This window comes from Geotrypetes seraphini, chromosome 15, assembly GCF_902459505.1.
Source record: "Geotrypetes seraphini chromosome 15, aGeoSer1.1, whole genome shotgun sequence".
NCBI lineage: Eukaryota > Metazoa > Chordata > Amphibia > Gymnophiona > Dermophiidae > Geotrypetes > Geotrypetes seraphini.
This window is the reverse complement of record NC_047098.1, coordinates 2,152,639-2,370,046: the sequence shown is the minus strand read 5'-3', so window position 1 is coordinate 2,370,046 and position 217,408 is coordinate 2,152,639. Positions and strand designations below refer to the sequence as shown.

General features: G+C 44.5%; 4 protein-coding genes across 9 annotated transcripts; all 4 read right to left on the bottom strand.

Annotated features, from left to right (window-relative positions):
• Positions 1-65,666: 65,666 nt before the first annotated feature.
• Positions 65,667-88,010, bottom strand: LOC117348823 (rho guanine nucleotide exchange factor 19-like). 2 transcript variants are annotated; one of them, XM_033921348.1, is made up of 14 exons: positions 87,766-88,010; positions 81,390-81,699; positions 80,444-80,633; positions 79,971-80,050; positions 75,918-76,153; positions 74,598-74,758; positions 73,794-73,946; positions 72,431-72,560; positions 71,866-71,946; positions 70,070-70,162; positions 69,706-69,866; positions 68,650-68,805; positions 67,698-67,767; positions 65,667-67,281 (listed from the first exon to the last, which is right to left on the bottom strand). In XM_033921348.1, the coding sequence occupies exons 1-13, from the start codon at positions 87,787-87,789 to the stop codon at positions 67,704-67,706; spliced, it is 1,839 nt and encodes a 612-aa protein (XP_033777239.1). In that variant the 5' UTR covers positions 87,790-88,010; the 3' UTR covers positions 65,667-67,281; positions 67,698-67,703. The 2 variants fall into 2 exon arrangements, with proteins under 2 accessions (XP_033777239.1, XP_033777240.1); XM_033921349.1 differs by having other exon boundaries at positions 81,390-81,676.
• A 3,863-nt stretch (positions 88,011-91,873) lies between these two features.
• ARHGEF19 (Rho guanine nucleotide exchange factor 19) lies at positions 91,874-140,938 on the bottom strand. Its single transcript, XM_033922404.1, has 16 exons — positions 140,641-140,938; positions 125,365-126,036; positions 123,092-123,415; positions 118,908-118,995; positions 118,413-118,492; positions 110,797-111,044; positions 109,128-109,288; positions 106,843-106,995; positions 106,410-106,539; positions 103,164-103,238; positions 101,036-101,125; positions 97,406-97,569; positions 95,864-96,022; positions 95,150-95,229; positions 94,764-94,868; positions 91,874-93,555 (listed from the first exon to the last, which is right to left on the bottom strand). Exons 2-16 carry the CDS (start codon positions 126,008-126,010, stop codon positions 93,398-93,400), a joined length of 2,661 nt encoding a protein of 886 aa, XP_033778295.1. The 5' UTR covers positions 126,011-126,036; positions 140,641-140,938; the 3' UTR covers positions 91,874-93,397.
• A 12,974-nt stretch (positions 140,939-153,912) lies between these two features.
• LOC117349255 (anoctamin-7-like) lies at positions 153,913-191,864 on the bottom strand. The gene is made up of 23 exons (XM_033922473.1): positions 191,733-191,864; positions 188,940-189,033; positions 188,431-188,594; positions 185,254-185,361; positions 184,883-185,019; positions 182,308-182,365; positions 178,745-178,855; positions 177,287-177,452; positions 176,526-176,616; positions 172,480-172,576; positions 171,757-171,900; positions 170,603-170,740; positions 169,666-169,764; positions 168,970-169,072; positions 168,311-168,422; positions 167,495-167,549; positions 166,943-167,040; positions 166,523-166,659; positions 165,786-165,991; positions 164,471-164,613; positions 163,894-163,984; positions 160,500-160,659; positions 153,913-155,507 (listed from the first exon to the last, which is right to left on the bottom strand). Exons 1-23 carry the CDS (start codon positions 191,862-191,864, stop codon positions 155,476-155,478), a joined length of 2,676 nt encoding a protein of 891 aa, XP_033778364.1. The 3' UTR covers positions 153,913-155,475.
• A 5,394-nt stretch (positions 191,865-197,258) lies between these two features.
• Positions 197,259-214,160, bottom strand: CPLANE2 (ciliogenesis and planar polarity effector 2). Of its 5 annotated transcripts, XR_004537132.1 has the most exons (7): positions 214,087-214,160; positions 208,968-209,102; positions 208,193-208,345; positions 206,929-207,053; positions 201,424-201,560; positions 199,236-199,556; positions 197,259-199,194 (listed from the first exon to the last, which is right to left on the bottom strand). XR_004537132.1 is itself a non-coding variant. In XM_033922621.1 (6 exons), exons 1-6 carry the CDS (start codon positions 214,088-214,090, stop codon positions 199,325-199,327), a joined length of 786 nt encoding a protein of 261 aa, XP_033778512.1. In that variant the 5' UTR covers positions 214,091-214,160; the 3' UTR covers positions 197,259-199,324. The 5 variants fall into 5 exon arrangements, 4 of the variants coding, with proteins under 4 accessions (XP_033778512.1, XP_033778514.1, XP_033778515.1 ...); XM_033922621.1 differs by having other exon boundaries at positions 197,259-199,556; XM_033922623.1 differs by having other exon boundaries at positions 197,259-199,556; positions 214,142-214,154.
• Positions 214,161-217,408: the final 3,248 nt, after the last annotated feature.

Sequence of the window (217,408 nt, the reverse complement as noted above, 5' to 3'; positions counted from 1 at the left end):
ATTAAGATTCCAAGCGTTTACGGAGAAAATTGCTTATTCCCAGCACTTTCTTCACTGTGTTAGGTGAGTGAACAGGTAGGATGGTCCATTGCCACTAGAAATTTCTCTGCCTAAAACGAGCTAATAGCCTCATTTACTAATCTGCCTTTCACACATGGCCAAATTATCTTCAATGGGCCTATTTACTAAGTACACTTCTCCCGTATTCGCGGTTTCAGCATTTACAGTTTTCATTATTCACGGTTTTTAGTTTGCAGGCTCCTCCCCACAAAATTACGTCTGCTTGCATAGAGAGATCGCTGATTCCAAGCGTTTACAGAGAAAATTGCTTATTCCCAGCACTTTCTTCACCATGCTTTGCCTCTCCTTCAGGAACAGGCCAGGTCTCCCACCATGTTATTTTGCGGTTTCATCACATTCACAATGCTTTTTAATAGAAAACAGCGAATAACATAGGAACAAGTTATTCACGGTTTTTCTGTTAATCCCCTATCACAGTGAATACGGAGGGAGAATTGTAGGCACTTCATTCAGGTGAGTAAATGTGGTTTTACGTTTCCATCTGAAGCACTATGGGAGTGACCTCTCCTGGGTTCTTTCCTATATAGACCTATCACACAGACACTGCTTTTTCCCCGACATGCCAATGTTACAAGGAGCACCAGTGGGAGAAGTGGGGATTTGATCCCTGGCTTTCCTGGCTCTCTCAGCTGCTGCTCTAGGCTTAAAGGAACAGTCATATTGGATCAGACCAAAGGTCCATCAAGCCCGGTCTCCTGTTTCCAACCAGGGCTGTGGAGTCGGTAGATAAATGTTCCGACTCCTCATTTTTTTGTACTTCAGACTCCGACTCCAGGTACCTGAAATTTACTCCGACTCCGACTCCACAGCACTGGTTAATTTTCAGATCGTTAAAATGGAATGTCAAGTTGAGAGAAATGAGCATTTTCGACACCACCTTCTTTTTGCTTTTAATCAAGGTTCTAAGGCCGCAGAAGCTGCTCGCAACATTTGTGCTGTGTATATAGTGGGTGCTATAGCTGAAAGAATCGCTCGTGATTGGTATGCCAAGTTCAAAAATGGAGTCGTTCCAGAGCTGAGGCTGTGATGTCATAATGCCTCATTCCACCAATGCTACGAGCCCACCTCATCAGTGATGTCACAATGGTTTGATTGTCTATATGTGGCTCACATGAGAACATAAGAGCTGCCCTACTGGGACAGACCAAAGGTCCATCAAGCCCAGTCTCCTGTTTCCATCAGTGGCCAATCCAGGTCATAAGAACCTGGCAGAATCCCAGATAGCAGCTGCATCACCTCTATTTAAGTTTCTTGTGTTGCGAGGTCAGAAGTATTACACCCTACATCAGGAATCAGACAGAACCAGCTTTATTAGACTGAAGTTTAAAAACATTTACAAAGTAACACCTGAATTTTAAGCTACCAAATATGCCATCAGGGCTGGTCCATAGGAGCGAACTTTTCAAATGAATTGCAGTGCTAAACTTTGCTCAGATACCCTTCCGTAAGATGCCAAGTTACCCAGTCCCAGGAGGTGGATGCCTGACAACCTCATTCTGGTGCATTATGGGACTTGTAGTACTGATTTGAATACTGCTTTAGGAAGGGAGGTCAAACTAGGACTGACCAAAACGTTTCCCTCTCAGAGCTGGATAAGGTGGCAGTGCCACTTCTCTGGGCACAGTGAAGAAGTGTGTGAAATATTAGAGGCACCTCAGGTCTTGTCTCTCCTGGTACCATGTATTTCACAAAATGTGGTTTTAAGATTCAGAGCATGGAGTGATTTTCCCCTTGGATACATCATACCAGGAGTGAATGACAGAGGTGAGACCAGCAGACTTTCGGTCACAGCTTCACAGCACTGTCTGCCTCTCCCCACTTCTCCCATCCAATTTCGGTTTCTGCTTCTCTGTCTGTTTTCCTGAATCCGGCACATTTAAGGCTGACAAACTTCCCGATAGATGTGTCATGCAAGCCTCACATTCCTCTTGGGAGAGTCCCTGTCAGTTACCACTCGGAATATGTAATTTTCCCTCAGAAGACTTTACCGATCCTTCATTTCTTTTTAATGACATGGTTTGCTGGGTTCAGTAAGTCTTCTCCCAGCGATTGTAACCTTTTAATGCAGCTGCTTCACTGGCTCTTAATAAGAGGCTGCAAGAACGCAGTGGCTCTTCTGAAGTCTTTGTGGTTGGGTTGTGAAATGTTTGGGTGATTTAACTGTACACCAATTGGTCCTCTTACTCCTCATGTAGTTCAGTATCAAACACAGGTCCAACAGTTGTCCCGAGTCCGCTGGTTAACAGGGAAATGAGCCGCCTCCTTTGATCACTGGGGTTGGCTATGCTGGGCCTAGTTGTACTGGGAAGGAGGTGGGTCGTGCTCCTATTGGCTTCTGGAGGAAGTAAGGGTGGGCTCCCAAGGCAGCCATTATTGTACAAAGCTTCTGATGCAGCCCTTATGAGTTAAACAGGCAATGTTGAAAAAAAAAATCATAAAACTCAGTTCAAAAATTTATTGAATAAAACTTTTTAAAAGCTTTAAGCTTTCTAAAAACTAAATGAGAGAAAGTTTATTCTAAAAAGTCAGAGCTTGATAACTAAAAGAAACACAAAGTTGACGGAATAGCTTAATTAATTTAGGTGATGGAAATTGTAAACAATTGATTTTGTTGTCTATGACCCTGTTCACCAATCATTAAGGAAACGAAATCCAGCAAATAAGGAGGCAGTAGGCCATGTAAAATATTAAAGATCGTCACCCCCCCCCCCCCCCTTCATCATCTGATAGTAGAAAAGAGCGGGAAGTGCTGATGTGTGAGCACTGCGATGGCTACGGAAAAGGAAAAAACGCCGAGGTGAAATTGAAGCCACCACTCATAAACCGAGTCAAATGTTGTCCTTTTTTGTTAGACTCTGTGCACAGGGCTGGGTTTAGTCCTTATTAGAAAGTTGCATTGTTTCGTGGAGGTTTTTTTGCCAGTGATAAGAAACGAGCGCCTAAAAGTCCATGTCGATTGAGGCTTTTTCTCCATGTTTCTAGTAACTGCTTGTTTCTTGCTAGCAACAATTTCCTGATTTCTGTGACTTAAACGTCTCTATCCTATCTCCCCTCTCCCGCCTTTCCTCCAAAGTAGACAGATTGAGATCTTTAAGTCTGTCCCATACGCCTTATGACGAAGACTACGCACCATTTTAGTAGCCTTCCTCCATCCTTTTTCTATCTTTTTGAAGGTGCAGCTTCCAGAATTGTACACAATATTCCAAACGAGGTCTCTCCCGAGTCTTAGACAGAGGCATCAATACCTCCTTTTTCCTACTGGCAAGTTTCAAGTTTATTCATTATTTGATTGATCGCCTATCATAATTACTAAGCGATTTACATATATAAAAAAATACCGGATAAAACAATAACAATAATATAAATAAAAATATAAAAATCATTAAAATACTAGACAAATTACTACAGGAAACACTGGGATAGAGGGGAAAGAAATACAATTTATAATAGGAAAGGAGAGAACATTGAGGGTAAATTACAAAAGGAAGGGGAAAAACAAAATAAATTTGTAAATAATATCTTCGAATGACTGGTATGAATGGTAGTACTAAAGAGCAATTAGCATTTCAATTAAGTATTGAAAGCGTCTTTAAAAAGAAAGCTCTTAAGTTGGCTTTTGAATTTTCCAAGATTTTTCTCTACCCTTAAATATAGTGGGAGAGAATTCCATGTTTGTGGTGCAGTAACGGTGAAGATATATTGTCTTCGGGTATTTATGAATTTAAGAGTAGGAATAACCAATAACAGCTGTTCATTAGATCGTAAAGTTTTTTGAGAAGAGTATGGAATTAAGTCTTTATAAATAAATGATGGAGTTTTATATAGCAACGATTTAAAGGTGAGTAAAGACCTCTTCCTATGCACACAAGCAGGCTGATTTGAAAACGGTTTAGTCCACATAATACCTATGAGGATTACAATCCCCGTGTCAGTACAAACATCATCCCTCATCCACGGGAGTGGGGAATTTGAGCTAGCGCCTCCAAAGCTCAGGTTCTTTCCTGGTCCTCGGAGGCAGCTTACTCACCCAGAACACCCTCTTTTGATTGTTACGGTATTCATGTAAGTACGCTTTGTCTGTATGGTTCGTTGCAGTGGGAAGGGGAAGTTCCCAAGTAAAAGGTCATTTAGAATAGGTGGTAAATATTAGTCCGCTGGCTGTCTAAATGTGGTACGGAGGTTGAGCGTGAAGTGCTGATAGGGTATTTGTTTTTGCTTTACTCTGACAATTGGGCTCCTAGCTGTGGATGGCTGGTAGTCCATTGTTTCTGGGGGTTTATACATTCATTGGTTTAATGCGCTTAGATCCAGAAGTGCTGTAATAATGCTTGACTTAATGCTACGGCCACATCCTACTCCATAAAGCTTGTTTGGTCTGATGATTGCGTCAGGGTTTCTGTTTTTACTGAGAATATTTAATAAAGTGTCAAGTTCTCCTGTTTGAGGAGGGAGGGGGTTTTATTTTTGAAAGGTTACTATCCTAGTATATCAGAGAAAGTGTGTGTGTGTGTGGGGGGGGGTGACTAGCAGGGACATAGCCAGAAGTTTATTTTGGGGGGTTCCCAAAGGAGTCCCGATATGCTCTTCCCCACAGTCGCGGGGATGCCAAGATCCCCCCACCAGCCAAAACGCATCTTCTGCACGAGTCCTGCCTGTGCTGAACGATTCAGCAGGGCGTGCTTTGGCTGCAGTCCCCGCAAAACGCGGTGGCTAGAATGATTCACGTCGCCACGCCAGCCCTGACTTCCCTACACTGGCTACCAACAGAGCATGAAATCCATTACAAAACCATGAAACTAGTTTTGAAAGCCCTGAGAAGCATGATGTCTCCAATTCTGACATCCACCAGCCTACTAGACCATTGCGGTCCTTCCACTCGTGCAATCCATCTTATTTTATTTATTTATTTTTTAAATTTCTATACCGTTTAAAACTAAACGGTGTACATAATTTACGTACATCAAATTCTAAAAAGCAAGTAACGCCAAAGGCATATACAAAGGGTCATGAATGATTCATCAACAACACTTGAAGAACACGGGAACTCTACCTTGTACACGAAAAGGCCCCAGTGATGGAACCAACTTCCAGAACAAATGTGGCTTAAAACTGACCTCAAGATACTGAAATCTTCACTAAAAACACATCTGTTCAAGGAAGCAAAAACCCAGCCCCACGACCCTGCCCCCAGCCCCACCCCCACAGAGCCTCGTCTCTTCTTCCCTGACCAGCTCCAGCCGCGTCTGGAAGGCCTCGAGATTGCACATGCTCAGAGGCCTTCCAGATGCAGCCGGAGCTGGTCGGGGTTTTCCAAAACCAGACAAACTGGCAGGTTATGGAAAGTCCATCCAGGCACCAGCGGACATGTCCGGGTTTTCCTGGACGTCTGGTAACCTGAGTTTAAGGAGGCTTAGTACCCAGTGGCATAGTGAGGAAATTTTTTTTCACTCGGAGAATAGCTAAGCTCTGGAACGCATTGCCAGAGGTTTTGGTAAGAGCGGTTCCGTAACTAAAACACACCGTGCCGACAGTTGGGCCCAGGGCATAGGTGCGCTGCCGGTCCTGCCACTTTAAACCGGTAATGTTACCGCTGTGAGGGGGGGCAAGCCCCCAGTACATGTAGAAGTCTTCGCGCTCCCGTTGCGGGCTGGTTTGGAGGAGTGAATCCCCCCCATGCGACTAACCAGACTCAGAAGCTAAATCAAAACCTTTGATATGATGCCACCGTGGTCCATATATGAACGAACGGTTTCCCGTAGCCACGTCCTATTTCTTGTACCTCTGAAAGCTAAACCATTATGGATGTAGTGTTATAATCCGCCTACAAATGAAATTATAAAGCAGAATATAAATCCTTCAAACAAATAATGCAGCTGCGGAATGAAACAGGATTCATAATGGGGTTTGGCATCCCCATCAGCTATGAAAGAGGAAGAGGAGGACACCCCCCCCTCCCCTCCGAGCTGTTCCGTTCTCCTGGTACCGCAGATCCGACATAAGGTCAGAGCCTGGGCTGAAGAAGCTTCTTTTGGGCTCAGACTGACACTATGGGGAGGGGGGGAGGGGAGTGTTAACATCCCATGATGCAATAACTGAGGTCTGGGGGATGGGGAAATCTTCTGTTTGAAACACAGCCAGCATTTGTTTGATCAGTCAGTTGGCAGTTAAAATCTACTATTTTGCTCTTTGAGGTTTTATTTTGAGACTGTGTTTGAAGTTTTCGGATGCACCTCTGGGGTGCTGAGTCTCAGCAGAACTTGAAGCACGGAAAGATGAGGGTAGGATGTAGAACCCCTGCGTGGTCAGGACTCGCCAGGAGGCTTTTAAAAATGCGGTGGGCATTCCCTTCATTGAAAAGCCCACCCAGGTCAGACTCCTCCAAATTTGTATCAAGAGGACGCCAAAGGCATAAGTTATCGGGGTGGCATCAACTACACATAAAAATGCACTAGGAATAAGAACTAAAGCCAAGAAACAGACTGTGGTTCGATTCCCGCTACATCTCCTTTTGACGCTGGCAAAATCACTTAGCCTTCCATTCAGTGGCATAGTGAGGGGAGCGGACCGCCCCAAACACCTGTCCATCCCCCCCACGCACGCTCGCACCCTCTCCGTACCTCTTTAAATCTTCACCAGCGTGAGCAACTACTCTGGCCTGCCTGGCTCCTTCTGAAATCACTTCCGAGTCATAGGGCCAGGAAGTGACATCAGAGGGAAAGCCAACACCAGCACAAGCAGTAGGCCAGAGAAGGTGCTTGCGCCGGCGAAGATTTAAAGAACTATGGGGTGGGAAGGGAGGACACGAGTGTGCCATGGGGGGAGTGGAAGGAGCTAGGGGGGTGAAGAGGAGGGGGCAGGGGCCGCCACTGCCTCTATTGCCCCAATACAAAATAACTACCTATAAACTAACCACAGAAAGGTGTTATAGTAAATCTCATCCCCTGAAATCTATCTTTGTAAACTGAGCACCACATGAAAGCTGAAGTAATAGTAATAAGTCCCAATGCTTTAAATGAACTGACTCCGGTAAACAGCTACTTGGAATCAATTGCATAGCAGGTGGGAGAAGGGGAAACAAATCCCCTTCACCAGTCAATGCAGAGAGTCTATATGTGAGTCTGGTGATTAGTCTAATGACCCCTTAACCCCTTCCCCCAGTTCACACAACAGAATTGCCAAGTTACCCAGTTCCAGGCTTGTAGAGCTTGTCCAATTAGAAAATGACACAGGGACAATCAAATTTGTCCCCGTCCCTGCCTTAACCGCACAAGCCTCGAACACTTATGATCTTAAAGTGTTTGAGGCTTGTGCAGATGAGGGCGGAGCTTGCAGGAACGAGGCAGGGACAGGAAAAGAACTCGCGGGGACGGGAAAATGAGTTCCCGCAGGGATGGGGAAAAATTTGTCCCCTTGTCATTCTCTACTGCAAATTCCATCATCATGCAACACAATGAGGTGATCAAAAGTCCAGGAATCTCCAACCTAGAACTGGGTTGGCATCTCTGCCACCCCTTTTAATACAAGACATGTGTAGTGAAGGGACAGAAACAGCCCTAACACAATACTGGTCTGAAAAAGATTTCAGCAGATAACCCGAGCCTGTTCTCTTCCAGGTGGGTTCAGCAGCTGTTTCCTATCTCCTCCCTGGCACACGACAGCACCGAGCTTCCTGTAGGAAGAGCCACTGAAGAGTCCTGTCTGTAATCGTCTGTGTTCTGTCAGTCTGTGGTTTCTCCTGAGTGCAACATGGCAGCCTCACTTCCTGCCCGCAGGAATCAGGTTTCATGGGGGCCCGGGAAAGCCTTTGAAGTGGGTTCTTTGGAAGCCCCATTGCTCCTTCTCTCGTAGCTGTGGAATTCCATGGGAGTCCTGGCCCCACCTTTATCAATGGTGCCAGAGCTGCCACTTATTCTGGGTGGTGGGAAGAGGGTTGGGGCAAAATAGCTCCTTCCTGGTGCCATTCTCCCCCACCCCTTTCAAAGAAAACTCTTCCTGTCCTTGTTTTACCCAACTCTCTGCACTGGCTGAGCAGGTGAAGAGAATTCCTATGTGCGTTGGAGCTGTTACCGCTGCGGCCAGCGCTAAAAACCGTGCTTCTGTTTTGTAAAATAAAAGGGGGGGGGGATAAGTGAATAAAAAAGAAAGGAGGAGATTGCCAGCTAGGTGATGTGTTTAAGGACCATTTGCCCCCCTTAGGGGGAAAAAATGGACCCCCCCCTAGACCGCCCCCAGGCCCAACCAGTTCTGCCCCTAGTTCCACCCCTACTGCCATGCGATGGCATCCGCGCATGTGCAGACTTCCTTCCTGCCCGACGCGATTTGAGGAGGCTTTTCAAAAGCCAGACATGTCCGGGCAAATCCGGACGTCTGGTAACCCTACCCCCAACCCAACGCACAGTTCCTGGCTGCTCCACGCTTGCTCATGTCGCCATCGTTCCTCCTCTGTACCACCAGCTCTCCCAATTGCGTGCCACACAAATCTGACCACCTGCTGGAGTTCACACTCCTCTTTTTTGGCCTTAGCTGACCGATGTGGACCCCAGTTATGTCTCGGAGTGCATCACACCAGTTATGAAAAACCTCACAGGTTACCAGTACAATTCAGGGCTAAATTTCAAACGCTGTCTGATCTTCAAAACTCTAAAACGTAATGGGTCAGCACAGGATAAGTAAACCCTCAACTCCTCCCCCCTCCCCCCCCCCCACCACACACACAGTTATTACTGAAGGGGCTCCCTAAGTTCTGCTATCACTCCGTACTGGATCACTTTGCTGTCTCTTCCCTGAGACCATCAGACTGCTATATCACTGGTCTAGGTAAGTCTCCCTTTGGGGGTCTTCTCATGCTACGTAGAAAGACAGGGGCAGGTGTTGTGTCCTGGACTGGCCTCTGTTGAAAACAGGATATAGGGTCAGCTGCACCCCGTTTGTGGTATCACATTCCTCCCCTCTGCTGGTCGGTGATTCCTGGTATCCGTACTCTCGCTGGGAAGCAGTTTTCCTCCTCACTAAACTAGCCAGAGAGGTGTCTCTTTAGCCAGGGTTCTCTGGACTGGTTTAGAGCAGAGACTGGGATACTGGTGGCCTCCTGGGACCTTGCTAAGTTTTATTTGGCACACAGAGGCCCTTCTTTGGGAAGAAAAAGCTGCAGGAAGTGAATAGCAGACAAAATTGACTGGCATGCGAGAGGGCAATTTTGGGGAGTTTCTGGGGGATTTTTGAACATCTCACAGACTCTTCAGATTTCAGGTTCTCAATATACTGGCCCTCTGCTAGTGGCATAGTAAGGGGGAAGGCGGTCCACCCTGGGCGTGGCACCCCTCCGCCAACCCCCCTCCCCCGCTCCTCTCCTTGCCGTACACACGTGCCCCTTGTCTTCCCCTGTACCTTTTTTACTTCCCCGGTATGAGGTTGGTGCCCGCTTTGGCATCGACGCTCTCTCCGACATCACTTCTGGGACCCGGACCTAGGCATTGACGTCAAAGGGTGAGCCAACACCGACTTGGGCTGCTGCATACGCTGGAGAAGTTAAAAAGGGGAGGGGGAGGGGCACCATTGCCCCCTGCCACCCCTCCACTTCAAATCAGTGAGCTGAGAGAGCAGGCATGCAGTAGCACGGGCACGGTCCATGTGAGTCTCTATTTGTCTGGAGACAGTCACCTCTGCGCAAATAGCAAGATGTCCAGTGAAGCAGAGTAGGCCTGGTCTTCAAAATCACACTTTATTAGCAACCAGTACTAAAAAGCGTCTGGCAAATCATGGACTCCACACGGACCGTGTTTCGGCTAAACCGCCTGCATCAGGAGTCCTAGAACATATAAAATGATGCCATTTTAGTTTCTAACTCCCTAATAGGGTATGTATGTCCTTTTTCATCTTTTTATTCATTATTTATTATTTTCATGTATATTTCTGTATTTTAACCTTGCATTATTTATGTTAGAGTAGAGAGGAAATATTGGGCAGGGAGAGGAGGATGCTGGGTAGAGAGGAGATGTTGAGCAGGGAGAGGAGGATGCTGGGTAGAGAGGAGATGTTGAGCAGGGAGAGGAGGATGCTGGGTAGAGAGGAGATGTTGAGCAGGGAGAGGAGGATGCTGGGTAGAGAGGAGATGTTGAGCAGGGAGAGGAGGATAAGAGTGATGGGATTTACAATTACTATATTACTTTTTCTGTCCCTATCTACCTGGGACGATGGCCAGTTAAGTGACATAGCCAGAGTTAGAAGGAGCTACAGTGGCTTTGAACCTACTTCCCAAGGTCTCAGCACTAGGCTACTGCTCCACTCCATGGGGAGGATGGGAGGAGAGAAAATATATTGTGCGGGGAGAGGGTAGGAGTGAAGAAGTAGCCTAGAGGTTAATGCAGTGGCCTGAGATTGAACCTGGGGAGCTGCAGCTCCTTGTGATTCATTTAACTCCCCAGGTAGAAAAAATGGGATTGTGAACCCACTAGGGACAAAGGATCCATATAAAATATAGGTAAACTACTTTGGTTGTACTACCGAAAGTCAGTATTTGAAATCCCATGACCCTTTGACCTTTAAAGAGGAGATGTTGGGCGATTTGGGATTTTTTTTACTTACGTTCTATGCTGTTTTGATGCTAATAGTGGGGTTTGGGTTTATAGATGTGCTCGTATAATTATTTGCTTCTTTTTGTGGGATGTAATAACCGATTTCCAATCAAGAGGAGATGTTGGGGCTTTCCCTAGGGTGCCTATTCCCCTCCTCCTGGCTCTGTCAGCCTGACCTGGGAAAGTTATTTAACCTTCCCGTGTCTCCGTTTATTAAACTGTAATTAGGTAACGATGATGAGATTCTACATCCCTTCAACTTGTTTGGCATCACATAGTGGGGTTCCCACGCCATCCTGGTGCTGACAGACCTGCCCTGGCCTCTCTCTGTGTCGCCATCCTATTTGAATTAGAGGCATTATATAAATGAAAGTTTCTTTTATTTAAGAGAAATGGTGTGGCAGCCGCATTAGTCCACTTTTAACGATAATATGTGGAAATAAAACAAAAAGAATCCAAGTGATACCTTTTTTGATTGGACTAACTTTAAGGAGGCCAAATAAGTTTATGCTGCCATAAAAAATTGTATCTGGCATTTATTAATTCCCATTCTTAACCGTATCACTGAAATAGAGAAACAGTGAAGATAAAGACTGTGTCTGAATTCAAAGAAGTGTGGGACATGCACTTGGTATCTTTTAGGGGGAGGAGGGGATAGTGGGTGGGCAGACTGGATGGGCCCTCATGTTTCTCTGTTTCTAAAGACAAGTCTCAGAGCAGTCGGCGTAAGAGTTCCAGGCCTTCTGTCTGCTTCCTCCTTCCCAAGTTCCAGGGTATCCCTGCCAGCCCTGACTCCGTTCGCCCTCTTCACTTCCTTCAGTATCCTTCTGGTCTGTTCTGTGCCATCTGTCACCTGCACTTGTCTCTATGCCTTTGCCTCTCAGCTTTACTTCATGTACTTGGTCAGTCCCAGTCTCGGCTTTGGGCACCCTTTACGTCTTTGCTTCCACACAAGCTCTTGCACCTGCCATCCAACAGCCCAGCACTGCTGGTAAAATCAATACATGTCATTTAACTAATTCTTGGGTTTCTTCAGTCACCGTTTGCTCATTATTGGACTCTGGACTATCCTAGGTTAAATGTTCCCTGGGCAAGAAAGTGTTCAAAGCCTTTTAGAAAGTAAATAGTGACTTCCACAAAGGCATTTTCTACCTGCAATGACCCTGCCCTCTGTACACCTGGGTCGCTCTTTCTTCTACAACAAACTTAGGGGCCTTTTACAATATCTTCTCACACAGAAAGCAAGTGCAAATGTCCACAGGGATTTAATCCCCCCCTCCCTTTCTTTTTTCAAAACTCTAGCATGGATTTTAGTGCCCGCCACGGCGGTAACAGCTTCGACGCTCAGAACGTCAAGTTTCAAGTTTTATTAAAATTTTATTTGATAGCTTATCACATGTTTCTAAGCGAAAAACAAAATGAGTCAAATCACTTAAAAGTTATTCTCACTAAACTATTTTAGACAATACGAATGTGTATACTAACTGGTACATGAAGTCCATGAAGCCATCTGCACAATGCGCTGCAGCGGCGAAAAGGGCGAACAGAATGCTAGGAATGATCAAGAAGGGGATCACGAACAGATTGGAGAAGGTTATCATGCCGCTGTACCGAGCCATGGAGCACCCTCACATGAAGAATGACATGGTGCTACTTGAAAGGGTCCAGAGAAGAGCGACTAAAATGGTTAAGAGGATGGAGGAGTTGAGAGATTGGAGAAACTGGGCCTCTTCCCCCTTGAAAAGAGGAGACTGAGAGGGGACACGATTGAAATGTTCAAGATAAGACAGGTTGTTCACCCTCTCCAAGGTAGAGATAACAAGAGGACACTCTCTAAAAGTTGAAAGGGGATAGATTCCGTACAAACATAAGGAAGTTCTTCTTCACCCAGAGAGTGGTAGAAAACTGGAACGCTCTTCCGGAGTCTGTCATAGGGGAAAACACCCTCCAGGGATTCAAGACAAAGTCAGACAACTTCCTGCTGAACCGGAACATACGCAGGTAGGGCTGGTCTCAGTTAGAGCGCTGGTCTTTGACCTAAGGGCTGCCACAGGAGTGGACTGCAGGGCATGATGGACCACTGGTGTGACCCAGCAGTGGCAATACTTATGTTCTTCTGTACATAAGGGCAGCAGGGGGTAGAACTTCCATTTGTTTATATGGGAAGCACAATAAGAATGGGGGAGGGAGAATGTGAAGAAAAAAAACCCTGCTGCAAAGGGGGGAGGGGGCTGTTAATTTTAAAAAAATGTTAAAAATGAATCACAAATAAACAAGACACAGTTTTAACCAATACAACAAGGAATTTTCTAGCCATGTCCCTGGATAAGAAGAAATAGCCGTAGATTCTGTTACAGATCAAAGTGTGCGAAAATTGTCCTTCACATGTTGGAAATAACCTGGAAAATTAAAAACCCGTTTTTAGCAACCAGAAGCCTCAATATTCAAAACAGGCACATGAACGTGTCAGTTCAACAGGCCTTGAACACTTGCCAAAACCTCTTCTCATCCCCTGGGCCTGTCTGTAATATCTGTACAAAAGCCAGAAACCAGTGTACCGTTCTCCCATAAAACGTAGGGATCCAATCCAAAAGTGACAGAAATAAACATTTCTCATTAAAGGCCTCTATAAAGCGTGAGGTGCTGCATTTATTCTGTTCTTGTTTTGAAATAATTGCTTCTGCCTTGCAGCCAGTCTGATTTTCAGAACAGGAAACAAGGCAATTTGGAGCTGGTTTTTGGACCCAAAGGAGGCAAATCACAGTTCCTAAGCTGAAGGTTGCAGGCTTTGAGGAGTGACGTCCACTAGAGTTATTTGGTTGCTCTACACAATAAAGAATCAAACATTTGTCACGATCTCAGTCCCTTAAGAGAAACATGATAGCTTGGTTATGATCCATAGCATTATATTGAAAAATCTTGAAAATTACTAAACAGTCTGCTTAACAATGGCATCTACTATCCCCTCCTCTTCCTTAGACATCCAACGTACTTGTCCCAAATTTTCTTGAATTCACATAAAGGCCAAATGGCCCATCTAGTCGGCTCATCTGCAGTAACCATGATTGCTTTCTCTCTCTGAGAGATCCCACGTGCCTATCCTAGGCTTTCTTGAAATCTGACACAGTCTTTCTCTCCACCACCTCTACTGGGAGACTGTTCCACGTATCTTCCACTAGAGTTATTTGGTTGCTCTACACAATAAAGAATCAAACATTTGTCACGATCTCAGTCCCTTAAGAGAAACATGATAGCTTGGTTATGATCCATAGCATTATATTGAAAAATCTTGAAAATTACTAAACAGTCTGCTTAACAATGGCATCTACTATCCCCTCCTCTTCCTTAGACATCCAACGTACTTGTCCCAAATTTTCTTGAATTCACATAGAAACATGACGGCACATAAAGGCCAAATGGCCCATCTAGTCGGCTCATCTGCAGTAACCATGATTGCTTTCTCTCTCTGAGAGATCCCACGTGCCTATCCTAGGCTTTCTTGAAATCTGACACAGTCTTTCTCTCCACCACCTCTACTGGGAGACTGTTCCACGTATCTACCACCCTTTCTGTAAAGCATTTCCTTAGATTACTCCTGAGCTTATCATCCTATGCCCTCTCATTCCAGAGCTTCCTTTCAAATGAAAGACTCGACTCATTTACATTACGTAGGTATTTAAACCTCTATCATATCTCCCCTCTCCTGCCTTTCCTGCAAGTATACAGATCGAGATCTTTAAGTTTGTCCCCATACACTTTATGATGAAGACCACGCACTATTTTAGTAGCCTCCCTCTGGACCGACTCCATCCTTTTAATATCTTTTTGAAGGTGTGGCCTCCAGAATTGTACACAATATTCTAAATGAGATCTCACCAAAGTCTTATACAGGGGATCAATACCTCCTTTTTCCTACTGGCCATACCTCTCCCTATGTAACCTAGCATCCTTCTAGCTTTCGCCATCACCTTTTCAACCTGTTTGGCCACCTGAAGATCATCACTTACAATCCCACCCAAGTCCCACTCTTCTGTCATGCACAAAAGTTCTTCCACCACCTCCACCAGGAGGCTGTTCCAAGCATTCACCCCATTTTCTGTGGAAAAAGTCTTTTCAGAGGTTGCTTCTCAATCTATCCTCTTTCACCTTCATTCCAGAGTTTCCTTTCAATTGTGGCATAGTGAGGGTAAGTGAAACCGAGGCGGTGGTGCTCCTCCTTCACCCTCTTCTCTGCCCTCTGCTCTATCCTGAACCCCCTTCCCTTCACCCATACCTCTTTAATTTTCCTGGCATGAGCAGCATCATGAAATTGCTGCCCGTGTCATTTCGGCTCTCCCTCAGATGGAACCGACACCGATTCGGGTGGCAAGTTTAGTATTTGCTTTGTTGGGATTTATTAACTGCCTTTATGAAGATTCACCCAAAGCAGGTGAAATAAAGTCATGTGGCTGCCTTTTTTGTATTGACTGGAGCTGCTTCTTCCTCCTCAGAAGGTTCTGCTCTAGGCAAGTGCTTCATCAGTCTAATGGCTAAGCTCGCCCTACCTTTATCTCAGGTAAGGCTACCAACTGGATTCACGTTCACAGGACAAGCTTGATCCAGTCTTTGGTTTACCCTATTGCATTCCCTAAGAAAAGCAAGACTACAAGTCCCAGTATGCAATAGGGTAAACTCAGGACTGGGTCAACCCTGTCCTGAAAATCTGGATCCAATTCATAGCCTTAATCTCAGGGGAAGCATAAACAAAAGGGAAAGGAAAATTTCCCACTTCTGTGAAAAAGCTGCTGTAAAAATGAAAAACTAAAAATACACTTGTTTTTTTCTCTGATCAGCCTAACTGAAAAGTGTTTCACATGTACACAAATCTCAGACTCACTCACTCTTTGCTTCTGTCCCTCATTGTGCTCAGTGATTACTTATGATTGCAATTTAATTCTTAAAGATTCATATCAACTGGAAACAAAAAAAAATAGAGAGAAAGGATGAGAGTTACAAGAGGATGATAAATGGCATGAGGAAAAGAAAAAAAGCCAGTGGCTGCTATAGAGCCAAAGGAAGGGAAAAAATGAGCTTGCCGATAGGAGAGCCAGCCAGTGAACTGAACTCCAGGACACAAGAGTACATCAGCTCCTAGAGCGCAGCAAAGCAATTACCGAATCTCCCCTTTTCAACAATCCCATTGATTCACTTCCTTTCTAAAAAGCTATCTACAGCAGGGGTGTCAAAGCCCCTCCTCGAGGGCCGCAATCCAGTCAGGTTTTCAGGATTTCCCGAATGAATATGCATGAGAAATATTTGCATGTACTGCTTTCACTGTGTGCTAATGGATCTCATGCATATTCATTGGGGAAATGCTGAAAACCCGACTGGATTGCGGCCCTCGAGGAGGGACTTTGACACCCCTGATCTACAGAGTTTAGCGAAGAATGCAGTAACATAAAAACATTTGTATACCAAAAACCATATGGATCCTTGCGGTTAACAGTCAATTAAGAAAAACTGGACATCTGTCAGTGAATTATAAAAAGAATTGTCAATTATAAAAATCTATCATCCAAATAAGATTTTAATTGTTTTCTAAAATTAATATATGATGTGGAAGCAAAAAATAGTTCGCGAAGAACGGAGTCCTGGATAGCTGCGTGATATGAAAGCAATCTTTTATACGACATCTTTTAACCAGTGGTAATTCAAACATTGTTAATATACGCGGGGAATGTCGAAAACTAAAAAACTGAAATGGTCAACTAAATACCCAGGAGACATACCATGCACCGCTTTATAACATAAACATCCGAGTTCTAGCAGTAAGTTAAAGCGCAAGAGAGCGGGTCTCAAGCGAGTGCTTTCACAGTTATCATAAGGGTACCATCGTCCAGAAATTACAGTCCCAGCACAGACTGCTGGGGCACCCCACTAGTTACCCTTCTCCATTAGAATATTGACCATTTAAACCTACTCTCTTTTTTTCTGTCTTTCAATCCATTTCCTCTTGTCCTATGGATTTCTAATTTCCTCAGAAGTCTTTCATGAGGTACTTTGCCAAATGCCTTTTGATATCAACCGGTTCACCTTTATCCACATGTTCATTCACCCCTTCAAAGAAATGCAGTAGACTGGTGACTAAATCCATGAAATCCATGTTGGCTTTCTCTCATTACTCCATGCTTTATAATAGTCTCTACCCCTTTGCCCGGTACCAATGTCAGACTCCCTGGTCTATAATTTCCTGGATCACCTCTACAACCTCTGGTGCAGCTCAGGGAGAGGCATTCCTGTTCATACCTTCAAGCCACTTGGTGAAGAGGTATTTCCTTGCTGTAGAACTTCATTTCCCCTGCAAGTGTTTGCTTCTTGAGAATGAATAATACATTTGAAATATTTTAATCTCTCTCTTCTAGGATGCATACATTAAGATTCACAAGTCTCATTTTGTAGGTCTCCAGCTGCAAAGTCTGTACTATTTTGGTAGACCTCGTCTACATCCTTTTGGAGAAAGGGGAGAGAGGAGTGGCCCGGTGGTTGGGGACCCCTGGCTTACATAACAGCATAGAGAAAAGGCTAGTCGTTAGCTCTCCAGCTATCAGGCTACCCTCACTGAATATCGGTGTTATCCAGGTATCTCCTGCCAGCTCTTAACACCCAGATTTCCATGACGGGATCCAGATATAATCCAGTACTGAATGCTGAGGTAGAGAAAAGACTGTGATGTCAGCTTCTAAACTCACTGACTGCTGTGGATTCAGTATTTACCCAATGGACTCCTGAACTGGACTTGATATGTGCACCTGTGATCTGTTTAAAAATGTCTTTCCACTGGTAAAACCTCTCCCCATATGTGGGAACAGAAAAGGGTAACAGACTGAACACAAGGAACCAACATCCTAGCGAAAGTAGGGGGGGGGGGAATCATAAAAGAATGCAAATCGAGCCTTGGATAAGCGCACAGAGGGTTATCAGGATCCATTTCTTTTGTGAGGTTGAGGGACTGGTGTGAATCGCGGCCAGGACTTACCTATAGCTCCAGAACAGAACTCACCTTGAACTATTACTGGAAAGACGACCTTTAGGGCTGTGTGGCTTATTTTAGTTTGCATGCAGATGGGTGTTTATGAACGGTTAAACGTTTCACTATAATTTGTGTGTATTGACATGTGTTATCTCTGTTTTGAGGCTCATATTGTACTCGGTCTTCTTGATGGGTGTCGAAAGACGGACTCTCAGATTTGTAATTCAGCTTTACAACACTGCATCTGAAAGGGCCTCGTAGGTTATCTGCACCAGGACACTGACAAGGAATTGTCACCAACGACCCCGTTACTCATGGTTTAGATGAGTCTTACACACAAAAAAGTCACTGAACCAATTAAAAATCAGTCTGGTTCCAACTTAAGTTACCAGTTACTGTACATGGCCCAGTTACTTTAGCGGCCGTTCAGTGGAAGGGTTCGTTCTAGTTCTCCACCCAGGGCCTTCTCTGTTCCCTTCATCTCCTCCCTCGTAATCAGGCCTCCTTTCAGCTCAAACAGCTGCAAACTTTAGATGGGCAGATAGGAAGCGTTTACATTTCATGTCAAACCATTTCACACTGATTAACCTCTCCTCCTAGACTCCCAGCGTGGAAGTCCAGAACTGCCCTGAGATGGCTGAAAAGTCGGTACACGTTGCTTATTTTCATACTGTCGATAGGACAGGAGGCAGGGAAGACATGGGGTTGGGGGAGGGGGAAGGTAGGATGCCAACTGTCTACCCATGTTATTTGCATCTGTTGAATGGCTGCCGCTTAGTTTGGGTCAGTGGGTAAGGACTGTTGGGGGAGAGACTCCTCCTTGGGTCTCATTCATCTGCTCCCATCCTCCCGAGGATGGGAAAGGAAAGATTGAATAGTTGAGGCCAGTTGAGAGATGCAGATTGGAAAACAGGAAAATATCAAAGACACACATTTCACAAAGCTGAAGAAGGAAATTAAAATGTCCAGAAAAGAATGGGCAGGAGAAGCTTTGAGTAATCCTGGGGGATGGAGAGAAACAGCAGCTTTCTACCCTGCCACCAAGGAAGAAATGCATTTCTTGTGCTCTTAATGCATAGTAAATTTTTTTTCTACTTAGTACTTTAATCTCCAGCTATATAACTGCCACTGCATGCCCAGATAGGAAGTCTGAGTAATGGGTGGCAGGACGAGAGCGCGTGCTGGCCAGCCTGGCAGATGCCCACATTCCTCGAAGCTTATACCCCAAAGCATTCCAGTAGCCAGAGCCACAGACGGGCCTGCTGGGTCCATCCTGCACTTTAAACCTCTGTTTCAAGGTATTTAAAGAATGTGTAATCTTCCTCTTCTAGAGAGAGAGAGACAAGAAGCTTACCGAGCACTAAATACAGGCTGCCAGTCCCAGTGCCTGCAATTATGTGTTTTGAAGGGGACCTGATCTCTGCAGCTCTGAAGGTTGGGTTTTGCACACCAAAGCCAATGTTTGAGGATCTTTCCTAAAAGGGTTTTCTGCTCCTGCTGAGCTCAGGGTGTACTGCTTTGTCTTTCCCACTTGCCAGCCGTGCCTGGGGAAGCCCAGGCGACCTGCCCACATTCCCCTCTAACACTTCTGAGCCTGGGCACTGCCAATGGAGCCGTCACATGGGAAGGGTAATCCAGACCAGTTTCCAATCCATGCAAAACATTCAAAGGTGCAGAAATGCTGCATAAACCCTGCTAGTTCCCTTGGATTTGTAAAAATAAGCGGCAGACAACGTGTAGGCAGGAGGCATTATATTGGACTAGCCCAGTACATCTGTGACTGTCTGCATTTAAGATTCCAGCTGCCACAGTCAGCCGCATCAGGCACAGTGAGCTGGAAACTTCCGACACTGTTATTATATGGTTTGAGGGGATTTTGAGGAAGAGATTCAAGATTCAAGTTCAGCCTCAAGGCATTCTTTCTGTGGTTCCCCACTTTCCCCTTTGTTGTTTAATATTGATATGAAATCTACACGAGAGGCTCTGACTACATTTGAGCATTTACATTAATATATGCAGATATTATTTTCCTTTTATCTCCGGTACAAGAGAATTTGGATAAGACCTTGACATTAGTAAATTATAATATCGTTCTGGTTGATAATTGCGCATGGAACAAGCAGAAGCCTACAATGCTCTGGTTTGCTGATTACAATGTAATTCCGAAGAAGAGGACAGACTCTGCAAATTGAGACTAAAGGGCCCCATTCAGAAAGCCACAGTAGCGATGCTGCCGCCATAATTGCATCGAAGCCCTAAGGAAATGAATGGGAATAAGAACATAAGAATAGCCTTTAGGAAGTCAGACCTATGGTCCTTCAAGCCAGTAGCCCATTCTCACGGTGGCCAAAACCCAAGGAGTAGCAACATTCCATTATCTCCGTGTAAGCAAGATTCCGGAACCCCAAAAAGTAACAAGAATCTAGAATCCCGAGGAGTAGCAACATTCCATTATCTCCGTGTAAGCAAGATTCCGGAACCCCAAAAAGTAACAAGAATCTAGAATCCCGAGGAGTAGCAACATTCCATTATCTCCGTGTAAGCAAGATTCCGGAACCCCAAAAAGTAACAAGAATCTAGAATCCCGAGGAGTAGCAACATTCCATTATCTCCGTGTAAGCAAGATTCCGGAACCCCAAAAAGTAACAAGAATCTAGAATCCCGAGGAGTAGCAACATTCCATTATCTCCGTGTAAGAAAGATTCCGGAACCCCAAAAAGTAACAAGAATCTAGAATCCCGAGGAGTAGCAACATTCCATGCGACCGATCCAGGGCAAGCAGTGGCTTCTCCCATGTCTTTCTCAAGAACAGCCTATGGACTTTTCCTCCAGAAATTGTCCAAACCATCTACGCTATCCACTCTTACCACAACCTCTGGTAGTGCGTTCCAGAGCTTAACTATTCTCTGAGTGAAAAAATATTTCCTCCTATTGGTTTTAAAAGTATTTCCCTATAACTTTGTAATTTTTGACAGAGTGAAAAAATCGATCCACTTGGACCCATTCTACTCCACACAGGATTTTGTAGACTTCAATCATCTCCCCTCAGCCCTTCATACGAGAGGAGTTCCATCCCCTTCATCATCTTAGTCGCTCTTCTTTGAACCTTTTCTAGTGCCACTTTATCTTTTTTGAGTCAAGGAGACCAGAATTGAATGCAATACTCCAGGTGAGGTCACACCATAGAGCAATACAAGCACATTATAACATTTTTAGTCTTGTTAACCATCCCTTTTTTAATAATTCCTAGCATCCTGTTTGCTTTATTGGCCACCGCTGCACATTGGGTGGAAGGTTTCATCGTATTGTCTAAAATGACACCCAGATCTGTTTCTTGGGCACTAACCCCTAAGGTGGACCCTAGCATCTGATAACTGTGATTTGGGTTATTCTTCCCAATGTGCATCACTTTGCATTTGTTCACATTAAATTTCATCTGCCACTTGGATACCCAATCTTCTAATTTCCTAAGGTCTGCCTGCAATTTTGTCACAATCCGCATGCGTTTTGAACAATTTAGTGTCATCTGCAAATTTAATCACCTCACTCATCATTCCAATTTCCAGATCATTTATAAATAAGTTCAATAACACCAGTCCCAGTACAGACCCCTGTGGCACTCCACTGTTTACTCTCCTCCATTGAGAACAATGACCATTTAACTCCACCCTCTGTTTTTTTTTATCCAATAACCAATTCCTAATCCACAACTGAACTTTGCCACCTATCACATGACTTTAATTTTCTCAGGAGCCTCTCATGAAGAACTTTGTCAAAAGCTTTCTGAAAATCAAGATACACTACATCAACCAGCTCACCTTTATCCACATGTTTATTCACACCTTCAAAGAAGTGAAGTAAAGATCTCCCTCGGCTAAACCCAAGCTGACTCTGTCTCATTAAATCATGTTTGTCTACGCGTGCCACAATTTTATTTTTTATAATTGTTTCCACCATTTTGCTCGGCACTGAAGTCAGACTTACCGGTCTGTAATTTCCTGGATTTCCCTTGGAACCCTTTTTAAAAATGGGCTAACATTGGTCACCCTCCAATCTTCAGTTACTACAGACGATTTTAGCGACAGGTCAGTTCCTTTATGTATAAGCTTTCGGATTATTGCTCAAGCAATCCTATTACTATATTTGGATTATGGAAATGGACTAGGCGTATATGATTTATGGTTTATTAAATTATGATGTACAACTTTGGACTCTATATGATAAATCTCAGTGGTTTACAACATTAAAACAAACTTGAAAAGAACTGCAATGAAGATAAGACCAAACACAATTAAACCTGATAGATAAAATAGAAGAAAATACAAGATTGGTAAACAAAATAAAATTTAAAAATGAGCTCATCTCGATTCATGGGTTACTATTATACGAGGAGCCGCTGAAATGTTCTCAGCTCAGCCAGCAAAGTCTTCATCGAGGGCTATACACTTAGGTCTAGATTCTGAAACCTTTGACTCTAACTTAAATTTCCATGACCACATCAACCAAATTGTCAAATCCTGTTTTTACAAACTTCGTCTTATACGTTCTATTTCCTCTTTTTTAGAGCCCAAATCCATTAGTATACTTACTCATTCTATGATAATATCAAAACTACATTATTGCAACTCTTTACTTTTCAATATACCGCAAAAGGAAAAAAAGAGGCTTCAAATTATCCAAAACACCGCAATAAAACTAATCCATAAAGCAAAAAAATATGACCATGTAACCCCATTACTGATCAAATCCCATTGGCTACCCATTAACCACCGAATCACTTTTAAAATAGCACTACTAATCTTTAAGACTATGGCATCTAATGAACCACAATTTATATCCAAAATGATTATTCCTTATCATTCTTCTCGATCCCTTCGATCCTCATCTCAAGATCTATTATCAGTCCCTTCTCTAAAAATAGTAGGCACAAGAAGAAACAAAATGTTCTCCGTTTTAGCACCTCAAACTTGAAATGCCTTGCCCCTCTATATAAGAAAAGAAAAAGACCTCAATTCTTTTAAAAAATCTTTGAAAACCTTTTTATTTAAAGATGCTTTTATTATTTAAAGATTTAAAATTCTGTTTAAAAAAAATTTTTTTGTTTTTCAAGCTCAAAATTTTAATCTTCTAAATATATTTTTTGCCCCTTCCTTATGTGTTTACCTTTAATGTTTCTTCCATCTTAGATTGAGAAAATTGTAACTGTGCCCCTTTTTTTCCTAATGTACCTAGTTAGTGATGTAACCCCTTAAGTTCTAACATTGTATGTTATAAATTTTTGCTCTTTAAAAATTTTGTTAAGAATTTTTGTATTTAACACTGTTTATTATCTTATATGATGTTATAGGCGATTCATCAAATAAAATTGAACTTGAACTTGAACTTTTAAAAACCAACAGGCTGCTGGCGCAGCCATTATTGTAGCAATTTTAAAAAGGCGAGTCATTCTCAAAAATACACATAAGAACATAAGAAGTTGCCCCCGTTGAGTCTGACCAGAGGTCCATCTTGCTCAGCGGTCCGCTCCCGCGGTGGCCCATCAGGCCTAGTGCCTGAACAGTGATCCCTGATTAATTTTGTAACTTACCTCTACTCCTATCTGTACCCCTCAATCCCTTTGTCTTCCAAGTACCTATCATGCAAATGAGGTTGGTGGAGAGTAGTGAAGGTTCGTTAAATTTACAAGAAATGAGTCGCGATTGATAGTGATCGGCACTAGAGAATGACACGGGGACAAATTTGTCCCGGTCCCAACAGTAACTCAATTTCCCCCTCCCGTCCCCGCGAGTTTTGTCTCTGTCCCTGTCCCATTCCTGTAAGCTCTGCCTTAACCGTACACGTTTTGAACATATGATTTTAAAGTGTTTGCGGCTTGTGCAGATGAGGACGGAGCTTGCAGGAATGGGGCAGGGACAGGAAAATGAGTTCCTGCAGGGACGAAGAAAAATTTGTCGCTGTGTCATCCTCTAATCGGCACATGTGCAGAATACACCACAAAAAAGGCGTAAATCTGAGTATGTCCCGGGAAAAGCAATGCAGTGTGTCAATCATAGCCATGCCACAGCTATCTGATGAAGGGAAGGGAAGGGAGGGGAGATACGATGTTGGCTTTCAACAAGCGTGCATAAGACATGCCTTTTCTCCCCCCCAAATTGCTATAATTCATGTTAATCTTGTAATTTGTTTTTAATGTCAAATCATTGAAACAAAAAATGTCAAGAAAAGTGTGGAATAACGTGTACGTTTCATGGCTCCACATCATTCTCTTCCTGGTTGGCCTGAGAACTTTTCAGTGACCCCTTGTATTGTGATGTCATAATGCCTCATTCCACAACCTCATCGGTGATGTCACAATGGCTTGGTTTCCCTAAACTCGCGCCCATTTGCTAGATGCATTTGTCTCATTGAAATGAAAAGCGTCTTTCCTATAACCCTTCGTTGTAGCTCCTTTTCAACCTAACCCTGTAAACCGTGCCGAGATGGCGCAGTATACAAACCTAAGGTTTAGTTTAGAAAAAAACAGTGTGGCATAACTTGTAAGTTTCATGGCTCCACATTAGTCTCTTCTTGGCTGGACTGAGAACTTTTCAACAGCCTCTCAAAGTATTTTCTCAAGAACCTTTTGAGAGAAAGTTTCAATATGGCAGACTTCTGGAGAAATCGATCCAAAATCTGCTGCTCCATGAATTTGTATGAGAGAACTTCGGTGGTTGCCCGTGAATCTCAGGCTCACTCGTTTTGAGTTTTAAATCGTTATCCGGACTAAATGCTGACAGCTCAGTTGTTCAGAACAATCTTTTAAATAAGCTATTGATTCCCTAGTGCTTTTCCCTCCTTGAAAGGGATTTCCTCAAGCAAATAGCTGGAGCAAATCTTGTAGATATCAAAGTCTTCAAATATGCGACAACCTGTCTCTCCCCCTTAGGAAATGTAGCTCATATTCTAATTTTTTTTGTATAAATGTTAGAACATTTTTGTTCACTAAATATGGTATAGAATTTGGCTCAAAATGCCTGCTCTGTTTGGATCCTTTGTGGAATAAAGCCGAAAATAAGCAACGGTATAGTAAAGGATTTATGGGGAGAGGTGTTCCTAGAAACTGGAGAATTGATGGGAGGGGGGGGGTCTCAAGCAGGTGCCTGGGTGAGCTACGCTTCGTCAGGGCAGTGAGAAGTGGATTCTGGGTTGCAGTGGTTCCCCTCCACCCACAGGGTCCTCCAACCATAAATCTCCCCCTTCCAGCTCAGCAGAGGGAGGTCATCAGGACTGAAGTGTGTATTGAGGGTTGTGGCTTGCTGGGGACCGAGGGTGATACAGCAGCTGGCAGACTATGAACATCTGCAAAATTGAGGGTCTTCAAGGCTCTGGGTTTCAGGGGAGCTGTCCCCCCCACCCCCCCACAAAAAAAAAAAACCAACAAAAACTTGTCCCCATGCTCCAGGACCCCTTATATTCACAACACTTCACTGTTCTCTCAGCAGCCTCTTATTTTATTTTAAAAAAAGGTGCCAGTTTCAACAACGTTTACAATCAGGTTTTCCTGTTTTTTATTAGTCTAAACAGTTCTTTAAAAGGTCTGAAGCCAACATAACAGAAAATGAGAAACGCTTAGGAGGTGGCCTGTTTGATTAGGGGCAGTCAGGAAGTGTGAGTGCTGGGGGAGGGTGTGAAAGGAACAAACAGTCCCCGGGGAAAGGCTCCTTCACACCTTCCCCTGCAGCCTCTTTGCCCCTCTGTTGAATGAGCTGAAGCGGGGGGAGGAGGGGGTCTCCGTGATGCCTCCAGGAACCTGCACTAGATCCGGCTACCAAGCAACTGCCAAAAATTAAGCCTTATTCAGTTCAGTTCATTGCACCCTGGGTTTCAGATGCAGGAAAAACAAGGCTATTTATGTTCCACAAAACTTCCAAACCCTCAGGAGGAGGTCTGGGATCTGGTACTGTGAGGGAAGATTCTCTAATGTTCTCGGTACCATCCAACAGGCTGCTGTCGCGGCCGTTATTGTAACGATTTCAAAAAGACGAGTCATTCTCAAAAAAAACGCGCATTCAAATGAGGTTGGCGGAGTTTCACGAAGGGTCACTAAATTTACATGTGACGAATCGCTGGTGATAGCGATTGGCACATGCGCAGAATACACCGCGAAAAGAGGCTTAATGCGCACAAGGGCCGGGAAAAGCGATACCGTCATCGCCATCATTATCTTCGGGTCTCGTCGCATATCTTCTCATCAGGACAACATAGAAAGCGTGAGGATAAGAAGAACCGCCGTCCGCTATTATAGCACAAAACGCGCGCAGCTCACAAACGCCTATAATTCACGGGCTTTTGAATTGTGTCATTTTTTAATGTCAAATTTGATCATGAGCCTGAGATGCGATTTTCACAGTACTGGCACCTCCGGAGCAATGGGTGATTTGTGGTCACAAAAAGCCGATACCACACTTGGGAAATCACCCAACGATGATGGAGAATCCTTTGACTTTCCTCTGAATATCGATGAGCCCATTTTAATATTAATGAGCTCATTGTACTATAGTTCCATGGCAGAGCTAGAGACTGCTAGAAATCTCAAAAAGACCGCGGTGAGCCATTTTAATAATCGGCAGCTTAAGGTTTAGCAACCATCGTTAAGGGCACGGTAAGTTTTGAGAATCTGCCTCGGACTTTTTATTCACAATTGGGAAAGAGGTGTGGGGAGAGGCGCTGTCACCCTTGCGGCTTCTAAGGATTGGCTTTGTGAGTGCAAATATATTTTTTTGTGTGAGTGACAAGTCCTAAAAATTTTTTTTCATGGGAGCAAAAAGTTATAAAAAAACAGATTTGCAAGGATTTTTGGCAGCAACCATGTCAAATCTGAGGGTGAGGTTCCTAGAATGTAGAAGGAATTGCTTACGTGCTCCGTTTAGAAGGAACATAGGCCGTCACTCACTTCAAGAACATAAGAATTGCCACTGCTGGGTCAGACCAGTGGTCCATCATGCCCGGCAGTCCGCTCACGCGGCGGCCCTCTGGTCAAAGACCAGCACCCTAACTGAGACTAGCCCCACCAGCGCACGTTCCTGTTCAGCAGAAACTTGTCTAACTTTGTCTTGAATCCTTGGAGGAACACCAGGCCAATCGGGTTTTCAGGCTAGCCCTAATGAATATGCATGAGAGAGATTTGCATATGATGGAAGTGATAGGCATGCAAATTTGCTTCATGCATATTCATTAGGGCTAGCCTGAAAACCCAATTGGCCTGGTGTTCCTCCAGGACAGGGTTGGGAACCACTGCACTAGACCAGTGATTCCCAACCCTGTCCTGGAGGAACACCAGGCCAATCGGGTTTTCAGGCTAGCCCTAATGAATATGCATGAGAGAGATTTGCATATGATGGAAGTGATAGGCATGCAAATTTGCTTCATGCATATTCATTAGGGCTAGCCTGAAAACCCAATTGGCCTGGTGTTCCTCCAGGACAGGGTTGGGAACCACTGCACTAGACTACCAAGATTTTGTGGGATGGAGGGGGTGATCCGAAGGTGGTGGGTGATTGGTGTCAGGGGGGGGATGTCAGGGTGTCCCGGTTTTGGAAGCAGAGGAGGCGCATGTGCACACGGCAGGGGAGGCACTGAAGTGCGCCTCTCCCCCTCGCTACGCCACTGAGTGCATGCTAGTTATCTCTCTTTCACTCACCTAAATGCATTGAGATGCAGTCCAGGTTTTCACAGGGTAATTGCAAATCAGTCATCTTCAGAGCTGCTGTAACCACTATACAAACTAGGCAGTTGCCTGGGGCAGCAGCTATAGTTACATTATATTATATTTATTGAGTCTATTCTGCCTTAACCTTTCAGTTCTAGGCGGATTACAATAATCTGGACATTTCCAGGGAATTATATTTCAAAGCTTATTATTAGAAAAACATTGGATTAGCGTTGTAAGACATATTTCCTAAATAATATCCTGCCAATGCCACAAACTCCAGGAATGATCAGCCTGTGTTTTAACTTGCAGGAAGAGTTGTAGTTTTCAAATAACTTATTTTCTAGCAGAGATGCCAAGTCACCCAGTTCCAGGCTGGAGATTTGGGGATAGCCCTGGATTTGAACTTACATCCCAAAGATTTGTAGCACCTGCCCATAATGCATCAGGGTGGATGGTCACAAATCCAGGACTGTGCCACAATCTCCAGCCTGAATTGGATAACTTATGGAGCTTTTGGAAAGGTTCTGGGAAGGATGCTTTGGAATAGTTGATCAAAAGGTCAGGAACATGAAAGCAAATTGGGGGAAGAGGGCACAGGGTTCAAGGTTTACCTAGGCACCTCAAAACCTTGCCTTGGCCCTAATTATCCAAGCAAAAGGCAAAAGATAATATAGTTCAGAAATTGTGGCTGCCCAGTGAGAGGCAGAAGCAGCAGAAAGAAGGGCTGATACCAGTCTTTGGTGAGGCTCTACTTAGAGTATTGTGTTCAGTTTTCGAGGCCTGTCTGTCAAAGGACATGAAGAGACCCAAAGTGTGAGGTTGTCAAATTTCCTCTATATATTAAAAAAAAAAAAAGACACCTGGTCTCGCCCCATTTTGCCTAGCCACGTCCCATACCGCCTCTAGTTCTGTCCCGTTCTGCACTCACCCCGCCTCCATATGAACCTCCCCAAGTTAGGGACTGTGTATGAAGAGCCTCTACGCATGTGTTGATGTGCACGCGTGAGAGGCCCTCCAGAGGCGGCCCTGAGGTCAGGCCTTCCAAAACCCCCACAATCTGCCAGGTATTGGAAATCCCTCTGGGCACCTGTACATGGCTGTGTTTTCCCGGACGTCTGGTAAGTCTACCAAAATGGTTGGGGTCTGCACCAGAAGACATACGGGAGGGGAGGAGAAGACCTGAATGTGTAACCCGAGAGGAGATGATGTTTAAGACTAGAATCCTATTAGAATGATACATCATTTTAAAATATTTCATGAGGAAGCAAAGACTTATCTTTTTAAAAGAAATATTTGTTGTAGGCTAATTGGATATGTGATGCATATTTGCCAACTTTTCAAAATTATTGGGGGTGCTGAACCCAATGGAAATGATCTCTCCTTGGATACAGTCAAGGAGTCATAAGAACATAAGAATAGCCTTACAGGGTCAGACCAATGGTCATCAGGCCCATTCTCAGGGTGGCCAGTCCAGGTCCAAAACCTAATAGTAGCAACATTCTGGAACCCCAAAGAGCATCAAGATTCCATGCAGAATCTCAACGATAGAAAGATTCCAGAATCCTAGAGTAGCAACATTCCATGCTACCGATCCAGGTCAAGCAGAGGCTTCCCCCATGTCTTTCTCAATAACAGACTATGGACTCTTTCCTCCAGGAACTTGTCCAAACCTTTCTTAAAACCAACTACGCTATCTGCTCTTACCACAACCTCTGGCAATGAGTTCCAGAGCTTAACTATTTTCTGAATGAAAAAAAAAATTTCCTCCTAAGTCTGTTCAATATTGGGGGTGCTCACGCACCCACAGAGCTGGCTCCTATGGTGTGATGTTATATTAATGTAATTTTGGAGTCTGGCTTCATATCTTATGTTTGTAAATCGCTGTGAACTAAGGAACGGTATTGGCGGTATATAAAGAATATTTCACTCAAAGACTTTGATGTTTCACTTACATGTACTAAGAGTTGTCAACATTTGCCTATTACTGATCTGAGGAAGAAGGGTCACCTTCGAAAGCTAATCAAACAATGCACTAAGTTAGTCCAATGCTCCTTTGGGGGCTTTTTCTTTTAATTCTATCTATTATCTCAACCAATGGATTAACAACAGGGCTGCCAGATGTTCCACTCAAAGGAAAACTTAACTGATTCACACAAATAAAAGAAATACAGACTTGAGATAAGGCTGGAACCTGGATGGAACATTCTGGTCTTTACCAGCCGCCATTTCCACTACGGGTGATGTCCCTGACAACACCCCAGCAATCTCATGCAAGCACAGAAACATGCACCATCTCATCCTCAGCCTAGTTTCCGGCCAGTGGGAGCTGTCGGGGACATCACCCATATGTGGCTGACTCTTCCCGCTTGTCCCCCTGTGCCTCATTCGTCTTAATCCTGCTGGAGCCACTTTCTCTCCCTCTATCAGGGTTTAGAGCTACTTTTAATTGGGTAATAGTAAGGAGTCTTTGATACATTCTGGCGTTCTCCCTCTTTCTACCCCTTCAATCTGGGTCAGAGAGCTCTACCACAGATGCTTTGAATTCAACCCTCCATTATTTCTGGAGGAATTAAAGGATGTGAAGATTGAATAAATACGGATGAGTTGATGGAGCTGGTACACAATACACAGCTGCTCCAGGAATGCCAAACACTGCACTTAAGCAGCTACGAACATGTCCTGGTGTGTGGGGACAGAGACCAGCTGCTTCCTCCCATTCCCACCAGAGACTTGCAAGGCAGGTACATTGTAGATGGGGCAAAGGAACTGCAGTTGAGATATCCAGGTCAGGACTGCAAGAAAAAGGCTCCCCTCGGGGGGAGAGGGGGGGGAGGCAGAGACGGTCCTGAAGAATACTGAAATGGAATTCTATATGTGAACGGGAAAAAGTCTGCAACGGGGAATCAGATCTCCTTTATACTCAGCTGCCACACTCGTACACTCAGGACTAAACCTAAAATTTCTGTAATCAAGTGCACTAAATAAAGTTTCAAGTTTAATAGAGATTTGATTAATCGCTTAATCATAATTCTAAGCGATGTACATAATAATAAAATTACAATAGTGAAATAAGTGAAGATATTTAAGGTTCAGGCCGTCTCTGTCCCCCAACCCGAGGGTACAAAGCGACCAGAGTTAATACAAGCCTAACAAACAAAAAAATAAAAATAAAAAAAAACAAGCAGGACGAAACCGCTGAAAGCTGAAATAAGAGTGTCGTAATACTTACCGTATCTCTCCCGAGAAAATGAAGCTGTGTGCTTGCGATGTCCTGTCTACGCTCGCTCAAGAGAGAAATGTCCCAGCAAATTGGAGAGAGGCAGGTTTGAAAAATGGTGTCAGGACTGCGACATGCTCTGCCAAATATTAAAACGAGAGGTATAGGCAGAATAATGGAGAAGTGAGCGGAGGCCTACGCTGTGGTAAGATGTCTAGATGCAAAGAAACAGATAATGGTTTCAGATAGTCTAGACCAGTGGTCTCAAACTCACGGCCCGGGGGCCACATGCAGCCCGCCAGGTACTATTTTGAGGCCCTCGGTATGTTTATCATAATCACAAAAGTAAAATAAAAGTTTCTTGATCATATGGCTCTTTAGCTATAAATTACAATATTATTATCAAGACTTGGCCAAAAGGAAAGATTTATAAACTATAAAGAGTTTTACCTCATGCAAAATTGTCATTTCATTAATAAGACATTAACTATTTTTTTCTGAGGCCCTCCAAGGACCTACAAATCCAAAATGTGGCCCTGCAAAGGGTTTGAGTTTGAGACCACTGGTCTAGATGTAGCCACATAAATTGCAGATAAAAGCATGTAGAAGTAAAATGTTTTACTTTTTGCTAAAGTCAGGGAAAGGACTAATAAAATAACGGTATTAAAACCCATAATCCCGCCCAAGAGGGAAGTGACACAGGAGGGGTGGAGTTAGGAGGACATGGTCCAGGAAGTAGATAAGCTGAGGTCATATCTAGGTTAAGGAGGCCCTGGGTGACACGTTGGTGTGTACACCAGCACCCCTTCTCCTCTCCGCCCCCCGCCTCTTCCCATTCCTCCCCCATGCCTCTAGTTGAAGTTGTTGTTTGCAGCGGTCAACAATGTATTCTTCGCGACCCCGCTGATGTCACTTTCAGGTGCCACGCATAGGAAGTGATGGCAGAGGGAAAGCCGATGGGGTCGTGAGGAGCATATTGTTGACTGTCATGAGTAACAACTTGAACTAGAGGTAGGTGGGAATGGGGGCAGCGCAGCAGGCGGGATCAAGGAAGGAGCAGGGGGGGACGTGCACCTCTCTCCCTCGCTATACCACTGGCTGGACTCTACCTTGCCAGGATGGAACCAGGCTGCTGTATCAACATTTAAAACAAGATGGGGAACCCCTACACTGTACCTCTCCCTTGAATTTTTGCAGCTCAAATACATGACCCTGCAGTTTGGATGTAGCATTGGATCTTAGCTGCAAGATTCTAGAGAATCTTTCCATTTCACTAGACCCTCTTCATTATCCCAACCTTTCAGTTTGTTATCTTATTTCAGATTTTGGTGTCTTCAAAAAGGCCAAAATTCTTCCCAGCCCTTCCGCAGAAACGTCAAATCACTGGACCAATGACCAGTTCCTCACCATGATTTGAGAGAGAAAGTAAAATCACTGAACGCTTAGTATGCTGGAGTCCTCCAGTCACCTCCAGCTAACCTTTCTCATAACTGGAAGACATCCCGGAAACTTTCTAATCACGCTCTTTAACTCTATCTAATCCTGCTGGTCACTGAAAGCTCCCATATGGCAGGTCCCAAGATTTACACTTTGACCAGTGTATACACTCCAGCATTCAAGGAACCGGTAAGAAGATGTGGCCTGATAAGGGAATTCCACTGGCTCGGATATTGAGAGGAACTGGTACGATCTGTAGGTGTCAATGAGTAGATGAGGGTCAGTCCTTGGACAGAACAGGGTGTCTGGTGTGGGTGTGAGATGCCAAGACTTAGATAGGAAGAACTCGATGGTTAACTCTAAAGAAAGGTGACAGAGATGTTCTGTGTATATCAGGAAAGAAATTTAGAGTGGCCTTGATATAAAAAGTTGGGCTGTTTATACAAACTTGTTGAGGATGAAGATAACAGCTGACGTTGATAACACGAGCACGACATCGATGGGTCTCTGACTTCTGATCTGCGGGCATTGGTAAGACAAGCCAGATGTTAAAGACCAGAATCAGAGATACAAGATCAAGGCCAAAGTAGGGGACGCTTTTCAGGGATCAGAAAACTGCATCAATTGTTCTACCATCAAGATGCTGAATGGATTAGGAAAACTATAGCATTCGGCCACTTTTAAGGTTAAACAGATCAGAACCGACAAGAACAAATTCAGATACATTTTATTTGCAGTATTTATTCCACAAGAAGCTCAGAACGGGTTACAAATCAGCTACTGAAGCATTTCTTGGCATTGCAATTTTAGAAGTAACTGTTTTGCCATCAGTGCCAGACAATGTTTGCCATGCTATCCCCTACCACACTATGTCCGAGAGCGTGGCACAGAGGTTGGAGCTTCAGCTTCAGCATCCAGGGTTGTGGATTCTGGCCCACACTGCTCCATGTGACACTGGGCAAGTCACTTAATCCCCCCATTGCCCACCAGGACAGCCAGGGAAAAATGCTTGAGTACCTGAATAAATTCATGTAAATTGTTCTGAGCTCCCTATATAGAAAATTTAATAAATAATGTGAAAAGTTTCATCCGCTGATAACCAGAGCTGGTATTGTGATGTCATAATGCCTCATTCCACCAATAAGAGCCAACCTCATCAGTGATGTCACAAAGGCTTGATTGTCCTAGACGTGGCCCACTTTTACTAAATTATGATTTCTAGAGTGGGTCAGACCAATGGTCCATCAAGTCCAGTAGCCCATTCTCATGGTGGCCAATCCAGGTCCCTAGTACCTGGCCAAAACCCAAAGAGTAGCAACATTCCAGGGCAAGCAAAGGCTTCCCCCATGTCTTAATAACAGACTATTTTCCTTCAGGAATTTGTCCAAACCTTTCTTAAAACCAGGCCGGCTGTCCATCAAGCCCAGTAACCTGTTCTCATGAGGTTGTGGGTTCAAACTCACACTGCTTCTTGTGACACTGGGCAAGTCACTTAATCCCCCCATTACCCACCAGGACAGACAGGGAAAAATGCTTGAGTACCTGAATAAATTCGTGTAAACTGTTCTGAGCTCCCCCTGGGAGAAAATTGAATCAATAAATAATACAAGTGGGGCATAAGTTTTATGACGTTTTCTAACAGAGTCCCTGCAGAAAAAATGCACTTGTTTTATTAAGGAATATACACGTGGCCGTGCATGAATAAAAGAGGCCTCCTTGTAGTGCACAATTTTCCAGCTGGACTTCCCGAATACACTGCACGGGTTGCGCTAAGTGTGCATGATCGCATTCACACATGCGATCTTGCAACAGTTGTTTCCCATGGAAAAAGGAGAAGCTCAGTAGCAGATCAAGGCTCAAGTTTATTACAGACTTATTATCCCACCCATTGGACAAGCTTTCTAGGTGGCTTACAATCTGAATTGGGCTAGGACGGTGAATGGGTGTTGCGAGGGGAGATGTATACATGATAGTGGAGCTTATGGGACTAGAGAACATGTCTATAGGCATAAAAAGAGAAATGGTAGAAGTAGGGTTACCATATGGTTCCAGACAAAGGAGAACGGATTGAGACATCTGGGTTTACTTCCATTACTTTCAATGAAAGGAAAATCCGGATGCCCCGTTTCTCTGGAGCCATAGGGTAACCCTAGGTAGAAGAAGCATCATTGAATAGAAAGGTTTTAAAATTTTGATTTAAACTTTTCCAAGGATTTTTGATGCCGTAAAGATACCAGGAGAAAGTTCTAGAGCACATGGCCATGAACTGGAAAAACAGAGTAATGAATATATTTGTGTACAGGCTAAGAACGAGTTACGCTTTTAAAGCTGTTCTTAAGCCAGATTTGTATGTAACTCAACTTGTAGATTGTAGGATTCTTGCTGCTTACCTCTGCTCCCAGCTGACAAAAGGGTCAATTGCCCAGTGATCCCTCTAAGGTACGGCAATCATAACCACACACTGTTCTTAATGTGGCTATGCATCATTACTGAATCTGCTACGGGAGAAGTGTGGAAGTACTCTCAGTGAAATCAAACAAAGCCGCAACTGCATTCTTAAGTACGAGTTGTACTTAAGTCGGGTGTCTGTAACTCGGGGACTGCCTACACTATTGTTTCATCATTACAAGTTGGTTCTGGTCACCAGATCTGAATGTTCTCGATGGAGTATACAGAGTAAAAAGGCATGCCAAATAGTCAGGTTCACCCAAACAAAGTACTTTAAAGACTAGTAGTAGTGTTTTGTATGTGATTTGATGTAACAGGAAGCCAGTGTATGCTTTTTAAGAGAGGAGTAATGTGGACATATTTCCGAGCGTCGTGGACTAAGCAAATAGCAGTGTTTTGGATAATTTGTAGTCTGCTGAGGTCTTTACTCCTAGGCCTGCAAAAAGGGAATTACAGTAGTCTAGATTTTGATTAACTATAGAGTGGAGTAAAACATTTAACCTCCAAGGGAAAAAGTAAGGAACGAATCAAACAATTTCAGTTGCAGGACCAATGTGTCTTCTGATAGACAAACTGTTCTTTCTTCTGCTGAACCAGCTCCTATTGCATTAGGGGCTAATTCCCATGGAAGAACCATCTTGCTTTGGTCGCATGGCCTACCTATTGAGAGGTCAAGATTGAGAAGGAAATGATATGCATAAGATGTTATTTCGACCTTGCTGCATGCTCGACCTCGGCGTATACTTAGATTTGGCATATTTTTGAAACCTGGTGTGTGGATAGAATGATCAATCCTTTTCAGGCTACTCTCCCATGAATTTTGACCTTTCTTCAGGATGGACTTCATAAAGGTTACATGGTCCTCTTCGCATACTTTTTCCAGACACTACTGTCTAGACATTGCAGCCTGGGAAGATGCTCCATTAAGGCGATCAGTTCTTGCCGCAGGAGTTTCAGATTTCTACCCTGCATGAGGATTGCTTTACTACATCCCACAAGTTTCTGAATTCATCTGCTGTGACTAGAGGAAAGAAAGTTAACATAACTTTTCCTTGTTTGCTAAGGCTTATGCAGAAATACAAATTAGTGATTGATGTACTCAAGTTATGAATGAAATATGAATGATTTAAGAAAATAGTTGGCTTTGGCGTCAATTGGCTGACTGAGAGAGTGGAATAAAGTGAAAAGTGGGCTTCTTATGGTCTGCCAGAGGATTCAGTTCCAGACCTGGTTCCAACCAGCAAATACTAACACTAAGACCCCCCACTACATATAGATAACTGTATATTATTTTAATATATGTCTTTGCTGTTCAGTTTATTATAACATTTTTACTTTGTTTAATATTCTCTGATTTGGATTTCAATTAAAATTAAATCATAGTCGATTTATACTGTATATAGTAAATATCAAAACAGAGGGAAAAGAGGTCCATGATCGCAGCTATATTGGGATCTGAGAAGCAATGTGAGAACCATCTCACCTACTAGTGTTCGTATGTTATGTTCTTATTCAATCCCCAATTTTGTTCATTTTCTTCTTGAAAAATAGTCTTTCCCTTCCTTCCAGGCAGGTTTCCCTGTCCAAATGTTTGTTCAACTTGCTCTTGACAAACTTCCAAGGCCAGATTCCGCCATCTCCCTGTTCCATGCTCGACTCCCTTTCTTGTGTAAGCCGGAGTCGCAATCAGATGGCTAGGTGTTGTGTTCAGCTCTTACCCTTCCAATAGTATATTATTAACGGACTTGTTGACCTTGTTCGCTTTGCTTTGAAGCTGGGTAGATATCAGTGCACATACCAGGCCAGAACATGCAAGGTTGGAAGGGATTTGTAACAATTAACTCTAAAAGAAGGTCATATAATGAAATTTCAAGTTTATTTTTTGCCTAACAGAGAGCTATCTGGGTGTTTGACAATAAAAATCTATTTCACAAATGCCTGTTGTCCTTCTAAATGCATGATACAGCTATAAGATCCATCTTTTGTTTTCTATGTGCATGTTTTTGCAGGATAGACCATAAGATTGGGAGTATTTGGTGTATTCTCCTCTTAGGCTGTTTCCTCTTTCCTGGTTGAATTTTTCACTCATTTTTCTTTTTGAAATCCTGCTCTCTGGGATATCTTTTCTTATCCCTCTCCTTTTGTGGTCTAAAAGTTTATTTTTCCTCAATTTTTGTGTAAGAATATAATATTTTCTTTAAGAATTTAAAATTATCCGGTTCAAGAATTTAATTGTCTTGATTTAAATAAATCTATTTAACAAACGCTAGGTGAAATTTAATAGATAAAGCATAGCGTTAGCTCCTCTCGTGTGCTGAACCTCTATCTCCACCTCCAACCGAGGGCCTGAAGGATTCAAAATTCATCAATTAATTGTTATAAAGTCTTGAGTCCCTGTCTGTAGTGTGTGAGGGACATTTCCAAATGTAATATGGATGGCAGTGAGTTCCAAAGAGGGGCCTGTAATGCTAACCAATAGTGGCCAAGGAGAGGAATCATAGGGCAATCCTGGTATGGCGAGCCTAACGTCTTAGCTAACGCATAAGGGATTAAGAAACGAGAGATACAGTGGGTGACCTGAATGATGAACCTTATGAACTAACATTAGGATCTTAAATGTTTGCTAGGCAGCCAATGATCTTGGCAAAGTAAAGGAGTCGCATGATCACTACGAGAGGCCACTGAAAAGTTAGTTCATAGCCCAACCAAGAAGAGAATGTGTGGAACCACACTTTTCTTGACACATTGTTTCAAAGAGGCAAATGCATCTAGTTAATGGGCACAAGTATACGGAAACCAAGCCATTGTGACATCACCAATGAGGTTGGCTCTTAGGCATTGGTGGAATGAGGCATTATGACATGAAAATAGGAGGGGCTGCTGAAAAGTTCATAGGCCAACCCTCGCTACGCCACTGCCTCCCACTAAGGATCAGAACTAAAGTAACTCTCCTTGAAGAAGTCATTTATTTCATCTAAGAACTTTACCTCCTTAGCATGTCCCGATATTTGACATATCCGGTCAATATTGGGGTAATTGAAATCAAAATTTAAGTTTCAAGTACTGTCTAAGTGGTTTTACAATCAAGCATTTTTCCCCTATTTGTCCCAGTGGGTCACAAGGAGCAGTGCTGGGCTTGAACCCATAACCCCAGGGTGCTGAAGCTGTAGCTCTAGCCACTAGGCTTCTCTTCTCTTAAATTAATTTGGGCATACAATACTAATCAAGAATAACTTCTAATAACCTTAAACACAGTCTGCTATATATAGCTCCAGGATATAAAGTCATGAGCAAAAGCCAAACCAACACAGGTCAAAAAATAAAAAATTAAAAAAAAACACAAAAAACACTGGCTGAAATAGCTTAATTCAAGGTGCAAAACATTGAAATGGAACTTGCATGCAGAAACAGGACAGTCACTATGTCACAGTGCAATGCATATGATGTACTCATCTTCACAGCCTCAATAGCTAATCCAAATGCTGTATCACTGTCTCTCCGATCTCAGAAAATTGTAGACAATTAGGGGAAAATTCTAAACTAAATTAAAACTTAGTTTTGTATACTGGGTCATCAACCCAATAAGGAGCTCGACTCGGTTAACAGTGATTAAAAAAGATAGAGGGACAAGAGGAGCAAAAATACCATATAGGATTTTAAAAGCGATACATGCACTTTTGAAATGGATCCTGAGATGGACAGGAAGCCAGTGAAGGTTTTTAAGCAGAGGAGATACACGATCAAATTTACTTTTTCCAAAGATTAATTTCACAGCAGTATTCTGTATCAGTTGGAGTCTTTGAAGGCTGGTCTTAGGTAGACCCTGATAGACTGCATTGCAGTAATCTAACTGGGCCAATATGATGGATTGGACCAGAACAAAAAGTGCTGTTGATGGAAAAGGGCTCTGACCTTCCTCAACATTCAAAGGCTAAAAAAGCACTTCTTAACAAGAGTTTATTTGATCCCTGAAAGTAAACGAGGAGTCTATAAGAACTCCCAGTGTCCCGATTGTAGACAGCGGTAGGAGTCTTACCCATGTCTAACCAGCCAATCGGGACACACATTTTCTAAAAATTAAAAAAAACAACCCAGAGGCAGGCCGCCTATACTGTAGGCATCTGTCACGGGTGCAGGGAGACACGTTGGGACATTTAAGCTCGCCCAAGGATGGGCGTGGGCATGGTTTTGCCCGTAAGTGGCCTTGGATATGAGATAGATAACACCTAAGGTAAATGACATATTTTAACCTTTATTATGACACCATCTTCACTGCCGTCTCTTCCACAAGACAAATGCAAGGGAGACCACTTCAAAAAAGTAGCTATTCTAATCTAATACAGTGCTTCTATTCCACAGGTACCTTGTAAGTTCAGCTCGTATTACATAAAATAGAGACCAGGTATACCTGGGATAATACAAATATAGCCTCATATTATATAATACAATTAAAAAGTACAAATACTGTATACATCATTTTTTTCGGTTTTTGCTTTACAGCAAGTAGCGACACGACGGCGTTCTGACATAAACGGTATTCTAAAGTGGTCCATACTCGTGGTTATATATACCCAAAGATCTCCAAGACTCCTGACGCAGGCCTTAGGGCCGAAACATGTACATGTCGGGTCGAGTATTTTTGGAAGAATAAAGAATAACCAGATTAACCAGATGAGTTAAAAGACACTTTTATTTTGTGCACCTTTTCTTATTGGACAATTCCACTTGTTTCTACTATTCTGTTTCCTGTGGATTTGTTTCCCCTGTGTTTTGCGCCCATCAACCTATGACAAATATCTTTCAAATAACCAGGTTTTCAAATGTTTCCGAAATAACAGATAATGGTTAAGGGATCTAAATCCATTGTAGATCATTCCAAATTTCTGTTGTCACAAAAAGAACGAGAGACTGGTAAATCTTTTTAAACTAACTCCTTTAAATGACAGAAAATGCAGACACAAAAATCTGTTTTAGGTTGGACAGATTGTCAATAAATTTCAGAAGCGTCACTTTAAGTTCTAAAGAACTCTCTCTAGTATTGAACCATACCAAACACCCAATATTTCAACTCATGAGGTGCCTGTTCAGATGGAAATCTCATCAAATGCTACCAGAGACTCTGCCAAGTTGACTTTATAACCAGAAATTCCAGAGAACTCAATTATTTCAAGCAAGTCAAAGAGTGAACATGGAGACAGAAGTAATAAATCTTTGACATAAGCAGACTCACTGCCCTTATATCCAACCCCTTTAATATTTTTAGCTACTCTAATTGCAATAGCTAAAAGCTCCAAAGCCAAATGAAACAAAAGGGACAAAGGGCAACATTGCTTTGTTCCTCTACATAGTGTAAACAACTGTGACACACTACCATTGCCCCTCTCTCTTTTTAAACCTTAGCCTTTCAGAATGGGCTCTGTCCTTCCCCGAATGTAGCCTAGTTCCTAACCCATCTAAATCTCTCCTCCTTGCATCATCATCTCGTCCAAACATTGAGGGCTAGATGCACTAAACATGGTCGTTAAGTCCGTGGGAGGAGTCATTGTTGACCAATTGTGGAACAGCAGTCGATGTTCCAATAAGTTTCCAGGCAAATTATTTGCACAAAGGTTCGCTGTAATTCCGTCCCACCAGTTGCTCCGAGAGCGATTTCGACACATGCGCAGCTGAAAGGCAGAGTAAGCTCCTGTTGAGGCTTCTTTCTTCTCTTTTTTTAATGACACAGATGTGCGTTTGCACAATATCTGCCCTATTAAAAATGAATGTCATGAGGTCCCCCCCGTTGATGATGGCCCACCAATAATGCCCACTCCTTCCTGCCACCATGACCCCCCTACCACCATGAACCCCCTGCATCATCGGCCCACTGATGATTCCCACTCCTTCCTGCCACCATGAACCTCCACCACACCAGCCAAAATCAGCAGGAGGGATGCCCACTGCCTCCTGCCACCACGAACCCCCCCCCCCCCGAACCATCCCCACCCCTCCCCTTCATAAAATAAGAGATTGGAAAGAGGCATGCCCACTCCCTCTTAAAACTGGATGACCCCCCCCCCCCAGCTCCCCAAACCCAACAAACCTGGAAATAGGTTGACAGCAGTTGGGATGCCCAGTCCCTCCTGCTCCTCAGGCCCATCACTCCACAATGGTGGGCCTTCCCCTTCCCGGTGCATCCTGGGTTGCTTAGGGAGGGGCCTAAGGCCCCTTCCTAGGCATCCCTCCTGCTGTCAACCTAATTTCCAAGTATGGGGAGGTTTGGAAGAGGCCGGCAGCAGGAGGGAGTGGGTGGGGGATGGGTCTAGGAATCTGGATTTTACTAAAGTAAAATCTGGTAACCCTAGATTCGGGTCTTGGTTAGATGATCACCAAGATTTTGCACTTCTGTCAGGTAACATCTCACCTCTAAGACAGCACGGAGGCTGCCACGCTGGAGGTGCTATTTCTCTACCATAGCCCTATTGGTCTCCTCTATATTATTCCTGGCTTCCAGAGATGGACTAGTTCTCTAAGAGCCAGGAGATCTTTGACTAGTTGTCACCTTGCCTGTCCATTAGTATCCAGCTATTAGGCTGTCACACCCAGAATCTGTGGTACATTTGGCTAATTAGCATGCCTTAAACATTTTAGGCCAGGTATAAATGATTTAACATGAATTAACCCATAAACTAAGGTGTACAATCAATTTGCATGGATTAAAAGGTGCTAAAGTTATTCAAATGAACTAAAACAAAATGACCAGAAATTAGGAACTGTGCACACCCCTCTCTGCCCCAGATTTTGTTGGCCTGGCTCCCAGTCCTCTATCTTCTGTGGCATGACTGGGCTTGAGCGATCCCATCACTTGTGACAGGAAGGATTCCGGCAGTGCAAAGGAAGGGGAATGGAATGGAACAGAGGATTTGGGTTTAGCAGCTGAAGGTGAGTTACCTTCAGGTCCACAAGGCACTTCCCTGTCCCCTGAGGGCTCTCAGTCTGAGACAATGGAAGGCTGCAGAGTCACCAGGAGTGGCTGTGAGATTTGAACTCTCAACCTGCCGCTTGGTTTATTCTCATTTGGCAAATCAACCATCGTATGACAATCCAACCCCCCTCCCCCAACTTGCATGAACGGTTGAGCAGCCACAAGTGGTCCTATCAGTCCCAGAAAAAGCCTGGATTCTTTGCAGAGTCTGAGAGAATAATCCCAAGGCCACATGTATGTTTTTCATGTTGATGCAAAGGAACCCTTTTACTCCCAGAATTTCACGATGCCTTTCCTCCCCTTTCTTTATCCCTCTTAAACCCATTTTTGTTTTGGTTTATTGCCTCCCTTGTTATGTCTTTTTAACTTTTTTTGTTTTTAATATATTATTATTGTAAATTGCGTAGACCAGGGGTCCCCAAAGTCCCTCCTTGAGGGCCGAATCCAGTCAGGTTTTTAGGATTTCCCCAATGACTATGCATGAGATCTATATGCATGCACTGCTTTCAATGCATAGTCACTGGGGAAATCCTGAAACCCCGACTGGATTCGGCCCTCAAGGAGGGACTTTGGGGACCCCTGGCGTGGACTAACTGTGGTTATATTTGCAGTTTATCAAATACATTGAAACTTGCATAAGTTGAGTAGTGTGGACTGAACCATTTTTTGCTAAGGTGAGCCATTCAAGAAATGAACATATGGTATAGTCCAGGGTGCTGATCAGTGAACCTCTGGCTAATTCTAATCAGAGAGTCAGGAGGAGGTCTGGAAACCTGTGTCCAGTCATGGAAGCAGATGACCAGACAAGAGAACTCCTTAACTGAAGTACCTCTTCCTGAGGGATCCAGCTGGAGTGGACAGTGTCCCTGCTCTGAGGTATAAATTAGAGAATGTCCCCGCAGGAACTCAATTTTTATCACTGTCTTTGTCCCTGTCCCATTCCGGCAAACTCTGCTTTAACTGCACAAGTCTTGAACACTTATGGTTTTAAAGGGTTTGAGGCTTGTGCAGATGAGGACGGAGCTTAGGCATTGGTGGAATGAGGCATTATGACATCACAATCTGAGCTCTAGAATGTTGCTACTTAGGATTTTAAAGGGTTTGAGGCTTGTGCAGATGAGGACGGAGCTTAGGCATTGGTGGAATGAGGCATTATGACATCACAATCTCAGCTCTAGAATGTTGCTACTTAGGATTTTAAAGTGTTTGAGGCTTGTGCAGATGAGGACGGAGCTTAGGCATTGGTGGAATGAGGCATTATGACATCACAATCTGAGCTCTAGAATGTTGCTACTTAGGATTTTAAAGGGTTTGAGGCTTGTGCAGATGAGGACGGAGCTTAGGCATTGGTGGAATGAGGCATTATGACATCACAATCTCAGCTCTAGAATGTTGCTACTTAGGATGTTAAAGCGTTTGAGGCTTGTGCAGATGAGGACGGAGCTTAGGCATTGGTGGAATGAGGCATTATGACATCACAAGCTGAGCTCTAGAATGTTGCTACTTATGATTTTAAAGTGTTTGAGGCTTGTGCGGATGAGGACGGAGCTTAGGCATTGGTGGAATGAGGCATTATGACATCACAACGTAAACCACTTAGGCTATAAGTGGTCTATGAATGCTAAAAATAAATAAATAAGTGTCAGCCTGAAAGGGGAATTTTGTCCAGCAATGGCCTTGGAGCCCGCTTCCACTGTATCTTTGGAGATCACTCTGTCTGTTCTCCCACATTGCAAGCGAGTGAAGTCATTCTGCTCTCTGGGCCTGGAACGTACATGTTCACTGCCTGGGCCTGAACCAGGGAGTGGGCAGGTCTCCGTTTCCTAATTAATCTTCCCCTGTATGGGGCTAGGCTGGCACACACCTGTAATTAGGAGGCACCTGAGCTGACAGTGTCAAGAGAAAGGCATCCGTGAGTGTGGCTGGTGCGCGTGAAAACACGTAAGATGCTGGGGGCGAGGAAAAAGAGACAAGAAAGACAGAGGTAAACAAGATATGAAGATAAGAGAGAGAAGGAAGGAAAAGCTTTTCTAAAGAGATCAAAGCCCTGGAAACATGAAAGCACAAGGAAAATACACCTCATCCTTCCTAGCACTGCAGGAGAGGAGAGAGGCCTGGGCCTATGAAGGGGAGGGTACATAGAGGTCACCCTGAAGGACATGGGAGGGGAAGAAGCTTGGGAAGGGAAGGAGAGAGGAGAATGGGAAAGGAGAGCGTACAGCGGCCAGCGGTGAAGAGCAGATTCTGGAACGGCCTTCCATGCCGCCCCACAGAGGAGACTCTAAACATTTGGGCAGCAAATATATATGACGCAGCATAGACTGCTAGGTAGCCTCTCGATGCTGGAGCCTTGCAAGAAATATGGGAATGATGGCTGGACTCTACTCTTCCCATATAGGAAAGCTGACATAAGAACATAAGCCTTACTGGGTCAGACCAATGGTCCATCAAGCCCAGTAGCCCCAATCCAGGTCCCTAGTACCTGACCAAAACCCAAGGTGTAGCAACATTCCAGAATCCCAAAGAGTAGCAATACTCCATGCCACTGATCCAGGGCAAGCAGCGGCTTCCCCCCATGTCTGTCTCAATAACAGACTATGGACTTTTCCTCCAGGAAATTGTCTAAACCTTTCTTAAAGCAAGCTACGCTATCCGAGTCCTATAATATGAAAAAGGATGTCCAGCCGAACGACAGGCACTTGGGTACTAAGATCGTGATTCAGCAAGTACTGGGCACTCTGATGTTAGCATCTCCTACCATCCCTCCCCCCAGTCTACTATGTTCCTTCATCATGATGAATCTCGGCGCAAGTGACAATCTCACTTTTTTCTAGCTCTGTATTGGTAAATGGGGACAAGGGGGCAAGACGAGCCCTTCTGGAGAAAGCTCATTTTCAAACGACTTGATCCAATGAAAGCGACATTCCAGTGCATTCTGGTCTCTGTAGTCCTGTTTCTTTCAGTTTCTACAGATACCTCAGGTTCCAACATGCATTTTGCTATAAGTTGGCACTGGCCTTACGTCTCCTTGGGGAGCCCCCGGTGTTCACTGTGCCCTTCCCCAGATCAAGTTGCTCAACATTTTCTCTTTAGAAAAATATCCTGGCTTCATTTCTTTGTGTGGTTTAAATTAGATCCTACCTACTAAGAATATGTAACCCAACGTGTCACCTCTGGGACTTTTTTTTTTTTAATTATTATTCTTTATTCATTTTTACATCAAATACATAGTGCAAACAGAAGAACAAACAAGTAATATAGCATACTACAGTCTGTTCCAATCAAATAATATACAGTTATTAAATCCCACCTCCCAACCTCCCTCCCTCCCCTCCTGGATGTGTATTACACTCTTTCACATAACAAAGGCAAATAATATTAATATATCATAACTTGCAGTAATTTGTTAATGGGCCCCAAATTTCCTTAAATTTCTATGATGTCCCCTCTGTATAGAATAAATGTTTTCAAACTTTATAAACTTGACATAAGGACTCCCAGCAAAATCTATCAATCAAGTTATCCCAATTTTTCCGTATCATCTGCATGGCCACTGCTGTCATGATGAGGAGCAATTTATTCCGATTTGCATTGATAGGTTTTATGGTTAACAATATCGATAAAGGAACTTCCAATATCGTAATAATTTCACCCCAAATGGTTTTCCAGAAGTTGAGTCTCAAATGATCCAACGTCCCTATATCAAGATGACTTTTTACTCCTGCCAAGAGGGAGCTGAGCTGGCTGGCCAGGATTTCCTGCGGGTGACGTGGTTGGAGCTCTCCTGCTGACTCAGAGCAGCAGAACAGGGAAAAAAGCCTCTTCTTCATCCCTGGACAGCAGCTTCATCCTAGCAACCAGCGACTCGGCAACAAACAGCGCACCTTGGTCAAAGGCCAGGCCCACACCCATGGGAAAAATGCAGGGAATGCTGTGAAACAAGCGAGGATGATCTGGGCTTAGTCCACACCAGCACTTTCCCTTTTAAACAAGTGAAGCAGATATAGCAGAGCTGTGCAACTCAGGGAAGTGCCAGCAGGATGTGGAGCCCGGAGCTGGCTTTAGGCCCTGGAAAACTTAACATACTGTATATTTCGGTAGCAGGCTTCCTGGAGTCCAGAGGGGGTGGTGCTCAGCAGCATATATGCTGAGTTCTGCTCAGGGTGATGGAAGTGGCACATTTTTGGCCCTGCATGTACTGGAAAGAGGCTTTCTCCGGAATTACCTGGTCACACGCTTGACCCTTTCCCCCCCTTTTTTTGATCGCTGTCTTCCTGCTCCCCTCCTTCTTCATCAGCCAAGTTCGGCTAAAGTTGTTGCAAATCCAATAAATTGTGGTAAATTGGCCCGTTCGGCCCTGCCCCCCCCCCCTCTATTGATCCTTTCCTCCTTCTCTCCAGAAATTCAATGCCAGGTCATGTTCAGTTTAAGGGGCACCGAATTCCAGGTTCATGGGGCAGCATAAACATTTCTAGTTACGTGTGACATTGAGCACTTTAGTGGCTATGATGAAACGCATTTAGGACTGGCTTTTGTGAGGTTACAAGAAGCGCTAGTTTGCTTCTAGGTTTCTGAAGGAATTCTCGGTCTCTGTCCCTTTCCCCTTACTCCATGGGAAGAGCAGCTGGTGCGTAGGGGTGACATAAATGAAGAGAAAGAGATAGAGGGAGGTGGAGGTGGAGGAATCCAGGGGAAACGTTTCAAATGTCGCTCACTTTTTTGGCCCACCAAGTCTCACAATCTCCTCTACCCTGTGCCTCTTTGTCCTTTCTCTTCCCCTCACCATTTATTTCTTTTTTTCTCTCTCTCTCCCTGGTCTTGCTAAGTTTTTTTTACTCTTTTCCTTGGCTTAAGAGCAAGAATGATGAAGCCATACTTCCCCTTTCTCTAATGATCTGACTCCAACATCCCTCCTTTGTCCTCTTCTGTCCTTCTCCCAGAATGAATTTCTCCTGGCCACTCCTCTCTCTCTCCCTCTTCAGCCTTTCCCTAATATGACACTTTCCTCTCTTCTCCTTCCGTCTTCTATGATGACTCTCCTCTTCTTCTTCTCTCCTTCTCTGGGTCCTCTCCCAGCAAGACTCTCTCCGCTCTTCTTCCTTCCCCAGCATGGCTCTCCTTTTGGTCCTCTCGTTTGCTCATACTTTTCTCTATCCTTTCCTTCCATCTCCCATACTGAGCTCAAGCTGAATAGTGAGTCTATGGATCCGCTGAGGACTATTTGTTTTTCCCTTCATAGGGAAGTAGTATTGGCCACCTGGACAAACAGATTTGCAATTCATTAAAGCAGTTCTTAGTCAGTGGTGCTGTCATGAGGCACTAGCCACACCTTGCTAAGTAAACATTAATGAAAGGAAATTAGATTATTTAGATTAAAACTGGAGCTTCCATTTTCAGAGATTTTTATTTGACAAGGCTCAGAGCCCAAATGGGCTCAGCACTTCCTCCATCTGGCTCCGAGCCTCGTCAATAAAAATTCCTGAAATATGAGGCACTAAATTCTAAATTGTGCATTTAATATCCCTGCGCACAGCGTGCTGGCTGGAGAAGTTTGCGAGGACAAACGGAAGAGACTTGGATGCACTGCAAGATTCTTGTGACTTGGGCTTTGCTGAAGAGATCAGAGGAGATAATCATGATCAACGTTCCCGAGTAAGGGCTCCTTTCACAAAGGTGCGCTAGGGCTTTAACGCATGGAAATAGCGCGCACGCTAGACCTTAACGCCAGCATTCAGCTGGGGTTAGTCCTAGAAGCGTAGTGTGCGGTAATTTAAAACTATGCAGACTAATTCCCCAGCTTTTATTGATCGAATATTAATTCCCTATGATCCACCAAGATTTGTAAGATCCATAACCCAATCCAATTTAAATATCCCCTCCTTAAAAATAATCGGTACACGTCGAACCTCTATTTTCTCTGTAACAGCTCCTACTATTTGGAATGCTCTTCCGCTTTATCTAAAAACAGAAAATAATTTAAAAACGTTTAAAAGTAGCTTAAAATGTTTCCTTTTTAAAGATGCTTTTAATTGAAGTTATTATTTCATTATTATTTTTTTTTTTTTTTTCTTTCTCTTCTTTTCTTTTCTCTTTTCTCTCCTTCTTTTTTCTCCATTAAGTCCTGCCCTTTTGTTTTTTTCCCTTAATGTCTCTCTCATTTACTATAATTATTGTATTTCCTCCCTTCTTCCTTCATGTATCGTTTGTTAATGCGTCCTTATTTAACCTAGTACGTGTTGTAGTTCGTCTAATAATTTTGTATTTTCGTTTTTTTTAAATAAGTTTGTTTTAATGGTAATTCTGTTTGTTACAATGTTATTTTATTAAGTGCTTTGTACAACGCTTTGCAGAATCGATAAAGCGTTCAATCAAGAAACTAATTAAACAATAAACAATAAACAATTTCCTGCGTGCGCTAAAAAAGCGCTAGCGTACCTTAGTAAAATGAGCCCTAAGTGTGCCCGATACCTGCCGTGGAACGGTCCATCTAGCTCAGCATCCTGTTCCAAAGAGTCGCAACATTCCAGAATCTCAAAGTAGCAAGATTCCGGAACCCCAAATACAGTAGACTCTCTGTTAACCAGAACTCTCAAGCAACCAGAGAAAAAAAAAATCAAAGAAATACTGTCATACTTGAAATAAAAATGAAAATAAAATCAATTTCTGGCAGACATTTAAGTGTAAACTTGGCACTCCACACCTGAGTACACCCACGCTTTGCCTACCACATGTCTGGAACAGTTTACGGCATGACATAGTATGGGGTATAGCATTAGTCAGGCCTATTTTTAATAGTAACTCTTAAGCAACCAGAAACGACATTTGGCATTAGTCAATCCCCATGGGTGCTGGTTAACTGAGAGGCTGCTGTAATAGTAACAACCCATGCTATCGAACCCAGGGCAAGCAGTGGCTTCCCCCATGTCTGTCTCAATGGCAGACTATGGACTTTTCCTTCAGAAACTTCTCCAAATTTTATTTAAACCCACCTACGCTAACTGCTGTTACCACAACCTCTGACAACGAATTTCAGAACTTAACTATTCATAGAGTGGAAAAATATTTTCTCCTATTTGTTTTACAGATATTTCCATGTACCTTCATCAAGTGTCCCCTAGTCTTTGTAATTTTTGAAAGAGTAAAAAAATATATATATATCAATCCACTTGTACTCGTTCTACTCCACTCAGGATTTTGTAGACTTCAATCATTTCTTCCCTCAGCCGTCTCTTATCCAAGCTGAAGAGCCCTAATTGTTTTAGTCTTTCCTCATACGAGAGGAGTTCCATCTCCTTTATCATCTTGGTTGCTCTTCTTTGAACCTTTTCTAGTGCCGCTGTATCTTTTTTGAGGTACAGCAACCAGAATTGAACATAATACTCAAGGTGAGGTCATACCATAGAGCGATACAGAGGCATAATAATCGTGGTTTTGTTTACCATACTTTTCCTAATAATTCCTAGCATCCTGTTTGTTGATTGGGCCACCGCCACACACTGAAATGTGCCATGGAACAGGGCAGCCATCACTTGTTTCAGGGCATGCCATAGTCAGCAGCTGCAACTCAGAGAGAGGGATGGCTTCCATCTAATTCCTGGTGACCCCAAGAGGTTAACCCTATTCTGGCTTTCCCCTATTGCTTCTAGGAAAGGCAGGAGCAGAAGTCCAATCTTGAGGTGAGATAGATCATCCTGTCGGGTCAGTGGGAATGCTAATATTGCTCCCTATTTTCCATTGTTTGGTTTTATCTATTAACCCTTTCTTTGGCATTATTGTTTAGAAGCAACAAGTGTCTTCTATGGCTCTTATGGGAGATCTGCATCTCTAATTGCCCGTTGCTCTCGTTTGACATCAAGTTATGTAAATTAGCCGTTTCACCATCTGCCAATTAAAGGGTTAATCAGTAATGCACCTGGGCATGATGTATGGGAGGGTGGTCACACTGTACCAAAGGAATAACTGGCACAGAAGCAGGAGAAGTGTGTGTGGGGGAGGGCAATCGGCTGGGCATGGCACTTACAGTCCACACCCTACCAGAGTAGAAGCGGGGGGGGGGGTGAGGGGGGAGTCATTACTGCCAGCTTGGCATGGCATTTACAGTTTTAGGTGGTAACAAAAACATTGCATCAGTTTCTTCCTACCAGACAATACAGATGCTCTGGCTAAAATCTGTAGTTCAAAAACAATGGGCTTGTTTTCCACAGGTTGGTCCATTTTGTCTTTGGACTGGAGTTGTTGAATTGAAGCTCTGATGCCTCATTTACATGATGGAAATACCCTGAAGCAAATTGCGTCAGGCCTTAATGGAGAATACCCTTCAGCCACCCTTCAAGGGATACGAGGGGTGCTGAAGAGGCATTGATATGGTCCAAGAGCACGCCTTCAAATATTAAATCATAGACCAGGGGTAGACAATTCCGAACCTCGAGAGCCAGAGCCAGGTCAGGTTTTCAGGACATCCACAATGAATATGTATGAGATGGATTTGCATGCACTGCCTCCTTGAGATGCAAATGTATCTCATGCATATTTATTGTGCATATCCTGAAAACCTGACCTGGCTCCGGCTCTCAAGGACTGTCATAGACCAACAACCCTATTGTAAATGGAAAAGTGGAGGAGTGAGCTGGGACTTGGGACTGTTTTTATCATACAATCCTAAGAATTTTTGATGGGTGATAAAAAGACCTCAAGTGCCCGCAACTACTTGTTATTAGAACTTGTCTTGACAAGTTAGCTGAATACAGGCTATCACTGATCTAAAAAAAAACCCCTTTAATTTATTTAATTTATACTTTTTTTCAATAAATTATTTTTTATTTTAGTGTTCATGTGTTACTTCCTATGACCTAATAAAGATGGCGCTTAGCTTGAAATTCTCTTTGCCGCACCTATCAAGCTCCTGTTATGTTTCAGCTTCTTCAAATCAGAGCCCGACCAACACAGAATGGGCAGAGCTGATTCACTGGCTGATACAGTCCAAGGCACTTAATCGCTGCCTGCTTAGCAAAGATTAAAAAACCACATTTCATGTTATTGCAAGTTTGGAGGAGAGCATTTTCCTGATCAGAAAAACTGGGGAGGTTCTAAGGCTGCTAGAATGAGCGGAACAATTTGCTCTGGTTCTCTCTCTTTATTTTTTGATGTTTACTATATTTCATTATTTAATTCCTCCCCAAAGAGCCCAGGATGGGTTACAGGGCAGTGTGTGTTGCAGTGGTTAGAGCCACAGCCTCAGCACCCTGAGGTTGTGGGTTCAAACCCATACTTCTCCTTGTGACCCTGGGCAAGTCACTTAATCCCCCCATTGCCCCAGGTACATTAGATAGATTGTGGGACAGACAGGGGAAAATGATTGAGTACCTGAATAAATCCAAGTAAACCGTTCTGAGCTCCCTGGGAGAACAGTATAGAAAATTGAATAACTAAATAGTGTGGAAAATTTCAGCCTCTGATAAGCAGAGTTGGTATTGTGACATCATAATGCCTCATCTCACCAATAAGAACCAACCACATCAATGATGTCACAATGGTTTAATTGTCCTATACTTGACTCACTTTTACTACAGTACAGACCCCTGCGGCACTCCACTGTTTACTCTCCTCCATTGAGAAAAATGACCATTTAACTCCACCCTCTGTTTTTTTATCCAATAACCAATTCCTAATCCACAACTGAACTTTGCCACCTATCCCATGACTCCCAGCAGCCAGAATAAAAGACCAGAGTGGAACCACTGTGAGTCAGTAGTGGAGGAGCAGAAGGACAGCCCTGGACTCAATTTCAGGTGTGTTTGTCTTCCTGAGAAACGCCTGAAACACCAGTTGTTGAGAGCTGAATGCATGGTCTAGTTTCTAAGCAAAGTGTTGGGTTCAAAGGTCCGTAGAGAAATTGACAAACAGCCTTTTTATTAGACTGGATGAATACCTTTGCAGCAGAGGTGACTCATGGGGAGCTGGCTGATAAGGAGCCCGGGTGCCCTTCCTGCCGTCTGTGATAGCAAGAGGAGGAGGAGGTGTTTGGCGGCTAGAACACAGGGGTGGGAGTCAGGACTCCTGGGTGCCAGCCTGACCCTGCCGCCAGTCTGGCTGACCTTGGGTAAGTCCCACTCCCTCCCTGCAATAATCAAATATGATTCTTCCTTTCTGCCTTCTCTCTGGAAGCTGTCACGCAGTGTGCAGACACCGACAATAATCAAAGGAACATGCATCCCACTGGTATCAATGCCAACCGGGGGATGAGATGGCTCCCAGCTATGCCCTAATTAAATCCAACTCTGGGGGGGGGGGGGGGGGTAGTTTTTATGAACCAGTAATACAGTCTGACAGTGCAGAAGACCCAAAGCCAATTTCCAGGCCCAGCTGGGTTACAAATGCTGTAGACGGCACACTGACAAATCCGCGCACGTCAATTGCGCCATGTACGTTTGAAAGGTATGCATATATTGTGCTACTCTGAATATGCCATAAATGGATATCTGGAAGGCCTTGATTTGCTCAGACTCCTCAGGCCCCCTCCCAAGCCACTGTGATATTACTGATGATGTTGGCTCTTAGGCATTGGTGGAAGGAGGCATGATGACATCACAATAACAGCTCTGGTGATCAGAAGCTGAAACTTTTCACGCTATTTATTGATAGAATGGTTTACATTACATTATATTACATTAGTGATTTATATTCCGCTTGTACCTTGCGGTTCAAAGCGGATTACAGTGGCACTCAAGCATTTTTCCCTGCCTGTCCTGGTGGGCTCACAATATGAGTTGTTGGATTGCAAGAGCTGGTCAGTTTTATCTCTAGGGCTAAAGGCTGCCTTGTAGGTAGAGTCGTGAAAAACCACACTGTTCGTCGCTTTCGCCCTGGAGCACCGTTTTAATTAGATTCCAAGATTGAATTTCAGGTTTATGGATGTGCCAATTTGCAATCAAAAATGTCTCTCTTTCCTGATTATTCTATGTTTAGGCTACTTAAGGCTGCTCTTTTCAGGTGACAGGAACTTTTATTCACCAAACCAAGCTACTTTCTGCAGCTCCCTTAGGTGGTGGATTCATTTTGAGGGAGAGAAGTTGTTTTCTTAGACCTGGGCCTGAGCCCCAGCTCTTTCGTGTATATGCTAAACTTCAATAGAATATGTGCTTGCTATAATTCTACCTCTTCTTCCTCTTATTGTTCTTATTCTGCTTTGTGGGGTTTTTCCCCCCTTGCATTGTAAATTTATCTTCCATGGGAAGGAGGAGCCCCTAAATTTGTGTCCCACCCATCTTCAGCCAAACTTAGGTGCCTGAAAAGCAGCTGGGCTCAGCATTTAAGATTCTTTTCACCATCCTAACCGACCCGGTTGCCTCCCCCATTTTATGCTAAATTCAGGAGTAGTGAAATTTGGGGGTCAGTGACTGAACTGGCCAGAAACAGCTTCTGGCAGGTTCAAGTCACTTGTTTGGGGTTAACCGGTCGTATTCAGCTGGTACAGCTGAAAAAGTTCAGTTAGTCCCCAGTGCAAAACTGGCTATTTTGGTGGCTACCTTCTAAAAGTCAGTCCTCTCATTGAGCCCCTTTAAAAAGAGCCATGGTAGCGATTCCTGCATGGTGAATGCGATACAATCCAATCAATTCCTATGGGCCATGGCCGGACACGCTAGTTTAGCTTTGTAGAAGGGGACCTTTATGTGGTAACCCATAGCTGATTAACCTTTGAATAATTTTTTGAATATTACATTTGACCAGCTCTGTTTGCATCAGCTCCATCTACCTGGAAATTCAGTGCAGAGCCTGGACGTGGTCTGGCATTGAATTTCCAGGGATATAACACCATCGGTGGTCAGCAAAATGCTGATCACCACCAACGGAATATCAGGCCCTTTGAGTATAAATTTATGCACACAGTCTTCGTAAATTTTCTGACACCAGTCCAGGAGCAGAACTCTCAAAGTTAGGAGCATAATTCCATTGAATATTGAGCCCTATCATTTTTTTCTTCTTTCTTATGTTCTTGGTTCCTTGTGATGCGAGCTTGTTGGCAGGTGGATGTTCGTTCATGATGGTACTGCGAGTATTGCCTCTTTGGTGCCTGGAAGTCTTTGCTGGGACCATCCGCAGGTAACTGAGGGAGATGTGATAAGAGATGTTTAAATACCTACGTAATGTAAATGCGCATGAGTTGAGTCTCTTTCATTTGAAAGGAACTTAAGCTCTAGAATGAGCGGGCATAGGATGAAGTTAAGCAGTGATAGGCTCTGCAGGAATCTAAGGAAATACTTTTTTACAGAAATGGTGGTAGATGTGTGGAACAGTCTCCCAGAAGAGGTGGTGGAGACAGAGACTGTGTCTGAAATCAAGAGGGCCTGGGATAGGCACATGGGATCTCTCATAGAGAGAAAGAGATAATGCTTACTGCGGATGGGCAGACTGGATGGGCCATTTGGCCTTTATCTGCCATCATATTTCCATGTTTGTGACTGGAGGGGATACAGGAAGTGTGTGGAGCAAGAGTTCAACAAGGACGTCAAGTGGCGAGGGTACTTCACTGTTACTTGTTTAAATTCTATCTTCAACCTTTGGGTCTGTTACTGATTCCATTCTGACAATATTCAGTGCCTGCTCCCTGTCAAGCCCAGTCATCTTCCAATAAGTAAAAATGGCTACAGTACTTGTTGCACATGGCTTCAATAGCTTTCAAGTTTGCAGGGGGATGAAAAGAAATTAAAATAAATAAACCGTTAAGACTGAAATGCCTGGAGTTCCAAAATGTCAACCACAATAACTTGATCTTGTACCTGGTGAAAACAGATGACAAAGTTCACCTAATGACCTCAGCTGTGGGCTTTCAACGTTCTCAAAGGAGTTCTAAGTTGAGAAATTTTGAGGCCCATGTTTGAGTCCAAGCTTGTTCTTAAAGATAGCATCTTTCTAGAAACTTAAATTAGTAAAGCACAGGGACTGTCTTTGGCCAAAGGTAGACCTATGGCCCTGTTATCTAATTGACATTACTGTGATTCAGAATACATTGGTATAGCAACATTTTTATTGTGAGTTTCAGAGGTATTACAAAATGTGTCCACAACGTTGCTTACTGGCCAGTTGAGGGTCTTGCTTGCTGGTGATTCCCCCCCCCCCAACTATAGAAATAAGGAAAAATGATAGGTCAGAGATATAGTACCCAGATTGCAAATCTTCTCTTGAGTTGGTCCCTCTTTAGTACCGATGAGGCTCTCAGTCTTTTCAAGTTTCTTTAAAATTTGATAAAAACGCTTATAAAAAGAATTTCTATGCAAAGTACATAGAAATGGGGAATGCCAAACAATTAAGATTAACAGAGACTTAACGAATAATGGACGTTTTACAGACAGAAACATGACGGAAAATGGACGGTGGAACTAGAATGTTTATAGGAGATAAAAATAATGGAAAAAGTAAAGGGTTTGGGGACACGACAAGATCAAAATTTTTAGAGGAGGTAGTGTAGGATAAAGGAATAAGCATTGGATTAATGTTCTTAAATAAGAAAAGACCCTCAACTGGCCTTTGCTGAAGGAAGAAGGGGGGTAAAGTCTTGAGGATGGGTTTTCTCTGCCCACCAGGACCTGCTTGGTGGGATGTGGAGTAGATGTCACTTCACCACCATTGTCTTCCTCTAGATGTAAATTAAACAATGAGAGAAATAAACTCCAAATTACAAGTTGAAGAACAAATAGTTTTAAACTCATATAAAGCTTCCTGGGACGGGACTTGGTGAAATACCTCTCTCCAGGACGCTTTGTCAGCTCATCTCACAATCTACTTCGAGCAATCACGGGTTGTCTAGGGACTGGTTAGTGCCAGGTGTGGCCTTGGCATTCCAGCTCAGCTACTGGAAGAGCGATTCAGGAAATGACTCCTCTGGATCTGCCGGTGCCAGCTTTTTCAGAGCAGCCCTCGCACCGGGTTCTCTAGATCACGATCCTGGCCTTGGAGGACAGGTTCTTCCAGTTCTGGTTGGTATTTTCTTATTTGTTTGCTTTTCGAAATGTTTTTTATTGAAAGAGTTCCCTGGAGGCAATTTGACATTGCCAGGCCATCCGAAAATGAGAGAACATAGACTACTGGTTTCAAAGAAACAAGAAGTGGAATAACTGCCTCGGCAAGGTAACATAGTAAATGACCTGAACGGTCCATCCAGTCTGCCCATTAGTTATTCTCATTAGAAATACATGATTAAGTTAACTTGTCTCTTCTTTGATATTTCTAGGTCATAGACTCTAAAGTCCACCTGGTATTATCTTAGGTCCCAAATGCTGAAGTTGCTACCTAATCAAGCCATTGTGACATCACTGCTGAGGTTGGCTCTTAGGCATTGGTGGAATAAGGCATTATGACATCACAGTCTCAGCTCTGGAATGTTGCTACTCTTTGGGTTTCTGCCAGGTAACACAGTATCATAGCACATGACGGCAGATAAAGACCTGAGTGGTCCATCCAGTCTGCCCAACCATACATGCTCCATACATTAATTTAATTTAATTTAAATGGTCCTTTTTATTTAGATATTAGGAGTGTGCTTAGGTTCCATCTACTGAAGTCTCCATCAAAGGTCACTCCAGCCCATCTTAACCATCGAAGCCCTATAATATAGCTGGTACTTCTTTTGTACTCGAGGCAGTGAAGGGTTAAGTGACTTGCCCAGGGTCATATTTGAATCCTACCGTCCCTGTTAAGTCAGCCCAATGCACTAACCGTTAGACTTTGCCTCTACTTCAGGAATGCAAGTTGCGTTGTTTCAGGTTCTAATCTGACCAAATGATTAGCAGGACTAGCTGGTCAATCTGGACCCATACTGGTACCATTAGCTCCTTGTACTCACAGAAGCCCTGTATGGTTGGGGGTTGCATCGAAAGACACATGAGAAGAGACTGAAAGACCTGAATATTGTCACAAACACTCTTCTGAGCAGAGTTAATAGTGACAATAACTGTGATCTGACGTGTCTTCAGGACGTCTAGTTGGCCCTAGGCAACTGCCTAGGCCTGGGAGCAAAAGTAGGTACTGGCTTCAACTAGAAGATCAGATATGTTCTCCGTTATGGGCCCACAATGGTGGAATACCCTACCTCAGTTTATTCGAACTGAACAAGATATTGTAAAATTTAAAAAACTGTTAAAAACCCATTTATTTAAAGATGCCTATGAATCTTAACATTAGTTCTTTTTATTTAATTAAATACTATACTATATTGTGCATTGGTACTATGATTCCCTCCCTTTTGTTTTTTCCTTTTCTAACCATACCTAAATATTGTAACTTTTAACCTCACCCCTTAAACTCAGGATTGTATTGTTTAATTTTGTTATTTGAATTTATTTTGTAAAGTCTCTTCTATTTTAATTATAATATGTACATCGCCTAGAAAATGTAATAGGCGATTCATCAAAGATTAAATAAACTTGGAAACTTGGAACTTGGAACCATGCAAACTACCAAGTTCAGGCAGAATTTCTCAGCCCAAGCTTCCTCTGTCTGCTTTGCCTTAATCTTACAGCTGCCTTATCTGATGTACTGACAGGGTGCAAATGCTATGATTCTGCCTGCTCCTGATCCAGATCACCAATGCTTTTATAACATGGACAAGGGAGGTCAGACTCAAGTTGGTCTGGGGTCAGCTCTTCTGCACAGGATCTTCTTGGCAGTTTTAGGTGCAAAACCAGCACAGGTGTAATGTAATGTAATGTAATGTAATTTATTTCTTATATACCGCTACATCCGTTAGGTTCTAAGCGGTTTACAGAAAATATACATTAAGATTAGAAATAAGAAAGGTACTTGAAAAATTCCCTTACTGTCCCGAAGGCTCACAATCTAACTAAAGTACCTGGAGGGTAATAGAGAAGTGAAAAGTAGAGTTAGAGGAAAAATAAACATTTTAACAAGACAGCATTGATCTAAATACTTTGGAAGGTAGAAGAGAGGAGAGAAAGGAATAGAAGCAGAAGGGGGAGTCATTGAACAGTAGAATTCTGGAGAAATTTAAATGATAGAAATAGAACAAGACAAAGACAAAAGGCAAAACAATAGATAAGATTAAAGATAAATCATAAGCTGGAAAGAAAAATAAAATAAAACTTTGTCTTCAATCCACGGTTTCAGCGTCAGTGATGAAGTGGAGCAAGTAAGTTTAGGAGGAGCGATTGACGTTTCCAGAAAGGGACTTTACGTGGGGGAGCTGAAAAGTTCTCAGCCCAACCAAGAAGAGAATGACGTGGAAATGATTCAATCAATGATCTGAAACAGTGTCAAAACACAGGATTTTGTTTCTTAACGAAATAAGATAACGCTCTTTTCAGCTACAGTGGCAAAATGACTGTTGGCTGGTTGGGCTGAGAACTTTACAGCCCCCCCTCGTACAGTTAATGGCCCAATGGCAAATTGTAACCAGTAAACTGTATATCAATATTAGACCCTAGTATGTATCAAGTTAGGATAAAAACTTGTACTGAAATTATGTATTTTTAACCTGTCACCATTCTGAGCTCTTTGGAGACAACAGGATAGAAAAGGAATGAAATAAATAAGAAAAAAGTACAATTTAATATAATTATGAATTTATAATGCAGGTCAATATTGGGCAGCCTGGACGGACCGTTCAGGTCTTTATCTGCTGTCATTTACTCTCAGCCCCTTTTATCAAGCTGTTCTAGAAGTTTTTGGCGTAAATGCTCCGACACTCATAGAATTACTTTGCCAGCCTGTGCGAAAAACCTCTAGCGCAGCTTGATAAAAGTGTGGGGGGGGGAGGAGGGGGGAGTATGTGACCAGAGCGGCACACATCACCCTTCGCTTCCACTGCCAACTCCAGACTCCGTCCCTTCTTTCTTGCAGCGCCATATGCCTGAAACACGTCGTGCTCCTCCCTGGCAGCGTTCAAATCCAAGCTAAAAGCCCACTTTATTGAATCTGTTTTCAACTCTTAACTCTCACTCACTGCTGCCAGATACCTAGACCCACTATAATCTCACCAACCCTGAAATGTCCTGTCTAAATTAGATTGTAAGCTCTTCTGAGCAGGGACCATCTATTGTATGTTAAAATGTACAGCACTGCATACACCTTTCAGCGCTTTAGAAATAATAAATAGTCGTAATTAGGACATGCCTCAGCAGGGTGGTGGGCATTGCTGAGCCTGCAAACATTGGTCCATGATCACAAGACGTACCGCTGTATACCATCAGGGGCCTGGGAGTTCCTCAGCCCATTCGTGGTCCTCTTCCTGGATGTGAGAGGTACAGACAGGGAGTCTGAACAGGGTAGGGCCCAGCACGATGATAAGAATGGTGAGGGTCTTATCAAAGCGTTTCCCGAGGAAGGTAAAGTGGTTCTGTCTGCACCAGCATGTCTGGCATCAGAGATTGCAGAGCGAGAGCGGGCCACACTGTAGCTGGGAGGTGCAGCGGGCTGCTGCCAAACAAACCACAGGAATGCAGTGGTGGGTGACGGTGTCTGTCAGTCAGACATTCAAAGTGCTGCATCTGGAATCTACCCAAAGCCCTCGTGCAATAGCAGTGAAAAGGTGCTTCTCACACACATTAACTGGGTCAACCTTGGGCGCTGGAACGAGTCACACAGAACCTCAAAAGTCTTGGCTGTGAGTGTTTGGGACATCATAGCCCATCAGAGCTCACCGCTGGAAGGTTCTGTGCTACTTTGACTCTCCGAAACATTGCACGGAATTGGCGAGGTTCACCAATGTCGGGGTACGCTCTGAGCAAGGAGAGCAACCCAGTCAGGTTTTCAGGATTTCTCCAATGAATATGCATGAGATCTGGTTGCTTGCAAATCGATCTCGGGCATTTTCATTGTGGAAATCCTGAAAATCCCGACTGGGTTGCTGCCCTCAAGGACTGAGGATGTCCACCTCTGACTCCAAGTGCCCACTCTCACTACAGATGCAATAACTACCCCTAGCAAAGCTGAGGGCCATAATTCAACTAATTCATTTCCTGTTTACTAGAAGTGATATACTGATAGATGAGGTAGGCACCCATAAGATCTTGTGCAAATACAGTACAGATCCCTGTCATAGAGTTCCATGAAGGCCCATTACAAGACACGGCGGGTACTCCACCAAATTCTGTGTCCTATGTAAACAATGCACTTGAAGGACCCTTTAGCACAGGCACCTCTGTTATCGGTGTCATTCTGGATCCGGATTCCTTGCTTCCAGCTTTAAGGGTTGGAATGGAAATGTCCCAAGTGATCACAACCTCTTCATTCTCCAGAATTCTCTTAGGGTCGTGATCTCATTTTTGTTTATCTAGTTTGCAAGGACTCAACCTTGTAATGTATAGACATTTTCCTTGCAGCCGACGTCAACAGTGGCCATTTCCGGAATCTAAAGCTGTCAGTTTTTCTTTACTTGCTGTAAACTGGTCCATAATCCACCATCCTAGGCTGCGACTATCAATCGCTCAACCTTAGGTTTCAGTCCACCCTTCCTTGAGAGGGAAGGATTAGAAGCTGGAGAGTGGTGGATCCAGTGAGTATCAGAGCTCCAAGTCCTGGGTAAAACCTTCTGGGATACAGGGCAACAGTACCACCTGAGCATAACGGAGGGCCAAGCAGGTGCCCAAAGAGGCTGGGCATTACAAAGTAAATGAAAGAGGAAGAGGCGCCAATCGCCCAAGGAGCAGCGTGAGGTGTCCGAGAACCACAAAGTGCAATTGCCAACATTTCAAGCAACGTTGATAGTTTTTGCAACTCTTTAGGGATTGTTTGTCTCACACCCTCATCTTAAATAATTTGTTTTATTCTACTCCACAACCAATTCCTTTTTCTTTCAATGTGTTACCACAGTGCCTGCAAGAAAATGTTCTTCTAGGCCAGTGTCTCTCAAACTGTGTGCCATGGCCCAGTGGGGCGCTCCAGAGAGATTCCAGAATTTTTCTTTATTTTTAAAAATTCCCTTCATAAGTGTAGATGGCATGTATGTCACGTACGTGAGAGTCTGTCAGTGTTATGAGCGTCTAATCTAATCTTCCATTTGTATGTCGCACATACCTATACAGGCTCAAGGCGACATATCAAGGAGGAAGGGGGAAAGTAGTAGGGAAGGGGGTAAGGGACCCAGAAGAAGGGGGAGTTATACAGAAACCAAGATTGTTAGTTTGTCCTGAGAACTTCTGGTAGGTCATTCCAGGTTTTTACACCCAGATAAGTTAGCATAGAGTGGAAAATTGGCTTGTAGTGGAGGTTTTTTGGGGATGGTAGATTTAGTCATTTTAGCTTTATGTTTTTATGCAATAGTTATTCTAACTGGAGCAACAAAGCAATCAAGGCTTTGTTACCGTTTGGAACTTCTTCTCTTTGTGAACTTGGATTTTCAGCCTTGACACAAATTAAATTAAAAAAAAAAAAAGAGAACAACTGCAGATGGTGGATGATGAAATGCGCGTTTGCCCTCAAAAACAAGCTCATCCATTGCATTGATTAGCAATTCTATTCTATCTACTTAAAGAACTTGAAATAAATAACTCTCAAATTTACCCCCTTTTAGAAAATCGCAATAGCGGGTTTTAGTGACGGCAGATGTGTTGAATGTTCTGTGTCAGGAGCAGCGCAGAGCATTCGGCTCACCGGCCTGCAGTAAAAACCATTTCTGCGGTTTTGTAAAAAAAGGGGAAGGGGGCTTAATTTTTTGATTGGTTTTATCATTTCAATTGTAATGGGCCACAAAACTATTTGCTCAGTTTAGTGTGTCGGAGCTTAAAAAAAAGTTTGAGAGACCCTGTTCTAGGTGAGTGTTTGTATTCGGGGGACCCTTTGACTAGGTTGTGAGCTGAGGAAGAACCGTTGTAGGAGTTTGGTGCATTTTACCTACAGATCACCTCTGGAGGTGGGGGTGGCTCACCCTGAACCCTGTTGATCTAAGAGGTCTCCCTTGCAGGCACTTTGACAAAAATTGCACAAATCTAAAAAGGTTAAGCCTCTCCCCTTCACCCTTTGGTGGCCACTGGACTCTTCCCGCTCCTCAGAGAAGGGGGACAATAGCTGAGCTCTCTAGGAAGAGGGAAATTCCTTTTTGCCACAGCAAGAGCATAAAAAGAATTGCAGACCCTAAAAGCTGTCCTTCCTAACTGTAATTATCACAGGGGGGGCGTTTGGGAAGAGACCCACCCGCCTCTGCTTTCATGAGGTTAAACATCTGGACTGGTTCGTAGGACTCTGTTGATAGCTGCCCTTAGGGGATAACAGCAAATCTTGAATCCGGATCTACAGGGAGTGGGAAAAGGGACGAAAAAGCCGATTCCTGAGGGAATAATGAACCGCACTACAAAAGGTTCTAACCTTAGGCAAGCAGGTTTAAAAAAAAGCAAGGCTCCAGCATACAGTCAGTGGAACAGAGAGTTCTAAAAGATCCAGATTCCAATTCCATCCATGAGACGGAGACCTACAGTACCTGATCGGCTGGCTAGTGCTGGGACGCCATAAAATGGTCACAGAAAGGGACCGGCTGCTAAACAGCCTGTGGCGCAGTGGTTGGATCTACAGCCTCAGCACCCTGGGGTTGTGGGTTCAAACCCCGTGCTGCTCCTTGTGACCCTGGGCAAGTCACTCAGTCCTCCATAGCCCCAGGTACGTTAGATAGATTGTGAGGGGAAAATGCTTGAGTGCCTGATTGTAAAAACCGCTTAGATAACCTTGATAGGCGGGATATCAAATCCTAATCAACTTGAAACTTGTCAGAGCAAAAGGTCCATCTAAGCCCAGTGTCCTGTTCAGTTCCAAATCCTAGCAAACTTATCCCAAAGGCTAAACACCTTTCCCCTAATAAACAGCTTATGGATTATAAGAAAAAGCTTTGGAAATATTCCTGAAGGTAAACCCAGCTTGACTAAGAGCCTCCAGCAAAGAATTGCAGAGCTTAACTAAGCATTGAGCGGCTGATTCCATAAACGGGCATCCAATCGAAATGTACGAGGCAAGGGAGATGGGTTGCGACACCTAAGGCTTGGTGTGGCCATGCTTTTGCACAGACCTGGCCCTTGTCAAGTTTAAGCGATCCTAGGCATCTCCCTAGACCTATGGCAGATGCCTGAAATGTAGACACGGACAGTTCAGCTGAGCTGGCAGGGACAGAGACCCCCCCCCCACAACATGTACCCCCAGAATCTGCAGGAAAGATGCCCACTCCCTCCTGCCACTGCCCCCCCAAATCTCTGACACCCCCATCACAAATATCAGTAGGGATGCCCACTCCCTCCCCCAACCACCAACACCCCACCCCGATACCCCATACCTTTGTGAAGAGCAAGGTGCCATCTTGGCTTTCACAATCCTGCTTGATTTTGTGACTGTGAAAGAGGTTTTTGTTTTTCTGTATTAGTATTAGTTTTATTATTATTTGTTGTTTCTATGTCTAATACCGATATAATATCTTATTGTGATGATGTACTGGAAAGGAGCTGTCACTTGGTTTTTCTTGTTGGGCTTTCTTGGAAGCCTTTTGTTGTCTATTTTATATCTATGAAATCAATAAAAATATTTTGAACAAAAAAAAAAAAAAAAAAAAAGACGTACCTCCTTAGATTTTTAATCCTTGTTTTACGTAGCTGAAAGTGAGAAGAGTCATTTGCCTCAAAAGAAGGGAAGAGCGATTTCTTTTTTCCCCTGATACAGCCCGAGAGCGAAACGTGGCCTCATTGGGTTTGGCTTATGTGCACTAAGCAGGATGGGAAGGAGCTTTATCGAGATGCCAAAATACAGCTCATGTCGGGTCCATCATTAAAGCAGAATTTAGCCAGAGCTGTGGACCCTTTTTTGTGTTCTGTTGAGTTTGTTCGGCAGGATCTATCGTTTTGCTTGAAACATGGGTGACCTCAGGCTCTGCTGTCATTTACTGAAGCTCAGGAGGTGGAAGGGGGGTGCCAGCTCATCCCTCGCCTCAGGCAGCAGCTTGCCTTGTGCCACCTCTGGTGGGATGGTATAAGACTGCAGTTATGGACAAGCGCTCAGAGCAGCTCAGTGGTTGCTGTAAAAGCTCCCAACAAGAGAATGAAACGGGGACAAATTTGTCCCCATCTCCATCCCATCCCTGCAAGCTCTGTCTGCACAAGCCGTGAACACTTGCAGATGAGGACAGAGCTTGCAGAGATGGGACCGCGACAGAACTCACGGGGATAGAGATAGAAGCCGGGGCGATGGGGATAAATTTGGCCCCGTGTCATTCTCTAGCGCTACTAGACATACGCAATGCGGTACATCAAAACACAGAAGAGAAAGTCCCTGCTCAGAAGAGCTTACAATCAAGACAGACAAACTGGACAAGAAGGTGCATCTGTACACTGTGCTCAGGTGGGGGAACTACAGAGACTGGGGCTTAGCAGGTGGGTTAGAGTTTGGAACTGAAGCAGTGGGCTTTGAGTCTGGATTTGAAACGGCCAGAGAAGGGGCTCGACTTACCCAGTCAGGCAGTTTGTTCCAGGCATTCAGTGCAGCAAAGTAGAAAGGGCAAGAGTGGCATGCTAAAGGAATCAGAATGCCAAAAGCAGTTACGGGCAGAACTGCGAATAAGCGCAAAACATGGGCACGCAAGAGTCTAGAATGAAGGGGTGGTATTGAAAGAGTGAACAGAGCCACCCCTGCTGGGGAAGGGGAAGGCACTGTCTTAGGCAAGGTGATGGATGGGGAAGGGAGAAGCATTTCAATGGACTGCAACTAGACCCCCAGAGGGGAGGCGGCTGTGTCAGAGGACGAGGAGCAGGGAAGGGAATACTTATGCAAAGCCATCTTTTAGGGGATATGAAAGCTTAAAGAATTAAACCCAAATCGGGAGAATGGGGGGGGGGGGGTTTGGGAACCCGATTTAAAATGTCTCCCGAGTCCCATTCTGCATCAGTAGCAGGGAAAACACACAAGCTTATGAGGACCCTTCAAGCACAAACTCCCAAGCCTTTTAGGAGAGATTCCCATCAAATCTCATGTTTATATTTCTATTCTTCTGGGGTTACATCCCAAGGTCAGGGGACTGTGCAACATCCCAAAATAAGCAGCCAAGCGCCTGGGAGTTTAGACCCCCCAACTGTCCGACGCTGCCTCCGCTCAGCCCTAGGGACTCGGCTCTTGCTGCACTGCATTGCCCAGTGCTAGTTTTAACGAAATCTAGGAGACACTGCTATCCCTTTCCACGTGACCAAGTTAAATGCTGATACCCAGAGGCTACTACAGCCATTTCCTGTCTAAGGTAGCAGGGGGGGGGGGAGGGGAGAAACATAGCTTAGTACCCCCTCCGTAAGAGAGAAGAGGCACCAGTCAGTCACAGCTGCAGTGAAGGCAGGGTTATAAAGCAGTAGAAAAGGGTAAAGTGTGATTTTGTAATGTACTTAGAGGAAGGCCAGCTCAAGGCTAAGCTAAATTTTGCATTCTCCTCCCACCCCCTCCCTAGTTGCTAACTTAGCTTAGCAGGGTTTAAAAAAGGTTTGGTACTGGGGACCTGGGTTGGCCACTGTTGGAAACAGGATACTGGGCTTGATGGACTTTCAGTCTGTCCCACTATGGCAGCTCTTATGTTCTCCCTCTTCCAAGTTCCAGCTGCCCCCGCTAGTGAAAGAACACCAAAATCCTGAGGAGAGAGAGATGCCAGATTGGAATTTTGGCGCCCTGGTCCATAGGTTGAGCTAGTCCTGATGAATTTACAAAATGCAAAAAACATTGCTGGAGGTTCTGGATACACAGATGGGTTGGGGGGGGGGGTCTTAGAATAAGTTTGCACAGCTTTTCTAGGCATCCATGAGAAAACAAAACTCTCCATCACTGCAGAATACATGGATTTTCAGCCCCTTCTTTTCTCTGCCTTACTCCTGGCCTGTTGCTGGTGTCCAGACTCCAGAGCCCAGCAAAGCTGAGTCATTCAGGAGATTCAGCCCAGGCCAGCTTGCATTTAAGTCCTAGATCTTTGCTGACATCTAGTGTCCACATGAGGAAGTACCAGATTCTCCTAGTACAAACAGGATGAGTCAGCCACATATGGGTGTTGTCCCAACAGCTCCCAATTTGCAGATAAGCTCTCCAATAGCTCAGACAGATTTTTATTATTTTTTTTTTCTCTGAGCACGTGCAGTGCCGTGTGGCTGACTATCCTGCTGTCCACGGAGAACCTACGTTACAGGTAAGTAACTCCACTGTTCAGCCAAATACAAGCCCTTGAAAATTATATGCAAGGGGCTAGATCCCATCTTACCAGAACCTCTTCTCCCCCCCCCCCCCCCAACACCAAAACAGAAGCAGCTTAGCACAAAGAACTAACCCTATTTTAAACCCTATTTTAAGAGTGCTTTGCCTGCATCTGTTTTATAAATGTAATATACAGTAACACCAGCCCTTATCATTTAAGCAAACATCTGTTGAATGAGGCCTTGCGAAGTTGCAAAGAGACACGTATGTTGGATCTCGTTCTCTTTGCAACTTCTCAAGGCTTTCAGAGCATCCTCTCCAACTTTGCATAAAATCTGTTTTACGACTAGGGATCGAGCTAGGTAGTTGGGACCTGGGTTGGCCACTGTTGGAAACAGGACCTTCAGTTTGGCCCAGTACAGCACCTCTTATGTTCTCATATTCGACACTGGAGGCAGTTCATGCAAGTTCGTGGTGGATAACCTAAAAAATGGACTTGAGCGTGTTGAGAAGTACAAATTTGGAAAAGAGAAGGATGACTTCTGAGGTGGGGTCACATCCATCTTAGCACAAAAGCACATGAAGAGGCTGCAATTTTATTTCACTTATAAATATTGTGGCAGACGGATACCAAAGCTCAAGAGTCTTGAATTACACCACGATGCCGACAGTTAAAACCATTTGTCTCTTGCAGATCAGAGCTGCTGTTTTTCTAGAAGCAGAGGCAATGCCACTGTGCCAGTCAGACAGCAAAATCCCTTCACTCCATGGCACCAGCAGCTGGTTCGTACCTGCAACCTGCAGCTATGATTAGCATATACTATTAGACCGAGGGAGGACATGCTCCAAGAGATTTAAAACACACACTCTTATTCCTCTGGCATGAGGCCAGCCAAGCTCATTACACATGCTGCAGGTTAACCCACAGTAAGATACCTTTGATAAGTGCTCCCTGGGTCCCATTAGAAGGCCATGAATGACACTACATAGCAGTGGAACTGCTGCAGGCCTGAACCCCCACCCCCTCCAATAACAGCAACAGGCATGTCTGTGTTTTACATAGGGATAAGAGTGTCCATCTGGGCTTTTCTAGAAGGTATCATCTACTTATACGCTATCCATCCAGTTAGCCAGATTCCATGACATTGATCGCAAAGGGACAGAAACCTTGTACCATGTACAGACCCAGTAATAGCAACGGGACACACAGGAGATAACACTTCTGTATACTGACAGCTGGGGGCAAAAGTTCAGAGACGTCTTCGAGCAAACCAGTAAGATACCACACAGTCCATTAACGCTCTGTGCTTCATCCCACCAGCTACAAGGAACAGCAAAAGTATGCCAGCCCATGATCGTATCAGGACATTGCAACATCTGGCCGCAAGCCAGCCAGGAGCCGCATCAGTTGGATCTCTGCTCCAAATTAACTTGGACAGATGAGATAATAAAACTGAGGTTATTAAGCAGCCACTGGCTAGTGATGCGAAGGATGAATTGTCCGATTGTGTGTTCTTCCCATCATCAGCCACGTGCTGTGGAATGTACCATTCTCCAGGAAATAGACAAGGAGAGTTGACAGTTGATGCACTTTGAGCCAGAAGACTTCTCAGGACAAGTCGATCACACTGACGACCGATGCGCCAACCTGCGTTCCGGGGCAGCATTTCTTCAGTTCAGAAGTATATGAAAATCCTGGCTTACTCGAGACTGGGCAGCCATCTGAAGAAAGGAGCTTTGTAATATTAATTCTCAAACACAAAAGGGGGAAAAAGAAAAGTTAAGTGGACCCAGAAGAAGAATCACAGCTTACAAAGATTCCATATTGCCAAGCCCAGTACAGTTTCATAACAGCCATTCAAAAACCTGCCCAATAGCGCTCTGTCTACAACTTCTCATACTGAACCTAGTGCTGCCCGATGCGCATCGATTCAGCGACCCCTCTACCCCGCTGAGACTCCAAGGCCTCCTAAAGGAGCAGCAGCGCTCGCAATGGGCTGCTTTGCGGCCTTCCCTCTTTTGCATCACTAATGACATCATCAGTGATGCAGCAGAGGGAAGCCCTAGCGGGCCAGGCCACGAAGCAGGGCGTTCAGAGTGCTGCTGCACCAGGAGAGTTTCTCTGTCCTTGAACTCACCTTGGATCACTTGGGCAATACAGAGGACACTTGGATGGAAATCAGCGAAACCCACTGTTGTTTCTCAGCCCTAGAACAGGAAAAGGGTGAGGTTGGCATGTTGGCACTCGGAAAATCCACAGCTTACTTCTAATCTGTTTTAGGATCTTACCAGGCACTTGGGACCAGTGACATAGCGAGAGGCGGAGGCGCCCTTCCCCGCCCCCTACCCCCAAACCTCTAACATTCCCAGCGCGAGCAGCAACTCCAACCTGCGGCTTGCGCCATCTCTTCCTCCAATGTCATTTCCTAGGTCGGGCTCAGGAAGTGATGTCAGAAAAATGAGCAAAGCTGGTGCGAATCGCAGGTTGAGGTTGTTGCCCATGTTGGGAAGGTTAAAGAGGTTGGGGGGGGGCGGAGTGGAGAACGAGTCTCAGCGCCTGAGGCGGACCCCTCCTTACTATGCCACTTCGGCCTGTTCTACTTCAGTTCTTCTGGATTAAAGGAGGAGCGTGTGGCATGGTAGTTGGAGCTCCAGCCTCAGCACCCCGGGGTTGTGGGTTCAAATCCCGCGCTGCTCCTTGTGACCCTGGGCAAATCACTTAATCCTCCGTAGCCCCAGGTACATTAGATAGATTGTGAGCCCACCAGGATAGACAGGGAAAATGCTCGAGTACCTGATTGTAAAACCGCTTAGATAACCTTGAGAGGCGGTATATAAAAACCTAATAAAACTTGAAACTGGAATCCGTCCCCGGGATCAGGAGAACTCCTGGCCTATTGAGCTTAATGGCAAGTGCTTAGGCAGAAACCAAACCTCCAGCTTTTCTACTGGGGGGGGGGGGGAGGGGGTAGGAAGGAAGTCGTGCAAGGGGTAAAGTGGCAGCCCGATACCTGCAGGCTGCCTATTATGGCAATTACAGAGGGGGAAGAGAGGGGCTCAGGGAGGTAACACGACAGTCCCGATACCTACAGGCTGCCTGTGGTCAGGAGGTATTTGCTGCCAGTGCCCTTGTGGTTCTGCGTCAGGCACAGGAGGAACGAAGTGTCTGGCAGCGCAGGGACTGCGATGGGTTCAACCTTCACATGCCAAATTTGGGCATAATCCTGAACCGAGAACCGTCCATCCCTGTAGAAGAGAGAGAGAGAGACTTAAGACAAAAATCCCACCACCACATACCATCAGCATCCAAGTACCAATGTACACGTTGCCCAATCCACTCCCCCTCCCTCAAGCAGCTTGTAGTGCTCTAAGCAGCGCTATCCCATGAAGGCAGGCCCTGCAGCACAATCCAGGAGGGGGTAGGGGGAGTGCTAGTCACTCCGCTGGAAAATCTCACTGTTTTTCAAATTTCCTAGTGGGGAAGGGGAGAAGAGGAATTAAGGGAAAAAGTTGCCAGATGATTGGCCGGCCACACACAGGCTCTGGTCACAGCTCCAATGGCGTCTTCAATAAAATCTCACATAGGAAAACAGGCCCACTCTTACGCCTTTTCTAGATAAAAGCACATGCCCTAAATGGGCAGCTTGTGTGACGCTACAAGTTGGACCCCTCCCCCTCCTCGGACCCCTGCCTTTATCCTGTGGAGAAAACACATCAGACATTGGATTCAACTCAAGTCCAAGTGTTAGATCAGCAGCCGAGACGGAGAGAATGACATGGTGATAGAATTTGTCCCTGTGGTTAAGTGTGGGAAACCGTCCCGGTGTCATTCTTTAAGGAGAAAGGGAAGAATCAGAGTCTGAATGGGCCTCAAGCCTTGCACTGAAGAATGCTGGTGTAGAAGGTGGTAAAGAATGACACAGGATGGTTTCCTGCATTTATCCGTGGGACAAATTCTCTCTCAGCCAAACCGAGCCTGCCGTCTGCTCCTCTGGGCTTGGGCATAGAGAAATCTGTGCTTCTTCACCTTTGTCTTAAAGATTTAGGTGACTGGGGCTTTCAGGTCTCTCATCTACATCCTGCTCCTGCCTGTTCCAGAGGCTGCCATGAGATGGTCTTGAAATAGCAGAGTTAGAAGATACTTACTCTCTCTTCCTGGAGAGAAGCAGGAGGTCACTGAAGAGATGCAGGTGGCACGGCTTCGAGGACAGGCGAAGTTTGTGTCCCACTCCACTGTCCAGAATCAAGGTGTGTACGAGTTCTCCCTGCCTGACCAGCCAGCGTCCCCGAGAGATGAGAGGGATCAACTGTAGCAGAGAAAAAGGCGTCATCCATCCCAAGTCACTTCTGCCACTCTTTCCTCACAGTCAGCCCCTTCAGTCCCTCCCATGAATGAAGTTGGCACAGATACTTCATCCGTAGACTTGGGGAGGGAATGCCGATACCCTCATTCCCCCTGCTAATGAGTGCACACCTCCCTCCCACCCACCTTTCACTCCTCACACATCACCTTGACTTCCAGGAACTCCATCTGCTTTTCTAATACAACCAGTTCCTCCGTCTGCTTCATACACTTCACGTTCTCATTACACGCCGAGACAATCTAGGGACAGAGAAGAAAAGGGGTGAACTAACAAGTCTGTGACAGATCTACGAACTGCCAGGGGGTCAGGAATACTGCAGCCACAGCGTTTACTGCTTCTGGGGCAAGTGATGTGCTACATCATGGCCATTGCTAGACTGGAATTAGGATTCAATTAGTCAAGACAAAAATGTCCCCCAAGCACAAGAGGCCTCCTTCCTGCCCTTTCTTCAACCAAATCTAAGCCAACTGTGCTAGAGTACAGCAGTTCAATGCACCTTACTCCTGGGTAAGGCTACTGGTCCCAGCCACTTCCAGCTCTTTCGTTGGGTCGGTTTCCCATCACACTTGTTTGGTATTCTTAAATCTTAATGTTCCCTCATCTCTCGATGTTTAAAATCTAGGAGCTGGATTTTCCCCCTACATAACTGAGCCTAAGGCGAGTATTAGTCATGGCAACTCTCTCTCATATCCCTGTCCCAATTTAAGATGTAGCAAAGTCTGGGGGGTCTCAAACTCCTGAAATTGTTGACCATGTCCATGACATGATTTTGGCAGATCAGCAAATATTGGCTAAAACAATTGTTGAGATATCCAAGGAACATGTTGGGTATAAAATCCATGAGCAGCTGGGTATGCAGAAGCTGTCAGCTAAGTGGGTGCCCAAATGTTTGAATGCCAACAAGAAATGACATCGAGTGGACACTTCCAAGTTGATTTTGCAGCATTTTCAGCAAGTTGGTGCCAACCTTTTGGAATGACTAGTTACTGTTGATGAAACATGGTTACACCACTGATCCCGAGACAAAACAACAATCCGTGCAATGGTGACATTCAGGTTCTCCAAGGCCAAGGAAATTCAAGACCCCAAAGTAAGGTCGTGGGCACAGTGCTTTGGAATCAGGAAGTTGTAGAAATGACTGTCTTCTAAGGGGCCAAACAGTTAATGCAGATTATTACTGTAACTTGCTGTGCCAATTAAAGGAGGCATTGAAAGAAAAAAAGGAGAGAGAAGCTGCGGAAAGGTGGTCTCTTTTCGCAAGACAAAACTGGCAAAACGATGGATGTTTTGACAGTTGAGGTTTCAGTGCATAGACCATCCATCCTACTCACCAGATCTCGCTCCATCTGACTATTTTCCGTTTCCAAACTTTAAAGAGTTTGAAAGGGCGATGATTTGAGTGATTCAGAGGCGATTGCGGCAGCGGAGCAGTATTTCAGTGACCAGACATATATATTTTTTTGAACGGTTACAGAAACTTCAGACAGGATGTTTCAAGTGCATTGAACTTAGCGGTGAATATGTGGAATCACTTGTAAGTTTCAGGGCTCCACGTCATTCCCTTGTTGGTTGGGTTGAGAAGGTTTGAGCAGGACCTCCCTTCAACAAGTCTGTAGGTTGGATTTCTTTACCCTGCAGCTCGACAAGGAATGGCTCGCATGTTTCTGCTCTTGCTTTTTCTTTCATTTTGGCTTTCTACCCTCCAGATATTTTCCGGCAGATAGGCAGCTGAAAGGACCATCTCTCGTATGTTTTCCCTTTCATTTCTACTACTAAATGTATGCAGCACTGGACACATTATAACCAGGTCCCTAGTAGGTTCACAAGGACCTGCACTGGGAATTGAACCCAGTTCCTTAGGATGAAAGTCCACTGCAACACACACACACACATGCAACACACACACACACAAACGTGATATGCTCTTCCAACCTGTACATACCTGAGCAATTGCCTGCAGGGCATTGTCAACGGATTGGGCTAGCCCAGAATCCGATAGCGCCAGTGCCAGCTTCAAGATACCCTGAGAGGAAATGGAACCAAAGTTAGAATGATGGGAAGAAGTGAGTCAGCTATTCTGTGAGGAAGTCTTTGAAACCGAGGCTTGTTGAGAGAAAAATGAGCAAATGTAGTCGTGGCAAAGAGGTGCCAATGGTGCAGAATCATTGGATAGAGACAGTGACGTAGAAAAGACGTGAAGATTGGGAAGCAAGAATTCCAAGGGCAGGACAGAGGATGCTCACAAGAAAAATTGAAGTCCCTTTTACAACAATGGGAACCGAATAAATAAGATTAGGAGAGATGGGTTGAATAAGGAGAGGAAGGGTGCAAACCCAAAATAATCCCAAGTACAGCTTCCTCATCCTCTTCCCTCTTGTCATACAGGTTGCAGATGGGCCAGCACACCCTGGGAAGAACCAAGTGGGCATGCACATTCAGATATACCAACATCCCAATGGAAGAGCAGACCCACTCCCAGACACTAGGTAGGACCCAGAAAGTCTCACCTGCAGAAGGATCTTCAGGCGGGTTATTCTCTGGAAAGGCAGCACCAGGAAGGATTTTAGTGGCTGGCGCTGGCACACTGGCTGCTCTTCAAGCTGTCTGAGCACCTGCGGGAACTTTGCGTTCTCACGCCTGCGGACAGAAGGGGACATACCCAACATAGTCACCATCTGGATTAGAAGAGGAAGGCTGGGCTTTCCCACCATCCTTTCCAGGCTTCTGTGCTCAGACTTATAGTTCAAGAAGGTAGAGATGCCAAGGGAGACCCATTTTAACCCTGCCTTACTCTGACCATGGCCCATTCCCTGCAACACACTTCTCCACCACCACCACCACGATTGAACAGCTTCAAATCTCAGTCAATGGGTTGACGACAACTTCAAAGTTGCTCCAAGTTGTATGCAACAGAGGAAAAACAAAGTAAACCGAGCAGTTGGTTCTCATCTCTCCCACTCAGTACTGGAGACTTGAGAAGATGGTATATTTGGCACTCAAAACGTAAACAGATCTAGTTTCTGCCAGTTGGGCTGTCGTTTCCAATATGTTGGCACTCTTTTTCTCTGCCTTTTTATCTCCATTCAGAAAAATCATTTGCGAATTTCGAGACACAATTAAAGGCATACTACATACTTCTCCTTGGCTTTCTGTTCTTAATTTTCTAAGTAACCTCTCACTAAAGTTCCATTTTTGTGGGCCAAACAAACTTTAGTTTTCTCCCCTACCATACGGTTCATTCCTTCCCTTTCCGTTTTATTATAACCTACCGACTTCCTCCTTTCCTCATATTTCTTTGATGCTTTGACCTTTTAACTGTATTTTACGTTCTGTTTATTTTTTTGCTCCCTATTTCACTTTTTAATAATAATAATAATAATAACTTTATTTTGTATACCGCAATACCAGAAGCAGTTCAGAGGGTTTACAGAGGAAGAGACGGTACACAGACAGCGATGTTACAGAGAATAGTGTCACTTACATTTACTTTTATTTTTTAAAAACTTTTATTATAAACCAATTAGATTTGCCTTTGGTTTTATATTAGCGATATATTAAATTAATTGAACTTGATCTACAAATTGGCGTTCTTTTCCTACTCGGTTGAATCTCTTTCTTGGACTGTAAACTGCTTAGACCTGTCCCGTACAGAATTTGCGCTATAACAAATATAATTAAATGTGAGAGAAAAATGATACTGAACTGACCATGTCATTAGCAATCCAAAATAGAGCAGCTCTACATTTTGTGCTGATAATAGAAAGGCTTCTTAATGACAGGTCCCAAAAATAAACAGAAGAGTGCTGCACATGACATGGGAAGAGAGAAGGTCCCGAGTTCCTGCCAGTATAGGATGACAAAATCACTTACATCAACTGCTGTATGAGCTGCTCCTGATACATCTGGTTGGTGACATACGGGATGTAAACCTTCTGGAAGGCTGGGCAGTGTCTCAGGATCAGCTCCCCAATCTCAGGCAGGAAAACATCACTTTCAAGTTGATCTTCCAGATCCAGGAGAAACCTAAAAACCAATGTTTTAGAAAGATTTTGCATATAATGGTCTAATACTGTGTGGGAAACTTCTTCCATTTCATTTTCCAACCTGAAATATTCAACCTTCTAGAAAGGGGGGTTCAACTGGGGCAGTATTAGCACTTTTCCACCCAAATTCAACCAGGCACAAGAATGGCCAAGACCCCGTGACCACTGTTATCTCTCTCAGTAAAAGAGACCAGGAGTACACCCGAGTCCCTCCCAAATCACAGTTTGATCTGTCCTGGCTAGAACTTTAGCATTGCTGAGGGCCACTCGTTACACTTCCTAGGACAGATTTCCAATCCTAGTAGCTTTCAGGATATCTGCCATGATTATGTACGAGATCTTCTGCATGGACTAGAAACCCATCACATGTAAAATTCCCCAAGCATATTATTTCTGGATATTTAAAGGACAAAACTTTTCAATTAGTACATTTGGTATACTGTTCTCCATTGCAAAACATTATGACAGTATACAATACATTTGAGAATTGACTGTAAGATCCCACAGACAGGTTTGGGAATCCCCCCCCCCATTAAAAAGAGACCCCGGATTTTGACAAGGAATAAAGAAAACCCACCCTCGCCCTCTCCACCTTAACGTTAGGTGACCTACATCCTGGTTGTAACAGTACCTTTCACCGACCTCCTTCACCTGCTGCAGGTTTGAGAACAGGATGTGCATATCTCTAGGACCCAACAGCTGAAGCAGGTTGCTCGATTTCTGGAAGTGATTCACTGCGACCGAGAGGCTGCGCAGGTAAGAGGCTTCTGAAGTAATGACTTCAAATATCGTCTGCGAATGAGATGCCAAACCCATCAAAGTTCACAGGTTAGCAGCAAACCCTCTGAAGCCGCTCAAATGGATTCAGTTCCCAGCAGTCCACCATTCCCAAGCACCCTTATAAATGCTGTTAACCACCGGCCCATAGTTTAGAGCATGACATGGTGACAAAATTCATCACCGTCCCCACGGATAACCATAGGAAACAACCCATTGTCCATCTACATCAGCATTCTTCAATGATTCTTCCCTTTCTTCTTAAAGGACATGGAGATTATCCACGGGGACGGGAACAGTGATGAATTTTGTCACAGTGTCATTCTCTACCATGGATTTTATCAGCATTTGCTGACCACTGTTGACTGTACCCTGGAAATTCAATGCCAGGCCATATCTGGACTCTAGTGCTGAATTTCTGTTATACAGGGATGATGAAAACAGAGCCAGCTATGATGAACCGCAGAAAGGTAGGTAACTGCATCAAAGTCAATCCTGACTATCAGCACTTAACTGTCCAAATACCAACTCTACCCCCGGAACACTCCCACAAAAGCCGGTTTTGAGTTAGGTGCTAACCCAACATTTTCAGCAGCACTAAAACAGTTAAAATGCCACGGAACATGGCTGGTTAGCCCAAGACAAGCAATTTCAATGGCTAGAATAGGATTACCAGATGTCTAGGAAAACCCAGACATGTCCTCTTTTTAGAGGACTGTCTAGGTGCCTGAAAGGATTTCCAAAACCCGTCAGTTTGCCCAGGTTTTGGAAGGCCACAAGCTCAGGGCTGTGTCCAGAAGGCCCCTGCTCATGCACGGATGTTGACACGATGACGTGCTCATGATGTCATAGTGTTGACATTCACGCATGCGCAGAGGCACTCCAGAAGGAGACTCGAGGTTCATGTGGGGGCAGAGCTGGGCCAGGTATCCTCTTTTTTGAGAGAGGAGATTTGGTAACCCTAGGCCAAACAGCCTTTCCTGGCTATTTTAATTCTCTTCCACCAGACATTCAGCACATGAACAGCAGGACCCTGACCTCATGGTCTGCTGCATGGCTGTCCTTCCTTATTAAAACACAAAGGATGCATGGCAGTGATCTCCCTCCGCTCCTACATAGAACCAGAGATGAAGAACAAGATATCCAGGCATTACACATTAAGGTCCCTCATTACCTCCTGCAGCTGATGGCGCTGGGGGGAGATCTTTCCCAGTAGCCCCTTGGTCTTCACTTCTGGAATGTCCTGCCAAAAGGAGGTGTAATCACGGGGTGACATCTGTGAGGAAGCACCAAGCAGGGAGGAGGAGATGAAACCAGCGATGGACAGAGGCGTTTCTAAGCCAAACCTTTGCTCCTTAGGTTTCCCATCTGCAGTGGTACATGCAACCCAATATTCCTGGTACAGAGGCTCTAGGAAAACGTAACAGAACCAAAGGGGCAAGTCAATAGAACCATGAGTGTCAGTACATGTACCTCACCTCTTGCACGCTAGAGGCCCTTTGTATAGGTCAGCCCAGGCTTCCAGAATATATTCAAAGTTTTATGCCATCAAATGTAAATCACCCTTCGCTCATAAAGAGAGAGACGAGAGGAGATCGCTGGTCTGTGCATCTGACCTTCTGAGGCTTCAATATCCCTGTTCACCTCTGTTCAATGTACACAGGCCACTCAAGTATTGATCAAGATTCAACACAGGTAAGGGATATCGGACAGGACAGGAGAGTGGTTGCTCTGGTTAGAACAGAGTCTCTCAAACTTATTAAGCTCCGGCATACTAAATGGAGCAAATGTGCATAATTGAAATTATAAAATTGCAAAACCAACAAAAAATTAAATTTGAGTTATTTATAAAGTTCTTTAAGCTACGTATGGTGAAACTAGAATAGATAGAATTGCTAATCAATGCGATGGATGCGCAAATTAACTCAACATGGCTCAATAGTCAACAAGCAAACACGCATTTCATCATCCACCATCTGCAGTCGTTCTCTCTCTTTTTCGACTTTTAATCTCTGTCAGAGCTGAAAATCTAAGTTCATAAAGATAAGAAGATCCAGATGATAAAGCCTTGATTGCTCAATAAAAATAAAATTAAAATTACTTGCCGTTAGTTTTCAAGGGCCAATCACATGAAAAAATGAGGCTTGTCTGGGCGGCTGAATCCTTAGGCACACAGACGCGTCATCTATTCTCGTGTATACTTATGAAGGGAATTTTTAAATAAAGTAAGACCTGAGGTCCATCGTGCCCAGCAGTCCGCTCATGCGGTGGCCCAACAGGTCTAGGACCTGTGCAGTAATTCTCTATCTATACCCCTCTATCCCGTTTTTCAGCAGGAAATTGTCCAATCCTTTCTTGAACCCCAGTACCGTACTCTGCCCTATTACGTCCTCTGGAAGCGCATTCCAGGTGTCCACCACACGCTGGGTAAAGAAGAACTTCCTAGCATTCGTTTTGAATCTGTTCCCTTTCAACTTTTCCGAATGCCCTCTTGTTCTTTTATTATTCGAAAGTTTGAAGAATCTGTCCCTCTCTACTCTCTCTATGCCCTTCATGATCTTGTAAGTCTCTATCATATCCCCTCTAAGTCTCCTCTTCTCCAGGGAAGAGAGACCCAGTTTCTCCAAACTCTGTGTATGAAAGGTTTTCCAGCCCCTTTATCAAACACGTCGCTCTCCTCTGAACCCTTTCGAGTAATGCCATGTCCTTCTTAAAGTACGGCAACCAATATTGGACGCAATACTCCAGATGCGGACGCACCATCGCCCGATACAAGTAAAATTCTGGAATCTCTTTGGGGCACACCGTTTGAGAGACGCTGGGTTAGAGGGACATTAACACTTTCATAGTCCTTTACAATCAGCACTGATGTAAATTGACAACAATTAGTCTATCAAATATACTTTCACCAACACAAAAGAGAATGAAAATGGTACTACAGTACTGTAATTCATTCTAGAACTCGATCATTCTACCACTAGGTGGCACTATGCTGGGGCAGTTATAGTGGACAGCAAAGAAGAATGTGTACAGCTGACATGAGGCCTTGAACATGTGCTGCTATACTTCATACTTCCTATAAACTGAAGTATGGAGGGTGCAGGATGCAGTAGGCCTCTAGGCCCTACACTAGACAAACATGCAGACTACTTTAGTACTGTAGGGTTAGGCATGACGGCTGCAGCAGCGATGAGGCAGACGTAGCAGGGAGAGAAGGCCAGATAGTGAGCTTGGAGGGAAAAGCATCGGGTACCTTTGGGCTGGCTGACTGGCACAGTGAAGAAAGGAGGTAGTCAGCTTGGCTATGAATACAGAATGAGAAGTACCTGCTTGTTGAACATGGACTTTTAATTTAACAGGAATAAACTTGTGCTCTCTCCTTCAGCTACTTGGAAAAAAAAAAAAAACCCAACAAATTTTTAGATTGAATCAGATTGGGCAGACTGGATGGACCATTTGGGTCTTTATCTGCTGTCATCTACTATGTTACTTCTCTGAGCCATTCAGTTGTTCTGTGAAATTTCCCTTCTAATGCCCCCTCCTTCCTTATAGAAGCCAGAAAAGTCAAGCTACCTGACCTTCCAACTCCTCTCATTCTGGTTCTAGAAAATCCAGTGGCATACCAAAAGGTTGGGAGGGGGGGAAGGTCAGGGGATGGCCCATCCCAGGCGAAACCCTTAAGGGATTGCTCCCAGAGCTGGCATCATGGTCCAGGAACTTCTTTCCCTTCAGGCAGATGCAACCTTCACAACTGGTTGCATTTGTGGAAGCAGGAAGTAAGTAGGACCAGCAGAAGGCCTGAAGGTCTGAAATTTTGGCAGCTAAGTAATGCTAAGTAATGCAAGGTCATGCATTTGGGCTGCAAAAACCAGAGGGAACGTTACAGTGTAGGGGGTGAAGAACTTATATGCACGACAGAGAGCGGGACTTGGGTGTGATTGTATGTGAAGATCTTAAGGTCGCCAAACAAGTCAAAAAGGTGACAGCGAAAGCTAGAAGGATGCTAAGTTGCATAGGGAGAGGTATGGCCAGTAGGAGAAAGGAGGTATTGATGTCCCTGTATAAGACTTTGGTGAGACCTCATTTAGAATATTGTGTACAATTCTGGAGACCATGTCTCCCAAAAGATATAAAAAGGATGGAGTCAGTCCAGAGGAAGGCTACTAAAATGGTGTGTGGTCTGCGTCATAAGGCGTATGTATACTTTGGAGGAGAGACAGGAGAGGGAAGATATGATGGAGACGCTTAAATACCTACATGATGTAAATGCACATGAGTCAAGTCTCTTTCAATTGAAAAGAAGCTCTGGAATAAGAGGGCATAGGATGAAGTTAAGAGGTGATAGGCTCCGGAGTAATCTAAGGAAATAGTGTTTTACAGAAAGGATGGTAGATGTGTGAACAGTCTCCCGGAGGAAGTGATGGAGACAGAGACTGTGTCTGAATTCAAGAAAGCCTGGGATGGACACATGTAGGCTGGGAGTGGGGCCTGATATTCAAACCCCAAGGCATAAGGGAGGATCATTGGATAGAGAGTGAAGAGAAGCTGCCACCAGTTCCACGTCTGAAATGGGGAAAGGCTTAGACCTTCTTAGATAGGACCTTAGCGTTTCAAGCAATCTTGGTTAGGTAAATGTAAACATCAAGCTATGTCTTATTGTTCTTTTCAAAAATTAATTAAGACCACTTTGTTCGATAAATTTATTACCTAATTAGGGCTTTTTATAGTTTGTAACTATCTTTATTGAATGCTTGTATTTTTATTGAATGATTGTACTTCGCTGAGTGTCCAGCTCCTCTTAGTGTAAACCGCCTAGAACTTCTGGTTATGGCGGAATAAAAGACTAAAGTTATTATTATTATTAATAAATGCCGATAGCCTGTCTGCAACATGTTTGCCTAGTTCAAAGAGACGGAGCACAATGAGCCCATGTTAATGAAGGAGGATGATCTCAGGGGCTGGTCCTCCAGTTTTGTAGGTAATGCAGTTCAAGATGGTTAAAATGATTCTCCTCATAGTCAAGCTTGTGTAGCTGAACCCATAATGTGGTGAGGCTGAGGGTGACCCCAGGGCCAAGTTAAGGAGCTGCTTAAGGAATTCCTGTGGTCTGGCTACCTGATCTCATCCCACTACCAGCTGATCAAGAGGCAGGACAGATAAGGGAAAAAGAAGGAGCAGCTAGTTTTACAGGCTCTGGAGTACGTAAATCAAATAGTTTAATACTTACGGCAGTGGATATATTTGGATTCCCTCCTCTTGCATTTTTTGGCTTTTTTTGTGCCCCTTTTTGAAAGGTTTCCTAAAAAGCTAGGAGGTACAAGAAAAAAAAATGTACGTATGCAGGTATATATATATATATATATATATATATATATATATATTCAACACATGAATTTCTTACTGTGCAAGTCACAAAAAGTGCAATATTCTCATGCTCAGTATTCATACAGTGCCACCTGCTGGCAGAGGCTGGACAGCTAGTGCTAAGAGCTTCCCCACAGCCAGCACCCCATACCATTCCCTACAGCCCCTCCTGCTGAAAGAGCCTGGCACTGCAGGTGAAAAGAATGGTTTAAAATAATAATAATAATAAATTGAGAACAGAAGGGTTCTGCTAAGGCTTCCAGAGGGGAGTTGTGTACAGAACTGTCTGTATGTAGTAGCATTAGTCCATAGCACGACCTTCCAGTATTCTCGTACCTTGCCTCAGGACTTGAAGACTTCACAGCAGTAGCTTCTGTGGCAGATGACTGAGCTTTAACTGCACCCCTTGGGAAAGTGGCAGAGAGCAGGGCTGAGGGGCTGGAAACTTCTGGAGACTCCCTTCCTGCAGCTGTGGCAGTAAAACAGCTGGAATCCACCAAAGCAGCAGCATCACTGTTAGAAGGCTCTGGAGAGCAAGAGAGAGAATTTATGACGATGGCACAGTCAGACAACTTGTGGTTTTCCCAAGGCTTTAAATACTGTAGATGGGCAACTTAAAAATCCAAGTCCTTCAGCCCTGCTTTGTTTAAAAATTGGCAACACACAGAAACTTCTTATCCCTAAATCCCCAACCTACAGCACCTCCGCTTATTCTAATATTTAGCCCTATAGTCATGGTTGGGTAACATTATCACGTGTGCTTCATCTTACTATACTTTTAGAAATGAGTAAAAACGCAGTTGTTTGACCGATTTGTAACCTAAGGGTTTATTGTTTTTAATTTTTATATTTTATGTATTTCTGATGATTTATTTGTCCAGAATCTCTTATTGTAAAGCGTCTTGAACTATTATGGCTTTGACGGTGTATAAGAATAAAATAATAATGATAATTATTATTATTATTATTATTAATATATAGCACCCCGTGCTAGCCCAATCAGGGATCACAAGCGTAAGAGAACATTAATAAAGTTCGACGTTCACCATTACTAAAATGAAGCTTTGCAAGAAAAGAAATCCCCCTCCACCAAAAACCTCATTCCACTTGTGATCCTCTTTCAGTTTTGAGATGAATTGTGCAGTCTAGCACCCAAAAGCTTCATTACTGTTTAGAATTGTAAGGCTTCTGGACAGAGGTCCTCAGAAAGGTCAACATCTTACATTCAGGTAATGCAATTTCCAGATAGCCACTCCCACCACTCCCTTCAGAGACCACTTACCCTCCATACTCCCACTGTCAGAATATTGCCGAGTGTTTAGTGAGCTCTCACAGCAGAGATGGACATCATCGTACGAGGACCACTTAATTGAGGAGAGGGCTTTCCTGGGTTTCTTGGCCCGGAAGAACGCCGGCAGAAGCTGGCGCTGCTGCTCTTGCAACTTTTCACGGGTAACGGGGGTCTTCTGAGTTTCTGGGCAAGAGGCGCATCTCTTCACTAAAACAGTGGGCTGTGGGGGAGAGTCGGGGCAGCCTTGCTTCTTAGAGAAAAGTTCCATGGATTGTATCCTAACCGGAGGGGAAAACCAGACCTGCATCAGAACAAACGTCAGACTGATCATTTATTCAAATACTGGAAGACAAGTCACCAAATCAAGTTTATTAAAGTTTTGATTTGAACGCAATATCAAGTAATTTCAATGCGTATAACAATAATAATTTGGGTGACAAATAAAAACCATTTAAAACAATAAATGTACAATCTTATCCATAATTATTTAAAAATACATAAGGAATACAAGGATAAACTACATTTGATTAAAAATAAAAAACTAAAAAGAAAAACATTTAGAGAAGAACAACATCAGGAAGGGTATTAAAAGATTTTTGGTGAAACTTGGTCTAAAAGTAATTGGGGTTTTTTTTTGTTTTTTTTTAATAAAAAAAAAGACTTAATCTAAATGAGAATAGAAAAAATCAAGAAAGATTGTCTGATCTAAGCTTCATATGCATCTTTATATAGATGGCTTTTTAGATTACTTTTAAATTTTTCTAAGGAAGTTTCAGCGCGCAGAAAAGTAGGAAGTTTGTTCCAAAGCTGGGGTCCCAAGACAGAAAAAGTTGTGGTTCTTCTAGTGCCAATTATTTCAATGATGGAATGGTCAGCAAATATTGATCAACTGATCTAATAATAATAATAATAACAGCTTATATACCGCAATACCGTGAAGTTCTATGCGGTTTACAAAGATTAAGCAAAGGTACAAATTGATTGACTTTAAGAGGGGAGGAAGAAAGAGGGTTAATAGGACAGGAAATCCATTTTTGAGGAGAGAGTGATCAATAGAACAAGTTAATCGCTATAGAGGGGAGAGAGAAGAGAGGATAGCTGGGGAATATGGTATTAAATATCGATATAAGAATATAGGAGTATTGGTTTTCTGAATTTTGAATGTTAACAATGCGATTTTATATATTATTCTGTGTGAAATCGGTAGCCAGTGTGCTTCTTGCAAAAGAGGAGTGACATGATCGTATTTTTTAGAATTAGTAATAATTTTTATTGCTGTGTTTTGTATGGTTTGTAATTTTGTAGACACGTTGCACTCATAATTTATGCCTTCTCAAGGCTGGGCAGGTGAACCCCACAAAATACGCAGTTCCAAAGGCTTTCCTTTATGACATAACATGTTTGATCAACCTGTCCCTCCCCCCTCAACCCAATCTTCAGCCTCTTAGGGCTAGATTCACTAAGCTCACCGATTGTGTCCCAACCCGATTCACTAACCTTCTGCCCAATCCGATCTGCATATGCAAATGAGAGGAAATGGTACATGCAAAGTAGAAGGCAGCGATTCACTAGAAGAAGGAACACCGATTGGGCTGGCCGGTCCAAAAAGAAGTGACTGCCGAGGACCGGTCGCTCACGTCCTCGACGACTGTCCTGCTCTGAAATCCCAGTATCCAAAAAAATAAAACATTTTAGACACATCTCCTGCTCTCTGCCGCTCTTCCCTGCAGTGTGAGCCTGTAACTTTAACCCGTGGGTTTAAACCACGGGCTCTCAAGTAACCTTCCTGCCCTTCCCTGCAGCGTATCCGATCATAGGGTCCCAGACTCCACTGGAGTTTCACATCCCTTCACTTTTCTTAAGACAGGAAAATCAGACAAGCTAGAAAATCAAGAATTTTTTCCAATCCACATATCGTGGGGCAAACGAGAGCAGCCACCCCTCCCCCTTTCGTTTTGACCTCAAGCTTGCGCGGATCACATCTTCAGACAGAGAAGACGGTCTGCGCATGCGTCTGGATCCGTGGGGTCACCTAATTTGCATGAGGACTCTTTAGTGAATCGGTCGCAGGGCAAGACTCGGCCACGGATCGGATTGGAAAGGTGAGTTTAATGAATCTGGGCCAATGTCTCCTTGTTCCCCATTGCATTCCCTTATCTTAGGATGGGATGATAGCTCCTCCTGAGTCTTATCACCATCTCAACACCTACAATTTCTGAATTGGAAGCTCTTTCCAACCACTCAAAGACGAAATCTGGGGCTTTGAGATACTGGCTGGCAGCGTGAAGTTTCCTGAGCTGGTTGCAAGACAAAGGGAGGGAACTGCTTGGCTAGTTTTCATTGAGAGGCCAGCTGTTGGCAGGACATTCAAAATGCAATGGGGACTTATACATCGCCTTTTTCTGGCTATGGCCTGTCAAAACTGATATTCAAAGCAGTGGGCACTAGAGGATTGAGTGACTTGCCCAGGGGTCACATGGAGAAGCACTAAGATTTGATCTCACAACTTCTGAGCGCAGAGGCAGCAGCTCGATCAGTGAGCCACAGCCCTTCCTGAAATTCTGCTAATCACTGACCAATGCAGTAACGGTGTCCTCTAACTCCTTCCCCCAAACCATCCAGGAGCTCCTCTTACATCAGACTTAGGCTCGAGTACAGTGGTGGTAGCAGCAGCTAGTCAACATTGCTCACTCCCAGACCCACCTCTCTGGGTTGATTAGAAGTAGAGAATGACACCGGGACAACTTTTTCCCCATTCCCGCAAGCTCCGTCCTCATCTGCACAATCATAAGTGTTTGAGGCTTGTGTGGTTAAGGCAGAGCTTACAGGAATGCGGCAGGGACATAAAACAGCGACACAACTCACGGGGATGGGGAAATTGAGTTCCTGCGGGCACAAATTTGCCCCCGTGTCAATCTCTAATTAGAAGGGCCATTGTGGTCTTTGTTGAAAGAGAGTTTAGCACAGTCCAGCTCATATGTGTTAAGTGGCAGCAGAAAAAGTAGAAGAATCCCTGCAGAGCACGTTGGATATGCCAAAATACAAAAGCCATAGGCGACCCAGTATCGGTTCCCAACCATGCCCAGAATCTGTTCAAGGGTTGCCCTCCACCCCCTCTACCATTAGGGCCATTCTTAATCCTTGTAAGCCTCTCAACAGTGAGCTGCACTCCACCTCTGGATTAGTTAATCTAAGAATCTGTTTATTAGTACATTTTATGAAGAGAACATCTTTTCCTTTATTTCCAGTTTCTAAAGACCGGTGCAAGTGCATATATTGTTGTTTGAAGTTCACTGGCACGTCCGTCTTTTTATTCAAGTTTTAAGAGACTTGGAGGCATTGTCAAATAGAACTTAAGAGTTGCCAAACTGGAACAGACCGAAGGTCCATCAAGTCCAGTATCCCATTTCCAACAGTGGCCAACCCAGGTCCCAAGTAATGTCACTAAGGCTCGATTGTCCTAGGCTTTGTTCACATAAGAGCATAAGAATTGCTGTACTAGGACAGACCAAATGTTTATCAAGCCCAGCATCCCATGGCCAACAGTGGCCAACGTAGGTCACAAGTAAAGTTTACCTTTTGTATTACAATTTCAAAGCATACAAATATTTAGAAAAAAATCAAGAAAAGATGAACAGTTTACCCATAACTCATGTTTAGAAGAAACCAGAACCGAAACCCAGAGTCCAATGTTCATCTCAAATCCACCTCAAGAGAGGGAAGTTCGACAGAAAACCCTAAGGAAACGCCTGCAACCCTTGGGGCATCGTATGTGGCTGTTTGCTACACATAAGCAGATTAGAAGAAGGTGATGCGTACAAAAGGACCCATTTTAGTGAGCTAGAACAGTGTTTCTCAAGTCGAATCCCCTTGCCAGTCAAGTTTTCAGGATATCCACAATGAATATGCATGAAAGAGATTTGCATACAATGGAGGCAATGTATGCAGACCAATCTCATGCCTAGTCGTTGTGATTATGCAATCATGACCTTATGATCAGGCTAATAAAGGAAAAATCAGATCCAGGGAGCCTAAAACAGTGAAAGGGATTAAGAGATCTTTTTAATGGAATACACATTTTATACTTCAGGCCACCCCCAGCATTATGTAGTATTAAGCTAGGATTCTTCTGGAACTAGTAAGATCATTAACTCTATGCTCTATGTCTTATCCCTTTGCTGAACATGCATTACCTTATTGTCTTCTGGAAAGGAAAACATTGCAATTCAATTATATTTGAGTAGTGACCAAGTTATAGCTCCAAATTCCACTAAGCATACAGATGGTCAAGGGGTGAAGGAGAGTATCATGAAAGAGTAAATTAACCTATGCCCCTGTGATAATGAATCTGATTTTATGTATTCATGTGATCTCTTCGTGTTCAAGATGCCAAATTCCCTATATAAGGTCTGGCTTCTGACCAGAATTTAGAACATACACGTCTTAAATGTAGAAATATAGAAACATAGAAGATGACGGCAGAAAAGGGCTACAGCCCATCAAGTCTGCCCACTCTGCTTACCCACCCCCTGTCTATGCCCTAATGACCCAATTTCCTTATCTTGACCCTCGTAGGGATCCCACATGGGTATCCCATTTATTCTTAAAGTCTGGCACGCTGTTAATTCAGAGCACAAACTAGTGTTATTTATATACAGTTTCCACACTACCACCATGATAGCCAGGGCTGGTACAAGCTACAGATGTCCTATCCCGCTCCCTAGAAATGAAATAAAGTTTGTTTGTTTTTTAACTCCCAGAATATTGCTATAAAAAATGATTAGCTGGACTCGCTTTTAATATTAATTTGTTTCTCTCTCTCATATGTAGATGGATAGAGATAGACACACAAAGGCAAGATTTCTTAAAAAAAAAAAAAAAACTAAACACATTTGCCCAAGCAGTTTTGAAGACTGTAGGACCCAACCCACCCCTGCAAGTAAGTGTAGCTACTGGCATGTCTTTAGGTTTTCCTGATCAACAGGGCTTTTTGGTCTACTCTGCAGATGCTGTTCACCATCCCACAGACTACTACTTTTGGGCAGCTACCGGGTCTGCCTGTTCGTTAAATCAGCCCCAGATTCATTTGTATGTTCAGGTGATTCATTTTGTGCTCTGACCTGATAATATTTGGTTAAACCAAAAATAAAATCAAGAAAAAAAAATCCCCACAAATAAATGAGCTACCAAGTTAAAATACAAGATTTTACCTAAATAAAAATATCATTTGGCCAATAAAGAGGCATCACCTTCATGGTTTTCCATATGTAGTTGACCAACAGGTGAAATTGGATCGATTTTCACTCTGTCATGTATTACAAAGACTAGGGGACACTGGATGAAGTTACAGGAAAATACTTTTAAAACCAATAGGAGGAAATATTTTTTTCACTCAGAGAATAGTTAAGCTCTGGAACGCATTGCCAGAGGTTGTGGTAAGAGCGGATAGCGTAGCTGGTTTTAAGAAAGGTCTGGACAAGTTCCTGGAGGAAAAGTCCATAGTCGGTTAATGAGAAAGACATGGGGGAAGCCACTGCTTGCCCTGGATCGGTAGCATGGAATGTCACTGCTATTTGGGGTTCCAGAATCTTGCTATTCGTTGAGATTCTACATGGCATCTTGATCCTCTTTGGGGTTCTAGAATCTTTTGTTACTCTTTGGGATTCTGGATTGTTGCTACTCCTTGGGTTTTGGCCAGGTACTAGGGACCTGGCTTGGCCACTGTGAGAACGGGCTACTGGGCTTGATGGACCATTGGTCTGACCCAGTAAGGCTATTCTTATGTGAGCCAAGTATAGGACAATTAAGCCATTGTGACATCACTGATGAGGTTGGCTCTGAGGCATTGGTGGAATGAGGCATTATGACATCACAATCTCAGCTCTGGAATGTTGCTACTCTTTGGGCTTTGGCCAGGTACTAGGGACCTGGATTGGCCACCATGAGAATACGCTACTGGCCTTGATGGACCTTTGGTCTGACCCAGTAAGGCTAGTCTTATGTTTATGAGCTAAGAAGTCCTTCCTTAAGAGTTTCTTTTGAAGAACTTTTCTCAATTGCTGAAGGAATTTCCTCAGGCTAAACAGCAGAAAATTCCTGGCTGTGGCTGACTAAAGCAAATTAGTTATTCACACAGCCCAACTTAATCCCCCACAATAAAAACTCAGAAGTAGAATCTAGAAACAGATAGGACATACATCATAGCCACCCCTAAGCACAGGGTCTTTAGAACTCCCTCCCCTATGCAATTCATAGGGAAGGGAGGTTAAAACCACATCAAGTGATATCAAAACATAGCCCCCACCCCCTCCCTTCCCATCAGAAATATTGTTTTAACTTATCTTCCTCCTAGTTATAGACTGCTTACCTGAGGAGAGCCAGACGCAGACATGCTAGGAAAGGCCTCACACCTGATACTTAATAAGTGCCAATAAACCAGTATCTGCCCAGTCAGCTCTTAAAGGAGAAGCACACACACTCTTCAGAAAGTAGGGGCTGTCCAAGACCCGCAGGTCTGTCTTTTAGGAGATGGCTTTTAATGCAGACTGGGTGGTGAGGCTTGAAAGGGAAGCTAGGCTGCCTCTGCTACAATATAATACATCTCTTATATCCCCCCCCCCCCCAAAAAAAAAAAAAAAAGGGAGACAAAGCTGGCTAAGGCTGTGAATATATCTGAATAGTAATCGCTGTAGCAGAGGTTATCAGCCAGTCAGGTTTTCAGGATATCCGCAATGAATATGGATGACTTAAATTTGCATGTGCTGGATCTATCTCATGTATCCCATCCCAAAGGCTGGGCTGACGAATGACTGCAGTGCAGGTATCCTAAAACCAGACCCACTTTTGCTGCTAGGAGAGCCTGAGCCAGTCCTGGTTTGACTTGTACTTCCAATCTGTCAATCCATGTGCTTGCATGGATGGCTGGAAACCAAGGACTGGATCCGAGTTACTGGCTGACTTCAGGTTATGGGGGAATCGACTGACTGGCCCTTTCTGCCGGATGCCTCGAGCCACGGTCACCGCGTATAGTGGGTCGCGGTTGACAAAGTTTGTGAGACACCGCCTTACATAATTTCAAAATGTTTTACAACTGTTCAAAGATCATATAACCGAGTCCTTTGGGCAGATTGGCATTTAGCTTGCGTTGCTTGGCAGTGTAGCTTGATAAGGGGGGGAGGGTTTACTATAGACCAGGGATTGGCAATTCCAGTTCTCGAGAACCATAGGCAGGTCATGTTTTCAGGACATCTATAATGAATATGTATGAAATGGATTTGCATGCACTGCCTCCTTGAGATGCAAATTATCTCATTCATATTTATTGTGGATATCCTGAAAATCCAGAATTGCCTATCCCTGGTATAGGGTTACCCTATGGCTCCAGAAAAGGAGGATGGATGAACTGAGACATCTGGTTTTTTACTTTCATTGCTTTCAACAGAAGTAAAACCTGGATGTCTCAATCCATCCTCCTTTTTCTGGAGCTATAGGGTAACCCTAATTCAAATGAAAAGTTACTCTAAGGCTGTCTCAGTTTCGGGAAGGAGACTTTTTGGCCAGTCCTGGTTTTGAACATATATCCCAAGGCAATGTGGGATTTATAGTCCTCATTCTCTCCCATCCAAATCAGTATCACAGGTCCCATTATATATCGGAGAGGATTGTCAGACAGCCTGACCTGGCCTAAACTCTCCTGACACTGGGTACATTACATTAGTGATTTCTATTCCGCCAATACCTTACGGTTCAAGGCGGATTACATAAGATTTATCCGGAGTTACAAGAATTGTAACTTTACATAAGAATTGTCATAGGAATTACATAGGAGTTATATAAGAATTGTTGGGAATTTGAGATGATACATTTTGGTAATTAGAAACGAGGGGTAGTGGGTGGAGATGGGTAGATCGCAGCTCTGAAATGGACGGTGCAATAGGTGAAGCAGGGTTTTTTCTTCTCATCCCCAGTGACCTGGAGCCATGACGGTTTTCAAAGGGATCTAGCCTGGTACCTTAAGAGTTCATCTGCTCAATTCCCCTGGTGAAAGCTGTTCCCTTTTTCACTCAGAGGGGAGAGGCAGCACAGGGAAATTCAGTGTGGGTCTGATTTGCATATAAAGTAGGTGCAAAGTGTGTAGACAGTTCTGGCCGCCTGCAAGAGCCATTTTCAAAGGGAATCTACTTCTGCAGCCTAACTAGTTAGAAAATCTACATTGACAGTATAAATAAACCAATTCAGGACTGTACCAGATATATCTAGGCCAAAGTCTGGCTAACAGCAAACTCTGGTATACAAGGTCAAAGGTGAAGGTTAAGTCTGGAGCAGGGGTAGGCAATTCCAGTCCTCAAGAGCCACAGGCAGGTGAGGTTTTCAGGATATCCACAATAAATATGCATGAGATAGATTTGCATCTCAAGAAGGCAGTGCATCAAATCCATCTCATACATTTTCATTGTGGATATTCTGAAAACCTCACCTGCCTGTGGCTCTCGAGGACCGGAATTGCCTACCCCTGGTCTAGAACAAGGGTTCGCAATCCAATCCTCAGGATATACCCAGCCAGTCAGGTTTTCAGGATACCCAGAATGAATATGCATGAGATACATTTGGAAGCAGTTTAGTCAAATTTACCTCATGCATATTCATTCTGGGTATTCTGACAATCAGGCAGGCTGGCTGGGTGTGTTCCGATGACTTTAATTGCCTACTCCTGGTCTAGATCAGGTTTCTCAACTCGGTCCTGGAATAGCCCCCTTGTCAGTCAGGTTTTCAGGATATCCACATTGAATTGACATCAACTTGATTTGTATACACTGCCTCCATTATATGCAAATTTCTTTCATCTTGAAAACCTGACTGGCAAGGGGATGCTCCAGGACCGAGTTGAGAAACCACTAATGCAGTCACCTTGGTCAGAGACAGTTTGGTTATCTCTGTTTTGGCGCTCTGTCCTGGATAAAATCCTGACTAGCAGGAATAAGGACTAGTGGAATTTTTGACAAGTTGAGTTGGCTGATTCAATACTGCTCTTTCTGCAATAGATCAAGAAGTGATTCATCAATCTCTCCTGGGGGAGCCCCAGTCACTTATGTTTTCAGGCTATCCATAATGAATATATATATATAGGTAGGGTTACCAGAAGTCCAGACTTGTCCTCCTTTTGGATGTGCGATTCTAACTTTAAGAGTTATGCTCTTAAATTGGCCTCCTTCAATATTTAGTAGGGCTCATTTATACCATTTCACTAAACTTCTAGATTTAGGGGCAGAACAGGTGGATGGAAAGAAACAAACTTGGGCCCAGGGTAAAGGTTAGAAGCTTAGTGTTGATTTTCAGCACTCTGGTCCATAAACCTAGGCAAACGAATGACTGGCCTAAACATGTGAGCCTACGGGTAATATTCAAGAGGGCCTGGGATAGGCACATGGGATCTCTCAACGAAAGAGATAATGGTTACTGCGGATGAGCAGACGGGATGGGCCATTTGGCCTTTATCTGCCATCATGTTTCTACCTTTCTATTTAATGGGGCAGGAGAAACATGGCCCATCTAGTCTGCCCATCTGCAGTAGCCATTATCTCTTTCTCTCTCCAAGAGATCCCACGTGCCTATCCCAGGCCCTCTTGAATTCAGACACAGTCTCTGTCTCCACCACCTCTTCTGGGAGACTGTTCAAAGCATCTACCACCCTTTCTGTAAAAAAAGAATTTCCTTAGAATACTCTGGAGGAGGGTGTGGCACAGTGGTTAAAGCTATAGCCTCAGCACCCTGAGGTTGTGGGTTCAAACCCACACTGCTCCTTGTGAATCCTCCACTGCCCCAGGTACATTAGATAGACTGAAAGTCCACCAGGACAGATAGGGAAAATGCTTGAAGTATGGTTGTCCCAACCCCTTTCCCTACTCTCGGAGCCTATCACCTCTTAACTTCATCCTATGCTCTCTCATTACAGGGTTTCCTTTCAAATGAAAGAGACTTGACTCATTCACATTTACATTACGTAGGTATTTAAACGTCTCTATCATATCTCCCCTCTCCTACCTTTCCTCCAAAGTAGACAGATTGAGATCTTTAAATCTGTCCCCATATGCCTTATAACGAAGACCACACACCGTTTTAGTAACCTTCCTCTGGACCGACTCCATCCTTTTTATATCTTTTTGAAGGTATAGCTGTAGCCTCCAGAATTGTACACAATATTCTAAATGAGGTCTCACCAAAGTCTTATACAGAGACATCAATACCTCCTTTTTCCTACTGGCCATACCTCTTCCTGTGCTCCTGGAAAGTTGCTTGTGTTTGGAGGGGGGGAGCAGCTGGTGGCATTTCTGGCATTTAAGCGGATAGGATGCCCACTAAACTCAAAGCTGAGTATATTTGGGTGTGGTCTTGGGGACAGAGATGGTACTTATACAGTTAAGTGACAAAATTCAGCACATAGCAAGCAAGTGAGGTTCAAAAAACAAGGTCCAATCCAAGAAGAGCAGTCTTTACCTTTCAAATAAAGAGTTTGGGACCATAAACACTCAACCAATTCTGTGTGTCACTAACAAATGTCCAGGTTTAAATCCAGTGAAAGAAGCATTAAGAACTGTATTTTTTTTAAAGAAATATTTGTCAGATAAATGAGTGTGGGATTATAAAGCTTGGTTGTCTTGGAGCTCACTTTTTTGCTGTTTGATACCTCTGAGGCTTCCTTTTGTGTAGGCATTGAACACTTCTCCACTTAAGTTGAGTGGCTAAGTCAGACCATATAAAACTCAGCCCTGTCTTTAAGCTCTGTTGCTTAGGGACTTAACTTGCCTGGTATTCGGGACCTGGGTTGGTCACTGTTGGAAACAGAATACTGGGCTTGATGGACCTTCAGTCTGTCCCAGTAGGGCAGCTCTTATGTTCTTATGTGATCCAAGTCTAGGACTATCAAGCTGTTGTGACATCACTGATGAGTCTAGCTGTTTGGCATTGGTGGAATGAGGCATTATGACATCACAATCTCAGCTCTGGAATGTTGCTACTCTTGGGATTTTTGCCAGTTACTTGGGACCCGGGTTGGCCACTGTTTGAAACGGGATCCTGGGCTCGATGGGCCTTTGCTCTCTCCCTGTAGGACAACTTTTTATGTTCTTATGTGAGCCAAGTCTAGGACAATCAAGCTGTTGTGACATCACTGATGAGTCTAGCTGTTTGGCATTGGTGGAATGAGGCATTATGACATCACAATCTCAGCTCTGGAATGTTGCTACTCTTGGGATTTTTGCCAGTTACTTGGGACCCGGGTTGGCCACTGTTTGAAACAGGACCCTGGGCTCGATGGGCCTTTGCTCTCTCCCTGTAGGACAACTTTTTATGTTCTTATGTGAGCCAAGTCTAGGACAATCAAGCTGTTGTGACATCACTGATGAGTCTAGCTGTTTGGCATTGGTGGAATGAGGCATTATGACATCACAATCTCAGCTCTGGAATGTTGCTACTCTTGGGATTTTTGCCAATTACTTGGGACCCGGGTTGGCCACTGTTTGAAATGGGATCCTGGGCTCGAAGGGCCTTTGCTCTGATGTTCTTATGTGTAAGAGATGTATCTTTACAAAGCTGAATTTTGCCTAGAGGCTGTGGCTTAAAAAATGCTCCCTGCAAGCAGCTGAATATCTGCCCCTGAACTTTGAAGCTCCTCCATTAAAGGATGGATTTTCAACTCAACACCTTTGAGGAGCCCAACCTGGACCATTTAGTGTACAATTTATTTAATTGTCTCTTTGTACGTTTCATGTCGGTTGCCCCTGGGGCTGATTCAATTGCAGAGTTCATACTGGAACCATCATCGGCTTGGCAGGCATCCTCAGCACTGGGATCCCAGTATACAAGCCCTTCTCAGCTTCTAATGCCCAGTGTCAATTTGCCCAAATTTAGGCTCTCTATTCTACCCTAGCACGAACACAAAACACATAGGGTGCTGTAATAAGGCGTCTGTTTAGCAATGCCAGCACGGCATCGCTGTCCACTCATATATACTCTTCCTCCAGTTTCTGTGTGGCATTTTTAATGCGGTTGTTCTCTCGCAAGTTGCGCAGGCGAGCATTCTTGCTGGTTATCTCCTCCACGTGCGTCTTGGGGATCCAGCCTCTCTCTCCATCTGAAAGACGTGTCCCTTCAATCCACCCTGTGCAAGAAGGACAAGTGTGTTAATATACATGGCGTACTTCCCTCCCCCAACACACCCCAGCCCCCCACTGCGTTCAATTCTGGTTTCCTTATCTGAAGAAAAATAGAGTGGAACTAGAAAAGGTTGAAAGAAGAGCAACCAAGATGATAAAGGAGATGGAGCTCCTGTCGTTTGAGGAGAGTACAGAGGTTAGGGCTCTTCAGCTTGCATAAGAGACGGCTGAGGGGAGATACGATTGAAGTCTACAAAATCCTGAGTGGAGTAGAACGGGTACAAGAGGATTAATTTTTCACTCCATCAAAAATTACAAAGACTAGAGGACACTCGATGAAGTTACAGGCAAATACTTTTAAAACCTATAGGATGTTTTTTTCACTCGGAGAATAGGTGAAGCTCTGGAACGCATTGCCAGAGGTTGTGGTAAGAGTGGATAGTGTATCTGGTTTTTAAGAAAGGTTTGGACAAGTTCCTGGAGGAAAAGTCCATAATCTGTTATTGAGAAAGACATGGGGGAAGCCACTGCTTGCCCTGGATCGGTTGCATGGAATGTCGCTACTCTTGGGGTTTTTGCCAGTTTCTCTATTATTTTTTTTTATTTTTATTTCTTTATTCATTTTAAAGCCATAAGTAAGTGCAAAATAAAATACAATCATATAATTCCATAAAAGCAGTTAAATCCAATTACAATTATAATCTATGACAAAAAGATTATCACCCCCCCCCATAATTATATCTAAGAACTACACTCAAATTGAGAATTGAAAATACATTCCAACCTGCCCTGGACATGCTAAAAGCCAAGTGTGCTATTGTGTATTTCTAGGACCCCTTACTTCACAAAAAAAATGGTGAGGCTGTAAGCGGTAGCTTGCATTGCTTATATGTAAATCCCGCTCTGCCTCCTGCCGCACTGTAGGCCTTCAGAAGCCATGGGAGCCGGTTCTTGGCCCTGAATGCCTCTGGCCCTCCTCTCCATACACTCCGACTGCTTACAGGTTGGTCCAATCCTGGCAGTACGACGTCATGTTTCTATTCTATTCTTAAGCCCCTCTTTCTCAGGGCAGTCAGTAGCTTTGTTACACGATTAGCCTCCATTGACTTCAACAGCATCAATGTCAATGAGGTCAGATTAGTCTACAGTAACTAGAAAATTCCCGATTCATAAACACATTTCCGTCAGCAGAAGAAGCCACCACATTCCTCACCATCACTGGTCTTGGTCTTGAGTCGCAGGATGTCGGCCTTCTCCAACGTTAACTCATCGTGCTCCTGAGCTTTATAGGCTTTGATGCACTGAACCTGCAATATGTCTAAGGGAAAAGGAGGATCATTGCCAGGAGCTGTGTGTTAAGAGTCGGTTTGTCCTCACAATCTGAATTCTTAGCACTTATTACTCAAAGATTGGCGTCAACAACCAACGTTAGAGGGCGTGAGCAGGGTTCTACACTGCAAATCCTTGGAACAGGGGACACAAAGAGGACTTTGCGATGCCCCTTGGCACCCTGGGTATGAGTGCATGTCTACACTTTGAAAGTACCATGCTTGCAAGTGGTCAATGCTTTTTGCTGCTGGAAAGGGGGCAATGTCTCACCTTCATTCTCCACTATTTGCTGTGTGTCCGGTCGTGGGCTGGAAGGGGTCATGGCAGAGATCCAGCGCTGCTTCTCACTTCTGATGGGATAAAAGGAGAGTCTGAGAGGGGTCTGTGAGTGGGAGAGAGAGAGAAGAGGCAAAGGGAAGAAGCAACTTTGTACCCCTTTCTGCCACTAATCACACAGTCAATCCATACCCTTTCACAACCTCCCACAATTCAATTCACCTTCTCTTTCCCATTAAAAACTTATTTCTCACAGTTCTACCTGCTCTTTCTTTCTCCTCACTCATTTATTCACCTTTCAACCTACTGCATTCACTTCTTTTGAGCCCTTGCCCTCCCTTCCTGCATTCAGTTCTGTCGGTGCCCTCCCCTCCCCATCCACTTGCTCATCCTAATTATATGTTTCCTCCCAGTGCTTTACCTACAAGAGCCATTTTTGCCTTTAATAAAGCTCCTGTATCCAGTACATCATTTCTGCAGTTTCTCATTCTTTGTTTTCGCTACTTGATCTCCATTGCAGAACCGTTGGATTTTTTTTCTTTGTTTTGTCACCCTATTCCTACCACATGTAGGAAGCCTGTGGTCCATCCCCCACCCATACATACACATTTTCTCCAATGCTACCTCCTCTTCCTCCTACTCACCTCAATACTTACATGGCCTGCATCACCCCCACCTCTCAACCTTCACACACACACACACACTTACTCTGTTTGTGCCCGGAGGAGGATCTGGTGCTTCAGCTGTTGTTTATCCAGAAGCTGCAAGTGGAAGACATGTCCGGGGACTCCCTGTAACTTCCAGCTCAGATCCTTCACCCTCAGCTCTGGCATCTTTGCATAGACAAACACAGCAAACTTGCCCATCCTGCACCAGAGAAATAGGGACAAACAGCAGGAGTAGAGGTGGAGGGAAAGGAGGAAAGAAGGATGGAGGAGGTGAGGGGGAGGGAAAAGATGTGGGCAAAATGGGGGGGGAGGAGGAAGTGTGTGTGAAAGCAAATGTTACTATTAAGGCTTTACCAAATATTCGTATTCGATTTATTTTGTACCAAATATATTATTCATATTTGGCCAAATAGTGATTTAAATTCCAATACGAATAATCTAGGGCATTACGAGTACTGTATTAAATCCTACTGAAATAAACACTTGATCTTGGATTTCACATGGCTTAGGTAACAGTAAATGACGGCAGAAAAAGACCCTCACAGGCCATCTAGTCAGCCCAACTAGGCGACTAGAGCCCAGGCCACCCATATTTAAATGCTGGTTGTGAAATCACCATCATGCCTACCATTTAGGCAGCCAAACATGATGGGGAGAAGTCGAATACTGTTAGCAGTACATCAGGTATCAGTCAAGATGCCTTCCCGCCCCCCCCCCCCCAGGCTGCTCAGTCCCCCCACTCACAGTATGTGACAATAAAATGAAAACCACACTGGAGTTGTCAAACCATCATCTGTCTCTCGCTACATGTGGGGTTCAGACCATACAAGACCTTGGTTACCATGACAATGCCACACTTCCTGTACACTCCACAGAGCTGCGGCTTAGTTTCCATCCATAAGCTTCTGGTTCCAAACTAGGGTCTTTGCCACTGTGTTATAGGAGCTGTCGTGTAGCCGAGCCAATGAGGAAAGCCGATATAATTCACCTATGTGCTATCGCAGCTGGGACTGTCTGGCAGGCCACAAGGACTATAATACCTGAAGGTCCAGAGGAAACACAAGTCCTGAGGCCTGAGGGGCTGAATGTTAAAAATGTTGCCAGAGCTGCCAAGGAGGCCCAGTTTTTCAGAGGGAGATTTAAGCCACAACCTCAGCTCTGCCCAGACCCACCTACTCAACTCATTTTGCCCGTTTGCTTGTTATAAGACTTAGTAGGACTTGAGGGTATTGACTTTTTGTCAGGTTGATTGATTGTTTTTATATGTTTATTTTATATGTATTGTGCCTTGTGAACCACCTAGGTTTTTAGGCAGTATATACATTTTGAAAATAAATATACCCTCCACCACCTGGCTCCATTCCCCAACAGTCCTTGACTGTGGTACCAACAAGTTACCTCCCTCTTAGGCAGCAGGAAATGCCATATACTCAATGTTAAATCCTGTTTAACCCTTTCTCCCAGATATCAGCTCCCTCCCTCTCCTCTCCATCCCACACATTTGCTCTTCCTTCCTGGATACCAGCTCCATCCCCCTTCCCCACACTCACTCCTTCCTCTTCCCTCCCTCTCCTTCACTCACTCCTTTCTCCTGGATAGCAGCAGGCAGTCATTGAAGAGGTGTAGATATACTGCCTTTGTCAAGAGCTTGACCTTCGACCCATAGGTGTTTGTGAGCTGCATGTCCAGTTCTACCAATTCCCCATGCTTCACAAGCCAGCGCGATTGGGAGATCAATGGAAATATCTAGAACAAGAGCCACAGGGTAAAGGAAGGATTAAAAGAAGTGAACTGCAAACTCAATGGTCTGTCGCCTACTACTCTCCTGCCATTAGTCTGTCCAGTACTTTTCTATCTCTGAAGCCATAGTGATCCTATAACTCTTCTTTTCAAATTACTACACCAACACTCTTGTCTAAAAATGTGTACAGATGTAACACAGTCCATCCAATCTGTTTAACAAGGTGAAGTTGCACCTGCCATTCTGTGCAGGTTGGAGTTCTTTATGCTTATACACTGGTTGGCAATTTGGAATGATGGCAACCACATATACTGTTGGCATTTAAATATGATGCAGTCATGGGGCAATATTTTATAACCAAATCAAGTTGGCACTGTAGAAGAGGAGAAAATTCAAAAGGTGAATGTTAAATTCAAAATTCCTGGGGCTTTGGTTGGACGTAGGCTTTACTATGGAAGTTCAGGTCAATTAGAGGATTTTAAAAAAATTAGGGTTTAAATTAAAATTGTTGTGTAGAATGAAGTATTTTTTTAGAGAGTTTTCTGCAGGCTATACTTCAGTCGTTAATACTTACCTCATGGGATTAATATAATAGATGTCTGCTAAGTCTTTCAGCCAAACAGATGACATGATTGAAGATATTAGAAAATTTTGCTGCTATACCAGCATTTAAATATATTGGAAATAGATTTGATCAGGTTAGCCTGCTACTACAAGAACTGCATTGGTTGCCAGTTGAGGCAAGAATTCAATTTAAAAACTTGCTTTTTATTTTTAGAATTCTTTATGGGTTATGTCTAGGTTATTTGATGGATTTCATAACAGTATAATCACTCAACTGTGCACGGGCAGGAGCGAAGGAAGATCACCTCTGCTGCAATTCATTGCTGCACCACCAGAGGAACTAAAGGTACACGGGGGAGGACATTTCTCCTCGACGGAAATGTCTTCCTCCTGAAGAAGCAGCGAGTGAAACACGAAATCGTGTAGACTAGAGGAAGAATATGGACTGTTTAATTGACTTCAGCACCTGAACTTTGGAGATTGTTTTAAGGTTTTCACTTAGAGGAGTACAGCCAGCCCTATCAAGGGCGCCTCTCACCTACAGAGTTGGGCAAGGAAAATATTGTGTTTCATCGTCTCAAGATAGGCGAGCAATTACCGCCGCTGCTGGTGCTAAAACCCACACTATGCGTTAAGCAAAGGAGAGGGTGAGTTAACTTGCTAATCTCCACCTTAAGAGGTTTCCCCCACCCCCTCAAGATACTCAGCACCCTCGCTCATAGCAGATGATAATAAAGTGATATACAATACGCAGACGTGATCTTCATCTGTCCGACACTGGCCTTAGTTCCCTAATCCACACCCATCTTTGGCATTTGTGGGACACAGCGAGTCCCAGACCAATTATTCCTTCTGGCTGTCTCTATATTCAGGTGCATCATAACAGCTCCATTGCCTCTCAGCTGTAACCACATGCTTCATTCCCCTCGATAAGAGGAACGGAATCGATCTACTTTTGGGGAAGTTTGTGACCTGGATTAGTCACTGTCTATCTTAATTAGATTGTAAGCTCCAATGAGCAGGGTCTCGCCATAATGGAGGGCATTTGCACTTGGTAAGCCTTTATAGCATGTAAAACAGCATTTTCTGCATGGACATCGGGCACCAATAAAAATGTCGGTGGGACACATCCAAAAAGTGGCACTGCCAACACCTAGAGGGATATTTTATGTAACTGGGAAGTATCGGCTATGTGCAATTTAGACAACCAGGAGCCATTCCTGGCAGTCTGAATAACACTGATTATAATAAATATTATAATGTAAAATAATAAATAGTTGTAGCAGTAGTCTTAGACAACTGAATTTAATAACTAAATGACATCATTTGTGTCTTGTCTGCTGATCAGATTCCTACCACCTGCAACATCCTTCCGTCACGTGCCCAGCTGGTCAGGCATCTTGCTGTTACTGCAACTGATTCATTCATTGTCGCTGGCATCAAGGAACATTTCTGACATTTACTAGACACTTATTTTCCTGTTCATCCACTACAAAGTGTAGATTCTCTTCTACACCCTTCTGAAAGACAATCCAATTACCTTCCCAGATGATGTAAACACAGGCAACTAAATCTCTGAGAAGGTTACACTAAAGCTGGATCAAAATGGAAGGCTCTGTTTGTGATTTATAAACAACAGTTGTACAGAATGCCGTCTCTTTTTATATTTTAATTAAAAAAATTTAGCTATAAAATCATAAGTGTTCAAGGTTTGTGCAGATGAGGACAGAGCTGTGGGAACAGGGCAGGGATGGGTACAACTTTGTAGCCGGGTCATTCTGTACTTTTCAATATCTGACTGACTTTATTGCAGGAAGCTCAAAGCACATGTAACAGAATGCCAAATTTGCCAGGTCCCAACAGCAGAGGTACATTCAATGAGTCAGGACCCTGGACTTTGTGCCTCGCCCACCTCAACACCTACCTTCTGTCTCTCTATGTCCCTTCAACCTCCCCTCAGACTCTCTTTCTAGATTATTGTAATATAATCTATTTGGGATCTTATAAAACTATCTTAGGAAGATTAAGGCTAATCCAAAATACAGCCGTCCGTTTAATCTTTGGACTGAAAAAACAGGAACATGTTAGCCCTTATTACCGCCAGCTGCAATGGTGGCCAATGGAAGCAAGAATACTTTTCAAATTTGCTTCTATCTGCTATAAATTGTTTTTTTGGATTAGCTCCATCCTATCCTTTCTCTCGCTTTGAATTGTATAGGCCTACTAAGTCTACCCGGCGTACTGGTTTATTCACTTTGATCAATCTTTGGCCTATCAAACAGGTAAAGTTCAAGACGATCTGAAAATCAGTTTAAGACCCATTTGTTCAAAAAAATTTGTTACTTGATTGTAGACCATGTCATAGTTTTTCTATTGTAGTTTTATAAATGGAACATTGTACTGTGCCTTCTTCAATGCTTTGTATTATCACTGTGAACCGCCTAGAACTTTTTGGGTGGTGGCGGTATAGAAAAATAAAGTTATTATTATTATTGCTCCCCCTGCCTAAATGGAGAAAGATATTCTCTTCCCTTATGGGGAATTCCTAATGCAACAGCATCTCATGAAGGGGGGTGGGGGAGGGGAGGCTACCAGGAACGTTTTAAGAGGGAAATTTCCAAACCCTTTAACCATGTAAATAGTGGTTTATTCAGCTAACTTGTCCTGACTGAAAATTAACTCCCCCTCAAGCCAGCTAAAAGAATATACATGGTTCACAAAATGCTTCAGTGTTCTAGGGAGAATTAGAGTCGGAAGAGTAAACATTTATGATATCTTCAAAAGTACATGCAGTATTTCTTCCAGAGAAAGGAAAAGCCCAAGGTGGTTTCTAGTTTGAAATAAGGAAAATGTGTGTTTACTAGAGCTAAGGACGGCGAGCAGAGCAGCCCATCAGCCTCTTCTCACCTTACTTTCAAAATGAATCTTCTTGTTTAAATGGATGAGCTCCTCTGTTCTTTTCATCGACTGCACACTGGCGTTACACTCCTTGACAAGCTGCCCGAGAAGAGAGGAGAAACAATGACAGAAGAGAAAGACCATAAGACCCATCTATGCTATCTATCCCTTCCTCTCCCCAAGCTTTCTTAAATTCAGATATAGTGTTCATCTCTACCATTATTACCGGGTGGTCATTGTACTAATTCATTATCTTTTCTTTGAAGAATTTCCTCAGGTTACCTCTGAGTCTGTCCCCTCTCACCTTCACCCTATGCCCCTCATTCCAGAGCTTCCTTTCTAATGAAAGAGATTTGCCTCATAGATATTTAAACATCTCTATCATTTCTCCCCTCTCCCGCATTTCCTCCAAAGTATACAGATTGAGATCTGTGTCTGTTCACGTAGACCACACACCATTTTAGTAGACTTCCTCTGGACCGACTCCTTCCTTTTTATATCTTTTTGAAGATGCAGCCTCCAGAATTGTACACGATATTCTAAATGAGGTCTCACCAGAGCCTTATACAGAGGCATCAATACCACCTTTCTCCTACTGGCCATACCTCTCCCTATGAAACCTAGCATCCTTCTAGCTTTTGCCATCACCTTTTCAACCTGTTTGGCCACCTTAAGATCATCATTTACAATCCCACCCAAGTCCCACTCTTCTGTCGTGTACATAAGAGGCATAGAGGAGTATGGGTGACTTAATTTACGCCAAGTGTACACCTGGCAGGGCCTCCACATGTGCGGATCGCCGGACTTGATGGACCAAATCCAGTGATCCGGTGATGGCAATTCTTATGTTCTTATGTTTAACCCCTAACTGTACCACTCCCTTGAATTTTTGCAGCCCAAATGCATAATCCTACCTTTTTTAGCATTAAATCTTAGCTTCCAACTTCTGGACAATTCTTCAGGCTTCACAAGATCCCTCCTCATGTTACCACACCATCGGGGGGGAGGGGGGGGATTTACCCTATTGCAGATTTTGTTATCAGCCACAGAGGGGCAAACTTTCTGCAATATCACTTACAAAAACATTTAAAAGAATCAGACCAAGAACAGATCCTTGCAGTACACCACTGGTAGCATCTGTTCCCTCAAAGCGAAGTCCATTTACCACCACCTTTTGGTGCCTCCCACTCAACCAGTTTCTAATCCAGTTTTTTACTAAAATCTGTGCTCCAGGCAGTGGCATAGTGAGAGTGAGAGGCACCCAGGGCAGCAGTGCCCCTCCCCTGCCCTCTTCTCTGTACCCCCACCAGCCACCTGCACGCCTCTTCCCTTCCTCCTTATCTCTTAAATGCTCCCGGAGTGAGCATCAACCCCAAACTGCTGCTCAGGAAATGACGTCAGAGGAAGAGTCAACGCTGGCGTGAGCATCAGGTTGGGGTTGCTGCTCGCACTGGGAACATTAAAGAGGTATGGGGAGGGAAGGGGCACACACACAGTAGCGGGGGGGGGGGGCAGGGAAAGAGATACCATACACCCCATTTAGATCAACAGAACAGCATCTTCGGACTATCCCTTCCTTGAAAGTAATAGGTACTAGGAGATCTACCATCTTTTTGGTTATAGCCCCTCAGCTCTGGAACAATCTACCAAATTATTTGCGTGGTGAACCCTCATTAGAAAAATGTAAAGGTTCTTTAAAAAGTTTCCGGTATAAAGACACATTTGAGACAGAGATAACTCGTTTCCAGTTAAAACTTTATACCCTAATATTTAGTCTCAATCAGTCCTTATTTATAAGACGCAAACTTTTTCCTCTTTCTTCTTCTATCTTTGTTCCCTTCCTGATGTGCTCCCCATAAATGTCTCTTTATTTTTTCTAATGATTGCAGTTCATCTCCCTCTCCTTTTGTATCGGTAATTAAATTTGGTAATTGATTGTCTTATAATTTGTCCCCTATTTTTAACTTGTAATACGCATTGAAATACTTGATATTGCGTGCACAACAAATTTTAATAAACTTGAGAGGGGGTGGAGAGGAGGTGAGTGCTGACAGCGCCTGGGGCAGACCACTCCCCTATGTCTCCCCCCCCTACTATGCTACTAGCTCCAGGCACACGTGGCTGTTTCTGTGCTCACCTTCTTTAGTTCATTGAATGCCCTGGTGGCCGTGTCCTCATCCCCGGATCCTGGTGCCGTCTGCTTTAGGATGTTCTACAAGGACAAAGAGATGACAGACACTGGGATATTCTGCAGACGTAAAAAAACTTCAGACGTTTTACAGAAATGTAAGGATGGCATTACAGGGAGAGAAGTAAAGATGCCCCAACTTTCTACAGAGACAGATGGACATTGTGTGAAATTCCACAGGGACAGATGAAGTCTGCCATCCAGATCACACATCTCTTAAATCCTTCCACCTTTTCCTCTAGGTTAACAGAACACACAAGACAGTCCAAGACACATATTTGTGATGGAACAGGACCATCTGTGGGGATGTAGTGACATTAGAGAATTTATGACCACTCAAATTTGGGCTGCAAAGATCTTTGGAACTGTAGCAGTGTTGGGTTTGGTCTCTCTAGGATTAGGACGTGGACAGAGGTATTAGGCATGTAGCTCAAACTCAACAGATCCTGGGTCTCTGTTCTCAAGGAATAGATACAAAATACGGCAGCAGAAGATTTTGGAAAACCTTCTACCAAGATATGCATATAAACATACAGTGCCCAGTGAAAAAAGAAATTCAAGGGTGTGAAGACTTGTACATCAGGGGTTAGCACCCAAGAAAAATATCATAAACAATATGCTGAAACTATCCACGTAACGTACAGAGACAGAAAACGGGGTGCGAAAAATTATGAAGAAAGGGGTGGTGAAGCCTCTGTATCGCTTCATGATGCGACCTCACCTTGCGTTCAATTCTGGTCAAGATATCTAAAAAGAAAGGTTGAACAAAGAGCGACCAAGATGATAAAGGAGGAAAGGTAAAGAGGTTGGGGCTCTTCAGCTTTGAAAAGAGGCGGCTGAGGGGAGAAAGGACTGAAGTCTACAAAATCCGGAGAGGTGTAGAATGGATAAAAGTGAATCCATTTTTCACCCTTTCAAAAAATATAAAAACAAGGGGACAGTCGATGAAATTACATGGACATAAGAGAAAATTTTTTTTCACTCAAGGAATAGTTAAATCTGGAACTCGTTTCTAGATTATGTGATAATAATGGCTAGTATAGTGGGGTTTAAGAAAAGTTTGGACAAGTTGAGGCAGACTTGGGGGAAGTCACTTCTTGCGTCCGAATCCAACACTCTCCATGCCTACAGACCCTACTGTGCAACTCAAAAGAGGCCACGGCCAGGGAAGGGGGAGGGGCAGGAGTGTTCCAAAGGTTGTGCATTCCGTACTGTAGAATGACCCATTTCTGCACCAAAGCGCCAGGAGTATTTTAATTTTCAACAGGAAGAAGGCCCAACGCATTCAGCTCTTAATTAATGAAACCCCAGCATTCATTGATCCAACAGCTCAGCACCATCAAAGACTTCATGAATGTGTCAAGGTTGAAGGAGGACATTTTGAAACCATTATACTCAGATATTTTCAAAAACCTTATTAAACTAGGGTTACCATATGACTCCAGGAAAAGGAGGATGGATTGAGACATCCGGGTTTTACTTCCATTGAAAGCAATAGAAGTAAAACCAAAGATATCTCAATCCATCCTACTTTTTCTGGAGCCCACCCGCCCCCTTAAATGCCAAGCTGCCCATAGGACCAGAATGGGTGACTCGGTTAGTATGAACTTTGAACAATTGTAAAACATTTTGAAATTATGTAAGGCAGTGTCTCTCAAACTTTGTCAAGCTGGGACACAATACACGTGGTGGCCGCAGCTCACGACATCCGGAAGTGCGCGGACGTCAATGTGACTCCAGATGGACCCTGAGCCGCCAGTGGAGGGTGCTGGAAGGGAAGAGGCGCAGAAAGATGAGGTCCAGGTGCCGGCTGCCTGCCTACAGGATGGGCCTCTCACTGCAAGAGGTATGTCAGCCGATATCAACGTCTCTCCTCCTCTCTGGTGACTCGCAGCGCACCTGAAATCTTAGATGGCACACAGTTCCTTTTTTTCAGTAGCGATACGCTCGGTAAGAGTTGGAAGCGTTCATACGTGATATGACACTTCTTTTTTGGCAGGTCCTTGGTCAAATCTATTTGAATGGCAGCATACTGTGAATATCATCATTCGTGACTTTTAAGACTCCTGAGGCAGGCCTGTTGGCCGAAACATGTACATGTCATACATACATAGCCTTCCATATCTGTGAAGAGATTCCCTTATGAGTTAGTGTGGCTCCTAAATTATTATTAATAACTCTCCCTGAAATATCGTGGATATCATTGGTACCTACCTTAGACTCAGTAGTGCGACTAGCCTCCTCAGGGTGGTTTCTTACTGCTCTGGGATATAAGTATGTACCCTCTCCCAACTTACCTAGTTTAAAGCCCTATGGAGTAGGCGGGCCAGGTTTTTTTTTTTTAATTTATAAATTCCTTTTATCATTTTTATCGCCCTTCTTGTCCATTTTCTAATTCCGCGATATCTTTTTTGAGATATGGTGACCTGAAGTGCACCATAGAGCAATACAAGAGTGTTATAACATTTTCATCTTTGTTTTCCGTTCCTTTCCTGATCATTCCTAACATTCTCTTTGCTTTCTTAGCCGCTGATGATGTTTATGCAAGATAAGTACCAGTTTTTTCACATCTCAAACACAAACAGCCCTTCCAAAATGACTGTCAGTCACAGGTTGAAGATGGTCCCTGGATTATGATGGGAGCCTGTAAGTTTGTCCTCATTATAAAAGTTTATAACTCATTTTGTTATGAGAATTTGTTTGTTAGGATTATTTTCTAGTCTTTATGGGATGAATATTCAGTTGGCAACAGCGAGCAACTTTTTAATTGCCGTCAGCTTTGTCAATGGCAGGTCACGTCCAGGCACCAGCAATTGAATTGCGGGCATGCATGAGCAACTGGCACTTATCAGGTTAAACATCGATATTCAGCCTTTAACCATTCGGGTGAAACCAGACAAAGCTAGGACTGTTTTATGAGGCCAATACATCTGGTTATCTTATCTGGTTAAGTGTTGCATATCGGTTATGTGTCAACTCCACCCCTGAACTGCCTACAGGGGGGGTTTCAGTGACATTACCTGCTTACGAGCCCAGCTAGCCCCACACAGGTGATTTAAACTAGACAAGGAACCTCCCCTGCCCTCTTAAAAATCAATTTGAATATTGACCTCCATACACATGCGTTTTTTTGGTGTTGGATTGCACTATTTAGCATTAACATTGTAAAACATGCGACATTAAAAGTGGCTCTACCTCAACAAGCATTTTGAGCCTCATGATCCTCTGAAAGGGCAAAATTAGGAACGACGTGAGCGGCAGACGCTGACACACCTGGTCTTCTTCCAGCCTGGCTAAGATACTTGGGAACTTTGGGTTTTCCAAGCTGAAAGGAAAAGATGGATATGTACAGCAAAATAGAGACTATTTTGAAGGGGGAAGGTCCAAGGATTCTGGAGGTGGGAGGGAAAGGAAGCCTTGGGGAAGGGAATTAGGAAAGGGGATCTGCTGAACACTCTTAGTTGGAGAAGAGATGATCAACACCTTGGGGAGGAGAAGTGGGGAGGGGAGATGGGGGGAGAGAACGCACAGCTGAAGGCTCACTTAGGGTGTCAGATACCCTTGAGATGATGTTGAAAGAATATTGTCTGGATGAATGAGCATGAACGGACACATTCTGTAAACATACAGCAAGCGTTGATAGGTCTGCTCCTGGTAGGCCTGGTTGGTGACATAGGGCAAGTAGACCCTTCGAAATTCAGGGCAGTGCTGGAGTACAATGTCACAAACGTCAAAGTGCAGGATGTCCTCCTCAAGTCTGTCCTCCAGATCCAACAGAAACCTGAAGGCAGAAACCAAAGACATATTCAGAGAGTGGCCCAGCAGCACGATCTCTCGTACCTGGAACTCCTGTCGATCAAAATAATCTCTTATCTTATGCTTTATGTACCGGTATTTCTTTTTTACTGTCCTCCATCATCAAGGCAGAACGAATGGGAACTGATGTATCAAACTGCTAATCTACTAGAGTTTGAAACTCCCCCAACTTTATCATGGGAGCCTAATTCACAGGTAGATAACCCAATCACCCCAAAGCCAGCTACTTTCTGCCACTTAAATTATCTTCACCTTAGGCAATATATACAGGCTCCTTCACACTCTGCAAGTCACACTTTAGATCTTTCTTCATCATTCCATTCATCTAAGTTCAGTTATTTCCCAGTTTTGTGATCTGATCACTTTTTTTACTTTTCTTCTCGATATTAGCTACCATAAAGCCCCAAGTTCCTAACTCTTCTGGTGACTGGACCAGACATCTACATTGTATAGATAAAATAACTGTTCCTTCACTTTCAGAAAAATTCCCACCAACCTTTCAGTCAGTTTCTTTAGATGACCACTTGCAACTTTGAGACTCTACATGAGGCCGTGGACTCAATAGCTCCACTGAAATAAGTTATAAACCAGACCCAGCGTCATCAACCTTGGTTTTGACATGGTTTGAGATTATTACATAAACATCAGACTAGACGTGAAGAGCAATTATGAAAAAAGCAAAAGACCCCTTAGGCATCTAAGCTTGCAAAACTGTTCAATGTTTTTACTGTATTTGAACCAGCTGCATGATAGGAAAAGAAAACATTTTTCAAGACTGATTAAATCTGCAAACTACACCAGTAAGCAAACTTACTCAATCCTCACACCCAGCGATCGTCAATCAATAGCTGACATTTTGGCAGCCTACTTTTATTCCAAAGGAGATATCTTGCTCCCCCAGAGGATGTGGTAAGAGCGGATAGCGTAGCTGGTTTTAAGAAAGGTTCGGACAAGTTCCTGGAGGAAAAGTCCATAGTCTGTTATTGAGAAAGACATGGGGGAAGCCACTACTTGCCCTGTATCGGTATCATGGAATGTTGCTACTCCTTGGGTTTCTTATGTACTGAAAACAGCATCCGTTCATTCCTGGTTATTCAATGCCAGTCCCACACAAGGCCTGGCACTGAATATCCAGATCTAATTTAGCTCCTGATGACAAAAGAATAGCGGCTGCTTCCAGCTGAGCATCAGCTGGTAAGTTTCTAGCTAAAGCAATGGAGGGTTACATAGAAACAGAGAATGACGGCAGAAAAGGGTCATCGACCCAACAAGTCTGCCCACTTGAATAACCCTCCCCCCTAAACACTCCCTCAAAGTGACCCAACATGTTTGTCTCATTTTTTCTTAAAATGGAGCACGTTGTTGGCCTCAACTACCTGAAGTGGAAGATCATTCCAACGATCAATCACCCTTTCGGTGAAGAAATACTTCCTGATGTCACCATGAAATCTCCCAGGAAGTATTTCTTCACCGAAAGGGTGGTTGATCGTTGGAATGATCTTCCACTTCAGGTAATTGAGACCAACAATGTGCTCGATTTTAAGAAAAAAATGGGACAAACATGCCCACCCGCCTCTTCCCATTCCTCCCATCCATGCGTGTGCCCCCATCCCTTCCCCCATCCCTTCTAATTGAAGTTGTTGTTCACAGCAGTCAACAACATGCTCACCTGCTGATATGACTTCTGGGTGCCACACACAGGAAGTGACGTCAGAGGGAGAGCCAACAGTGTTGACCGCCATGAGCAACAACTTCAACTAGAGGTACAATGGAAGGGAAGGGGGAGGCACGGAGACGAGGGCGGGGGAGGAGGGCCACCTCCTTGGGTGCCTCTCGCCCTCGCTATGCCACTGGTTACATGACTTGCTCGAGAGCAAAAGAAGCAGTGGTGGGATTTGAGCTGGGCTTCAACCACTAGGCCACTCCTCCACGCCCACATGTCAGGACTTTGGAAAGAGACATCTAGAGAGTGCTGTCTCTGAAGTTTCTGCTGGCGAGTGGCACCATCACATAAGAACAGCCTCACTTAGTCAGACCAATGGTCCATCAAGCCCAGTGGGGGGGGGAATGGAGAGGCAGGAGGTCGCTGTATCTCACCGGTCACTGACGTTCTTCACCTCTGGGAGTTTGGAGAACAGCCACTGCTTCTCCTGTGCCCCCAGGCACTCGTTCAGCTCCGAGGAGTTCAGGAAGTGTTCCACGGCGATGGACAGGCTGCGTATGTATGAGGCTTCGGAGGTTATCAGCTCAAACTTGGCCTGCACAGAAATCACAAGATCAGCCGAGATGCTGGTACGCTTTTCCTCAACCCTTTTCTGTTCTATAAGCATAGCAGACATCCCCCCATAGCTCCCTGCTATCTCTCAGTCCCCTAGAACTCTAGGTGAATCCCAGCATGTTATCTTCCAACCTCTAATATTGTACCAAACGCAGGATCCCTGAACCAGAGCAGCCAAGGTTCCCATTCTTGGCCCGTAGAGTACAAGATGGATTCTCAAAGCAGGAGACTCTCACCCAGATCTTAACGTTTAAAGGGGATTTTCAGTAGGAGTGGACTTGAGCAAAAAGTAGGCCTGAGCATGAGGTTGGTCTAAAATTTGGCAGCTAAAATTTAATGCTAAGAAATGCAAGGTCATGAATTTGGGCTGCAAAAACCTGAAGGAACAGTACAGTTTAGGCCGGGTGAAGAACTTATATGCACAACAGAAGAGCGGGACTTGGGTGGGATTGTATGTGATGATCTTAAGGTGGCTAAACAGGTTGAAAAGGTGACGGCGAAAGCTAGAAGGATGCTAGGTTGCATAGGGAGAGGTATGTGCAGTAGGAAAAAGGAGGTATTGATGCCCCTGTATAAGACTCTGGTGAGACCTCATTTAGAATATTGTGAAGGCCGCACCTTCAAAAAGATATAAAAAGGATGGAGTTTGTCCAGAGGAAGACTACTAAAATGGTGTGTGGGCTTCGTCATAAGGCATACAGGGACAGACTTAAAGATCTCAATCTGTATACTTTGGAGGAAAGGCAGGAGAGGGGAGATATGATAGAGACGTAATATAAATGTGTATGAGTCGAGTCTCTTTCATTTGAAAGAAAACTCTGCAATGAGAGGGCATAGGATGAAGTTAAGAGTAATCTGAGGAAATACTTTTCTACAGAAAGGGTGGTAGATGCATGGAACAGTCTCCCAGAAGAGGTGGTGGAGACAGAGATTGTGTCTGAATTCAAGAAAGCCAGGGATAAGCACATGGGATCTCTTAGACAGAGGAAGAGATAATGATTACTGCGGATGGGCAGATTGGATGGGCCATTTGACCTTTATCTGCCATCATGTTTCTATGTCTGTAAACTTCTGCACCTTTAAAGAGGACAGATTCAGAAACAATGTACTATTTGTTTACATTGTCAGACCATGTTGGGGGGGAGGGAAGGCCTAAGTGTGATCCCTCCCCCCTGTACCCTGATTGTGTTACTCTGCTTATTTACTATACTGTATATCATTTAAGATACTGATGTGAACTCACCAGCCCTCTTCTCTATCCACTCCATAGTTCCTTATGTCTCTACATGACTTTTCAGGTCTAGCCAGCAGAGACTTTGTTCCATTTCTCCATGAAAAATAAATGCCTTTACTGCCCTAGACAGTACATTTTACACTGCCTGCTGTTTGAAATTCCCATTTGCCATTTCTGTAGATCAGCTCTTGGGCTTAGGTAGGAGAGGGTAGGAAGTTGAAAATCGAGGGCCCTGGCAGGGAGCACTTCCTCACCTCCTGCAGCTTACGCTCCTGGGTGCTGAGTGTCCCAAGCATCCCGCTGCCCCTGACGTCGGGGATGTCCTGCCAGAGGGAAAACGTGGAACCCCGGGGGGAACACTGTGAGCGGAATGAACTAGTAGGGGAGAGGTTGGCTTTGTGGGGCACAATGATGTCGTCATCTTCCACCAGAGTGTCCTCCCGCTTCTGCCGCTGGATCTCTCGGTTAATGGCCACATCACTATACTCCTGATATAGGACCGCTGTGAAGACAGCAGAAAGGGGGACAGAATTATTTATGAGCACAGGACAAGCTTAGAGATGCATGGCCTGATTCCCATATCCACCACTCATTCCGAGGCCAATCTTGAAAAGAGCATAGATGGTTAGTGGCCTCCCCTATTATCAAACTTTTCCATGGCACTGTATGTGCGGAAGGTAATTCCTTAAAGAGGTACCTTACTTTAGGAGCAAAAGATGCCTAGTTGAGGTACCTATTTTTCTTTACGAAATACTAGCGTAATAGGTCCACACCGTGCTTTTATTTCAGGTCAGATCATTTCTGCCAGCCATAGAGCTGGTGTAACTACACAGTAGTGTAGTAAGGAGGCAGACTGCCCCAGGCGCTGTCTTCGTGGGGATGCTGGCACCTCTCCAGGCCCTACCATATATCTCCACTCGTTGCTCGCCTCAGCCTCGGCTCCCTTTTGACATCACTTCCTGGTTATGGGACCAAGATGTGATGTCAGAAGGGAGCCGAGGCTGGGGCGAGCAGTAGGTGGAAGATGCTGCTCGCGCCAGCACTCTATTTCAAGAGGTATGCGGGGGTGGCACAGGGCAGGGGCATGTGACATGGTGGTACATAGAAGGGGGTGCATGAGGCGGCAAGGCTGGTTGCCCTCGCCCCAGACGCCAACCTCCCTAGCTACGCCACTGAAACTACAGGACCACTGAAGGACTTGTAGATTAGCGTATCACAAACTGTGTACTGCGGCCCACTAGTGCGCTGGCCGAGATTTCAGGTGTGCCGCAAGATACTGGGGAGGAGGAGAGGAGTCGGCGCACTGCCTAAAGGATGTACCTCTTGCGGCGAGAAGCACATCCGGTAGGCAGTCATCCGGCACCAGCACCTCTCCATCTCTCCACGCGCCTTCCCTTCCAGCAACACCCCCGCCTCGCCACTGGCGGCTCAGGACCAGTCTGGAGGGCCTTCGCCCGTGCACATGACGTCATCGTGTCAATGCCCCCCACTTCCTGATGCCTCGACCCAGGGCAACCACGTTTAGTGTGCCGTGGCTTGACAAAGTTTGTGAGACACTGTTGTAGCTGATAAAAAGACTAATCTACACTTGCGTAAATCCACAGGAGTGTCCCCTGCAGAATAGGCATCATTTGCAGTTACAGAATAGCATTTTTATAGACGGTTTTGTCACCTAAATTCAGGCAGCTCCTGTCCCTGCCCCGTTCCTGCAAGCTCCGTCCTCATCTGCACAAACCTCAAACACTTTAAAATCATAAGTGTTCGGGGCTTGTGTGGTTAAGGCAGAGATTGCTGGAATGGGGCAGGCACAGGGACAGAATTTGTGGGGACAGGGAAATTGAGTTCTTTTGGGGATGGGGAAAAACTTGTCCCCGTGTCATTCTCTAGTGATTTACATGTACAGATCTCCTGTTCCACATAGCCAGAACAGTTCAGTCTGTGCTTTAGAAGAGGTTCCAGAGGAGCAGATCCGGTTTTAAAATACCAGCAGAACTTGAGGCCTCTCGACCTGGACGTCTTCGTTCCAATTTCTACCTTCTTTCTAAAAATGTTGTTCAATCTGTCCAAAACTCACTTACTAGGTTACCGACTGCTTCTTTTCACTTTCATCACTTCTTTTTCCTATACGTCCAGATTCTGTAAATGGCGCCTTGAAAAAAAGGTGCCGACTATATCAATCACGCTTACGTGCTGTTTACAGAATCGTATCCAGTAGTGGAGACCAGGGTTTTACTGGCCTAATTGCAGGTGCCCAATTTCTTTTGAGAAATCGAACCTATCAGCACCTATTTTCTGTCCCTATATACACCATATAGGCTTAGGGAGCACTAGGCACCATGCAATAGTTGCCTACCTTTCATAGAAATCAAGTAGGTGCCTATCGGCCAATTAAATTTTTTTTCTCAATTATGAGCTCATTAAAGCTCGTTTAGGTAAGTAGGTACCTCTTAGAGAAATCTGGCCCATATTGTTTTCCTTACAATGGCTCACCATTCGGAAAAAAAGGAAATGCATCCTATGATGTCAACAGACCCCAAGACAACAGCAACAAAGCACGAGAGAGAGTCCAAAACTACTGTGTTCACAGAAAACTTTTATTCAGTCACTGGCTATCCTTGGCTACATCAAGAGGTCAATGAGGGACATAAGAACATCAGTCTATCCCAGTTTGGCAAGGCTTAAGGTCCATCAAGTCCGGTATCCTGTTTCTAACACTGGCCAATCCAGGTCACAAGTACCTGACAAGATCCCAGAAGAGTATAATAGATTTTATCCTAGGACTAAGCAGTAGATTTCTCCAAGTCCATCACAACAATGGCCTATGGACTGCAAAGGTCAAAAATATACAACAGGCGTGGTTGTTATTTAAAAATTCCATCTTGGAAGCCCAGAATAGATATATTCCATGTATTAAAAAGGAGGAAGGAAGACTAAACAGCAGCCAACGTGGTTAACAAGCGAGATAAAGGAAGCTATTAGAGCTAAAAGAGAATCCTTCAGAAAGTGAAGAAGGATCACACTGAAAATAACTGTAAACAACACAAGGAATGTCAAGTCAAATGCAAGGTGCTAAGGAAGGCGAAGAGAGATCTCGAAAAGAAAATTGTGCTGGAAGCAAAAACACACAGTTAAAACTTTTTTGGTATATTAAAAAGCAAGAAGGCAGGAAGAAGATCAGTTAGACTGCTAGACAACTGAGGGATATATGGGAAAACAAGGACATAACAGAGAGATTAAATGAATTATTTGCCTCAGTCATCACTGAGGAAGAAGTGGGGGGGATACCGGTGCCAGAAATTGTATTTAATTCTAATCAATCAGAGAAACTCGTACAAATCTCTGTAACACTAGATGATGTAATGGGTCAATTTGACAAACTGAACAGTAGCAAATCATGTGGCCCAGATAGTATATATCCCAGAGTGCTGATAGAAATGAAAAATTAACTTGCAGAGTTATTAGTAATTTTTCTTTAAAAACCAGCATAGTATCGGAAGTCTGGAGGGTGGCCAACATGACACCGATTTTTAAAAAGAGTTCCAGAAGTGAGCTGGGAAATTATAGACCAGCGAGTCTGACGTTGGTGTCAGGCAAGATGGTAGAGACTATTATAAAGAACAAAATGACAGAACATATACGTAAGCATGGATTAATGAGAGAAAGCCAACATGATTTTGGTCAAGGGAAATCTTGCCTCACCAATCTACTGCATTTATTTGAAGGGGTGAATGAACATGTTAATATTGTATGTTTGGATTTTCAAAAGGCATTTGACAAAGTACTTCATGAAAGACTCCAGAGGAAATTAGAAAGTCATGGAGGTAATGTCCTTTTATGGATCGAGAACTGGTTGAAAGACAGAAAACAGAGAGTAGGTGTAAATGGTCAATATGCTCAATAGAGAAGGGTAAATAGTGGGATTATAGTATAAAATTTAATTGATATTTAATTCCTTTGGAGTAGGGAACAAATGAGTACATCCCCTAGGTGTTTGGAATGGTAAATAGTGGGGTGTCCCAGGAGTCTGTGCTGGGACCGCTGCTTTTTAACATATTTATCAATGATCTAAAGCTGGGAATAATTAGTGACATAATTAAATTTGCTGATGATGCAAAGTTGTTAAATCGCAAGAGGATTGTGAAAAATTGCAAGAGGACTTTGTGAAACTGGGTGTCAAAATGGCAGATGACATTTAATGTGAGCAAGTGCAAAGTGATACATGTGGGAAAGAGAAACCCAAACTATAGCTATGCGATGCTGGATTCTGTGTTAGGAGTCACTGACCAGGAAAAGGATCTAGGTGTCATTGTTGAGGATACGTTGATACCCTCAGCTCAATATGTGGTGGCTGCTAAGAAAGCAAATAGAATGGAAAACAAAGAGGAAAATGCTAGAATGCCCTTGTATCGCTCTATACTAAGGCCGCACCTTGAATATTGTGTGCAATTCTGGTTGCCGTATCTCAAAAAAAGATATCGCGGAATTAGAAGAGGTACAGAGAAGGGCAATAAAAATGATAAAAGGGATGGTGTGACTTCCCTATGAGGAGAGGTTAAAGTGGCTAGGGCTTTTCAGCTTGGAGAAGAGATGGCTCAGGGGCGATATGATAGAGATCTATAAAATAATGAGTGGAGTGGAAAGGGTTGATGTGAATTCAAGTTTTCAAGTTTCAAGTTTTAATAAAATTTTGATTAATCGCTTTATCTGGATTCAAAGCGATGTACATCATGATAAAATTACAATATTAAAATTATTACTACAATAGATAAAACAAACTCAACTTTAGACAGATGCAACGAACTGGAAACATAAGGAATTAAGGGGAGAATTTACATTGTATTAAAAGTCTGGAGAGACATATAGGGAATGGACATGAGGAAGGGTAGGGTGATTGAAGAAAGAGAAAAAAAAATGATTTCTGATTTTTTTTTTTTTTAATTAATTTATAAATGCATCATTGAAAAGAAAAGTTTTCAATTTACTTTTGAATTTTTCTATATTAGTTTCTTCTCTTAGATAAATAGGGAAGGAATTCCAATTTTGGGGAGCAGTAACGGAAAACATAAACTGGCGGCGCGTATTTATTATTTTTAGAGATGGGATAGATAATAAATGTTGTTCTGCAGATCTTAAAGTTCTGTTGGTAGTGTAAGGTATTAATAATTTGTGAATGAAAGCTGGTGTTTTAAAAAAAAGGGATTTGAAAGTAAGCAGACCAAAACAGGATACTGGACTTGATGGACCTTCGTTCTGTCCCAGTACGATGATGCTTATGTTCTTTTTTTAAACCCCGCTAAACTAACTGTTTTTCCAACATTCTCTGGTAACTTTTAATTACAAGTTGTGTGAACAAACATTTTTCCAGTATTTTGCCAATTCAGTTCATACCGTTAATGTTTTGTCTCGTTCACAAAACTCTCTCTGGAGAAGCTGCTTTACATTTTATTCTTGGCACAGACCATACGTTCTTGTGTGAGACTTTAGTTATCTACTTCTCAGCAATAGTGCCTTGCCCAAACTCGTAATAGACCATTTGCTGTAGTTGGCATTTTTGGAATGGAACAAATTAGCAAGCGAGATTAGATGATGCCTTAGGATGGTTCCTAAATATACATCATGTTCAACAAGGCATTCACTGTTTTAACTGAATAGATTAATAGGGCAGAACAGAATTTTGAATCATGATGGAAGTCTGTTTATTTAACTGAATAGTCCAAGACGAGCTCATTACTTCATCCAGTGACCTAACCCCACATGCACAAATGATCTTTATCCAAACTTTGACTTGGGGAATGGGTGGGCAAATTTTAGCCACATACAGACCCAAAGTGCCTTCATTATAAAGAAGGAAATGAACTCTAGGGAGACAATGGCTACCAGAAATATTTACCGTGGGTAATCTAGTCATGCTCTAACCAAGACTTCAGTAAATCTTACTATGAGGGAGGCAGAGAGAACATACAGTTCGCACCCAGTCTGGTTGCTTAGACCAGTGTTTTTCAACCGCTGTTCCGCGGCACATTGCCTGGTGTGCCGAACGGTCAGGGCCGCCATCAGGGCAGTACCACCAGTCCTGCATTCAGGGGCCCGGAGCTGACAGGGGGCCCGGGCTCCCCCAGGGTCCTAGGCCACAGTCTAGGGAGAGGGGCGGTCCGCCCCACGTGGACAGGAGAGAGCTGGACGGGGGACCCGCGGAGTTCAATACATCTCGAGCCGCGAGGCTCGTCTTCTGTTCCTGCCTGCCCTGCAGCTAACATATAGCCGATCGCAAGCGTTCCCCGATGTCAGCGCTGATGTCAGAGGGAGGGCTTAAGCAAAGCCTGCCCTCCGACGTCAGCGCTGACGTCGGAGAATACTTCCGTTCGGCTATTTGTGCGCAGCAGGGCAGGCAGGAAGCAGAAGACAAGCCTCGCGGCTTGAGCTTCGTTTTGCTGAGAAAGTTGCAAAGATGGGCTGGGAGGCAAACACGGAACACAAAAGGGGGGAGAGAGTGCGTTTTGGACACAAGGAATGAACTTGGGAGAGAGGAAGGGAGGGAAAGAGATGCTGAGGTGGGGGAGGGAATGGGTTTTTGGACACAGAAGGCATGGACTTGGGAGAGAGGAAGGGAGGGAAAGAGATGCTGAGGTGGGGGAGGGAATGCGTTTTTGGACACAGAAGAAATGGACTTGGGAGAGAGGAAGGGAGGGAAAGAGATGCTGAGGTGGGGGAGGGAATGGGTTTTTGGACACAGAAGGCATGGACTTGGGAGAGAGGAAGGGAGGGAAAGAGATGCTGAGGTGGGGGAGGGAATGCGTTTTTGGACACAGAAGAAATGGACTTGGGAGAGAGGAAGGGAGGGAAAGAGATGCTGAGGTGGGGGAGGGAATGCGTTTTTGGACACAGAAGAAATGGACTTGGGAGAGAGGAAGGGAGGGAAAGAGATGCTGAGATGGGGGAGGGAATGAGTGTTTGGACACAGAAGGCATGGACTTTGGAGAGAGGAAGGGAGGGAAAGAGTTGGTTGTGTACACGGGGAATAGAAGAAAGGAGAATTTTTGGTCATACGGAGGGAGTGAGGTACAGATAGTGGCATACCAGGATGGGGGGGGGGCGGTCTGCCCCACCCCGGGTTTACGTCCCAAGGGGGTGCACAGCTGGCCACCCTCCAGTGTTGTCCCTAGGCCGGCAAACTGCGGCTCTTTAGCCACTTGAGTGCCACCGCCACCATCGGGAACAGGCCGGCGCCAAGTTCTCCCTGCTTTTCCCTGTGGGGCCGGCCAACTCTCGCCACTCGCGTCAATTCTGAAGTCAGAGAGGACGTTCTGGGCCAGCCAATCGCTGCCTGGCTGGCCTAGAACGTCCTCTCCGACGTTAGAATTGACGACGGGTGGCGAGAGTTGGTCAGCCCCGCGGGGAAGAGAAGCAGGGAGAACTTGGCGCCAGCCTGTTCCCGATGGCGGCGGTGGCACTCAAGTGAATTACTTTATATATATAGTCAATATAGGCACAGAGTTAAATTTTTTAACATTTTCTAATGGTGGTGTGCCTTGTGATTTTTTTCATGAAACAAGTGTGCCTTTGCCCAAAAAAGATTGAAAAACACTGGCTTAGAACATCCCTTTCTTCATGATTGGCTGCTCACTGCTGTTCTTGGACATCCCAAGGTCAGGGCTGACTCCTGACCCAGGTCAACCATGGAAAGCTAAGCCACTTCTGGTTATACCCCAATTCATTGATGAGCTTTGAGGTTCTCCCTTTCTTGACTTAATTGGAAAAACAAGTTTATAGATGCAAGGTGGTAAAACTGGGATTGATTTTGTCAGGATTGACCCGAGTTAGCCACCAGCCCTACTTTTCTTAGCTACCAAGAAAAGGTAAGTCAGCTCACAAGTCTGGAGGAACCTGGACTGCCTGTACTTGCAACTCAGCGACGCTCCATGAGGCTCTCTCTCCTGCAAAGGCTCCTGCCTACAAAAAAGAAGAGCAAGAGAGGTTAGACTGCCAATCAAAGGCTACGACCAGGTACTAGCCCACAGTTCCTTCTCACAATCCCCCACCCAGACAGTAAGAGAAACTAACACGAGGTATTCTTGACCGGTGTTAATACCACAGCAAATGGCACCTCTGTAGGGAAGGGCAGAGCACCATCTACTGGATGAAGGAGAAACCTGGTGAACAAGGCCTCAAATCCTGATGCTTCTCGTAACCTTAGGCCACTTCACGTACCTTGCCTTAGGTTCTAAGTTTCTTGGGCAGGAAATAAACACTGAAATGCAACTTGGCTTTAGAAAAAAAAAGTGAGTAATTAAGTATAAATCTTGGCTTATTCCACTCTCCCTCCCTGGCAGTGTTATGTAGAACACGATTCTCTCCACCATCTTACTTGGGAGATGAGGTGCTCTCTCTCGCATGCGTCAGGACAATGCTTTCACTTCTGGCACTGCTCCAGCTCCGTTGCCTTCTGTTTCTGCCTGCAAAGACAGAGAACAGCAGGACGGTTGAAAGTGTCACTCGCTGGAAGAGCAGTTTGTAGCAATGGTTGCTCTCTGAAGTCCAGCACCACAAGAGGGGTTTTTAAAAAAAATTATTTTAAAACATTTATCTCCCACCATCTACACATGGAATCTGTGATACTCTTTGGGGTTCCAAAATGTTGCTACTATTGGGTTTTTGCCAGGTACTAGGGACCTGGATTGGCCCTGTGAGGACAGGTTAATGGGCTTGAGGGACCTTTGGTCTGACCCAGTAAGGCTATTCTTTTGTTCTTAAGATTCTCTAAATGGCACCATTTTCTTCTGTCGCTGATCACATGTCGATCACACGAAGGCACCGTTTAGAGAATCATGCCTCTAGCAAAGATAGGCACTGGAAATCTAGGCCATCAGGCACCTTTCCTCTGACATGAATCGCACCTCCAGAGGCACCTACCACAACATGGCGTTGGCCAAGCCTATAATGGCATTAGGTGCTGGTAGGTGCCTCTGGAGGTGCGATTCCTGTGCCTTTTGTTTAAGCACCGGTAAGGAGCATTTAAAAAAGGCATTTCCCTCCTAACATAGGCGTCAGTAGGGCGCCTTTTGGCACCTAGATTAAAAGGTGCCATTTATAGAATTTCCCCCATAATGCTGTCCAAATGGATATGGCACCAAATATCTCACATTGCCAATAGCTGCCATGGAATATTCCAGTCCCTGGCAGTATTTAAAAATTGCTGACCATCACAAGCTCAGTATTGCCAGCATGCAAAATAAAAGAATCAGTTGGACCGCTAGATGGCCAAGGGATTAAAGCGGCTCTCAGGGAAGACAAAGCCATAGCAGAGAGATTAAATGAAACACGTGGGTGACTTACTGGTATCAGAAATGGTATTCAGTTCTGATGAATAAGAGAAACTCATACAAATCTCGGTAACACTGGATGAGGTAATGGATCAGTTTGACAAACTGAACAGTAGCAAATCTCCTGGACCAGATGGTATACAACCCAGAATGCTGATAGAATTGAAAAATGAACTTGCAGAGCATTTGAAAGGAAACTGCAATGAGAGGGCATAGGATGAAGTTAAGAGGTGATAGGCTCCGGAATAATCTGAGGAAATACTTTTTTTTACAGAAAGAGTGGTAGATGCATGAAACAGTCTCCTGGAAGAGGTGGTGGAGACAGAGATTGTGTCTGAATTCAGAAGGGCCTGGGACAGCAAGTGGGATCTCTCAGAGAGAGAAAGAGATAATGGTTACTGCGGATGGGCAGCTCTATGACCTCACAATACAGGTTCAAAGAGCCTTAGCCTATAGGAAGAGGAGATGCAAATGTTAAGAACCTTACCCAATAGGGAGAGGAGGAGATAATGGTTACTGCGGATGGGCAGCTCTATGACCTCACAATACAGGTTCAAAGAGCCTTAGCCTATAGGAAGAGGAGATGCAAATGTTAAGAACCTTACCCAATAGGGAGAGGAGGAGATAATGGTTACTGCGGATGGGCAGCTCTATGACCTCACAATACAGGTTCAAAGAGCCTTAGCCTATAGGAAGAGGAGATGCAAATGTTAAGAACCTTACCCAATAGGGAGAGGAGGAGATAATGGTTACTGCGGATGGGCAGACTCGATGGGCCATTTGACCTTTATCTGCCGTCATGTTTCTATGTATTATTAGTAATTAGTAATTTTTCTTTAAAATCCAGCATATTACCAGAAGACAGGAGGGGACCGACGTGATGCCAAGTTTTAAAAAGGATTCCAGAGGTGATCCAGGAAATTATAGACTGACAAGTCTGACTTCGGTGCCGGGCAAAATGGTAGAGATTATTATAAAGAACAAAATGACAGAACATATACGTAAGCATGGATTAATGAGAAAGTCAACATTGTTTTGATCAAGGGAAATCTTGCTTCACCAATCTACTGATAGAAAACAAAGAGTAGGTTTAAATGGTCAATATTCTCAATGGAGAAGGGTAAATAGTGGGGTTCCCCAGGGGTCTGTGCTGGGACCACTGATTTCTAACATTTATCAATGATCTAGAGATGGGAATAACTAATGAGATAATTAAATTTGCTGATGACAAAGTTGTTCAAAGTTGTGAAAAATTGCAAAAGGACCTTGTGAGGCTGGGCATCAAAATGGCAGATGGCATTTAATGTGAGCAAGTGCAAAGTGATCCATGTGGGAAAGAGGAACCCGAACTATAGCTATGTGATGCTGGGTTCTGTGTCAGGAGTCACTGCCTAGGAAAAGGATCTAGGTGTCATTGTTGAGGATACGTTGAAACCTCAGTTCAATGTGCAGCAGCTGCTAAAAAAGCAAATAGAATTTTAGGAATTATCAGGAAAGAAATGGAAAACAAAGAGGAAAATGTGATAATGCCCTTGTATCACGCTATGGTATGTCCACAACTGAATACTGTGTGCAGTTCTGATCGACGTATCTCAAAAAAGATATAGCGGAATTAGAAAAGGCACAGAGAAGGGCAACAAAAATGATAAAAGGTTTGGGGTAACATCCCTATGAGGAGAGGCTAAAGCGGGCTCTTAAGCCTGGAGAAGAGATGGCTCTGTAAAATACTGGGTGGAGTGGAAAGGGTAGATGCGAATCACATGTTTACTCTTTCTAAAAATACTTGGACTAGGGGGCAAGCGCTGAATGGTGAAAACTGAATAAATAAATAGATACATTTTTAAAGACCCGGAGAAAAATATTTCTTCCCTCAACGTGTAATTAAACTCTGGAATTCGTTGTCAGAAAATTTGGTGAAATCAGTTAGCTTAGCAGGGTTTAAAAAAGGCTTGGATCATTTCCTAAAAGAAAAGTCCATAGGCCATTATCGAGATGGCTTGGGGAAATCCACTGCTTTTTCCTAGGATAAGCAGCATAGAATCTGTTTTCCTACTTGGGATCTAAGTTGGCCACTGTTGGAAACAGGATCCTGGGCTTGATGGACCTTCGGTCTGTCCCAGTACATCAACTCTTTTGTATTTATCTCTGATGGAATTCTATCCCTAAAACCAGCAAGTGCCCATTTCCTGGTATAAGCCAGCCTCCGATCTCTTGCAGATGAAATAACTAAACTGCAAATTTTAGCCGAGACCACAGGTCATACAAGAGATGCCCTACAGTAAACTGGCAGCCTGTGAGCGCAAACCGTGCCCTAATTTTTTTTTAATTATTATTATTCTGGGGCGGGGAGGGTGGTAGCTGGTAGTGACAGCGTGGTTAGCACATCTATGTTACCATGTTGATACTGATTAGCGCCAGATTACCACATAAGCCTTTACAGCCTACCAAAAATAGGTGGTGTCAGTAAGTGCCCACTTAGCAATAATTTTAATGGGCCATTAATTCTGAAAACGGGAAGAGTCAGCTATTTTACAGTTGCGGCAAAAAAAAAAAAAAAATGGCCTTGGCACAGGGGAAAGACCCGCATAAGGGCATACTAAGGCCACATTTTACCACAGCTTCGTGCTGTACACTAGAGAATGACATGGGGACAAATTATTCACAGTCCCCGTGGGAACTCATTTTCCAGTACCGTCCCCGTGAGTTCTTTTCCTGTCCCTGCCCCATTCCTGCAAGCTCCGTCCTCATCTGCACAAGCCTCAAACGCTTTAACATCCTAAGTAGCAACGTTCTAAAGCTCAGATTGTGATGTCATAATGCCTCATTCCACCAATGCCTAAGCTCCGTCCTCATCTGCACAAGCCTCAAACGCTTTAAAATCATAAGCAGCAACATACTAGAGCTCAGATTGTGATGTCATAATGTCTCATTCCACCAATGCCTAAGCTCCGTCCTCATCTGCACAAGGCTCAAATGCTTTAAAATCATAAGTGTTCGAGGCTTGTGCGGTTAAGGCAGAGCTTACAGGAAGGGGACAGGGACAGCGACAACTCACAGGGATGGAATGGGGAAACTGAGTTCCTGCGGGAACAGGGAAAAATTTGTCCCCTGTCATTCTCTACTGTACACCTTGACTGAATGGCAGACTCCTGTGGGTGTCCTGAGCAGGCCTCATGAAACCAGTCTTATAAGTAACCTGCATATCATAATGCTGGTAGAAGCAGCTCACCTTCCTGGTCTGCGCCTGTGCTCTTGTCTTTTACCGTGACCCTGGTGGAGAGGGACTTGCTCAGCGCTAGCGAGAATGCTGCTCTGCGTTGGGTCAGTTGAAGTTTGCTGATGAGCTCAGAGGCAGAAAAGCGCCTGCGTTCTTGCTCCGAGCCCCTTATGTTCTGGCGCTCCACAGCTGAAGACACCGATGGATCAAGAGTCTGGTCCAGGCACTCTGGTAATGGCTCCGGCTGCTCCGCACAAGGTGGCGAGAAAACAGAGTCATCATCCTGAGAGATCCCATCACTCAGGCTCTCTGGGGAGTAGATCCGGATCTTTCTCCCTGAAAGGAAGGACAGTCTTCTCAATCGGAGAGCAGAGAAGGAAACCACCACACCTCCCAGCAGGCCCAAACCACTCAGAACCTCCAACATTCTCAGCCTTTTAAGACTACAAAGATTGTAAGTAGACGAAACCCTTCTCTGAAAATAATGGGATGCTAAGTCACATATTCTCAACAGGAGTTAAAGAGACTTTGTAAATATCACTGGTTTACTGTCTCTACTAATATTATTGCCCCAGGAACCTGCCTTAAACTTTACTAAGGTGCACTAACAGATTTGGCGTGCTCTATAGAATTAGAGTGTGTTAAGAGCCATAAAACCCACACGGCATTCAGAGTGCCTTAGTTAAAGGACCTCTAAGTAGACCAGTTGGTTCAAACGCCAATCCAGGAGTGGAGAGTGCAAAGTATATGGAATATTTTCCTATGGCCTCCCAGTATCTCAATTCCAGCCCAACCATATAAAAATGTGGAAGATTCCATCTTATAGTTTCTGGGTATACCAACCAGATTCAAATTGGCGAGTCTAGGATCCCCTGGAAGCAGTAGATGGGCTGGAGTAAGTCTTAACAGAGATTTCAGCAGTTGGAACCCAAGCACAGTACCGGGTAAAGCTTTGGGTTCTTGCCCAGAAATAGCTAAGTTTAAATTGAATCAGGTTGGGCAGACTGGTTGGACCATTCGGGTCTTTATCTGCCGTCATCTACTATGTTACTATGCCCCTGTTTGAATGGCATCTTTAATACATTTTCCAATGCAATCAAGACATTTTAGACCACAAGAGCATTGAATGTTGCTACGCTTTGGCCAGGTACTAGTGACCTGAATTGGCCACCATGAGAACAGGCTTGATGGACCATTGGGCTGACCCAGTAAGGCTAGTCTTATTTAATATTACATGTTCTAGATGCCCACGTTTGATAGAAGTTCTGGAGCAGTTTTTCCATACCAAGCTGCTCTAATATGGAATGCTCTGCCACTGGAGCTGAGGTTTCAAAATGGTTAGGTTTTAAGTCTCATACAAAAAGATGTGTGTTGGTTTTGGGGGGGGGTTATTTTGGTTTTTTACTGGAATGGCACTTTTAACTAGATATTTCAAGGAAGAATATCATTTAAATATTTTGTAATCCACATCAAATCTTCACTGGTTATTTCACTCCCATTTTGTATTTGCATTTAATCAGCTACCAGTAAAATTCCCAGAGACCACCATCTCTAAAGATCGAGCTGCCAGGGAGCTGCTGATTTTGGTGATGTAACATTTAGCGTGGGCTGAATATTTTGTATATCAAATTATTCACATCCAGCAGGTACCTGAGGAAACTTCTTTTGGAACCTGTAGTTCTCTGTACTGGGAAGTACCAGAGGTTCTTTCCCTCCTGCCAGTAAAGGACACAAGAATTCACCTGCATTTAGTGGACTCGGCAACCAGATGTTTCCCTCTGTCCAACTGGAGAGCGGAGAAGAGTTTGCAAAGATACCCAAGTAGAGAGGAGCCAAATGCACTTCATGAGAACAGCAAGGAGAAGAATGCTCTCTATGAGAACCTTCAAACTACCAAATTATAGGCAAATTTTGCAAGTAAATTTTCAAAGGGAAAGTCTCTACATACCATAGGCACCAAAAACTCACAGTTACCAGGTAAAAATTTTAGTCTTCATCCCACCCAAGACCTCTCCCCAGAACTTCCTAACCAAAGGGCAGCTAAAGGTTAGCACCTTGTGAAATACAGTACATATATTTCTATCTTCTAGAGCAGTGGTTCCCAACCCTGTCCTGGAAGACCACCAGGCCAGTCGGGTTTTCAGGATAGTCCTAATGAATATGCATGAGAGAGATCTGCATATAATGGAGATGCCAGGCATGCATATTCATTAGGGCTAGCCTGAAAAAAAAGTACTAAGAGGTCAAACCCCAAACAGTGTCACACAGTTCACTGAAATACTCACATGTGGATTTCCTTTGATCTGACCCTTGGGACGCGCGTCTCTGTGGCCTTGGAATCCATGGGCTTAGCATGAGGTCACCGAGGGATGAATCACTGCGAGATGAGGGTGAGAAGTTGGAAGAGGTGAAGGAGGCCTCGTGAGGCCAGCTGTCTGCTTTCCCAATCACCTGCCGACCCTGAGAGGGAGAGAGTCCCAGAGGTTCACGAAGCAGATCTGGATCGTCCACATGGGGACAGTCTCTGTTGCTACTCTCAGTTGCAAGGGACACCCTGCAGTCCCTGGGCCCACCTATAGGTGGCCCATCTATGTTGTTCTTATAGTCAGGGGGGAGATGCTTCTCTGCCTCTGGTGAGCTCTCCTCGAGGACAGTGCTGCTGGCCATGATGCTGAAGGAACTACCTGTGTCCGAGGCATGCTTGAAAAGCCTGTCTTCTGTCTGCACATATCCCTGCAACTCACTGAAAGACAAACTATCTTCTTTGTAAATGGCAGTGGGGTGCCTGTCACTGACGGGCCTATTGCTGGTGCTGGTGTCTTCCTGTGCCTCAGATTTGCCTACAGCAAGAATTTGCATCTGCCCGTTTTCTCGACCAAACGGAGGGATGTTCAAGTGTGGCTGGAAATCAGGAAGGGGTTGGTATTCCATACCCAAAGACAGACCCGAAATTACACCTGGAGAGATACAAAATGTAAATTACTGTTAATGCATCTTTAACCCACAAATCTCAAGTTGCCAGCAACGCTAGAAAAAAGTTAGTCTCCAGGCACCAGATATCTTAGCCCAAGTCTAAACTGGGGATTAAAACCTATTTTATTTGGGAGTCCCAGGCACTTGTTATTACACCCGATTCCATAAGGTCCTGAGTTCTTCCATCCTTATGCCACGGTGGTAGATGAGCCTTCAACCTGTGAGGACAGCTCTACGTAGCCATCATACCTTTCGCCCTCTGACCCTGGAGACAAGGTAGCAACTCCAGAGGAAAGGAAGAGAAAACTCATTATGGATGGGAGTAAATGATACATTTATGGTGATCTTATAAGCTTTATCTACAACTCTCAGTCCTTGTCTGGGGGGAGGGACATATGTACAAATGCAATCTCAAACTTTGCATACAGAATTTCATGTCAACACAAGAATACCTCGAAGAAGAGCCGGTGCTGGTCTCAGCGATGGAGACGGTAATCAAAGAAGGGAAGTCGTGAGGCAAAAGATGTCAGTCACTCACCGCTGGGTTATCCAAAGTGTACTTTTACTGAAGAACAGCACGGTATCAACAAATGGACTCAACACGGGCAGTGTTTCGGCAATCCTGCCTTTTTCAAGAGTCTGTGGTGGCTGGTCTTTACCCTTATGGTGCTGGGTACACCACAGGTAGCTAAAACGTGCGAGACGATGCGTGAACGTGGTTGTGCCTGTTCTCATCGGGAAGACTAGGACATTCCTTCAGTTCCAGAACAAAATCCCCGCAGGTGGCATTCCAAGATAAGCTGGGACTGCAAGGTCTGCGAGCACCCCCTCCCAACCCCCACATCTGCACGATTTCCTAGAGCACCTCATCCTGCCAGAGGATGAAACTGCAGGAAATGACCTCCCCCCCCCCCTCGCTACTAAACCATTCCCAAAGATCTGTCCAGACATCGAACAGCTTTGCAGTTCTGTGACCGAGAAGGAAAGTGGGAGGAGCAAGAAATTGGTGGCATTTATCTGCTTCTTTCTCCATTTTGAAACTTTTAAGTTAAATTTCTGGAATGTAGACCGACAGTTCTTTTGGTGACTTGACTATTTCAACTGCTTCCAGAAGCCATTAGCAAACTCCTTAATTACAGTTCATTTTCTTGCCTGTGCTGAAGAGAAAATCATTATTTACTCTACTCCGTCTCATTTCCATCTAAACTGGGAAATGCGTTCACTGCAGGAGTGTGGACTCATAATAGACGGTAATAGCACCCCTCCCCCTCATGAGAGCAGATAGGGTTACCAGATGTCCTCAAAAGGAGGACATGTCTGGAAGGCTTTTCAAAACCTGGCATTTTGTCCAGGTTTTGAAACGAAATCACGTTGAGAGGGGACAGGATGTCATGGAGAAGGCCTGGGGTGGATCTAAAAGGTCCGGATTTTACCCACGTAAAATCTGGTAACCCTATTCCTAGGGGCAGCTGATCCTATCTCTTGAAACCAGAACCTGCCCTTAATGCCACTTACAACTATCAGCACCCTGGCCAAAGCCTCATCTTCAAACAAACCAGACTGTGGAAACGCAATGTTCTCGGACCTTGGAGATCATTTTATTCAAAATTTTCTCGATAAAAGCAAACACAGCAATACAAACTCAATCCATATGTGCCTTTAAGACTGGACCCAACACGGTCCGTGTTTCGGCTCAACACGCCTTCCTCAGGGATCCAAAATGTAAAAGACAAACTTATACAGAAGTGGAGAAAATGTTTACAGGTACCGAATCCAGAAGTCAACGTGTTCTCAGCATTGACTTGGGAACCTAAACATGCCAGACTAGTTAGAAGTCCTTTTAAACCAAGACAGCACGAAGACCATCAGTCCTAAATGATCAAAAAAATGATGCATTTAGGCAGAAAAAATAAAGATCACAAGTATAGTATGTCTGGGAAAGACCGAACAGGAAAAGTACCTGGGCGTACTGATAGATAGGACCCTGAAACCGTCGGCGCAATGTGCGGCAGTGGTGAAGAAAGCAAACAGAATGCTAGGCATGATAAAGAAGGGAATTTTGAGTAGATCAGAGAAAGTTATAATACCGCTCTACAGAGCCATGATCAGACCACACCTGGAATACTGCGTCCAGCATTGGTCTCCATACCTAAAGAAGGATATAAAACTGCTGGAGAGGGTGCAGAGACGAGCGACGAAGCTAGTGAAAGGTATGGAGAACCTGGACTACGAGGAACGACTTAGGAGACTGGGGTTGTTCTCCCTTGAGAAGAGGAGACTGTGAGGGGATCTGATCGAGACTTTCAAAATACTGAAAGGATTCGACAAAATGGAGCAGGGCACAGACAAGAGGACACAGACTGAAGCTGAGGGGGGACAGGTCCAGGACGAATATCAGGAAGTTCTGTTTCACGCAGCGAGTGGTAGACACCTGGAATGCTCTCCCAGAGGAAGTAATTGCAGAATCCACCGTTCTAGGATTTAAGGGTAAACTAGATGCACATCTCCTTAAGAGTGGCATAGAGTGATACGGGTAAGGGTAAATTAGATGCACATCTCCCTTGAGAAGCATACAGTGATATGGGGACTAAAACTATGCCAGGGTACACCTGGCGGGGCCTCCGCGTGTGCGGATCACCAGACTTGATGGACCCAGGGTCTGATTCGGAGATGGCAATTCTTATGTTCTTATGTTCTAAATCTATAGCATACAGTCAACCATAAAGATACTTGGTGTAATTTTGGATCATACCCTTACTATGAAAAATCAGGTTGACTCGCTGGTCCGAAAGGGTTTCCATACTTTATGAAAAGAGGAAACTGAGAGGGGATATGATCGAAACATTCAAGATAATGAAGGGAATAGACTTCGTAGATAAAGACAGGTTGTTTACCCTCTCCAAGGTAGAGAGGGCACTCTCTAAAGTTAAAAGGGGATAGATTCCGTACAAATGTAAGAAAGTTCTTCTTCACCCAGAGAGTGGTAGAAAACTGGAATACTCTTCCGGAGGCTGTTATAGGGGAAAACACCCTCCAAGGTTGGACGAGTTCCTGCTGAACCAGAATGAACGAAGGTAGGGCTCTGGTCTTTGACCTGGGGGCCGCCACATGAGCGGACTGCTGGACGCGATGGACCACTAATCTGACCCAGCAGCGGCAATTCTTATGTTCTTATGTTCGAGCATATTTTGATGTTAATGCCTTTCGATTGTTGATTCAATCACTGGCCCTTAGTCAGTTGGATTATTGTAATATTGTGCTTCTTGGTGGTACTCAGAAGAATCTCCGGAGACTGTGAATGATTCCGAATGCAGCAGTCAGATTGATTTTTAATTTGAAGAAGTATAATCATGTCACTGATTTCTATCGCTGATTGCACTGGCTTCCAGTTGAGGCTCGGGTTAAATGTAAGCTCAGCTGTATTTGTTACAAGGCACTAACAGGTCCAATTCCTGAGTATTTTCTGGAATCTTTTATCATTATACATTCTAAACAATCTCATTCATTATTCTCATCCCCTTCTGTAAAGGGTTGTAAATATAAGAAATTTCAGGATCGTTTGCTATCTTTAACTCACATATTCAAAATCTCAAATTCATACCAACAATTTTGACATTCCTTAAAGACGTATCTTGTTAAGAAATTTGTTTATTCATTTGCATTACTAGTCTTTGTGAACCACATAGAACATCATGGTATTTGCGGTATACAAGTGCGTTTTATGTTATGTTATGTTATTCTGATGAAGGAAATCAGGTTCACCGACATTTGACAACTCCAATTAATCCAAAATACTGCAGTGAAGGTCATTCACAGAAGAAAAAACCAAAACAAACCCACCCCTCCATTTCATACCCAACTCCCACACAATCCTCTCATCCGCTTTTTCCTCCTTTCACCCTCACCCCAATCTTTTCCAGGCTCTCATTCACTGTCTTTCCCCTCCCTCCTTACTTGCCCTTCACTTAGCCATATTACTCTGCTCTCTCTATCCCTTTCTCCTACTCTCCTCCTGACCATTGGACTCACTCTCTCTCCTCCTTGCAGCCAGCCCATTTTACCCAGGTAAATACATCTGGGGAGCAATTAAAGGGTTAAACAACATGTATTAACAGTACTTGAGACAGCTGCAGTCACATTTTTAAAAAGCATTAGTAGGAAATCTAAGTCCAAGCCCTCAGGCAGTGATTGCAAAAGCAAAGGGGAAAACAGGAGAAAGTGCTCTTTGCCTTCAGGTGACTGACGTTATTATGTGATGTGGCAGCTGAGAGAAACCGCCAGTCCTCGCTCTGCACACTCTTGATTTCTTGTCTAAACACCTCTGAAAAGGTCACTGGCCATGCAGTTTGTACCTTGCAGGCAGGAAGGAGATCTCCACATAACACTGACTCTGACTTTGAACCTCCGATCTCATGTGCAAAATTGCACCCTAGCTGGTAGAAACATCAGAATAATTCATAATGTTGAGAGAAAGAAAACAAAACAATTGAAATGGGGAGGGTGGGGGCTCAAGCTTTACAACTGGCAGAGGGCCTGGTGAACCATGTGAGAGACCGTGAGGACTCTCCCTGTTGCTCACTCTCCTGGAGAGTGGCGGAGAGACTGGAAGAGTCCTCAGGGCGTGTGAAGACTGAGTGACTGGAAGGACATGAGTCCAGGTAAAGATGCCCGAGCGACTGGAGGTGGGTCTGGAAGATGGAGTAGCCAGAAGACCTGCTAGAGCTTGGAGTCCAGGGGTGAGAGGCTCAAGCTTGATGACCGGCAGAGGGACCAGTGAAGAAAGTGTCCAGGACCCATGGGGACTCAAAAGGCCGAGGAGTAAGGAACTGGCAGTGGAACCAAAGAGTCTAAACTCATAGGCTGAAAGGTGATTGGTGAGTGACCGGCGGTGGACTGGTGGCGACCGGCAGAGAGACCAGTAAATGGTACTGGAAGCTGCCAAAAGACTTAAGAGAAAGCATCCTGTAGACTCTGAGAACATTGGTCAAAGGTGACTGGTGAGTGACCGGTGGCAGGGATGGTGGCGACCAGCAGAGAGACCGATAAATGGTACTGGAAGCTGCCCAAAGGGCCAATGAAGGGTTGGAATGGACCTGATCACATGTTTTACCAGTGTGTGTGAATAAAAAGTGGTATTGTTTTAACAGTGCCTGATAAACGAGAAGGAAGACCACAGGTGTTTGTTGAGTGGGCTTAGTAAGCTTGATTGTCAGGTTTAGGAAAGATCCCTGGGGCATAAGCCCCAGCTGAGGACTATCCTGGAATCACCAGACTGGAGTAGGTTGGAAGAAGAAACACATGGTAAAAAAAACAACCCAGAGAAGTTGCGAGAGCCGGACTCTTGTTTTGAATCTGATGAGTGTGGAAGAAGAACAAACCAATACCTCCCAACTCCCCTCAGTATCTGAAATTAAATAGGCTGCTAATATTTTACAAGTCAGAAAACGTGTAAAGACAATGTTGTTTCAGAGAGAATATATTTAGATTTCTTCATTGATATCGAGCAGGTTTTTTAGCGTATTATCCCCCTTTTTATAAAAGAGCAGTAAAAGAAGAAATGGGCTTTCCGTAGTAGATAAAAGATGATCAATTGTATGTTAGGTTTATGATGGCTTTTATGTTGATTTTATATATGTATGATTGTACCCCGCTTAGGTTTTAAGTGGGATATAAAGATCGTTAAATAAAGTGTCCATCCAGTAGCCTTAATGACATCCTCCACTATGGTGCATATGGAAAGGAGACTTGTCTTGACCAGTTGCCTTTTTTGGATCGCTAAAATCATAAGAACATCCTTACTGGGTCAGACTAATGGACCATCAAGCCCAGTAGCCCATTCTCATGGTAGCCAATCCAAGTCACTAGTACCTGGCCAAAACCCAAAGAGTAGCAACATTCCAAGTTACCGATCCAGGGCAAGCAGAGGCTTCCCCCCATGGGTATTTTTTTGCGCATAGCCAAGCGATGTTAGTGCTTGGCTAGTTTGCATGGGGTTTTAGCTAATTTGCATGGCTGGTTTGGAAAATGGATGATCAAGGAGAAAAACATGCGGTGAGCTGTTTTGTGCATCGGGTCGGCCAATGCGATAATTGCAAAAGCAGTCAGAACTGGTTTAGCGACGATCGCTGACTTTAGTGCATCTGGGCCTCAGGCTACAGTCATGCTGAGATGTCAAGGAATGCGTATCAAGATGATGGACAGCTAGAACTAATCTAATTGTATCCATGAGTAATATTTGTTAATTTTACTACCGAGGCCGACTCCAAGGCAAATGGGTAGGAAGGGTCCTTGGAGAGACCGATAATGGCTCCCATTCAGAACCAATGCTAGGAAGTTCTTCTTCACCCAACGGGTGGTGGACACCTGGAACGCGCTTCCAGAGGGAGTGATAGGACAGGGTATGATATTGGAGTTCAAGAAGGGACTGGACAATTTTCTGAAGGAAAAGGGGATAGAAGAGGGCTACTAAACAGGTCCTGGACCTGATGGGCCGCTGCGTGAGCGGACTGCTGGGCATGATGGAACTCAGGTCTGACCCAGCAGAGGCACGGCTTATGTTCTTATTTCCCGGGACATAGACGATGTGAAGTCCCTTCACCTTCTAGAGGTGGAGATTCTGCTTCATTCTCAACCAGGTCCAATGTGGATAAAAGGAAAAGTAATTAATTTGATGTCTAAAAAGCCAAAGCCCAAAACAAGAAGCTTAGCACCTCTGCAGAAAAAAATCCCAGTGAAGCCACTCACAAACCCCATCCATCAGCTCCACTCTGCGGTATAAATCTGCGAATTAAAATATTGCAAAAAGGTAGTCGGGCTTTGTTTCAAGTATGTAGGGTCGGCACCTCCTTCCCTCCAGCCCAACTAGGAGTTGTGACTTATGAAATTCATGTGACGGCGAAAGGCAGGTCAACAGAGAGCTGGCAGTAAGCTCAGTTTCCAGCAGAGCCCTGGAGAGCTTAGAAGGGTATTTTGGCATGCAGGAGTGGAATGTGCCATGTATGTTCTAAGGTAATAACTTCAACAACTAGACTTTCCACTTTTACAAGTATAAAAATAAGGCTCCTAGTGTGGATTCAGTTATGTGTTTTAGAGAAAGTAGAAGATGAACATCATTAATTGAGAATGAAAAGACAAAACAAAAACCAAAAAACACTCAGTAGGTCTGACAGTTATTGAAACAGCTTGCCAAATAAAAAAGGTAGCCAAAGTTTTCCCGTCACAGGACACAGACAAAAAAATGGAGCACCAGGCATCCTATGGAAACTGAAATTTGCGTGGGCAGAGAAAGGGCATTTCTCCAAGACGACACATTAACCGATTGGCAACCAGGCAGGAGAGATTCAGTTATGTGATTTAGAGAAAGCAGAGAATGGCCCTAATAAATGGAGAAGGGAGAGACTCAAGAAAACTTAGGAGGCCTGGCAGTTACTGAAATATGGAGACCAGGCTGCTCATGAAATAAGGAAGGTAGCCCAAGGGTTTCACAGTTCCCCTGTGACAGGACACAAGCTCAAGAGGCCACAGAGACTGTCCTGAAAAGTCCAATGGCTGCTGAACCAGCAGGGGGCACACAAGAGTTCCCCCTTCTTATAAATGTGCAGAAAAGAGGCAACTAGTCTACATGCGAGTGAACAGACAGAGTTAAACAACTCTCAAATGCTGACTCCCCAGAAACCAGCTTGGAGATCAGAAGGAAATCTTCTCCGAGACTGTGGCTCAAAAGCTTCCACTCTCTCTTCCTGGGTGAAGACATCGGCTCTATGGCATAACCCAGCCTGACAGCCCTGTTGGGTACCAAGCACAAATGATCACAACACTATGTCCTGCTGCCAAGGGGCCACTTATTCTAAATGCTAGTTTCAGGGTCATCACGAGGACATCTGAAAGTTCAATCAGTAGGTGGAGAGGAGGCTGTGGCTGTTTATCCTAACACAGATGTGACAAAAGGTCATTCATCATGGTCCACACGGATGCTAGGGTGGAAGAAACTGTTCCTGATGGAGCTCTTAGAGCCAATCTGAATGAGGATGGTTAGAGCAGACTTTATGAAGGCCAAGGCAACAAAGGGTCGTGTCAGACAATCAAAGAACTATTGCCATTATCAAAGACATATGGAAGCCCCACCATGAAATTTAGGACTGAAGAATGGTATATAAAGTCTGTGAACTTGGTATGAACATAAGAGCTGCCATACTGGGACAAAGCGAAGGTCCATTAAGCCCAGCATCCTAGCTAGACCCCAAGTAGTAAAACAGATTTTATTCTGCTTATCCTAGGAATAAGCAATGGATATCCCCCAAGTTCATCTCAATAACGGCCTATGGACTTTTCTTTTCTAAAATTATCTAAACCTTTTTTATACCCCACTAAGCTAACTGATTTCACCCATTGGTTAGCTTATTCCCATCTTCCCTAGGAATAATTGGGTCTTTTTACCGCAGGCCTTAGCCCAATCTTATGCAGGTCTTTTCTGCACACTAAAGCCATTTTTTCTACTTTTTGCATTAATGACCATGCGTTCCCATTAGTTTATGGCCATTTTTTAAAGTCTAATGTAATATAACCCAGTGGTATATAACACAAATACAAAAATAATAGCGAAATACCACTATATCAAACAATACACATCAGTATTGTCAAGCCTTCATCTATCAAGGCATCCTATACGGCCTCAGAAATGGAGCCTACGCACAGCAATGTAGTCACAAACTGAGACAATCCGCGTAGTAGAAATACTCCTGCTCCAATCATTGGCCTTTAAAACTAGTTTTAAAGGCCAATGATTGGAGCAGGAGTATTTCTACTACGCGGATTGTCTCAGTTTGTGACTACATTGCTGTGCGTAGGCTTCATTTTTTTAAAGTCACCACACGAGCACATCCTGCCACCCATTCTGTAGCCGGTATGTTGTACCAAACTACCTCTTTCACTGCTTGGTACGACAATCTCTACCTCGAGGAATCCCAAAGGTTTTAATGTATCCCTAGTGCATCCTTGTACTGTAATGTATGTTCTCCATATACTGTACTGTAAGTCGCCTTAAACCTTTGTAGGTATAGTGCGAGGCACAAATCCCAGATCAGATTAGATTAGATAGTATCATCATATCTATCTCTATAACAGCAGCACATGGTATGGGAAATCCTAGCAGAGCAGGAAGCAGGTGTCTGGAGTAGCCTGGTGGTCTGAGTAGTGAACCATAGAGAGAGGGACCCAGGCCCATGGCCCACTCTAACCACTACATTTATGGTGGAAAGTGATGGCCCCAAAATCCTACTGCAACCATAAGGGCTATCGGATGGTAGGCAGGTGGGTATAGTGGGTTTTGGGGAAGTTTTGGAGGGTTCACCATACATCATAAGGGGGATTATGGCAAGATGTATACCTGGCACACTTTATGTGAAATTCACAGCAGTGCCCATCTAGGATGCTCCACTGCTCTGCTGGCATGTTTGTGTGGCCAGTCCATTAAAAATTTATTGATTTATTTTTAAAATTTCTATGCCGTCTAGCCTTAGGTGGTTACAGAAGATCAAACATACATAATTCTTAAAACAATACAAAAGGACAATCGGACATCAAGATTTAAATTGACAATAAATCTTCAATCAAAGCAAGTCAGACTCTATAAAAAAGCAGTGAGAAACAGTTGTGTTTTTAAGGATTTTCTAAAAGTTCCTCTGTCAACGCATTTCCATAACTGTCCTATCGGCGAATTTCATAACTTTACCCCAGCACAGCAAAACGTCATTACACAGGTTTCTACTTATCAGAACGCAAGGGTCATCCTTTCCTTGAAATACTCTGGAATGACAAATCATCAAGATCTTATATTGCACTCGCGGCCAATGCAATTGTCGAAGATAAGGTGTAATATCAGCATATTTAGACGTTGGCCCCTCCTATAAGCAAGTGGCTCGTTTTGGATGCGTTTCATCCTATTTTTCAAAAATGGCCCAAAAAGGTAGACATCTTTCTAGGCCAAGATGTCCAGCAGGTCATTTTTGGAAGAAGAAAAAAATCCCAATTAGATGTCTTTTAGTTTGGAAAATGGACATTTTCTCTGCTGGATTTTTGGACATCTTGCACAAAATGTCCAAATTCAGACTTACATGTCCTATCAAAAATGACCCTCCACGGCTTGCTTGCAAAAACAAGGTACAAAATCACCCAAAACGTACAGAGTAGCCAAGGTCATCTATCCGATGTGTCTTTGCTTCTAGTACTCATCATTTCCATAGCCCTGCTACATGTACACAGCACTCTTCTGGAATTCCTCAAACCCGCTCTCTTCTAGACCCTCCCAAAAACTGAAACTATCCTTCCCATCTATAAAAGGTATATCCCGCGCAGGAAAACTTGGAACATCCCTCCCCTTCAGAACCACGGAACTCTGGAACAACCTCTCATCCCCGCTCAGAAATTCTAGCTCCTTCCAATCCTTCCGTAAACGCTTGAAAACTTGGCTCTTCTCAAAAATCTAATCTCCTCCCGTTCTCTGGTTCCCTGCCCCTCTCTATCTTCTCAGTCCCTCTCCTATATCCCTTCTTTGTAATTTCCTTTCATCCTAACCTCTGTAAACCGCGCCGAGCTCTGCGCATGCGGAGATGGTGCGGTATACAAACCTAATGTTTAGTTTAGTTTAGTTTAGTACATTAAAACATTCAAGAGACAGTAGAGCTTACAATCTAATCAAACAGATAAACAGGACAAGTAGGGGGTCAGGGAGTTTCTCAGGCATGGGGGCTTTACAAGAGAGCCTCAAAAAGTGGGCTTTTAGCCTTGATTTGAATACTGCCAGGGATGGAGACCGTAGCTGGCAAAGGACTTAAGAAGACTTGAAGTGGCCCAGAGAAAGGTGACGAAAATGGTAGGTTTGTGGCAAAAGATGAAGAGACACTGGAAGCCCTGAATATGTACTCTATACCCTAGAGCAGGGGTGTCCAATGTCGGTCCTCGAGGGCCGCAATCCAGTCGGGTTTTCAGGATTTCCCCAATGAATATGCATAAGATCTATGTGCATGCACTGCTTTCAATGCATATTCATTGGGGAAATCCTGAAAACCCGACTGGATTGCGGCCCTCGAGGACCGACATTGGACACCCCTGCCCTAGGAGGGACAGGGGAGATATGATTCAGACGTTCTAATACTTGAAAGGTATTAACTTAGAACAAAATCTTTTCCAGAGAAAAGAAAATGGTAAAACCAGAGGGCATAATCTGAGGTTGAGGGGTGGTAGATTCAAGAGTAATGTTAGGAAATTCTTCTTTACAGAGAGGGTGATTGATGTCTGGAAGATGCTCCTGAAGGAGGTGGTGGAGAGGAAAATGGGGATAAGAGGATATCTAATCAGAAAATTGAAGAACTAAGGCCAGTACTGGGAAGACTTACACTGTCTGTGTCCCATATATGGCCATTCGGTTGAGGATGGGTTGGGATGGTTTAGATAGGCTGGAGGCTCCAGTAGATGGAACCTATGCACACTACCAGGCAGAGCTTTGGGTTTCTGGCCCAGAAATATCTAAGAAAAAGAAAAATTTAAATGAAATCATTAAATTATAGAGAGTGTATGTATGAGCAGATTGGATGGACCATTTGAGTCTTTATCTACTATGATGTACTAACTCAGGCAGTCTGTTCAAGGTGTATGGTACAGCAAGAAAGAAGGAACATAGTCCAGAAGTGGCAGTAGAGGAGAAGGGTACAGAGAAGAGAGACTTGCCCAGTGAACAGAGTTCCCAAGGAGGAGTATAGGGAAAGATAAGACAGGAGAGTGTGGCACCGTGGTTAGAGCTACGGCCTCAGTACCCTGAGGTTGTGGATTCAAATCCTGCATTGCACCTTGTGACCCTGGGTAAGTCACTTAATTCTCCACTACCTCATCTACATTAATATTAAAACAAAAACAAAGGAGATAGATATTGAGGGGCTACAGACTGAATGCACTTGTAAGTTTGAACTGTATTCGGAAACGGTTGGGGAGCAAGTGAAGTGGCTTGAGGAGAGCGGTGATGTCAGCGTAGCGACTCAGGCAGAATATAAGTCGTGCAGCAGAATTTTGAACAGACTGAAGGGGAGAAAGATGGTCATGGAAGATCTGCGAGTCTAACCGAGAGGTGATAAGGGTTATACTAGGGGTTAAGTGACAGAGCTTCTGGCGGATAGATCAGGAGCAGTGTTAGCACATATATGTACAAGCTTGTACCATTTTGTTAGTGCCTGTGCTTTAACATAGAGTAACCCGTGGGGTGATGGCATAAAACCAAAATGACCCTCTTGTAAACCCTACATGTACGTTTTAGCTGTTCTGATGAGTAAACATGGAGAAAGGAGTAGCCTAGTGGTTAAAGCTACAGCCTCAGCAGCCTGAGGTTGTGGGTTCAAATCCCACACGGCTCCTCCATTGCCCCATGTATGCTAGGTAGATCGTGAGCCCACTGGGACAGATAGGGGAAATGCTTGGTAGGCGGTATTATAAATACCTAAAAAATAAAATAAAATTTTCTTTTTAGATTGTGAGCCCCTTCGAGCAGGGACGTCTGGTAGCACTCTAGAAATAATTAATAGTAAATATTCAGACAGGGCAAATGGCTTTGAAAATTACCCTCAGACTGCCTTGTTTGGTTTCTGCCTCAACGACTAGATTATCATGGCAATGTGCACAATTTTAGTCTCAGTGAACTGAGACGTTCCTACCTAGGGAGGGACCCAGTTAAGCTGAGCAAGGAAAAACACTCAGATTTCATTTTCACAACCTTCATGTGCTCTTTTCAAGAGAAATTCTTCCTACATAAAGCAGATAGAAGCAATTGCATGGACCTTGTACCTCTGGCAAGTGTCAAAGCCAGGATACCTGGGAGTATGGTTAGGGTTACCATATGGCTCCAGAAAAAGGAGGATGGATTGAGACATCCAGGTTTTACTTCCAGTGCTTTCAACAGAAGTAAAACCTGGATGTCTGAATCAGTCCTCCTCTTTCTGGAGCCTTACGGTAAGCCTAAGTATGGACAAACTGTATCATCAGCCTGTCCTAGTGTGGACAGTTATTCCAGGACCGTCTCATCTATGTACAGAGGACAGAAAGTGTCCGAGCTGAAATCAAGCATCCACTCCTTTCTCATCAGCTGTCATCCTGGGGGGACAGGCACTTGGGATCTCTTAGGGAGAGGAGGAGATAGTGGATGCTGCGGATGGGCCATTTGGCCTTTACCTGCCATCATGTTTCTCTAACCATAAAGCTCTATGACCTCACAATGCAGGTGTAAAGAGCCTTAGCCTATAGGAAGAGGAGATGCAAATGTTAAGAGCCTTAGCCAATAGGGAGAGGAGGAGATAGTAGATGTTGCAGATGGACCAGTTGGCCTTTATCTGCCATCATGTTTCTATAACCATAAAACTCTATGACCTCACAATGTAGGTGTAAAGAGCCTTAACCTATAGGAAGAGGAGATGCAAATGTTAAGAGCCTTAGCCAACAGGGAGAGGAGAAGATGGGCCATTTAGCCTTTATCTGCCATCATGTTTCTGTAGTGCTAACCTGGAACAGCTCGTGTACTTGCATTTTCCATCAGCAACCATTAGAAATCAGAACTACATATCCCAGAATACAAAGGGCATATAGAAAATCCAGGCTTGGCCTACAGCTTCCCTGAGTTTTCCCACCTGTGTAGAGCTGTCACATCACCTTGGATCGATCAATTAAACAGACCCCCCCACCCCCACCCCACCCCCACCCCACCGCACAGTCTTCTGCTTTCCTCTCAAATCCACACATGCAATAGGGTAAGCCTGTTCAGCTGTCCTGGGGTTAGGTGGCAAATCTAATCCTATTGCAGAGCTGTGTTGGCTGAGGTAATCTCTCTCACCTTAGCTTCAATTAGCGGTACCTTATATTCAGGTATAATAGGTTCTTAGCTCTCTGCTTAAGAGGCCTTACAGTCCAATTCAGCAAGGAATAGATGTGCTGGGAATATTACACATTAATTAGCAGATTCTTGAAAAACAATGCAGTGGCTCCAGAACGTACCCCTCACACGCCCACCTTCGCCCCATGTGCTCCGCTGTGCTGACCTAAACACAAAGCTACCTATTCCGAGAGGGGATCTAGGCCAGTCCTAGATTTCCGACAACCCTATCCCAGTGCATTATGGGACCTATAGTATTGTTCTCAAAGGGTAGAATCAAGGACTGCAAATTCCACACACTGCTTAGGATGTAAGTTCAAAACCAGGACTGGCTCAAAAGGCTCCCTCTTTGAACTGGGTAACTTGCAGCCTTGAATGGGTCTATACACACAGATGGACTGAGAATTCCACACGATCACAAACTGGAGATTTCCGCCCCCACCCCCTGAACATACCACAAACCAGGCATCCTCAGTACCCCAGAAACCAGCAGGCTTTTTCCCCCATCCTGTTCAAAAAATGAAGGTGGCATGAGTCCAGAAAACCAGTAACCTAGAGAGCAGGATTTCCATACAAGGAGAAGAGGCAACCAGCATCAGAGAGCATGAAATGCCCACTGCCTTCTGGAGAGAGAAAGAGTCATCTGGCATATGGCTGAGGAAGTGAGAAGATCCTACAGTACCTCATTTGGGGTGGCTTTCTGTCTCTTCTCGCTGCAGTTTCACTTCTTTGTGGCCTCCAGGTCCAACCTCACTCCTTGGTGTCCTCCGGAACACTGTCCCACAGCCGATGCTACCACTTCTTCAGCCTGAGACAAAGGAACAGCCAAGCAAGCCCTTCTCACATGGAGACAAGCTCCTCTGCGTCTCTTTGTCTGTCTTTCTCAGTCTCTTTCACCCTTCTCCTCACTTTTGGAGACACCTAATCATCTCATCTTCAGCACCTGTTGGCACAGCCCTTGATGCTGGGAGGCATGTGCGAGACAGATTAGAAACCCCTGACTGTTTGCTCACTGCCAAAGAGATGGGGAGGAAAGGAGAGAGAGAGTGAGCAGCCTGCAGGCCCTGTACTAACTTGTCTGCTCTTTTTGGAGAGCTGCCCTCCCCCTCCACTTTCTCTCCCCTCTGCCCCCCTTCTTAGGAAACGTGTCTCATGCACACAAAGCCCCCAGAGAACTGGTTTGTCAGGTCTGAAAGGAACAGGGAGATTTTGTGTACAGAGCTTGGGGATGAGAAAGGCAGGCTGAGGGCTCTGGCTGTCCTTTAATCTGAGGAAGGGGCTTCAAACAGGCTGCAGGGGAGGGGCAGAAGAGGCGGCTGTGTGTTGGCAAACAGGAGAGCTGTTTTTAGGGGGTTGCAAACGGGTTCCATATTTTCCTGACAGGATGATCCAGGTCTGACTTTGCCCCATTGCATTCAGGGATTTGAAGTTCTCATTGCTTTATTTTATTCCCAAAGAAAAGTAAAACTACAAGTCCCTGCATGCAATGCGCTAAATACAAGCCTGGGTCAACTCCACTAGGTAAATCTGGATCCAGTTTGGGGTTTGAACTGGACTCTGGATGCTTGTGCTGCTGGCTCAGCACTCACAAGGTGAACAGGAAGGGCCCAGCATCTCCAGCTATACCGAGAGCAGCTCTAGAAAGAGCTTCAGCCACTGGTGGACATGAATACTGCAAGTTATAACACAAGAAATAGAATTACTGTATTATTATTATTATTGCTGCACTGGCACAAGAGTGATTCTCCCTTCTCCTGCTTTGTGTAGGTGTTTGTTGACCCTCCTCCATCCTCTAGTCTTCAGTTCACTTTGCCACACTCAGCCCCACCTAATGAACTTGAATTCATGCCATTGGTCTTCCACCAAAGCAACTGATCTCAGTTCAGCCACAGGGAAGCGTTAGGCCTAGTCCACTCAGCTTTTTTGACAGGCCTCTATAAAGAAAACTTTTCTTATAAGTGGTACCAGAAATGGTACTTCAATGCTGATGAGTCAGAGAAACTGAAACAAATCTCTGTAACTCCAGAAGATGTAATAGGGCTATTTGACAAATTGAACAGTAGCAAATCACCTAGACTGGTTGGTATGCATCCCAGAGTGCTGATAGACTTGCAAATGAATTTGCAGAGCTATTCTTAGTAATTTATAATTTATCTGTAAAATCCAGCATGATACTGGAAGACTGGAGGGTGGTCACCGTAACCCCAATTTTTTTTAAAGGGTTCCAGAGGTGATCCAAAAAATTATAGACCAATGAGTCTGACATTGGTGCCAGGCAAAATGGTAGAGATTATTATAAAGTCAAAATGACAGAACATATACGTAAGCATGGATTAATGAGAGAAAGTCAACATAGTTTTAGTCAAGGGAAATTTTGCCTCACCAATCTACTGCATTTCTTTGAAAAGATAAATCTAATCTAATTCTTAGTCTTATATACCGAATCATCTCCTAGAAAGAGGAGCTCGACTTGGTTTACATGATTAGATTACAAAGAAAGATCCATTATCCTTCATTAGAGCCATAGCTTAAAAACCGATGAAACATTGTGGTGAGCCGGTTGATCTTGTGTATTTGGATTTTCAAATGGCATTTGACAAAGTACCTTATGAAGGACTTCTGAGATGGCTGATTGAAGTCGACAAAATCCTGAGTGGAGTAGAACAGGTACAAGTGGATCGATTTTTCACGCCGTCAAAAATTACAAAGACTAGGGGACACTCGATGAAGATTCTTCGAACTTTCGAAAAATAAGAGAACAAGAGGGCATTCGGAAAAGTTGAAAGGGGACAGATTCAAAACAAATGCTAGGAAGTTCTTCTTTACCCAACGTGTGGTGGACACCTGGAATGCGCTTCCAGAGGACGTTATAAGGCAGAGTACGGTACTGGGGTTCAAGAAAGGATTGGACAAATTCCTACTGGAAATGGGGATAGAGGGGTATAGATAGAAGATTACTGCACAGGTCCTGGACCTGTTGGGCCGCCGCATGAGCGGACTGCTGGGCACGATGGACCTCGGGTCTGACCCAGCAGAGGCATTTCTTATGTTCTTAAGTTACAGGGAAATAGTTTTAAAATCAATAGGAGGAAATTTTTTTCACTCTGAGAATAGTTAAGCCAGAGGTTGTAAGAGCAGATGGCGTAGCTGGTTTTAAGAAAGGTTTGGACAAGTTCCTGGAGGAAAAGTCCATAGTCTGTTATTGAGAAAGGCTTGGGGGAAGCCACTGCTTGCCCTGGATCGGTAGCATGGATTCATTTGTACATATGTAGGTAATAGAAAATTGAAGGCAGATAAAGATCCCACCCATGCCATCTCCTTCACCACCTCCACTGGGAGGCTGTTCCACGCCTTCACCGCCCTTTCCATGAAGTTTTTCTTTAAGTTACTCCGAGTCTATCCCCTTTCATCTTCATCGTAAGTCCCCTAATTCCAGCGCTTCCTTTCCATTAAAATTGTGCGCAATTATGCCCTAACGAAATCAATTCACCAAAACCATTCACCCAGTTGTTTGAAATTGCCCCACCCTCAGTGGGCTGATGGATCCTTGAGTATCCTCCCAGGCAGCTGCTCACAGAAAATGGTGAAGCCAGCCGTACGTTCAGCGCTTTGAAAGTAAAGCGCTCTGGAAGGGTGCTGGATCACTTGCTTTTGGCTGAAAGGCATTTATTTTGATTACTGTTTGATTTTATGTTTATGTGATAGAGTTTATCGCTGTTTATGTGACTTGTAAACCGATTCGATTCTCAATATTTGCTGTATATAAAAATACCTGGCTGTGAAGGATACCACTGTATCCGATTGCTGTAATTTAGTGAATGTTGGTATAAAAAATGGCATCATCGTCTGCTTGCTTACCAAGCAGCTCTTTGGGACAGGGAACTCAAACTTCTGCTACTTTGTTATAAGTCTTATTATGATTTTAGAAAGCAATTGAAAACTCATCTGTGTAGTATTTAATCAATCTGATCATTTGGTATGGTATTTTTAAAATTTAAGTGAACCGCATTGAACTTTTTGGTTATGCTGTATAGAAATGAATTTTTAGATTAGATGGGGACACCAACCATCCTTCTAGGTCATTGCTTGAGGGTTTAGTAATCGGGTGTATGTAAAAGATTTATATATATTAAAAAAAGTTAAGTAATATCATTAAATAAAAAAGGCAGCTTAAAGGTATATATTTTATGTAATATCTAATTATTTATGAACTATCCTTTAACCCTACATATTGTACTTGTCTCTTTTTGAGTAGGATTTTGATTAAAAAAGATCCCTCTTTGGGTTTTGGCCAGGTACTAGTGGCCTGGATGGGCTACTGGACTAGATCGACCATTGGTCTGACCCGGTAAGTCTATTCTTATGTTCTTATGACATAAAGATTGTCAAAGCATCCAAATGTCTGCACTACAGAAATAAGAACATAAGAATAGTCCTATGGAGTCAGACCAAAGGTTTAAGAACTAAAATGCGCATTAATTCTACCAGAACGAGCAAAGCCTTCCCGTGTCTTTCTACCAAGTTATAATCACTATTTCATTCAATCATAGCTCCTGTGCACCTTTCCTAATAACATGGTTTCCAGTTGCCCAGCCCAGGAGTCCCGGCCTCCTCAGACTTACAAACGTAAGAATTAGGAAGACAGATGCTCATCAACTGTCCCTCCTCAGGGACCGGTCCTCCCCCTGCAGATGGCAAGCACTGTGGCGGAGGACTGAAAGGACACCTGGGACATGCAGTCTCCGCTTACATAGATGCAAACACGGCAGCTGCTCAGGTATGAAGCCTGTGTAGAGCACAGGGAGCTGCCCACCCTCGCCTTTCTGTCCAATGCCTGTCACAATGGCAAAGTTGCATTTTCACATGTTGCTGGGCGGAGTGCCAACTCGGCAGCTTTAAAACCCTTCCCCTGTCTGGTCCCCCAGGCCATCCTTCCCATCAGTGTTTGCTGAAGAACATCATAGAACATTTCCTCTTGTTTATAGGTAATTCAATCCAAGTCCCACATCAAGTCCTGAATGGCAGCGTCTCACAGTTGGCTCTTGTGGCATCTCAACTGATGCCTTGCCCACAGGTCTTTATTCAGGGCCCGGGGGGAAGATTGCACCAGCTGCTACATCCATCCCCTGCTAGGAGAGTGGAGCAAAGGAGAATTACTTTCTACTCAAGCAGCATGAGGAATGTTCTGCCTTTTTAAAAAATAATATCTTTTTATCATTTTTGAGTTAGAGCTCAAAATGGACAACTTCTTCCATAAAAGACACCCAATCAGGTCCAAACTTGGGATGGAGGTGGATCTTTGGATGTGGCATCTACCCTACTGAAAATGGCCTCAGTCTGATCAAAGAAATCCCTGCGTAAGTGAGGTTTCCACACCCTACTCTGTTGTACTTCAGTGTTTATGAGAAAAAGCAGATGGCAGACTTGGAAAACCAAATTCCCTGTTCACACCCAGAAGAAGCACAGAGCAGACAGAAGCACACGGTATACACACACACGCACACAGATACAGAAAGAGCAGCAGTCATGGAAGAAGCCTTGTGCAGAAATCCATATATCACCAACTGCTCACAACTCCCGCAGTTCCAGCAGGAGGCACTGTAGGACATGAGAAAGGAATGCTGAGGTGGGGGTAATTCACAGTTTCTGCAGTATCCGCCTTTCCCACAGGGGGTGCTGTCAACCAGTTATGTAGGGGGTTATTTTTGAAAGGATGTCCAAATCAGAAAGACAAAGTGAGCTGTAACATGAGTTTTATCTACTGAAGACTTTCAGTAACGACCCTGGACTGGCCTGTGAGTCTTTGGCAGTAGAAGTAATTGGGAGAATGAGTGTTGCAGAGGCTAATGGCCTCTCAGCTTAGCTGGTCCCATCCCAGAACCCTGTAATCCCCCTGCTGGTAGAGCAGTGCCTGCCACCCCTGCCACATGTGCTTCTGGTCCCTCTGCAGTGCAAAGTGGTGCCTAGTGAGGGACCCCAGACCAATTTGTTACATCTGCCTTGTATTTTAAAATGTGGAATCTCACATTCTCCTATTCTATTTACCCAAGGGTCCTAAAGCAACCCAAACCATGACAGTCCTAAACAACCAAGTGGAGCAGTTACCAATAAGCAGTGGCATCACCAGTCTGGCAGCCATCTTCCTCGCTATCCATTCTGAAATCAAATAGCACCATCTCCAGTGCAGATTAGGAGTGAGAAATGGAACTACTAAATCCTGTCTTATACCAAATCACCTGCAGATTCTATCTCACTGAGGATCCTCTGGGAACTTCAGACTGTTCTCTTTCCGAAAGACCTGGGAATATTGTCCTTGAGTCCCAGCCACTCCCTGTGGAGGAGAGCTAGAAGGAAAAGTGCTGAGAACCTTCCAGGGTCCCCTGCTATATAAAAATTTCTTTCCTCTTTAAGACCACTTCCAAAACCCTATACATTTTCCTTTCTTACATAAGAACATAAGAGTTGCCATACTGAGACTGACCAAAGGTCCACGAAGACCAGAATCCTGTTTCCAACAGTGGCCAACCCAGGTCCCAAGTATCTGGGAGAAACCCAAAGAGTACAGAGCTGAGATTGTGATGTCACAATGCCTCATTCCACCAATGTCTCGGAGCCAAACTCATCAGTGATGTTACAATGGCTTGATTGCCCTATACTTGGCTCACATAAGAACATAATAAGAGCCATATTGGGACAGACTGAAGGTCCATCAAGTCAGTATCCTGTTTCCAACAGTACCTAGCAAGATCCCAAGTAGTAAAACAGATTCTATGCTGCTTATCCTAGGAATAAGCAGTGGATTTTCCCAAGCCATCTCGATAATGGCCGATGGACTTCTCTTTTAGGAAATTATCCAAGCCTTTTTTTTAAACCCTGCTATGCTAACTGCTTTCAGCACATCAGCAGCAAGGGACTTAGAAGACTATTAGTAAGTGGTAGGAGACTTTTAGGACCCCTTATGTTCACATTTCCACCCCTTCTCTTTTTGACCCAGCTACATTTTAACTGATCTATTTCTGATCTAGTAAAGAAATCATTTTTCTTTTTATGTGAGGTTTATTTCTGAGCCCCTCTTTGAAAGAAAGGACCTTCAGTTGCTCTTGAGTTGTTTAGACTATGGTCTAACACCAAATATGGCCATCAACCTTCTTTGTGGTGCTTAAAGATATGACCATGTAACTCCTCTTCCGACTTCCCACAACTGGCTTCTTTAGCTTTTGAGGATTGTTTTAAAATGTTATTCCTGGCTTTTAGAGCACTTCAGTCTGGGAAGTCTGTCTGATCTTCTTCCAGTTCCCTGGGATCTTCTCAGCTCCTCTGCCAATAATTCACTTTTCAGTTTTTTACCCTCCCACCACCGTCAGCATTTCAGACATAATTCTCTCCTCACGACCTTTTCCTTTTATGTTCCCTGGTCTTATTTTGTGTTACTTTCTGCCCCAAATTGGCTCTTCTGGGAGGGGGGGGTTATTGTTAGGGTTTTCTATTGGTACCTTTTTTTTTTTTTTGCTTTATTTGAACGTATCTTTATTAGTTTCAATTGCTTGAACAATAATGCAAATTGTATTATTGATGTGGACAGCGTTGTTGCTTTATTAGTACAAACTGCTTTGACGTTCCCAAGGAATGATGGGACATCAAAAGAGCAAATTAAGTGAATCTGCTGGATTCGTTGGTGTAAGTCCTCACACCCAAAGTTGAGTGCCAAATTCAGCGCCTAAAGAGTGCTTGCCCTGAATAATGCTTTCAATTCCAAACTCCAACCCACCTGCTAAGTTCCAATATCAGTCTTCTCATTCCCTCTGTAATTCTCTCACATGAGCACTTGTATTGATGCACCTTCTTGTCCAGTTTGTCTAGATTGTAAGCTCTCTTGAGCAGGGACTGTCTCTTCTGTGTGACAAGGCAGTGGCTGCTGCCAGAAGGATGCTGGGCTGTATAAAGAGAGGCGTAGCCAGTAGAAAGAAGAAGGTGTTGATGCCCCTGTACAGGTCATTGGTAAGGCCCCACTTGGAGTATTGTGTTCAGTTTTGGAGGCCATATCTGGTGAAGGACGTAAGAAGGCTTGAAGCGGTCCAGAGAAGGGCAACGAAAATGATAGGAGGCTTGCGCCATAAGACATATGAGGAGAGACACGAAGCCCTGAATATGTATACCCTACAGGAAAGGAGAGACAGGGGAGATATGATTCAGACGTTCAAATACTTGAAGGGTATTAACGTAGAACAAAATATTTTCCAGAGAAAGGAAAATGGTAAAACCAGAGGTCATAATCTGAGGTTGAGGGGTGGTAGTTTCAGGGGCAATGTTAGGAAATTCTACTTTACGGAGAGGGTGGTGGATGCCTGGAATGCGCTCCCGAGAGAGGTGGTGGAGAGTAAAACGGTGACTGAGTTCAAAGAAGCGTGGGATGAACACAGAGGATCTAGAATCAGAAAATAATATTAAATATTGAACTAAGTCCAGTACTGGGCAGACTTGCACGGTCTGTGTCTGTATATGGCCGTTTGGGGGAGGATGGGCTAGAGAGGGCTTCAATGGCTGGGAGGGTTTAGATGGGATGGAGTAGGTTTTGACGGAGATTTCGGCAGTTGGAACCCAAGCACAGTACCGGGTAGAGCTTTGGATTCTCGCCCAGAAATAGCTAAGAAGAAAAAATGTAAATTAAATCAGGTTGGGCAGACTGGATGGACCATTCGGGACTTTATCTGCCGTCATCTACTATGTTTTGATGTATAGTGCTGCATATGTCTAGTAATACTAGAAGTAATAATGTTGAGTGCCAAATTGTCCGCACTGCTTATAGAATCTGGTCCTTAGCATCTAGATGGTATCATGGACAATTACAAAGAGGGCCTCCACATGGGTAGATAAGATCAGCCATAGTGGGTCAGACCAATGGTCCATCAAGCCCAGCATCCTGTTTCTACAGTGGCCAACCCAGGTCCCGAGTACCTGGCAGAAACCCATAGAGCTGAGATTGTGATGTCATAATGCCTCATTCCATCAATGCCTAAGAGCCAACCTCATCAGTGATGTCATAATGGCTCTATTGTGCTGTACTTGGCACACATAAGAGCATAAGAATAGCCAGTGAGTCAGACCAATGGTCCATCTAGCCCAGTTTCCTGTTTCCAACAGTGGCCAATCCAGGTCAAAAGTATCTGGCAGAATCCCAGAAAGTAACAGGAATCCAGAATGCCAAATAGTATCAACTTTGTTTTTGGTGAAGCCGAAGCTGGTCTGTAGATGGCAGGGCAGATCAGGATGGGCTGGAGTTAGCTTTGAAAACGAATGCAAGACAGTGGGAATGTGAAGGTGATGCTGGCTGGACTTTGAAGGTGGCTGACAGATCAAGAGGGGCTGGAGTAGGTTTTGATGACACCTTGATAGCTGGGGAAGTGGGACCAGTGCAGGGCAGACTTCTTTTGGGGACTGAGCCCTGAAAATGGCAAAGGTGGATCTGAGCAGGCGTCATCTGAGCACGGGGGGAGGGGGGTGGGCATCTTGTAGCGGATTGTTCTTACATCCTCTGGACTCTGGTTTTCCTTTTGATTTGGCATTTACCTGTGAGGATCTTGGTGCCATTTCTCTACACGTATTATACAGCCGATACCACGAATCCTAGCGCCACGTCTACTTACTAATTTGGTACCATGCATCTTGGTACCTTGACTCTGCTGATCTAACACAGCACCAGATCACCTCAGTGCCACATCGTTCCTGCCAGGCGTTGTGCCCTTGTTCCATCAGCTTACTACTCCTCTTTAAAGCAGCTTTCATGTGTTTATATAACTTTCTTGAAAGTTTTCAAGGAATGTTATTCTGTGATCTGCTAATGACATGTTGACTAGACTCCAGCATTGTATTCTCTTTCAGTCCCTCCCTCTCTGGGAAGGGCAGTGGTAGAAACAGGGTGGTTTAGAGGCTGGATAAAAAGCAGCGCAGGGAAGCTGGTGTTTTTTGTGATGTGAATTGCTTCAGCTGCACAGACTGGATGGGTTACTGGCTTACAGTTCTTTCTTTGGCTACCATTGGCGTAGTAAGGAGGGTGTGGTACCCCCCCTACGCACATGCGCCCCTTGCCTTCCCCATACCTTATTTTACTTCCCCAGCACGAGGTTGGCATCAGCAGTGTTTATGACATCACTTCCGGGACCCACACCTAGGAAGTGACATCAAAGGGCGAGCCAATGCCAACATGGGCATGCTGCTCACGCTGGAGAAGTTTAAAAGGGAAGGGGGTGGGGAGAGGCACTGCCGCTGATCACCCTTACTATGCCACTGTTGGCTACTGTTCTCTTTCCAGACATCTCTGTTCCTCCTTTCTCCCTCTACCCATAATTTTAATCCAGTGTCCTTCAATTAGGGCTGGTCTGTACAAATCAATCAATTCCTGCCGAAATCAGATACTGAGGTGACGGCAGCTGCCAGGAAGACACCTGAACTTCACAGGGTGGTTGACATTCTGGGGTGGATGCCTGCGAGTCCAGTGGGGGTTAGGACAAGAAGCTCATTGGGATTACAGAGCTGGGGGGAGGGGGGAGTCCTGGATATTTGCAGGAAGGCTGTGACATACCTGTGCTGACATCTACAGATAATGATAAGCAATGAACACGGAAAAGACGCCGAGATGGAAGGGGGAGGAAAAGTGATGAACACGGAAAAGACGCTGAGATGGAAGGGGGAGGAAAAGTGATGAACACAGAAAAGAGACCGAGATGGAAGGGGGAGGAAAAGTGATGAACACGGAAAAGAGACCGAGATGGAAGGGGGAGGAAAAGTGATGAACACGGAAAAGACGCCGAGATGGAAGGGGGAGGAAAAGTGATGAACACGGAAAAGAGACCGAGATGGAAGGGGGAGGAAAAGTGAGAGTCTTTGCTGGCGTCTGGAGTAGAAGAGTTTTGCACAGGTGGGTTTGCCTCTGGGCTTGGACAGGCAGATACTGCAGATAGAGCCTCCCCTCCCAACCTGTGTCACAAGCACAATCTACAGATTTCACAGATCATCCAAGCATGGATAACGAGGCTGCATTTACAAAAATAGATCTGACAAGTCTAGAAGCCTGTAATATGCAAAAATAGATTGATGTGACAATGGTTTCACTCTTTTCCCAACATGCTACAAACAGCATAAAACACACATAACTGCAGCAAATGCACACGTGATACTTCGTTCACCAGGATTTTGACTGTATTTTACAGGGAAATTAATTTTAGTGGCTTGTTTGGAGTACTCGGTGCCCCAATTTGACTTTTTATGATGGAATTCTTTTCTCATTTTAATTGTAAGCCACTTCGTTTACCGCATATGAAATAAATAGAATCTATAATCTGTCGGCCATTTCCTGGCAGCCTTCCAAAGCATGTCACACGTATTCCACCTGCTTTGATAACACACAGCATATAGACCACATGTGTTGTATTTCATAACCCATATCGAAAGCAGCTGATCCTTAAACATGGGTGCAGGTAAAGCACAGCTACAGCTGTAAAATAAAACTTACCCAAGATGTTCACAAATGGATATGGGCCAGAAATGCGTTATCAACTAGAGAAAAGTTTGCCCCTGTCCCCGTAGGCTCTGTCTCTGTCCCCATTTGCACAAGCCTCAAACACTTATGATTTTATATTGAAATCTTTTTTATTAAAGTGTACAGAATATTGTCCCTTTTTCTAAATAGAGCCTTCCATTTCTATCTGGTTTTGGTACAACCTTCCTAAAGATTCAGTTATTGTTTTTACATCATTTGGGAAGGTAATTGAATTGTCTTTCAGATGGGTGTAGAAGAGAACCTACACTTTGTAGTAGATGAACAGGAAAATAAGCATCTATTAAATGTTGGAAATGTTCGTTGATGCCATCAACGATGGATAGAAACATGACAGCAGATAAAAGCCAAATGGCCCATCTAGTCTGCCCATCCACAGTAACCGTTATCTTTTTCTCTCTCTGAGAGATCCCACGTGCCTATCCCAGGCCCTCTTGAATTCAGACACAGTCTCTGTCTCCACCACCTCTTCCGGGAGACTGTTCCATGCATCTACCACCCTTTCCATAAAAAAGTATTTCCTCAGATTACTCCAGATGAATCTGTTGTAGTAACAGCAAGATGCCTGAGCAGCTTGGCACATGATGGAAGGATGTTGCAAATGGCAGACAAGACATTAATTCATGGCACTCCTCCATCCTATAACCTTACGCATTGCACAAAGAGCACATCACTCCCTACATTTATTTATTCATTCATTCATTTTTATAGCCCGCCCTTCCCCGGAGCCCAGATAAAATTAGGTACTTAGAACTTCCCTATCTGTCTCGAAGGCTCACAATCTAGCTAAAGTACCTGAATAAACAATTATTAAAATAGAGACAGAAGTCCAATTGGGTTCCAATCAGTATAAAGCAACAGCAGGACACAATGGCCAAGATGAACCCCCGACGATAGTCCATCACTGGTCGAAGATGACCTTTGGATCCCAACCATGGGACAGGCCGAAGATTGCAGGCAGAAGGGAGGAGGCAGGTCACAGCCGATCCACCGACCACAACCTGCTGCACATTCAGCGCATTTTGAAACACACCAAGGTGCGTTCCTTTGGTGGCCCATGCCTCCAGAACACTCATTCTCTAACGTAACCTTTACCAGAAGGTTTGTACTGACCTGTGACCCTGAGGCAGGCTGTTGAGTCCAGCTCCCTGGCTTTCCTGATCCTTTCCTTACTCATTTTTAATTTTGATTGATGTGAACTGCTCTGTTGTGTTCTCATGAAGAGCCTTGTATCGTTTAGCCTCACATTTCTCCTGTATCTTGTACACATTGCTAAAGTATATGGACTGCTGAGGAAGGCATAGTGCCGAAACACGGACCGTGTCGGGTCCATCTGGCCCATTCTGTTTCTGAAATTTGATACAGTCTTTTTCATTCTTTATTTATGCCCGTTGGCCCCTTTTCTTTTTCCTGCCTCCATCCAGTTACTACAGGGTATTTATTTTTTATCCACTGTTTTTCTTGCGAACAAAAGTTACCTCACTAGCTGAAAAAACACAGTCCTACCAATATCTCCACTCCACACCCTTACCACCGGCCTGTGCTGTAACTGGAAGATCTCTGTCTGCACGCGACTCACCTCAATTAGCAGACGCAAATAGCCCCACCAACACCGCCAACCTGAACTATCTTTGCACCCCTTTCCACCACCCATCACCCCTACTTAGGAACTATGGCTGTGCACAACTCACCTCAGCTAACAGAAGCAAAGAGACCTCCCAACACCCCCAGCCTGGGCTTCCCCACCCCCATCTATAGCGTCCATTCTCCACCCCCAAATCCAGACTATGCTCTCCTCTAGAGCACATAGTATTTTCTCCTCAATATCAGTCTGACAGCATGACTAATAGAGGTTGGAACAGTCCCTGCTATTCCACCACCGAGACCTCCATATTCAGCTCTCCCCTGCTGTTCCAACTCATACGGCTCTGTCCACGAACCTCATTGTTGATTTACGGTAGCCCCTTCTATTACAAGACTGATGCCCCCACAAGCTTTGCCAATGCACCCCAATCCTGTCCTGCCATGTCCCCCTTCTATTCTGTCACTATACATCAGTGGATATGTCACCCTCTGCTACCAGTATGTTAATAATTGCAGTAAAAATAAGAAAAATTACTCAATATTTATCAAAATCAAAGGTTCATGCTTTAGAAACCAATGCCTTAGGTAGGTTTAGAATTAATATAGAAATGGAGTAGGCAGACCAATGACGAGCCCCTTAATAAGATACAAACATTTGTCATCTTTTGCAAGAATTTTGAAATCTGAAAAAAAAAAAAAAGTAGAAGAAAGAAGACCAGAACTTAAAACTGAGCATTGTTTAATCTTTAAAACTAGAGGAAAATATTCAACGTCCAAGGGTACAATGCAGTCTCATATTAGAGAATCTGGTGCCACCATCCAATCCAATGTTATAAATAACAGACAAACATATCCAACTTGTATTGTTCTGTTGCACATTGAAGACCACCTGGATGACTAACCCCAATGGTGTCATCACAGTAATTTCACATAATCCTGAAGTAGAAAGGTCACGCTGCCCCCCACCCCCAGCCCAACAGCAAGAATACAGCACACACCATGGAATCTCCTAGACCTGATGGAGTCACTGAGAATCTCTAATCCATAAAAGTTCCTTTGACAGTCTTCTCTGTACCCTATTAATATCTCAAGTCATTAGTAACAAATTTCTGGTCCTCCATCTTATATGTGCAATTATCTAAAGATCAGTGACAGGATAGAAAGCTACAAGGTGAGAGCAAGCAATGCTGGGAAGTTGTACAGTAAAACCTTGGATTGCAATTAACTTGGTTTGCAAGACAAGCAAAACATTTTATTAAATTTTAACTTGATATACAAGCAAGGTCTTGCAATACAAGTACATGCAGTGTACACACATCACAACTAAGCCGATGGGTCTTCTCTCTCTGACGCTGCAAGAGTGTAGTGACTATTCTAAAAAAGCAAAATCTTGCAATACGAGTCCAAATAGTATACTCGTGTCACATCATCGCAACTGAGCAGATGGTTCTTCTCTTTCTGACGCTGCAAGAGTGTAGTGACTGTTCTAAACAAGCAAAATCTTGCAATATGAGTCCAAATAGTATACTCGTGTCACATCATCGCAACTGAGCAGATGGTTCTTCTCTTTCTGACGCTGCAAGAGTGTAGTGACTGTTCTAAACAAGGAAAATCTTGCAATACGAGTACATACAGTATACACACGTCACATCATCACAGCTGAGCCGATGGTTCTTCTCTCTCTGACACTACAGGAGTGTAGTGACTGTTCTAAATGAGCGATACAAGTACTTATAGTATTTTGTATGAAAGTTTTTGGGTTGTGGAGTTTCCATTATTTCTTATGGGGAAATTCACTTTGATATACAAGTGTTTTGGATTACAAGCATGTTTTCAGAATGAATTATGCTCACAAACCAAGGTTTTACTGTATTTGATGTATCAAGGCACACATGCAGTTAATTACCTCACACAGAAAATATTTTCATTAGAAGACAATGTCCCTTCCATGCAACAAAACACCATCGGTCTCCAAACTCTGAATGAGGCTTCTTCCTAAGTCACCCTACATACGACCAAATATGGCAACTTGTGCTTCAGATCTGTTACAGTGATTGGCCACCAAAGCAGGAAGTGACATCTGGACAAAGGATAACATTTCATGAAAGATTCTTGAAGTGGGCTTAATTTTTCCAACATTTGCTCTGGTGGGGCCACTGTGTCGAATGTTTATTATTTGAAGAGTTTCAATTAATAGATGATTCATTCCAACGGAGATCACCTTGGGCTGCTCAAGCAAGATGAGAATTTGCAATGACGTGTGGCCGTCCATCTTGATGAATAAGGCTTTTCATCCCACAGCACAGAAGGCTAACTTGAGATGATGCTGGTCATTGAAAGTTGTCTTCCTTCAAGCACCTGGAACCAGCCCAGAGGTCATTAGGTCATGCTGTGGGATGAAAGGCTACTTGCTGTGCAGGAAAGAAATTGAATACCAGAATTAGAATATAACTAAATCTACTGGAAAATGTTACACAAAAGCAGATTGCCCCTGTGAAACGAGAGGGTATATAAAGCCCCTGTCCATATCAGAATCAGGGGTTAGCATTGCATTTATGACACCACCTTTATACAAAAGAAGGGAACTTCCAAGACTGCTTCTTCCAGGCCTACACAGTCAGTCTTCAGACCATGCAGCACAAGGTACAAAGAAAGCAGATGATGGGGGAGGGATTGACCTGGACATGTCCTCTTTTTAGAGGTCTGTCCAGGTGTCCCGATGGCTTTTCTTAACCCGGCACTTTATCCGGGTTTTGAAAAGCTTTGAGCTCAGGGCCGCATCTGGAGGGCATGCACAGATGCAACGCACATCGCATGCAAATCCGCATGTGTGTGTGATGTCATCACGTCGCATCCATGCATGCCCTCTAGGCTGGCCCAAAGAGATGAGGTTTGTGTGGGGCCAGGATTGGAGGACGGAACAAGACGGGGCTGTGGGCGGAACGGGGCATGACCAGAGGAAGAGCTGCGCGTCCTCTTTTTGCCCAGCAAACATCTGGCAACCCTAGGGTGGGGGTGTTGGTAAACTGTTCTAGAGGAAGCTCTCAAGGATGCAGTGGGCTCCCAAAGGCAGAGGCTGGCAGTGGTGTCTTTACGAGGCCAAAAACCTCTGGGATTGTCCATATAAACGACGTGAAATCAGTTGGAACTTTGAACACATAACAAGTAGTAACTCTCTCAAATCTCCAACATGACTCCATCAGGAGACTGCTGGTGATATGAAAATGATATGAAAATTTAGACTGAACACTTACCACAACTCCATGGACATACATGCTGTCACAGGTAATACAACAGAGCAAAGAAACATGACAAAACAGTTACATACACACATATGAACACGCACTTCAACACACCAGAAAGACATGAACAATAATTAACTGGAAGTGTGGCTGGGCCTGTCCCCAAAGTCTCAAAATATAATTCACCTCCGTTAATAGATTTCCATAGTCCGCCCAGAAGGCTTGTGAATACCCTGAGCAGCGGCCAAAGCACTTCCCTGGACTGAGCGACTGGCAGCAGACAGCAGTGGTAAATGGACGTCCCTCTGGCTGGCAGGGACCGGCTCCATTTTGTGAGAGATTGTGTGGGGGCAGATGGATGGAAAAGGGTGTTGTGGATGATGCTAAGATCTAAAACGGGTGAACGTGTTCTGGACTTTTCCTCCAGGAATTTGTCCAAACCTTTCTTACAACCAGCTACACTATCCGCTCTTACCACATCCTCTGGCAACGCGTTCCCGAGATTAACTATTCTCTGAGTGAAAAAAAATTTGCTCCAATTGGTTTTAAAAGTATTTCCCTGTAACTTCATCAAGTGTCCTCTAGTCTTTGTAATTTTTGACAGAGTGAAAAATCGATCCACTTGTACCCGTTCTACTCCACTCAGGATTTTGTAGACTTCAACCAAGGCAAGATTTTTGGCCCCAAAATGGGGGTCTCGTCTTACATTCAGGTCAGCACCCACCCATCCCCCCTCCCAGACTTTTTGTAGACCTCTGCCAGCTGCCAAATGACCTGGTGGGCCGAGACAGGAAGGATCCTTCCTGTTGCCTGTCCTGGCCAACTCTGAAAATTTTTTTACCTCCCTCCCGCCTCCCTTTTTGAATCCCTGGTGGTCCAGCAGTGTACCGGGCAGGAGCTTGTCCCACGCTGAGCCCCTCTGAATGGCTGCTGCAAGTTTATGCGGTCCAGCACCTAATTCACAGAGACACTTAACCCAAAAACACACCCATGATCTGCCTCTAATCATACCCACTTTTAGTGTAGGTGCTTTGGGATAGGTGCCAACTTTTTATAGAATCGAGTTCTTTGAGTTAGGGGCGTCTAACTTTCAATTAAGTCCAATTAAAGCTGATTTTGAGGTGTGGAGTGCCAATATCAGCATCTAACTTTAAGGGTCTTTATAGAGTCAGGGCCTTAAAGTGTAGTATTTTTCTCAAGTCTTCCCTTGATGCAAATGTTGGGCAGTAAAACAGACGTAATGTATCCTGCGATGTCAATTTTAGATTGTTGGTTTTGAATGCCTGCGTGTATCAGTTTGATTAGGATTATGTAGCCCACCTGGAACTGGAGATGGGTGAGGGATATACATATTTTAAATAAATAAATAACCCACACTGTGGGAGTGCCACTTCTTGACTGAAACAGGCAAATGATTTTGTCGAGCTTGAGACCCACAAGAGTCTTTTTATATCCTGGCCACGGATTTGTGAATGACTGGAATCATTCTGTAATGCTCTGGGAGAAGCCAAACATTATTATTTAGGCCCGCCTCTGTCACTTCTAGAATTATTGCTCACTCATTCCATGGATGTATATAGAAATAGATATATAAATATGTCTCACAGTACACTATATAGATGGAAGATCACGCTTTTCTATGAGAAACACTGTCTGCCAGTGCTGGCAATGCTGGGGGGGTGTCTTCACGCCATGCCAGGATATCTGACAACTACGCCTGAGTAGCGTAACTGAAAAGAAAGTGACTGAGACGTCTCCTCAAACCCCTATCTGTCCGATCTCCTCCCCACCCCCTTATATGGCTCCCTATAGGACTTGGAGTTGGGTTGGATCAGAATTTACGGAGGCGCTATAGGTTCTACTCTCTGGAAGGACCTCTGTTCTGTACCCCCTGTTTTTAATGCTAGTGAAATAAAAACACAGTTTTTTGAAAACTGACTGTGGCCATGTGCTCTCAGACTTATGTAATAAATACTGCAGAAGGTGTCAGGTGCCAGGAGGTTAATTTACTCCCCCAGTGTAAAAAATGGGCATGTTGTCCTTGGATCTGAATAGGTTGGGGCTGGAGGACACAGAGAGGCCACTGACAGCCAACTGGAAGTCCTGTTTTACAAAATTCATTTGTTAGTGAAAGCAAACCTTATGTTAAGACGCTCTTAATAAATCTAAGCATGAACCATATAGGAATATTTTGTAGCTTGACAGTATCCAAGATGGCCGCCAGTCTGTGTCTCATAGAACAGCGCTCATTGTGGGAAATGTTTGTCAGTATGATTTATACAACAGGAATATAAAAAAAACGGAGGTACTTGACTGGTTGTCTTTTTAAAATAGTTATCCTGCTTTGATTTGAAACTAAATACTGCCTGTCGGAAGAAGCAGAACAAATTTAAATCTCCTTTAGGTCTGTTCATGAATAAAGAGTGTAATTCATTCAACCATTTTTTCTTCCATCATAGCCCTTCCTCCCTACCTCTGGAAGATGTCCATTGTTCAAGAAACCCCGAGGAGGGATAGGGTACTGGAGAAGAGTCTGAATTCAAGAAAGTATGGGATAGGCACGTGGGATCTCTTAGAGAGAGGAAGAGATTGTGGATGGGCCACTTGGCCTTTATCTGCCATCATATTTCTAATTTAGACCACTCCAGGTAACTTGGAGACATTGTAGAGCCTCTGAGCCCAGCTGAGACATTCAGCCATGTGAAGTGGTCCCTTCTAAGTCCCTGAGGTGTTAAACTCTGCTTTAGAAATTAAGTTCATTTCTTGTAAGTAATCCTCGGGATCAGTGGCATAATAAGAAGGGGTGTGGGGGGAGGGCAGACCGCTCTGGGCGCTGTCTTGGTGAGGGTGCCAGCACCTCTCCGCCCCTCCCCCCACACACACACACTAGACTTGCACCCTCTTCCCCCCCAGACCTCTTTAAATCTTTACCAGAAAGAGCAACTTTTCTGGCCTGCTGCTCACGCCAACCTGGCGCCCTTCTGAAATCGCTTCCGGGTCACAGGGCCAGGAAGTGATATCAGAGGGAAAGCCAATGCCAGCGCCAGCAGCAGGCCAGAGAAGCCACTTGTGCTGGCGAAGATTTAAAGAGTTAAGGGGGGGAAGGGAGGGCACAAGTGTAATGTGGGGGGCGGGGAAAGAGCAGATTGGCACCACCACCACAGGTGCCTCCTACCCTCACTTCGCTACTGCTTGGGACACACGCGGGCAGTCAGGCTTTCAGGATACCCTCAATGAATCTGCTTACAGTCCAACAGTCTTGGTGTGTCCTAAGTGCTGAACCCCTGCTATAAATAGCTGTTCGGAGACACAACTCCTAAGACCTCAGTCCACGCAGTGAGCTTACTGGTACCTACCAAAGAAAGATTTCAATAAGCAGAGAAAAAAAAAACAATGGGATACGGTGCAAAAAGATCTTAAACCGCAAATAATTTGTTACAGAACAGGAAACTTCACAACTTAAGGTCCTCTCAAGGTTTCCTGACCCTCTTCTCTAAGTACGAAGCACCATAGCCAGCATGTTTTCACTTAGGTCTAACTAGGTGCCAGGTCTTTCAAACCACAGTGTACTGGGATTGCACTCCCTTGGACTCTACAACAAAATAAGCAAAGGCCGATAAGCCTACGGTCTGCTTTGGACTCTGGGGAGGGCGGGGAGGAGGGTTCTGGGGCGTTGGGGTAAATTAGAAATTGTGCCTGATTTTGCTTGAGGCTATGTTCAGTGGATTCAGCATTGTGATGAGAGCACCTACCTGCTGTATGTGAAACGGTCTTTTTCCTGTATATTTACGTTATGTTCTCTAAAAAAAGATATTTAGAAAAATGAGGCTAAGAAAACTCAGGACAGGGGTATCAAAATCTCATGTACAGCGCCAGGAAAAGAACTGGTTTGGAATCTATATAAAGAAAAGATTAAAAGTAAACCATGCTAATGGAGTTATGAGCGTAAAAATATTTAGAGTGAAAGAATGAAATTTTAGACCTGTTGTATAAACATAACAGAGAACGAGAGACACCTTTATCCTACTTGTGGAGAATTGGAGGTTTAATGCACGCGGGATACAAGGCTTAGAATAAAGGTGTCTCCCTCCAATGTACCGTGAGCCTGATTGGGGGTTACATAGATATCATCACACACTCAGAAGATCCTTGCACACTGACCTGGCGACTCGGAGTCTCGACTCACCGTCAGAAGGACATCCTGATTGTCAGCCAATGCCTGCTTAGCCAAATAACGTTCCCGCTTTACCTTGATCTCCACAGATTCCGGAATGTCTGGCACCATCCAGTCTATGCAGCGTAGACTGAAAAAGACTGCGTGCTGATCGCAGGGAAAAGGCCAGAAAAGAAAAGGGGAGAATGCATGGAGGAACACAAGGAGAAAAAGGAGAGATCCCAGCAAGATGGGAGAACAAAAGAAAAGACCAGCGAGAGAGAGACCAAAGCGGGAAAAATTAGACTTTCCAAGTTAGGGAATGGTGGAAGAAGATGACAGAAGTATTAAATGAAGAAAGTGGAAAATGCAACTTTTAGACAAACAGATCACCTCAGAATGTTTTAAAACCCAGTCACTAAAAGTGCAGCCATCTCAGAGATGGAACCTAGAGGAAAGGTATCACATGTCCCTAGACTCAGAGGTTAATCTATCTCCAGGGCCATTTTTAGGAAACGCTGTAATTGCATTTCAGGGTCCTAAACACTGTTTGTGCTGAGATCAGAGAGAAGGCGTATAAAAACCGCTGCCCGCAACACATCCCTGTGCGGCTGAAGGCAGGAAGGAGCAGCAGAGCTGGACGGCCCTGAAGGGAGCAAGTGTGTTGTAGCAAGTAAGGGAGAAAGGGGACATGATCATGGGACAAAGGCTGGAAGGCAGGGAGGGGGTATGAACATGGGACACAGAAGGGAGGGAGGGAGGAAGCACTAACTTGGGAGAATTGTTGGGCATGAGTGTGTGAGTGAGAGGGAAAGAGATGGTGCAGATGAGGAAAGGAAAAAAGAGGACAATTGTTGGGCAGAGAGAATTGAAGTAGAAATGCATGGGGAAGAGAAGGAGAGGGAGAAACGTTGGATGTGGTGGTGGAGAGGAAACAGAGGGATAAATTGAAGGGGAGGAATGTTGGACATAGTGATGGAGGGAGAGATGTGGCATGGTGCTGGAGAGGGAGAAATGGGCATGGGGCTAGTGGGCAGTGGTGAAAGATGCTGCACATGATCCGGGGGATGAGAGAAGGAAAAATGTTCGATGTGTCAGTAGAGGGGGTGGGAGAGATGCCTGGATCTCTCAAGACAGATGGACAGTAAGAGAGAGAGAGAGAGAGAGAGGGAGACATGTTGCCAATGGGGGTGGAGCAGAGAGGAAGAAAAGTTGGATTCATGGAGGGACAGAGAGAGATGTTGGATGGGGAAGGGAATGAGGTCCGGCAGAGAGGAAGTGTGCAGGAGGCAGAAAGAAAGAAATATTGGCTGCACAGTCAGAAGGAAGTGCAACCAGAGACTCATGAAATCACCAGACAACAAAGGTAGGAAAAATGATTTTATTTTCAATTTAGTGATCAAAATGTGTCAGTTTTGAGAATTTATATCTGCTATATTTTGCACTATATCTGTCTATTTTTCTATAGTTGTTACTGAGGTGACATTGCATATTTTAAAGTCATCTGCCTTGACCTCTTTGAAAACCCCCCACATATAAATGATAATTAACATTTTCTTTGCATACATTGTGCTTTGTGGTTTTTAAATTTTGTAGTTACCACTGTGTATTAATAAGGTTATTTTGTGTGTATATGAAAAATGAATAGAAGAAATTGCATTACAGTTAGTACTATTATTAGGGGGGGGGGTCAGGGGTGGGTCTGGGGAAGAGCTTGGGCAGAGCTTGGGTGGGAGGTACTCGGTTGATATTTGTTAGACTTAGGGGGTACTTGGCTTGAAGAAGTTGAGAAACTCTGATGTAGAATACAGTTAAGAACAGAAGAATGGAGAACCGGGGGGGGGCCAATATCTAATCTGATCATTCAGGGGTGGAGACGTGGCCTAGTGGTTACAGGTCAGGGCTCAAATCCCACTGATGCTCCCTGTGCCCTTGGACAAGACACAACCCTATGTTACCTAAAGCATGTGTTCATTTTATGCAGTGGGACCTAGTTACTAATAACACATGTGAACAGCATTAGCAGCTGTCATTACCTCTAGCTGTTACACCGTAAACCCCCAGGTCACTGGATTGGACCAGAATGTACCTCACCTTGAACTGCCATTGAAAAAGTGCAAATGAAATCCAAAAGGGGTAAGATGTATGAAGGGGCTAAAGGGTCAAAGGAATGGCAGAGATGTGGTAGGAGGTGGATTTAGGGGGCTCAGCAAAGGGAAAGAAGGGATTAGTAGAGGTGAGCAGGGGTGTTAGAGAGAATGAAATGAGAACTCAGTGGAAGGTGAGGGAGACAGAGCGTGAAGTAGGGGTCAGAGGTGAAGCTCCACAGAGGCAGCTTAGGGAAAGCAGTGCCGGCAATTTACTTCAGCTCCAGGTTTCTTAAACAAACCAGGATGTAAGAGGAGACTTGCACATCTGCTTTTCAGAATTAACAGCTGCTGGTCTACACAAAACTAGCAGCTGCGCCGGGCCAGGCAGGATTGCGAACAGCACGAGCCTGCCTTCTGCATCACTCTGCTCGAACCGAAGAAGAGCTGTCCAGCGAGGGAGACAGGCAGGAGTGCGGAAAGGGGACTTAAAAAAAAGGTACCGGGGGAGGGGGGTTCTTCCTGTGCTGTCTACGGGGGGGGGAGGGGGGCAGTGCTGCCTATGGATTTTTTGCTCTATAAGACCCTGTCCCGGCCTACCACTAGACCACCAGAAGGGGTACAGGGCAAGGCGGTGGGAATTTTTTTTCCTGGGTTTTCCTCCTCTACAAGTGGGTGCGTCTTATGGTCAGGTGCGTCTTATAGAGCGGGAAAAATAAGGTAATAAATAAAAATAATAATAGACATCATTGACGTTATTGGAAAAGATGCCTTTTTTTGTTTTGAAGAATTATGTTTATACAGTTTGTGAGATTATTTATTTATTATTCAATGACGTTTTAAAGATATCGGATAAGGCCCCTGCTGCAGGCAATCACTGAAACGCAGCCGGGTCGGGTTTTATGATTTGTTTACATTTTATTAAACATGCCAACTGGATATAATACAAAGCGATGAATAAACCACATTTTTAACTTTAAGTTTCAAAGAAAACCTGTTCCCCTCCCAATTTCAAACATGGTGATGCGAGGCAGGGAGGTGACTGCACCCCCACCGACATGGCGCTCGGGGTGGGGGGGTAGGGTAGGGGGTGGTCCCCCACCCCCGCCACTGGTGACATCTGAGGCTTTTTCCTTCACATCTTCACTTTTTGTGATTAAGGAATATAACCTGGAGAGTTTAGTGCGTTGGGTGAATAAGAAGTGCTTCCTACCTACCTCCATTCCTTCTGCATAATGAGGGTAACGGAGCATAAATTGTCTTGGCTAATGTGTAAATTGCTTTCATGGAAAATATGGGGATCCATTCATCTTACCTCGAAAGCAATAATGAACCCCAGTCGAACGGCCAGCAGTTTCCAGTAAAAAAGAGTGTAGTTCCCGTTTTCATCCCGGAATGCCTTGTATCTGGAAAAGGTAAGTGAGATCAGTGCTTAGGTCAGGCCCGTCATCTCTGCAGTCACGAGTTATATGGAACCAGGACTTTCCTAAATCAATTGTTTACTTAGAAATACAGAATGCATCACATCAGATTAGGAATCTCATGTTATTGGGCCGCAGTGTGTACGTATTGGAGGGAGAGCTTTTGATCTCTGCAGCTGCTGTGTCTGGAAACAGACTGAAAAAAGCTTAGTAAACAGCTCCAGGCAAAGCTGGTCCCAGTTCTGCCCCAGTGCACCTATGGATTCCAGTTTCTCCTAGAAGAAGATTCAAACAGATCAGGCATATACCTGGAACCATCCAGAATTCAAGTGTCTAGTCAAGCTCTCTAGTATTTAAATGTGGTTGACAAATTGCAGCTCTCCAACAAGCTATTTACGTAGCTATATAATGGCTAACCAGCAGGTGTCACTGTGATAACTGCCTCACCTCCCCCTCCTCAGTCTCTTCTACCTGCAGATGGTGTGGTTCGTGGCCACGTAGGTCTCAGGGGAATATGCCAGTGTGAAGTTCAGATATCCATGGAGCTCCCCATCATACTCATACTGATACAGGAGGCGAGGAAGGAAGTCTGAGGTGAAGGCAATGAGGAAAGCCTGGTGGAGAAAGGAGCAGGGGAAGAAAGAAAGGGTCAGTCCTCTCCCTCAGGAAACTCCCACTCACTGTCAGATGCCTTTACCCATTGCATCATTCCTTCTACCAGAAGCTTCCCAACCCTGAGATCCCCTGTCTGCCTGTCCAAATTAGATTGTAAGCTCTTCTGAGCAGGGACCGCCTATTGAATGTTAAATGTACAGTGCTCACGTGTTAAAGGAACCCTAGCAACCAAGAAAAGGGAATCAGAAAAAGGAATCAACAATTATTAAGTAACAAGAAAAGACAAATAAATAAGGCACAAGTTCCCTAAAACATAAAACCAATATCTCATATCTATAAAAAGCAATTATCTACTATAATAAAATGCTAAGCGCACATGCGCACTCCTACCTGCATGTTCCGTGATCCGTATGTCTGTGGTCGGCAGGAGTGCGCATGCGCTTGCTGTGACAGTGGTGGCAGAGAATCTGTATAGTGTGGGCCTCACTACTCTTCAGCTCCTCCAGGCAGCGGCAGACCTCTTCAAGGTAAACAGGACCCGACTACTGCCGGATCAGAGAAGGCTGGGAATATGCTTGGCCACGGGGACTACCCAGAGCCTTTGGACCAGCCCATGAGAAGGGAAGTTCCTAGACCATGACTCCAAGGCGGGAACACCCCCATCATGGCTTGTACCAGGGGCGGGGTGGACTGCCCCCCCCTCCACTGGAGAGAGGAAGAGAAAATAGGTGCTGCGGAAGGGCAGACTGGATGGGCCATTTGGCCTTTATCTGCCATCATGTTACAATGTATCTCTAACCATAAAGCTCTATGACCTCATAATGCAAGTGTAAAAAGCCTTAGCCTATAGGAAGAGGAGATGCAAATGTGAAGAGCCTTAGCCAATAGGGAGAGGAGATGCAAATGTTAAGAGCCTTAGCCAATAGGGAGAGGAGGAGATAGTGGATGCTGCGGATGGGCCATTTGGCCTTTATCTGCCATCATGTTTCTATGTTTCTCTAACCATAAAGCTCTATGACCTCACAATGCAGGTGTAAAGAACCTTAGCCAATAGGGAGAGGAGGAGATAGTGGATGCTGCGGATGGGCAGACTGGATGGGCCATTTGGCCTTTATCTGCTATCATGTTTCCACACTATGTTTCCACGGATAGGTCAACCTTTTATACTTACATTTACAATTACAGAGACTTGAGCCAAAGCATCCAAAATAAAGAACCAGACTCCGATGTCCTGAGCCCGCTCCGCTACAGGTCGCCGGTATTCACAGACGAATTTCTGTGCATCCAAGCGGATCTCCACCCAATTATTGAGCAGAGCAAAAAGTGGTGCCAGTGGAAATGCAGCAACAAAGATGGTGATAAACCCAAACTGAAGAACTGTAGAAAACAGAAACAGAAAGCATGTTCCAAGAAACTTCTCCCACAGCACACAGCACCTCCTTCTGGCACCGGTCCGAGATGCAGGACTTGGCAACTTCCCCTATTCCTGGTGCTTCTGTACCACTTCCTACAGGATCGACTGCTGAGAAAGGCTTGGACTGCATCAGCAGCGAGTGCCACCGCCACCAGCCTGAGCCTCTGCGCCATTCCCTATAGCAGGGTGGAACTGCAGCAGCTATAAGATTTCCCACAGCTAGCACTCCTGCACCATTCCCTACAGTGCCTCCTTCTGGGCAAGGCTGATAGTGCAGCAGCAGTGAGCTATTCCCTATAGCACCAAATGCTGGGAGAGCTAGCATTGCAGTAGCTGTGAGCTCCCCCTACAGCCAGCAATCTTGCCCTAGTCTTTAAAGTGATTCCTACACACACGCTACTGCAAACGTTTACTCTAACCAATAGAATAAAGCAGGGAAAAGACATTTGGATATCTTTGCGACTATATTGACACATGCAGTAGCTTTTCCTCACCCATCTCCAAGTACTCCTCAAAGAGGCCTTCGCAGTTTATGAGCTCATAGTCTTCCTCCCAGCGTTTGGATTCTTGGGAGATCTGGGAGCCCCTCACCTTCGCCAGCTTCCTCTTCTGTCTCCAGGCTTTCAGCTTCCTGCACCAACAGGGGAGGGACAAGAGAGGGGAACACATTTGGTAACTCAGACAACCTGGGGAATCTATTGTACTATTGCTGGACACTAAACCCCTTGTCCAGCATTTTTAGGGACCTTAATAATCCCAATCCAAAGCATCCCATGACAAGGGTAGGGTTTGAGACCAAAGACCTCTACCACCATCGACTCAAGGCAGAACATTGGACATCCCCACTTTATGCTGCCACTTTTCATTGTGCCTTGGCTGACCTTCAAAGTCATTGCATTCCGGCTACAACTTACGGAAGTACAAACTCCTGTACGTTGCTGACGACTTGCTTCCCAACCATGATGATGAAGAGCTGTTGGGCCAGTTCAATCAGACATCCACCAGGACCACACTGAGGGAGGACCATACAGACAGGGAAAGCAAAGATCAGAGGGAGAGAGGTCTACATGAAGAGAAGGCTATCCAAAAGGGGGAGAAAGTACCATAAAGAGAGGGCTAGAGCAACCTACAGAGAGGGATATGAAAGGGCACAAAGAGGAAAAGAGGGAATAGAAGAACTGAGAAAAATGGGGAGAAAAAGGAATGGGAAGAAAGGAGGGAAGTTGAGGAAGGGAGGGAGGATTAGTATATTAACTGTACAGCTGGGATCACCTCCACCATAATCATCTTCATTGAATATATTCAAGTCTTCTAAAACTAATGTCTTTCTTAGAATCTTGCCTCCATTTTCACCCATAGCGTTCCTGATGCTCTACCAATGCACCTCACTCATGCCTAGTCTTGACGTACGGTACCATGATATGTAGACATGGCTGGACCCAAAGGGGGAACTGGGGATTACTCACATCTTCATTCCTCATGCCAAACAGTTTTCCATACTGCCCTGGGTATCCCACAAACCTAACGAAGGGAGAATGAGAAACAAGGTCCATAGTTCAGTATAAACAGAATATTAAACAGGAGCCAATAAGCTGACTGTCCACTGCTGTATTTAACTGTCATGTGCTAGGGATGGTCCCCATCACACCCTCATGTTCAGAACTGCAGGGGATAAACCACCTACTCCCCTCATGTATTATCTCCTCCATGGCATCAATGCCCATCTCTCATGAAGGGATTCTTTTTTCACCCTCTTGAATGTGTTTGTTTCCTCAAGGGGAGGGCTGAGGGACAAAGATTAACAAGGAACAGAAGAGCTTCCAATAAAAATGGTTCCTTTTCCAAAGGAGATAACATAAGAACATAAGCAGTGCCTCTGCTGAGTCAGACCAGAGGTCCATCATGCCCAGCAGTCCGCTCATGCAGCGGCCCATTAGGTCCAGGACCTGTATAATAATCCTCTATCTATACCCTTCTATCCCCTTTTCCTTCAGGAAATTGTCCAATCCCTTTTTGAACTCCAATACCGTACTCTGTCCTATCACGCCCTCTGGGAGCGCATTCCAGGTGTCCATCACCCTTTGGGTGAAGAAGAACTTCCTAGCACTGGTTCTGAATTTGTCCCCTCTTAATTTTTCCGAATGGCCTCTCATTCTTGAAGTTTTCAAAAGTTTGAAGAATCTGTCCCTCTCCACTTTCTCTATGCCCTTCATGATCTTGTAAGCATTGTTTTCCTATTCTCTTTCCCCTTACCCTGTCTCCTAGAGCTTATCTTCCCCTACCTGCCTTTGAAGAATGCCACATAGAAAGGCGACGAGTAGAAATTCACAAACTGGAAGATGAAGACCTTGAAGGTGAAGGCGTCTTCATGCAACGTCTGTGTTCGATGCATTTCTATGGGGCAAGACCAGAAAATAGAATCAGTGGTTGACCCAATGTCGTGTGATTATGTATTTGTCACATAACATACATAATTCAAATAAACATATGGTATACATAATTAGGGCCATACCAAAAATTCATCTTGAACTTACTAGTAGGCTTATGCTGCTTCAGCCATGTTGCACCAATCCCTACATATGCAATGAAATGTAGCAACTGTTCTCTGTAGTCAGCTAACCCCCAATGGGGGGGGAATTACATAAATGTTAAACAATAATAGTGATAAGGGGTGGATTACACATCATTAAATTCTGAACCAGTCCAAAAGAAAAGACATTAATCAACATCGGACTATTTTCGCCAACTCCATTTTCTGGAGGTGCTGCAACAAGATGGAATGATTGGCAATATCAAACATGGTAGAAAGATCTAACACCACCAGTGAATCTCTGCATTTGAAGACCACTGATCCAATTTCTGCAGTGTTGTCCAAAAGCTTATTAGGACACAAACCCCTTGACCCCATTATCTCCCCAAGTACAGGGACGTGTGTCCTTACCCCACTTGGTAAGCTTCTCAGCCAGGGCTGTGTAGACTTGGCTCATGAGCAGAATGAGAACAAGGTTCACCATGGTGCTGCTAATGTTAGCAATGTTCCCGGCCTGGAAAATAACCAAAGCGTCAAGTGGGTGTGTCAAATGTGACCCTAAAGTCAAACCAAACGGAGAGGACAGACAGTAAAACCTCTCTCCTTCAATATAACCTATCAACATTTTGAGTAATAAAAGATCAGAAGGACATCAAGTGAATATGATCACCCCCACCCAGCATAATCCAAGCGCTTTTACCCTTCTTTTCCCCCGGCCGTGCCGCTACAATCCTACCTCCCCCCGCCGACAAGAAGTCTTTCCGATGTCAATTCTGACGTCGGAGAGGACATTCTGGGCCAGCCAATCACTGCCTGGCTGGCCCGTAACATCCTCTCCGACGTCAGAATTGACGTCGGAAAGACTTCTTGTCGGCAGGAGTAGGTAGGATTGTAGCGGCGCGGCCGGAGGAAAGGAAGGGCAGGAGGACCCGGACCTGGTCGGCTGTGCACCCCCCCAAGCCGTGCACCCGGGGCAGACTTGCCCCCCCCCCTTGGTATGCCACTGCATGTGCCCAGAATGACAAACTCCCTCCCTAATCATCAGAGGCTATGCACCTATCTAGTGGTGCTTCCAAACATTTCTTAGAGGAACTCTCACGTACTCACCTGTGTCATCAGGATGGCATTCCCAGTGTGGTACATCATGATGCTGACAATGCCACGATACATGATCACGGACACAAGGAAGATCATCACCACGCAAAGCTGTTGATAGAGAAAGAGATCAAAGTGACAGTAGGCAGTATCCAGAAGGCATGGCACCAAATTTGGCTTCCCTCAGTCAATACAGCATTGTCAAAAACACATAGGTAACTCCTGTTTTTAATGTAATGCAGCTATGATGATAAAACCCTTAGATATGCATAAAAGAGACATTCGATTAGACTAAATCCACTTGCAAAAAGTTTCATTAAAGAATTACAAAATGAGTTAAGTACAACTCTCAACAGGTCCTCAAGAGATTTCATCCAGGAAAAAGGTTTAGATATAATCTGTTTATGCAGAGAGCAGTCACTTTGTACAGATAAGAAAGTAGAAGTAGAGACGTATGTTTCTACTTGGTTAAATCCTGCCGAACGGCTCTGGTTAGTGTTGCTGAACTTCAACACAGACTATCCAGTTAGTTCTGCACCAGGGCAGGGGGCAAAGTTGAGATGGTACCAGGGTTTACATAATTAGTTGCAATTTTCAATCCACTAACCAGGCAAGGGCTCAGGTAAAGTCAGGACAGCAAAATGGTTTTCCTAACTTTGCCCCGACACCAATCGGAATATCACCAATACCCAGACCACTTGCAGATCTTCAATGGAAGTGCCTGGAATATCCAGCTGAATATCGGGGTAAATGTCTACACCTGGGCAAGACTTTATCTATTTGCAGATCATGAAAGTACCTTTACAATGAGGTGAAATAAGGCTGAATGTGATGAGCAAACAGAGAAAAATCAGAAGCACACCTATTTACCCCAACAGAAAGGTATTCATAGGATTAATTAAGAGGCAGCAGCTGTGTTGGAAGTGACTGGAGAAGGTGATGTTCCTACCATGATAACAATGACCATGGAGCCCGTCAGTATGCGTGAGAGACGATCTCGCTGGGGGAAGTACGGCTCCTTCACCCCAGTGATGGGATTCTGCTCCATCCGTGGAGCCCGGGCTGCAAACTCAGGCCTTGGACGTTCCTACGAGAGAAAGACAGCAAGTGTGTTAAATAAAGGGGGGGGGAGAGAGAAGGAGGGAAAGAGAAATGAGAAAGAATGAATCAGAGCAGGAGAGAGAGAAAGAGAGGGGGGGTGTTAAACAGAGGGAAAGAGACAAGCAAGAGAGAGTTAAACAGACTGGGAGACAGAGAGAGCTATGGTAAATAAAGTGGAGAGAGAAGTGAGAGATAATGAAACAATGGAAGGGGCAAGGAGAGATGGAGGGAAGGCATTAAACCAAGAGGAAAATGCAAATGAGAGAGACCATTAAACAAAGGGGACATACAAATGAGAGACAATTAATGTTTATGTTTATTGAGAGCTTCAATTCAGAGTGATTTACATGAGCTTGTGTAGTGGTGTTACAATACAGAGTTACAAAGATCTTCTACAAGGAGTTACAATCCATGGGCTCTATATTGAAAGACACAGAGCTCTGTGGTGACGTTTCAATACAGAGTTATTAATATCAGCATGAATGGGAGAGGGAAATGGCTGCTATGACTTATGTCTCCTGAAACCTCATTGAAATCATGACGCCAATTTGGCAACATTTGCTATAACATTGTGCACAAATTTTAGGTATGGTCCTGACAACCCCCCCCCCCCACACACACACACACACACAACCATGCTCCCTTTTGGGAAGCACACTACGGTATTTGGGTATGTAATGATGTAGAATGTTGCATAACAAGAGGTGTGTGAAAATCCAAATTGGTACCAATAATCCATTGTTAGCACCGAATTGTCTCATTAGCCAATTGAGTGGCACGCCCATCTCAGCATCGTGCCCAAATTTTGGCAAGCTGATCACCTGTTATAGAATCTGGGGTAAATGCGTAAGTTCATTTGCATCCAGGGCTCAGGGTACTCTGAAATTCTCTACAGATCACTCTGACAAATTAGGAGTCCTGAAAAGGGGTGACCGACTCCAACACCGAGACAGGCAGGCAGACAGACAGATAATGGCCATTGGTCTTACACTTGGCCCCTACCTCTTCCTCCTGGAAGTCCATGCAGTCCCAGTGATGTGCCAGGGTGGCATTCTTCCTCTTCCAGTATTCCAGAAAAGTAACAGCCCAGAAGGACATGAAGACGCTAAAGAAGACCGTGCCAGGGTGATCGAACAGGTAACCGACCTGTGGCACAAGAACACACACACCTGACTTCGCTACTGCCTTTGCTACCATTTCACCTTTCTGCACAGCTTTTTCACTGCTTAGGACAGGATTTTAGGAGCCTGGCTTGCCACCTTCACTGGGAGCAGCTCATCCTTTCTTGAGTCCATCTGTCTTTAGGATCAGATCAAGAACCCTTGAGCTTCCTGTCCAATGACAGTGGTTCTCTTTCTGTGCATTATCTGTGCCTTGCAGGTTTTGTAATGTCTCCACCATACCTCCCCCATCCCATTGAGACCCTTCATTTTGCCACACCAGGTGAATCATATGCAGCCTACAGATCACCATGAAGTCCATATTACGGTTAGAGGGTAAGAGAAGCTGCCAAGCTCCATTGAGCCCAGCATCCAATCTCCAGCAGTGGCCAGCTCAGTTCACAAATTCCCAGCAGGATCCCAAAGGGGATAAATCTACCTGGCAAATCTATTTTATGGAATTTTGTTTGATAAACTTGTCCAGGCCTGTTTTGATTCTGTTACTCATATGGCAGAAGACCATGAGCTGCCCCTGTTACTCTCCTGCATCCTGAAGCTGCCTTACCTTAGCCATTGGACAGATCTCAGAAATGTTCCAGGTGTCGCAGGTATCGCAGAGGGGACACATCAAGTAGATGCCGCCACTGTCACAGATCTCCTTCCTGAAAGCAAGGAAAGACACCTAATCAGGAACACTGTGCCAATTGGCGGTGGCTTGGGGGCAACACAGAGCTAGGACCAGCTTTACAATATTCCAAGTAAGAGAGGGTACTAGCAGTGCTGGGGTTAGGGAAAGAGTAGGAGGAAGGTCTGAAGGGGGAATTCTGCTCTCCAATGTGTGGCCCCTGAAGTCCTTGAGTCCTGCAAATTCATTAAGTTCAAACTTGCCCACTTGAAAAAATGCATTAACTGAGGCAGACATGGACAAAGATTGGCATAGGGCAGGGCCATATGTACATAGGACAGGTCAAAGGTCAGGATTCATATTTAGATGCACATGAACTGCAGTGGTATGACAAAGCTAGGGAAACCATGAAAGGCCTGCGCTTGGAGAATTGTAGAAACACAGAAGAGAGTGTGACGAGGCTTGAAATCTTTTGGGGGCCCTCAAGAGATCTCTCGTATTCACATGGTGGCCCTCTATAGGACAAAAATTGGAGATCCAAAGTTAGACATTATATTTATGTTTCATATATACAGTATGTATTTGGTTTTTAATTTGAAATAAATATGGTTATCTCTTTGATTGGATCCAGAAATCCATTTGCCCAAAGTCCTTTATATTTGTGTATTCATATTTGGTTTTTAATTTGAATTTATACAAATAAATATGGTTATCTCCAAGGTTAACGTGTTCTGTCCCATTCCCCACTTAGTTCCTTTTTCTGTTTTGCTCTGTGTGGGGTGCTTTTACCTAGTTTTTGTGTTTTCAGTTCCTTATATATATACGGATATTTGTCAATGTTTGCTTTTTTTCTGCATTGAGTTAGTCCAATAATTAAAAAAAAAAGTATTACTTTATTTCCTTTGTGATTTTGTTTTATTTCTTTATACTACTGTACTTTGGAAAGTGGACCAGCACTGCCACCATACCATTTCACTCCTTTGACCAATACATTTTGATAGGAAGATGCTTTGGACACTACCTGTTTTGGTTTTACATCTGTACTATTCTGTTTCTCAAAAGATTCCAGGAGGATTCTTTCCTTCTCATTTTAATTCTGTTTGGCTTTGAATATGTAGCACTTAAAGCGAAACATGAATGTCTCAAACATTGTTCTCGAAACATTCAAGAAGTTCATTCAGTCAGTACCAGACATTTTCCAGTAGGTGGCAGCATAAGACTGAGAGAAGCTCAACTGAGCTTAATGCTATAATTCAACAGTTACATGAGAATGAGTCTGCCCAGTTTTGACTTAAGCACCTAACAAATTGTAATATTAGCTCCACCCCCACACACCCTATGTTATTAAGATGTTGAATGTGTACTCGTATTATATTGATGTTGTAAGTAGCATACTATGTCAAGATCCTTCTAAGACTGCACAGTACTTTACAAGTCAGGTGCAAATTTGATACTTAGTGACACGGGGACCAGTTTGTCCCTGTCCCTGCGGGATCTATTTCCATATTTTTCCCTTCCCTGCAAGCTCTGTCCTCATCTGCATAAGTTTCAAATACTTACGATTTTAAAGTGTTCAAGGCTTGTGCAGATGAGGACAAAACTTGCAGGGATGGGATGGGGACAGGGATAGACTCATCCCCATGTCATTCTCTATTCTAACTTTTAACACTCATACATAAGTGCCAAAATTTTGAGTAGAAAAGAAACAATTAAGGCAAAAACAAAAAGGTAGTTGGGATAAAAAGAAAGTGTTCTCTAGAAAAGCGATCTTCAAAAAAGAGGAATGAATAAAACAAAGTTGATGATTCCGCCCTAACAAGGACATTTAGAGTTTTTAAGAACGCTTTTAATTCCGATTTAAACTGTGTCAATGACTTTTCTTCTTCTTCCACAACGAAGGAGCGGTGACCGAAAAGATTGATGGAAACAGACTAATCCTTATGAGGGGAGAGGGAAAGCCCAAGTTATTATTCTGAGAATTGTGGACTATGTCCAGGAGTCTGGCTGGGACTCTTCATTTGCACAGAGAAACTGCTTTCCCTGAGCCTGTGAGTGAACAGCTTCAAATGAGTGGATGATATGAATACAAGTTTTCCTTACACGGTCCAATGGATCTGCCCAAGTCCAACAGATACTTTATAAGTATTTATTTTGTATGTTGGCTTTTAAACTGCCTAGATTTTAGGCACTATATAAATAAATAAATTGCACTGTTTTAAGAATACTTATATTTTTGATTGGTTGCTTGCTTTCTGTCATTAATTTTTTTTTTTTTTTTTGTAAACTGCATTAATATATTTTTGCTTGTAAGGCACTATAACAAATTGTATGAAATAAATAAAGGGAATATTTTGATTGCTGTAATTATTATCTGTCTTCATCTTATCCTTATTGTTCACCACCTTGGGTGAATTTCTTAAAAATTAAACAACAATATCTTTTGAGCAAGCTGCTAACTTTCCTCCTATTACCGCCCTCTGTCTGTCCTAGTCATGTATAAATTTGATCCGTCTCAGTGGGTCATTTCAGGCCTTGTCATATTCCTCTTAGGGTTAGATATTCAGAATGATTTATCAAGACAGGACAGGCTCCTGCCTAGTTAAATTACTGACAACTGGCCATGTACCACTGAAAATCCAGCGAGACTGTCACAGCACTCTCCGGTCAGTGCTGGTTAGCAGAGATATTCAGTCCACTGCCCAGATAAATTTAGAGCAGCGAAAGGGCTTTCCTCTCTTCATCCAAGAACTATTATCTGGATAGGTTCAGGTCTTCAATGCTGGTGTCTAGCTGAAGCCTGGAATTGAATGCATGAGTTAAATTGTCAGCGCCTTTAGATTTGCAAAGTTGCAACAGCCAGAGTGAGTGGAGTTTGCACTTGCCCCCGTCGTCCATTGGACTACCTCGGACTTTAGGTAGGTCCAGGGAGCTATCCTGAGGGGTGATGGTTGGGAGGGTTGTCTGGATCTGTGAGTGGAGGCTGAGATCACTGTGGGCAGGGAAAGGGGATTAGAGGGTCAAGGCAGGTCCAATTGGAATATCGTCTAGGACCCTCCATAAGCTCTAGCAGCCACTACTGGATATTTCCTGCTGCTCCCTGGCCATGATCCAGGGCCAATTCTGCCAGCAAAAGTCAACATTTAACAAGACTGCTTTGGCCTGAATATCGGATGATATCGGTTTACTCTAGCCCAGCGGTTTTCAACCCAGTCAGTCGGGTTTTCAAAATCGTCCTCCATCTTCATTGTGGATATCCTGAAAATCCGACTGGCTTGAATACCACTGCTCTAGCTTATGGATCCAGTGGCGTCATAAGGGGCGATCCGCCCCAGGTGCCATATTGGTGGTGACGCTGGCACCCTCCTCCTCTCCACCCCTGCCTCTTCCCACTTCTCCTCTCGCCACGTACTCGCCCACCCCTTCCCTCCCCCTCTGGTTCTGCTTGTCCACCACTGTGATCAGCCAGAACTTCAGCGTGCTCCTCGCAACCGCGTCGTCTCTCCCAGGTGCCGTGCATAGGAAGTGTTGTCAGTAGGAGAGACGACGGGGTTGCAAGGAGCACGCTGAAGTTCTTGTTGCTCATTGCACTAAATAATTAGAGGTATGGGGGAAAGGAGCAGGTCACATGTGCAGCTAGGGGGATCGGGGAAGGCGCGAAGGGTGGAGACAAGGGCAGGGGAGGGACACCACCTCTCATCCTTGCTACGCCGCTGCATGGATCATATTTCCCATGAGCCCATTGGCTGTTGGGGTTTCCCAGCCCCTTCTCCTATCTATTGCCTCTTTTCTACAAACATTTTACATTGAAAAGCACTCTGTAGTGCTGGGCAGTTCGGTTTGACGGTTTGAAGTGTGGTATATCGGAAAATACAGTAAACTCTTTCAAGACTCTCCATCCATCTCCTTCTTCTCAAGGGCTCTGCGATTGCCTCGGGAAAGCTAATGCCTCGTGTGCGGCATTACTCTGTAAAACGAGAGATACTTACGCGGGCGTGTTTGTTCCCATGGTAACAAGGCCAGAGATGAACACAAAGGTACCTACAACGGCAGCCGGGAGCAGCCACGCTGTGTAAAATCCTAGACACATGAAGAGGAGAGAAAAAAAAGCAGAGTACGAGAATGTGAGCAAGGAAGCATGGCAGAAACAGAGAGAATGAGGAAAAGAGCAAACGCAAGGCAGGGAGAGTGAGCGAAAAAAAAAAAAAAGAGGCAGCAAAAGAGGGAGAGGGGAAAAAAAGGAATGGAAAACAGGTAGAAAAAGAGGGAAAGAATGAGCAGGAAGAAGGAAGAGCAACACAGCAAGGAGGAAGGAGAGAGTGTAAAAGGGAGAGGGACAGAAAAGGAGGACAATGGAAATAGAGGAAGAATCAAAGAAAAAGGAAAAATCCAGAGGAACTAAAGTGACAAGCAAAAGAAGACAGGAAGGAAGGACTATGTACGTGGGACACAAGCCGCATGCATTCCTTGAGACATTGTGTTGCAATTCTGTATTCCACGGCCCACCATCCTTCTAGCTACATTGCTTCCCTACTCAACCTGCCTCCTCTGTGTTGGGCTTGACTTTGGAAGAGGAAGGCCGAGTAGAGCGACAAAGCTAGCCTGGAGGCTGGGCCTGGCCAGAAGAGGATTATAGAGCAAGAGACAAACTGGTTCACACACTCTTCTGTATATTAGCAGTTGTGACGGACATTTGAGGATCACCTCAGACAGAGCGGGCTGAAGATGGTTGCTAGAGGCAGAGACTCACCAAGCCATGCAAAGTAAATAGCGATTTTTTCTCCAAAATATTCACGGATGTGGTCCAGAGGCTGGTACCGGTACCAGCAGCTCCAGCAAGCCCAGTAATGATGGAGCACTTGCCGTGGATTCAGCTCTTCTGCTGAGACCTCATACTCTGGCATCTCAAACGTGCCCTGGGTGTGAGGAAGAAGAGAGACAGAAATCGCAAGTTTCAAATCCTTTTACCATTCCCATAACCAGCCCTCTGCCCCTCCCCCCTGTTTGGTGAAATCTGAACCTTATGGTTTGTGGAGGTAGCCGAGGACATTTCTTCATCTTCTTTCTCCTTCCCACCAATACAACCATTTCTTATACAGAGACATTGTAGAAAAACATCAGCGTCAAATCTATGCTAATATTCTTTTTTATTATTATTCGTTTTCAGTCCATTACATATCTTCAAAAAGATATGGAAAATCAAAGCAGAAAATCCATGATAAGATACAATTCAGTAATTCTATCTAGCCCACATCAGCTATGCTAGCATTCTATGTAGAAAGATAGACACCTTTTCATAAGAACATACGAATAAGCCTTACTGGGTCAGACCAATGGTTTATCAAGTCCAGTAGCCCGTTCTCACGGTGGCCAATCCAGGGCCCTAGTACCTGGCCAAACCCCACAGAGTATCAAGATTCCGGAACCCCACAGAGTATCAAGATTCCATGCAGAATCTCAACCAATAGCAAGATTCCGGAACCCCAAAGAGTATCAAGATTCCATGCAGAATCTCAACCAATAGCAAGATTCCGGAACCCCAAAGAGTATCAAGATTCCATGCAGAATCTCAACGAATAGCAAGATTCCGGAACCCCAAAGAGTATCAATTCCATGCTACCGATCCAGGGCAAGCAGTGGCTTTTCTTTACTGAACATGCTCCAAAGAGGCACCTCCTTTATAGAGTTACTCTCATATAATGTGACAAAATGATGCATTTCCCCTGTCTCCATTTGCAAACTCATACATCTGGTCAGGGACTGGGTGTGGAAAGACATGGTAAAGTGTGTCTGGATAATGCGGCAGGGGCTGTTATGAGGAAGTTTAGCAATTCTGAAAGCAGAGCCCGTGGCATAATAAGGGGGGGTGGCACTCTTCCTCCTCTCCACCCCACCCCCCCACCTCTTCCTATACCTCTAGTTGTTCACTGCTACAAACAACAACTTCAACATGCTCCTCGCGACTGCGTCATCTCTCCGCGCATAGGAAGTGACATCAGAGGGAGAGCCGATGGAGTCACGAGGAGCATGTTGAAGTTCTTGTTGCTCACAGCGGTGAACAACTAGAGGTCTGGGGGAAGGGAGACGAGGGTGGGGGAGGGGCGCCACTTTCACCCTCGCTACGCCACTGAGCAGGGCTTATGTTTTCTCTCTCTCACCAGTAACATGACCATACTCAGGACACGTGAATTGCCCGAGAAGTACCCACCTCGTGCAGTGGAAATGCGGCTGAGTATATTCCTTCATTCAGTAGCCGTTCAATACCAATCTCAGCATGTTTCCGTTTCCCGTATATCGTACAAGCCAGAATTTCATAGACCTGAAAAGAGAAGAGGAATTAAGGGTCAAGCCGGTACCACATTGCAAGACTTGTTTTCCAGCAGTACTACAAGTCCCAGGATGTATCAACAGAGGATTTCAGAAAGCCAGAAAAAGATCAGAACTAAATAACTGGGGAGCTGTGTAAAGGGCAACAAAGAAAAAGCAAAGCCTGAGAAATACACTGGACCGAGGGAGAATTTTGTATCACCTTTTTCTATCAGGATCATTCAAGAATCTACTAACCAGCACAAATCCCAGTCTTACTCTCTCTTGCCTGTCTTTTAACCAATTTCCTCTAATTTTCTCAGCAGTCTCTCGTGAGGAAATGATCAAATCTTTCCTGAAAATTCAAAAACCCTAGCTTATTTTCAATTTGCATATCGAAATACTGGCATTTTAAAATCGGGTTGAGCGTGTATATGGAGAGATCTCTAACAGCCTAGTATCCAGTGGCGTAGCGAGGGTAGGAGGTGCCCGGGGCATTGGTGTGTCCCCCTGCTCCTTCCACACACCCTCCTCCCCCGTTTCCCATGCCACACTCGCGCCCTCACTTCCCTCCATACCTCTTTAAATTTTCACGTGCAAACAGCTTCTCCGACCTGCTGCTCTCCAGTTTTCCCTCTGATGTCACTTCCTGGCCCCATGACCTGGAAGTGATTTCAGAGGGGAGCAAGGCCAGCATGAGCAGCAATCCAGAGAAGTTGCCCGCACTGGCAAAGATTTAAAGAAGTACCAGGGTGGGAAGGGAGGGCATGAGTGTAGTGTGTGAGGGGGGGGGCAGAGAGGTGCTGATGCCCCCATCAAGATGGCGCCACTGCTAGTATCTGATATTAAGGCCATTTTCTCTTTTATAACTCAAGAACAACACAACGCCTCAAACAGGCCTTCTCTCTCCCCCAGCAAGTTCAACGGAAAAATATTTTTGTGTGTGCCTTTAAATTTCAGGGGCCCAAGGTTTGAAATAGCCTACCTTTAACTTTGCATCAGCTCCCCACTTTCTACAAATTCAGGAAAATGTTAAAAACCATCTCTCTTCTCTTTGTAATTTGCATGGGGTCCACCCATGTAAGACCCTAGAAATCTCATTGTAATTTCAACCAATTGTCTCTATAATTCTTTTGTAAACCGCAATAAATTCAAGCTGAAATTTGGGGGATATAAGAAATTATATAGTATGGTATGATATATATAATTCTACATGAGTACAACCCAGTTTTAGAAAACCAGTATCTATACCTGCAAATTCATAGTTTGCAGAGATTTCAAGGGGGTGGGGTTTGAATGGGACTGAAATCTCTACTTGCATTCCTGGTTTCACAAAGAGAATTCATGCGTATGTGGGAAAATTCACACGTCTACATTTACACTTTCTCCTTCACACAGCTTCGTTAAAGTATTGGTTTCATCCAGCCCCTTATAGAAGAGGTTAAAGGAGGAATCCTCCTTAATCTCACCCACTGTTTATACGTAGGATGGTTGATTATGGTGTAAAGGAGTCTATTGAAAACCATCTCTGAAAACGCTAATTCTGTATTGTAACATCATTACAGAAGCTCATGTAAACCACTCTGTATTGACTCCCCCGTCATTAGTAACGATATAGAAGCTTTCAATAAACCTAAACAAATTACATAGAAATGCCAACTACACCTTCTGTCTGATCAGCAGAACACAGTTTTGTAAAATGGCCGCCACACATGTGTCAAACCAGCAGTGGTCAAGTCTGCTTTCTTCTACATGTGGGTGCTTAGCAGATTAAAAACTATGCTATCATATTATGATTTTCGCATAGTAGTTCAAGCAGTGATTCCAATAATAAGGCAAAAAAATGGTCTAAGGGTTCTGAGAGTGAGGACTGCAAGTGAAAAACACCTGAGCTAAACAATACTATCAAACTAACCAATAATAAATATTAGTGATGTGGATAACCTCAGTGTGGAGGATCAGCGAAAGGAGAATTTCTCCGGCACTTCACACTACAGGGCAAAGGCAACCTGGCCCCTGCCTGCACACCATCATCGGTAACCTTACGTGTGCATAAATCAAAATAAGTGATAAACCACAGTGAATATCTAATAATACACAGGTGTAAGTAAATCGCAGAAATCACAGCAGAGCAGAGAGTGCTAGGAAGACAGAAAGTGCAGGGAGTGGACAGTGCGCAGCAGAAAACGTGAGAAAGAAAGAGGGATGGGAAGCATAGCCCAGTTTTAATGTCAGGGAAGCTAAAAATATATGTCTTCTCTCAGTAACACCCAAAACCGCCCCTTAACTTACTACAAATACCTAATTGTAACTGTAAACTCCTGATATCTTATTGTAAGCTGCATAGAATCCTAGTTGAAATTTTGCAGGGTATAAGACAGGATAGCAGTACAGAGCAAAGAGCTATGAAGATAGAGAGAGGGAGAGGGAGAGAGGAAGGAGAACAGGACAGAGCAGAGAGCTATGAAGACAGGGAGAGGAAGAGGGAGAGAGAGGAAGGAGAGGGAGAGATGGAGAGAGAGCAGGGAGAGAGAGAGAGGAAGGAGAACAGGATAGAGCAGAGAGCTCTGAAGACAGGGAGAGGAAGAGGGAGAGAGAGGAAGGAGAGGGAGAGATGGAGAGAGAGCAGGGAGAGAGAGAGAGGAAGGAGAACAGGACAGAGCAGAGAGCTATGAAGACAGGGAGAGGGAGAGAGAGGAAGGAGAACAGGACAAAGCAAAGAGCTATGAAGACAGGAAGAGAGAGGGAGACGGAGAGAGAGATAAGGAGAGGAAGACATGGAGGGGGGGGATGGGGAAAGAGGGAGAGGGAGAGAGGAAGGAGAACAGGACAGAGCAGAGAGCTATGAAGACAGGGAGAGGGAGAGAGAGGAAGGAGAACAGGACAAAGCAAAGAGCTATGAAGACAGGAAGAGAGAGGGAGACGGAGAGAGAGATAAGGAGAGGAAGACATGGAGGGGGGGGGATGGGGAAAGAGAGAGAGAGAGAGAGGAAGGAGAACAGGACAGAGCAGAGAGCTATGAAGACAGGGAGAGGGAGAGAGAGGAAGGAGAACAGGACAAAGCAAAGAGCTATGAAGACAGGAAGAGAGAGGGAGACGGAGAGAGAGATAAGGAGAGGAAGACATGGAGGGGGGGGGATGGGGAAAGAGAGAGAGAGAGAGAGGAAGGAGAACAGGACAGAGCAGAGAGCTCTGAAGACAGGGAGAGGAAGAGGGAGAGAGAGGAAGGAGAGGGAGAGATGGAGAGAGAGCAGGGAGAGAGAGAGAGGAAGGAGAACAGGATAGAGCAGAGAGCTGTGAAGACAGAGAGAGGGAGATGGAGAGAGAGATAGAGAGAGAGAGAGAGGGTGAAAGAGAGGGGGGACAGAGAGAGGAAGGAGAACAGGACAGAGCAGAGACTGCTTCAGGGATACACAAAAGCAGGGAGGAAGAAGGCTGATAAGGGTGATGGAGAACCGTACTCACAATTCTGTGCCTCTGTGTGTTAATGAAGTAAGAGCTGCGAGATTCGCTGCCAAGAAACCTGTAACAGAGAAACAGTAGAAAAACTCTGATACAAAGAGCGTCACATCGGTCACCGGCACCTTTGTAAGACAACTCACTGCTTCTGTGCGAAAATGGTGCCATGATCCCAGATCCTCCGCACTCAGCAGTAATTATTATATACATCACTCACTGCTCGCAATACATCCTGTGTAAGGGTGCATTTATTACCATCCGTGTATTACTAGACCACTCCCTGTGGTACAAAGTGGGGTAATGGCTCTCTCTCATTTGATATCCCATCCTCTCCAATGAGCTCATAGACAGGCAGAATATGTATTTACATGTGTACGATAGTCTTAGCTTGTCTTGATTTGACATCTACAGCAATCTGATCAGTTTAAAATCATAAGTATAAATATGTCAAAGGCCAAAAGCTATTTTCAGAACTGCAGTACTCCAAGGGAGGATGTTCCAAAAGCGAGACCCTTCAATTTACCATATAGACTCGAATATAAACCGATCCAAATATAAACCGAGGTATCCTTTTTTTTCCCCTCCAAAAAGGGGGAAAAAGGTTGACTTGAATATAAACCGAGGTTAGAAATTTGGGTTATCATGGTGAGCCAGTCTATAAAGACTGTTCACCCTCCCTCCCCCTCCCCAGCTATCTCGTAAGTCACTAAACATAATACAAATATCTGTGATGCTTATATTCCAAAGTTAACGTATTCACAACAAGGCCCCTATATAGGAAAACGTAACTACAAGCAACCACAAACTTAAATAAATGTAGACAAAAATCAAACTTAAATTTCAAGAAGCCATAGACTGTAGGCACTTCAATACAAAAGAAACAACACTCTACACTTTGGAAAATAAAAAGAAAGCAGTGTAAATTTACAGGAAAACTGCATTTTCTGTTCATGAAATTAAAAATACAATTCTTTTTTTCTACCTTTGTTGTCTGGCCATTTTATTCATGTTTATCCCATTTTCCAGGGTCTTCAGTCTATCTGCCTTTTCTTTCATTCCCGCCTTCACTTCCTCTCCTACATCCATCTCTGACTTTAATCTTTTCCTTTCAGTTTTCCTCCATTTATTTTTCTGCATCTCTATCTGCTTCTATTTCTCCAGTTTGTTTGTTTTTTTGATAACTCTTCCCTCTCTCCCACCTTTCAGCATCTTCTCTTTCCCCTTTATTTTCACTATTCTAACCAGTATCTCCTTTCTTGCCCCCTCCATCCTGCATATCCTCTCCCCTCTTTCCTCCAACACCTCATCTCTCTCTCTCCCCCTCCCCTTCCATTTAATATCTCTCCCCATCATCTTTTACCCTTTGCTTCTTCCAACAGAGTCGTGGGTCAGGGGTAGGCCCGCCATGTGAGGCAGGCAGCTGATTCCTCCAGGCAGAGGCCGCAGTGGTCCTCCATGCTGTTTGCCAGCTTCAAGAAGGAAATGGAAGTGAGGAGTCAGCAGCGCATCTGGATTGTGAGCAGCCCTGCCTTTGGTCCTGTCCTGGTCCTGCTAAACCAGCTGGCAAAAATGAAGACAGATGCCGCGGGTTCCTCCTCTCTTGCTAAATTGCTATAGGCTCTGCTGGTCTCCATCAAAGCCCTCAAAATCAGGAAGTAACTTCAGAAGGGGGTGGGATTGAGACCTTTAGCGATTTGGTAAGAGGTAAGGCCCCCGCGGCATCTGGCTTCGTTACTGCCAGACGGTTTAGCGGGACCGAGACAGGACCGAAGGCAAGGCTGCTCACAATCTGAATGTGCCACTGACTCCTCACTCCCCCATCCTCCCGGCGGCCGGCAAACAGTATGGAGGACTGCTGCGATGGTCACCAAGAGGAATCAGCTGCCTGCCCCTGACCTGCGACTCCATTCCCCATAGCCCGGTAGGCTTAAATTTGGTTGTTGTTTTTTTTAAATTACGGTAGTAGACACAAATATAAACCGAGACCCCCCCCCCATTTTGGGGCAATTTTTTTGGCCCCCAAATCTCAGTTTATATTCAAGTATAAACAGTAAAACATACTAGAATGGGTCTAAGTCTGAAATGCTTAAAACTGGGGGCATCCGAAAGCATCTTTTCCACAGACCTCAATTAAGACTCGGATAATCTGCTCAGTGCCACGGCCAATGGTGCGTTATTATGAATTACAACTATTACTTTAAATGTTAATAACAAGCTCATGTTAGAATTAATTTATAAAGATTTTAGGAAGAAATTGAAAACTTAAGGTGAGAAATATGCTTACGGAATAATGCTGGGACGGAGCATGAGGAAAACAGCTTTTGCGTATTTAGTTAACATCTTTATTTGGGATATTGTCTATTGTATGTAATTTGCTTGGAATTTCATTTGAAATGAAAGGGAGACATTACGTTGGATCATACAGGAAACAAAAGGAGACTTAGGGCTCCTTTGACAAAGGTGCGTTAGGGCCTTAACGCGTGGAATAGCGCTTGCTCTAAAAACGCTAATGCACCTTTGTAAAAGGAGCCCTTAGTTGCAAAGTGGGTATTTACATTGACGCTTTGATGCGGGCACTCACCTGTCCAGCTTGGACTTGCGGAAGGCGCAGGTGTAGTAATCCAGGGGCTTGTTGGGAACCCACAAGCGCATGAGGTTCGGGATTTGCAGTTTTTTTAGCACTTCATCTGATGTGTTCATGTCTGGATTAGGCTGAGCCTGGGAGGAAACAGACGCAGGATATGTTCTCTTAGGCTTCCACGCCCAGCGTCGTGCTCGTTGCAGTTTTCTGGGTGTCGCGGCCAGATACGACAAGACCCACAAAACTGCAACAAACAGACACAGGATAATCCACAGCATCAAAACTCCCTCCAGGGGGATTTGGAAGAAATGGGGAGCTGTTCATTCTAGAAACCTCTCCTAGGGATTGTTCGTCTGGGATTTGGAACAGACCTGGAGGGGCGCTCGCATGCACAGTTCCTCGGCATAGTACACCAGAACGTCCCAGGGTGCATTCAGCTTCAGATAGTGGATGGTCTTCCTCTCGCTCACGGTTTCCTCCTGCATGGAGGAAGAATAAAGAGCCTACTGGTGAAAATTCTGCGATGCTGAATACGTGGAAACCAACGTAAGGACCTTTTGTTGTGCAGGGGTAAGATTATGGAACTCTCTCGTTGGGCAAATATGGAAATGTAGTGATAGGGGCACATTTAGAAAACACATTTCTTTTAAGTAGTGATTTTCCCTGTTCACTGATTTCCCAAAGAATTTGATTATCTGTGTTCATTTGTGGTACTGTTTTATGTATGTAACATTTTTGTAAACCGCTTTGGTTTAAAACAATATAGAAATTTTAAAATAAATGAATAAATAAACACTTTGCTTTCTCCAACCTCCCTGCCCTGCACCCCAAGAATACAGGACACCCCCTTTATAAAAGGCATATCAAAACATGATTACATTTAAAAGGCCAATCTTCCTCCATCTTTACTCAGTGATGGCAAATTGTTCTCCTGTCCCTGAGGCCACTCCCTGTCTCCTTATCATTAAGGAAGGGTGTGCTATGGGGGAAAAAGATGAACACAGGCTCACCATAAGGGCGGCAGTAGCACCCTCCACAGCTATGCAGATTCAATGATAAGCAAGCGGTAAAACCTTTATATACCAGGGAATAGTCATGACATGGGAAACCCTGGCGAGTAATATCTTTTTGTATTTTTAAGTTTATTTATTACTCTGGATTTTTTTCTTGTGAACCCTATAAGGCTACCAATTAGAATTAGATCTTCTTTCTTTTTTCATCCTCAATTACTTTGAATAGGACAAGACAAAGCACACCCAGAACCCTGGGCAGGATTTCAGAACAGTGATGCTAACTAAAGAAAAGGAAATGATCAGTTAAGACATAATCTCCCCTTTCTCAGCTGTCAGCCTACACTGTTCTGAACCATCAAGATGTACCGAAACAGACCTCAAAGGTGAGGGAAAGACAAGACTCTGCTAAAGTCCGAATGGACCCTGGCCAGAATATCCAACCTTTAGTGCCTAACAAAAGAATGAAGCAAAGGCCGTGTCACCTCAGGTGGAACAGCCCAGGCCTGACCAGGATGCTTCCCGAGTCCTGGTCAAGTGGGCCTTCAATGACCCATACTGATGTAGGCGAACAGAATAGACACCTAAGAGGTTGCCTGGTCTTTCCGAGGACCACAAAAGAGCACAAAGAGATGATATGGGAGACAAAATTAATTTGTCCCCTTCAGGTATAGGAAAAGTGCACTCCGAACATCCAGTTTGTGGAGCCTCCTCTTCATGCAGCAGTATAGCAAGTCCTTTTAAACATTAAACAAAGGTTCTCTTCAAATAAAAATTGCTTTTATCCATGGACACCGGTTATCATTCTGAACTTGATTCCTGTTGCAACCATCTGTTGCTTGTTTTCCTGCTGTTAATGCTAGTAATTTTTAAAGCAAAGCAGGGTTTAAAAAAGAGGTTTGGATAATTTCCGAAAAGAGAAGTCCATAGGCCATTACTGAGATGGAATTGGGGAAATCCACTTATTGTTTAAGTTTTGATTATGAGCCCCATAGCCTTTGAAAATTACTACCTTAAAGATAGAAAAGTGCATGCCAAATCCTAATCAACTGCATAGAAACAAATAAGCGTCAAGGCACTCATTTTCAAAGCATATAGAATTGCATCTGTAATCTCGTAAGTCTACGTACTTTGAAAATGAGCCTCTCTATAACCTGAGAGGATACCCATGGGTTCCTGCATATGAGAAACTGCAGGTGTTTAATTGAGCCGAGCATAGTCTGTTCCCATCACCTTTCAGTCCCCAGTGATCCAGGGCTCAACACACCTGCTATCCCAGCCAGAAATCAAGATCTACACGTCTGGTGCTTCTATTCCATGAGGGAGTGAGATTGTGACTCACCAGCCACTGCCAGGAACACAGCTTCAGAATTACAGAGCTGGTTTACGCTGAACGAAGAGCAGCAGAAATCATTTGAGTTCCACCTTGTGAGTGCCTGTCAGCTCTGCAGGGGCAGGGGCAGGGGCTGATACAGAAAGGCACGCATTACAGCCATGTGCCAAAGCTCTGCACAGTTTCCAAACACAGATACAAAATATATTTGGCACGCAAGGCACACAATGAAGCTTTTAAGCAGTACATTTGGAACAAATTGGAGAAAATATTTCTTCTCTCATGTGTAATTAAACTGGAATTTGTTGCCAGAGAATGTGGTGAAAGCAGTTAGCTTAGCAAGGTTTAAAAAAAAAAAAAAAGTTTGGATAATTTCCTAAAAGAAAGGCCATTTTTAAGATGGTTTGGGAAAATCCACTGCTTATTCCTAGGATAAACAGCATAAAATCAGTTTTACTCTTTTGGGATCTAACTAAGTACTTGTGACCTGGATTGGCCACTGGTGGAAAAAGGATACTGGTCTTGATGGACCTTTGCTCTGTCCCGCTATGGCAAGGCTTATGTTCTTATGTAAGCATGGCATAGCAGAACCAACTGGATTTTTACCACTGTATTTTTTATCATTGTACTTTTTTCTTTAATTTTCATGTCAGTATATAATAAATTATCTCCAGAACATCTGTAGGTGACGGGACAATCACGCACCAGACACCAGCGCGCCGACAATTGAGCGCTGACAATTTGGCGCAAGACACAAGCACACCATGGGAAAACTTAGTTTTAAAGAGCTCCGACGGGGGGTGTAGGGGGGAACCTCCCCACTTTACTGCATACTGTTTGCGCTGATGTGGGGGGGGGGTGTGGGGGGTTACAACCCCCCACATTATAGAGAAATTGGAACTTCCCCCCCAAAATTGGAAAAAGTTCCATTTTCTCTATGATGGAGAGTTCCAACCCCCCAAAAGCAGCGTGAACACTATGCAGTAAAGTGGGGGGTTCCCCACTCACATCCCACTTCGGAGCTCTTGCACCAAATTGTCTGCCATCTGTATCCACAGTTTTTTGTTTTTGTTTTCACTATGGCTCATTGGGTCTCCCCATAGCAGAACCAACTACCAAGGACATAGGTAGGGACTTCTGTACATTGACATCAAAAACGACATCAGCACTGCAGAAAGTTTGCTGTTCAAGTGTCTGGTCCTCACCTTTTCCATGAGAAGACCTGCTTTGCAGAGATTCTTCAGGAACTTCCTCCTCCAGGCCTCCTGGGTGCCTCCAGTGCGGCTCTCTTTGTCAAGCCCCTTGTAAGCGTGCCTCACTCTCCGTCTCTTCAGGGGTCGCTTCTTCTCCTCCCAAACCAGCACAAAGTCTACCAAGCAAAGCCAAGCAGAAGAGAGGTCAGAAATCACGTCTGCCTTCCCTTCCCTTCCCTTCCCTGCTCCTCCAGTCCAGTCCTTCTTTATAACTTAGATTGGAGGGCACCAAGATGTCAAACGGAAACCCAGAGGATTGAGAGCAGGAGAAGAAAAGGTTTATCGAAAGGTGACCTTTTTCCCCTCCTTTTGGAAGAGAGTGTTTGCTTCTTGTAAATATAAATTAAAACGGAAACATTTTTCTGAAAGATTATCCTTTGAAATCATTATTGGGTGTTTAATGAAGTAACTACTCAGTCCTGTCCTGTGTTGTGTGGAGAAAAACATGGAATGAAACGGACCTATTTTTGTTTTCCCGTCCCTGAAGTAGTTTGCCTTTGAGCTGAGGCCGTAGTCATCGCAGTGAATGTAGATGGGATCATCATCGTCTTCATCCTGAAATTGAAGCAGAAGATAAATACAGCTAAGAACCAGCCACAAGCGCAAAAGTCAGCCTGACACAAGAAATCCTCTTATGGACTCCGCTGCTGCTACTACTATGAATTATTTCTATAGCGTTACCAGACGTATTTAGCGCTGTACAGAGTCACATAGAAGACAGTCCCTGCTCCAAAGAGCTTACAATCCAAACAGGATGTCATGGATAGAGTTAAGGGGAAGGGTTAATCTGCTGACTGGGTTGGAGGGAAGAGGGGAGTTCAGGACAATCAAGCCATTGTGACATCACTGTTGAGGTTGGCTCTTATTGGTGGAATGAGGCATTATGACATCACAATCTCAGCTCTGCTTCCTAAAGACTGAAACTCTTTACATTACTACTATGAATTATTTCTATAGCGCTACCAGACGTACGTAGCGCTGTACAGTCACAAAGAAAAAGGTCCCTGCTCAAAAGAGCTTACAATCCAAACAATCCCCTCCCCTGGCTGCACTCCCTTTCGAGAACTTACATACACCACTTTATAGAATACGCTTTAAGCTGTTCTAATTAGCACCAATAATTGCTTATTAATTGGCAATTATCAGTATGGATTGCCTTGTTAACTAATTACATTGCACACACAAATCAAAATATGCACAGATTTGGCATGCAATTTTATTCACAATATACTCATAGAATCTGGGGCCTATGTCCTAAAAAGATCAATACATAACATGACAAAACTGTTAGCTGCCAGAATATCCTTTAAACAAAGACAAATTTACTGTTCAAAACAATCTGCAACAAAGATCATCTATTCTAATAGTAACAGCTCTGACCCTCATTGCAGCTCTTACCGCCATGCCTGGCGCTAAAAACCACACTACGGTTTTGTAAAGGAGGGGGAATGCTTTAAAAAACAAATGAGTTGTTAGCTGCATTTTAAATGATTTCAAATTATTACATCATCTTAAAGAACCTGGTAAAGCTGTGGACCAGCCACCGAAATATCTGTAGCTCATGTCTCGAATTCACTGATTCAATGGATAATTAAGAACACAGAAGTTAAGCATAAATAAACCTAAGTATAGTAGGGATGAAAATTAAAACCTGACACAGATGGATTTTAGTCTCTGCTGCATCACCATCTTAGAACATAATCCTAAGCAGAATCTCAGTTGTGTAGGGTCTTTTTATTTCACCTCTCTCTATTATGAAATGTTTATTTATACTGCTTTGCTCCATAGTTCTTTTGGATTTGTTTCTTTTGCATTGAACCTTGCCCTTATTTAAAGATCAAAGTTCAAATGTATTATTGGATATACTGCAAATCAGTGTAAAATAAATGTCTAAGCAGTTCACAAAACTTTTTTTTTTTTGCTGAAGATAATTTGAAATTGATTGGTATCTTCCATCCTATTATACACGTCTAAAATGTTAGCAGTGTATTTAGATAGAAAGTTTACAATATGCTCTCAGACTGTAACCATTTCTTTGCACTTTGGATCAATCAGATTGTATTTTGAGGAGGTTCCATTTTAGTTGTTAGCGCAATCATTATTTCTTGAGTAGTTTGGTCTTCTGCAACATTGTCTTGTCAACTTCTAAGATCAGTGATAATTAACGCTCATTTCCCTGACGAAGCTTTAGCGAAACAAGGGGCCTTGTTGGAAATCATGGTGAACAGTGTGCAAGGGGTGGAGATTGAGTGGCCACTTTGCACTCAGCTCATGCTCCACTTTGCGGGGTTTTCCTGCTTCTACAGCCCAGCACTACGAAGATAACTTTTTTCAGATAAGTGTGATAATGTTTTCATATTTATGCAATTGTTATTTAATCAAGAAGAGAAGTTTTTTCCACTTATCTTTGGAGTTTTTCAGACTTAGGATGTGTCCTCCTGCCTCAATTATTGCATATTGAGGTAGGATTCTCTACGTGGATGTTGAACTTTGAAGGTATCTATTAGACACAGGTCTTTTCTCCAATTTTTGGTATGATTGGTGCTTGATTATATTGATGTGTGGAGTGCTGGGTGGACTATTGGGTGTGCATTTCTGAAGATATTATATGTTTTTATAACCTTAAAGCTCTATGACCTCACAATGCAGGTGTAAAGAGCCTTAGCCAATAGGAAGAGGAGATGCAAACATTTAAGAGCCTTAGCCAATAGGGAGAGGAGGAGATAGTGGATGCTGCAGATGGGCAGACTGGATGGGCCATTTAGCCTTTATCTACCATCATGTTTCTATAACCATAAAGCTCTATGACCTCACAATGCAGGTGTAAAGAGCCTTAGCCAATAGGAAGAGGAGATGCAAACATTTAAGAGCCTTAGCCAATAGGGAGAGGAGGAGAAAGTGGATGCTGCAGATGGGCAGACTGGATGGGCCATTTGGCCTTTGTCTGCCGTCTATGTTTCTGTGTTTCAGTACTGAGGTCTCACATGCGCTGTTCAGCCCATGTACCTCACTCCTGCCCTCACAAGTGCCCTCAGCTATTCCAGTCCTGAGATTTCACACACAGAGCTCTGCTAATGTATCTGATAACAGATAATGTATGCATTGCTGTACAGCAAATGGTACCATTATTGCCACATTTCAAGCTTGTGTGACCTAGAAATAAGCTCTATAAACCCGAATGTGTTACCATGGCCTGCTTTGATTTCTGCATTGCTACAAAACAGAGATAAATAAAAGCTCGGCATTGTACTTACGAAGCCTGCAGTGCAGAAACCTCCATTCTGGACTGCAGCAGGGGAGTTGTTCAGATGGTACTGGGTCTCCTCCAAGTCAATGAGTGAGCTGGTGTCAGTGGTCCCAGGATCAGAGCTCTTTCTGCGGCTCATTCTGCACCGAATCTTCCTTCACAATGGTAACATTCTTCCCCTGGGAGAAAGCAACGCAGGAGACCACTGCTTCAATCACAGAGACCCCCCGTGCGGGAGCTAGACAGCCAGCACATACCTCTGCACTGGATCTCAGGCTGCCCTGCCTTCCTTACAGCATCCCTTCTCCCTGGAGAGGACAGGGGAGGGGGAAGAGAGCCAGAGAGCTGGTAAGGAAAACATACAGTACCATAATAACTCATGTACTGGTGACTGCAAACCTTCCAGTACACAGAGAAGGAACTGAGGGCTAACTGCAGACAGAAACCCCAATATTTCCACTGTATGCACACAGCACTGACAATCCTCACTGTTTTCCACTATATTCCCTTCTCCTTGCTCTTAAAGTGGCATTGAAGAGCATACAGCACTGATGATCCTCATTCTTTCCACTTTAATCCCTTTTCCATGATCATATTCTAAAACAGCAATGAGATGCATGGCACACTGCACTGATGACCATTCTCCCTCATATTCTATAGGAGCAGTGAAGTGCATACAGCATCAATAATCTCGTCCTTTCCAGAACACTCCCTCTTCAGGAGCACTGAGAACCACACAGCACTGACATCTGAGCACTTGGAGAAATTGCAACTGAAAATTCCTCAGGATTTCCTGACATTGAATGTATCTCCAGCCGAGGCTTTAGGTAACTTATTTGCAACAGAGGGTCAGGGGTCTGAACTAATTCCCATGCAGAGGCCCAAAGTTTTCACTATGGAAACATTATGGGAAGCAATATCTACTTTACAACTCTCTTTAAGATCTCAAATGCAGCAACTTACCACAAGATATACAACTGTTGTTTCTGAAAATATGGAACTGAAAAATAGACTATCTAGTGTGGAAACAAAAGTGGATGGACATGAGACCAGAATAAAATCTGTGGAGTCCCAGGCCTCGGTGTGGGTCAGGGATAGTGGAAATCTTAATTTTAAAGTTGAAATGCTGGAAAACATGACCAGAAGATGTAATCTTCGGATTATAAATTTTCCAAAACTTTCAACTATTTCTCCACAAGATATGTTTAAGAAATACCTGAAAGAGATTTTGAAAGTGCCCGAAACTTCTTATCCATCCCTCACTAAAATATACTATTTGCCAACTAGGACTTTGGGTCAGGAACCAGGCCAGCAGAATTTGTCTGCTGATAGTTTGGACCTAACAAATTTCCTTGAGAGGTCGGATAATGAGCCACTGGCAACTGCGACGCTGCTAGTACAGTTTGCTATAGACTCTGAGAGAGAATGGATGCTTAAGTTGTTTTTCAAGTTTAAGGACATAAACTGTGAGAATGTATCCTGATGTGTCAAGGTTGACCCAAAAGAGAAGAAAACAGTTTCTCATTTTGAGACCGAGGGTCTTACAGCTGGGTGCCACGTTCGTACTCAGATACCCCTGTAAATGTGTGAATAGACATGTTTATTTTGAACCTCAGCAGTTGATAAAATTTATTTCTGCAAAAGAGCAAATTTAATATTCTTGAGAGAATTGTAGTTACAACCTGCTTAGTTTAATTAGGTTCCTTGCCTCTACTCAATACCATCTGTATTTTCTTAGTAATGTTTGATTGAAAATTCAGCAAAAGTAGCTTTCTTCCCCCTTATTGAGGTCTAATTTTTTCCAATCCAGTATACTTAGAATTTTAAAGGAAAAATTTTTCCTATTGTACTGTACTATTGTTTTGTTTATCTTTTTCTTTTAATTTACCTTCTTGATTATTATGTTAACAATGGTTGAGACTGGTATTGGAATATTTCTTTAAATTGACTATTTATTATGTCAAACTATAAAATTAAATAAAAAATAAAAAAAAATGACAAAGGCTAGGGGACACTCGATGAAGTTACAGGGAAATACTTTTAAAACCAATAGGAGGAAATATTTTTTCATTCTGAAACGTGTTGCCATGGATATCCTGAAAACCCAACTAGCTTGGTAATTTGGAAATCCAGAACAATAAGAGCAGTATTATCACAAATAAAGGGTTGATTAAAAACTCAACATGACCATGTTTTGCTCTCAGGCTACATCAGGGGTACAATAATACAGCAAATCCCATGTCAAACCCAAGGTTATTTCAGTTAAAGCTGCTCTCATAGTATCATTACCAGAGAATGTGGTAACAGCAATTAGTGTTTCTGGGGTTTTAAATGGTTTGTCAAATTCCTGGAGGAAAAGTCCATACAATCTTGCTGCTTTTGGGGTTGTCAGGTACTTGTGAGCTGGTTTGGCCACTGCTGGAAACAAGATACTGGGCTAGAAAATTATTATATTGCTTTTTGACTACTATAACATTCTTTTAGTTGAATTACCTAAAAAATCTGACAGCATTGCAAATAGCAAGGTCATATATGAGAAGAAAAAGGATCTCAGAAACGTATGAAATACTAAAAGATGGTCTGAGACTTTATCAGTTCCAGATTTCAATCACTGGTCCTAAAAAAACCCCCACCCTATTATGTGTATATTATTATTTTTAATTTTAATTTGTTGCTTAAGTAACTGATATGAATGTCAAATTTACAGATGCTGTATACACTTGTTTAGATGTAGCTATGATTGTCTGTGAATGTTTTTGTATTGATTTTTTTACAAATTTTGTGTTATGTTTCACATCAGCAAGAATGTTAGATTGTGCATTATGAAAGTTTAATAAATAATAAAATCAGTATGGCTTTCAAAGGCATTATTACATCTAAGTCAATCGATGACATTTCCCATGAGCTCCTTCCTACCCGATCATTCACCCCTACCCCAGACCCGACGGGCACTTTTCAGCCCACTCTACCAACTAGCTAGCCATCCTGAGCTCCTTTAATATCACCCCATCTTCTCCCCCTAGTCACTTGCCTATCCTCCATCACCTTGTAGACTGCTAAAGATCAGTAGAAAGGAAACAGGCTCCGTCTTCTCATCAGCACTTAAAACTATTACTATTTCTATAGAGCTATCAGACACACACATTAAAACACTGAATGATTCCAGAACTAGTTTTCAAGAGATCGTGCAACTCAATCAGTGAACGATGCACAACTCCAGAAGAGAACGTAGCTTCTGTATGGGGCAAATTTCTAGTCACCATGACAACCTTTAAAGAAGATTAAGCCATCTGCTGCCTCGCTGTCAGCCATGACAAGGAAAAAAACTAGAGCGATTCATTAGCACATTTTTCCATATGATTCCAAACATAAGTTGGTTTAAGTCTGGATGCCAAGTACAGTTTAGTATCCTCTCATTGTAGCTTTGCCCTCCCAGTCCCTCCCACCCACCTAAAATCACTTCCCATTCCTCGGAAGCTGAGGTGACCTAGTGATAAACATATCTGCAATGCATCAGGTCAAAGAGCTACAGTGTGCCTCTCCTTCAGTCTTAGAGACAAGGGTCCATTAGGATCACTCCTCCTGGGACATATTCCCACTGCAGAGCTAAAGATGACATCAGTGTTTCCTAAGCCAGATGTTCTTGGCTTCTCTACACAGAAATTCCAGTTGTGCAAACCAGTGTTCCCTCTAAGCTGTGCATCTGTGTGTCAGGAAGGGAGTGCAGAAACCCAGCAACTGCATGCACAAAAACGTTCTGAGCATAGGCTGTACTTGAGGCTGAAAACTTGCAAATATGAGCCAGTAAAAACAGGGGATTAAAAGATAACATTATTACTGGGACACACAATTTACCAATTCTTGCTCCCTCTTTGTCCCCTTTGCAGCCATAGGAGTGTTGAAGGTGTTCTAAAAAGGATGGGCAGATTAAGTGCACCAAGTCCAAATCGTAGTGGAAAAGGCACCCAAAGAAATAAGAAAACCAGGGATCTTGAGGGCAGCGGGAGAGATTCCAATCAGCGTCCTCTCTCAAGCGTCTCTCACAATGTAAATAGCTTAAAGGCTTTTCTACAACTCAGCGTCAATACAGTTCCAGTTTGGTTCACTTAGGCCTTGGACTGAGCTGTCATTTCATCAATAGGGAGAATGAGAAGCTCAAGTGGGCTGAGTGACAACCCAGAGTCACCCATCCTCTGACTTACCAGAAGTACCTGGCCTCGGCCTATGCCCAAGCTTAAGAAGTGAGTCAGAGAGACTAGTATGCATATTGTCAACTCCACAACTGTTTTCAACTTCTTTTTGTGTGAGTCCTGGTGTGGGGCGGGCGAGCGACTGACCAGCCACGCCCACATGAGGTGGCGGGCAGGACGCCAAGGCTACATTTGTTAAAAAGTATATTTAGTTTTGGACTGGATCCATGTTTAATGGGAAAACAATTAGTTTCTAATGTTTACACAGATACGAGCATAAGAATAGCAACACTGGGTAAGCCCAACAGGGGCCAATCCAGGTCACAGGACCTGGCAGAAATCCGAATAGTAGCTGCAGACGCCAGGCAAGCAATGGCTCCCCCACTCCTTATACTGGAGATGAAAAAGATATTTAGGTAGTATGATTGCTATAGCTGCACAGAAATTAAATGTGAACCGACTTAAAATATTTCTAACTAGCTTCTAATGCGTTCTCACCGTGCCTGACCACCTCCATTGTAGGCTGGCGAGTAATTGCATTTAGATACTCTTTTGGCAACTACTGACTTATAAATGATCTGCACATGGCTCAGCCTGCCCCCGACAGCAACTTTCCTCCAGGCAGAACAGTATCTAAGTGAACTCCAGTCTTCAATTATGCCATTCAAACTTTTTTTTTTTTTTTTTTTTTGCAAGTCTACTAAAAAAAATAAATAAAAAAATCACCCATAAGTTAATTCAATACAGCAGCGTTTCCCAGCCGGTGTGCCACACTCTACTCATTTGAAGGTTCTCCTCTAAGAGCAGAGCTGTGAGATGGAAGCACCAGAGATAACAAGCAGCTCTGGCTCCGCTCTGCACGACCCCCACACATTGTACACAGCATCTGCTCAGAGTCCTTCTGACCCCTGTCCTAGCCCCAGGCTGAGAATGAGGAAAGGGCAAACCGAGAACTCAGTTCAAGTGCTGGGAACAGAAGAGTCCAGCAAGCAAATCTAGCTCCTCAGAAAAACTGAGCCTGGAGGATTTCTCCCTTCTCCTGCGTTTGTAGCGAGAGGAGGCGGCTTCATTCTGATGCGGTCCCCTTTCTTTTAAAATGGGGATGAGGGATTGGTGGGGCTCTCAGTATTTCCTTAGCACTTCTTTTGGCAATGGTGGGCCTTGGTGTTCAAAAGGCTGGAAATGCTGCTGCACCACCTCTGCAACTGTCTGCTGCGGTGGGTCCAGTCAGGACTAGAACCTACTTTGCTAAATGAAGAACAACTCAGAACTAGAACACTAGAGACAAGTATTTAAAAGGAACAGTCTAAAATTAATGAGCAGAATAAAAAAGCCACTTGGAGTTTTCATCTTTACTTTTATTGAAGAGAAACTAGGAAAAAAAAACAAAAGTACATTATTGAAACATTAAACAAAAGGCAAACGCAGAAGAAAAACAAATATTGAGTGACTAAAAGACAGCAAAGTCTGCCTGAGGAAGAAGTGGTGCGATGTTGAAGGCAGTCAGAGATACTTGAATGCTGCCAATGGCAATTATTGATAATATCCTGATTACATTAAACAATCCATTAATAATTTGGGCCCTATCTTTCACTGATGAGGGACAACTCCCAAGGGGAAGCAATGGCATTTCAGCTGCTGGAAGGATACAATTTGCAAGTCTGGTTTTGACAAGACCAGACATTTAGGGCTCCTTTTACGAAGGTGAACTAGGGCCTTAACGGGCGCTAGCCACTACCGCCTCCTTTTGAGCAGGCGGTAACTTTCAGCTAGCGTGCGGTAAAATGCGTAGCGCACCTTCGTAAAAGGAGCCCTTAATCCCCACTTCCACTAGCCTTGACTAAAGTTTGAGCACATGCTCCAAAGGGAACCCCCTCCGTACCTTCAACGGCAGCTCAAATTAGGGTAGATGCAGGAGCTATAGGTACATGCTTAATTTGCCTAGTATTAAAAAGCAGCCGTGGGATTTGAACCCCTCAAGCATTAATTGGGTAAAACTGTACTCAGTTAAGAAATTGTGCATACAGGGGAAGCACTTGGTCTTCCCAAGCAGCTCACAGGTACTTTGGATACAGAGATCTGCAAGTTTTTCTTCCGAGAGAACTCCACATACACACAATGAATTCTCCTTTCATTCCAGTCATTCATTGATAACGTATCCCAGGAAAAAAAATATTTTTTCTCTCGTCACTATAAAAATTTTTTAAAAAGTATATATAAAGTGCTCAGAAAACCAACTGTGTCCTATCAACATACCGTGGACGGGTCGGCATCATTGCACAAGTGTCCCACACAAAACTTCTCCATGAAAATATAGAAAAGACTCAACACTTATCCATTGTTTGTATCAATTTCGCTACACAGCTTCTTCCTCAAAAGCCTCGATAATGCACTCGGAGCACTTTTTTTAAATCCAATTGTGCTAAATTTCATTCAAACAAATAGAAAAGAACAAATTCAAGGGAAAGGATGAAGGGAGCAGATGTATTGATTACTCCAGTCTTCTCCCGCTCAGTCCTAATTTGGGAAGAACTAAGTGCCACTGAAAATACAATGTACTTCCAGGGCTACTTTAAATTTTTGTCTAAGAAGTTTCAGTAGAAGCTTCAGAGGCAATTATTCCACAGAAATAGAGCTAGGAAACAATTAGCTTCTGTAGTGTATGATAGTTTTCTCTTTTTAGGCTGTCGTTACTTATTCTATGTTATTCCATCTGATGGTCCTTAAAAACAATTTACTACAACTAATGATAATCATTTCTATAATGCTACCAGACATAGGCAACATAGACGAGACAGTCCCTACTCCAAAGAGCTTACAATCTAGTCAAGACAAACTGGACAAGGTGCATCAGGTGGAAGAATGACAGATCTTGGTGCTTAAGTGGTTGAGTTGAAGACTAGGGGAGAGGACAACGTGAACTCCTCTTGTGTTTGATATTTGTTGTATTGTTCCAAACTGCTTTTATTAGGTCTGTCCGATATTCGGTGTATTGAGGTAGCCATGAACGCCTACCGAATCAAAGAAAAGTTACCAGCATTTCCTATCTGATAAAGAGAGAGTGGCCAAGGATGAAGGTCAAACTAAAGAACTCCAGGAGAGAATTTAGATTTCTGGCCACTGAAAGAGAGCTGCATATGTATACAATATTTTCAATATATACTGTATGGTTACAATGCAGTTACTAGAAAAACTAAACTACTCATGCTCTTGTGGTATGATCCAGAAATAATGCTGTACGTCTGGCTCATCAGCGTGAAGCCTGGATCAATGGTTTTGAAGTTCAGATACACTGAAGCCACTTCCTCCTTCCAGCACTGCCAACAGTGGCACATGAAACTCTCCTGCCATCAGCTGCCCAGTGAGGAAGTCTGCATTCTCAGAAGAGAAACATTAAATGTCAGCCCATCTAGTCTGCGGGGACTAGACCCGCTGCTACCTGGTCATAGTGCCAAAGGTTCTCTGCCAATCTGTTCAGTATATGCGCCACATCGGTCAATCCTGCTCTGCCATCCAGAGTCCACCCATCAGCAAGTCGAGGCCCGTTCACACTCTTCATCCGTAGCACTGGCAGCTGCCAGGTGTGCTGGAACTCTGTCACATCCTGCTCTGTCACATCAGTGTGCATATACTGATCAAATCTGAGCATACCGAATGAAGGAAAACCTCAAAAGATCTCATTTCTGTTCTGGTGGGTAATGAATGCAACTCTCTTGCCGCAGGAACTGAGAGGTGCAACATGTTTTCTGCAAGAGAACTGTAGTGATTTGCAGGAAAAAGGAGGCACTGATGCCCCTGTATAAGACTTTGGTGAGACCTCATTTAGAATATTGTGTACAATTCTGGAAGCTGCACCTTCAAAAAGACATAAAAAGGATGGAGTCGGTCCAGAGGAAGGCTACTAAAATGGTGTGTGGTCTTCGTCATAAGGCGTATGAGGACAGACTTTGGGAAGTCTGGCGCTGAGTAGTATAAGGAAATTATGTGGGTCATCTACCTACAGTGGGCCGCTCTCATCTACAGTACATTTACCACCATTTGCAACATTGCTATAGATCTGGCCTTCTTTGACAGGCAAATAGAGCTATTAAAAATATTGGTTTTATTATTTTATTTAAAAATTGTATTCCACCCCCCTCCCCCCTCCGCCCCAGGTCACGGCTCTAACGTCTTCAGGACCTGGGTGTCCTCAGGTTGTGGGTTCTGCAGTGCTGTGGACAGAGGGAAACTATGGCTCCTATTTGGCAATATTGTCCCACGCCCCAGACCTAATGGACATCTATTCACTATTACATTCAATTGGGAGGATTCCTTTGAACCCAGCCGCCTTTTTATTAAATAGGAGAGTCCCCACTCTGACCATTCCCTACAACTTAGTGTCTGGCTATATTGGTACTGATGAGAAATGGAAAAGTTGTTGGCCCAGTGGGGGAAATCCATTCACAAGCGGGGAAAGATCTGAAAACTTACAATTTGTCTGAGGTAACTTGGGGCCACTCATTAACTCTTATGGGTTTGTCCAAGGTAGAATCAAGTGGCCCTTAGATGAAACAACAACTGGAGGCAGGGATAGTAGAAGGCAAAAGTTTATTAAAACATCTGGCATGGCCTTTGCTTCAGTGTATTAGCTGCATCAGGAGTGTTTTCAGACCTGTGCATCTTTTTACTTTGAAGCACACCAGTCTCCGGTGATCACACTATCCTTGCTGTTGGATTTCTTAAAATTAAATATAAGTTTGGCTTCCTCCGGTTTCTGTTTCTTTGAGGACCATTTCGCTGTCTTGATTTGCTGCAGCTTGTGCTGCTGATTCCCTCTGGTCTGCTTGCCTTGCAACGTACAGGGATCCTCACAATTCTTAGTGTATTGCACTGAGGGTGGGAGGAGGTTGTAATGGTGTAGTCTTGCCAGGCTTTGGGAGGGGGGGGAACAAAATGTCTGAAAAATTAACACTGAAAGAGATTGCATTAGGCTTTTTTTAATGCTGATATTCTGCTAGGTTTGTACCAGTTTGTTAGCCTTGAAAGCTTGCCTACCTTTCTTTGTTGCTTCATAAAGTTCTACAAATTATTTAAAAAAAACCAAAACCATCCTCCACCAATAAAAAAAAAGTTATGAAAACCCAAAGTACTACACATTTAAACTTGAACAAAGAGAAGAAGTACGGTATAGGATAAACAAAGGGTACAGGGAAAAAGATTATTTCCAAATCTAATAGTAATAGAATTGAAACAAAAGAAAAAGCAAGCATTTGTTTGAGCAAATATACACAGCAATCATATACAGAGGAATTAAAAACCCTGTGGAAGGACAATACAACGTAAATCTACTCTCCATAGACTCAAGAAAGGTAAGAGGAAGCCAGGCACTAATCATAGGATGGCAGGTGCTATGGTGCCATGACATAGTCCAAAAATGCAGAACTCCATTTCTTTCCTTACCTTTCTTCAGGCAGCTAAATCCCATCATCCTCAGGTATGAAGGGAGTGAGAGAACTGTGAAAAGGATACTTGGAGCCAACCACAATTCTGGCAAGCTTTTCAGAGCCATCCAAGACACGCGCGATCTGATTGGGTAAATCATCAAAGGACAATCGGTCGGTGAAAGAAAAAAGTAAGAGAACTGCATCTGCCTTCTCCTTACAGGCCTAGAGGGTAGGAGGAGAAGACGATTAGATAGTTTTCTGCTCCATTCCTATCTTACAGTGGGCAGCAGACAGGCATTGCCCATGGGATCCAACAGCCCACACACAGGAGCAGCAGGATGAGAAGCAAGATTTGAACCCTGACCTCTCTGCATTTCCCACCAACATGGCCAAGTCATGCATTCTCCATCATCTCAGGCCTCACTTACTAACCTGAATTACTGCACTTCAAACACATGTTAAAACTATCTAAAGGAAGGGCATATCATCATCAGTGTGGCACATTTATTAATAGACAAAGTCAGCAAACCAAACCAGCGGTCCAACTGATCGGCAGTTGAATGATGCCAACAAGCAGAATTGATGTTCGTGATGCCGGATTTTATTGTAATCACACAACAAATGTATTCACATAATTTGGAAGGTACGGATACAGTTTACAGCATAGAGAACTACATTCGTTGTGTGATACAATAAAATCCAGCATCACAAACATCAATTCCGCAGTTTCCCTTTCTTGCCCAAATGCACATCAATGCAAGTTAGTAGATCTAACGCTTAGACTTCAAACTCTTAGGGACAGGAAACCACCAACAGGCAAAAATATCGATTTTCAGAGGATTGTGTTCATGAGGAGCTTGCAAACTAAAGGTGGGCAAAGCGATGGGGCCAGATGGTGTACAGCTGAGGGTACTGAAGGAACTTTGGGAAGTTCTGGTGGCCTTTTCAGAGTCATGAATGGTCCTGGTCCCTCTCCACAAAAGTATAAGGAAGTAGGGAACTAACTACAGTAAGTGAATGGAAACACTTTTATAAGAGAATACAGGACATGAGGCAACATGGATTCACTAGAAGCAAGTCTTGTCAGACAAATCTGATCCAATTTCTTTGACTGGGTAACCAGAGAATTGAATAGAGGGAGAAGCTTGATGTAATGTATTTAGATTTTGGCAAAGCCTTTGACAGTGTTCCACACAGGAGTCTAATAAATAAACTGAGGAATAAAAGAAAAACCATATGATTCTCCAAACTAGAAAATAAAGGCAAAAGAGTTGGCTTTTGTATTCCAGTCGGGTTTTCAGGATTTCCCCAATGAATATGCATTGAAAGCAGTGCATGCAAATAGGTCTGATGCATATTCATTGGGGAAATCCTGAAAACCCGACTGGAATACAGCTCTTGAGGACCGGAGTTCCCTACCCCTGTATTAGGGGGAACCACAGCTACTTGTATTACAGCCATGTTTTGTCTCAGTCTCCACCTGCTGGTCATGGTGAGCTATTACCCATCAATTAACTGTACCAGTCTGGAGAGGCACTAAAGAAATCACCATTTCCATCTATGAAAGATATAAAATACAAAAAAAAACCCCACTGTAAATTTTGTAACTATCTGATCGTAGGAGCCTGGACCTCACTTTCTGCAGAGATTCAAGTCACCTAAGTGTATACTACATTCTGCAAATATCTGAAGACATGGCTCTTCAAAAATCTCTGAGGGACCCAATGCAATCTAGATCACACCCTGAATGGCTACTAGGTACAAAATACCTGCAACCCACTACCTCTTAAAATGTTATTTGTAAATCAAAGCTTACTGAAATATCCATCTAAAGATATACTTAAGTTTCTTCTCATTTACTGTATTTATAATCAATGTTTTATCAGTTACTGTATGTATATAAGCTCTTTGTAACACTGGTATGTATGCAAGCCTTTATAAGTTTATCCAAGTTTATTATTTCTTTGATATACCGTCAATCAAATATTATCGAGACGGAGAGGAAGTAAAGATCAGGGATGATCTAGTGAAGCTAAGAGAGACTACAGGCACTTTAACAGCAAGCCATATGGTTTTGGATGAACATGCAGCATTCTTAAGAGGTCCAAGCAAGATTCTACCTCTTTAGGGGAAGTTTGTAAGGCTATTGAGAAATTGGAGTGTTCAGTGCCTCAACATTTGGATAATATTGGAAAGGGTGTTTTCTCTCCAAAACCAGGTGGGGCAACATCAAAAGCTACTGGATAAACATTCTGGAAATTTACAGAAATTGGAAAAAGATCAGGAGAAACTTTTGGATTGTCAACAAGAATTAAGAAGTTGGAAACAATTAAAGAACTTTAATAGGTTAAATCTGAGATTAGTTAATTTTCCTAAAACTCCTCTTTTGTCACCAAAGAAAAGAAGAAAAAAAGAATGAGACATCTAGCTTAGACTTGACAGATTTCTTAGAAAACTCTCAGTCTGTGGTTATAGCTGCTAGATTAACATTGATAGCGACTTTCGCCTTAGAACCCGATAGAAATTGGATTTTGAGATTGTATTTTCAACACTAGGATATTAAAATTCTGAGGTTCAAATGTGTTGGTTTTTCCAGACTTGTCTAAGACAACACCGAGTAAGCAAAAGACCTTTTTGGATCTGCACCAGAAAGTTTTGTCTTTGGGTGCTATTTATTTCCTGCAGTTTCCTTCCAGATGTATTTGTTAAATATCAAAGTCATACCTATGTTTTTTTCAGAACAGTTACAAAATTTTGGGGGAAGCTAGAATTTGCTTCAAATGCAATGGCTATTTCTTCTTTAGATTAGCTCATGTTTTATTAAAATAACCCTCACTTTATAAAATGAATATCAGCTAACTTTTTTTTATTTTTTTGCATCTTATTTCATTATTAGGAGAATATTTTCTCCATTATTCTTCTCATTTTCTATCCATTTTGGTTCTCTTAAATAGTGGTCTCAGATGAGCATTGATATTTGATTACTTAAATGAAAATTTGTTTTCCTTGAATTTTCCAGTGAGTCCATTATCTCCTCCTCTCCCAAAGAGATCCCACATGCCTGTCCAATGCTTGCTTGGGACCTGGGTTGGCCACCGTTGGAAACAGGATACTGGGCTCATAAGAACATAAGAAGTTGCCTCCACTGGGTCAGACCGAGGTCCATCTCGCCCAGCGGTCCGCTCCCGCGGCGGCCCATCAGGTCCGCGACCTGTGAAGTGGTTTCTGCCTACTTCTATAACCTACCTCAAGTTATATCTGTACCCCTCTATCCCCTTATCCTCCAGGAACCTATCCAAACCCTCCTTGAACCCCTGTACAGAGTTCTGGCCTATCACATTCTCCGGAAGTGCGTTCCATGTGTCCACCACCCTCTGGGTAAAAAAGAACTTCCTAGCATTTGTTCTAAACCTGTCCCCTTTCAATTTCTCCGAGTGACCCCTAGTGCTTGTGGCTCCCCACAGTTGTCCCAGTAGGGCAGTTCTTATGAGTTCAGACATAGTGTTTGTTTCCACCACCTCTACTAGGAGACTATTCCACTCATCTACCACCCTTTCTGTAAACAAAGTATTTCCTTAGATTAGTCCCCAATCTATCACCTCTTAACCTCATTCTATGCCATCTCACTCTGGAGTTTTTCAATTGAAAGTCTTGCTTCATGCATATTTATGCCACATCGGTATTTAAGCATCTTTATCGTATCTCCCCTTTCCCTGAGATTTTAAGTCTGTCCCCATACACCATTTTAGTTGCCTTCCTCCATCCTGTTTATATCTTTTTGAAGGTGTGTTCTCCAGAATCGTAAACAATAGTCTAAACGAGGTCTCACCAGTCATCAATACCTCCTTTTTCTTGCTGGCCATACCTCTCCCTATCTACCCTAGCATCCTAATGCTCGCCGTTGCATTTTCAACCTGTTTGGTCACATACTATCACGCCAAGGTTCTGCTCCTCTTTTGTGCACAAAACTTCTTCACTCCTTAAACTGTACCATTCCCTCATGTAGAATATACATAAAACTTCCCCAAATATGTGTCATTGAGAATTACAATATGCTCAGTATCTCCCATTAAGGCACAGAAGTTTGGCCTGCTAACTGATGGAGCATGTATAAAGTATCAGCAGAGCAAGGCCTCCTGGGAGCCTATGCTTTGGAAATGTCCACTTGTATTTCGGTTTTGGAGTCAGCTCTTCGAGTGGGTATCTTGGCGATGGTCCTGTGCCATTTGGATGCAATCTACAGTTTTTTTTTATTTGGAGACTATGCCATCACTTGTTCAAGTCTGGTAGGAATAGCAGGCTTTTTGCGAGAAACAGTATTGCTTGGTTTATTTTCTGTCATTCTTAATGAAAAATGATTTCACATAAAGACCTCAAGGCTGTAGTAAAAACAATGTCTCTTTGCCCAGGCCTACAATACCTGATTCGGTCTGGTGACTGACTCCTGAGATACCAGATTAGTTTAATTCTCTCCAATTGATTTGTAACTTTCTGTTTCTCCTTTTCTATTACACGGACAATTGATTAGTGAGATAGTGCAGCTTTCCTGTCATTAATTTAGAGTTCTTTTCTAACCGCTTAGTTCTGAATTGTTCAATTTTAGCAGTATAGCAAGTTCAAAAAAAAAAAAAAAATAATCAATCAATAAAAAGTTAAGGAGAAAGAAATGGGGTAAACAAAAAATCTGAGTATCACAAAATGTTAGTGCAGCACCCAATTTATTAACCCCCTCCTACGAAACTGCGGTAGCAGTTTCTAGTGCAGAGAGCCGCGCTAAATGTTCCATGCTGCTCCCGACGTTCATAGGAACTCTATGAGTGTCGGGAACAGCGTAGGCCATTCAGTGCGGCTCTCTGCGCTAAAAACCGCTAGCTTGGTTTGGTGGACGAGGGGGTAAAGCTTTTTCCTTTCTGGGTTAGATTTACCCCAGTTCCTGCTAATACTAAATCCAGCAGCACAAAAGGGATCCTGGAGTAACTAATGCCTGTTACACACTTTAGGCAATCCAACCTTCTGTGTACATCTAGTTGAAACATCAAAAAGAATCCTTAACAGAAACCAACTGAACCTGCCATCCACAAAATACCTTCATTACAAGCGAATTTTCCACTCTATGCTAACGTATCTGGGTGTAAAAACCTGGAATGATCTACCTGAAGCTACCAGGAAAGAGACAAACCTGAAGACTCACCTCTTTGACAATTAACTGTCTTAATTTCCATATAGCACCCACTACTTCTAGGTCCCTCCTCTTGTTTCTCCATGCCCCCTTCCCCTACAGCTTTCCCTTCCTCTTTGATCTGTCGCCTTGAGCCTGTATAGGTATGTGTGACTCACAAATGGAGGATTATAGATTAGATTTTAAAAATCTGCGGCTCCAAAGGAGGGATCCATGTTCAGATCTGAGCAGGCCTCAGCATGCTACAGCAGTGCATTCAGGCTGGGTGCCATTACTATCAATCGGTCAGCAGGGCTGGGGATGCAGCTCTCAGTGTGGCACCTGGGCATGTCATCTGTATTGGGCGATAGAGCTCTGCTCAGAACTGGTGAGGACAGAAATCAAGGGGTGGGGAACCTGCTTCTAACTTACAGGAAGGATGTGATCAAACTTTTTCAGAGTAGCTTCTCCACAGTCCCAGAACTGAAACTTGAACAGAAGCACTTGAGAGTTGCTCTTCAGCTTCACCGGCCAGTAGACTGTCGCTGTCTGGATTCCTGAAATGAAAACAGATCAAGTTATACCCTCTGCATCTGAGAACAAGAATGAGCTTAAGACTCCTAAAACCCAAAACTTCTCCATGTTTCTTCTGCATGTTCATAGTGTCTAAAACAGTGAAGTTTTCCACGTAAGACTCGGCTAAAACAAACAGATCAAAAGTTCCACAAATATAGAATCACTTATACTAAGTTGCCTTGTGCAAAGCAGCATACCTCTTGCTTTTCCGCTCAGTACCTGCTAGACAGGATGACAAAATAATAGCGGCTACAGAGGTGTTTGTTTATTGGAAGTAAAAGCTGCAATCTTGATTGGATCTTGAAATATCATGGGCTCAGGGGGTCTACAGTTTAACAGACCAGCTCCAGAAGCACGCCTGAGGGTCTCATCACCCGAAGCCTCTCTGTAGTGTCCTGCCTCCTCTGACAGAACGAAAGATTAGGTTCTTATCTTTGCTAATCTTCTTTCTTGTAAATCCACATTTCATTCTGGGACTAGTGGGTTAATTCAGTCTACCTGCCAGGACTTAGAAGAAGTCTCATATTCTAGAGACTTAAAGCTCCACCTCTCTCACCTCAGCACTGTCCCCTCAAGAATCAGTTAGTCATAAGGAACATCTGTAGAGGACAAAAACAAGAGAAAGAGATATGGGGACACTCTCCGACAAATAAGTTGAATCTGCTCATGTGAAGAAATGCAAAACAGCAACAATTAAACAAATTTGAACCGGGTCAGTAAACATTATAAACTGGAACGAAACAATGCTAAACGGAGACACAGCCTGCATCCTAACTAGAGATCCCCCCAAACCAAGTGCTAAACCCATTCTGATGGCAATAAAGGCTGGTCAGAAAACAGAAAGAGATTATGGGCTAGATTCACTAAACCTTCCGATCCTGTACAGATAATTGCAAAACTAGCGACTGAGTCTATGAGTTTGCATGCAAAAAAAGATAGTGAATCAATCGCTGCTGGTTGAAACAACAGGGGTAAAGTATGCAGTCCCAAGTTTGCTATATGTGTAGCTGTTTTTAAAAGAAATCTTCCAAGTAAAGGTGTTTTATCTAAAAGACTGTATTCTCTCTCTACAGATGTTTCTTTCTTAGTGATAGATCTCTTACTGCATCTCAGTCATTACCTGTAGTTTCATGATGTACACTGGGGACCTCCTGTCCAACCAGCTTGGCCACCATAGCGGTCTTCCCTACTCCACTTTTCCCAGACACAAAGATCTTATAGCTGACAGTATCAGCAGCCACCTGAGGAGGGAGAACAGGCCTCTCAATCAGACCTGCAGAAGAGAAAGTAGCAAACAGCATTTTACAAAACACAGTCAGGTATAAAATGAGAAGCCTTACCACCCAAGGGCATTTGTAAGCCAGTCGTGGTCCAAAATAATTCTTAGGGGCTGTAAACCTCGTTTCCAGGATATAATTCTATCTCTGTCCCTTCAGGATCCAGCCCAGTGAGAGCAATGTGCGGACAGTGGAGGTTATATTTTAAGCTGGGATTTAAGATCAGACAACAGGAGTATATTTGGGGAGGAGCCTCAAGTGCCTTTTCCAACCTCTCACCTAGAAGAGATCTCGAGTTCTAGAAGAGTTCACACTGCACAGGCTGGCACATATATCACCTGCTGGGGACTGAGCTAACTTATAGGCCTCCATCACAGATCAATCTCCATCTGGCTGGGCCAAGAGTTTGCAGGGGATCCTTTGAACGTCATCCCACATAAAAATCCCTACCCTACGTCTGTGCTGTATGAGTGAACCCCGTCCAGGCTCTGCTCACCTGGATAGCAGGCAAATACCTTTATTCACATACAGCCTGGCCATTTTTGTTTTTTTAATTCTGTGCACTTAAAGTGTAAGTGGCTTCACAAAGGCCTCCACTGCATCCTCTCGGAGCCTCACCGAAGACTTTCCTGGCGTTCTTGCGCAGAAGGCTGCCCACATACTCCTTGGCCTCGGCAGACTGGTGCCAGTCTCTAAGAAGCAGAGACCCCGGGGCAGGGCACAGGCTCATAGCGGAGCACATCAGAGTCAGACCTAAGGCACAGACAGACACAAATCACGCCCATCCCGCTGCCCTCTCACGCGCCCAATGCATTGCCCACGCCGCTGCCCTTGCACAGCCACTCACCCCCTTCACGCTCACAGACAGACCCAAATCACGCGCAGCCACCCGTACCCTTGCTGCTGCCCTCGTGCAGCCATCCGCACCCTTCACGCTCAGACCCAAATCACACCCATCCCGCTGCCCTTGCGTGCCCAATGCACTGCCCATGCCACTGCCCTCTCACGCACCCCCTGCAGCCTTACAGACCCAAATCACACCCATGCCACTGCCCTCTCGTGCGCCCCCTGCACCCTTCACGCTCAGACCCAAATCACACCCATCCCGCTGCCCTTGCGTGCCCAATGCACTGCCCATGCCACTGCCCTCTCACGCACCCCCTGCAGCCTTACAGACCCAAATCACACCCACGCCACTGCCCTCTCGTGCGCCCCCTGCACCCTTCACGCTCAGACCCAAATCACACCCATCCCGCTGCCCTTGCGTGCCCAATGCACTGCCCATGCCACTGCCCTCTCACGCACCCCCTGCAGCCTTACAGACCCAAATCACACCCATGCCACTGCCCTCTCGTGCGCCCCCTGCACCCTTCACGCTCAGACCCAAATCACACCCATCCCGCTGCCCTTGCGTGCCCAATGCACTGCCCATGCCACTGCCCTCTCACGCACCCCCTGCAGCCTTACAGACCCAAATCACACCCACGCCACTGCCCTTGCATGCCCAATGCACTGCCCATGACACTGCCCTCTCACGCACCCCCTGCACCCTTACAGACCCAAATCACACCCACGCCACTGCCCTTGCATGCCCAATGCACTGCCCATGCCACTGCCCTCTCACGCACCCCCTGCACCCTTACAGACCCAAATCACACCCACGCCACTGCCCTTGCATGCCCAATGCACTGCCCATGCCACTGCCCTCTCACGCACCCCCTGCAGCCTTACAGACCCAAATCACACCCACGCCACTGCCCTCTCGTGCGCCCCCTGCACCCTTCACGCTCAGACCCAAATCACACCCATCCCGCTGCCCTTGCGTGCCCAATGCACTGCCCATGCCACTGCCCTCTCACGCACCCCCTGCACCCTTACAGACCCAAATCACACCCACGCCACTGCCCTTGCATGCCCAATGCACTGCCCATGCCACTGCCCTCTCACGCACCCCCTGCAGCCTTACAGACCCAAATCACACCCATGCCACTGCCCTCTCGTGCGCCCCCTGCACCCTTCACGCTCAGACCCAAATCACACCCATCCCGCTGCCCTTGCGTGCCCAATGCACTGCCCATGCCACTGCCCTCTCACGCACCCCCTGCAGCCTTACAGACCCAAATCACACCCATGCCACTGCCCTCTCGTGCGCCCCCTGCACCCTTCACGCTCAGACCCAAATCACACCCATCCCGCTGCCCTTGCGTGCCCAATGCACTGCCCATGCCACTGCCCTCTCACGCACCCCCTGCAGCCTTACAGACCCAAATCACACCCACGCCACTGCCCTCTCGTGCGCCCCCTGCACCCTTCACGCTCAGACCCAAATCACACCCATCCCGCTGCCCTTGCGTGCCCAATGCACTGCCCATGCCACTGCCCTCTCACGCACCCCCTGCAGCCTTACAGACCCAAATCACACCCATGCCACTGCCCTCTCGTGCGCCCCCTGCACCCTTCACGCTCAGACCCAAATCACACCCATCCCGCTGCCCTTGCGTGCCCAATGCACTGCCCATGCCACTGCCCTCTCACGCACCCCCTGCAGCCTTACAGACCCAAATCACACCCACGCCACTGCCCTTGCATGCCCAATGCACTGCCCATGCCACTGCCCTCTCACGCACCCCCTGCACCCTTACAGACCCAAATCACACCCACGCCACTGCCCTTGCATGCCCAATGCACTGCCCATGCCACTGCCCTCTCGTGCGCCCCCTGCACCCTTCACGCTCAGACCCAAATCACACCCATCCCGCTGCCCTTGCGTGCCCAATGCACTGCCCATGCCACTGCCCTCTCACGCACCCCCTGCACCCTTACAGACCCAAATCACACCCACGCCACTGCCCTTGCATGCCCAATGCACTGCCCATGCCACTGCCCTCTCACGCACCCCCTGCAGCCTTACAGACCCAAATCACACCCATGCCACTGCCCTCTCGTGCGCCCCCTGCACCCTTCACGCTCAGACCCAAATCACACCCATCCCGCTGCCCTTGCGTGCCCAATGCACTGCCCATGCCACTGCCCTCTCACGCACCCCCTGCACCCTTACAGACCCAAATCACACCCACGCCACTGCCCTTGCATGCCCAATGCACTGCCCATGCCACTGCCCTCTCACGCACCCCCTGCAGCCTTACAGACCCAAATCACACCCACGCCACTGCCCTTGCATGCCCAATGCACTGCCCATGCCACTGCCCTCTCACGCACCCCCTGCACCCTTACAGACCCAAATCACACCCACGCCACTGCCCTTGCATGCCCAATGCACTGCCCATGCCACTGCCCTCTCACGCACCCCCTGCACCCTTACAGACCCAAATCACACCCACGCCACTGCCCTTGCATGCCCAATGCACTGCCCATGCCACTGCCCTCTCACGCACCCCCTGCACCCTTACAGACCCAAATCACACCCACGCCACTGCCCTTGCATGCCCAATGCACTGCCCATGCCACTGCCCTCTCACGCACCCCCTGCAGCCTTACAGACCCAAACCACACCCATGCCACTGCCCTCTCGTGCGCCCCCTGCACCCTTCACGCTCAGACCCAAATCACACCCATCCCGCTGCCCTTGCGTGCCCAATGCACTGCCCATGCCACTGCCCTCTCACGCACCCCCTGCAGCCTTACAGACCCAAATCACACCCACGCCACTGCCCTTGCATGCCCAATGCACTGCCCATGCCACTGCCCTCTCACGCACCCCCTGCACCCTTACAGACCCAAATCACACCCACGCCACTGCCCTTGCATGCCCAATGCACTGCCCATGCCACTGCCCTCTCGTGCGCCCCCTGCACCCTTCACGCTCAGACCCAAATCACACCCATCCCGCTGCCCTTGCGTGCCCAATGCACTGCCCATGCCACTGCCCTCTCACGCACCCCCTGCACCCTTACAGACCCAAATCACACCCACGCCACTGCCCTTGCATGCCCAATGCACTGCCCATGCCACTGCCCTCTCACGCACCCCCTGCAGCCTTACAGACCCAAATCACACCCATGCCACTGCCCTCTCGTGCGCCCCCTGCACCCTTCACGCTCAGACCCAAATCACACCCATCCCGCTGCCCTTGCGTGCCCAATGCACTGCCCATGCCACTGCCCTCTCACGCACCCCCTGCACCCTTACAGACCCAAATCACACCCACGCCACTGCCCTTGCATGCCCAATGCACTGCCCATGCCACTGCCCTCTCACGCACCCCCTGCAGCCTTACAGACCCAAATCACACCCACGCCACTGCCCTTGCATGCCCAATGCACTGCCCATGCCACTGCCCTCTCACGCACCCCCTGCACCCTTACAGACCCAAATCACACCCACGCCACTGCCCTTGCATGCCCAATGCACTGCCCATGCCACTGCCCTCTCACGCACCCCCTGCACCCTTACAGACCCAAATCACACCCACGCCACTGCCCTTGCATGCCCAATGCACTGCCCATGCCACTGCCCTCTCACGCACCCCCTGCACCCTTACAGACCCAAATCACACCCACGCCACTGCCCTTGCATGCCCAATGCACTGCCCATGCCACTGCCCTCTCACGCACCCCCTGCACCCTTACAGACCCAAATCACACCCACGCCACTGCCCTTGCATGCCCAATGCACTGCCCATGCCACTGCCCTCTCACGCACCCCCTGCAGCCTTACAGACCCAAATCACACCCACGCCACTGCCCTTGCATGCCCAATGCACTGCCCATGCCACTGCCCTCTCACGCACCCCCTGCACCCTTACAGACCCAAATCACACCCACGCCACTGCCCTTGCATGCCCAATGCACTGCCCATGCCACTGCCCTCTCACACACCCCCTGCACCCTTACAGACCCAAATCACACCCACGCCACTGCCCTTGCATGCCCAATGCACTGCCCATGCCACTGCCCTCTCACGCACCCCCTGCAGCCTTACAGACCCAAATCACACCCACGCCACTGCCCTTGCATGCCCAATGCACTGCCCATGCCACTGCCCTCTCACGCACCCCCTGCAGCCTTACAGACCCAAATCACACCCACGCCACTGCCCTTGCATGCCCAATGCACTGCCCATGCCACTGCCCTCTCACGCACCCCCTGCACCCTTACAGACCCAAATCACACCCACGCCACTGCCCTTGCATGCCCAATGCACTGCCCATGCCACTGCCCTCTCACGCACCCCCTGCACCCTTACAGACCCAAATCACACCCACGCCACTGCCCTTGCATGCCCAATGCACTGCCCATGCCACTGCCCTCTCACGCACCCCCTGCACCCTTACAGACCCAAATCACACCCACGCCACTGCCCTTGCATGCCCAATGCACTGCCCATGCCACTGCCCTCTCACGCACCCCCTGCAGCCTTACAGACCCAAATCACACCCACGCCACTGCCCTTGCATGCCCAATGCACTGCCCATGCCACTGCCCTCTCACGCACCCCCTGCAGCCTTACAGAGTACAGACCCAAATCACACCCATCCCGCCCCCTTGCACGCCCAATGCACCGCCCACGCCGCTGCCCTCGCGCAGCCACCCGCCCCCTTCATGCTCTCACAGACCCAAACCACGCCCATCCCGCTGCCCTCGCGCAGCCACCCGCCCCCTTCACGCTCACAGACAGGCCCAAATCACGCCCATCTCGCTGCCCTCGCGCGCCCAGTGCACCTTTCACGCCGCTGCCCTCTCGCGTGCACCCTTCACGCCCACGCCGCCCCCCTCACACATAGTCGGCGACCGGGGTCCCGTCGCGTCTTATCCGCCGTCTCTTCGTCCTACCTTCCCCGCCCCCTTCGACGCAACTACGCTTCTTGTGACGTAGCACGTCCTGGCCTTAGGGTCGGATTATCACGTGACCTGCCCAAGTTGGCTCCGCCCACTGCACGAGTCATTCAGAGCGTGGCTGCCAGAGAAAGGCGTGGAAGGAGCGACCGAGTGGGCTCAACCCCGGTGCTGCTCCTTGGCCAAAGCCACTCAATGCCCGCCCTTGCCTAGCAAACTACCCTCATGGGAAAAGGAAAAATGCAAATCTTACATGAAACCAATGTAGAAGTTAGACTTCTAAAATAAACTACTGCAGAAAGCTAGAGTGACCCAGATGGAACTCAGGCTGCAAAAGAGACGCTCTGGACTGCATGGGAAGAGCTTTGATGAAAGGTTTGCACAAAGTCAGAAAGCCATGGCGTGGCTACTGGGCTTGGAGGCTAGTGCCTATTACACGATTCTGAATAGCCAGTGAGATTTTACCTTCTGTAAAATACAAGGGACCACCCTACATTGCTTCTCCAACAAGAAGTGCTGTAGCCATCCAGTGGCTCAAAGGCCACTGCTGCTCTTTGTGATGTTAGTCAAGTCACTTAATCTTCCCTTGCCTAGACTGTAAGCTCTTCAAGGACAGAGAGAATACTATGAATTTGGGAATGGAGCTAAATCCCCACAAGCAATGTCAGGATCATTGGCACAACAGCTTCTGTCTGTATTAAGAAGCCAACCGTAAGCACCTCCTTAGGAGCTGGGTTTATTAGAGATGCTGAAAATAGCAGCATCTCCACCTTCAACACCACTTCAGTTTGCTGTGAACCACAGAAATGAGGGTTCATGTTCCACTGACTCACCTTGTAACCTTACACAAGTCATTCCATCTCTGCCTCTGTTAGCTCTTTAGACAGGAACTTGTATTCAAAGTCTTACCGTGACTACAATGTAAATGTGACAATTTATCACTCAGGTTACTCTGTCTGAGCACACACATACCCCAAAAGGGAAGAGGCAGAATTGAAAAATGGTACTTTAATGGGTTGCATGACCCAAAACAATACCTTGCTTTGAAAACACAAGAAATTAACAATGAGATCTACGTTTGTTAAATACAGTACATGCATCACATTATCAAAACATGATTCAGGGAAGAGGGCAGAATACAAGGCACTGAGCTGAAAGCTTCATAGTCTTATGAGCTGCAAAATTAGTTTACACGGAGATCACCAGTGGGACCTTTCAGCAAATCTGTAGAACATAAGAACATAAGAAATGCCTCTGCTGGGTCAGACCCGAGGTCCATCGTGCCCAGCAGTCCGCTCACGCGGCGGCCCAACAGGTCCAGGACCTGTGCAGTAATCTTCTATCTATACCCCTCTATCCCCATTTCCAGTAGAAATTTGTCCAATCCTTTCTTGAACCCCAGTACCGTACTCTGCCTTATAACGTCCTCTGGAAGCGCATTCCAGGTGTCCACCACACATTGATGGTGGGGGAAGGTAAGAACAGTCCCCAACTGAAGATCTGAGAAGAAAAAGGTAAGGAAACCCACAATAATTTAAATAATAGTTACTGAAGTTGAATTTTGGTTATTTGTGACATTTTCAAGGAAAGAGCTTACCCTGTACATTGAATGCAAAGATACTGAATTCAGCAAAGGACCTCATATCACTCCAGACAGATTTCAGTACACTGGAAACATTTATTACTGAGCCAGGATCTGTTTTTATTTGCTTTCCTTTGAAAATGTGTATGAAACATCACTGTTTGAACCCAGACACATTTAATACCACCATAATTGTAAGAACAACACAATGACTAGAACAGCAGATACAACCCAGCTTGCATTTACCATCAAAGGCAGATGAGCACACATATTCCCAAAGGCACAGCAGGGCTTCTACAGATATCGTGTCTGCCCTACCCTCATTTGCATTTCAGCTCTGTTGATTGCTAGAGAAATAGAGCTCAATTTTATACCCAGGGCAACTCAAGTATGCAAATTGGATCTAATATATTTGATGAATATTAATTTCATTTTGGACAGTCTGAAAACCAATCCCTACAGTATTATCAATTCTTGTACAATCCCACTTTATTCCAGGACTGGTGGGTTGTTTACCTCATCCCGCCAGGAAGACTCAAATATTGAGTGCAGAAGCGGAACAAAAGATTAGGTTCTTACCTTTGCTAATCTTCTTTCTTGTAAATCCTCACTTTATTCCGGGACCAGTGGGTGGTTTACCTCCTCCCGCCAGGGTTCTGTAGGAAGTCTCAAACATTTGAAGCTTTTACCCCCTTCCTCTCACACCTTACCACTGAGCATGCACCTCTGTCTATCCTCTACAGATGTTCCTGGCTGCTTAAAGTCTGACTGCAGTCCAGAGGCGTATGCTCAGTGGCAAGGTGTGAGAGGGAGGGGGTAAAAGCATCAAATCACTGTAGCACACACAAAGACAAAGCAGAAATATCTCAGCTGATTGTGGGTTTTATTTGTAGCTAATCTTGGTTTTCTTTCACTTCATAGTTCACCATGTTTTTGTTAAAAGGGATTCCTCGGCATTTATGATTTCACAAAACAAGTGTGTTTGACTTCAGGGTATGCAGATCATTCATTCCCATCACTTACAAGACTGGGGGGTGTCTTCTCTCTGGACACTTGGATATCAATTTCTGACATTTCAGGCTTTGTCTCAGTACCAGAGAGAGAAGAGTTTCTGGTTCTCCTTGTTTATTTGGCCTCTGTGTTATGTTACAGCGTCTAATCATCATAGGAATTTATGCTCATTTCAAATGGGCCAGTGCTGGAGTGTTAGTCCAAACAGTGCTGTGCAGATGCCGACAATTTCATTCCTGGACCTGGCTCCACATGCTCAGACTAGGACCTTTGGGTTGGGTTTTCAGGCTATCCCCAATGAACATGTATGACAGAGATCTGCATGCTTTCTACCTCCACTATTAGGGCAATTCTATAATTGGGCACATAAGTAGCACTTTAATTAGCCCTTACTTTATGCAACCAAGTGCACTAAGCCCTATTCTATAAAGGAGCGTGTAACTGCAAGAGGACGTATGTGGGTGGGGCATAGACGTCTCCTACTTAAATCAAGCACCTTATGAAATATGCACTACATAGCATACCAAATTGTAACAGCCATAGACCTGGCGTAAGTGGGCACATTCATTCTGTAACAGAGTCTTGGCACCAAGATGCAGTTACAGAACTGGTGCCAAGTTATAGAATTGCCCCCTATAAGCAAACCTTTCTCAAGAATATTCTTTAAGGAA

Excerpts from the sequence above, each read along its gene's own strand:
- ARHGEF19 (XM_033922404.1), bottom strand. The coding sequence starts at position 126,010 with ATGGAATACCAACCCCTTCCTGATTTCCAGCCACACTTGAACATCCCT. Across the intron at positions 123,416-125,364 it reads AGATCAAAGGAAATCCACAT|GGAGAAAGATCCGGATCTAC; the intron begins GTGAGTATTTCA and ends CCTTCCTTTCAG. Across the intron at positions 94,869-95,149 it reads GCAAATAGTGGAGAATGAAG|ACATATTGCAGGTTCAGTGC; the intron begins GTGAGACATTGC and ends CTTTTCCCTTAG.
- LOC117348823 (XM_033921348.1), bottom strand. The coding sequence starts at position 87,789 with ATGTCTGCGTCTGGCTCTCCTCAG. Across the intron at positions 80,634-81,389 it reads TGACAGTGGGAGTATGGAGG|AGCCTTCTAACAGTGATGCT; the intron begins GTAAGTGGTCTC and ends CTTGCTCTCCAG. Across the intron at positions 69,867-70,069 it reads TGGAGTTCCTGGAAGTCAAG|TTGATCCCTCTCATCTCTCG; the intron begins GTGATGTGTGAG and ends TCTCTGCTACAG.
- LOC117349255 (XM_033922473.1), bottom strand. The coding sequence starts at position 191,864 with ATGAGCCGCAGAAAGAGCTCTGATCCTGGGACCACTGACACCAGCTCA. Across the intron at positions 169,073-169,665 it reads ATGCCATCCTGATGACACAG|GCCGGGAACATTGCTAACAT; the intron begins GTGAGTACGTGA and ends GTTATTTTCCAG. Across the intron at positions 164,614-165,785 it reads AAGTCTCTGTAATTGTAAAT|GCTTTCCTCATTGCCTTCAC; the intron begins GTAAGTATAAAA and ends TTTCTCCACCAG.
- CPLANE2 (XM_033922621.1), bottom strand. Across the intron at positions 201,561-206,928 it reads AGTTTGATCACATCCTTCCT|GCCTGTAAGGAGAAGGCAGA; the intron begins GTAAGTTAGAAG and ends CCTACCCTCTAG. Across the intron at positions 199,557-201,423 it reads AGAATTGTGGTTGGCTCCAA|ATTTGATCAGTATATGCACA; the intron begins GTATCCTTTTCA and ends CGGTATGCTCAG.